We start from the raw sequence: 288,358 nt of genomic DNA, 5'->3' as shown, positions 1-288,358 counted from the left end.
ATCAATAAACTGGAGCTGGGCGGAGGGGATGATGAAACAGAAGAGCTCAGATCCAGAGCTGTCCGTCGAGGAGAATGGATGAAAACAGCAGGAGAGGAGAAGCAGGCTGCAGAGACTGGGTGGAACAGAGGCCTGTCTTAGGGAGCTCTTGGGGACCTAGCCTGGCTCTGGAGGCCACAGGTATGTGCAGCTCACCCCTCACTTCAGGGGCGCACACACAACAGCACCCACTCGGGCTCCGAGCAGCCAGGAGGGGACTACTGGGCACCACAAACGCCCAATATTCACAGGCTCACTGGGCCTAGAAAACGACAGGCAAATGTGGTTCCAGGCACCATAAGCCCGGGCACTGTCTCAGCTTGTAGTTCAAACCACAAGGACAGTGGGACTCAGCAAGCACGGGAGGCAGTGTTCAGGCAGGAAAAGGTGAGGTTTGGACAGCAGCCAGAGCGCCCAGCCGCTTGCCTGCCTTAATCTGAACGAGCGTTGCCTTGTTAGCTTTTAAAGGTTGAGTGTCTTGCATGTATCCATTTAATGATGGCTTGGGCATGGCTAAGCAAAAGAGCCGTACAGAAAGGGATACCAAGGACATAGGGCAGGAGGGGAACCCTCTTCAACGTGAAAAGAGAAAGATCAGTCTCCCGTTCAAAAAGCAGCTCGAATTCAGACTGCAACAACAAAGGAACCCTTCAAGGACCCTCAGTCCTGTCTACCCAAGAGTGTGCAGCTGAGCCGGTGGGCCAAGGCAAAGTTCAGAAATGAGTTAAGGAGAATGAGAAGAACCCCTCCTGACAGGGCAAGCTTTACTATACCACCACCAGCACCACCACCACCACCATCACCACCACCAACAACAACAACAGCGCCAGCACCACCACCACCAACAACAACAACAACACTACCACCACCAACAACAACAACAACAGCACCAGCACCACCACCACTACCACCACCACCACCAACAACAACAACAATAGCACCAACACCACCACCAACAACAACAACAGCACCAACAACAACAACAACAACAATAACAACAACAGCACCAGCACCACCACCACCAACAACAACAACAACAATAACAACAATAGCACCAGCACCACCACCACCACCAACAACAACAACAGCACCAGCACCAGCACCACCACCAACAACAACAGTACCACCACCACCACCACTACCACTACCACCACCACCAACAACAACAATAACAACAGCACCACCACCAACAACAACAACAACAGCACCACCACCACCATCACCACCACCACCAACAACAACAACAGCAACAACAACAGCACCAGCACCACCACCACCACCACCACCAACAACAACAACAACAGCACCAGCACCACCACCACACACTGCAAGCCAGGAATTCTAAAACTGCCTTCAGGATCAGATGGTGTGTATCAGTCTCCAGGAGCCCCCCTCCCAACCACTCACCCCCCCCCACTACCTCCAGGGATCTGGGCATTCTGCACCATCTTCCCTCTTGGGTATGGGGGTATGGCAGTGGCAGCCGAGAATACTGCTGCTACCCGGGGCACGACAGCATATTGGACCTGTAAAGGACAGCAATCTGTCCCCAGGTGTAGGCACAGTGGCCTAGCTGAACACTGTACAGCCTTAGCTAAAGCGAAAGCCCCTGACCTTCCAAGGTCCCCACAGAGCAGAGCTTCATCCAAACCATGGCTGGGGATGACAGCCTGGGCCCTGCCTCCTGCTGTAGTCGCTGCTCAGTAAAGAGTTTTGTGGAATCTCACTCATTTTCCACTGAAACGAGGGAAAGTAAAGATGGCACCAAACAAAAATACAGAAAATTGCTGAGAGCAACCACACACCTGTTAACTTTAAAAAAAAAAAGTGATTGAAGCAGAAAGGCAGATTCATTTAATTATCATAATTTAAAAATTGACAATTGAATAAATATCTTTTAAAAAGCATCAATAGGAAAGCCATCCTGTCCTTGTGAGGAAGAGAAATGGACAGAAGTCACAGCCAGCCTGCGTCACTGAGAGGCAGTGCTATGAGAGGTCCAGCCTGCATCACAGGGAGGCAGTGCTGTGAGAGGTCCAGCCTGCATCACACGGAGGCAGTGCCGTGAGACTTACTGTGTTCCCAGGACAGAAGCATGGAAGCCCCCAACCCCATACTGCCAGAATGAGACCTGCTAAGGGGTCTTTATGGGGAAATTCTGATGTAGGAGGAGCCTTGCGGTAAGCCCTTATCAGCATGTGTGGTGCCCTTACTACTAGGAGGGGAGGTTTGGATGAGACAGACAAACGCTGAAGGCCGTGGAAACACACAAGAAGACAGACCATCAATCAACAGTGAAATCAGAGAGACAAGAAACAAGTTATCCCCTCAGCCCTCAGCTGGGCAACCCCAAATTGCTACCCTGATTTCAAGCTCCTATTCGCCACACCATGAGATAATAAATGTTTGTTTTAAGAGCTCTAATTTGTCACAGTAGGTGTAGCAGGCTGCTCCAAGAGCTCTTGTCTGCTCGAGCACGCGGCCCTGTTTGCGGTACATGGTAGAAACACTTGTGGGGAGAGAGAAGTTCCCTACTCCCTTCTATTGTGAAAGCTGAAAACAGCTCCCCACCTTTCCAGCCCCAGGTAGTGGACAGGACATCCCTAAACACAGTCAGAGTGTGGGCAGTTTTAAATGTGTCCACTAGTCACCAATAGTGATGATGTTCAACGTGCAGTTACAGTCTGCCTGTCCCATCACAGTGTAGCCAGAAGCCAGGTCTTGAGAAGCCATCTGTCTTCACTAAGACGTACCCCCTTTCTCAGTCTGATCCCCCAGTCTTCCCACTGATTCTGTAAGCTTCCCGCTGATCAACAGAGAGCCATGCTCACCCACAGTACCAGATGCAGCTGTATAATTTGTGTATTTGCTCTGCGTATTGTTCGTTGTCTACCTGTCCACCTATGCCTGTCTTCGATGTGATCAGCTTCCTAGATCAACAGTCTCGACTGTTACAGTCACTGGTGTGCCTTCGTGCCTGACAGCTGGTGGGTGTTCAGTACACACCTACAGTGCAGTGCAGAGTCCGTTCCCAACTACGGTGGCAGTACAAATAGCACAGTAAAGTAAGAATTCACAGTTGTTATTTCCCAGTGCTTGTAGAGGTTGTGTCTGCGCGATCATTTAGTTCATCTGGACTATAATACCTCTAAAAGATAGTATACTTTAAAAAGACTGTGTTGCAGAGCTGGTAAGGAAGGCCAGCAGTTAAGAGCATTTGCTGTTCTTCCAGAGGACCGGAGTCAGTTCCCAACACCTGTGTCAGGTAGTTCATAACCGCTTGTAGCTCCAGTTCCAAGAACTCTGACATGCTCCTCTGGCCTCTAGGGGCACACACACACACATATGAAATATACTCACATAGACACATACATACACATAAATTAAAAAACAAAAATAAAATAATACCAATGATACTTTGTTACTAAAAAAATGCTAACAGCATCCTGAGCGTACACAGAGCTGCAATCTTTTTGATGATGGAAGAAGGTCTTGCCTCCACGTGAATAGCTTCTAGCTCCAGCCAGGGCAATGGGTGCCGAGGACTGGGTAGCTGTAGACAGTTACCCCAGTGACCTACACTGCGTCCACACTCTTCATTCCATGGGGGGGGGGGGGCGCCTCTGCAGCGGGGCATGCATTTAGTATAAATGTGCGTACAACAGCGCTCCTTTCAAACGAAGTCAATCTCGCACCTCTTGAGGCTGCTCTGGCCCCTGAGACCATCATGCTAGTGTAAGGCTGCTGCAGTTTCAGCGGTAATCCCATCCCCTTCTCCCAGAGCTGAGTCTCCAGGTGACACTTCCTTTGCTTGTGCACACGAAGCAATTCCTTCTCCATCAGATTTTATCAGACAACAGCAGTCCAGCCGCAGCTGCGGGCTGCATTTCTAATCTTGGCACTTTCCATCTAATGGTCCTTTGGCTCAAGATGCGTTAAGGAGTTAAACCCAGGGCCTGTTCTGGGTGAGCACTCTACCACCGAGCTCCCCCTCCAGCTCAAATTCAAGTTCTCTTGGTCCTCCTACCACATGGACAGCTAGCGCCTTTCTCTTCTGAAGTTTTGGACCCTCAAAGTCACCCACGAGGCTGCTGCCAGCTGCTGCCAGCTGTTTCCGAATGCCTGTTAATACTGAGGTTTTGACCTCTTTCCATGAGTCTTTCTTTTCTCTGTACGGCATGCACATGTGTGTGCGTGCACACTAGCCTGCTGGTGTGTGTGAGAGCCATAGATGGATATCAGGTGTCTTGCTCGGTTACACTCCCTGTTACTTTTGGAGACGAGATCTCTCACTACAGTTGGAGTTCACCATCACATAGACTGTCTGGCCAGTGAGTCCCGGCATCTTCCTGTCTTCCCTGCCTCCACGGTGCTAAAGCTATGAACGTGTGCCTCTGCGCTCAGCTCTTGCGTGGATATAAGGGTTCTCAGGATTCCCAATGGCATCTAGAATAGTGAACCCTTTCTTGAACATTTTTTTCTTTGTCCATCTCTAGCTCCAAACGCAGGAATATGTTTTTAAATAATAAGACTTGAAAGTCGAAGATTACTCCTTGATCCATAGACAGCAAAGCAGAGGCTGTGTTAGGGTGTGAAAGCAATGCTCACCTCATACGGACGTGTGCCTGGAGACTCGACCAATGAGTGGTGACATTTTTTTTTCATTTTTTATTGGTTATTTCATCTATTTACATTTCAAATGTTATCCCCCCTTCCCAGTTTCCTCTCCACAAACCTCCAATCCCCTCCCTCGTCCCCCACCCTCTATGAGTATGCTCTCCCACCTGCCCACTCACTCCTGCCTCAGCGCCCTAGCATTCTCCTACCCTAGGAACCCCCACAGGACCAAGGGCCTCCCCTCCCAGCGATGCCTGATAAGGCAGTCCTCTGCTACATATCCAACTGGAGCCAGGTGTGCTCTGGTTGGTGGTTTAGTTTCTGGGAGCTTTGGGGGTTCTGGTCAGTTGATATTGTTGTTCTTCCTATGGGGTTACAAACCCCTTCAGCTCCTTCAGTCCTTCCCCTAACTCCTCCATTGGGGTCCCTGTGCTCAGTCTGATATTTGGCTGCATGCATCACATCTGTATTGATCAGGTCCTGGCAGAGTCTCTCAGGGGACAGCTTTAACAGCAATAGTGTCTGGGTTTGGTGTCTGCAGGCAGGGCAGCCTCTGGATGGTCTTTCCTTCAGTCTCTGCTCCACTCTTTGTCCCTGCATTTCCTTTTGACAGGAGCAATTCTGCATTAATATTTTTGAGGTGGGTGGGTGGTCTCCTCCCTCAACTGGGGGCTGTGCCTATCCACTGGATGTGGTCTCTACAGGTTCTATCTCCCCTTTGTTGGGTATTTTGGCTAATGTCCTCCCTGTTGGGTCCTGAGAATGCCTTGGGTCCCTGGAATCTGAAACTATCTAGTAGCTGCCCCCAGTTCCTCCTCCCCCACTGCTATACACCTCAATTTCCTGACCCTCTGTACTTCTCCCCAATCTCCTTCATTCAAGATTCCTCAACTGAGAATTCTCTGTTTAGCTCTATACCCCATTTTTAATAGGCATATTTGGTTCTCTGGAGTCTAACTTCCTGAGTTCTTTGTATATTTTGGATGTTAGCCCTCTATCGGATGTAGGATTAGTAAAGATCTTTTCCCAATCTGCTGGTTGCCATTTTGTCCTATTGATAGCGTCCTTCACCTTACAGAAGCTTTTCAGTTTTATGAGGTCCCATTTGTCAATTCTTGATCTTAGAGCATAAGCCATTGCTGTTCTGTTCAGGAAAATATCCCCTGTGCTGATGTATTCGAGGTTCTTTTCCACTTTCTAGATTCCTCATATCTGGTTTTATGTGGAGGTCCTTGATCACTTGGACTTGAGCTTTGTTTAAGGAGATAAAAATGAATCAATTTGCATTCTTCTACATGCTGACTGCCAGTTGAACCAGCACCATTTGTTAAAAATGCTGTCTTTTCCCCGCTGGATGGGTTTTGACTCCTTTATCAAAGATCAAGTGACCATGGTACCATGGTGTATAAGTTCACTCTGGATCTTTAATTCTATTCCACTGATCTACCTGCCTGTCACTGTACCAGTACCATGCAGTTTTTATCACTATTGCTCTATAGTAGAGCTTGAGGTCATGGATGGTGATTCTCCCAGAAGGTCTTTTAATGTTGAGAATGGTTATTGCTGCCCTGGGTTTTGTGTTATTCCGAATAAATTTGAAACTGCTCTTTCTATCTCTGTGAAGAATTGAGTTGAAATTTTGATTCTGTAGATTGCTTTTGGTGAGATGGCTATTTTTACTATGTCAATCCTGATGATCCGTGAGCATGGGGGAATCTTTCCATCTTCTGAGATCTTCTTTGATTTCTTTCTTCAGGAACTTGAAGTTCTTGTCATACAGATCTTTCACTTGCTTAGTGTCACACCAAGATATTTCATATTATTTGTAACTATTGTGAAGGGTGTCATTTCCCTAATTTCTTTCTAAGTTCATTTATCCTTTGACTAGAGGGAGGCTACTAATTTGTTTGAGTTAATTTTATATCCAACCTGGGAAGTGGTGGCGCACACCTTTAATCCCAGCACTTGGGAGACAGAGGCAGGTGGATTTCTGAGTTGGAGGCCAGCCTGGTCTACAAAGTGAGTTCCAGGACAGCCAGGGCTACACAGAGAAACCCTGTCTCAAAAAAAAAACAAAAAAAGAAGAAGAAGAAGAAGAAGAAGAAGAAGAAGAAGAAGAAGAAGAAGAAGAAGAAGAAGAAGAAGAAGAAGAAGAAGAAGAAAATTTTATATCCAGCTACTTTGCTGAAGTTGTTTATCAGCTGTAGGAGTTCTCTAATGGATTTATATTTGGGTAGCTTATGTATACTATTATGTCATCTGCAAATAATTGTATTTTGACTTCCTCCTTTCTAATTTGTAACCCTTTGGTCTCCTTTTGTTGCCTAATTGCTCTAGCTAGAACTTCAAGTACTATATTGAATAGATAGGGAGAGAGTGGGCAGCCTTGTCTTATCCCTGATTTTAGTAGGACTGCTTCAAGTTTCTCTCTATTTAGTTGGATGTCAGCTATTGGCTAATTGTATATTGCTTTTATTATATTTAGTTATGAACCTTTAATTCCTGATCTCTCCAGTACTTTTAGCATGAAGAGGTGTTATATTTTGTCAAATGCTTTTTCAACACTTAATGAGATGATCATGTAGTTTTTTTTTCTTTGAGTTTATTTATATAGTGGATTACATTGATGCATTTTCTTATATTACATTATCCCTGTGTCTTAGTTAGGGTTTTACTGCCGTGAACAGACACCATGACCAATCCAAGTTTTATAAAAGACAACATTTAATTGAGGCTGGCTTACAGGTTCAGTCCATTATCATCAAGGCAGGAGCATGGCAGCAACCAGGCAGGCATGGTGCAGGAGCAGCTGAGGGTTCTACATCTTTATCCAAAGGATGCAGCAGGGAATCCTCAGGCATCTAAGAGGAAGATCTCCAAGCCCATCCCCACAGTGACACACTGCCTCCAACAAGGCCACACCTTCTAATAGTGCCACTCCCTGGGACGAGCATATACAAACCATCACACTCTGCATCCCTGCAATGAAGCCTACTTAATCATGGTAAATGATCATTTGGTGTTCTTGGATTTAGTTTGCAATATTTTTATTGAGTATTTTTGCACCAATATTCATGAGGGGAATTGGTCTACAGTTCTCTTTCTTTGTTGGGTCTTCATGTGGATTAGGTATCAGTGCAACTGTGGCTTCATAGAATGTATTGGGTAGTGCTCCTTCTGTTTCTATTTTATGAAATAGTTTGAGAAGTATTGGTGTTAGGGCTTCTTTGAAGGTCTGATAGAATTCTGCACTAAAACCATGTGGTCCTGGGGATTTTTTGGGTTGGGAGACTTAATGACTGCTTCTATTTTCTTAGGGGTTATAGGACTGTTTAGATGTATTATCTGATCCTGATTTAACTTTGGTACCTGATATCTCTCTAGAAAATTATCCATTTCATCTGGATTGTCCAGTTTTGTTGAGTATAACCTTTTGTAATTGGATCTGATGATTTTTTTGAATTTCCTCAGTTTCTGTTGTTGTAGCTCCCTTTTCATTTTATTTTTTTAAATTAATTTATTTTATGTATGTGAGTATACTGTCGCTGTCTTCAGACATACCAGAAGAGGGCGTTAGTTCCCATTACAGATGGTTGTGAGCTACCATGTGGTTGCTGGGAATTGAACTCAGGACCTCTGGAAGAGCAGTCAGTGTTCTTAACCACTGAGCCATCTCTCCAGCCCTCCCTTTTCATTTCTAATTTTGTTAATTGGGACACTGTCTTGGTGCCCTCTGGTTAGTCTGGCTAAGAGTTTTTCTGGTTGATTTTCTCAAAGAACCAGATTTTGGGCTTGTTGATTCTTTGTATAGTTCTTTTTGTTTCTGCTCAGTTGATTTCAGCCCTGGATTTGATTGTTCCTGCTGTCTACTACTCTTGGGTGTCTTTGCTCCTTTTTGTTCTATGGATTTCAGGTGTGCTGTCACCCTGCTCATATATGATCTCTCCAGTTTCTTTTTGGAGGCACTCAGAGCTGTGAGTTTTCCTCTTGGTGTTTTTATTGTGTCACATAAGTTTGGGTATGTTGTGCCTTTATTTTTATTAAATTCTAAAAAGTCCAGCTGGGTGGTGGTGGCGCACGCCTGTAATCCCAGCACTCTGGGAAGCAGAGGTAAGCGGATTTCTGAGTTCGAGGCCAGTCTTGTCTACAGAGTGAGTTCCAGGACAGCCAGGGCTATACAGAGAAACCCTTTCTCGGAAAAAAAAAAACAAAAAAAAACAAAAAACAAATCCAAAAAACAAAAAAAACAAAACCCAAATTCTAAAGTCTTTAATTTCTTTCTTTATTTCTTCCCTGACCAAGGTATCATTGAGTAGATAGTGGTTTAGCTTCTATGTGTATGTGGGCTTTCTGATGTTTTTGTTGTTGAAGACCAGCCTTAGTCTGTGGTGAGCTGATAGGGTGCATGGGTTTATTTCAATCTTCTTGTACTGGTTGAGACCTGTTTTGTGTCCAATTATATGGTCATTTTTTTTTTTTTTTGGGAGAAAGTACCATGAAGTGCTGAGAAGAAGATATATTCTTTTGCTTTAGGGCAAAATGTTCAGTAGATATCTGTTAAATCCATTTGGTTCATAACTTGCATTAGTTCTGTTTAGTTTGTTTCCGTGATCTGTCCATTGGTGAGGGTGGGGTATTAAAGTCTCCTGCTATTATTGTGTGAGGTGCAATGTGTGCTTTGAGTGTTAGTAATGTTTCTTTTACAAATGTGGGTGCGCTTGCATTCTGGGCATAAATGTTCAGAACTGAGAGTTCCTTTTGGTGGATATTTCCTCTTATGAGTATGAAGTGTCCTTTCCCATCTTTTTTGACGACTTTTGGTTGAAAGTCTATTTTATTGGATACTAGAATTGCTACTCCAGCTTGTTTCTTGGGACCATTTACCTGGAAAAATTTTCCAACCTTTTACTCTGAGGTAGTGTCTGTCTTTGCCACTGAGTTGGGTTTTCTGTATGCATCAAAATTCTCGGTCCTGTTTATGTATCCAGTCTGTTAGCCTATGCCTTTTTATTAGGGAATTGAGTCCATTGATGTTAAGCGATATTAAGGACCAATGTTTGTTGCTTCCTGTTATTGTTGTTAGAGGTGGAATTATGCTTGTGTGGTTCTCTTCTTATGGGTTTGTTGGGAGAAGATTTGCTTCTTCCTTTTTCTTAGGTGTAGTTTTCCTCCTTGTGTTGGAGTTTTCCTTCTATTATCCTTTGTAGGGCTGGATTTGTGGAAATTGTTTAAATTTGGTTTTGTCATGGAATATTTTGGTTTCTCCATCTACATTGAGAGTTTTGCTGGATATAGTAGCCTAGGCTGGCATTTTTATTCTCTTAGGGTTTGTAGGACATCTGCCCAAGATCTGGGTTTTAGAGTGTCTGCTGAGAAGTCTAGTGCAATTCTGATGGGTCTCCTTTTATATATTACTTGGCCATTTTCCCTTACCGCTTCCAATATTCTTTCTTTCTTTGGTTTTTAATTATTACGTGATAGGAGGAATTTCTTTTCTGGTCCCATCTGTTTGGTGTTCTGTAGGCTTCTTGTATGTTTATGGGCTTCTCATTCTTTAGGTTAGGGAAGTTTTCTCCTACAATTTGTTGACGATATTTACTGGCCCTTTGAGTTGAGAATATTCACTCTCTTTTATACCTATTATTCTTAAGTTCGGTCTTTTCATTGTGTCCTGGATTTCTTAAATGTTTTGAGTTAGGAGCTTTTTGCTTTTTGTATTTTCTTTGACTGTTGTGTCAACGTCTTCTATGGTATCTACTGCACCAGAGAGTCTCTCTTCCATCTCTTGTATTCTGTTGGTGATGCTCGCGTTTGTGACACCTGATCTCTTTCCTAGGTTTTCCATCTCCAGGGTTGTCTCCCTTTTTGTTTTCTTTAATGTTTCTATTTCCATTTTTAGATCCTGGATGGTTTTGGTCAGTTCCTTCACCTGTTTGATTGTGTTTTCCAGAATTTTTTAAGAGATTTGTGTGTTTCCTCCTGAAGGACTTCTACTTGTTTACCTGTGTTCTCCTGTATTTCTTTAAGGGAGTTATTTATGTCCTTCTTAAAGTCCTCTATTATTTTCATGAGATGGATTTTAGATCTGAATTTTGCTTTTCAGGTATGTTGGGGTATCCAGGGCTTGGTGTAGTGGGAGAACCGTGTTCTGACATTGTCAAGTAGCATTGGTTTCTGTTGCTTATGGTCTTGCACTTCCCTCTCTCAATCTGGTTATCTCTAGTGCTAACTGCCTTTGCTGTCTCTAATTGGAGCCTGTCTCTTCTGTGAGCCTAGTTGTGTCAGAACTCCTGGGAGTCCAGCTGTCTCTGGGATCCTGAGATTCTGGGATCCTGATATGCTGGGTATGGCAGAGCTCCTTGAAGTCAAACTGCCTCTGGGATCCTGAAATCCTGGTGTGTCTGAGCTCCTGGGATTCTGTTGTGTCAGGGATCCTGGGAGTCAAGCTTTCTCTGAGTGTTGTAGAATTGGGTGGGGAGACAACACCCTGGGTCTACTCCAGGCACTGATGCAAACTGGGAGGAACCTGTGCCTCTGGCTGGGAGGAGGGGGTGCTGCATCCTTGGATCTTTGGGATCCCAGTTACTTCAGGTGTTGGGGCAGATATTATGACCTCACCTGTGATGCTGGGTGTGTCAGAGCACCTGGGAGTCTAGTGGTGACATCTTTTTAAGAAACCCTTCTTCTCTGAACAGTAGTTTTCCGCAGTGGCCTTAAAACCTTCAGAGAGCTGTGTTGTAAGCAGCGTTGTGAGCTGTGTTGTAAGCAGCGTTGTGAGCTGTGTTGTAAGCAGCGTTGTGAGCTGTGTTGTAAGCAGGCGCACTGGCATCCAGCTTTGTTGTTCGGTTTGTAGAGCACAGGCAGAGAGGCAGAGAGGGATTCTCGGGGTCCCAGAAGTTTTGGAATGGTAAGTGAGCACTAGCTTCCACTTAACGTCACTTCCAGCCCCAGCCCCATCTTCAACACTTTGAAGCCAAGCATTGGCTTCTCTTCTCCAGCTCTGAAAGCCTTAATGGCATCTTCTTCCAGAAATGGCTGTTTTGACTATTGCTTAGCATAGTTCTCTTCTGGACTTGGCTCCAGCTTCTTCCTGGACTAAGCGCTCTCCTTGCTTTCTACTTTAGAGACAGGTGCTTTCCTTAGGTGTGGTAAGCCAACTTCTGCTGGCTGCACACTTGGCCTCAGCAGCTTCTGGACTTCTGTCAGCCTTCTTGGAACAAACCAGGACTTGGCTCTTGGCTGGAGGGAAAGTCGTCATGTGTGCATTCGCTTTTAGTCTCCATAAGACTAAAAGTCTCCATAGACTCTTGCTTTTCTCTAGTACAACAAAATGGTTGGTCGGCTGGTGCAAAAGGCCCAGCTTTGGGTCCATCTCAGAATTTCCCATGCCTCCCTCCTCATGTCTCCTGAAACTCTTCTTTGCAAGCTTACTTTAGGAGAATTAATTGGCCTGGCTTCAATATTGTTGTATCTCAGAATGTAAGGGAGTCCAGTAGAGGGAGAAAGATGGGGAATAGCCAGTCTGTGGGACAGACAAAACACCATGGCATGTGCAGATTAAATTCAGTCAATATGGTGGCATTTGTGGCAACCCAAAGCAGTTTCAGTAGTAATTTCAGACATCAATGAGAGGAGAGGCCATTGGTCCTATGAAGGCTCGATTCCCCAGAATAGGGGAATGCAAGTCAGGAAATTGGAGGGGGGGGTAGGTCAGCAAGGGGAGGGGAGTGGTATAGGGAGTTTTTGGTGGGGTATTGTGGAAAGGGGTTAACATTTGAAATGTAAATAAATATATAATAAAAATATTTAAAAAATATTCAGTCAAATATTCAGTGGCACCCAAAGCAGTTAGAAGAAGAAGAACTGATCTTGGGTCATCACATACAATGCTGAGAACACTGCTAAAGTGTACTCATGTAGGGTCTCCAAATGCATTTGACTTATGAAAGTGTAATATCTGTGAAGCACAAAAAAGCATCGTGTGCTTGGAAATATTTGTTACATAAGCGTGTCTCTGAACTCTGTGTACACAACGCTATCCATCACTAGGTGTCCCCATCATCAAATCTTGCCTTGTTTTTTTTTTTTGTTTTTTGTTTTTTTCCCCTTAAGCGTAATCCCTGGTTGCTTGGTTCCTCTTCCCTCTGCTGTCATGGAAACCAACAGTCCAGAGACAGGTTGCTTTTCATCGAGCTAGGCTACATATATTGCATCCCCTAGAACATAGGGACATAGCCAGAGTGCAGGAAACACCAGCCTGCAGTTGAGTATCCTGGATTCAGATGGCTGTGAGACTGTTCTTGCAATCCCAGGAGCCTCACACGGTGTGCTGAGGGGCTACCTGGAGCCTGGCTGTGTCTGAGGACGCCCACAGAGACCGCACGGTGTGTTCTCAAGAGACTCTCAAGCCATGATGCTCTTGGTGCCTCCTACTGTCTTTCTTTATTCCCAGCAATCACTAACATAGACAGAGCTCCTACAATGGACAAGCCGCATGATATACAGTCTCTCAAGCTCCACAGAACTGCAAAGTCATAGCTCCCTGTTATAGCCAAGAAAACCAAGGCCCAATGAGGAGGCAGTGGCTTGCCTTAGATCACAGAGCAAGAAGTGAGGTAGGTGGCACAGAGTTGTGGAGCCCCTGCTGCTCTGCTGCGGGTACACCCTTCTGCTCCTAGTGTCTCAGCCAGCCCTGTGCCTGAGAAGGTCAGCAGGGGACATGTTTGGGCAGACAGAAGACACCATGGAAACCCTAAAGTGTGTACTTCACACACCACACACACACACACACACACACACACAGAGCATAGTCATGAAAACATCATAACCCTAGAGGTGATATTTGAAAGAGACTGAACTCTGAGCTCCAGCCCTCCGAAAGTCTTTAAAGAAATAACAAATAAAAAATAATCCCATCTCCCTGGAATGACGTTGGTGTGGTTATGCCTAAAGGTAGAGACTAGCTGACCCCAATGGTCCTGCTTAGCTTTGTGACTATGATAAACCATCGCTGGCCAGGCAGGCTGACTGCTTAGAGCATTACTAAATCTGTTTTTAATAACGCCGCCATCCCAAGACCAAGCCCTGAGCATCACTGCAATAAAGGTTCATCATCCCTGGAAAGACGGTCACAGAGGCGGAGGTGGGAGGTTAGGAAGGGCTGCATGTTCTCCAGCCTAGGGTTTCTGAGTCACAGAGTGCCTGGGGAGGGGTGGGGTGCTGGAGAATTTATCTCTGTTGAGTTCTACAGGGTAAAGAAGAAAATAATGAATTCCATCTCACTGCAGTAGGACATTAGTCCACCCTGAAAACAACTTTTCAGTGTCACCGGAGACATACATGCCATGTATGATCACAATGTAAAATGTAAAAATCACAGAGTCTCAGTGTGTCTGGCGGGCACCTTAGACTGTTTTCAGAAATGGTACCTATTTGTGACTCCAGTGGTGATGTTAAATTGTAGCTCCACCAGGGCAGGATCCTGCAGGGGCTGAAGCAGTAGGAAGAGCCTAGGAGAAAGGCAGTACCTCAGAGGCATCCGAGGGGCCGCAAACCACTGACAGGGTCAGGCAATGTGGCTGGAGTCGATGCGAGAAGATGGGACCTCAGAAAGCAGCTAGAGCAGTGTCCAAATGTGAATGTCCAGAAAATATGGCCAGCTGGCTGGGGCCTTAGCTCCTGCTGGGGATGACAGCGCTTGCCAGAATCCAGGCCTTTCTGTATCTGATAAGAAGGGTGGGGCTCATGTTGAGCCAAAGGATAGGGAGAGCGAGCTGGAAGGCCCGGCTTCTGAGAGCGGATTGACAAGTGGGAAGGAATGCTGTTGCCTGGAAAGAGGTGGGGTGACCTGAGTCCCAGAGCAGGGCACCTGGGCACAGCTTCCAAAGGTTCCACAGAGTCCCACCTCAGTGGCCCTGCTAGGGGAGCAGAGTCTCGGAGGGTGGCTCCAAGTGGCCCTGTGGCCTTCAGCAGAATTACACCAGAACCATGTTACCTGCAACCCAGGCCAGGACTACCATAAAATTTGCCTGCAGTCCCCTTAGGAAAAGAAGGCTGAGGGCCCCGCGTGAGCAGATACAGCTGGAACTTAGCTTCCTGTTTGCATGTGCCAGGGAGCAACATGAGGTAGGAGACCAAGCAGGTTGTGCTCTGTAACGAGATCCTTAAAAACCCTGTCATAGAGCCCCGCTCCATCTAGGTAAAGGCCAGAGATCTTTGCCTCCCTTCCCCCTCTCCCTGTGGCCACAGCCTGGCTACTCAGCCCCTGCTGCTCTTCCTGATCCTTTAGCACAGTCTCCCTGTTGTGCTCCATGCTTCCACATCCAGGCTTCTGCACTGATGCCTAACCTGATGCAACATTCTTTCCCTGCCAGTCAGAGGACTCAGCCTTCACCCATCCGCATTAACTGGCCAACAAGTCTTTGACTCAGTACAAAGCTGGAGATCACCCCCAGACGCCCGCCCTTGATCCTCACAGTACTTCTGACTGAAAAAAAAATCAGTGTATTCTACTTCTTCTGTTTATTGTCTGTTTTCCCAACCAGAGTGTCAGCTTCCTGAGTGAGTGGTCATCACTGATGTGACCGTCCAGAGTGAGGGTCAGTTTGGCTGGGCAGTTCTGGCTCTGAGTGCTTGGGGAAGTTATAGGGATAGACTCAACAAAGGTTGCAGAATCTAGTCTGGAGGGCTGGGGAGACAGCCCACTCAGTAAACTCCTGTCTCCCAATTATGAGGACCTGAATCTAATCCTCAGATCCCAGACCATTTGACAGACCCTACCTCGCCATGACCTAATATCACCTAAGAAGCAGTTACATAAGAGATTATGTCGAACCTTATCATCAACAAAAAGGCTGGAAATGCCAGGTCCAAAGAAAACTCCACTCCCCCAAATTCTGGGGCCCCATTTTCCTCTACCAAAGGAGCCACTTCTTTATCTGACAGAAGACAAATGGCTATTTGTGGAGCCTATTAGCATACCAAAACCCACGCTGGCCTCGGGCTCTCCCAGCAGTGCGATGCGATGCCTATTACAGAGTCCGAGCTAGCATCTCTGTTCTTCTTGACACTTATCCTAAACTCCCCCAGCTCACAAGATTCCCTCCCCATCTTCTCATTTCCACATAACCCTGCTCTCTCTCTCTCTCTCTCTCTCTCTCTCTCTCTCTCTCTCTCTCTCTCTCTCGGTCCTCCTCTCTCACCTCAAACCCCTCCATGATCCAATTCAATCTGCTAGTCATGTTCAGTCTACTGCTTTCTCTACCTGCTCTGGACTCTTCCAGATGCCTCTGGCTGGAGTCTCCATCACAGCTGCGATAGAAACACTCCCTTCAACCACGCCTCGAAGAGCAAACTGGGGTCTTCCAGAATTCCTGTTGCCTGTACTTCACTGTCTCTTCCATGTCACACATCTCCTAGTTCACCGTCTCTTACGTGTCACATGTCTTCTGTCACCCTGGTTTTTTTTTTTCTTCTGCTGTTCTCCTAAAACCTATTTTTACCTTTTTGTAGTCTAACTTTTAGTTTTACAACTTGTATCCACCCTCTTTATATATGTGCATATGTAAAATCTGCATGTGAGAGAGAGAGAGACCCTGTGTCAGAAAACAAGTGGGATAACACCTAACGCAGAGCCTTCAAGGTCATCTTGGTTTCCATGCGCGCGCACGCACGCACGCACGCACACACACACACACACGCACGCACGCACACACGCACGCGCGCACGCACGCACGCACGCACACACGCACGCACGCACGCACGCAGGCACGCACACAGTAAATCCAGGCTGAAGGGGGAGGGGGTGCATGGTCCCATTTCAAGAGGGCTCACTTGAATGACTGGTAAGTCGGTACGTTCCTGGTTGTTAGAGGGTCAACATGGCCGGTCTGGGGTGATTTAACTGTAAACAAATCACCTCTGGACTTGTACAGCTTGACTAAAACCACTCCCTAGAAGTCGAAGTTGCTGCTGATGACATGGTTGTGAGCTTTTACACACACGTGTGCACACACACACACGCGCGTGCACATGTACACATGTGCACAAGCACACACATGCATGTTGAAGCCCTGACACCCACCCCACGTGGTAGCACTGAGAGGTGGGGCTTTTGGGGGCAGTCAGGTTCAGGTGGGTCATGAGGATGGGAGGCCTGTAAGGGAGGGAGGGAGAGAGGGCGGAATGCTCACGCACAGACTACAGTGAGTATACTTTCCCTACTTTCTTTTCTAGTCTGTTCCCCTATTATGGGACATAATACAGCCTACAGCGGAGGACATGAATGTTAAGAAGAGGGCTCTCACCAGGAGCCAAGTCTGCTAACATCTTGATCTTCAGCTTCCTAACCTCTGAAACAATAAAAAATAAGTGTCTGTTAAGCCACTGACCAACCTGTGGAGTTTTTCACAGCAGCCAAAGACAACCAGAGAGCAGCCTCAGAAAGATATATTCTAGACCATGTAGTATCAAGATGGAGATGGCTGTACAAGTCCGTTAGGCCACTGAGACCTTCAGGTCTGTCTGTCATGGTATCTGTGTACCCATCATCCCTGCATCTATAAAGTAATTTCTATAATACCAGGGCACGGGGCTGCTGTTGGGCCTGAGGTAGGAAACAATTGCTCAAAACAATGTGTGTCCTTTGTCCATCCAGTCACTCAGTTAAATGGAGCAAGCGCCTGGGGGGTGCCCTGCTTGCTTCTCAGGCTGGAGGTGCTGAGCACAGGGGCATTTCAGTCAGTTCAGTGGGGGCGCTGGGGTAAACTGACACATTCTGTATAGTGTGGTAAACGTACACACAGGAGGTTCCAGGCGGGAGGGAGAGGCTGCTGGGGAGCAGCAATCCTGGTGGCAAAGCATCAGCCGGGCAGCGGTGTGAAGAAGAGCCAGGGCAGGGCAGGGGAGGGACTGGCTGTGAGGGTTGGGTGCCTTAAGGCAGGAGCCATGGTCACCAGTGCCGCTGAAGGCTGAATTCCCTCACTCTCCTTTGCTTTGGGGACAGGTAACTTTGAGAGAGCACCTGGGGAAGGTTGGAGGATCTAGGAAACAGGAGTGTCTCCTTTGATCTTAGTACAGCGAATTCAATTTTTGATTTATTTTTCTAGGTCTAGCATAATGTCCGACTTTCTTCCTCGTCGTTTGGAAGGAGCCTTTCCACACGGACAGAGCGTTTCTGGGGATAGCAACACGCCTCCCATCTCCTGCTTCCCTGTGTGTAGGCCTTGGTCTACAGCTGGAGCTCCACAAACAGCTGTTGAATCTAAAGAGTCCATGGATCCCCCTCCAGGGCTAGTAAGTCCCCTGCATCTCTGGGGCCTGGACCTCTGGGAATGTCACTGTTGGTCCGTACTACCACCCTGCATGTTCTTGGTGGACAACGCTGGACATTCTCATAAATGGAGGCTCCCCAAATGGCCATGTTCAGCCCACCTCTTTTGCCCATAACCTCTCAGAATAACTATCTATTTTAGCCTTTGTGTGTTAAGTGTCCATTTGTGGCCGGGCAGTGGTGGGGCACGCCTTTAATCCCAGCACTTGGGAGGCAGAGGTGGATTTCTGAGTTTAAGGCCAGCCTGGTCTACAGAGTGAGTTCTAGGACAGCAAGGGCTACACAGAGAAACCTTGTCTTGAGCCCCTCCCCCCAATAAAAGTGTCCATTTGCCAACAGATTACTAATGAGAGGTCATATCTAAGAGAGATAAAAGGGAAATGACAGGCTGTGACAAGCCTTTACCAAGGAGCATGTTGGCCAGGGTGGTGACTGGCAGATATTGGGTGCCACTCTCTTGCTGTGTCACCCTGGACAGTTAGTTTGTCTCAGTGGAATTTCTCAGTAAAACATCTTTTGCAGTCTTTCTGCAAAATAAGAAATTATACAGCTTACAGAATTGCTATGAGGATTAAAATAAATAATCCATATGAAAAGAGCTAAAGCTCTCCGGCAGGCACATGGGAGCACTTAGCAAACATAAACACAAGGCACTTAAGTTCCTGTTAGTCCAGCTCAGCTCAGCAAGGGGGATGAAGGGAGCATCGGTGCCATCTCCACCCGTTGACAAGGACACTGAGGACCTGAGGCCGTAAGTGACTCCCCCGAGGTCGTTCAGGCTGACGAATCTGGATGGATCTGGCCAACATCCCAAGCAGGTCTCTGAAGGCTCTGCCCCTTGAGTTACAGACCCACTGGGAGAAAGTTAAAATGATCCAAAGAGGAAGAAAGACACAGGCCTAAATCCAGCACAGGACACAACTCACATCTACCACGGTGTGAAATCCTTCAGGTCAGGAGGAGGGGGGCTCGTTTTCCAAACCCTGGTCCTGGGGAGTGCCCAGTGCGTCAGGAGGTTCTGGCCTCAATTCAAACATGGAAGCTGTGATACGTGGCTAAGTGACTTAGACACATGCTGTCCACTATCCAGGACAAAGCTTCTTCCGCTGCCAGGCGAGACAAGGGAACCCAAATCACCCGTCCAGCCCGACATCTTGGCATCTTGGCATCTATACCCTCCGGGTGCCCCCTAGCTGTCTGCAGTGAAGGACACAGGTGGCCAACAAAAGTGCCAAACCCTGGGGAGGACAAGGGACAGTGGAAAGGGTGGCTGGGTCCTGTCACATGAGCTCCTGCTCCCTAGCGCCCTGCTCCCCGCTGGAACCCAGCAAGTGTCCACGGAGGCCTGGAAGCCAGGCCTGTGATTTATGGGCAACACTAGAAGACTACAGTGATCACTGTCCTGGAAGGCCCACACTGGGCAGGGCGTGAGCAGAAGCCCCAGCTCCAGGCAGCACAGGGTTCAGGACGAGCATGCCGGGCAGCTCCCTACGCCCCTCGGTGCAGCCGTGGCTGCGTGTTCTTGTCTGATGTTTTGTCTGATGTTTTCAGCATGAGCGGGCCAATTGGGAGATGTACTCTAGGCCTTTCATACACATACCTAAAAAGGGCAAAATGAACGGTGTGGGTGGTGCTGGAGTCATAAATATCACCAGTATATCAGGGCAAAATGAAAGCAAAGAAAATAAATCTCTCAGGACTCTGTGGCCATCCAGAGAAACACTAGGACAAACTAGGCCAGATTTCCCTGACATCCTGAGCACCAAACTCCTGAACTGTCAGTCTTCTCTGGCACCGGAGCTCGAGCTGTTTAGGAGCAAGGCAGTGTGTGACTCTCCTGTGCTTCTGAGCGCCACCACGACTCTGATATAGAAACCTGGTAACTGAGACAATGCACAATGTGCTTGTGACTTAGGGCAGCCTGAGCTCTGTTTCCTACCCACTGGCTAGTCAGTAGCCTCTCTCCGTGTCGGCTTCCTCATCCAGAAAGGAAAATGGGAGTCTTGATCAGAGTGCTTTGCCCCAGCCCCGGGGGGATATTACACACCCAGTGTCCCCCTGTAGACCTTACTCCCGAGTGAGGTCGACGGAAGCCCACAGACCTATTCCACACCACACTGGCAGGACTGGCACTTTGGTTTCCCCACTGGGAATGAGCAAAGATGGAGAGTCCTTGGGGCTCTGTAGAAGAGTCTCGTGCTGGGTTTGGGGACTCTTGCTCAAGGCCACGTTTGAGCTTGTTTCTGTGGTCACTACAGTTTGGTGGACACTTGTATCTGACTTACAAAATTGTGCCTAAATTCTCCCTGGGAACATAGAGAAGGCTCAGATCACAGCCACCTCCTCCCCAGCCTCTGGGCAGAGCGGGACAAACAGAGTTGTCTGTGAACGGAACTGGTGGTGGAAAAGTAAAACTGCCCAGCTCCCACTGTGGGAGAAAGGACAGGAAAATGGGGTGAGAGTACATCAGGGACCAAGCTCTTCCCCAGGGTAAGAAGTAACTCCTACCTCCCCCTTTCAAAGAGAGGGCCCACAGATGGACCTCAGGGAGCGGGCTCGGGGGAGCCTGGGAGATGATGGCTGGGGCTGCCCACCCCAGAGCAGCTTCTAGGGAAATCTTTGTCCTGCTACTTCTTAACTTCTGGCCTGTCAGACACCCTGAGGGTCTCCTGTCTTCCTTTCTCCCCCAGGTGATCCACAGCTCTGGCCAGCTGCTGCCTCACCAACTAGGTCTCCCCCGCCACACACACACACACACACACACACTATGAAGACCAGCAACCCCAAGATACTCAACCAAGGGCCCAGGACTGGAGCTTTCTTAGCATCCGCACGGACATCCGGGAACGCAGACTAACATGACAGGAGTAGTTGGTAAGGCCAGATACAGCAGACACTGACGTTTGCTCAACAGCAACACCAGGGAGTCAAGCAGCTGCAGCTCAGCCCTGAGGACCCTAACATCTGGTCACCCGCAGCCCACCAGAACTTACCCCCAGTGTGGACCCAGGGGAGCTACATGGCAGATACCTGCAAGGAAATGCTGGGGAAAGACCAGACTCCTCACCAGCCCCCAGCTAGAAATCAAGGCTCACTGAGGGGTGTGGGGGAAAAGGTACACAGTGGCCTAGAAACTCAGCCTCTGCATGTAAAACAAACAAACAAACATCTTGCCTTCATTTCTAGCACCCCAAGAGTGTCTGTCAATGGCAAAAATATCAGAATCCCAGAAGTAGAGAACACCCAGAAGATGGTCTAGCCTGGTGATTCTGATGACACCCCACAAAATCATCCCCAGAGCTAACGAAACCACAAACTGCTGGCCACCCACAGGCCTGGTGCAGCTGGGCTCCCTGGGGGCTGACGCTGGGAAATGTGGACTTTTGGCAAGTGCCCAGGAGCTCTGGTGATAGCTGGGTGGCGTGGTAGCAATGTTTGGACACCTGGGACTCTGCGAACGGCCCTGGAACATTCCTGCTTGTGGGAATCACACTCAAGGATTTTGTCCAGATGCTTGGTTTCCTCCAGGTCTAGGAATGACACCTGAGATTCTAAGTCCCTGGTGCTGAGGCTGCTGGTCCCAGGAACATGAGCCTATCAGATTCTGTTCTCTAATATCCTCCATCTCACTGAGAACCAGAAAAAAGCCCACAGGGAAGCAACTGAGCAGGAAGAGGAGACAAGGGTGGAGGGTGGAGGCTGCAAGCAGGCTGGGCAAGAATGAGTGCGGCACCCGGCTCGCCCGACCGCCTGCTCGCCCACCCGCCCAGCTCGCCCGACCGCCCGGCTCACCTACACGGCTTACCCGCCCACCTGCCCGGCAGGGTAGCCGCAGCTTGTCATTGCTGACCAGGTGACGGGCCTGGGGCTTGCTCCCTAATGGCCACTGTGGGTACAGTGGGAAGCAGTCACTGATGGCACACACAGGTCCCTGGGTCAGGGAGTCTGTCCGACAGCTGACAGCTACAGCTCTGCATCTGGCAAAACTGACACTAGAATGCACATGCCAGCTGCTAGGGCGTGTTCCAGAGTCCACCTCAGGAAGCCACACATGCACACACACACTCAGGCACACACACGCACATACACGCAAACACACATTCAGGCACACGCACACATGCACACACACATATACGCAAACACACTCAGGCGCATGCACACATGCACACTCACACACACTCAGGCACACACACACACTCAGGCGCAAGTACACACACACACACACACACACACTCGGGCACACGCACACACAAACATGCACACACTCTCATACACTCAGGCACACACACATGTGCGCACACACTCAGGCACATACACATGCACACATGCACACTCACACACTCAGGCACACACACACACACACACACACATGCACACACACTCAGGCACACTCACATAGCTCTGCAAAAGATGCAACAGGACACAATCATCCTGAACTGAGGCCTATCTCCTATTTCCCTGGCCCATTTTTGGGCATCTTTTCCTGTAGATGTCCTGGGAATGGGTGAAACTTGCCCTTGGGCCTTCCTTCTGGCCTTCCATAGAAATTGGATGCTAGGGGCCAGAAAATGAACAGTCCCTGGGGCTTATAAGGAAGGAGAGCTGGCCAGTGAAGATTTCTCTGCTGAAGGAAAACTAAAGACATAAGGCTAATTTACCTTAGAGAAAAGAAAGCAAAAGGTTAATAAGTGACTTCAATAAAAATAAAAAAAGGGAAGACACTATCACCGAAGCCTTCCGCTCTGATGGACTGGCAGAAATGGGGAGCAGGTACTATTACACTTTACATAAGACAGTTTCCATTCTTTCTTTTCTAGACACGTCTTCAAGATTCATAGAGCCCACACGCTAGCAAGGTGATCAGTAAACGTATGTGTGGAGGGAACCTGAGAGTCTGGGCTCAGCCCCTGCATCCCACAGAGAGAAATGATTCCTGAAAGATGTCTTCTGACATCCACATGTGAGCCACACATGCACACACCCTAACATAATACACACACATACATGCACACAAAAACACTCATAAATACAGACACATATACAAACACATACACAGACACACACACATGTACAAATACACACACACAAACACTCATAAATAGACACATATACAAACACATACACAAACATACAAACACAGATATGCATAAACACACATAGAAACACACATACACAGACACGCACAAACACACAGAAACACACAAACACACATACACAAACATACACAGACACACAAACATACACACATACACAAATACACATATACAAACACATACAAACACACACAAACACACTCAGAAACACACATACATACATAAAAATACACTCACACACACACACACACACTTCATAGAACTAGGCTGAGGAGATGGTTCAATTCCTAAGAGCACTTGCTCTGAAGCGTAAGAACCTGGAGCCCCAGAGTCCACGGGCACAGCTTGCAGACCTGTAATCTCAGCATCTGAGAACAGCGGTAGCCGCATCCTGAGAGCTGACTGGTCGCCAGGCTAACGCAAAGAAAGTCTCTGCTTCAGTGAGAGACCTTATCTCAAGGCAGTATGGTGGAGACAAGTACAGAAAGACACATCACATCTTTCTCTAGCCTCGACAATCGGATGCACAGATGCATACACACGCATGTGCACGCGTACGCGCACGCACACACACACACACACACACTCCAAATAATGAAATCTTATCAATTAGGATTCTGTTTAAATGTGTCTGCCTCTAAAAACTGAAGTACTGATTAATCTAAGACCACATAAATGCCCTTAGTAACAAGGATGTTACACAACAGAACTGTATTTTAATTGGGTTTTTTAACCACAGCCTATGCTTATTCATGAGGTCTTAGCGCCACCTAGTGGCTTATTTGTTCATTTCAACTTTTACCTGACCTCTGATCACTTAAAATTTCAATTCAACAAAAATGTATTAGACAGAAGTGATGAGTTAAGAACTGGGAAGGAAGCTGGGCTGAAACATTATTCAAAGACACGGTCTCACCTTCCTGAGGCTGATGTGTAAAAGTTAGACAAGTACACAAATGCAAACATGATTACACACTGTGATGTCACCAGGAAATAAAATTGTCATGGGCTATAAAGGATGATGTACGTAGAATGGCTTTGGTTTTGATTTGGGGTTTTGAAACAGCATCTCACTAAGTAGCTCAGACAAATCTTGACTTCTTCATCCTCTGGCTTCAGCCTCCAAAGGGAGGATTGTAGGTATGCACTACCATGATCTACAAACGCAACAGAGTGGCAGATGAGGGCACTAAAGTCAAGCCCAGAAGGATGAGATGGAGTCGATGTGGATATTCTGTGCAGACACAGCAGGTCTTTGCAAAGGCAAAGGGGTCAAGGTCTCAAGCGGCTGTGGAAAGAGTACAGAGTCCAGCTTGTCTGGAACACTGTGAACAGGCCAGGACCATGGTGAGAGTGGACTGTCCTTAAATGAATGCACACAGATGGGGAAACAGGGAAGGGGAGTGAAGGGCTTGTCCCTAAGGACAGAATCCGGTAACATTTATACTTTTTTTTTTTACAATTGATGGGGAGAGGTTGGAAATACTTTGAATTGAGTTTGGCTACTTGCTTGATCCCAGCTGGATCTCAGTCAGGGCCTGTGTCTGTGGCTGGCTGCCCTGCCCCTTCCCTTAACATCCCCAGGGGATTACAGCAGGACCTCATTTTAAAAGTCAGAACAGTGGTTCTAAACCTGGGGCCCCTTAGGCACCCCTAAGCCCAGTTAGACTGACACCCCAAGGAGAGGGTAGCAGGCTTCCAAGGTTTGCCAGCAAAGCTGAGAACATCTGACCTTGGGGCATTCTTACCAGGGGAGGAAAATATCAACACAAAGCCCTTGGTACACTGGGATCCCGGATTCACACAAGTGCTAGCAGGCTGGTTTTGGCTTTGATTGGGGCATTGGTTTTGTTATTTAAAATAAGCTTTGTCCCAGGTTGAAGTCCCACTCTGTACCACAATGTCTCATTAAGTTTCTACCTAGATGTCAGCAGCTCAGGAGAGCTGATGTCATAGAAGGGTACAGTTCTTAGTGTAGATGAAGCTGGTGGGCAGACATGAGTTATGAGACATCCGAGACTATATTACTCATTCACAAGTCTCTGAAGTCAGAGGGTCCAGAGAGGCAGGCCTGTCAGGCCGCAGCTGGAGTCACATATCATAGGGACAGAGAGCAGTTACCAATGCTCATGCTCTAGGTCAGCAAGAGATGGGTTTCTGAACCAAGGCTTGGGCTCTCAGGTGATTCTCATACAGACAAGCCAGAGATGAAAGAAATCCTGTAGTTCTGGGGAGACCTGCCCAGAACTGTGTAACTGACTTGCTATTCTGACATCTGCAACTAACACTGTGTGCGTGTGTGTGTGTGTGTGTGTGTGTGTGTGTGTGTGCAAGTGCATGTGTGAATCAGTGTATATGTTTGTGTGTGTACAAATGTGTGACTATGCATGGGTCAGAGTGTGTGTAAGCATACTTCCTGCCAGACACAGCAGTTCATGGCTGAGTTCATGGCGGTCTCAAGCCACCGACACAGACTTACTGCTGCTGACTTGGCTCTGACTTTCCTGATGAAAGCAGTTGACTTGCTCGCACGGTCTGTTTCTTTTCCTGGTGCCGCTGCCACCCTGACAAAAGCAACCCAGTATCCCGGCTCACCGCTCAGGAATACACCCCATCATAGTGGGGAACTCGGGCAACTGGAGCGAAGCATCTCATCACAGCCCATTCACAATCAGGAAAAAAAGAACGATGACCAAACTTTGGCTCAGAACACATTCTCCTTACGTAGCTCAGGGTCCCGTCCTGAGGTATGGCGCTATCTCCAGCGGCAGGTCTTCCTGCTTCAATGAACCGCACAGGCACACCTGGTAGCTTGCCTGAGACAATCCTCTAAGGGTGTTCCTGCAGGCTTGTCTCTAACAGATCTCACATTAACACTTCATGTGATATTTTAAAGACTGTGACCCAGAAGCTGGGAATGGTGATACAGCCCTCTAATCCCAGCACCAGCACTCAAAGGCAGAGGTCTTTGACCTCTGAATTCGAGGCCAACCTGGCTCTAGAATAGCGAGGATTACACAATGGCCTACACCTTCCCCCAAAAATGCAAACCAAAATCCCCCAGCATTACTTGTCTTATGTGGCTGTGTGTCCCAAGTGTCCACCGTGCAGCCTTTGGGACAGCACCTGTCTTTGTGGACCTCGACATCCTCGCCCCTCACTAGGAGGACAGAATCCACTGTCACTCTCTCCATGTCTCAATTCCATTGCTACAGCGAACAGGAACCCACCAGTCTTTTTCTTGAGAGGTTTGGATCTGACAGACCACCACATTTTCAAAAAGATATGTCAAAAAAAAAAACATATTTTTCCTGGACAACAGGTGTGGAGGGCAGAGGGTATGCTAGATTCTGAAGGACAGAATCTTTCTTCCCTGCAGCCTGGATCCACTATGCAAATATGCACTAGGAGTCTGCAGTACAGCTAGCTCTTCCCAGAGTCACTCGGTCGAGAGAACTGTTCCCAGGACCGGTGCTGGGCAATCCTCTCTAACCCACCACAGAGCAGAGCAACGGCAAGTGCTCCCCAGAGGAGCAGCAGGTAGAGCACTCCACAGGATGCAGCTGGAGCACCACACGGCGAACTCAGACTGGCCATGGGGATCCCTAAGACAAACCCAGCAGGTGTGTAATGGTCCAACACCTGCTACCGACACCAGGTAATATTTTTCTGTTCACAGACTGCACTTGCCCGTTTTTTTTCTTCAGCTCATTTGAGTTGGACGCTGGAGGTTGGCTTGGCTCGAGTCTCAACCATAAGGTCTGTTGTCTTTTTTTCTAACTCCTGTCAAAGCTCTCCAAGGAGAGAAAGAGCCCTAGTGGTAACTACCGGACCACCCAAAGAGCTCTCCCACCTCCTTCCAAGACCTCCAGGGAGCCCTGACTGCACTGGTGTGACCTGCTGCTCCCGACACCCTGCTGAGGGTGCTGTCATGTGTCTTGGCCACACAAACCAGAGCATGCCTTTACTAACTGGTCCTACAAAATGTTCATCCAAAAGGATAAGATCTAAGAGATAGAAAAGTATAATGTCCTCTTGTCTACTGCCTGGAGACTCCCAATGCCCAGGGCCACACTGAAATGCCAGAAAGTCTTTAATTACAAAAAGAAATTTTTTTGAAAGATTTACTTATTTATTGTGTATACAATATTCTGCCTGTGCGTATGCCTGCAGGCCAGAAGAGGCCAGATCTCATTACAGATGATTGTGAGCCGTCACGTGGTTGCTGGGAATTGAACATGGGACCTCTGGAAGAACATGTAGTGCTCTTAACTGCTGAGCCATTTTTCTAGTCCCCCACAAAATGTTTTGCCTAACCTAAGTTATCTTAAATCAACCTGACCTTGGGTTTTGCTTTGTTATCATATGTAACAGAACATATTTTAAAAAATGAATCTTCATGGCCTCTGGAAATTATCTGTAAAAACAGTGTTTTTTGCTTTTTAACCAGATGGTTTTTTAATTGAAATATTTTCTCTTGTTGCTTCATGGATCTGTGTGTCACCTTGCACAGGGACTGTGCTAATCTTCTCTGTATCTGTATACAACTTTTATATGTGCTCTGGTTGCTTAACTAGCCAGGCATTCCACTGTACCACTCTTGATGTCATATATGTCATGAGGGTGGCAGCCTACAGGCCATGCAGTGCCCAGGATCTCAATAGTTCCAGAACGTTCTCTAGCTAAAGATCAGCCAGACAAATTTGACAATCCCATAATATTTCCATGGCATTTTTAAAGGATTAAGAAACAACAAAGCAACACCAGGGCGTGCAGCCACTGTCACACGCCCAACCCACCTGACAACACGCAGACTTGTGACTTCAGACTTAATGGCACAGGATGTTAGTTCAGCAAGACATAACTGAGTGCAGCTCACACGACCAGGGCCTCGGATGCAGGGCCAGGCGTCTTCCTGCCTGCCTGCTTCTTTAGCTCTCTGATGCTAGACTCAAACCCAGGCCTTCATACATTTAAGAGCTTGGCCCCAGGACCCTACAGTCTCTTCCTTAGGGAAAAAAATCATTAACAGTTATTGTTGTACATCATGTGACTGTAAAATTTTAATATAAAGTGTTCAGCTAGCATGTTAAACAATTAAGCACATTCCCAGGACAGGAAAAGATGGAAATGATTCAGAGTATAATTTTAATTCTTGTTTTTCAAGCAGTTCCACAGTATATTTTAAATCAGATGATGACAGAGGGACAAAAATTTAAGACCAGGCTGTAAAGTCAAATTCACACCTCGATGGTGATTCTTGCAAACCGATACTGCAGCGAGGCTGGAGGCCTCAGCAGCACCAGGCCCCTCGTGGCTGTTGACTGACCGGACAACATTTCCAGCAAGCCGGTCACACTAACAAACCCTAAGGCTTCTCCACAGCCGACAGCCATAGAAAAGTCTCCCTGTGTTACAAAGCCTAGAAGGAGCCTGGAGCAGTGGGAAGTTAGTCCTGGAAGGGGCCCTGACCACAGCCCCTGAGTCAGCGCTTCCTGCCCAGCTGGTGGTGTCCCTGCTGCCAGGCCCCTGGAGGCCCTGTGTTCCCTGTTCTGCCTCTTCTCCTTTTTCTTCTTTTCTTTCTCCTTCAGAATCAGGCTTTTAAATGGGTCGCCATGCCTGGATTCCCAGGGTCCACAGTAACACTGATCCTGACTGAGCTGGAGCAGGTCCTCCTTGGATGGGACACAGATCATGGTGCGTGGCTCTGGGCTGCCCTTCCTGAGCAGGGACAAGCTGACCCACACCAGGGCTCTGGGGAAATCATCCAGAATGGACAAGCAGGCCTCTCTAGTCAATTCTTGCTGGCCTCTGCAGGGAGGCCTCCTGACCTCTGGACTGGGCCCACACCAGGAAGAGAGCTGCTTCAGGAGTTTCCTACTCCTACGTAAAATAAGAGACACACAAAATTAATAACCACTTAAAGCATAACATACATTTAGTTCTAATCATCATCTTTTCATGTCTGTCATCTCAAACTAAGAGTAAAGATTATAGAATTGCAGCCGGGCGGTGGTGGCGCACACCTGTAATCCCCAGCACTCTAGGAGTCAGAGGCAGGTGGATTTCTGAGTTGGAGGCCAGCCTGGTCTACAGAGTGAGTTCCAGGACAGCCAGGGCTACACAGAGAAACCCTGTCTCAGAAAAAAACAAATCCAAAAAAACCAAAAAAAAAAAAAACAAAAAACAAAAAAAGATTATTGGGGCAAAGAAAAGAACAAGGCATTCAGAAAAATAAGATAGATAGTAGAGTTATAATTAAAGCAAGAGGATGAGAGTTTGAGAAGAAAGAGGGATATAAAAACCTTAAGATAAACAGTGAACGGAGAGCCCACTCAGGAGGAGCGTGTGTTATCAGGGCTGAGTGGGCAGTGTCCACTGCACACGGGAGCCAAAGCTTCTCCACCCGGCTACCAGCTCATCCCACACCCACACCCACGCAACTCACAAGGCCCGGGGAGGCTGCCTCAGAACAGAGGCTCGTCACCAGTCAGGCCACCTGGATGAGGAGAGTATTTTTAACCATTTCCTAAGTCTCAAATCATGTACTCCTCTGTCTCCCTAGGCCCTCTACGAAACATCAAAGGAGTCACCAGTTAGCACACAGGAATAAAGGTAACGCTGACGTCCAGAGCATGTTCAATCTGGAAAACTGTTCAAAATGTTATCTTTATCTGGCAGCTGCCTACACTTACCGGACAACACAGAGCTGGCTGCCCGTGGTCGCCACGCGGTCCTCACTGGCGTTCCATTCCAGGCCCACTTTGGTCCCCGCCTGTGTTTGACAGCCTGTAACTTCTGGCTTCCTGGGTTGGCTTACAGCTATGCCTGCCTCATTAGATAGTTGGCAGATCTCTTTGGGGACACAAGGCACTCCACGTCTTGGGTCAGTCTCCTGAACACCAGGCACTGAAGCTGTAATAGCTGCCTCTTGGGACGGAACCCTGGACTCCCAGTCCCGAGTCAGCTGTTCCCAGGGACAGCAGAAAGGAGCCAGTGTGCCAAGCTTAACATAGTTGGGCCTTTTAGCAGGAGGGCGTCTAATGAAAAAAGGAAATAAATTTTAATCTATTGAAGAGTAGAGAATTAAAATAGCCATGATCATTATAAAACATTTCCAAATAACACTAACATACACACATACACACACACACACACACACACACACACACCTCTGCCTCCCTAATGCCAGGTTTAAAAGTGCATACCACCATGATCAGATCTTTGTGTGATTTTTTTGTTTGTTTGTTTGTTTGCTTGAGGTATATGAGTATGCTATCACTGACATACCCGAAGAGGGCATCAGATCCCATTACAGATGGTTGTGAGCCACCATGTGGTTGCTGGGAACTGAACTCAGGACCTCTTCACTGCTGAGTCATTTATCTCTGTAGCCCAGATCTTTGGTTGTTTTTTAGTTTTAGTTTTTAAAAAGATAACACGGGGCTGGAGAGATGGCTCAGCGGTTAAGAGCACTGACTGCTCTTCCAAAGGCCCTGAGTTCAAATCCCAGCAACCACATGGTGGCTCCCAACCATCCGTAATGAGATCTGACGCCCTCTTCTGGTGCATCTGAAGACAGATACAGTGTACTTAAATATAATAATAAAATCTTTAAAATAAAATATATATATAAAAAAAGATAACACATCTTTAAATGTGTGCAGCACTTCAGTACTGATCTTGCAAGCTCCAGAACTTGGTCCCTGGGGTTGGGCATGGTGTCCCTGCAGATCTCAGGGCTCTGAGTCCCGGATACAGTGAAGCTTCGCCCTCACTCCTGACCCGACAACAAGAAAATCAGAAAGAGTAAGAAGAACAAGTGTGTGCCTGCAAAATGATGTGTGCACACTGTACATGGAAGGACACGTAGGAAAGCACTCGCGGTGTCGGGCTTCTGCAAGGCAGCAGACACTGCAGGCCAGAGGTGAGGGGAAAGCAGCACAGTAAACCAGTCTCCTGGGAAGAATCAAACCACTTATGTTCTGCTAAATTCTGTAGCCAAGCTACCATCTCAGGCCTTGTGTCAATCAATGCTCTCAGGCAGTCCGGCACCTAGCTGTCATCAGAGAAGTGTCTTTTTGCAGTGGGTGACAATTAATGCAGCCTTATAACTTGCCAAAGTACCAAGAATCAGTGACCACTGGGTGCCCGGCTATAAACACGTACATCATTCCCTCCGAGGTCGGGGAACAACAGCGGGGCAGAAAGTCAGAACTGAAAGAGCAGATGCATACTATGCAAAACTCATGCAAGTCTCAGACACACAGAGGCTGCCTACAAAGATCCAGCCAGTCAAACCTCCAGGAGGAGAGGGGGATGGGGTGAGGATATGCTATACGCTTTTAAGCCAGGCAGTGGTGGCACACACCTTTAACCCCTAGCACTTTGGTGCAGGCTCCACTGAGTGAGCTCCAGGACAGGCAGGGGTACACACACACACACACACACACACACACACACAAATGAACAGAACAAAAATCCCCACGTGGCTATGAGAGGGGCTCCAGCTCTGAGGTGCTACCGACCCTTACTAGCTGCTGGCCCAAGGAGTCATTTTCTTCAGGGGTGCAGCAACTGTTAAATTGCCTATGCTCCAGTACAGACAATACCCATGGCCACACCCACATACATACAAGCAACCTGAATTAAATCAATGAGTCAAAAATAAAAAGTCAGGAAAACAGTAGAAGGAGGAGCTGGGAAACAGGAGGTCAGCAGGATAGGCAGGGTGGTGAGAGAGGACTCTGGGGAGTTAATACAATCCCAGCACACTGTGTGGATGTACAACATGACCAAATAAATAAAGAAGAAACTAGCACTGGTTTACTCGGTGCCTGTCAGAGCCACCGTGCCTAGGTGGCGTTGGACGCTACAGCAGGCTTGAAATAAATCTGTGCCGGATGAATGAATGGTTTAGGGAAAAGTTCCCCAAAGCACAGCACAGAGAACAGAGGCTCCCTACACGCCGCTGATGAGGCATGGTGTACACGGTGTACCTCAGCACGGTGCTGCAGCCCTCCAGAGCCACCCAGAACTCCAGCCTGCGCCACAGCCGGCAGCTGAGCCACGCGGGCCAATCTGGCCTGTTATCTGCCTTTATACGACCCATAGCTAAGAATGGTTTCCATATTTCTAGTCATTGGAAAAGGAAAATGATCCTATTTTATGAGTGAAAATTCTATGAATTCCGTAAGTGAATGACCCGGGAAGAAGCCCTGGTTGGAACCCCAGCACACTGTTTCTGTCACCAGTGCAGTGGCAGAGCTGAGACCTTGTCACAGAGACCAAAGGGTCTATAGTGCACATCATTCGGCCCTTTACAAAAAAGTCTGCCAACATTTGGTGTGTGAACATTATTTACGGATATTGGGAAACCCACGCTCAGGTTAAATGAAAGGGTCAGGTTTCAAACAGATAACACCATTCCTTCATTTGGAAGGTTTTTTACCTGTAGAGAATATACATGAAAGCATCTAAATAGTGAATAATAAACATTCTCAGTTACAAGACTCTCAGCCACACAGCAGGGTGGCACACAGACATGTGGCACGTAGATATATGGCACAGAGACACGTGGCACACAGACATGTGGCACACAGATATGTGGCACATAGATATGTGGCACACAGACATGTGGCACACAGACATGTGGCACGTAGATATGTGGTACAGAGATATGTGGCACACAGACATGTGGCACGCAGATATGTGGTACAGAGATATGTGGCACACAGACATGTGGCACACAGACATGTGGCACGTAGATATGTGGTACAGAGATATGTGGCACACAGACATGTGGCACGCAGATATGTGGTACAGAGATATGTGGCACACAGACATGTGGCACACAGACATGTGGCACGCAGATATGTGGTACAGAGATATGTGGCACATAGACATGTGGCACACAGACATATGGCACGTAGATATGTGGTACAGAGATATGTGGCACACAGACATGTGGCACAGAACTGCTGGGAAGCTGATCCAGGATCAGGTCACAACTTACCCACTAGCATCTGTCTACCATTCAACAAATGGCTAGAAAGCCAGCCAACCCTACATCACACAGACACACGGACACACACCAGCTCTGTCTGTGGTTGTGGGAACAGGAACTCCCAGTAAAGCCACTGCAACATTCAACTATCAAACGACAAATGTTAAGAGAGGCCCAGTGTACACCGCCCACGGCTAGATCCACAAGCACAAGAGAGTTTCTGTGTCTCCAGCAGCCTACAGTTTAATGGGAACATGGGTTCCTATGGCTCCCATGGAGTTCTCGATACAACAGAAAGAAAGGCCTCATTCGCTCATTCCCAATGAAAGATCTGTAAGAAGAAAGGCTACGAGGATAATACTAAAACATTACAAAGGGTGCATCTCTTTGGACAACAAAGCTGTACCAGTTTAAAGTGTTTTACCTACTTCTATGGGTTCATTAACTTTGAGTGAGTTCCAGGACAGCCAGGGCTATACAGAGAAACCCTGTCTTGAAAAAACCAAATCCAAAAAAACAAAAACCAATAAAAAAAACAATCAAAAAGTCTGATTTCTGTAAGGATGGGGATACAGGCAGGGTAGGATGAGATCCACAGCAACTGTCTGACGTCTGTAGCTCAGACGTCCATCACTCAAGTCAGAATGTAAGGGCTGACCAGAGACAAGGGCTGGACCAGATGGGCCTCACAAGGCAAAAAAGGACACCCTGGCTCAACGCACTCCTTGGTAACAGAGAATGCAAGGAAAGGCTTTACACTATCCACAGGTTACTGAAGCCATCTCCAAGCTGTCAGGCAATTAAAGCAGGCACCTCCCGCCTCGAGACCAGAGTAGAGCAGTTCCTTCCTTACCTTTTGTACTTCTCTAGAAGATCCTTAGCTTGATCTTCAGCAAACAGAACCCCGGCATGACAGTCTGGGAAGTCGCCTGGGATGTTAGGTGACCGTCTGTACTGAGAATGCACTGTAGCCTCTTTCAATCCACCCACTCTCGCACCTCGGTAGATCTAACAGAAAAGCCAAGAGGCCCTGTCAGTTCACCAGCTTGAATCAAAATTGCTTAACTGTCCATATTGGGGAATAAGAAACAAGCCTAAAGCCCAGGACACAAGGAAAATTGATAAATACAAGTTAAGGGACTCCTACAACCAAATACCAAACGACAGTAAAACTGAATGAATGAAACTTCAATCAACGTGGGAAAAAACTCAACATTCAGTAAACACAACCGGTCGCAGGACCACATACACAATAGGCATATAGATTAAAAACTCATACTTACAGAGATACAAGCACCTGACAGACCTATGAGAACATGCACAGGGGACACACACCAGATAATACTGGTGTTACTTTAGCAGAGTATGCTTAAACTAACCAGAAGATGCTCAGACAACAAGTTTGTTTAGCTGGGTTTTTTTTGTTATTGTTGTTTTTTGACTTGGTTTTTTTGAGACAGGGTTTCTCTGTACAGCTCTGGCTGTCCTGGAACTCACTCTGTAGGCCAGGCTGGCCTCAAACTCAGAAATCCGCCCGCCTCTGCCTCCCAAGTGCTGGGATTAAAGGTGTGTGCCACCACCGCCCTTAGACAACAGGTTTCAATAAAAATTTTGGCTACAGTTAAAAAATAGGAACAGTATTCGGTTATAGTTAGCACTTAAAATCACAACTGTATGTTCTACACTACTGTAAAAGCTAAGCTACAAAACTTATTCAAGTTAAAAATGCAACATTATTGTTGCCTATTTTTAAGAAAATAGGGCAGGAGAGATGGTTCAGCAGTTAAGAACACTGACTGCTCTTCCAAAAGTCCTGAGTTCAGTTCCCAGTAACCATACGTTCTCATAACCATCTGCAATGAGATCTGATCCTCTCTTCTGGTGTGTCTAAAGACAGCTACAGTGTACTCATATACATAAAATAGATAAATAAAGATTTTTAAAAACTTCATTTCCAAACCTTCAAATATTGTTCCTTACTAGAGTGTGGGAAGGTGCCTGGGAGGAGATGGTAGGACACGGGTAGACAGACGGACATCAACACACAAAGCAAGCACGCATAGAAACATCACAAAGTAGCTGTACAGTTAATAATCACTGTAAGAAAATGAAAACTAAAATGTGTGGGGGAAAAGTGTACAACATGAGCCAGGCACTGTGTTTAACCTGCAGTCCCTGCCTGGGGGCCTGGCCAGGCGGATAACCAGGCCAGCATGAGCCACAGACTGTCTTCCGAGGCTATCCTACTGGCCTTTTCTATTATTCAACTTTATTTACTCTACGTACGTGTGCATGAGCACGGACACGTGTGTTATGGCACATGTGTGGAGGGCAGAGGACAGCCTGAGAGAGCTGGTTTTTTCCTTCCACTATACGGTACTGAGAATCAGACTCAGGTTGTCAGACTTGATAGCAAGCACGCTAACCTGCTGAGCTAACCTGCTGGCCCACAGGTTACCCACGAGAATCTGGCTCCAGGAACCACATTATAAAGTATTCTATTCTATTCTATTCTATTTTTATATTCACTATTTCACCTCTAAGGACAGAAGTACACTATTCAGTTCCTAAACTGTGCATAGTGCCCAAAACATTTGGCATCTATTATCAATTAAGATTGTTTTAAATATTGCAATTATTAGCTGAAATCAAAAGACTTACAAATGGAATCCAAAAGGCCATGGCCCAGCCCTTGGGGAGGAGGACGTCCCAGCCGCTGCCCCAGCCCCGCCGGTCTTCGCCAGTCGCTTTTCCCGGCTGCTGAATCAGAAGTATAGGTATCTTGGATTCACGCGCCCCTAAGTCGAGCTGTGATCCAGGTACCAGCAGTTCGCTTCTCATCCGGTTTAAATCCTAAGGGAAGGAAACAAGTCAGCACAAACGGTCAGTCTTCAGGAGGTCTCGCTGGGTCTCCCCGGAGCAACCTTAAAAGTTAAATGTTCATTTAAAAGAGAAAGTTCTGAAATAGTCAGCACAAGCCAGTATGGTAAAAATACACTTTGAACAAAGATTTTCCTCAGTGGAAAGGCTTTGGTAGGAAAAAGCCAACACACCAGACACTTGCTGTCTGGGCTGGAGGGTACGGAACACTCAAAGAGAACTGACGGATGAACTCTGCTAATCTCATCAAAACCAGTCTACACGCACACACGCCATCCCTTTAACTTTGATTACACTCTGTTATCATTAAGTAAGGCAGGACACACATTAGCCACAACTTCTCAAAGGTGGGCAGGTGGGGGCAAAGGCTCTCTCTCTGCTCTTGAGGAAATGTCTTAGCAGGTCTGAATGATTAGAACAGGTGGCGCTGTGAGGCACTGTGAATGGAGGCGTGGACCAGCCCAACAAGGAGTGGCCTGCACCCTGTGAGACTTCCCTCGGTCTGCTCCGGGACGGAAAAGCTGTGCTGACTTCAGAGATGCCAGCTCGCATCTCAGTGACAGGTACAGAGCACTCCTCCATGTTTTGCTCCTCAAGCCCTGGCCTTTCCACTTTTGCTAAGCTTCTACGCCTGCCTGTGTATTTACTGTCCATTCTAGGATATCTTCCCTGTGGCCCCGAGCCTCCCACCTGGAACTCCCACCTGTCTCTTATGCTATCCATCCTCGAGAGGCACGGCTAATGGCTCACCTTTCCACGGTGCTCTTCCAAATCCTCCCCTAACTAAATAATCCCACAAATCCCAGCGCTCACTGTTCCTCCATTTGCAGTGAACAAGTCAACATGACTGTGGCTCCGTCAGCTGACACCACCACGTTAGGAGCCAGTCTGCAGACGCCCTTTCGCGGCTACCAAGTCTCATCACTTACCCTCTGGACCGTGGCCAGCCCCGCTGTCCAGCTATGGCACAATTCCGACCCCCATGTCTCATGCAGTATACGTCTTTCTTCCTTTCCATTCAGCTGTTTTATATACACGTTTCTTTTAAGGCTATCTGACTCGGAGGCCTTTATCAGCTCTCTCCTAAGGAGAACCCCAGCCTAACCTCCCCCCACATACTGCTAGAATGAAATCCAGTCTCGCTACAACCAGTCTCGAATCCCTCAGAGGACCCTTGATGCCCTGAAGTCCTCTACACTCCAGCCTGGGTCCCTTCAGAACCCTCCCTTGTCCCACTACCAACTCCAGCTCTTCTGCGGATTATGAACAGGCCAGGCCTGGGCCACTGCAAATGCTGCTTTTACGTCCTGACCCTTTCTCTTCAGCCTTGACCTTGACCTTGCCTCCAGGAAGTCTAGCTCCCATCCGAGAGCACTTCACACATGAACATCTCCACACGGGAAGCCAGCCTCAGGGTCCCTAAGCATTTCTTAGGCTTCCTAACACCCCAGTCATCTATTAGGATCTGACGCAATGCCTGACTCTAGTGGGGACTCAGTCATTGTGAATTTACAGACAGAATATTTAAAGTAAATAAGATCAAAGAAAGATTTATGTAAACCACGAGATTTTATACTTCAGAAAAAGGTCTTTTACTAGAAAGCATTCTTAAAAGAAAAAAAACAATGTATCAATACAATGTAACTAGGGTCTCTACTACAGTGAGTCTCCCAGCACTCATGAGCTTACCACAATCCCGCAAGTTAGTTACCTGATCCAACATTTTATTCTCTGTGACACTCCTACAGATATCCCGGTTCCAGATGAAGCTGTGTGCACACTCCACAGGCACACCCTCCAGAAGCAGCTGCTTAACTTGTTCATTATCTAAGAGGGAAAAGAAACACCCTTCAAATCACACTGTCACTCCACCGAGACCTAATGCGGAGGACTGAGAGGAAGATGAAAGGGTTTCATTCAGTAAACAGGCATTTACTGAACTAGAAAGAAGACTTTCCTCGGCAAAAACTTTATTCTTAAAATTGGCTTCCTAGACCATGAAATTTCAAAGGCTGATGAAGACGTTTCCTTGATACTGGACCTTTGTACAGACAGACAACTATAACACTCATAAGCTGCCCTCTCACTTGAGACCATCGAACTCTCGATGGCATCTTCTGTTGCCCTGTCTCAGGTCTCATAACTAATATTTACTAAGCTATTCACTCCTGTCTGTAAAACAGTCTCCATTCCTTTAAAGGGAGCAATGTTTGTGAACTATACTGTTTCTTGAGAAAGTTTTCAAGACAGAAAAAAAGTCTTTCAAATCTAATTCTGTTAGACTGAAGAATAAAAAACAAAAACAAAAAAATTGAGGAGGGAGGGAGGCTACTGTCCCAAAATACCAACACAGAAATTCACTCAAAAGTGCACACCTGGGCTGGAGAGATGGCTTCGAGGTTAAGAGCACTGACTGCTCTTGCAGTGTGGTCATGAGTTCGAATCCCAGCAACCACATGGTGGCTCACAACCATCTGTAATGAGATCTGATCACCTCTTCTGGTGTGTCTGAAGACAACTGCAGTGTACTTATTATAATGAATAAATCTTTTTTTAAAAAGCGCATACCTGTGAGGGTCTGCTGGCTGGGGAAATAACTAGGGTAAGGTGACAGATCTCAGGGGAGATCAAAGCCAGAGAAAATTGAACTGAACTGACGTGAGAGGAAAGCTGGAGAGACGCAGCACTGACATCTGTAAACTGTCCTACTGCATGGAAGAGGTCTAACCTCGTGGAAGAGGTCTAACCTTGAAGAAAAGGTCTAACCTCATGGATGAGGTCATAGGTGTAGTGCAGGGTGCCAGTGAGGGCCACACTGCCCATGAAGGGCCAGCCTCATCCCCAACAGCCGGACTGACCCAGAATGCTGCCCTATGGAAATCTGAGAGGCAGAACTGAGCTGTAAACAAGAGAGAATTCTCAAAACAAAGACACGGGAAAGCGCCAGCTCCTCTTCAAACATTCTAAATGATGGACTAAAAGGAACGTGCAACAAACTCACAAGAGGACAGGAGCCTGATGCATGTCACTAAGGGGAAGAGCCGGCCTACAAAGACTGCCCCAGTCACATGATCAGCCATGTGACTCTAGGCAGGCTAAACTACAGACACCGGTGACAGCACAGGGGCTGGCAGGGGGAAGCCGCCACCTTCACCTCAGCCAGGGACAGGCAGCTCCTAGCTCAAGAAGCCTTTTCTTCCCAGAAGGAGAAACACAGTTGTGTCCAACGCCCCTGAACCGAGCTCCTGGGCGTCACTGCTGCCCTCTGCTGTAGGAGTGCTCCGAGCACCACAACGGAAGCAGCAGACAGCAGTTCATGGTTCTGGGGCTTCGGCAAGGACACACAGCCAGACTACTTCAAGAGACTTTAAAATGAGCTCACACATACAGTGCAGCTCAGGATCTTCTTCCTTTCTTTGTCTTGCTTGGCTGGAAGCTGAGGGCGCGTGCAGATCACACTGAGCATGCTCCAGCCCGAGCTTCACCCCCCAATCCCACAGCCAAGGTTACAGCCAGCTGCTGGCGGCCAGGACAGGTTCAGATCATCCCTGACAGAGCAGCAGCAGCTGCTAAGGCAGCATAAAGCAGGCCACACAGCACTAATGCTGTGTGGGGTTTTCTTTCTGATTCCCCAGGGCTGAGACTTGGACCTGGGCCGTGTGGTGTTAGGCAAGAGCTGTGTCAGCTACGCCAACATCTCGCCTCAAAGCTACTTACACAGTAAACGATTCTGTTAATGAAAGTAAAAAGTGTTTAAAAACGTGCTAATAATTAACTCTTACTTAAGAAGTAAATGGTTCAAAGCATGAGAACACAGCGGTCAGGTTCCTAGGTACCTTTTCCTTTAAAAGCTGCCTGAAATCCAGTTTATACAAGAAAATAAGGAGCTTGTTACCCAAAGCAGGTAAACTCTTCTTTAAGGATTAGTGTATCTGAATTGATTTTACTATCACTCTTGAGACTCTTCTAAGGATTGAGTTTTTAAATGACCTAGTCTACCAAAGTATATTTCTATCCTTCATTCTGATTTATATCTCTGGGTTAGATATTAAAAGTACTGATATAAAACTAATCCAACTAATTCATGTGAAAAGTGTCCTCCTTGCCAGGCACATTGACTCTCGCCTACAATCACGTACTAAAGACTCAAAACTGTGTATGAGGGAGCCAGAGAGACAGAGGGCTCGCCGTGGCTGTACTACTGCTCTGCGAGTAATGTTCAGTAGACACTCCGCTTCTGGTCACGCTGGAGTGACCACTGCAGGACCCCTGCAGGAGAAGGTACAAGGCTCCACGACTAACTTACCTGCGGCTCTTCAAATCCTCCCAGCCATCTTTTATGCAGAGCTCTCACAGGGCCGTTTATTGGTCCCTAATAAGCTAGCTGACTACACGTAGAGAGGTTAAAAACAAAACTGTGAAGTTGTTATGACACAAACTTAAATGCTCTCCTCCCAAAGCTCACAAGCTAGTTTAAACTACTCTCCTAACTATCGGTGTTTAAATGACAGTAAATCCAACACAACATCATCACAACTGCAGCAAAACCCTGGAAGTCCCGGCCAGTCCAAGCCTACCTTCCCACGTGCCCAGCCAAAGAGCTCTCAGGCACCACTATTCTGTCAAAACCACGTGGTCTCATACTTCAGCACCTGGGATGGCCTTGCCAGGATTCGAACCTGGATCATCTGTATAGTCAGACAGAGGCTTCCAATGAGCACAAGACCAGCTGCCGGTGCGCATCCCTTCCTCACAGGTAAATTCCAGAACTCCAGTCATTTGGGAGAATAAAGACAGATACACCTTACTAGATACTGCAAACAGAGAACTCAGGAAAAATAAAAAACAACCTTAAGGCTCTGTGGTTTACATCTGCCATGTAAAAGATGCTTCAGGCCGAGTCCTCTACGCCCCAGAGAGCTACTACATAGCTGACAGAGACTGAATTCCTCGTGTGCCTCGACAGCGCGACAAGGAACACGGCTAGCACCTTACCTTGGTATCTTTCTGGATCAGGCAAAGCTCTGGATCGCTGTGGGGGCAAATCTACTCTGGGATCCCTAACTGTCAATCCCAGAATAGTACCTGCTGGAATCTCTGCTGGCGACGATATCCCTTCAACAAAACAGAGACAGAAGGCATGCATAAAAGCAAGCTTACGACAGGCGCCGGGCCTGTGAGGTGGCTTAGGGGGCAAGGACAGCGGCTGCCAAGTCTGACAACCCGAGTTCAACCCCGTGAGTAGCGAGGACTGACTTCCCTACGTACACACATGTACACGTACACAAACACAAAATGATTAATAAAGGTAATAAAATGTGTTATTAACACAATCTTGTTTGTATTTTGAAATCTTTCAGATTTTTCCAATGAAATGTTTTTCCTTAGGATAATTGTTTTAAAATACCTATCACCTTTTGCCCACTAAAAGCTTCAGAAAACAAATTAACACTTTAAAAATAAAGTTTCTTGAAAAATAAAATTAAAAGACCACCAAGTCCACCAGCCATGCGCATACGGGCAGGACGCACAGACATCAGGTCACCACCCAGTGCCCGACTACCCTTACTTCAGAAGGCAGCTCGTTATTTAGAATACGAACAAGCTCATTAGTCCATAAGCAGGCACGAGTGCTTTAATCTTTAACTCTGGGCTTCTTACTCAATTCTCTTGTCATATCACAACAAATAACAGCAGGGTAAAAGCAAGGCTACTTCTCAGGGGCCACCTGCAAACTGCTCTGCTGACCACTTCCCACTCCTCCCTTCCCTCCTCCCCAGCACCCGGATCCTCCCTCCTTGTACCTCCCAACAACTGAAACACTGCTTCTTGTCTTTGGTGAAGAGAAAGGCCATCAGAACTCCTGCACGTGTCAGTCCACCAGTGATGGGGTGTCTCCTCTGCACCCTCTTCCCCCTGGAAAACAAGGGCACCTCCTCAGCAGAGAAAGCGATGAGCCGGGCCTAGTGGGAATACAACCATGCTTTTCAAAGACACAGCTCACGTGAGCACTGTCACCCTCTTTCCCTAAGGGAGCCTCTCCCATCTCGCCACCTTCATCCTCTCTAATTTAAGCAATAAAGTGTTCCCTTTTCACCAAACCAATGAAAACCTCGAGTAAGCCACTCCACTATTCCCAGCAACAAACGGACGAGATGTGTAAATGCTTCACTTACATCTCTCTTGGCAAGACTGGGACTTAGCAAGGTTGCTAAAGCATTTCAAGTATAGAAGTGTGACAAATATAGACGTATGACAGCCAAGAGCTGAAAGCCTCCTCCGGGCCCTAAAGTGGTGACCCGCCTGCCACTCCCCTAGCAGAGCTAAGTGCTTTGGAGTCCAGGCCCTAGAAGCAAGCCTTCTGAATTCAGATCTTCACTCCATCATTTGTGAGCACATACAAGATCTTCTCCATATGCAAGGCGCTATGCTAAGCACTGGGGACAGGGTAGAGGGCAGGAGCACTGCCTGCCATCAGGAACCGCAGACAGCAAGGAGAGGTGATGGACTGAACTAGTAAACTGCGGAAATGTGCAGGTTCTACAGAAACAACAGGCAGGTGGGTTAACCAGAGAGCACAGGGAAGGTTCCAGAGGGAGTGCAGAGTGCAGGAGACAGACTGAACCTTGAAAAATGAGGTACACTTAGCCCAACCAAGAGTTCTCAACAGAGTGCTCAACAGGTAGAAAGAAAACAGGTATGAGTCGTGACAGAAATGGAAGATGAAGGCCAACATGGCCAAAAGCCAAAGGTTAGGCGAGAACTGCAGGTACAAGATGACACAGGCCTCAAAGAGCTACCTGACTTTAATCCTCAGCTAAAATTAAATAAAGGTACAAATCAGTTCCTCAGGCACTCAGTCACGTAAGTGATCAATATTGTCACATGACTGGTGGCTACAAATCTTGAGAATCAGCCCTGCTTTCGATCTGAAGTGCCAAGAGACATGTTACTCATAACTTTCCAGTCAGATAAGCCAAACTAAAAGAAAGCAAAAACTAAAGGGGGAAAAAACTGACATAAAATGTCATAAATGACATAAAATCTCTGTTAGAGACACCCCGTTGCCCATCTGTGGAGCAGGGATTACTTTCTACAGACTCACGAAAACAAGTAGAGGATAGGAATTAAATATCCAATTAACTATCACCCCCACTGAAATTCAATCTTCTAGAAGTGAAAGATTAAAAAATATATATTAGCAAAACTGAGCTGGGAAATATACATTACAAGGCAGCCCAACAGCATACGAGTCCATATGTGAGGCTTCACACCTGCCTGTTTACTCACTGTGTGTGCAGGAGCGGCCCTCAGTGCTGAGGTCAGGATACAGTGTGAAAGAGGGCCTATCAGCCGGAACCTGTTCATCTCCATTGTCAAGTCACTGAGAGAAGACCACAAAACAGAAATGTCCATCACACGGGATGTCTGTACCACCGGCAAAAACTGGACAAGTCATAGCAGACATGGTAGCACACAGCCCAGGGCGTAACCAGGCGGGGTGGCATATACCTTTAATTCCAACACTTGGGAGGCAGAGGAGGCAGTCTGAGTTTGAGGCCAGCCTGGTACACACAGTGAATTCTAAAGACAGCCAGGGAAACCCTCTATTGAAAAAAAACAAAGGCATCGGGGTAGGGGGTGGGGGTGAGGGGTGAGGGGTGAGGGGTGGGTGGGTAGGGTGAGGGGTGGGGTGATGTTCCTAGTGTAGTCACCACACACAGTCTCACACTGTAACTCCTCCTACCTGACTACAATCCCCGTAGTGGGGGAGAACCACGACCGTGGCTGACAGGGCTCTCCTGTCCTGTCACCGAAGGTCTTCCGAGCTCGGCTAACACTATCCCCGTCATCTCTCCTTTTTCTTTTCTTGCCAATTTTGTCATCAGCTAGTCCTGCTTGAATGTCTTCCTGGGCTGGTGTCGGGAGTGGGTCAGGCATGCAGACACTTGACTTGATGGGTTCTGAACACCGGCACGTTTTTTTTATTTCCTCTAGGATAGCCTAAGGAAGTAAACATTTACTTTAACCTTCAAAATTCAAACACAGAGGGCCCAAGAGACATATCTTAGTGGTTAAACCCACCTCTTCTGGCCCCTGTGGGTACCAGGCATACACATAAAATAGAAAGAAAGAAATCCTTACAAACTGCTTTTTAAGTTAAATGCAGTGTCACAAGTTACATTGGCAGGAGATGGGCGCGTTCATGCACGAAACTTTATAGACCGCATAAATACTTATCAAATCATCACAGCTAAGCTAAGTATGTTCATTCTGCGCTCAAGAGTGCTAGATAAAAAATTAAATTAAAAAAACAGTCAGGCATGATGACACATGGGTTTTTGGGAGACAGAAACAGGCAGATCACCTTGAATTAGAGGCCAGATTGGTCTACATAGCATATACAAGATAAGCAGGGCTACACAGACCCTATTTTAAAGAAAGAGAGAACAAGAGACAGACAGACAGACAGACAGACAGGGAGGAAGGGAGGGAGGGAGGGAGGGAGGGAGGGAGGGAGGGAGGGAGGGAGGGAGGGAGGAAGGAAGGAAGGAAGGAAGGAAGGAAGGAAGGAAGGAAGGAAGGAAGGAAGGAAGGAAAGAAGGAAGGAAGAAAACGGAAGGGCGAAAGGGAAAGGAAAGGAAGAGAAAGGAAGGGAAGGATAGAAACTAACATTTTAATTGGTTCATTAAAAAAAGTATCACATCACACTGTCAGCCAAACTTTTATACTACTGAAATTTCTACAATATTGTCTTCCAATGGTAAATAAGAATGTAACCTTAAGCCGGGCGGTGGTGGCGCACGCCTTTAATCCTTGCCTCTGGGTGGCAAGAGGCAGGCGGATTTCTGAGTTCAAGGCCAGCCTGGCCTACAGAGTGAGTTCCAGGACAGGCAGGGCTACAAAGAGAAAACCTGTCTCAAAAAAAAAAAAAAACAACAAAACAAAAAAAAAAACCAAAAAAAGAATGTAACAGTAAGCCAGTCCACGTGGTGGAAGGAAAGAGCAGACTCCCACATGTGCATGGCTAAATCCCTCCACACACTGTAATTAAAGAGATGGAATGCAACAGGAAGATATACCAGTTTAAGAGTTGGGTGGGACCAGATCCACAGCTGCCTGTCCTCAGAGGTGTCCTCTGGGGTCTTCCTCGACTTCCAGATGAAGGTGACTGGCCCAAGCGTTTCTCTGGGATACTTATTTGCCCGGTAAAGCATAAGGCTCCCTTGCCGCTTCCCGGACAAGCAGTGAGCTGCAGCAAAAGTCAGGCCTGGCACAAACACAAAAGCAGCAGTGTGACTACGGGGGCTCACAATAGCATCAGTGATTCCCGAGAGCCACACTTGAGCAACTGTCAGACTCCAGGAGAAGCTCTGGTTCTGGCCACAACTTAAAAGAAAACTGGACACACAGTAAGTTCTCAAGAAAATATTTGTTAAATCAAAGATTCAACAAGTGTTTTGCCTGTTTACTCCACAGAATAATGGCTCACTTTACACATAAGAATGTTATTAAAGATTTAAATATCAACTCAACCTTTCCTAACATACTCACTGGGAAGAAGAATATCTCACATTTCCATATTAAAACTGAAATGCTTAGTAGTGCTTATGATAGACATTCATTTACAAATGAACAGACACAAAAGATGAGCGCAGCACAGAGCTGTAGGAGAAATTACCTGTGTCTATGCTACACACTTGAGAGAGCGCTTTCAGTAGTTCTTCTTCTTTGCCCTTCAACTCCAAACAGCAGTAATAAGACAAATCCTGAATGAAGGAGAGGCATGATTAAATATTCTAGAATCTGTTATGGGGTAAAAAATGCTAAGAAACCAGTGCTGTATCAGAAAACCTGTTGAGGAACACAGAGGAGATGGCTCAGAGGTTAAGAGCACAAACTGTGCTTGCAGAAGACCCAAGTTCAATTCCCAGCAACCACTCTGGGTGGTTTGCAACTACCTCTACCTCCAGGTCCAGTGGGGATCTGATCAAACATCTCTGGCAACCAGAAAATCTGTTCTAAACACAAAGTCAATTTCCTGAAGCGAGCTTTCAACAACTCAAAATGGAAAGCCTGCCTACTGCTATTACATTAGTAAACAGCCTTAGCCAATCTGAGTCAAAAAATCAAAACATATCTTCATTTATCATATACAGTATCCTACATTTTTGCAAATATACTGTGCTTTAATCTGACAGGCAAGTCCAAAACAGGTTATAAACACTGCTGCTTCTAAATAAAGGACTACTCATCATTCCTCAGATCTGCACAAGGCAAGAAGCCACAGTGAAGGAGGAAGACAAGAATTCCACAAAATGATGCTGATTCTGCTCACTTTGGCTAGCCAGTGCAGCACCTGCGTGCGCAGTGCTGAGCAGGGACATAAGGCCATCTCCCTCTGCCCATCTCCCTCCTGTGCAAGTCTGAGTAAGCAATGCCCAGGGCGAAATGACAGGAAGTTGAGGAAAGTCTGAGTATGAAGAATCCTTGAGAACTGTGCTGACGGCTGTAGTTACTGAAGTTAACAATCAGTCCAACTGTTCTTTATGTCCCAGGAGAGGGCACCAAGACAGCGACACAGTGATCTGTGCACTCTAGCCAGGACCAGTTCCTAAAGCAACCCTCTCCACAGCACCTTGAAGCAAGTCCAGTCTGCTAAGCAGCCATAACTGAAAAGTACAGCGGAGATTTGAACACGGCCCTATCAAGCACTTCCATCACTGACACAGAAACCTTCCTGGCAATGGTGGCTGGCTCTCAGTCATCAGTGTGACCAGATGGAGCTCACCCAAATGGTCTGTCTAAAAACAAGGCCTGGGCCTCCAGCTCAGCGGCTATACGGTCAGAGGTGACTCAGTCCCCATATCTATAAACAGGAACTGACTTCCTCCGCGGCTGTTGTGAGGACTACTGACAAATGAACACATGGGAGGCACTAAAAACAACGGTTCTAGTCCAGCACTGCCTAGTGTGAAGCTCTGTCTCAAAAAACAGGAATGGCACCCTGTCCCTCACACCCATCTACGAGACTAACAATCTGACAGATGTGTATCTGTCACTTCATCTCCAGCATCCAGCAGGGTCCTTGTCTTCAGCTGTAAGATGTGTCACCATGAACAATGAACAAGTCTAAGACTCGGCACAGGGAAGGTTCGAAGCCCAGGAGCGTGGTGTACCTGCAGGAGGCAGAGGTCCGTCATGGCTCGATAGCAGGCTCGGTGGCTCTTGGCCGTGGGCCTCTCCCCGAGGCAGTAACCCCACCTCTTCACCATATGAAACCGTTTGGCGTGCCAGATGTGAGTCTCTAACCATATGTTCTTCTGTTGTCTGCGGTTAAATTCCAGCGTGCGGTTTTTGTGACATCTTCGGGCTTTGTGGCACTTATTTCTTGAAAGTTCTTTTTTCTGATGAGCAGCTTTCTCAGCCTACAGTTGAAAGAAGAAAGGCTGACGCTGAACCTTGTCTGTGAGCATCTCAGAGCATGGCCGCGCATTAGGATTCAATGACTAAGTATAAACTCTGTCTAGCTGGCTAGTTTGGAGTCTTCTCTCACTGACTGAAGAGGGAGACAATGGAAAGTGTTACGATTTCAGAGGCAGGTGAGCCTAGAAAGAACTTGAATTCCCAGCACCCACAGGCTGGCTCAAAGCCACCCATAGCTTCTGTGCCCTTTTCTGACTCCGTGAAAACCAGTGCACACACATACATGCAGGCAAAGCACTCATACACACACTACACAGTAAACAAATAAAAAAATGTTCAGCACAATAGCATAAGCTTTATGTGGCTATTAGCAGATAACAAGATAAATAAAACACCAACTTCTTGTTTTAATCTTCATTTAAGATTGGAAATACAGAAATGGAAACACCAATTCATTCATTTCATTAGACTATAGACATATAAATGCTAAATTTTGCTAGAAAACAGACCTCACATTCAATCTAGAAAATAAAAAATTTGCAAGGGGCTAGGGGCAGTACATACACCTTTGATTCAGGAAGCAGAGGCTAGCCTGGTCTATTGAGTGAGTTCCAGGACAGCTAAGGCTACACAGAAAAACCATGTCTCAAAAAAACCAAACCAAAACAAAACAAAGAGAATGTTTTACTCAGGATGACGGTAATCCAAGGCAGGAAGATCAGTTCAAGGTCATCCTTAGTTACAAGTCAAACCTGAGCACCGGGATTAAAGCTCTACTAAAAGCAGCTATAATATCTAACTGCCTGCCTGCTAAAGCAGCTGTAAGCCGATGGGGCTACAGAATGATCAAACTAGAAACGTTCAAGAAGAAAGAGAATGCCACTGGAAGAATGCTGACTTCCCTAACATTCTGGGTTAATACTTGTTACTGCTAGGACCCACTACTGTAAACATTTACACTACGTGAAGTGCTTACCTCTTTTTTAGCCATCTCCTGCAACCGTCTAGGAAGGCGTTTGACGTTGTGGCTCATAGCTCGACGTCGCATGTGCCGTGGAAGAGTCTGGAAAACCAGTGAGTTGGATGACTTCTGGGTCACGGCTTTTAGCATGGCGCTGATTTCAGCAGCTCGGGCCTGAGCAAAAGTCGAAGCTGAGGAAGGAAATTGCAAATGGGAAGGTCACTGATAACAAGTCTGGAGTCAGCGTCACTGCTGGGCTTCAGGGGTGGCTAGATCTGAAACAGGAGCTTATAGCCAGGCACTATGACCCCAGGAGGGAAGCACCAACACTGGCCACTTCTCTGGTCCTTTCCCTCAAGAAGACTCTTCAATGTTAACATTTTCCAAGTTTTCTAAAAGAATTCCATTTTCTTATTAGAAAACAATTCGAGCTTCCTAACTATTCTAGTCAGTAAAAAGGACTAGCCAACTTCCAGAGTTTTGATCTAAAAGCACGTAACATAATCACAACAGTTGTTTCCTATTCTTTTTAGTTGTGCATCTGTGTTGTATGTTTACATGTGAGTATGTGGCTACTGGTGGCCAGGCGCATACATGCAGAGGCCAGAGGAAGATCTGTCTTCCTCTTTCCTCTGTTCCTTTGAGATGGGTCTCTTAGGTGAACTGGGAGCTTTCTGGTTTGGCCGGACTGGCTGGCCACAAGCTCAGATGCTCAAGTTTGCACAGCAAGTGCTATGACCACTGAGCCAGCCTGCCAGCCCCTAATCATAACCGTCCTTAAGTACAAATTCACAAATGGAAAAGGAAAAAACAGAGAAAAGGAGGCTCAAGAGTTTTGACTTCAAGGGGATTTCCCTTTACTATTTTGTTTTTTCAAAACTTGTAATTATTATTATTATTATTGGTTTTCTTCATTAAAAAACAGAATCAGTCTCAAAGCGCTCTCTCTCTTCTCTCTCTCTCTCTCTCTCTCTCTCTCTCTCTCTCTCTGTCTGTAAGCAGGGTGCTAGAGAAATAATCAAATTCGTCTGAGAAGTAATACAGATATCAGAAAGCACACCTAAGTTATGTTTAAAGGACACGGAATTTAGGTTATAGTGGGGGTGGAGGTCACGTAGCACTGAAAGTGAGGCTGGCTAGAGCCCAGAGCCAAGCTGTAAATCTTGGTGTCTACAAGATTTGCTCTGCATTTGCAGAACGTCATACTAAAGAGTGTGTGAGGTCCTTTCAGAGGGGCCGGAAGTGATGGAGCAGCCACCCACAGATCCATGAGAAGAGTCAGAGTCAGAAGAAGGGAGACGACCTAACAATCTGACAGATGTGTGTCTCTCGCTTCATGTAGGTCTCAGGGGGCAAAGCCTGGGAGAGGTGAGCAGGTGGTTAGGACAGAGAGAGGGGAGGGCGAGGGAGGGAGGGAGGCAGCAGGGCGGAGCACCAAAGTGTGTGCACAGCTCACACACTTCCTGACGAGCACCTACCGGTTATGTATTTGGGGATCTCCTGAGACGAGCCCTCAGGACCGGCTCTCCAGCCCCCCTTTTTCTTAAACATGGTGTTGGAGGAAGACTGCTCATTCACCACGTCAGACTCAGGAAGTAAGTGGGAACTCATCTTGATCTGCCCCTGACGTGAGGTTCCAGAATGAAGCTCTAGTACATTTTCAAAAACAAAACAAAAAGAAATGCATCACTCATAGCAAAGACAGGATTACAGCACAGAATGAGCTTGTTAACCCTAGAACCAACCTGTAAGTTATTACTTGTACACACACACACACACACAAGCACGGATTCTGAGAACTAAACTCGGGGTCTCCAGGCTCATGCAGCAAGGGCTTCCACCCTCTGGGTCATCTCACAGGACCTACTATCTTTCTTTAAAGAGGAATCTTGGGTAGAAAGGAGACTTTCCCAAGGAAAAGCCCAAGGTCACAAAGTGAGTAAGCAGTTCAACAGCAGTCACACCAGTGTAACATATTAACACATACAACAGCAGTCACACCAGTGTGACATATTAACACATACAACAGCAGTCACACCAGTGTGACATATTGACACATACAACAGCAATCACACCAGTGTGACATATTGACACATACAACAGCAGTCACACCAGTGTGACATATTGACACATACAATAGCAATCACATCTTTTTTTTTTTGGTTTTTGGAGACAGGGTTTCTCTGTATAGCCCTGGCTAACCTAGAACTCACTCTGTAGACCAGGCCAGGCTGGCCTCCAACTCAGACATCCACCTGCCTCTGGCTCCCAAGTGCTGGGATTAAAGGTGTGCACCACCACTGCCCGGCCACATCAGTGAGATTAACAGGTACGAGGAAATTTTTTCCTTTGAGATTTCCAAAGCAACATGAATTGTTAATCAAAGCCCCTTGTTATGGCCTGAACATTTATGAACATAAGAGAGGTCAGTGGAGACTTTTATAGGGTTCCTGTTTATTCCATTGTAATGTTAATTATTCAGTCACTATAATCTTAAAACATGTTAAAAGGTTTGTCGCTGTTAGGTTTAAATAAGATAATATTTGGGAAAGGTGTACCACATGTCAAACCACAGTCCTCTACTTCTAGATCTAAATCTAGAGCTTAAGAGTTGACATCTAACATTCATTTAAATGGGGCTAAAGCTGTCTGAGATGATGGCGAGAAACAAAACTGGCAAAAGCAGTTAATCCAAATGACAAGACGAAAGCAGTGTGTGCGTTTACCTTGTTTCTGAGACGGGGAAGGCTTCCCTCTTCCAAAACGGGGCTTTCCATCTCTCTCAGTCCCAAAGCCGGAGGACAGAGTCACATTACTGGGCTGGTTTCTCATTTTCTTAGCATGTTTTCTTTCCTTTGCATTAGACATTTCTGGAAAGAAAACAATATACTTAATTAGAGGGAGAGAAAACTCTCACTTCAAAAATAATGACTTGCCAGGTGAGATCAGCATGGGGAAAGCAGAGGCAGGAGGCTCTTGAGTTCAAGGTCATCCTTTAGCTGCACAGCACGAGGTCAGCCAGAACTACCTGAGACCCTATTTCAAAACACAACAAAGAATACAAGTTTAAAACGAGCCAGTAATATAACTCAGCAGGTAAAGGCAACTGCCACTAACCTGAGGGTCTGAGTTCAATCCTGAGACCTACACAAGGCAGGGAGAGCCTACTCCCAAAAGTTGTCTTCTGACAACTACATGCCCACCAAGGTATGCTCCTAACTCCCAACACAAGAAAGGTTCAAAAATAATAACAATAATCTTAATAAATATTTATATAACTCAAAGTTTGATGATACCAAAATGTTACCCTTTTAATTTATAGCTGGGATCCCCAAAAAGATTTCAAAAAAGTCACGCAATAGAAAGTGCTACTGCGTGCTTATAAACCCAGCGCTAGGGTAGAGGTCGGGGCTGTGCAGAAGGAAATCTTTGAGGTTGAAGCCAACCTGGGCTACACAGCAAGGACCAGGCCATCCTGGGCTTCACAGTTTTTGTCTCAAAAAACAAAGAAACAGGGGGCTGGAGTGATGGCTTAGCGGTTAAGAGCACTGGCTGCTCTTCCAGAGGTCCTGAGTTCAATTCCCAGCAACCACATGGTGGCTCACAACCATCTGTAATGAGGTCTGGTGCCCTCTTCTGGTGTGTATGAAGAGACCAATGGTGGTGTACTCATGCATGAAATAAATAAATAAATTTAAAAAAAAAACAAAAAACAAAAAAAAAAACAAAGAAACAGAGCTTTTTCCTGGAACTATCCCAACTGGCATATTTTGTATTGCCAAATAATTAAACTACATACAGTTGCTAATGATGCACAAAATGAGGTAAGGTTAAGTTCACTAAAATTAAATTACTTATAACACTTTATCTTGGTTCTTGGCTGAAATAAAAAGACTGGGATAAATAATAATTAAAATATTTGAGTCCAAACTGAAGATAAATCACTGGTACTTTTCCAGTCAGACTTCACTGCAAGTGAATCAGAGGAAGGATGACTGCAGAGAACCTGACGGGCTCACTCAGCAGTTCCCACGGCTGGACCAGTCCTTCAGTCATTGAGTCAACGTAAAACACTTGGGTTTTTGTTTTTTTGTTTTTGTTTTTGAAATAAAATTCATAACATGGCTGACTAGAGATGTAGCTTTTAACAATACCCTACACTGTGTAACATAAAGACTGGAGAGGCTATTTTAATAAAACAATATGTACTTCTGTATGTATTTTCCACAACTACACTAGATAACAGTCTGAAATGGACATTTTGAACCTAATGGATATTCACGTCAACAAAGAGACCAACATAGACACTTGGCATAATTCCTAAAGCCAGGACCAGGGCCCGGAAGCCTCAGCCTCTACAATAGCCATTCTTTTGCTGATGGAGTGAATGTGCACCGTGCAGTCACTGAAATAAGGAAAACCCAGAGCAGCAGTTACCAAGCCTGCATTTCAACTCTTTAATATTAGAATTTACTTCTACCAACACAGAAACTGCATGTAGACAACAGCAAAGAAAGTTATGTTATTCTTGTGCCTCAAAGAACAGGTAACCAAGCCGCTAGTGATATAATTTTCCAAGCTGTTGAACCTTCTGAGACTCAATGCAGGCATGCTAGCTCCATTCACTATTCCTAAAACTCAAAACAATTGGAGACTGAGAACACATATGAAATAGGTGGGGAAACTGTGCAACCTCAGGGAAAAGCAGTAAGAAAATGTCAGCTGTGATTTCTGTTTAGAAATCTACCGTGGGAACACAGGAGTCTGAACTCAGGAGGACTAGACTAGGAACACAGGTAGAAGACTCCAAACAGGGTGTGGAGTCCAAGCAGGGAGCTCATTTACCCAGCACGGAGCCCTGAAGCAAGAAAAGGATCTCATGGTTCTTCAAGCAGGAAGCAGCCTCTTGGCATTACGAAGGACACGATGACAGGGAATAAAGAGAATTTTCTTACAGTGTGTACTGACAGAGTGGGTCTGACCTTCCTCACTGTCAGGCTGCACTCAGCAGACTACCAAACAAGATACGGGATCAAAGCAGCACAGGTACTGGATGTGCACAAGCACATATAAATGAAGCGCGACTACACAGCACACGGGTAACAAGGTAAGAAACATTTAGCCGTGACTACATTCCTTCTGACACAGCATGAGAACCTCAGAGCGTCTTCAGCTTCTTCAGCTGTGGGTCACGTAGCTGAATGTGGGGTGATGAAAAATCTAGCAAGAACAATTCAAAAGTCAAATATGTGGTGAATCCAAGGTGTAGTGAAGTCCAAGTGCTCCACCTTGACTCCACTACAGCCTCAGCTCAGCAGTGACAGACAGCCCATGCTTACACACCACACAACACCAACAAATTACTCAGCCAAGATGCCAGGCAAGTTATGAACCCAGTGCTTTTACTGTACATACAGGTTTGTGCTCCTAAGAAACAATGTTATTTGGGCTGGAGAGATGGCTTAGCAGCTAAGAGCACTGGCTGCTCTTCCAGAGGTCACGAGTTCAATTCCCAGCAACCTCATGGTGGCTTACAACCATCTGTAATGGGATCTGATGCCCTCATACATTAAATAAATAAAATTTTAAAAAAGAAACAATCTTATAAATACAGGCCTAAATTTCTCTTAAAATTGTTCTCATTGTGTACCAAATTTTTTATCTTTGGACTGTGCTGGGTTGCATTGTTTGTTTTCAAAAAAACACTTTAGATGCTTTATGTCCCGCAGTATCAAATACTCGCCAAAACTCGTCTTTATAAAAAAACCAAACATACACACATCTATCTCAGAGAGTGCAAATTAGTTTTTATCTTTCTCAAAAGGCAAAATTACACCAACTACACTAAAGAATTGCTTTAAAATACACTTCTTTATATTATCGATTACTAATTAGTACATCTTCTTAATATACCCAGGTTCGTGAGTGGGAATAGCAAAAGTCGTGAGCTAGAGGAACATGAGTCTCCTCCGGAAAGCAGACCCCAGTCAAATCTTGAGGCGATCGTCCATAGAAAGGAAGCAGGGGATGGCGAAAGCCGGACAACGCCACACCTCTGCTTGGTTCCCCCGAATGACCCATCCCGATCCTTTACCTTACCCGGAAAGGGATACAAGCGCATTCCCAGAGGAGATTCCGCCTGGCAGGGCAACGACAAGCTTAAAACGAGCGCAGGAGCCAGAGGCTCTGGACTGCACGTGGGCCGCCCGGGCAGCATGGACCTCCCCAAGTCAAAGACGCCGCAAGCCGACCCCGCCACACTGCGGGCGAGCCCCACACGCGGCCCCCGCGAGCTGGCGGCCCCCGCTAAGCACTAGCGCCTCACCACCAACCTGCCAAATGCTCCGAGGGCTTCGCCGGTCAATATGACAAGGTTCTGAGACTCCCTAGAAGCTCCCACCACTGCTGGTAGGCGAGCGAGCGGAGGGCGCACGCGCAGTACTGCTTCTTCCTCCACGTGTCCCGGAGTCGCGTGTGAACTACAATTCCCATCGGGTCCTGCGAATTCGCCCCGGGCCGTCTCTAAACCAAACCCCTTTTACCGAGGGCTGTCTGATCAGTTGCATAAAGAGTGGGTGTAGTTACCATCGTTTCTTCTTCTGGAGGGTCTTCTGGAGAGAAGGATTAGCATGTCGTCCATAATCAGAAAGGTGATCAGCACCACAAAAGCCCCGGCAGCCATTGGTGCCTACAGGTAACGTTTATAATGTTTCTTCCCGTAGTGCTCAAGGACCAGGTGGGTACCGGGTAGCGTGTTTGGAGCGCAGTCCTGCCTCTGCAGGTCTGAGCGAAAGAGAGTCTCAGAACCACCCCCTTAGAACGCTCTAAGAAACTGAGTTCAGAAAGAGTACAGCGTGTCCAAATCCCTCAGGGAGTGGAGGACCCCTAGTGTGACCAGAAGCTTGCACTCCGGGGATCTTGCCCTCTTCTGGAGCTGCCCCGGCCCGAGGGCGAGCTTGCTAGAAGCTTTCTCTGGTTAGAAGTGGTATCATCTCACCTACCCTTGCCTTTCGTCTTAGTGGCTTCTAGTTTTGGTTTTCGTAACAACTTTATTAAAATTGAATAAATGACCCACAGAATTCACATTCCATTAGTGGGTTCAATTCTGTGGCTTTTACTCTGCCCAAAAGTTGTGTAGCCATCCTGAAATAAGGTTTATGCAATTATTCCACAAGACCTCTTCTCCCAGCTCCTTACAACCAACCATCTATTTACTCTCCATCACTATAGGGTCCGTTAAAGACTTTTGCTATAAAAAGTATAATACTGTTTGGTCCTCTGTGACAGGCTTCTTTTACTAGCATGAAGTTCAGTCTAACCCCTTCTTAATTTACAAGCTATGTTTGTCTCACTTGGACAACAATACTCGGCAAATGCCTGTGTGTCTATCCAAGTCCCTTGTTTCTACAACGTGTAGGAATGCTATAATGTTTATGAATAGTTTATCCATGCCTATTTACCACTAATATCAAATGCAAGTGACACCAAGGGTGATCTTCTGAGATTACCCTATATACGACAGCTAATCATACATGTACTGGACAAAAAAGAGAGAGAGGGGGGAGAGAGGGAAAGAGAGAGAGAGAAAAGAAAACAAAAATACCATTTGGCATTTATCTCACTTACCAGAGATAAATGTGCTTTTAAATAGGAATGGTACTTTATTCCCCTTCCTTCTGTGGATGCTGTGAAGAACAGGGGCTCGCTTTGTAGCTCAGACTAACCTAGAACCTGCCGTTCTCCTGTTAGCGCATTCTTAGTCCTGGCATGAGGATCAACACACCTAACTTAAAACCTTATTTCTCAAAATACCTCAGCTTCAAAAATCACTGGATTGTATCTTATATAACTTTCTCCCCTCTAATTTCTAAGTCTTCACTAAAATGTATCTAGAGCCAATTCCTTTTGAAAAGGTAATTTCTGACATAGTTTCTCTTTGCTGTCAATCAAGATTGAAGATTTTCTTCACCTGCAGCATTAGTAGTATAGAAGATGTGAGGTGCATGCCAAGTATTTAACTGATGCAAAAAATGTGTAAGAAGTAATCCAACATAGTTATACACAGGCCTTCGCACGTGGCACTGTGACAGCTACCTTCAGGTTGTCTCTCCAGTTCACAAAAGGACAAGCTCAAGGTCAGCCTTTTCAAGGAAATATAGTCTGCAAGGGGCATCTTGGCTTGAACTCAAACTCTAGTTCCCTTAATATCAAGAGAAATAACAGTCCCATGTGGCAAAGCAGTAATTATTATAATAGGATTGGAAAGGGAACTTAATGGGACAAAAAAAAAACAAATGAAAAGGAGGAAAACTGATTCTCATTTGGAGCAGAAAAAGAAAACAAGTTTTGGAGAAGCTCTCTGTAAAAGGTATTCTGGTTAAACTTTAAATGTTGGGGTTTTTTTTGTTTTTCCATTTTTGATCGTGTCATGAAGTTTGACGCATTAAAGTTAATTATTTACAGACTGACATCCTTACTAGAGGAAATAGCTTAAGTGAGGACACAGAGGTAAAAGAATACAGAATGTAGAAATTTGGGGGAGATAATTTTTCAATTGAACTTTTTTTTCTCCCAAACTGTATACCTGGTGTTTTATAACATTTTATTTGAAATGACTTACTTTCACTCAAATGAATTTTAAAAGAAAATGTTATTGAAATACTCTAAATTGAAAACAATACAATAGAAAGTAACTAATTTTTTTTGTTTTTTGTTTTGTTTTGTTTTTTGGATTTTTGTTTGTTTGTTTGTTTGTTTTTTCCGAGACAGGGTTTCTCTGTGTAGCCCTGGATGTCCTGGAACTCACTCTGTAGACCAGGCTGGCCTCAAACTCAGAAATCCGCCTGCCTCTGCCTCCCAGAGTGTTGGGATTACAGGCGTGCGCTACCACCGCCCGGCAAGTAACTATTTTTTTAAAGCTCAAATATAAAGTATTAGTAAGTTCCAAAATTCTATGTACATATTGCAGTTGGCTCAGAACCTTGAGTCTGCCCTCTTCCTTCAAGTGTTCTTGGCTGGGGCTGGAGAGATAACTCAGTTAAGAGCATTTTCTGTTCTTCAGGGAGCCAAGTTTGGTTCCCAGCACCCACGTCAGTCCGTTCACCACCATCTGTTAACTCCAGAGGCTCCTCTGGCCGCCATGGTAGGTACACAGGTGGTGTACATATACGCGTCCACATAAATAATCAAAATAATGTCAATGTCTTTCTGGCAGAGGATGGATATAGCTCAGTAGAAGACCATGCTGAACACGTATGAGGCCCTGGGTGGGCACTGCCCTGCCCTGCTACAACTCCACCCTTCAGATGTGAGAGCTGACATATACTAAATTGAATAATTTGCCAAGGTCACTCCACTAAGTAGTTTAATACAGTTTGAAAGTGTAATGGACTCCAAGGCTCAGTCTGAATCATTTCATTTGTTTACCCCAGCTTAGAAGAATTGAAAGAAAACTAAAGAATGAAGATATGATTCCTGTCTGTGGGTGACTTTCTGAGGAAAAAAAAAAACATTCAAAATTGGCATTAAGAGTTGCACATTGCCAGGCAGTAGTGGTGCACGCCTTTAATCCCAGCACTTGGGAGGCAGAGGCAGGTGGATTTCTGAGTTCGAGGACAGCCTGATCTCCAGAGTGAGTTCCAGAACAACCAGGGCTACAGAGAAACCCTGTCTCGAACCCCCCCCCTCAAAAAAAAAGAGTTGGACGTTGTCAGGAGAGGAGAGTTGGACTTTGGATTTAAATTCTCAGTTGGCTTCTTTTTAATGGTGTGACCTTACGAAGAGACTTTGTCTCCTAGTTTGCCCCTTTATCTTCTAAATGAACATAAATAGTAACACTAGTTCTTAACCTTAAATAAGGAAGGGATCAGTCCAACAAATCCCCTTTTTTTTTTAATGATTTTTACTGGATATTTTCTTTATTTACATTTCAAATGTTATCCCTGAAACCTTTTTGTTTTTGTTTTTTTGTTTTTTGTTTTTTCGAGACAGGGTTTCTCTGTATAATCCTGATAGAAATTTGATAGAAATTCTGATAGAAATTTGAGGCAGAGTGAAAACAGGAGATATTATGTAATTAAAATTTAGTGCCAGGCCAGGCAGTGGTGGCACACACCTGTAATCCCAGCACTCTGGGAGGCAGAGGCAGATGGATTTCTGAGTTCGAGGCCAGCCAGGTCTACTGAGTGAGTTCCAGGACAGCCAGGGCTATACAGAGAAACCCTGTCTCGGGGAAAAAAATCAATTCCAAAAAACCAAAAAAAAAAAAAAAAAAAAAAAAAAAAAAAAAAAAAATTCTTAGTGCCAAGCAACATGGCAGGCGTGCTTTTAATCCCAGCACTCAGGCACTCAGGACGCAGAGGCAGGCGATATCTGTGAATTGAAGCCAGCCAGGTCTACAGAGTGAGTTCTGGGACAGCAAGGGCTGTTACACAGAAAAACTGTATCTTAAAAAACAAACCAAAAAAAGTAGTAACTTTTTGTTGTTGTTGTTCCTTGGCCTAATCCTGCTTTTTCTGGCTATCAGTGATAGTTGCAGGAGAATAATTTCTTTACTTCAGAACACTAGACATTTATAGCAAAAGAGGCAGTGTCCCAAAGCCTGGTAACCAAAGTGTGTCTTCCAGCAGATAACTATTGAGCTTGTTAATGTGTGCGCACATCTCAGAGCCGTTAGTTAACACTGTTAACAGCCCCTTGTACAATCAGTCCCTCGTCCTGTTGAGAGCGTCCCTGCGTGGAGACCAGAGTCTCATCCCTACCAAGCACCTGCATGAACAGTATGTGGTGGCCCTCCTGTGATAACAGTATATGAGAGGCAGAAACTCCCCAAAGCAAGCTGACTAGATAGACTAGTCAAATCGACATGTTCTGGGTTCATGTGAGAGACCCTGCCTCAATATCATATATAAGGCTGAGAGTGACTGAAGGCACCTTCTGGCCTCCATAGGTACATGTGCTTTGGGAACTATTTCCCAAAATTAAAGTCTTTAGTGTATAAGTTTTATGATGAGTACACTTTTTGCAATTCTAGCTTCTCTGGAGAGAATTCTAATGTGCTGGGCCTTTCAGTCCTCAGCCTTGGAATGACCGAGTGTTCCTACTGATCAGCTCAGCACAACTCAGCACATTTTAGGGTACTGAGGACAGACCCGGAGGGATTGCAACCCCAGTGCTATTGAGTGGCCTTTTGTTTTATTAGCACTGCCGTAATGTGGCACAGATCATGACTTGAAACTTAACTAGAATGTTTCTGAAGGTTTTACCACCCCTGATTTGGGGCTTGGTTTGCTTTCACTTGGGTGTTTTCTCTGTGTGGTTTTTGTTTATTTATTTGTTTTTTCAGGCAATCTCACTGTGGTCCCAGACAGCCCAGAATTCACTACACATCCCAGGCTGGCACCACACCCAAGAGCCTCCTGAGTACTGGGGTTTTAGGTTTGCACCATCATCCCCAGTGTATTTCTGGACAGGAAGTAGAATAAAAAGGCTTTTAAAGTTCTGGAGCCTGCATGGGTATAATGGTTCTGCAGGTAAAAGCATCAGTGTCCCAAAACCCAATGTCCTGAGTTTGGTACCTTCATGGTAGAAGGAGAGACCTGACTCCTGCAATTTGTCCTTTGACCTCCACATGTCCACTATAGAGAGCAAGAGCACACACACACACACACACACAAGCTGAAGAAATGACTCAGCTGTTCAGAATACTTCTGCCCTTGCATGGGACCCAAGTGTGGTTCCCTGAACCCACATTAGGTGGTTCACAGCCATCTGTAACTCCACGCCTGGGAACTCTGAGGCCTTCTTATGGCCTCAGGGCACCCACACACAAAATGTAACACATGAAAACTCATGAAATGTAACTCATGAAAACACACATACTTAAACACACGTAAATAAAAATAAAGCCTATTTGTAAGGTGTATTTATTATTTTATGTACATGAAGGTTTTACTTGCATGCATATATGTATACTCTATATCTGAAGAGGTAAGAAGGGGGTACCAGACCCCCTAGGCCTGGACTTACGTGTAATTGTGAGCCACATATGTGTAATTGTGAGTCACATACATGTAATTGTGAGCCACCCGTGTTGATCACTAGGATTGAACCTTAGTCCTCTGCAAGAGCAGGAAGTGCTAACAACTGAACCAACTCTCCAGCCCCAAAATAATTAAAAAGAAAACATTACAAAATAATTTCTGGCACCTATAAGGAGTAGGAGTAGTATTCTTAGGCCCAGGAAGTATCAAGTAGTCAATTGTTTTTTTGTAACTAAACCTGTTTAAATCCTTGTGAGTTTAAATTTTTAAATGCAATTAGTCTCAGCTCCAGTAACTACTTTTGATATTCTAAAAATAAATGGATTTCTTTTTACTATCATAAAGTTTTTTATTACTGATAATGCATTCGAGCTTAAACTTTCAGATGTTGTGAGAATGGAGGATATTTTGTAATGGGCCTAGTGCAGGTGGGGGGTGTTAATAGTTAATAGTTAGCCAATAGTTCTGTTCAACTGAGGAAAGCTCACACATTAACAAGCTCAATAGTTATCTGTTTAAAGCCCGAGAACTCTGTGCTTTCGGAGAGGTCAGCACCAGCCTCCAGCACGTCCTGTGTAAGGGTTGGGCATGCACCAGGTTAGGATGACAAGGGGCCTGGAAGGAGGGCTCCTCTGGAGCCAGGGGAATTGGACTGCTGACTGATTCTTTGCTGGCTCCATCTCCTAAACCTGCAAAATCACCAGTGTGGGAAGTAGGAAAGGTTTCATCCAAGGAAGAGGGCTCTCTGTGAGATGCTGGCAGACAGAGGGTCCAGGGTTTCCATACACGACACCTTTAGCCCAGTGGATAGTAGAGAGGTAGAGAGTGCCCCCTTTAGGCCATCCCGCACGGAAAGCTGACCATTCTTCTTTCCTGAAAATAAAAAAGTCAGTATCTCCCCACCCAAACAATTAGACTCAAATTCCCCGCCAGTCCTGAAGTGTGATTGGACCCAGTCGAGTGCAGCTGGTAGTCTGCCCCCATGGTAGTTCTCAAGAAAAAGGAACAATTAAAACACAAACAAACATTTAAACAAGCCTACAGGGGTTCAGAAAAGAAACCAAAAAGAAGGTCATAGCAGCCTATCCCAAAAAAATGGGCTCTGCCAATCAGAAAGGTCCTGCCAGTCTCCACCAAAGCCTGTGTCGGGCTGGTGTTTTCTGACTCCAACTAAAAGGAGTTCAGAGATAGCATCCTATCCCTAGAGCAGGCTCCACAGGCTAGGAAGACCTGTTAGCTTCCACCAAGACCTGGGTCAGAGTGGAGCTGTCTCCAACTGAAGGGAACTAGGGAGAGTCCTCTGAGCCCCACCCCACCCAGGAGGGAGTTACAGGCCCATCTGCCCTACCTCCTTTGGCCTCCAGGTTTTGCAAACAAAAGAAAATAAATCACCCCACACTGGGCAAGACAAAAAGCTACTCAGAACGTGACTAAGACAACACAAACACAGCCCTAACTCACTGATTGGAGTCAAGGGGACCCCAGCATTCTCGGCCAATACACCAAATGTAAGGGTCCAAAAATCGCTGAAGGAAGACCCCAGATTCAAATAGTATGCAAGACAAAGAGCATTTGTTCTGCAGAACATGCATGCAAAGGTTACCATTGTTTTCGAATTGCCTTCAAGCCCCTTTCATAACAGAACTGCTTAATTGCTTTTGAGATAACAACAGACTTTTAAAACTTAGGGCACATTCGAAGAGGTTACAGAAACCATCAACCAGGTCATAGAGAAGACATACACCTCGGGGTGAAAATAAGATAAGATATTGATTGGTTTCTCTATGAAACTTCAAGGATGTCTTAGTCAGTCTTAAACTTTCCGTGCCATGCAGGCTCGGGACAGGTGATGAATGTTAAGCCAGACAGTTGCTCCTAATGTCTGTGCAATCTCGGAGTGATCCTTTTACCCCGTGATCACACACTCTGAGAGGACTGAGAACAAAGAGCAAGACAAGTCTCCCTCCTCATTTCTCCCCAAACTTCAACTTAGAGCCATGCAGAGAATCACCTAGGCCCTACACAGCTACAGAAATGTGCTAACCCTACCCTCAAACGTTTACAGTCTATTCTGGAGGTAGAATCAGAGTAGGACTTGCCACAACATTCCTTAAACCAATCATACTGGTGTACACCGTTAGTCCCAGCACTCAGGAGGCTGAGGCAGGACGGCTCTGGAAGTTCAAGGGCAGGCTGGTGTACAGGATGAGCTCCTGGACAGCCAGGGCTACACAGTGAGACCCTGTCTCAAGAAAACAAAAAGAAAGTTCGGTAAAGCCCCAGGTGGTGGTGTGTGATTGCAGTGCTAACACTCAGGAAGCAGAGGCAGGGGAGCCGAGGTTCAGAACCATCTGTAGCTACAGAATGAGGACTGCACTGCCTGAGATACTGTCTTTAAAAAGGGAAAGGAATATAGAAACTTCTTTTACAACTGTCTTATTTTTCTAGGTGTTGTGGTGGCACATAGTTGTAAAATCTAGCACTCAGGAAGCAGAAGCAAGAGGCTCACTGTAAATTTAAGCTAGCCTAAACTACACAACAAGTTTCAGGCCAGCCAGGACTACATGATGAAGCCTTGTCTCAAAAGTACACCCCAACCCCCCAAAAATACTATTTTGAGCCAGGTGGTGGTAGCTCATGCCTTTAATCCCCACCACTAATGAGGCAGAGACAGGAGAATCTCTGTGAATTCCAGGACAGCCAGATCTAGAGAAACCCAGTCTCAAAAAAAAAAAAAAAAAGTCCCTTGGGATCTACTGGAGAGAGGCAGAGAGGTGGAATGCAGCTTTCTGTCTCTATTAAAAGAATTAATGAGAAATGGAAGTTCACAGTAAGCACTGTGTAGAATGATGTGCTCTCAGAACTGAACCTATAGGTATGCCACAAGCAGAGACGAAGCTGATTCTTCCACTGAGCAGCTTTTTGTAAGAGCTCCTATCAGTTTTTGTTTCATTGAAATGTAAGTGATGCTGAGCACTTGGGAGGCAGAGGCAGGCAGGTTTCTGAGTTTGAGGCCAGCCTGGTCTACAGAGTGAGTTCCAGGACAGCCAGGGCTACACAGAGAAACCCTGTCTCGAAAAAAACAAATCCAAAAAAACCAAAAAAGAAAGAAAGAAAGAAAGAAAGAAAGAAAGAAAGAAAGAAAGAAAGAAAGAAAGAAAGAAAGAAAGAAAGAAAGAAAGAAAAGAAATGTAACTGACTTATTAAAATCACTCATTTTAAGAGTAAAGTTCTATGAGTTTTCATCAATGTATAGAGTCATGTTTATACAAACACAATCTTTTGGGTGTTTTTGTTTTGTTTGAAGACAGGGTTTTTCTCTATGTAGCTTTGGCTATCCTGTAACTTGCTATGTAGACCAGGCTAGCCTTGAACTCACTGAGATCACCTGCCTCTGTCTCCCAAGAGCTGGGATTAAAGGTTTTTGCCACCATTTACATCTCTGGCTCTCAGACAGTCCTCAGTTTTATTGGCGTTCAGTCCTCACCCTGGCCCCAGGCACCTTCCTCTCTACTCCTATTTTGTCTTCGATGGAATTGACAGTCTAGGTGGAGTCGTCTGTTGGACCTAGCCCTAGCCGAGGTTCATTTTGTTTGTTGGAATGTAGTTTCCAAACATTCATGTGAAGCTTTGGGGTGTTTTAATTCTCATTTACATATTTGCCTAAGGGATGGAATAATACTGGGTGTTTTAGGGTTTTATTGCTGTGAAGAGACACCATGGCCAAGGAAACTTTTTTTTTTTTTTGAAAAGCATGCTCTTTGTATTGAAAAAGGAAGTAAAAAACATTTTATGATAAAATTGAAGATTTACATGGAAAATATTTCTGATAAAATAGAAGAGATTATAGAAAAACATTAAATTTGGCAATTTTCTTTTTTTGAAAAGCATGTTCTTTTATTGAAAAAGGAAGTAAAAACATTTTATGATAAAATTGAAGATTTACATGGAAAATATTTCTCATAAAATTGTAGAGAAATGTAGAAAAACATGTTAAAATTGAAGATTATCGTGGGAAATTTTATACAGACATAATAATGGTAGGCATAAAAGTATTACTAAGTTGATTTTTTGGGGGGGGGTTGGGTTTTTTTTGTTTGTTTGTTTTTTGTTTTGTTTTCTTTTGGTTTGGTTTGGTTTGGTTTTTCGAGACAGGGTTTCTCTGTATAGTCCTGGCTGTCCTGGAATTCACTCTGTAGACCGGACTGGCCTCAAACTCAGAAATCCGCCTGCTTCTGCCTCCCAAATGCTAGGATTAAAGGTGTGCATCACCACTGCCTGGCTACTAGGTTGATTAAAAGTGGAATTATAAACATTTTCTGATAAAGTTGAAGATTTACATAGAAAATATTTCTGATAAAATTGAAGAAATATATAGAAAAACATGTTAAAATTGAAGATTATCATGGAAAATTATACAAATAAAATGGTAGGCATAAAAATAATTCTAAGTTGATTGAAAGAGGAATTACTAACGATGTCTTGCCAGTAAACAAAATTTTAATTTATTAAATGTCAGATTTATCAGGGTTTTTTTTTTATTTTACAACTTTTACTTTTTGTATCTTATTAGATTGCTATTTGAGCATTGACTTTCATGTTATATGTGTGTGTTATCATATATATAGATATAGATATAGATGTATGTATTGGCTTTTGTTTATTGCAGCCAGGCTGTGCTAGTGGACAGAACCATTTACATCTCTGGACAGGTGGGCATGGATCCTTCCAGTGGACAGCTTGTGCCAGGAGGAATAGTAGAAGAAGCTAAACAAGTAAGTCATCCTCCACATGAGAGGTTCCTGCTTCCACTGCATTGTAATATTGAACAGTGTAGACAGTCTATGACCCTGAGTATTGATCAATGTGTTTTCAGCTACTCACTACTCGATTTAAGACTTTAAAAAAAAAATCTTTTTAGATGTATTTATTTAATGTGTACAAATATTTTTACCTGCATGCATGTATGTTTAGCACATGTGTGCCTGTTGGATTCCCTGGAACTGGGGTTACAAGTGGTCATAAACCACCACACGGGTGCTGGGAATTCAAATGTCCTCAGCAAGAACAACGGGTACTCAACCAGGGGTCCTCACTGCAGCCCCTTTAAGATGGCTTAACAACAGAGAAAACCGGAGCTGGAGAGATGGCTCAGCGGTTAAGAGCACTGACTGCTCTTCCAAAGGTCCTGAGTTCAAATCCCAGCAACCACATGGATGGCTCACAGCCATCAGTAATGAGATTTGATGTCCTCTGCTGGTGTGTCTGAAAATAGCTACAGTGTACTTACATATAATAAACAACAGAGAAAACCACCTCCTTATCACCTCTGTTATCAAAATCAAAAGCTGATGTGTCCGGATGGATTGCAAAGTTTATTTTCAGGGCCATTGACCTCCCTCCTCTGCCCAAAGTATGTATATATGTAATTCATTACTGATGATTTGATTATTTGAGGCTTTATTTTGATTGGTGTTAGGGGTTTTAAATTTTGAGACAGGGTCTCATGTAGCCTACGCGGCGGCTTTGAACTCACTGTTCAGTCGTAGGTGACCTTGGGCTCCCCGTCCTCTCGCCTTAACCTCCCGAGTACAACACCATATCCATCCCAGTGTTCCTACAGCGCCACATCCAAGTACAGTGCCACATCCGTCCCAGCATTCCTAAAAACCAAAAACCTTTCACTAAAACCGAGAGAAATTTAGTCCTTTAACGGAAAGCCGGTCCATAACTGATTTGTGTGAAAACATCAGGTAAGGTGATCACACAGCCTCATCTTTGACCTCTCTTGACTTGATCCACAGGCCCTTAAAAACCTGGGTGAGATTCTGAAGGCTGCAGGCTGTGATTTCACTAACGGTGAGCAACTGGGTCTTTCTTCCCTGCACATTGGTGGGTTCTGTGGAGTGTTTGTGTTGTTTGCAGAACTTAGGGTCCAACTCAGGGCCTCGTGCATGCCAGACAGGTGTTCCCCCCGCTGAGCCACAGCCCTGACACTGTTAATGTGTTTTTGGTATGTTCTTGGTCTTTGTGGAGGACATATAATATCCAGTAATCTGGGTATCCGTGTCTTTTTTGCTAAAGGTTGTGGGGTTGTTTGCTTTTATTATGTATACAGTATCCTGCCTGCACATATTCCTGCACACCAGAAGAGGGCACCAAATCTCATTATAGATGTTTGTGAGTCACCATGTGGTTGCTGGGAATTGAATTCAGAACCTATAAAAGAGCAGCCAGGTGCTCTTAACCACTAAGCCGTCTCCAGCCCTAAGGGTTGTATTTTTAATGATCTAAAAACAACACCATTTCCTTTCTTTAGTCTTGGTTTCATCAAGATATTCATAAAAATCATACTCTAGGATTTTGTTTTTTGTTTTGCTTTGTTTGTTTTGGTTTGTTTGTTTGTTTGTTTGTTTTGAGACAGGGTTTCTCTGAGTAGCCTTAGATGTCCTAGAACTCACTCTATAGACCAGGCTGACCTCTAACTCATAGAGATCTACCTGCTTCTGCCTCCTGAGTGCTGAAATTAAAGACATGTACCACTGCCCAGATATACACTGTTTTTCTAAGTCCTGTTTTGAGTTTGATGAAATAGCTAAAACTAATGAAGAAAAAATTTATGTATATATAACTGTCTTCTAGTGGTGAAAACAACTGTTTTACTGGCTGACATAAATGACTTTGGCACTGTCAATGAGATCTACAAAACATGTAAGTGATTTAACTTTATTCCCACTTAATTTTAAAGGGAAATAAATCTGCTGATATAAATGTAGCATTGTCAAGTAAACATGACAGAGATGTTAAAATGATATTTTGTCCCAATACAATCCATTATCTGGTTGGAAACATAGTCGTAGTGTGCCCTCATGAAAAATATCTCTATTTCTATCACAGTTTTTAAAACTATAATATGCATGAGTCCTACATATTTATTTTTCTAAAACTTAACTTTATTATTTGTTTCTTTGGCTTTTTTAGCCTCCCCTAAATCTTTTTAGACACACATACTTAGTACTATTGCTATGATATGGTACCTGCCCTCTTGTGGCTCTCTCAGAATCACAGGGAACTTACTCAACATTTCCATACTAGTTTTTAGTGTAAAGTGAGGACAGATTCTGCCACCTTAGGGGGATGTTGGAATGATTACATTAACTGTCCTGTACAGCACTTAGAACAGATGCTGGCAGGGATAAGCGCTGAGCTAACGCTCCAGTTGCTGCCATTGCTGAAGAAGGGAAAGTGAGTCCCTGTCTCCTGGTGGGATGAAATGAAGGTGTAATATGGAAAACACTTCGATGTTATTCTCTGCAGAAAAAAAATGACCAAAGAAGGGTAAAGTTCACAGGAAAGTCCTTGCTGAGGATACGGAGCCATTCCCAGTTTTGACAACTGGTTCATAGGAATCATTTTAAAGACCAAACCCATGCTCGGCATTATAAGACAAAGGTGCCAGATTGTGTGTTTCATTGTTTATAAAATACTTAGAAAACTACTAAAGGTCATATAATCGTGTGGCAGAATATCTTGTCAGACAACCTAAACGCAGGCTTTTCTGTCGTTTGTATGTGGGAACGGACCAGGCCTTGAGGCATTTCCCAGATTCTTGCTTCTCTTGCTGAGTAAGAGCCCATGTCTGGAGATTAACCTAATACTGTTCTACATTCAGATTTCCAGGGTAGCCTTCCTGCCAGGGCTGCTTACCAAGTCGCTGCTTTACCCAAAGTAAGTACCTGGTATGATGCGGTGCACACACGGTATGTGAGACCTGTTGCTTTGAATGGAAACTTAAAATTAATATAGTTCCTGTTTCTCAGAAATAGAGAGTCTAGAAGTCAATACCTGATCTGGAAAAAGCTAAGAAATCATACAAAGCAGCACTTGGGTATGACAGGATCTGTCGGACACAATCTGAGGACTTACATTATAAGAAAATCCTTAAGAGCACTCGTGTTATGATGTTACTGAGGGAAGGGAATTTGTTCTGGGGTTTTAGTTCCTTGGAGGAGTGTGGATTGCTGGGTCCCACTGTGTGTCCCCCTGAAGTCTGACTTCATGCCAGAGTCTGCCTTTCAGTAAGGACTTGTAAAAATGGAGTACAGTATAGAATTACATGGAGACTTCTAGATAGCCTTTGTCCTCACTGAAGGAAGCTCTACATACCAGCAAGGTGTGAAACTAACGCTCTTGCTAGTTCCTACTGTGTTTAGAGTATTGGCCAGAGAATTTGGATGGTATCACCACTTATCTTAATAAAAACAAATTCACCTGGCGCTCATATCGTGAAGAATCTAGACCATTCACTGGAAAGAATCCTGGTTCTGGTGTTCCCTCACTGGGGCCTCTTTTCCTATGCCTTCTGCCCACACTGTACACCTGCAGGGTGTAACTGTACCACCTAGGAGTGTCATTTGCTCTTGCTTTAGTTTGTTGTTCTGGGAAGGGTCATTGTCAAACTGAAGGTATTGAGTATATTAGAACGAACTTACACTTGGAACCAGAGGACATGGGTTTGATTATCCACTGCTTGTCTTTGTGATGTGGGACCACTTTTCCAGCCTTTGTGAGGTCAGTGCCTTGTTTTACGACCAGGACTGCTGTGAGAATCAAGTGAGCTAATGTATGAATGGTAGCCTGACGTAATGAATTAATTCTCTCTCATCCTTGCTTTCTGTGAAGAGATTCATGGTAAAAATACTTGTTCCCATTAGTTGCATGCATTATTGAACCTTGATGTGCACTAAAGGATAAAACAGAGAGAGTGACTTTGTTTTCCTTACAGGGAAGCCGAATTGAAATCGAAGCGATCGCTGTCCAGGGGCCTTTCACCACAGCATGACTATAAGTAGCCGTGCTGATGCTGACTCCAGAGTTTTTAGAATGTCTTTCACACTTAAATTTTTACAAATGACGCTGGCAAACATGACCAGAGTGGTTGAAGTTATCGTGGAAATGACCTCATATGTGGAGATTTGACGTTAATTGGAGATTATTCACTACAGTGACTGATGCTCTAATTTCACTTACGTTGCTGGGTGTGAGAGAAGAGGCACACAGACACTGAGGTGGGAGCAGAAGGAAAGATGGGCTGTTGTTTATGACAAGTAGCAAAGGGCACACCTACTTAAATCATATTAATTTGCTCATGTGAAATACTTAGTTCTCATGTTAGATATAAGAAATTAAATTAAAATACTCAAACTTGAATAGTACCAGGAGAAAAAAAGTGGACCAAAATCTTACACAGATAATATTGCTTTAATGGAAATAAAAAATAGATGTGTAACTTTCTCTTGGTTTTTAAGTTTGTTCTCTTACTTTTTTTTTAACAGTTTAATTATACATTAAAACTACTACCTAGTAATGAGTGAGTAGAAATTCTGAAGTTTGGGGCTGGAGAGATGGCTCAGAGGTTAAGAGCACTGACTGCTCTTCCAGAGGTCCTGAGTTCAATTCCCAGGAACCATATCGTGACTCACAACCATCTGTAATGGGGTTTTATGCCCTCTTCTGGCATGTATGTATACATGCAGATAGATCACTTATATACATAAATAAAATCTTAAGAAAAATGTCCAACTATTTCAAGTTTATTTCTGGCTTTCAAGTTTTTTCAGTTGTAATTAGATTGCATATTATCATATGTTTATGCTGGAAAACCTTATTTTTTGTGTATGTGTACTTTTTTGTTTGTTTGTTTGTTTTTCGAGATAGGGTTTCTCTATTTAGCCCTGGCTGTTCTGGAACTCACTCTGTAGACCAGGCTGGCCTCTAACTCAGAAATCTGCCTGCCTCTGCTTCCCAAGTACTGGGATTAAAGTTACTCGCCACCACCGCCCGGCTTGAGTAATTTTCCTACATGTCTGTACACATGTGTGCAGTACCTGCTAAGGCCATAAGAGAGCATCAGATCATCCTTGACTGGAGATAGAAGGTTAGAGCCACTATGTAGCTGCTAGGAATTGAACCCAAGCCCTCTGGAAAACCTGTCAGCATTTTTATCTGCTATACCATCTCTCTGTCTCCACTTTAAGGTCTTTGGTTGGTTAGATTTTGAGATATGGATGCTGTGGTGGTTTGAATATTCTTGGCCCAAGGGGTGGCACTATTAGGAAGTTTGGCCTTATTGGAGGAAATGTTTCAGTGTGGGTGTGGGTTTTAAGACCCTCCTATCTGCCTGGAAGGCAGTCTTCTCCTGTTTGCCTTCAGAACTCTCAGCTCCTCCAGCACCACGCCAGCCTGCCTGGGCACTGCCATGCTTCCCGCCAGGATGATAAAAGACTGAACCTCCGAACCTGTAAGCCAGCCCCATTTAAATGTTGTCCTTATAGGAGTTCCCTTGGGCCTGGTGTCTGTCCACAGCCGTGAAACCCTAACTGAGACAGAGACCTTGCTGTGTTGTCTAACCTGGGCTTCCTCCCAGGCTCAAGCAGTCCTCTTGCCTTAACCACTGGGATAACCAGGCTACTGGTGTGCTGAGCCTTAAGCCCTTCAACGTTTTTTGACAACGGCATGAATAATTTCTCATGGTAGAGTAAACCCTAGCATAGAATAACATAAATTAGAAAGGAACTTTCTGGGTCACATTCCTGTCCACTTACCTCCCCGAGAGTGAGTATGCCAAGTGCTTTCCATGAGACCGCAAATGGCCTTTGACACACTCCATTATCTGCTTTGTGTTGCCAATTTACATAAAAGAACAGTCACCATATACATTCTACTACAGCTTGCTTCCATATACAGGTATAGATTTTAAAACTGTAGTCAATTTGTAAAACTACATTTTAAAAACTTTTAAAGTTTTAAAACTACAGTAGACTATTATTTTGTGTAGATTTTAGGTGACTGACTGCTTGTACAAACCAGTGTTTTCAAAAGTAGTGTTTTACCTCAGTGCTACTGTGGTATTTATTGGGTGATTTTTTGCAGAAGATAATGGACAGATGTCTGTTTACCCCAGATAGGACACCAACAACACGCCAAAGAACTGATCAATCCCACCCTGGTCTCCCTCAGTGAACCTGTGAGTGTGGGGGGTCACACTCTGTGAGTATGTGGGGTGACCTCTGTGAGTGTGTGGGGTGACCTCTGTGTGGGGTGACCTCTATGAGTGTGTGGGATGACCTCTGCGAGTGTGTGGGGGTGACCTCTGTGAGTGTGTGGGGTGACCTCTGTGAGTGTGTGAGGTGACCTCTGTGAGTGTGTGAGGTGACCTCTGTGAGTGTGTAGGGTGACCTCTGTGAGTGTGTGAGGTGACCTCTGTGAGTGTGTGAGGTGACCTCTGTGAGTGTGTGGGGTGACCTCTGTGAGTGTATTGGAGTGACTTCTAGGAGTATGAATAACCAAAGATCCTACCCTGCTGTGTGCAGTGAACCATACAAAGCTAACCTCTGGGGCTCTGTCCACACCTGCAGGCAGCTTAGCTGGGCAGAGAGCGACTCCCCTGCCTCCCAATCTTACTGCTCATATAACCATGGGCTTGTGAAGACTCAAGAGCTTCCTAAGAGCTCTGAGTCTCTTTTATGCTCTGTCCAGCAAGGCGCTGGGGCATCAAGGGAGTAAAGAACAGGTAGGGGACACACAGGACACACAGAAAGCTGGGATTGACTGGTTTGGACTGGAAAAAGCCTAGCACTCTGGAAGTTGAGTGTGTTTATTACACACGTACATACCTACACACACACAATACAATTGAACAAAGAGCTGGTATTGCTGCGATCGCTAAACGAAGAGGTGAGGTTATTGCGTACATATAAGCAAGGAGGCAGGGTTTATGGTGTCAGTGCATCAGGAGGCGGGTTTGCCTAACCTCAGTAGCAGGCCTTCAGTATGGCTGACAGCTATGTCGGACATTTTTTGCACACACTGTTGTTAGGTCTCAAATGCAGGATAAACTGCTGAGGTGCTTATTTAAATAGACACACCAGTACCAGATGAATGAGTAAAGAAAAGGGAGAGCATGACCGCTCCTAGGTATGGTGGAGGCTCTCGCCCCGTGTGAGGGGAGCAGGTAGAGAGGAGACCAGAAGAGGAAAGAGTACATGGAAAGGGAGCCCCGTAACCAGAATGGCTGCACTGCATCGGGACAGGCCCCTGGGGAAGGGCAGCCCAGCCTCTGGGCTGGGGCAGCTTAGGGCAGAGCAGGATCCCGGGAATGGATGGGAACTGAGGACTGCAGGGAGGACCTCACAGCGAGGTCCACTTTGATGTGTAAATAGGTAGCTCCGTAGTTTGTCCTGGACTTGAGATCTAACAACTGCTCAGACATGGTCTTCCAAGGAAGGCTTTGCTGTCCTTCTGAACCTGAATCTATGGGGCCTTTGATACAGGGGCCGGGAATGGAAAGTGATGGTTGGAATTAGATGGCCCCATAGGCTCATATATTTGAGTGCTCAGCCGTGAGGGAGTGGCATTACTTGGGAGGGATTAGGACGTGTGGCCTTGTTGGAGAAAGGAGTGAGCTTTGAGGTTTCAAAAGCCTCAACAGGCCCAGTGCTCTTCCTACTTCTTGCATGTCTGGATTAGAACCCTCAGTTCCTCCTGCAGCCCCATGTCTGCCTGCCACCATGATGACGCACTAGACCTCAGAACCTGTAAGCCAGCCCCGATTAAATGGTTTCCTTTGTAAGAGCCGCCTTGGTCACAGTGTCTCCTCACAGATAGAGAATACTGACTAAAACAGTATCTTTATGGATTTTACAAAGAGGTTTTTTTATTTTATGTATGTGAGTACACTGTCACTGTCTTCATACACATATTCAGAGGGCATCAGATCTCATTACAGATGGCTGTGAGCCACCATGTGGTTGCTGGGAATTGAACTCAGGACCTCGGGAAGAGCAGTCAGTGCTCTTAACCACTGAGCCGTCTCTCCAGCCCTACAGAGAATTTTGATGAAGCCATGTCTGATCTATACTCTGCTGACTTTGCTCCTCAAGGAAATTTACATATGCTTTGTTGTGCGTGTGGATTGAGTTAACGATCACCAGGGTTAACGATCACCAGTAGCTTTCACCAAATTGTGCTGTGTGTAGATATGCCTAAAATAAGTGACTTGGGATCAGACTCCAATTGAGCCACACTGCCTTCTTGCCTTCCATGGATGTGAAGGCCACGGAGGCACCCTCTCAACTCCCTACATTCAAGTCATGACTTCCAAACCCAACCCTGGATGAAAGAACTGGAAATACAATGAGACGTGGCACCCTTGGGAACTGAGCTGTTGGTGACGGGCATAGCTGAGTCAGGACTTCATATCTTCCCTCCAGACAGACAGATAAGCACTGCATTCTGTTAAATGTAAAAAAGAATGGCAGTGTCGGCCTCTCACACGTGGTTACAGTAAACCAGGCACATGCCCAGAATGAGCACTCTCAGGAGTGGAGGCAGGAAATAGAAGTTCGAGGATCAGTGGCTACATAAGTAAGGCCCGGAACACCAACCTACGCTACATGAGACCCTGTCTTAAACAAATAAATAAAAGACAAACATACTAACGATACCTGAAAACAAGTCACCCATGTTTCTTTACTATTATCATATTCTTTTTTATTTTATTTTTGAAACAGGGTTTTGCGGTGTAGCCCTGGTTGGCCTGGAACTCACTTTGTAGACCAGACTGGCTCCAACACAGAGAGACTCACCTACCCCAACCTTCCATATGCTGGTATTAAAGGCAGCACCTCCATGCCCAGCCGATTGCCATATTTTTTACCTCAGAGTAAATAGAATCTGCTCTTCTTCTGAAGGGAATAATAGATCAAAAGAAATTTGTGACTGTGTACCACAGTTCAAACAAATACACCAGAGTAAGTTTTCAAATACTTTATTAGTTGTAATAACACATATTTGTTTAATCAAAGTTATAAATGTTGAGCCAATGGTACAAAATAATTGTATAAAAGCTTTTGGCCATAATTCTCCTGCAGCCAGTTACTCATAAGGAGCTGCTATGGTTACACGGTTGTGAGGAACGGTTGCCACGCACAGGTATTCATAGCGTGCCCTGTGGAGAAACACCAGGATGAGCCAGATCCTAAAGAGACAGCCTCCTAACTAACGCCATCTGATAGGCAAGAGCAACCCTTCAGTCTTCTTAATTATTTTTTAAAAAGAATTCCAGGCTGAAGATATAGCTCATGGTAGAGCACTTGCCTTGCAAGTATAAGGCCCTGGGCTCAACTCCTAGTACCACAAGGAGGGAACAGAAATAATAACTTCAGATATTCCATTTCTGGTCACTGTTCAAGCGCCCTAAGTCATCCCTCTCTGTCAGCCAAGTACAGATTCCCTTAGGCACAGTTGCCTCCTCTCTAACACTAATTGATAGCTACTGCTGTTGCAAGTGTTCTTACAGCCTTGTTTAACCGTTCTCTCCAGCGGACTCTAGTGAAGAGACTCCAGAAGAGCTGTGCTCAGTCAGAAGACTCGAGATTCCAATAAGAATTGTGTTTTGACTAGCTTCTTATAACAAGTTTTGAAAACAAAAGGAAAATATTCCCTCATATACATACATGTTAAAAGCAATGATTTTTAATTGATTATATCATGAGTAACATTTCTCTTCTAAAGTTTATACTTTAACTTTCTACAATGAACATGTTCATTTGTTACTAAGGAAAAATGTTTTAATAAAGTTTTCTCTACAATTATTGACTAAATAATCCACATGTGTCTAGAGAGTTCCTAGGTAGAAAGCTATGTTTACACCCCCTCACCTCAAATGATTACCACCTCTGATATTCAGGAAACTTAAAACAAATCCATAAAATAATTACTAATTAAACCAACTCCTTGTTCATCTTCCTGATGAGCTACTGGGGTGAGCTGATGGTTGAAAAGGTCTCCCCTAGGCCTGAGATGCTACTGAGAGTTAGAACCCGACTGTCTTTATAGAAACCATATGCTTGAAGTCTCTACAGGGTAGACCTGACCACAGTCATTTGACCATGCCATCCAACATTTTCTGATCCTTTAAATGTGGAGAAAGTACTTCCCTTTAAAAGCACCACGTAATTCAAGGCCAAGTTTGTAATAAAACATGTTAACAGTGGATGGGTGTCTTGATTGCTTCAAAAGCTATGAACTACACTTACCATATAAAAGTCAAGTGGAAACGAATACCACGGGTGTGTGTTGTGGTTGATCACAGAGGTCAGCCACACAAGCTGTCCTCCCACTTTTGGCCAACAGTTTTAAGGTCTGGCCTGGTATTTGCCAGATTTGAGGCTGGCAAAAAAATTGATTGCCTACTGCAGAAAATATTTATTCACTATTTCCTTCCAAGTTAGATACAGACCATAATAAAGGTATCTTAAGGTTTATTTTCACTCGTATGAGTGGTTTTGCCTGCCGTATGAGTGGTATTTGCATCACATGTATGCCTGGTGCCTATGAGGGCAATGGATCCCTCGGAACCAGGATTGCAGACAGCTGTGAGCAGCTGTGGTGTGGTTACTGGGTACCAAGCTCAGGACTTCTGCAAGAGCAGCAAGTGTTCTTAACTGCTGAGCCATCTCTGCAGTCCCTGCAGCTGTATAACTAGGACATAAACTGGGCTACAAAATGGCCATACATGTTTTTAATCTAAAAGAACAAACAAGTTTCAGGCTAAAGAGATGGATCAGTGGTTCAGGACTCTTAATACTTTTGCAGAAGACCAGAGTTCAATTCCAAGAACTCATGTCAGGTGCTTCACAACCTCTCTTAACTCCATCTTCAGGGGCTCCAGTGCCCTCTTCTGGCCTCTGTGGGCACCTGTATCCATGTGTGTAGAAACACACACACACACACACATACACACACACACACATATGCGCATGCGCATGCACTCAGAGACATAATTTAAAAATAAGACCTTGCTGGCTGGTGGTGACGCAGTGGATTTTTGTGTGTTCTTGTGTTTTAGGCCAGTCTGGTCTACATAGTGAGTTCCAGGACTACCAGGCTACACTGATAAACCCTGTCTCAACATAAATAAGTAAATCCTTAAATTTTTTAAAGTTTTCTAATATCTTAGTAGCCACATTAAAGGTAAAAGTATAGAAAGCACAAAAAAATGTATACAAATTTCTAAAGGTAGGAAAGTAATTGGATGGGTAATAGAAAGTAGAGCATTACTAGGCAGTCTGTAAAACTTTTATATTAGAGCTGTAGTATATGCTTTGAGAGAATGTTCTTTCAAGAATGGCTGTTGTATAAACCTGCTATGGTTTTACACAGCTGTGACCTCAGCGCTCAGGAACTGGGGGGAGCAGGACTGGGAGCTCAGGGTCATCCTGCAGGAGACCCTGTCTCAAAACAAAATTTTAAGGAAGAATGGAGGTTTGATCTGGGAATGGTAGAAGAAACCTATAATTCCAGCATTCAGGAGGCAGAGGTAGGTGGCTATCTGTGAGTTCAAAGGCCAGCCTGGACTACACAGTAAGTTCAAGGTTAGCCAAGACTACACAGTGAGACCCTGTCACATAGACACAAAAAGATAGGCCACCCAATGAAGAATGGACTTTTGTGCCTGTGCCTATCAATTAAATCTGCCCATCTGAGTACTTGCTATAAAGGAATATTCAACTGTTAAAATAATCTCTGATAGCTGGATCTGGAGGAACATACATACTCTTAGTCTTAGCACTGGAGATCTGAGTCCAGGAAGCCAGAATTACATGTGAGACCCTGTCTCAAAAAATAAATAAAAAACGAATGATCGCAATAATTTTACACTAAGTCCTTACATTTAACTTTTTAGTTTTTAATTGTCAACCATTAAGTACAATAAGTTGTGGTGATTATATATGTATGTATGTATATTCTGGAATGGGTATGTCAAAAATATCACCACACACACCTGCTCTGACATTTTATATTTATTGAATCTCTTAATCAGGAAAAACTAAACAAATGTAACTTGAAATGTATGTTGTATAAAGTCTCTACTGAGTTTCTGACCTAAAAATCTTGTTTGGGGAACTACTCTGAACATTGAGCTTGAGTAATTTTGACAAAAAAAAATGGATTTTCCCATTTATGAGATAGAACTGGGGTTAGTGTCACACAAATTTATATTTCCAATATATTGTTTCTTGATACTCATACATTGATTCAATAGATATATAGAGGATCTGTAACAGTCTATTGAGGGACCCAAATACGTGAATTCAAGGTCACATAGAACAGCTGCTCTTAATGAGAGCGGTCTAGCCTCTACTTTGTTTGTTTATTTGCTTGCTTGCTTGTTTGTTTTTTGGATTTGGTTTTTTCTGAGACAGGGTTTCTCTATAGCCCTGGATGTCCTGGAACTCACTCTGTAGACCAGGCTGGCCTCAACCTCAGTAATCCGCCTGCCTCTGCCTCCCAGAGTGCTGGGATTACAGGCGTGCGCCGCCGCCCGGCTTAGCCTCTACTTTGTAACAGGATGATGTCATCTGTTAGGAATTGCTCTTATTTATCTGGGTGTGTTGCAGAGGCATGAAATAACTCTGACGTCAGAACACTGATAATACACTCCTCTCCACAGTGACACTTCGTCTCAGCTCACCTTAGGAGGTTTTATCTTAATGTAGACACTAAAGCAAAAGATGCTAGGTCATCTAAATGGTTACCTTAAAATTATGTATTCCCAAAATAGTACATTTTTCCATAAACCTACCTTGATATTCATAGACACAAAGCACTTAATGAAGAACAAATTAACTGCCATATTGTAACTCACACACAATCATCAGCAGAATTCCTCGCCTGCTTTGGAAGAATTCTGAAAAAAGGACTTTCTGTGGTACATAAATGTTTTTAAAATCTTGACTTCTGAGCTCTTTTTCACATCTGAAACCTAATGCTAATTTGCAGTCACTTAAAAGAAAGGCGGCTCAGGAAGATTACGTACAAACAATGACGAAGCTAAGCGCAAGCGCGGGGGTTGATTTTCTTGGAGTTTGTTTTGTCTTACCTTTTTTTCTCTTCATGTGTGTGTGTGTGTGTGCTGTGCATGATTTGTGGAAGTAGATAGATTTCAGGAGAGGAAGTAATTAGAATACAGGCTCCCTGAGGTTCCTTTCGGTCTAATTTCTATTTCAGGACAGAAATATTAGGTATAGTTCATCCTGTGTTCTAGGGGAATTTAATCTTGTTCCATCTCTATTGTAACTGCATAACTCTTACCATGGGTTCCTTAAAGTCTGCTAGTTCCTCTCTCCAACACCTACATTTAAAGATTTATACTTTCCTTTAGGTCTCATTTTATCCTGAGGCTCCATGGCCACACAGATGAAAACTGCCTTCACTCTCTTAAGAGATCTTATAGTTTTGATTGGCTCTGGCTATTGTCACTTTAATTCATAATTATCCTAAGTGCAAGAAACCTGGCTTAGCGGTTTTATGGCGTAAACAATAAAAAACAGCATTGTTCTCTTGGTTCCTACAGTTGTTCTAAAGCTATACTCCTTGCATAAACCACAAGGCCACAGAAAGTGATGCCCACCCTCGCAGCCTCAAATATCCCTTCCCTCGGGTGTAGCACTGTGCGCACTAAGCCCTCTGTCGCCGGCCCTTGCTGCTCCAGGATCCACAGCTTCTCCCGTGTCTTTTTCTTTGGTTTCTGCTTCTTCACTCTCTTTCTCCTCTTTCATCTCTGCTTCCACCTTTTCTCCTGTCTCGCCTAGAAAAAGCAACAGATAATGAGAGATAATGAGAGACACTTGCTTAGCTGTGTGCCCTGGCTAGTTTTTTTTTTTTCCACCTGACACAATTGAGCATTATTTAAAAGGAGGGAGCTTCAGTTGAGAAAATGCTTCCGGAAGATACAGTTCCATGCATTTTCTTAATTAGTGACCAATGGGGGAGGGCCCAGCCCATTGTAGGTGATGCCATCCCTGGGTTGGTGGTCCCGGGCTCTATAAGAAAGCATCCTGGTGAGCGAGCCATGAGGAATAAGTCAGTAAGCAGTACCTTCCATGGCCTCTGCATCAGCTCCTGCCTCCAGGTTCTGCCCTGCTTGAGTTCCTGTCCTGACTTCCTTCAATGGTGGGCTATAGTTCAAAAATGTAAGCCAAATAAATAAACTCTTTTTCTCCCCAACTTGCTTTTGGTCAGGGTATTTCATTACAGCAATAATAACCCTGACTAAGACATACTGAACTCATATAATCCTACTGGGGACCAATTTTTCCCTCTAGGTCAACACAGTAGGTTTCTCCTGTGCTATAATGTCAGCATTCTCATTACCAGAGCTGCAGAGAGGCCAATGTCGTGTCACTTAACCTCCCTGGGTCCTGGCCTGCTTGTAATGCCAAGATACAAAATTCCCTAAGAAACAGAAGTTTTTGAAGAGTTTTGTCTGGGAATGAAGAGATGCCTTAGTGAATAAGAGTACTCATAACACAAACTTGAGGATCTAAGCTGAGATACCCGGCACCTATGTAAGAAGCTGGTTATAACAGAGCACGTCTGTAATGCAGTAAAACCAGTCAGTCCTAGAACGCCTGAGCCAGATGATTCATCATTCAGTTAGTTACAACTAAAGCAACATGCTACGGATTGCACAACATGCTACGGATTGCAAGACTGCCGCAAACAGAAGCAGGAGGGAGAACAATCAAGGAAGACACCTGATGTCGACCTCTGGCTTGCACACGTGTGCACCCTCGTACACACCCACATGGACATGGGCATCCAGGCAGAGACACTACTAATAAGTAACATTTTAAAATTTTGACACAGCTTGTGTTTTAGAAATGATTTGCTGGGAGCTGTGACAGAATGTTTCCCAACTAAACAAAAGTCTTCTGCGTTTGGGTCAAGTCAACTTCAACCACCCAACAGAGATGTTAGCAGCCCTGTGCCAGCACCTCTGGCCCACAGCTGGCCTCCACCTCCTTGGAGCCCACCCTAGTAGTCAGGCCGTGGCTGGCCTCCACTTACCTTCAATGTGTTGCTCGTCTTTCTCAGGGCGGATTTCTCTGGACATTTCCACCTTTGCTGCTGCCTCTCCAGTTCCAGCCAACTGTACCCTGTTTCCCCCTGTTACCTGAGGCTGAGACTCATGGGCGTTTCTGAGACCATCAGTAGCTATACAGGGTGACTTGTCCATTACAGGAGTTGGCACCGGCTGGCTTCTGTCTGGCAGCTGTGGCGTTTCATTGTCTTTGAGAACTCTCCCTAGAACTTGGGGCTGCTCAGCTTCACCTTGTGCTTCTGAACGTGGCTGCTTTTCACTGGTTTCTGCAGATTGGCTCCCTTCTGCTATCTCTGGAGAGCGGTTCTCTTTGGGAATAGTTTCTAGAAGTTGGAATGCCTTGTCCTCTCTTGGGATCTCTTGATGTTCCTTTTGCTCAACTTTTCCCACAAACTGATATCCTTCCAGTATTTCTGGAGCACTGTTCTCTTTGGGAGTGGCTTCTAGAATCTGGGGCTGCGTGTCCTTTCCCATTGGTTCTTCAGGTGGCAGCTCCTGAGCTATTTCCAGAGGCAGAATGTTCTTGGCTGTTTGTAGAAACGTCATCGTTCCGGGCTGTGGAAGTTTGGTGTCTTCCTCTGCTCCAGGAGGGTCCCTCTCTGACGACATCCTCAGAGGCTCAGTCTCAGCATTTCCCTTTAGAGACTGGACCTCTGTCCTTGCTTCTGTGTCTTTCTTTCCTTCCTCAGTTCCCAGCGTGTCGTCTTTGCCTCCTGGCTGAAATAGCTCACATTCTCCCCCTTGCACTAGAGGCTCAATCTTCTTTGTGGGTCTTGAGTGATCTGTGGCTTCCTTTCCAGGGGTCTCATCATTTGCCAGGGATGGTTGGTGGTAGGATTGAACACCATTGGCTGTAGGCACCACTGAAGCCTTGGGCCTCTCTAGGGAAGGATGGCTTTGCCTTTGTGCATTGCCATGAAAGGCAGCTTCTCCTGGTGTACATGGTTTAGGTTGGGCTACACAGAACTTGTTTTGTTCTGCAGTGGGAGAATTCTCATTTGAAGGTACTTTTGACCATTTGGTTGAAAAATAAGTAGAAAAGAGAGAACAGAATTGTTATTTAGCTATCGTGGGAAAGTTAATTGATACCAAGTAGATTTAATGGTTCAATTAAACAATAACCCTCTCTCAGATCATAGCCCTTTAATACCATCAGCCCAAACTGCTCACCTTAAGCATTAAAGTCCTCTAACCTGGCTTACTCCTGTGCACCCTGCCAAGGCGTCTGTCCCATATACTAACTTATCACAAGAACATGTTACTCTCCCTCTCACCCTCTCTCAGACCATTCAGCTTCCCATGTGGGGTTCTTGGGATGACCCCCCCTTCCCTTTACACACTGGTACCATTTTTCCGTTTAGTAATTGTGTACTGATGATCATGTAGTCTCTTGTCATAATATAGAGAACACAAAATGAAGGCCGTGTGCTCAGGCTGACCTCACCTCCACAGACACTTTAATGTGTGGAAAAGAATTCTTTTTCTAATTAAACACCCAACTAATGTCTAAAGGCAATTTCTGAGCAAACGTGAAAAACCACGCCCTCTGGTATGACAGAAGCATGTGAAGCACTGTGAGCGTTCAGGTACACAGTGGGGAGAGGTCTGGCAAGCACTAAACTGTATGGAACAGCTTTTTTGTAGTTCCCAAAGAATGCACACAGAGGTCTGGAGGTTTCCAGAAGCATAGCTGGAGTTCAAGGCTGGAGTTAGATCGAGGAGGAGCCTGTAGGTGGCGCTGGTGAGCTCAGCGTGAAGCATGAAGAACAAGAGGTGTGAACAAGGCCATAGTAAAAAGTTGTGGAGTAGAGCACAGCTCAAAAGTATTGCATGTGTTTAGACTACACAAGACCCTGAGCTCAGTTACCAGCACCAAAGTCAATGCACATAAAGGCAATAGAGCAAGGCATTTGTCTCTTATTTTGCTAGGAGAAAAGAGTAGGAAAATGTATCCGTAAATGTTACATTTTCATTAGAAGATTAATGGGCATAGTGGAGTATATTCACACAGTGGAATGTTACACCAAACATAATAACACACACCTGGAATCTCAACAGTCAGGAGACAGAGGCAGGAGGATCACAAGTTTGAAGCCAACCTGCATAATGAGTTCCAGGCCAGCCAAGGCTCCACAGTGGGACCTGATTCAAACAAATACAAATAGCAATTGATAAGGGCAACAGCCGGATAATTCACTAATTTTTAAAATTAAATTTCAAAAAGTTCATGAAAGAAGACAGAACATATACTGTATGATCACATTTTTTAATAAACTAGAAAATGTCCCAGGCTGCTTGTCAGTGATAGACATAGCAGAGCGATGTTTGCGGCCTGGACAGGACAGGCTAGGACAGGAGGCATGAGGCATGAGGAAACATTTGGAAAACAGAAACTGTCCCAATCTAGATTGCTGATTGCTGTGGTGTGTTTGTGGGTGCACACATGTACAAATCTTGTTGAAATGTCATGGCAAATGTGTAGGATATATCATCAACATATCAACAATACTCCCCCAACCTGCTAATTTTAACATAATAAAATAATGTGGAAAAACACTAAACCTGGGAAAGGGTAGATCAGATACGGATTTTTGAAAAGCCTCCTTCTTAGGGGTAGGGGCTTAGTTTAGTGCTCTAGGGCCCAGAAAGGAGGGATAAAAGCTGGATTTCATGACTGTATGAGGGAGAATCTTGGCTACCATCTAGTAATTGTGTGGATCCTGGAGACAGAAAATATGGGTAAAAGATTTGGGTTGAAAGAGAAAAAGACCTGCATAGTTTTACCTGATGCATGTGGTGGAGGCAGGTGTAGGTTGTGACTAGGGAGGCAACATCTGGGGAACAGCCAGATCTTGACCAGAAATGCATGTTGCCTGTGTCTAGAAAAGGGTGGTTTTGGCATAAAGGCAAAAAGAGAGTGCAGGGATGGGGTGGGGTGGGGTGCACAGAGAGACAGAGAGATCATATGTCTCTCCACCTTGCTCTACAGATTGAGTGTGATTCTCACAGGAAGGACCAGCGAGGAGAAAGCACAACAGTAACAATTTCCTGAGCAGCCAGGTACAGGCTGTCAGTGTTAAGGGCTCATGACCAAACCAAAGAGGTCTCTCTTCCTCTCCCTTCCCTACCTCGTTCAGCATGAATGAAACTTTCAAAACAATAGCGAGAGAGGCTACATAAAGACTGTGCTTTCTCAGGACCAGAGAGAACCCCATCATGATAAAACAACTCACTTTGTTCCCACACAAGGCTGTCCTGGCAGGAACTGCCTTCAGGAGTGAGCATGGCAGTACATTACGGTATTAATCACAGATGTTTGCCCAGTGACAGTTCCTGATTAAATAGTTACTATGGTGATTAGTACTGTGAGTGAAACGAAGCACACCGAGTTCACCCACCTGTGGCAGCTGGGTGTGTCCCTAAGGTGTCACCCTTCCAGAGGGAGGGGAGGTGCAGCCACACCCAAAACACAAGTACGGGTTTTTATGTAGAATTTTTAACATCAAATACACTTCACAAAAAGTTAAATGTGTAGCTTTTACTCAGTTTGCTGAATAAGATTATCAGAAGCACCTGTTAATCCAGAGTACAAGGCTAGGGTTAAGTAACCTGGACAGTATCTGAATTAAATCAGCGTTCATCCTGAGGAACCTAATGAGCTTAAATACAACTGTTACTCTTTACTACTTAGATCTATTCTTCGACCATTGCACAGAAAGAATGGCTTGCGGCATGAGAGAGCTTTGTACACAGTCCCTTGAACGCGGAGTTGTCAATACTGACCTATCAAAGTGTAGCATCCTCAACGTGGGCGCGGACGCATAATCAGGGATGGAGAATGGAACTATAGTCACAGTGGCAGCAACAATGATCAAACTTGACCGACCTCAAAACGTGCTACTGGTAACTTCTACACAGAAAAAACAACAACACCCCCGCCCCCCAAAACAAAAACAGAAACAAAACAGAGATGGCTCAGAGAGCATGTTGTTTCTTTTCAGGACACAACTTGATCCCTAGCACCACAGGTGGCTCACAAACCACCTGCAACTCCAGCTCCAAAGCCCGACGCCTCTGCAGACAGCTACACTCACTGCCATCCCCACACAGTCACATATCCACATGCATAATTGAAAAGAATAAAAATGATTCCAGCACTTGGGAGGCAGAGGCAGGTGGATTTCTGAGTTTGAGGCCAGCCTGGTCTACAGAGTGAGTTCCAGGACAGCCAGGGCTACACAGAGAAACCCTGTCTCGAAAAAAGATTTTCAAATTACACATAAAATTTGTTTCATTCCACTTGTGGCTTCAATTTCATTTTCTTTCTTTTCTTTTTTTTTAAAGTTCCACCTGAGGTTTATTGAGAGAGAAAAGGGCAAGGTGGCGGCAGAAAGGGAAATGGGGGAAGAGACTTCATTTTCTATGAAGTCTTCTTCAGCATCCGTCACGGGCAGGCTCTGGACCAGGCCCGGCCGGGCATGGGGATTGTAGCAGGCTGCAAGGAAGGGCTGGCTTTTCCCTGCTATCTTAGGGCTCGCTGTCTGTAGGGAAATTCTAACAATACCTCCTTCCTCACCAATCACAACTTGGTATTCGTACAGTACCTGGCACCCAAGCATCTGCATAGCCTGCACAAGAGCCCCATCATTAAGGCAACCAAGACAGTGCATGTCGTCTGGTGCCCCAGCCTGAAGGCAGTGCCTAGTCCGCATCATTCTGTAGTAATGCTGAGGGAAGATGCACTGATGCCACACCCAGAACTGGTTAAAGATGTGTCTGCTTTCTGCGCCCTCTGTGTCATCCTGCTCTGGGCCTAATCCCCTGACACTCATTATCTCTGTTCTAAACTGGCCCCTGCACAAATGTGTTGTGACAGCTGAACCAACAGAACCCTTGTTGCAAGTAGGGTTGTGATAGGCACACAAAGAAACGAAATACCAGGCCACATTGCTAGAAGGATTAGAACCACAGCTAACATACCTGAAATTCACATTATGGTAGAAGCTTTTCAATCAAGTTCATTGCCCTGATTAGGAATGAAAACTTCCTACCCAGCAAGAAGAAACATTTGAGGTCAATATTTCCTATGCTAAGCCACACAGGACCCTGAAGGCCTCAGCCAATCTTCATAGATTTCTACAGTATTCCAAGGAAATGCTCTCGGGGTATTCTGTGCCACTGCTGTGGAGGTTCTGAGAACTTTTACTTTAATTCTTCTACAGAGAGGCCTTCCCTCTCAGGTCATGGTACCTTCTGTCTCATAAGCATAGTCACAAAAATCTACTATTAGACTACTTTGGAAAATAGTGGTACAGTATGAGTCTGCCCAACAGAGTGGTCCACTGTACTCGTCCTTTCCCGGCTTTCTTCCCAGTCTTGTTCTGGGAAGACTATGCCCATCCCAGCAATGCCAGGGAGCTACTCTGGGTGGGTGTACCCTTCCCTGCCCTCCTTCCGCACAGTGTGTGAATGTGTTGTCCTGCTACCATGACTCCAATTCCACCCCAAAGTGTGATGTGCTATATCTACCAGTAGATTGTAACAGGGGCCTCATTTTGAGCAGAGGTGAACTTAAGCAATATTTTATGTAATTGAACAACATATTAACTAAAAAGACCTATAGAGGTTAAATTTAAAAACCAGTGTTGGGGGTATTATGTAAGGGGGCAGGGGCAGTGACTGGGATGTAAAGTGAATAAATTAATTAGTTAATTGGGAAAAATCAATGTTTTCTAACTACCTGTTAGACATTTTAGTACAAGATTTCCCATCTTGCTTTACTGAGAAAGCAGCCATAGACAATGCATGATGAATGTTTAGGTCTGTATTCCACTGAAACTTGACTTACAAATCAAGAAGTGGGCTGCATTTCCCCACAGCCCAGTTTGCCACCCCTGCCTTGGGTAGTATTTAATCTCTCTCTAGATGCACTCTATATGTCAACTGGATGATTCCTCAGAACAACTTCAGGAAGTAGACATCACTATTAGCCATGAGGCAAAGAAAAAGGAGTGACTGGTTCAACGTAACACAATTAATAAGTGGTCTGAGCCCAGCCAGTCCATTCATAGACCCATTCTTTCTTTTCTTTCCATTATTGAAAACAGGGACTTTTATTCTTTTGTCTACATCTTCCTAATGTTGGGATTACAACTATGTACCTGCTCCACACCTGCAGAACCTACATTCTTGTTTTGTTTGTTTTGTTTCAGACAGGGTCTCTCTATGTAGTCCTGGCTAGCCTGAGACTCATTATGTAGATCAGCCTGGCTTCCAACACAGAGACATACCTGCCTCTGCCTCCAGAATGCTGGGATTAAGTGTGGGTACCACTATGCCCAGCTCACCTACATTCTTATATATATATACATTTTTATTTTTTAAAGAATTATTTTTATTATGCGGGGCGGGGGGGGGGGGGCTGGGTAATGTGCATATAACTTGCAGTGCCTTTGCAGGCTAGAAGAAGCTGTTGGATTCCTGGAACTGGATTACAATTGTGAGCCACCATATATATGCTGGGAACTGAATGTGGGCCATCTGGAAGAGCAGTTGGTGCTGAGCTGTCTCTCCAGCCCCTAATTTAAAAATTCTGTATCTATAATGGGTGGGGGTGGGGGGTGTGTTCATGAGTGTAGTGCCCAAGGCAACTCGAAAAGGGTACCAGAGCTCTGGGGCTGGAGTTACAGGTGTGAGCATCCCACAGGGGTTCTGGGGACTGAATCTAGATGCTCTTCAAGAGCAGTACATGCTCGTAACCCCTGAGCTGTGTCTCCAGGCTCCAAAACCTATATTCTCAATCATCGACCTGTGCCATCTCTCACTATGTTGAAACATATACGCAAACAGAAACATGTGTGCCTCTCTCCCACAAAGTGCACAGACAACCAAAGCTTCCTATAACCAATAATCTATAAAAAGAAAAGGGATTAACCAAAAGAAACTATGTAATTTTTACCAGAGAAATGGGAAAATATAAAAAGACAAGAAAATCAGCTTATAGACAAAAAAAAATTTAAAAATCCATTATCATTCTTACGACTATAGGGAAGAATGGGCAAAGATAAGATCTTAACAGGGACGCGCAGCCTGCGTCTTTATTGGTTTAGGGAAGCTGACCACAGAAGGTCAGTCAGAGCAGAGAGGGGGAAATGGAGGTGCCAGGGCTGGCACACACCACTGCCGTCTTTTGTGTCCTGGCACACACACTAAGACAAAAGAAGGAAGCTGCTCACTAAGAACTCGGGCTGTTGTCACCCTATTTCCCGAGGGCTGAAGAATCACCAGCACACTGTTAAATCGTTCATCCCTACAGACTGAGAAGCAGACGCACAACATAGACAGACACGGTAAAACACACTGGCAAGTTTCACCTTTGCAGAGTTTAATTCCTAGGGGCATTTAAAATGTTTTTCATTATTACAATTATTACTATTTTACATTCTGACTGAAGAGTTTCTTTTCTCTCCTCTCCTCCCAGTCCCTCCTCTACTTCCTCTCTGCCCCCCAGCCCTAACTCCACCCACTCCTCCTCAGTTTCTCGTCAGAAAAGGGCAGTCCACCCATGGAGTGACTCTGTGAGCCTCTGTGAGCCCAGGTTGGTTGATTCTGTGGGCTTTCTTGTGGTGTCTCTTGACCCCTCTTACTCCTGCAATCCTTCCTTCCCCTTTTCTACTGGATCCCTAGGGTCATTAAAAAAACTTCATTCTTAGAGGCAAAAGTTAGGTAACTTTTGATTTATATGTAAGAATGCAATACTCTTCCAAAGTACACTCTACAACTTTAAGGAAATTCCCAGGTGAGAGTCAAAGAAGGTAATTTCCAAAGTCTCTGAGGTCATGCAGCACTTGGGAAACATTTACACTCATTGGTCAATACTGAATTCTAGTATTTTGCTTAAAAAAACAATTATGCTTAGCATAATTCTGAGAGGCTCCACCTAGCAGCTGACAGAAGCAGATGCAGAGACCCACAGTCAAACATTAAATGGAGCTCAGTGCGTCTTAGGGAAGACTTGGGGAAGGATTGAGGGACCCAAAGGGGTTAGGAACTCCACAGGAAAACCAGCAGTCAACTAACTAACCTGGACATAGGCTGGACCTAGCACCCCCAACACACACACACATGTGTAGCAGATCTGTAGCTTGGTCTTCATGCGAGTCCCCCAACAACTGGAGCAGGACTGTCCCTGAATCTGTTGCCTGCCTTTGGATCCCTTTCCCCTAACTGGGCTGCCTTGTCTGGGCTGCCTTGTCTGGCCTCAGGGGAGAGGATGTACCTAGTCCTGCAGAAACTTGATGTGCCAGGATGGGGGGGAGGAGCTCCCCATTCTCAAAGCAGAAAGAAGGGGGGAATGGAGAAGAAGGGGTTTGTGGGAGGGGTGCAGATATTGGGATGGAAGCAAATAAATTAAAGAAAAAATAGTTATGACCCAGTAGTACCAACACGCACACATACCAGATCTCAGTTTGATGCTTTTTACCACATATTGGAAAGGCTTTGAGCAAACCTCCTAGGTGCTATGATATCTTTTCAGACTTGATGTGGTAAAACATTAACACAGAAACGGAACTGCTTCTGAGCTTGGACAAGCCGGACTTGCAGAAAGAAGCTCATGTTACACAACGAAGCTTTGTTTTACTGTTTGCCTGCCTACGAACCTGAGAGACTCTTCGCAGCCCCAGCCTCGCACTGCACACTGGAGCCCCCTCCCCTTGTCTGTCATCTCTAGAATCCCCACTCTTGTTCTGCTTTTCTGAGAAGTCCTCCTATCTTCACAGACTCCAGATAATCCACCCATTTTCCATTCACTCTTCATAGTTACTGACTCCACTTTTCCTACATTTAAGGTTGTGATATGGCCAAACACACATGTATGCAGGGCTAGACTGCAGGTGAACTGGGCGCTGCCAGCTAAACGGGAGCTTTGGGGTCACACACAGGCTTAAGCCGTAGCTCAGTGCATCCAATAATCTGGCAAGTCACTCCTCCCCACATAGCGTTAGTTTTCCACGTATATTTGGTACTCACGTTTGCTCTTTAAGACCTCTCTGGGTACTAAAAGCACAAAATGAAGTTGGAATCAAGCAGTTGGCCTCTTTCCTGCACCTTGCCTTCTCTTGCATTGATGTGGCTGTGTAAGTGTCTGAAAGATTTCTGTTGTGAGAAAGACTCGGTATTGAGGTTGTAAACTTATGCCACTGTCATAGAGGCATTTAGGCCATTTTCTATCAAAATTATAAACATGCACCCCTTCGACCTAGTAAAGCCACTTCTAAGAACTGTCTGCAGGTATGCTTGCACACATTCAAAATGATGTATGCACAAAGGAATTTACCACAACCTTGTTCACAAAAGGAAAGACTGGAGAGAGATTAAATGGCCCCCAGTAGGGGACTAGCCAAATAAGTCACACAACAGATTATTTTGCAGGTATAGAAGGGATAACAGTGCTTCCATCTTGTCAGACTTGAAAAAGAAATGGAACAGTATAGATAGATACACTATGTTTTACAAGCAAAGCCAAGAAAAGAATATCTGAAATGCATTAAAACAAACAAACAAACAAACAAACAAACTCTCAGCTGTGTGTAGTGGTATACGTTTACAATTCCAGTCAGGGTGATCACCAACCTGGCCTACATAGTGTGATCCTGTCTCAAAACCAGGGCCTGCATGGCTCTACATGGAGATGGGGTCCTAGAGCTGAGGGAAGCAGACACATGCCCCACCCCTCACCCAGAAGCTGTTTCCAATTGATAAGTGCTTGCAAATAAAAATTCAGTTTTCTCCATGGGAGATTTACATAGAAACAAACTACTCTTAAGGGTAGGCTGCATACCCAGCAGTAGATGCCAACAGAAAATGATCTCAGGGCATCTTTAGAGGTTCCTTGTTTCATAATGTCTTGTCAGAACTTTTCCCTTTTTCAAAAAAAAGAAATCTTGTTTATTTTTATTTTATTTATATTTTTTTCTGTCTGCTTACCCTGCAGATTCTTTGCGCAGACATTATGACTTTCTGAGTGTGTGAAAGAGTGGCTCTCTGCATCCATGTCTGTTTCTTGTGTCTTTTCTTGGGTTCTTTCCTTCTGTTTGTTTTGTCCTCTTCTGATAAGTGGCGTTTTGTTTTATCTTATTATCCCTTAGAAGCATGTTTGTTTTCTAATGAGAGACAGAAAGGGATGGATCCAGATAGGAGGGAGGTGGGAGGAGGGGATGGAGGGGAGGCCATAATCAGGATAATAAAGGCAGCACTTGGGAGGCAGAGGCAGGCGGCTTTCTGAGTTCAAGGCCAGCCTGGTCTACAGAGTGAGTTCCAGGACAGCTAGGGCTACACAGAGAAACTCTGTCTCTTAAAAAAAAAAAAAGATCTATTTTCAATAAAAGGAAAAAATAACCAAAAATGAAAAATAAAAACAAAACTCAAGGGAAAATAAACAAAAAGAAGCAACTGAAAAGCAAACAAAAGCAAAGCCCAAGCCCCGCCTTTGTAGGGATGGCGTGCCTGTAATCTCAGCTCTTAGAGAGCTGAGGCCTCAGGAAGGCAGCATGGCTACATGGTGAACATGGCTAGCCTGAGCTGCGGAGGGAGAGTGTTAAACAAAACAAAACATATCACCAACAAAACACCAAATAATGGGACAACACAGTGATACAGGCTGGGGAGGGTAATTTCCGTATACACCTTTTTCAAACACTTCCCATTTTGAGCCATACATCTGCATTCCCTACATTTTATCTAAGTAGCGGTGTGTAACGCCTAGGCCCATGCCAAAGGCATTTTGAGCATTCAAAACTTAATCCAGAGACTTCCAGCACACGGAAAAGAAATCCCATTCATATAGTATCTGAATGGAATAAAAAAACTGTATGAATTAATGTTAACTTTAGAGATGCCCTTCAATAACAATGCAACAATAATCTGATTAAGATTGAAGAGTCACGTGCCGGGCGGTGGTGGCACACGCCTGTAATCTCAGCACTCTAGGAGCAGAGGTAGGCAGATTTCTGAGTTCGAGGCCAGCCTGGTGTACAGAGTGGGTTCCAGGACAGCCAGGGCTACACAGAGAAACCCTGTCTCAAAAAAAAAACCAACCAAACAAACAAAAAGATTGAAGAGTCACTGTGTGATAGTATTAATTGGGGACTGGAGAGATGGTTCAGCAGTTAAGAGCACTGGCTGCTCTTCCAATGGTCCTGAGTTCAAATCCCAGCAACCACACGGTGGCTCACAACCATCAATAACGAGATCAGACCCCTTCTTCTGGAGTGTCTGAAGACAGCTACGGTGTACTTACATATACTAAATAAATCTTAAAAAATAAAGAAAATATTAGTTGCAGGCTGGACAAAGACCTTTACAAAGACCGATCTCTTACCATGTGAAATTCAAACCTCCCTGATTACCTCGGAAACAGACTACAAGCAGCAGTGAAAGTTCCAGTCAGAACAAACAGATGATTATAGCTGCCAGTGGAAATGTACACATTAACCTAGCAATGGAGTCATCAATAATTACCCTGTATTTATTTTGTCCACATTGGTGCTTAAACTGTAAACCACAGGGGTGGAGAGCCCTGGCAGGAAGGTGTGGCATTTAATCAGGAAAGAACGGTGAAGCAGTCATTACTCAAGTGTCAGCAGGGAGCTGGTGGCGTGGGGAAGAAGCCGGAGAGGCCTTGGAGACATTAGAGCCTGTGCGGTGGCTACAAGCCTCATGCTCAGAGTCCATTAGACCACAAATGGCTATAGTGCTTAGAATTCACTCCAATAAACTCAAGACATTCCAACCTGTGCCTAGTTATCCTTTCTTCCCCAAACAAAAGCTTCTCCTCACAGTTTTCTAAATAAAATGCAAATGCTACTGTAGCAAATCTGGGCCTGTTCTAAGCCTGGAGCAGCCAGAGGCCATTCTCTTCTGTCTCCAAGGCACACACGTGTGCACTGGCTTCAGAGGTGATGGACAGACCTACGGGTAGGCAGGGAACTGAGTCCCAGCAAATATCCACCCACCATTGCTGGAATCGCTTATTCCCATGCCTCCTATTAGCTATCTAACCAGTATCAGCTGACTGATTTACATTTGAGCCTAGAAAATAGGATCTTCTGTGTCTACCAGGCAAGCACAAGGACCTGAGTTCAGATCCCCGGAACCACCCAGGGATGGCACCTATAATCTCAGAATTGAAGCTCCAGACAGACAGATCTCTGAAGCTCTCTGGCCAGCCAGCCCAGTCCAGTGATCTTTAGATCCAGCTAGAGAATTATCTCAAAAGAGATAGGTGGGAAAGTCAGAGAGATAGCTCAGGAGTAAAGAGCCCATGCTGAGAGTTCTGTTTCCAGCACTCACATCCGTGGCTAACAACCACTGATCCAATGCCACAGGCACTGATACTCACATGCACATGTCACTTTTAAAACGTGTTTAAAATTAAAACCAAATATTTCTATTTTCCCGAGTCTTAGGAATTATAATAGGTATTTTGCTTGTAATATATTTATATTGTATGCCTCAAATCACTCTAAATCCCCATTAAGTACATATTTATTTGCTATGGAAACAACCAAGGAAATATATTAATTTATTATGATTATATAATAGTAATATATAGTATAATATACTAGTATGCAATATAAATTATATGGCATTTATACAACAGTGTGATATATCATATCATTATGTAACCATTACATATTTATAAATAATATATAATATGTTATATATCTGCATAACACCTAGGTATGAGAACAAGTACTTTTTAGTGTATTTCTTCTGTTGTTTCCAGAGTGACCACATACCTAATGGGGGTCCAGAGTGATCTGACACAAAAACACGAAATTACAGTTAGCACAAACTGGCTCAAAAACCTGTGTCCAAAGCCCTACTTCAAGCCTTGGTGGCCCTGACTTGCAGTAAATTATTTGTACCTCTCTTTAAAGTAGAAATAAGCATAATTTTTAGTTACGGCATTATCGTCAGGGTTAAATGAAGTGACCTGTTCAACAGATAATTACCAACACCAACTCACTCTCTCTCTCTCTCTCTCTCTCTCTCTCTCTGGTTTTCAAGACAGGGTTTCTCTGTGTAGCCCAGGCTGTCCTGGAACTCTGTCAGTAGACTAGGCTATTCCCAAACTCAAAGATCTGCCTACCTCTGCTGGGATTAAAGGCATGCCCCACCATGCCTGGCTCATGATGTGGACTTCACTGTATCATCACGCATGTACAGAGGTCAGAGGTCAGCTTTCTGACTCAGCTCTCTCTTTCTACCTTGACATGGGCTCTGGGGATGGGACACAGGCCTGTCAGGTAGTTGCTTTACCCACTGAGCCATCTCACCAGCACCATAATGTTTCAAAATACTTATGTGGATTCTCCATCTTCTTTTTTACGTATGACATCACCTAGATCGACTCCTGTCATTGTGGTGTTTATATCTCTGGACTTAATCGTCTTTCATAACTGCAGCGCCATACTCTTTGGCTGGCATTTTTCCATCCCTCTGTCTACTGCTACTCACAGCCATCAGTCTACTCCTGTGTCGCTGTGAGATAGGGGTTTCGTTCTCCAAGGTAGTACTCATGAATAAAATGTATCATTTGCTGTGTTCAATGAAAATGAAAATATTAGAGGTGAAATCCAATATGAGTTCCTGTCATCTCTGTTGTTTGAGACTGTGTAGGAGGCTCAAGGCATGGTATACTGCTTGCAAGGTGAGCACTTAGGAAATGTTGGTCAGAATTTGACGGTACTTCCTATATTGTCAAATGTGGCTTCTTTAAAACACTTCCCAGAGAGGCTGGAGAATAGGTTAGTCTTACAGAAGACCCAGGTTCAGTTCCCGGCACCAACATGGTGGCTCATAAGTATCTGTAAGTCCACTTCCCGGGAATCAAATGCTCTCTTCTGACCTCCTTGGGTGTTGCATGTGCATGATCCACATACATACAAGCAGGTGAAACACTAAAACATAAAACAAAATAAACATAGCTCCTTTTAAAAGTGTTAGACCCCTCCCACATGGCCTGCAGATAAAATAGTTTGTTGAATGTTGCTGTTGTTTAGCTGCAGTAAAGGAAAAATACTGTCCTGACAATTTGTTCTTAGCAGTTGTCCTGGGTAGATTTTGTTTGTTTTTTTGTTTGTTTTACAACTTGACACAACCTAGAGGCATATGGGATGAAGAAACCTCAACTGAGGAAACGCCACTAATTAACCTGTGGGCAAGCCTGTGGGAGGATTGCTGATGTGGGTAGGTTCAGCTCCCCGTGGGCGTGGCCATCCCTGGGCAGAGGATCTATAAGAACGCAGGCTGAGCAAACCACAGGGAGCAAGCCCCCAGCATCACTCTTTGTGGGTCCTGTTTCAGTTCCTGCCACTAAGTTCCTACCGAGAGTTCCACCCTAACTTCCCTCAGTGGTGAAGTGTGATATTTCCTTCCTGAGTAGCTTTTAGTCATGATGCTTACCACAGCAATAGGGACCTTAAGCAGGGCAACTGTCCCAGTGGAAGTGAAAGGTCCCGTGTGTGTAAGATTTGGGAGATCTGAAGCTGGGCATGGTGGTGAGGCAGCCAGCACTCCCTGGCCAGCCAGGGCTAAAGGTGAGACTTCGTCTTTGTTTGTTTGCTTTGTTTTGTTTTGTTCTGTTTTGTTTTTTCAAGACAGGGTTTCTCTGTATAGCCCTGGGTGTCCTGGAACTCACTCTGTAGACCAGGCTGGCCTCGAACTCAGAAATCCACCTGCCTCTGCCTCTCAAGTGCTGGGATTAAAGGCATATGCCACCATTGCCCAGCTGAGACTTTGTCTTTTTTAAAAAAAAATAGCCACCCCCCCAAAAAGGTTTGGGGGATTTGTTTATTTTTGTGCTTTTGTTTTCCCAAGACAGGATTCCTTTGTGTGTAGCCCTGGCTGTCCTGGAACTCACCCTGTAGGACAAACTGGCCTCCAATTTACAGAGATCCACCAGTCTCTGCCTCCCAAGTGCTAGGAGTAAAGGGCTGCACCACCATTAACATTTGGTGGAGGGCAGCGTGCAGGTGTATCTGATTTAAGAATAATCTCTCTGGCAAGAAGTGATGTTTGGGAGCCTTTCACAGTCTGATGCCGTTTTAGACTAACTGCCATTCCTTCATGATCCTGTACTTCTGCTGACTAGAACTGTTCACCAGTGTGAAGATTCCATTTTTCACCAAGAGCCTATTACATACTAAATATTGTTAGGCACTGGAGCATGCACTGAATGGATGCATATCACAGGCATTTAACAAATGTGGACTGTTTTTTTTTTTTTTAACTAAAAGCACACATACACAGACTTGGCTTATATCTAGAATTTAAAGAAATTTTAAGCTGTACAGAGAGTAATGAATTATTTATCAGGCCTCTAAGATCACAAAGTTGAAATGCTGAGCATACAACAGTATTCGATTACCAGGGTATTGTCCTATGGAGGCTCAGAGGCAAGACACCTGTTGGTTGATTCATTACGTGTTCCAAGCATTTATAGTGCATGCCAATCAACTTCCTATACGCTCCAGGGTGTTGGCAAGTATTTAACATTTCTTTCCGAACAACATTTATGCAAAGAAATCAAGGATTAAAAAATGAGAACTTAACTTGTATGAATCATTAATATAGTGATCAAATGCCTTCTAAATGAGAGAATGGAGGGTTTATCCCCCATTCTATTGATTACATACATTTGCCATTCCTCCCTTGAGTTACATCCCTGGGGTGTGTATGTATGTGTGTGCGTGTGTATGCGCATGTGCGTGTGTGCGTGTGTGTGTGTGTGTGTGTGTGTGTGTGTGTGTGTGTGTGTGCACATGTGCGTGTGCGCTGAACCTTGGGCATACTGCTTACATGACTATCACTGAGCTATACTCTCTCTAACCAAGGTCTCTGCTTTTTAAGCCAGGACACCACTGACAGGTGATGAGAGAAGCTGTGATATTATCTCCTGAAAACATCACTTTTTCATGTTTGTCATAAATTCTCATGAATTATCATGGATGAAGGCAAGATCCATCTGATTTCATAAAATGAGACATGAAACATGAAGACAGTTTCTAACTGTACTGGCCTTAATGGAGGTCGCTGAGATAAGAGGGTTCCGAAGTCGTGGTACAAGTCGGTGGAGTCAGCAGACACTGTGCTTTAACCAGACTCTCCGTGTCTTTATATTGTCATTGACAAAGGGTTTGAGTCATTTGCACGTACGGCTTTGATTTTTGTCTACTTCCCCCACGTATCTATGGAAGGTAGAAATCTCAACGCTCACAGCACAAAAAATAGCAGCAAACACATTTCTCAGAAGGGCATATGGGCTAAGTTCTGAATTATCATGAGTGATAGTCTTGTGTTCTCTGCCTGAAAACAAAACAACCAAAAACTGCTGCTTCTGCGGTAACACCGGCAAAAAGGTATTATTTGTTTATTTGTTAGTTTTTTTACTTTTGTTTTTCCTGAAACAGGGTTTCTCTGTGTAGCCCTGGCTGTCCTGGTGGCGCACGCCTTTAATTCCAGCACTTGGGAGGCAGAGGCAGGCGGATTTCTGAGTTCGAGGCCAGCCTGGTCTACAGAGTGAGTTCCAGGACAGCCAGGGCTATACAGAGAAACCCTGTCTTGAAAATAACAAAAAAACCAATACAAAAAAAAAGTAAAATTCCCCCTAAAACATTGTGCCTTGACAAAGACTATAACTCAAAGGAATGCACTCAACATTATGCCCAGGTCCAAAACACTAGCGATTTATAATCTAAGAACTACTATAATCTACTGACTGTAAAACCCAGTCCTGCTCTAGTCCACTGATCTACGTCTATTCATTCTACAGTATTTATCACTGTCAGAATGATAGTGATAATATCACTATCATTGTACGTGTTTATATTCCTCTCCAGCATCTGTATACACTTAGTGTACACAGATGGTCAAAATGTGCTGACTGAATTTCTTAACAATAATCAGTGATATTCACCTTTCATCATACACAATATGCCTCAAGAATATATAAATCGAGGCCAGGGGGAAGTGTTTGTGATCTCTCAAAACTCAGGAGGAACCTATTCCGTGCAGGGAATGCGCATGGGTGTTCTCTGCATCTTGTCCTCTGGCAATGCAGAACCGTCCCCAGGAGAGCAAACTGGGACTTTCAGTGGGATGTTCCTCACCTGCATGGTGAAGAGGGACGGCGGAGCTAGTTCAGTTAGTAAGTTAGCACCAAGAACCCTCGCTCCCACCAGGCAAGGCTGCACTCAGCTCTTGGCCCCGACGTCCTGAGCGGGTACACACGGTGGGCGCACCCGGATGGGCACCCCGCAATCCCAACAGCGGACGCAGCTCTCCGAGACACCCTCCCAGCTGCGCTCTCCTCCCACGACAAGTAGCTCTCCCCTTGCTGGCGAGGCTGGGCCAGGGCCGCACCCTCTGGATCTGGGGGCAGCCAGCACACGGAGTCCCCCAGTATCGGTGCGGTGTGGGTCCCTTGCTCACCTCCGCTGCCGAATCTGCTGCTGTCGCCCGCCTTGTTGAGGGCGCTGCTGGAGCAGCCCATCGCTCAAAACTCAGTTACCTGGCCCAGCCCCACACGGGTGTTGGTCGCGGGACGTGGATGCGATGCTCACAGCAAACCTAGCGGCTGAAGTTTCTCCAACTATGCGATCTTGCTTTCCCAAGAGCTCAGGGCGCACGCCTGGTGGAGCTCTGACTGCGGGGTGCGCACCTGGAGGGACAAGCGAGAGACGCACAGGTGGATAAAGCCGGAGTGAGCAGAGTGCCAGACAGCGGGAGGACCAGCAGGCAAGAGAGAGCAGGGACAATTAAATCCGAGGAACCAGCTGCACGGTGGCGGAGGACGCCGGGAAGGGAAATGGGGAAAAGCTCCGGAAAGGAGATGGGGGACAAGAGCGAAGTGCTGGGAGGGATAGTGTGAACAATCGGCCCTAAATAGCTAGGGAAGGGAGGCGGCGGCTGCAGCCAGAGGCAATTGATTGGTAGACTAGATGTGCCGTGACAGCTTTATCCTCTTACATAACTCAAATAGTTACCACAAAGAAGTTCAACAACGAATACCACACTGCTAGACCTGCCCGCCACCGTCAGCTCCATGCTCTTGGTGCATCCAGAGCTACACTTATCACTCTGCTGTCCTGCTTCTGTTTTGTTTGCTTCCACCTAGTTCCCCTAATCATGCTTTGTCTTTTTAATTAATTTTTAAAATTACTATTTTTTTTTCTTATTTGAGATGGGGGTCCATACATAGTTCTGGCTGCCCTGGAACTCACTATGTAGACCAGTCTGGCCTCGAATTCAAAGAGGTCCACCTGCCTCTGCCTCTTGAGCGCTGAGACTAAAGCTGTGCACTATCATTCCAGATCTTTAAGTTTTATGTCTGAATGGTCTGGTATCACGTGTGTACATGGTGCCCACAGAGACCAGAAGAGGGCGTTGGAGTCTCTGGAACTAGAGCTGCAGATGGTTATGACCATCTGTGGGGGCTGGAAATCTACCCTGGGTCGTCGGGAAGAACTGCCAGTGCCCTCAAGTGCTGCGCCACACCAGCCCCTTGCTTTGTCTGCAGCGGCCTTAACGTTCAGAACAGGCTGTCTTATCGAATATTTTTTGCTTTGGTTCTGTTTGATTTGTTCAAGATTGTTCTTACGTGACGAAGTTTGACCATAGTGATTCCCACTCATTCCTAAGGAATCGTCCACACCAGAGTGCCCTGAGAGTAGGAAGTTAATGTTTACCGGGTTTCTCCCCTGTGGAGTCGCTACTGCTTTGTAGTTTAAGGGGCGACACTGTTAGGCTAAGTAAATGTTTCCCATCAAACCATTATAGCTACTTTTATCCTCTCATCTCTAACTTGGATTAGTTATTACCGTTATGGAATGGTGACTGTCTACTCATATTGTTCCTTTTACATTTGTTAATTGGCATTTTACTTTAAGGAAGCACTTTCCCTTATCCTCCACTTGGTGATTTACACTAGTAAATCACCCACTTAATTATTCAGTGTGCTTCATTATCATCTGTATTAGTTTGCTGAGGGGCGCTATAACAAAACATCATAGATTGAGTTCCTTGAACAACAGAAATTTATTTGCTAACTGTTCTAGAATTTAGAAACCACACACAGGATGGTTTCTTCTAAGGCTCTCTTCCTTGACTGATAGATGGCTCTCCTTGCCACATGTCTTCTGTATTGTCTATGTCTTAATAATCCCTTTTATAAGACTATAGAACTATTGGTTTGGGGACTCATCATTTAACATGAAATATGTCCTAAAAATCCTATTTACAGAAACAGATTATTAGATATTATAAGATGGGAGGTCCATCTTATAATATCAATTTGGGTGCAGAGACACACAGTTCATGGCATAGACGACTCTATTCACAAGTTTTTAAAAATAAAAGTTGGCCGGGCATGGTGGCGCTCGCCTGCACTTGGGAGGCAGAGGCAGGTGGATTTCTGAGTTTGAGGCCAGCCTGGTCTACAGAGTGAGTTCCAGGACAGCCAGGGCTACACAGAGAAACCCTGTCTCAAAAAACCTAAATAAATAAATAAATAAAAGTCAAATTTTGAAAAGGATTTATTTTTATGTTATTGTTATTTTATTTATATGTACATGATCACTGTCTTCAGACACACCAGAATAGGGCATCAGATCTCATTACAGATAGTGGTGAGCCACCATGTGGTTGCTGGGAATTGAACTCCTGACCTCTGGGAGAATAGCCAGTGCTCTTAACCTCTGAGCCATCTCTCCAGCTTTAGAAAAGCCACTTTTTTTTGTTTGTTTGTTTTTTGGTTTTTTTCAAGGCAGGGTTTCTCTGTGTAGCCCTGGTTAACCTGGAACTCACTCTGTAGACCAGGCTAGCCTCGAACTTAGAAATCCGCCTGCCTCTGCCTCCCAAGTACTGGGAACAAAGGCGTGTGCCACCACCACCACCTGGCTAAAAGCCACTTTTAATTTAGCTAGCAAAGGCTTTTAAAATTTATTTTACAGAAATATAATTTTACATATTAACTAAAAGTAAATATTTGACCTTAAATTCCCTACACTGTACATTTTATGCTAAACTAGGATTCAGTTAGGTTCTCTGTTTTCCTAATCAACCAGCTTTAGGAAATGCCTGAACTTTCCTCAGGAATAATTTGTTGACTAAGCCTTGGTGACTTCTCTCATCTTCAGAGAAGGCTCTTAATTAGGCAAACAATAACAACCAGGCACTTAAAGAGTATTAGTGTTTTCAGGAATCATTCCATTGATTCACAAATCAGCACAGGAATAAATTAGATATAGGAACAGAGATAGAAGCCAGACTTGGGCTCAACAACTTGTTCTTCCTTTTTCCAGAGTTTACCTGGCTGAGTGTGCAACTTCCCAGCAAAGGTGATGACAAACATGAAGTCTCTGAAATGATACTCCAATGATATCTAGCAGTCTTCTGGAAAAAGATAAAATGGATTGCTTTTAGGAGATCTGTGTGTGTGTGTGTGTGTGTGTGTGTGTGTGTGTGTGTGTGTGTGTGTGTATGAGAGAGGGGGTGCATGTTTGTATAATTGAATGGTGCATATGTGGAGGTTAGAGTGTTTTGGTTGTTTGGTTGGTTTTTTTGAAACAAGGTCTCTGGGTATAACCCTAGCTATCCTGGAACTCTATAGACCAGGCTGGCCTGGAATTCACAGGGATCTGTCTGCCTCTGCGTTCTGAGTGCTGGGATTAAACCCAGGTCAGGAATGGTTGGCACAACCTCCAGTGTTGAGCCTCACTTGCAACTTTGATACAGAGACTCTCGTTTGCCACTGTGTTCACCACAAGCTCCCTGGGACCCTCCTATCTCTGCCTCCCATCTCAACTGAGGGCGTGTCAGGATCATACATACACCATGGACTCCAACTTATGTGCACTCTGGCTGGTCCTCGTGCCTTTGAGACAAGCTCTGCACCCGCCCAGCCAGCTCTGCATCCCTGGGTAACAGATGCTTGTAACTGTAATGGATGCCGGATCAGTCTTGCTATTCCTGTCCAGCACATCTTCGCCAGTATCACTCATCTGTGGTCCTGTCATTAAGATACTAGACATCCTTTGCAGATGTAAATACACCACCCCACCGAACCCCACATTCAGGCTCCTGAGGGATGGGGGTCATCACTTGGGCCCAGGATGTTGAGATCACCTTGGGCAGCATAGCAAGACTGGCCCCATGTCAAAAAGAGAAAATGAGAACAAGACACCCTACCTGCCTGACACATTCCATTCCAGATTGTATCTTATCAGAGGTCTCGCTTTATTATAACGCAAGCATGGCAGCAGGTTAGTTTGTACATGACTTACTGGTCTTTCCATGTATCTAACCAGAATCAGACAAACCTATAGAGTGGCGGAGTTGTAAACGAAGCACCCAATCATGGCACCACCCAAAATAAGACTGAGGTCCTGTCCTGTGCTTTGAACCAGAAACATGATGCTGTTTCTCCTGTGCCTGGTCGGCACAGACCTGGGTCTTGACCTCTGATTATCATGCTCATTTGTTGAACTGCAAAATAAACTGCTTTTCTACTTAACTGGGCTTCTTTCTGTTGTTTCTACGTAAGCCTGCTGACTACACATTGCACGCCTCTGCCTGACTGACCTCAACAACCACTAAACCCCTTTTCTTATTAGATGACTGGCTTTGTACTATCTGGTCAGAACTGCTACTGTGATTTTTCTTATTTTCCTTTTTTGATTTTTTTGAGACAGGGTTTCTCCGTGTGGCAGCCCTGTCTGTCCTGGAGCTCCCTTTTTAGACTAGGCTAGATCCCTCCGCCTCCTGAGTGCTAACCCAAAGACCGAGTGCAGAGACAGCACTTTGGTTTCCAAAAGCATCACTTCCCATAATAGGCACAGGAAGGAAGTATTCTTACATCGGTTCTTTGTACCTATGGGTATAAAAATTTATTCTGCCTTGCATAGAAAATGCCAAAATAAAGTCGAATTAGCCAAGGGGAAGCATTACTCTGGCTGGCTCCTAGTTCCCAGTCATGTAGGCTGTTGGCTGGGAGAGGACTGGGCAGCTGTTGCTCTCTCTGGCCCTTAGGTGCTCGGACAAGTGCACACTGGCCATTCACCAAGTTTTTAGAGACTGTTTCCTTGGGTTCATCGTCCCTCCGTTCCAGCATATTTATCAGCATGGTTAATGTACAGTTGCACTGGCAAGAATATGAAGGCTGAGTTCTTTTTTTTTTTTTTTTTTTGGTAACAGGTTTCTCTGTGTAGCCCTGGCTGTCCTGGAACTCACTCTGTAGACCAGGCTGTCCTCGAACTCAGAAATTGGCCTGCCTCTGCCTCCGAAGTGCTGGGATTGAAGGCGTGCGCCACCACAGCCCAGCTGAAGGCTGAGTTCTACAAGCACCGAGGCATGCCATTACTGTGAACATCAAGTAGCCATTGATTAGTGTGCTCGCCATAGGCTCTGGACAGCAACAGTCAGTGCACTGAAGCAACAGCCATCGGACGAAATTGTTAGAACTATTTGTGCTCTAAGATACAGGGAGATGCAGCCTGTCACTTTCAATTCTCTTAGCAAGAAAAAAACAAAACAACAAAACCCAAACCCCAGGAAGCACAATGAATGTAGGTACCTGTATGTGCTTGGTTTCTGTTTTTCAGAAGCTTAGAGTGACAATTTTGATAAAGGAAAAAGAGTTTTGTGTTAAGTTTCTTCTCTGGTAATTATGTTATTCTTTTTAAAATCACAATGAAATGCTAGATACCAAGATGCATTCAGGGGTAATAACATCTGGATGGCAAAGTCCTCTCGAAGTATATATTTAGTATGGAGGTTTGTTTTTTCAAGACAAGGTTTCTCTGTGTTCCTGGCTGTCCTGGAACTTAGAACAGAGATTCACCTGCTCCTGCCCCCCTGCCTCCCGAGTGTCGGGGTTAGAGGCCTGTGCTACCACCACCTGGATCTCTCTCTCTCTCTCTTTTATAATTTATTTAATGTATATGAGTTCTCTCTCTCCATGTACAACCTGCATGCCAAAAGAGGGCATCAGATTCCACTGTAGATGGTTGTGAGCCACCATATGGGTACTGGGACTTGAACTCAGAACCTGCAAGAACAGCCAGTGCTCTTAACCACTAAGCCATCTCTGCAGTCCAAAGATTTATTTATTTATTTATTTAGCCTATGAATACAGCCAGTGCTCTTACGCATTGAGCCAGCTCCCAGCTCCTACGCCACAAGGCTCTTATGGATATTTTGAAAGCACCAGAATGCTGCCTCAGACAATGAATACCTGTGTGCCATCCACCCGGATTCAGTAGCTGCTAATTCCTTTTTGCAGATGCCCTACTTACCGTCAGCAGATGTTTTACTGAAATTAACCTGAAAATAAAAGACATGATCTGGCCAGCTGAGTTTTCTAAAGATGTTCCATTGGATTTCATCATACTATAGTTAAGATATCTGCAGAAAAAGTGATTCTATGTTTATGGTGAGGACAGGAAATGAGGTATAATGACAAAAATCATTTCAGGAAAGTTACTGAAAGAATTTTGATTTTCTATAATGGAAGTTGTAGTAAATCTGATTATTTTGAAAGAATTCATCTATATTTAGAGATCTATAACTTTCTTTTTTCCTTTTTTTTGTTTTTGTTTTTTTTTTGTTTTTTTTTTTTTTTTTTTTTATTTTATTTTATTTTTTTCAAGACAGAGTTTCTCTGTGCAGCCCTAGCTGTCCTGGAACTCACTCTGTAGACCAGGCTGGCCTCGAACTCAGAAATCCGCCTGCCTCTCCCTCCCAAGTGCTGGGATCAAAGGCACGAGCCACCACTGCCCGGCTTTTTTTTTTTTTTTTTTTTTTTAAGACAGAGTTCTGTGTGTAATGGCCGAGGCTGCCTCATACTCACAGAGATCTGTTTTCCTCTGCTTGTCAAGAGCGGGATTAAAGAAACGAGACACACACACACACACACACACACACACAACCCGGGGGGGGGGGTTGTCACCCCACCCTCCATTTTTTTCTCGTTTTATCCTCTACAAAAAATATTAATATGGTCTATGACATTTCATGACCATAAGTTGTTAAAGTTTACCAAAAGTATATTAAAGTTGTAAAGAGATATTATATTCTTTATTTACTGATCCTCTCAGGAGGGCCTTGAACTTGATGTGTAATGGAAGATGACCTAGAACTAGAGCTTCTGTTCTAGCTTGTCCCCCAACCCCACCCTGCACCAATGCTGGGGCTACACAGCATGCATTACTACTCCCAGTTTTTGGTTGGTACTGGGGTTAAATCCAGGACTTTGTGCATGGCAGTCAAATGTCTACCAAGTGAAATACATCACCAGCACTGCTGAAAGCAATACAGGACCAGCAATACGAAGGGCCTGGTACACAGCATTTCGAATTAATACTTATAATGTCCATAACAATTTCTTCACACAGCAGCTAGACTTACACTATATCTTAGCATGACATTAGTTCTGAGGGTAGAGTATGGTTCATTTTCAGTATCTACCAAGAATATTTGAGAATGGGGGAAGGCGGGCAGAAGATTCACACCTGAATGTCTAATATGAACAAGAGGCCCGTAACGCTCCCAAACTGTACCTGAAGAGAACTGTAATACAAAGTGGGGACATTCCATTTCATAATCACATGACAACCACAAACAAAACCGGTCGGCAAAGAAAAGCACAGGATTAAAAAAAGGGGGGGGGGGGGCAGGGTGGCATTTTAGAGCATTGCCACAGCTCCAATCTAGGCTTATTTCTTTGAATTTAAATCATTTAACGATAACTATGTTTACAAAACTGAATTAATAGAAGACAAATGTCTGGATTTGTAACATCTTAAGTACTTTACACCTAAATGTTAAAGCAAATAGTATGATAATCAAACACTACTGTTTGACCGGGCGGTGGTGGCACACGCCTGTGATCCCAGCACTTGGGAGGCAGAGGCAGGCAGATTTCTGAGTTTGAGGCCAGCCTGGTCTACTGAGTGAGTTCCAGGGCAACCAGGGCTACACAGAGAAACCCTGTCTCGAAAAACAAAACAAAACAACAACCACCACCACCAAACTATTTTAAGGGGAGGCAGGGTTGTTCTTCCCTCTCCTAACCTCCAGGGCACAGTAACACACCACACAGTGTACTTACTAACCTGGCTTTACTTTTTTATGCTTATGTTTGGTGGCGCAGGCGCACTGAGACCTGGAGCTGACGGATTAGGCTAGGTTTGCTGGCTAGCTAGCCTTGGGATCTGTTCCAGAAATGGATTTACAAGCGAGCCCAACTATGCCAGACTTTAGGGGGCTTGGGGTGGCGGGGAGGTTTAGGCATAAAATTCAGGTCCTCACGCTTGCAGATTAAGCCCTTTACTGATGGAGCAATCTCAACAGCCCCAGTTTTTGTTGGTGCTAGCGCATAAATAGTAGAGGCTTTCAGTCCCTTTTTTCCTTGAATGCTACATTTATACAACGGTCCAAGTTTCGCAGCAAAATGATTTTTAAAATTATTCGTATTGCGACTATTTACGTCTGTGTACGCCTGTGTGCATGCAAGCGCAGGTCAGAGAACAGCAGCCTGCTGGAGTTGGCGCTGCCCTTCCACCACCGGAGTTAGGAACTCATTCCTCTGCTTAGCGGCAAGCGCATTTACCCGTTCAGCCACCTCACAGAGTTTGGATCTTTTTTCTAAGATTTATTTATTTAATGCATATGAGTACACTGTAGCTGTTGTGAGCCTTCATGTGGTTGCTGGCAATTGAATTTAGGACCTCTGCTTGCTCCAGTCAACCGTGCGGGCTCTGGAGGCAGCTGTCTTCAGACACACCAGAAGAGGGCGTCGGATCTCGTTACGGATGGTTGTGAGCCACCATGTGGGATCTGAACATAGGACCTTCGGAAGAGTAGTCAGTGCTCTTTACCGCTGAGCCATCTCTCCAGCCCTTTTTTGTCTTTTTCGTTTTAAATTGTGTGTATGTGTGTGTGTAGGAGCGGCAAGCAGAAACATCAGCGGCGGGTGGTCAGAGACGCCTCCGCTCGCGGGGAGCAGTCGCCGGTAAAGCAGTCCCGGGGTCCTCCGGAGCACGCCCGAGGCAACAGACGCAGAGACCGGCCCAGGAGAGGCCAGGTCGCAGCCGCCTCACACGCGGCCCCATCGGGATCCCGTTCTCCGCGGTCTCAGCCTGCTGCAGCAGCACAAAAGCCAAGAAAGGCAGGGCACAGCCCGGCCACGCAGCAGGCCAGCCTCCATTTTAACCCGGTCCCCATAGCAACCAACTGCCGTAGTCCACTCTCGCGAGTGCTCTTCCGCTTGTGCCCGGGAATCGGCTTCTGCGTCTGCTTCCGGTCCCATAATCCTCTGTCCTCCTAGAAGAGCTTTGCATTGTGGGAACTCCTTCCTTTCTCGCTCCCCGGCCATCTTGGCGGCTGGTGTTGGTGAGTGATCTCTGCGAGATAGTCGACTAGGCGGCTCGGGGAGCTCCGCTAGTTGGTGGTTGGCGCCCTGGATCATAATCCTCTCTTCTGTCCTCTGTGTATGCTAGGTTGGGGGCTGTCCCGCACCTAAGGCAGGAAGATGGTGGCCGCAAAGAAGACGGTGAGTGAAGCCGACCGGGCCCGGAAGCCGGTTCACGTGGAGGGCTAGGTCTGGGCCGCGGCGGGTGGATCTGAGCGCACTGGGTGGACAGCATGCCGCTTGGATTTCAGGGTCTCAGAGTGCATCCGAGAGACTCTTTGTGACCTCGCAGGCATCATTAAAGGTTCAGTTCCAGAAACCTGGAACTGGGTTTGGTATTGAGATGACTGCAAGTGGATTTCAAGTCTCAAACGTTTGCATTGTAGAAAAAGTCTCTGGAGTCGATCAACTCTAGGCTCCAGCTTGTTATGAAAAGTGGAAAGTACGTGCTGGGGTACAAACAGACTCTGAAGATGATCAGACAAGGCAAAGCGAAGTTGGTTATCCTCGCCAACAACTGCCCAGCTTTGAGGTAATGGAGGGAACCTGTATGTGTGCGGCCTATGGTAAATTCATTGTGCACTATCCAGCGTTGGGAAGAATAATGATGGTTGCTTTCTGATGTTTGGACCCTGCTTTTTGTCTGTCTCCTATATAAATGTACCTTTGAAGCACAATATGTGACAGGAGGCATACGGATGATTGACTCAGGTTCAGGGGAGTACGATCCCTATTTTTGTTCATCTTTCAAGGTTTGAAGTGTTAGCACTTCACCGCATGTGCCTGTTTTAGTTTAGAAAAATTCTGGCTGGATTATGGAGGTGATGGTACTATAAAATAACCTATTTAGCAGGGTCCAATTTTCTGAACATGTTCATTCTTGATTAACTTTTTAACTTGAACCCAAGAAGTGTTATAAGTAAGCTAAAGAAGCTTGTATAGAATACCCTCGATTTCTCTGTGGCAGTTGTACACCTCTTTAGTCTTTTATGCAGGGTGTCTGTATTTACTGGCAGAATTTGGAATGTTGGTGTTTTTTATTTTTTATTTTTTTATTTTTAAGCCTTTTCAGTTGTTTCCTAATTTTCAATTTATAGTGGCAGCATAGACTTCATTGTTAAATTACAAGCTCAGACTCAGTGGGTCCAGGCTGGGGCTTCAAGTTCATTTCTCCTAAGTACTTTGGAGCACTGTTGATGGTCTGTGGGGCCACATTCTAAGCTCAAGGTTCTGTGGAACTTTCAAATCTTAACGATTTGTATCTCTTCACCTGGCACTGAAGTGTTTATTCTTTGAGTAATAATACCAGCAGTGCTCATGCAGTATTTGCTATGTAGTGGGTGGTTTAAGATGGCGTACTTTTGGTTTCTGACCCTCCATTCCGATTCATATTACACTTCACCATGTTATTATTTGCCTTAGTTTCTTTGTTAAAATGGAGTATATAATATTTGTTACAGACGTGAGATTCTCCTGGAGTTGTGAGGTGGTTGTGAGACAGCTGATGTGACTGCTGGGAACTGAACATTCTTAAGAGCAGTACAGGCTGTCAGTGATGTCAGGCCAGCAATGACTTTTTAAGTGTTGAAAGTGATTTAGTTACTGTTAAAAAGGTACTATCAACTGTCAGTACCCTGATGTGGCCTTTTGTTGTTCCCTAAGGAAATCTGAAATAGAGTACTATGCCATGCTGGCTAAAACTGGTGTCCACCACTACAGCGGCAATAACATTGAACTGGGCACAGCGTGTGGAAAATACTACAGAGTATGCACACTGGCTATCATTGACCCAGGTAAGCATTTAAAATTGTTTTTTTTTCTAATGTAAGTGCTTATTAGGCAGTGACTTTGGTTCCTGAGTTCAGACCTTTAGAACTTTAGTATTGAACAAGATATGCCATAATCTTATTTTTCAGAGAATTGATAATACATGTCAGTACATTGTAATTGGCTTTCCTGAAAATAAAAAAATTTAACTCTAATGTTAAGAATTTTATTTAATGAAGCAAGCCCTACAGTGTGAGTTCTAGGACAACTGGGGGGGGGAGCACAGTGAAATTCTATCCCTCTTCCCCTCTCAACCCCTCTTACCACACCCTACCCCCTTGGGAAGAAAAATTTGGTAGAAGGTGAAAGTACCAGGCAAGATAAAAAATTAATCAGTCTCTTTGTTACTTAAGAATAAATGGTTTGTTGTGGATGCCTGCCAATACACGTTATCTTGTATTTTGAGCTTAGAAATTTTAGATGTCTTGTAGAACTGCGAATATTCTCGCTGTTCTGATTCTGTGATAATCAGGACAGGCTAGACATTCGCTATAGTAAGAACATGCATGTGTCCCCAGACCTAGGTCTTTACCTAGGTCTGGTTTTTTAAATGCTGGTGACAAGTCCGGTCTGATTCATTATATGTATGAACTGTGTGATCATAGGATGGCTGAGATTTTAAGGTAATTTTAAGAGTGACAGCGGCAACAATTTGCACCAAGCTAATCTGCCTTCTTGCTAAAAGAACATGTAGGATGATTCTGTAATTATCAGTTGCCATTAAATGACTTGTAAAACTATTATTTTATTTTCTAGGTGATTCTGATATTATTAGAAGCATGCCAGAACAGACTGGTGAGAAGTAAACAAGAAAGTTTTCCTTTAATAAAACTTTGCCAGAGCTCCTTTTGAAAAAATGGTGTCTGCTTGGGTTGTTTTCTTCCTGACGTTTAGCTTTCTTGAAACCACAGGCAAGACTTTGGTGAAAAGTTAAACTGCTTGGTTTCCATTTGCTAGGGTTTTGTTTTGTTAAAAGATTGTACACTATATCACTATGCAAAATGCATGAAACAGAGAAGTGTTTCTGAGTATATTGAAATGCACATTTGTGTTGATAGAATATCTAGTCAGAAGGTCATTTGGTGTTTTTTTTAATCACTGTTTTATATACTGAGATAAGATCTCTCTCAGGATTGCCTAGAATTTGGCAATGCCAGCTGGTATAGCCAGCTTCCTCTGGGGACTCTCTCCGGACACCCTGAGTGATAGAATTGCAGGCTGGCACCCACCATTATTTTACATGGATGCTGAGGTCCAACTTCAGCCCTCTAATTTGCACAAAAAACTTTGCCTCTAAGCCCCAGCTCCTTGTAAAGACAGGCTTAAGAGTTGTAGTCTCAGGGTGTGTGCATTGTATTTTGGGGTATATTTTGAGAGGCATTAGTGTACCAAGATTTGTGATGGACCAAAGCTGTGGACTTTGTATGCTATTCTGAGTAATTTAGAACTATTTTCCTTTTCAAATGAATCAGGTAATTTTTTTAAAATTTATGTATACTTTTGTGTTTGTGGGTTTTTTTTTTTTGTGTTTTATGTATACTCACTGTTTGCAAGAAGGTTTTAAAATGTAGAGGAAAGTTTAAAGCTAAGGTAGTAAGAAACATCTATCTTACTCTGCTCTGTTTCATGGAGTATCTGTAAGAAGTGCCATTGTGCTGTTACTGAGGAGGACAGGTCACTGTCCCACATCAGGGACCGTTAGAAGTGGCATTCAGCTAGCTAGCTTAATTCAATCCACAGCTCTACTGGTTGGGTGTGAAATAATGTTAACTGCAACTCTGGCAGATGAACAAAACTGACAAGATTTGAGCTTGCTATATCAAGAAAGTCTATTAGCCTATTCCTGTGCTCTCTTCCTCATGAGACAGGCCATTACATAGGCTCAAACTAAGAAAAAAAGAATTGGCTAGTCATGAATGGACTTAGCTGTCAAATGTGAGCTGTCAAATGTGGAAGACAGTCACATCTCATGGAAAGGTTTTCTCTGGTTCGTATGGAACTTTGCTGTGCTTTTGCCGAGGTTTCCTGCCCCAACTCTGGGCTTACTGGTATTTGATCTAGGTACCACCTAGTTAACGTTGACTTTTTTGGTTGTTTAAATAGCATTAGTTACATCTGTATCTTATAAACTATGATCTTGGAGAACTAAACATTCAGTGTTTTCAGTTTTATGTCACATAAATTTGAGTAAATATTAGACTCGTGACTATCTAGCCTGGAACTTTACACTTTTTCTTGCAATTTTTCCATATTGTGTTTATCATTTAATTTGCTATTACATCTGATTCAAAGCAAACAATAGTCTTCATCTACTCAGTATAACCCCCCCTAAGCCCCAACTTGTGAGAGACTGGTGGTAAAGAATAAAACTGTCACAACGAATACTGAGTAAGATGTTGGGGAGGGATTGCTGCGCACTGTTTTCTAGACTCTTGGCACTTGCATATAGCATTCACTTTAACGCATGCCAAGGAAAATGTGTACGGGTGTTGGGCTTGTCTATCGCTTGCTTGCTTGGTTCCCACTGAGGCCAGTAGAGGCCATTGAATTCCCTAGATCCCGGATCATCTGCAAAAACAGGTGCACTTAATTGCTGATCCATCCCTCCAGCACAAAGATTGTGTTTTGCCTACATGCATTTAAGTGCACCATGTGTATACCTAGTGCCCAAAAGCCCAAGTGCTGCTCTTGGGTCTCAGGCATCGAGTCACACACAGGTGGTTGATAGCGGCAGGTGCACTTACCCACCAAGCCAAGCTTCACTAAAAAAAATGAATGTTGTGAGACTTGCTGAATGTGTATGTGCTCAATATTATGACAAGAGTACTGTGACATTTGTTACAGGTGACATACAGATTTAAAGAGGTTAGTGTCAACAATGAAATAAAATGCTGATAACATCTGAACAAGCTTAATTTTTTCAAAAGATTATTGCCTGTATATTTGTGTGATACCCTGGAACTTGAGTTAGACAGTTGTGAGCTGCCATGTGGCTATTTGGGAATTGAACCCAGGTTCTCTGGAAGAACAGCCAGTGAGTGCTCTTAGCTGATGAGCTGTCTCACCTTCCCAGCCCTGTGAGCTATGTTTTGTTTTGTTTAAAAAGACTTAAACTGCATACTTAACATGCTTGCATGTGAACATGCCTGATGGGGGCATTGGGTGCCTTGTAGCTGGACTTACTGTTGAGAGCACAGCTGCCTGGCGTGGAAACTCAGTTGAGCAGCAGGCACTCTTGTCCCTGTCTATAATGTGGATTGTGTAGTACCACAAGGAGAAAGTGGTAGAGATGGTTTTGTGTAACTAGAGGGAGGTTGAACAAAACAGCCAACTTGAAGCCCTGTGCCAAATTAATGCTTTGCAATGAGAACATCAATTTTGAGTCACAACATTGACCTCTAGAAAGATTCAGTTCAGTGTGAAGCCTGGTAAATGTTCTACCTACCTAACATCCCGGGAGAACATCCCGGTCAAAGCGTTTGAAGTATCAGTATAAACTTAATTATGGTATTTTGAGTATGAAAGGTTCATATTCTAAAATCCAGCGACTTGTCCTCTATAAAGCTACTTCTAAGTGCCTTCTTGACAGTGATACTGTAAGTTCTCTTGCACTTAATATGTATATTAATATATCCTTGCATACCTAATTGTGTATATGTTAATTCATAGAATTATCAGAATGCTAGATGTCAGTGTCTTAGAATATAGACCAGGCTGGCTTTGAATTCAAGGAGCTATCCCTGTTTCCCAAATTGTCATTGATTTGAAGGTTGGAATGTGGCTCAGTTATTGAGTACTTTCCTGATCCACACGAATCCCTAGGTTCAAACCTTAGCACCAGTTAAATTACGAATGGTGGTGCATGACTAATCCTCAACACTTAGGAGGAAAAGCAACAAGAGTTTAAAATCGTCCTCAATTACATGGGGCCAGCTAGGGATACCTGAAATCCTTTTAAAAAAAGTATCTTAGTTTTGGGCTTCACCGTGTATATGGGAAATTTGTGTGTAGTATTTCTGTGATACAGGCTACATGGAATCAGTTCCCTATTCCTAACTTGATTTTATGCACTAGTAACATTTCTCTGCAGGTCTCCCTTGTATATGTTAAGACCATTTGGTTTGATTGCAAATGGGAGCTGCTATAGTTGAAGTCTGTTTCCAGAACCTGCCAGTTTGTACTCTCCCTAGCAGGATGCAAAGACCTGTCTTTCCACATTAATAACCATCACTAGTCAAGTCAGTGTCTGTGACTTTAAAAACAATGTACAAAATCTAAACCTGCCTTTCCTTGATTATATTGGCTTTTTCCATGTCTACATAGTTTGTCCTTAAGCCCGGGCTCGGTGCTGTGTGTCTGTATCCAGTGTGTCAGGTATCCTTCTGAAGGTGGGAACAGAGTTGGAGTTTGAGGCAGCCTGAGTTAGAACCAGCAAATAGCATGACCCCTAATCAAATTTAAACTAGAAATTTTATTCAACACTATTTTCAGGAATGGTGAATTTTAATATTGTGTAGAAATTCAACTTATTACAGAACATAGGTCCCTGTGACTTATGCACATGTCCATATACACATCAAGATAAAGTCCAGTACAAAAAGCAGTTTTTGGAGCCAGTTTTCTGCTGAATTAAGACACTTCAGTTGTCAAATGAAATTTCATTGTTGCAGCAGAAGGAACCATGTCTGCACTGTATCATGGAACACTGCACAGCTTATTTATTCTCATGGGAAACTCAGAACAGGATTCCTTCACCCATCCCATTGCATTTAGACACCTCAGTGTCTCCATTTTCTCTTGTCCAGCAGTCAGGCAATCCAGTGTCTTCTGTTCTGTGCTGGTTGTACTTTACAGTTTATCGGTCTACTGATGTTGTGAGCCTTCAGTGTGCGAATATGCATAAAAGCACTTCTGGTTTTCATCTGTATCTTAGGCGGTTTTCCAGGGCTTCCATTCTTCTAGTCATTTCTTCTAGTAAATCTCAAATTAAGGAAAAGGAGTCTGGAATGCCTGTTTCAGCTTATAATCAAGTACAATTTGATTTAATTAATAAAAGTTGCACAAACAAAAATATAGTACATTTATAGTAATATGCTTTTAAGATTATAAAAAGTAGTTCATGTTAAGCTCATTTTCAAAATACCAAATCCAGAGAATTAAATTTGAACTTACTTTTCCTTATGATTTAAAAGAAAAACCCTTTATCTAAACCAGTGTTGCTTATAACTAATTAGCCAGTGTCATGCACATAGTTGGGAAGGTGTGGAGTACATCACAATATTGGTGGAGTGGGGGGAGGGACAGAGACGCTGCAGAGTTAGTGCTGTCTTCCTGCTAATCCTCAGCTGCCTCCATGATAGAGTGATCCCACCCTTATCTGTGCGTCTGCCCTGAGGAGGACGTGCCCATGGAGGACCAGTGCCACCCGCCCTTACACAGAGACCTGCTGTGTGTGTTCTTAATGTAAGCCTGGTGGCACAGTAGTAGTTCAGAATTAGGCCATTTCCCTATGGACTAGTTGACACTGAGGTGACTATCCATTGGCTTTAGGAAGCTTACTGTAATTTTAAGGTCAGAGCAGCTGGCAGTTCAATGTAAAAGCTCCAAAAACTATTATACCGGTACATAACTGTTTAATGAGTCATTGTATCTGGCTTGCTTGGTACAATTTTCTATCTTTTTTTGTTTTGTTTTTCGAGACAGGTTTTCTCTGTTAGAGCCCTGGCTGTCCTGGAACTCACTGTGTAGACCAGGCTGGCCTCGAACTCAGAAATCCGACTGCCTCTGCCTCCAAGTGCCATGATTAAAAGCGTGAGCCACCACTGCCCGGCGAATTTTCAATCTCTTAAGAGAATTGATACACAGGATCTCTGCTGCCAAAAAAACAAAAAACAAAAGGGAAACACCCAGCGCTTTAAAATATGCACATAAATGTGGCCTTTGTGTGGTTTAGGGCTGAAGGTTTAGAGGTTTGATGGAATTTGGAACCTCTTCCTTTTATAGCATACTTTGCCTAAACATATCTGAGGTCCTTCATTCCTAGTGTAAATCCATCCTAAGGTAGAGGTGTCTCCCCCTTACACTTTTCATATTGCCTGACTGGCTGTTACTCTTCCTACACTAGTCAGCGGATGACACCTAAGTGTTTGGTTGCTTGAATGGTCACTAAGCTTGGCTTGACCTCAGCTCTCAAACATCTATCCAGCTGCCTCTTACAGAAAAAGCCGGGGGCTAGAGAGATGGCTCAGCGGTTAAGAGCACCAACTGCTCTTCCAAAGGACCTGAGTTCAAATCCCAGCAACCACATGGTGGCTCACAACCATCTGTAACAAGCTCTGACGCCCTCTTTATTGTCTGAAGACCCGCAACAGTGTACTTAATGTATAATAAATAAGTAAATCTTTAAAAAAAAGAAAAAGCCTTTCCTGGTTCAGTGTTGCTGCCTTTGCCAGTGCAATCAACAGTTATTTGTTTTGCTAATATATTAAAGTTTGGTCTTTTGCTTGTATTGTAATAAATACTGGTTCCCCAAGACATGGTTGCCCCTGGGATGATTATCTATACCGCCCAAGTGACCTTATATAACCTTGTCCTACTCCCCCAAAGTTATCCCTGATGGGTGAAGAAGGATGCCTACAACCAGTAGCCAGGCAGAAGGACCCTGGGCTTGGGGTCTGATGGGGTGAGGAAGAGAGAGGAAGCTGCTATAGGCTGAGTTATGAATATGTGGCCACAGAGGCCGGTTGACTGGAATTCCGAGCAGCCTAGATGGAACATAGGAAGTTGCAATGGGGGTTATTGATGGGGAAGTAATTTAGCATGGAGGATAGCTAGCTACCCAGCTCTAGTGCTGAGTAAGGCTCAGCATAAAGTTTTTTTTTTTTTTTTTTTTTAATCCAGGAACTGAATGATCAAAGTATTTTCAACAACAGAGCATCCTGCTGGAAAAGGATATAGCGTTGAGTCAGTTTTCTTACTTCTTCATTTGCAAGGTTCTGGAACAGTATAAGGTTTTCACATTTGCATTGGTCCTGGTTTTCTCCCAAAGGGTTTCCTGAGAAAGCAGACGAAAAGAGTTCGCCTCTGTCTTTACCACACTTCCCAGACAAGATAACGGGACTGGTCAGTACACAGGAAACCATAAAGTCTCCCATGCCTCCAGATCCAGGGCAAGGGCTTTGTGGGCTTCAAACACCGAAAGACCGTGTACTTGGGGGTGGAGACGATGAACAACCACTGCTTTAGTTTTTAGTTACTGCACTTAATGTCCTCTTTCCACTTTAAAATTAAGTTTGCTAGCAAACTAAAAGGCTGCTGCACCTTATCTAGTAGTGATTTTGTTCACTTGGAATTACCTGAAGGTTTCGTTGAGTGTAAAAGTTTTTGTGTAGACCGTGAGAGATTGTCTTCTTCAAACAGGTACCTGTGTTGCACTGCAAAATTAGAACAGGAAAGTAGGTCTCTGATGTTAATGGTGACTGGCTCAGATTCTGTGAAGAGAAAAAAGTGGATTCAAATCTGTATCACATGACTGAAGCAGCCACCAGCTGAGGCACGGTGTTTGGGATTCCTTGACTTTGGTGTGGAGCTTTGCTTTGAGACATACTGTGACAAAAAGGACAGAGATGGTAGCTACCAACTGTGGCTTAAGGAACAGAGTGATGCTTTCGTGTCTCTCGGGAAAAGGGCTCTAACTGACATTTAAATCTTAACTTTACAACTTCTGTCTTAGGGGAGCTGAGGCACAAGTCCCAAGTAAGACTGACCACAGTGCCTTTTACGACTTACCTGTTCGCTGGTGGACCTGCTTTGGCAGATCCCATGCAGGTGAGTCCTGTCTTCCATCAGAGTCTTCTAGAGCTGAATGGAAAGAGATGGCCAAAGGGAGTGATAGTTCCACACAAACTCTTTAGGACCCAGGGTCTTTTGGTGTTATTTGGTAACACCAAGGATTCATAAAAGCAGTTTGACTATGTTAGAGCAGCTCTCTCCGGAAGAGAATTTAACTTACATCCCAAGGATGCCTCATGCCATGTCAAGAAGGTGATGCTGAAGTTGCTAAAAGACCCAATACAATCACTGCAGCCCTACCTACCTAAGACATTCTTTAGGAATGAGCCACAGGGCAAAGCATGCTCTACCCTTGGGTCCTCTCTTCACCCCAGAGTCCACTGCTTTAGAGGAATAAGGCATCATTCAAATTGGGTTTTCAGGGTGTTTGAACCCAAAATGTGACTAAAAGGCAAAGTGGATACTATGTGTAAGCATGACTGGGTTAATTAGTGGACTGGAGAAAGGTAGATTAAATGTCTAACATCTAAGTGATGGTCATTCTAGGAGTAGAAATCCTTGCAGGAAGGCACCCTTTAGATGTCCAACAGCGAGCCCTCAAGGACAGGCATCCCTTTCCACACATTTCCTGAGGTAGTACCTATGTTTTCGTTTCTTTAGTGATGGCTCCTTAAACTTTTCTAGGGTTTAGTGGGATTTAAAACTAGTATATTAAAACATCTAGAATGGGGGCTGGAGAGATGGCTAAGTAGTTAAGAGCACTGGCTGCTTTTCCAGTGCTGAGTTCAATTCCCCCAACCACACGGTGATACCCAAGCATCTATGATGGGATCTGATGCCCTCTTCTGGCACGCAGGAGTACATGCAGATAGAGCACTCATACATAAATCTTAGAAACAAAAACGTTTAGTATGCTAATTGGCACAGCAAGGCATGTCTTCCCCCCTCTATTTTTTTTTTTAAGTGCAGTGTCTTTAGGTATCACTTGTCTTGGTCAGCAGGGAGGCATTTTCTAAGCACTGAAGAATGGTTTGAGAGTTTTCTCCAGGACTCGTGCCGCCCTGTAGCTGAGGTCTACCCTAGCCACATTCTTGAGTACCTTCACAGATGCCTTGCTTGAGCTTCTCACTGATCTCCCCCATCGTGCTGAAGTCTTCCGCATAGAAGAGATGCTTGTCAGTAGGCTCAGAGGCAATCTCCTGTAGTTCTTCCTCAATGGCTTTTCCCACCCCAACAGCATACAGAGTGATACCTAAGCAACAGACATTAGCGTAAGATACCATTGCATCCCATGGTCTGGACATTGTACTGTGCCCAAAGTCAGGTATTAAGTTGTGGATTTGAAGCATCAATACCAGTAACCCCTTTATAGTTTCTGTTACTTTGGACCTATGAACAAAAGACGGTCCTAGAGATGCAGCATCTAGAAGGCACAGATTTATTGATTAGCTCTCAAGAGGGTCAAGTAACAGATGTGCAATGCTCTCCTGAATCGGCCCCTGGACAGTAGGAAAAAGTCTCACAGCTTGGAAAAATGGGAGTTTTCTGGGAAAATTCTAAGCAGGTTAATTTATAACATCATTTAGTTTACAAACAAAATAGACCCTTACCATATAGCTAAGCATGGGCTGTTATACTCTGACTTAGCCTGAGTGCTTGGATGGTCTAGCCTCAAAGGAAATGTGAATAATCTTAACTGACTCAGGACCAAGCGGAGCCACCTTCTGCCCACCTCTCTTGGATGGATGGGTGGGTTGGGGCATTGTCTTTAACAGAAATGAGAAGCTAAAGAGGTGAGTCTGCAGACCACTGGAATTCCCAGTCAGGATAAAGAAGAAACTTAAACTATCTCCTGAGATTTCAAAGGGGGATATGAATTAAGTTAGTCTTTAGACTCCATTCCCTCATTTGAAAGTGAAGTAAGCAACTGAGCTTTGCTTGGCTTCCAACAATTTTCAACACTGGTATCTTAATTTGGCTACTCCGTTAGACTAGAGGTTTAAGAGTGCATTGTAGCATGGCTCTTAAAGCCAGTCGGCAAAGGTGAGACTCAGTTGTTCTGAGTCTGAGTAGACACCAGTTGAGCTCAGGATATTTGGGAGTCAGTAACCTTGCAGACAGTTTCCTCCAAGAGGGAAGCTGCTAGTTGAAGGTTCATTAGCCATGCCCAGAGAAACTGAATTCATTAAGAGGATGTCATTTTTGGATAAGCCTGGCTGATTCAAGAGTTAAATATCTGCTTCTACTAGCTGCTTTTGGGTAATTTGAGTGTGGAGGTTTAAGGTAGGCTAGTTTCAATGAGTCTAATAAAAGGCCAATCACTGTTTTGGGAGGAAAAAAGTCTTCCCTAGTGTTTTTTAAGAGTGCAAGCTATCAGGGCTTATGGGTTATACTTGAGCTCTAGCAAGCTAGTCTAGAGTGAACAACCAGTTTTACAAACTACTCAGATGACCCCCAGGGATAGACACCTCTAATTGGCTCCCTCACTCTTGGGGCAGGGAAAGGTTGAGCACTGAGGTATGAAAAGTATAAAATGAACTCTTTCATTAAGAACAAATTGTTTGGAAACCATCAGCCATTCTGTGAGGGAGGATGGAGTTTGCTAATAGGACTAAGAGTACTCCTGTTTTTATAGACTGAGCAAATGTCAATCATCTTTGCATCTGGACCTGTTTAGGCACAAATTCTAGAGAATCTCCAGTGGGACTGCATGCATTTTTTTCCTTAGCAGTGTGCCTTCAGTTCTTGATGGAGTTTGGCTTGGAAGCAGACTGCCTTATGATCCTGCCTACGACGCCTACGCTGAGCCTTTTTATCTCAGCAGAGGAAGTGCATATATCATCATGAACTGGCTCTAACATCTACCCTGGCTTTTGGCCTCCTGTGAATCAAAGGCCACACTCTTCCACATCTATGCAAACAAAGCCACCCTCCAGACCCTCCTTGCAGAGTACACAGCCAGGAAAACCCCAGACAAAGGGCTGAACTTTGTGGAGCAATAGGAACTTGGACAACATAGGTCTTCTCTATCCAAAGACTTCATGACTTCAGAGTATTCACTTAAAGGCTTGACCAAAAATCTGTCCATGTGTTGGTTCATGCTTGTAGTCCAACACTAGGGGGCTGCCCTAATGAGTTTGAAGCTGTTCTGTGCTACATAGTGTGTTTCAGGCCAGCCTGAGCTAGAAAGAGAATCTTTCCTCTTTGTTTCTCTTTTTCTCTCCCTCCCTCCCCCTTCCCTATCCTTTCCTTCTTCCCCCTCCCTCCCTCCTCCTCCTCTTTCTTCCTTCTCTACTGTTTTGTTAAGTGTGTGTGTGTGTGTGTGTGTGTGATGGTTCAGTGGTTAGGCACACTGGCAGCTCTTCCATAAGACATATGGCAGATCACAGCTGTCCCTAACTTCATTTCTAGGGGATCTGATACCATCATATAGACATATATGTAGGCAAAACACCAATGCACATGAAAACTAAAAAAATAAAAGTGTGCTTGTGTCAGTAAAGTTGCCATCAGAAATCCATCTTAAAAAAAATTCTTCAGGTGACTCTGGAGGAAACATACCAGGGCATTCAAAGTAATAGACCAGTGGTGTTCTTTCTGTCTCTGTCTGTCTGTCTGTCTGTCTGTCTCTCTCTCTCTCTCTCTCTCAAAAATTTATGTTGTAGTTAAATAACACTTGCTGAAGTGATTATCTCTACTGAAGACCACACACTAGGTGGTAAATCCTATTACCCAGGCTGTGAGGAACATTTTATTTAGCATCTCCAGGGTCCCATTATGGCCTGTAGGTGGCAGTATTGACAAGGTGTATTTTTAATGCCTTAGCCAACAATTACTGGTTGCTCAAATGCTCTGACTTCTAAGACCAGCTGTGAATGTAAAAGACCCAAATTTGAGTAATATAAACCACAACTCCATCCCATTTTACCATTGGCCTTGGCTTTACTGGCCCACTCAGAGACATCATCCTGAGCCCGTCCGTCGGTGAACACGATGGCTACTCTGGGCACCCGTGTGGAGAGGGGCCTGGCTCCTTCTACTTGGGTAAAACTTCTCTCAAACATGTGTTTCAGGGCCAGCCCAGTCATAGAGCCTTTGCCCATGTATTTCATGTGGGCTACGGCTTTCTTCATGTCCTTGGCTGAGCTGAAGCCCCTCAGGGTAAACTCTGTGCGGACCAATGTGGAATACTGCAGCAGACCCACACGAGCAGCTTTGGGGGAAACTGCCAAGGAATCTATGATTCCAGTGACAAAATGCTTCACAATCTCAAAATTCTCTTCTCCAAGGCTCTTGGAGCCATCAATCACAAAGACTAGGTCAAGTGGGCCTTCAGTGCATCCTATAGGAAGGAAAGGAAAGGTAACATGGTTAAAAAGTTAGAGATCATGTGTATACAAAGCATAAAACAAGCATGCCTTAGCAGGAGGCGGAGGTGAATTTAAAGAGCTGGTTTTTTGTTCTTCGGCTAGCACACAGGATAGACAAGTCGGGGATATCACAAATCCTATTTGAGTTACCCATTATTATCACGAGTAATTGCCCTAAGTAAGCTACCCAGTATACACACATTGTAACGGAAGTCACACACTGACTACTGGCAGCAAGGCCTTTCCTGTGCAGAGTATAGTAAGCAGTTAAGAGCAATGACTGCTCTTCCAGAGGTCCTGAGTTCAAATCCCAGTAACCACATCATGGCTCGCAACCATCTGAAATGAGATCTGATGTCCTCTTCTGGTGTGTCTGGAGACAGTTACAGTGTACTTACATATAATAAACAAATAAATCTAATAAATAAAGGTTTGTTTTTTTTTTTTTAAAGTCTGGCAGTGGTGGCACACACCTGTAATCCCAGCACTCTGGGAGGCAGAGGCAGGTGGATTTCTGAGTTTGAGGCCAGTCTGGTCTACAGAGTGAGTTCCAGGACAGCCAGGGCTACACAGAGAAACCCTGTCTCAAAAAAAAAAAAAAAAAAAAAAAAAAAAAAAAAAGACATACATGCAAAAATACTTCTATGCCTGGCCAGCAGAAAGTGCTAATGTGAGTGCACCCATGCGTGTGCACACACACACACGTGTGTGTGTGTGTGTGTGTGTGTGTATATGTGTGTGTGTGTGTGTGTGAAGGGGGTAGTTGGGGGTTGATTTTATTTTGTTTTATGTGTATGTCTCAGATCTTCTGGAGCTGGACCCACAGACAGCTGTGAGGTGCCATGCGGATGTTGGGAATTGAACCCAGGTTCTCTGAAAGAACAGATAGTACTGACCACCGAGCTAACTCTTCAGCCCCAGGGCTTCTCTTTCTTTATTAAATGCTTGTCCTCATTACTCAGTCTATTGATTCATCACTGAAAGGAAATGAGAAAAGTCTCAGATGTCATGCATGTGGTTCTTCAGCAGACGTCAGGGGCCCTGGAGTAATGCACAAGCTGCTCCGCTCTGCATACTCCCTGCTTACAGAACAGAACCCACCATTGTATTTACTGTCTACTAAATCAAAGGTGTTCTGGCTGCTGTTGCTGCTGTCTACAAATACATCTGTGTTTATGGGAAAAGGAGGGCTAAGGAGTCTATTGCCTGAAAACGCTCCGAGAAGCCATTGCTCCGACACCAAACAGAAGCAGCGAGCCAGTTTTGGTCACTTACGCTTACAGTGCCTTCCGTCCTCAGCCAGGACAAAGCCCTCTGAGCAACTGCACAGATAGGAATCCCCATTGTTCACACAGACGTGCTCACAGCCGTGCTGAGTTGACTTGCAGACGTCCTTCTCTAGGGAAAATGTGGGGAGATGAACAACCCATTATTATAGAAAGAAACTATGGAGGACAGTCACGTGGAGGAGTAAGGAAGGAATCCATTTTAAAGAGCACAACTTTGCAACCCATGCCAGAACAGACCAAGGTCAAGGAGCAGTTCCCTTCAGGGCTCTCGTGACCCTACTGGACCTGGTGGGTTTGCCATTTGATTTTAGAATGGCTATATAGCTGTTACCTTCATATTTCTTTGTAGAGCTACCCCATGCTGGTTGTCTAAGGAGCATTTCTCACGGGTGAGGTAATTTGAGATTTTTGAAATAGTTAATGACCCTTTAATCCTAACAACACTCTGGGGCGTGGCTAGGTACACTGTACGATACACCTGAGCCTCTGTCTACCCTCTAAAACGAGAAACCTTACATGAAATTAGAATCTGTAACTATAGATACCACTAGGAAGTAGGAAAACTATGGAATTTAATTTAGGGATCAAATTGTAAGGCTAGAAATAGTGCCTCTGTTCAAGGTATTGACTGATACATATTTTGTTTGTTTTTTTTTTGTTGTTTTTTTTTGTTTTTTTTTTTTGTTTTTTTGAGACAAGGTTTCTCTGTGTAGTCTTGGCTGTCCTGGAACTCACTCTGTAGACTAGGCTGGCCTCGAACTCAGAAATCCTCCTGCCTCTGCCTCCCAAGTGCTGGGATTACAGGCATGCGCCACCACGCCTGGCCGACTGATACATATGTTAAATGAATAGAAAAACTGGCTGATCCAGACACGTGGACAGGACCAAAGGATGATCTCCTCGAAAGAAGGACTGCAGTGTGCACCTAGAAGGTCAAACGTGCAGCAAGGCTTGCAGAGGCCAGCCGGAGTCCGAACACACTCACCAAGCCTCTGTTTTCACAAGCCCTGCTCCTGGAGAAGAGCAGGCTAATGAGGTCTCCTCTGGGCTCTGCTGACATCCGCCCCGCCCCGTGATCCGCCCTGAGCCCCGCCCCGCCCCCTGCTCCCAGGGAGTCTGAGGAATCTGCGGGAAGGCAGCCTCAAAACCAATTGAACCAAAAGACCATTTTGCCCACTAGAGCAGAGTCAGAAAACCCACATAGATATTATCAACCCCTGAAAGAGAACGACCCTCTAGAAAGGGGAGAAAGCCTATACCTATATTCAAACCTCCACTTCACTGAGCTGCTCTTTCTTGAGTAGCGGAACTGCTAATTTTATGTAAACTTTGGCTGGCTATAGTGCCAGCCTCATTGTGTTTTGTTTGTCAAGCACAAGTCTAGAAGTGGCTGTACCTTGTACATGAGGTTAACAGTTAAATCAGCGATTCTGCGTAAACCAGACTCCCCTCCCTAGTGTGCGTGGGCCTCATCTAGTCACGTGAAGCCTTCGGAGCGGGCTAAGATTCCCAGACTCTCTTTACCTGTAAGTTTAGCACTTACGGGGTTTCCAGCCTACCCTCAAGACATCCTCCTCACGAGTCCTCACAATTGCATGAGCCAATTTCTCTTTTTTCCTTTCACACGTTCCTCTGCCACAAACACTGTCATCTATTTTTCTGGAGAATCCTAGCAGGAGTCTATGTGAGTATCTGTGTGCATGTTTGTGTGTGCTTGTGGGGGTCAGGGGTCAGTGCCTTCCTCAGTCACTATTCAGTTTATTTTTGAGACAAGGTCCCTCTCTGAGCCCGCAGCTCACCGAGTCAACTAACTGGCAGGCCAGCAAGTCTCTGGGATTCTCCAGTGTTCGCCTGCCCACACTGAGGTGACAGGTGTATTCTACCATGCACTGGGGATGGACTTCAGGTCCTCATGGCTACACAGCAAGCTCTTTACCAACTGAGCCATCTCTGAGATCCCTTCTAAACCTTCTAATGAAACTCTGTTCGAGAAACCTGGTCTAGAGAAGCAAATGGCCTTTTTGGTTGTTAGGTTGGGGTTCTTTCCCTCTTAGAAACTCACAGAGCCTCCCTCCAGCCCTTCTCCTATCTTACATATATGGTCTGCCAAGAAGAAAAAGCTTTGAAATTATCTTTTTGGCCAATTGCTCTCAATGATTCTAGTTTTGCCCGTTGGCTTGCTAGACCCAGCGCAACAACCTAACAACCATGCAAGATCTAAGGGAAAACAGATCAGAAGCCTGACAGCTTAGGACTGCCACTGGGAAATTCCTGAAGAGCCCAGAGTCAGCTCCCTTGATCCCATAGAAACACCTTCAGAGCACCCAAAGTCGGAATCTGAGTTTGTGACATGGTTACAAATTCTACAAAGGAAGAGTGTGTGGCCCCAGTGAGGAGCTGTGCCCAGCCCTGCATGCTCCGCTCCGAGAACTTACTCCTGCAGCGCCTTCCGTCCTCAGCAAGCCTGAATCCCTCCAGGCACCTGCAGATGTAGGATTCGCCACTGTTCACACAGAGGTGCTCACAGCCATGGTCTACAGCCTGGCAGACATCTTTCCCTGAGGAGAGCACAGTGATTAAAGCAACTGCATCAACCAAAAGTCTACGTGGCCTCCCTCTGGAAGATGCATCCATCTTGGACTCTGGACGGCTGCTTGAGCAGGAAGGTGAAGTTGGATGAAGTTTGCTGGCTCTGGAATGACCTCAGTCATCAAACATTCCCACTGCCACAGCCACCTCCACTCTCCCGCATCGACTTCAGTGTCTCAGGATGCAATCCAGCCCCAGTGCTCTGCAGACATGGCCTCCGGGATCGCGTGAAGGTGTTGTTGGTCAGATTACGGACAGGAAAGCTTTCTTTTAAATTGCTGGCATAATCTATGATTTAGGAAACTCATAGAGCCTCTTAGAATCCTAGCTTTCTTGTCCAAAAATGAGTATAATGACTCCAGGTATGCATCTTTCATTCAGAGATCTTTGGGAAGAGTTTTGAGAAGTCAGAGAAGAGGACTGACAGAGATGAGATCAATTCTCCCAGACATGTGCACTGCTCTTTGATTGTTATTGTTGTCTTGGAGTTTTAGGGACAGAACCTAGAGCCTTATGTATGCCTGGCAAGTGCCCTACCACTAGGCTACATCCTTAGTCCATCTATTTACTTATTTTTATTTTTACTTATGTGTCTGTGTATGGCTATGTGTACATGTGTGCAGTTACCTGCACAAGCCAGGAGATGGCGTCAGATCCCCTGGAGCTGCAGTCACAGGAGCCCGTGAGCTGCCTGACGTGGGTGCTAGGATCTGAATTCAGATCCTCTGGAAGGGGCCAAGAGTTCTAAATCACTAAGCCATATTTCCAGCCCTCCGTTTTTGTTTTTTGTATTTTGAGTCAGTGTCCCACGAAGTTGCCCAGGATAGCCTACTACCCAGGAAGTCTGTGAATTTGCCATGTTCCCACCTCAGCTTTCTAAGTAGCCAGGATTATAGGAGGATATCACCAGGCCTAGCTTAGTACGTTGCTGTTATTGAGAGAGGGTGTCACTATGTAGGGCAGCCTAGAATTTGCTATGTAGACTAGACAGGGCTTGAATCCACAGAGATCCACCTACCTCTGCCTCCCGAGTGATGGGAATCAAAGCGTATAATACCACACCTGGTTTGACAAGTTATTATTTAGTAAAATATATAGTAATATGGTTACTTCGATATTACACAGCACCCCTCTTCTGTTCTAGGATCCCACCAAGGACACCACATGACATCTGATTGTGCGGTGTTAGCTGTTGATAATAATTGGCTCACACCAAGGCCGCCATGGTAGCTCTCAGGCATTGCTGTATGGGCTAGCTCGAGCAAACTTACTTCTGCAGGTCTTCCCATCATCACGAAGAATGTACCCCTCAGAGCACTGACACAGGAATGCGTCCTCACTGCTTACACATGAATGTTCACACCCGTGGTCTCCCAAAGCACAAGGGTCCAGTTCTGATTACAATTACAGAAATGGAAGAAAATTATTCATAGATAAACGAACAGTGATCTATTCATTTCTAAAAGACATTTCAGACATACTAAGTTAAAACCGTGTCTTTTCTCACATAGTTCATTTCAGAATAGAAAGTATCTATGAGCAAAAATTCTTAATATATAAAAAGGACATACGTCCAGCTCCCTGGGGAAAGAAAACAGAAGAAGACAGTTTCCAAAAGATGTAAATAGCTAAGACTAAACGAGCATAAGTCTAATGCCAACTTCCCTGTGCATCTACATATGCATGTAGAACACTTTACCTATTCATTAATTTATTCTAAGGCAGCAAAACTTTTTGTTCTTATTTCAAGACAGGCTGCCATTGTGTAGCCCAGGTTGGCCTTGAACTCATGATCTTTTGCTTTAGTGTGAGCACTAAGGTAAGCTTCAACAAACCTAGATAATCAGCAAATTTGTTATGAGTTCTTACTGTGGGTCAGGCATTGCTGCAGACACTAAGGACACAACAGCCAGGATATGTATTTATATTGGGGAGGGAAGAGAGGGAGCCTGCTGGGTTGGAGCTTGACACCTTATGGTGTCAGATAAGGAGCAGAGCCCTGGAGGTGAGGAGGAGGTGAGTGCTTGTGTCTGAGGAAGAGTGTCTGGGTGAGGATGACTGTATACATGCTGCAGATGCAAGAGCATGTTCATCATGTTTCAGGAAAGGCAAAAAGCCCAGCAGGATAGGGGTAGGAAGGATGCAGCGTGGGGCACATCGGCAGGACGTGTCTCAGAGAAGGGCAGTCATAGGATGTTCTGAGCAGTCTAGCTGTGTTGTGAAAACACAGAAAGCTGTGAGGGGAGGGAAGGAACACAGGAGATGGATATAGCTTACTGCAGTGATCCTGCTGGCCCAGAACACAGTGGTGATCATGTGGGCAGACTGGCCATGCTTCGATGGTAGAGCCTGAGATCTGCTGGTAGACTGATGTTAGACCACAGATCTTCTAAGTGCCTTTCTCCCCCTTCCAGAAATCAGGCCACATCGCCCTGACGCTCGTCTTCCTGGGAGTTCTCTCTTCCCTCTTGCAGCTGTGAACAAGCCCAGTCACCTTGACCCCTAGACCACAGACAACCCTTGAACCACTTCAGTCAGTGCCAGGCCAGATCACACGGTGTGGATCTGGTCGCCTTGACTGACAGCTGCGGGACCAGAATGGCCGTTGTTCTTTAGAATCCAGGACTCTCCCATCAGCTCCTTTACTCTGGTGGCCGGGCCTGATACCGGTCTCCCATGTCATGCCTGATCATAGCTGCCCATGGTCATGAGGCTCTTTCCTAATAAGGTTCATCTGCAGGGCAACTGTATCAACTTCTATCCTTTCCAACAATAGAAATGAAGAGTCCACGGTCACATGGTTAGGACAAGAGTCAAAAGAACTCTGAGATCACCAGCCCGAGCTCCTGAATATAGCATTTCATTTTATAGGGCTGGGTGGCAGTGACATTTTAAAAAATGGCTGCATTTTATTTGTTTGTTTTTTGCATGAGTGCTCTGCTGCATGTATACCCGCATGTCAGAAGAGGGCAATAAATCCCATCACAGATGGTTGTGGGTCACCATGTGGTTCCTGGGAATTGAACTCAGAATTCTTAACTGCTGAGCCATCTCTCCAGCTCCATCGGGCAACAGTAAGATTTTATGGGAACCATACAGTTAACTGAAAGCTAAGCCAGCCTTTTAGAAAGCGAACAGGATTTCAACAGAGGGTGTGCACCAACGTGGGAAAAGGACCTGGCAGGGGTTACAACAGGGCGAGCCCTTGGGCTTTGCTTTCGTTAAGCATCATTGCAACATTTTTCAGAGAAGGGAAGTCCTCAGAACTATATTCTGTAGGCTAGTTAAGGGATCCAATATTATTCTCATTCACCAGCAAGAGAAATTAAAGTTGAGGAAGGCTTATTACAATTCGCCAAGACCACTTGCTAATAAATGGAGGAACCAGATTAAAAATGTTATATTTTTTTGATAACAAAGTCCAGGACTTTTCCCAACTACACAGCATTACCATCTGCTGAGCTTTGTCTGCGCAGGGACACTGCCAGAATGTTTGAACCGGGAAATGATGTGGGCTGGAGTGTTTAACCGTGGAGGGGATTTTAAGCAGGGCTGGGTGCTCCAGTTTGCTCTGGGTGTGGCTTACTCCTATGGGCACATTCTGGACTCATTATTAACGCAGAATATTTCCCTGTGGCTGGGTGGTTCCTCACAGAGTTAAAAGTACCACTAAGTGACACACAGCACAGACAGCTTGTCGGCAGAGGGGAAAAGTTTTCCTCCTTCACCATGCATTTATAATACTCCATTTTTCAAGGTAATAAAATAGCAAAAGCTCTCTCAGGCCAATATCGCCAAACCCTAATCCAGAGTGAACTTTCTGATCACACTCTTCTGCCTGGGACTTCCTAAACCTGGCCCTGCTCTACCATCTACAGCTCATGCTTTCCTCTTGAAGGCTACAGGGTCTTCCTCATGCAGGTACAGGCTACTGAGCTCGAGCTTCCCTAGCCAGAGAGGCCCAAGCCCATGTCTGTTACATGGCGCTGCTTTTCCTTATCAGAGGCCAGGGCAGCCAGGACGAAGCCCTGTGCCCACAGGAGTCCTTATCCTTGGCTAAATGCCAGCAGCTCCCAGCCCAGCTCCTCGGTTCTCCCTCCCGGGGCTGTTAATGTGTGCATGCTTTAAAGTGAGTGTAGAGTTTATAAGCTTGTCTTGTCCTCTGTTCATTGCCTCGAGGTATCTGATCCAGAGCAGAATGGGTGACTCTCAGTCATAGGAGACTTCTGCAGATGACTGCTAAAGGGAAAACATATACAGCTTCCAAAGTCAAGTGTGCTAAAGGGCATACTTGCCCATGGAGGAGTGGCTGGCAGTGTCTGCGAAAGTTACAGAATGCACCCTTCACTCAGCAACTTCATGTAGGAACTCCCTTCTGTGGATACCCTTGTACTATGTAAAGTTATTGACTGCATCACTGTTTGTAGAGGTCAAAAGTGAGAGTCAACCAAAGTGTCCAGAAATTGGACTGACCAAATGCAATGGAACTTTACCCAGCTGTAAAGAGAATAAGGAACTTCCCTATGTAATTGTGGTGGTTTGGATAAGAATGTCCTCTACAGGCTAAGCATCTGAATGCTTAGGCACCAGGAGTGGCACTGTTTGAAATATAGGAGGTGTGGCTTTGTTGGAGGAAGTGTGTCACTTGGGGGTGTGTTTTGAGGTTGCAAAAGTCCAAGGTAAGGCCAGAGTCTGTCTGTCTGTCTGCCTCTTTCTCTCTGTCTCTGGGTCCGTGTGTTGCTCTCAGCTACTGCTCCAGCACCTATGTGCATGCTGTCATGTTCTCTACCATGATAACAATGGACTAAACCTTTGAAAGCATAAGCCAAGCCAGGCGGTGGTGGCACACGCCTGTAATCCCAGCACTTGGGAGGCAGAGGCAGGCAGATTTCTGAATTTGAGGCCAGCCTGGTCTACAGAGTGAGTTCTAGGACAGCCAGGGCTACACAGAGAAACCCTGTCTCAAAAAAAAAAAAAAAAAAAAAAAAAAAAAAAGAAATGTTTAAAGAAAAGCCTGCTACTAAATAGGAGAGGTGACCTCAGGGCAAGACCCTACTATGCTCCCAATTTATGAAAAGTAATGAAGGAAGGCTTCTGCAGTGATGGTAGCTGCTAGCAGCAGAAAGCTGACGCAGATGTAACTGAAGGAGGGGCGAGGCCCAACCCTAGCAAGCAGCATAGCAGGCAGCACTGGGTTCTGCTATAGTGGCAAGGATACATGAAAGGGTTGTGGACACTCCCTTCTCAGCAAAAGAAAAGTCCCTGCACGAGGCCCAGAGAGGTCATTGTGTGAAGCTGTGGCCCAGCTGGACTGTGCTGGAGACTCCAGGATGCTGTGGGATGCCTGCCAAGGAGAGCTGCAGATCAGCTGTGGAGCCAGGCCAGGCCAAGACAGAGAGGCATGCTACAGCCAACCAAGCTGAGAGGAGTCGGGCTCTTAGATGTTAGAGCTGGGTGCAGAGGGGCTTGACTCGCTGATTTTCAGTCTCGCGTTGGCCCAGTACGTCCTCACTGTGCTCCATTTCCTCACTTTTGGAATGCTAATGTACATCCTGTGTCATTGTATGTTCAAAGTATATGATCTGTTTTTTTTTTAATTTGATTTTATTGATGTTACAGTTACTAACTGTAACTCTTAAGAGAGTGCCTTGAGTCTCAGAAGAAATTTTGAACTTTGGACTTTTAAACAGTGTTGAAACCATGATAGACTATGTGGACTTTTGAAGTTGATCTGAGTGATTTTGTGTAAGGAGAGGTTCTCATACAACGGTCTTGTTCCCCAGTTGGTTCTTGATTGGCCAGTAAAGAAAGCTGGGCAGAAGGTATAGGTGGGAATTCTGGGAAACAGGAGCTGCGGGAAGGAGGGAGGGTTTTCTGTCCTGCTTTGGAGGAGGAAGAACACAGCAATCACGTGAGGTCTCAGAGAGAGCTTGGGCTTGTGGCCTCCTGTGTATTCCCAGGTCTTGAAAGACTAAAGTAGGACTTGAATTTAAGACTAGCCTGGGCTACATTACTAAGCCCTTTCTCAAAAGCAATGAAGAACTGAAAGTGTTTTTGTTTTGTTTTGTTTTTTGTTGTTTTGTTTTGTTTTGTTTTCAAGACAGGGTTTCTCTGTGCAGCCCTGGCTGTCCTGGAACTCACTCTGTAGACCAGGCTGGCCTCAAATTCAGAAATCCGCCTGCCTCTGCCTCCCAAGTGCAGGGATTAAAGGTGTGCATCACCACCGCCCAGCTGAAAGTGTTTTTTAAAATTACACTTATTTGGAGGTCACTTGCAGGAAGTTGTTTTTCTCCTTCCACCGTGTGAGTTCTACAAACCAAACTCAGGTGAGTTCCAGTCTGAGCAACTTTATGAGACTTCATCTCAAAATAAAAGTTCAAGTAGAGGTAGAGTGCTGGCCTAGCACACACTTAGGGCAAGTTATCAAAGGCACCAAACACTGGGACTAAGAGCTTCTTCTTTGATCACTGACTATGTACGTGGGTACTTTGCCTGCCTGTGTGTTTGCCCCATGTGGAGCGGTGCCCTTGGAGGCCATGACAGGACTGGAGTGCCGATGGTTTGAAGCTGTTGTGTGGATGCTGAGAACTAAACCCTGGCTTCGATAGATGAACAGCCACATTCTCTTAGCTGCTGAGCTGTCTCTCCAGTCCTCTGCACTTCCTGATGATGCTCAGACAGGAACGCTTTAGTAAGATTGGCACACCTGTCCCCCAGTTTCTTCACCCCACTTTTCCTGGCTTCCCATAGTCCTTTCCCAGGAGTCTTCTCCTTGCCCAGGATCTCCTCTGAGCTCTTCCCTCCTTTCTCTCAGGAACTTCTTAGGAAGTCTTCCCAATAGCACAGATCTTAAAGTCTCATGTGTCCCACTTTTTGGGCACTATCAACCTATATATGTCATTTTGGGAGGAATCTATGTCCACACCCTGTGTGACTCTGACTAAACGGGCCATGAAAACCAAGAGCTTGTGGAACAAACCTACTGTTTTCTTCTGTCACCCAAACCTCCCTGCCTGGCACATAACTGCCCCCAGGAAAGTCCTGTTGGTAAAATGAAACAGTTTCTCAGATTTCTACTCTAAAACTTGCAGTAATTAAATCCACAACATAGGATCCAGTGGATGTTCTCCATTTAACCTCTGGGTGGACAGTGTTGGGAGTTGCAGGGTTCTTCCTGCAAGGCAGCCTTGCAGGACACTTCTCTCTTGTGTGCCACGCTGTCTGCCCACTTTCTGCATGCAGAGAGTGTGTGAGGTCACCTAGGGATTCCAAGGACCACAGGCCATAGGAGAAAGAATGCTAAGTGAGTGCTGAACTCACTTCCTGCCCAGGGACTCTAGTCCTACCCACCTACCCTCTCTGAAAAGCTTCCTGGCCTGGGCTTCTCCCAGGCCTGATGATACTCTGCTATGGGAATGGACTCTCAGTCTCCACCTCTAACTCGCCACTGGCCTGGGGAAACGGGTGCACTCCATTCAGGACTGTACTTGTTTAGCAAGCATCTGTGGAACAATGACCTGTGCCCACTACTATCCATATTACAGGCTAAAACAGGCCTTGGAAGTATGCCGGTCCAACTCCACTTTCGAGATGAGGAAACTGATGGTCAGTGAGCAGAAGTGACTGTCTCAAGGCTCCTTAACCTGAAGAGATGACTTGTTTTAGCTGTATTTCCCTTCCAGCTCTATGGGGCTAATCAGTCTGGTAAGGCTTTTGGAAGACAAACTAATAGTTGGCTCAAGGTAAGTCCAGAAAGTCTCCTGTCACTGTGCTACAGGTGACAGGTCCCACCTGCTCCTGTGGTTCCCTCTGGCCCATCTGGATCATGGACCTGCGCAGCTGCTGCCCACGGTGTCAGGGAACCTTGGGGGCTGTACCTGTGGTTGGCTCCCCCGACTGAGTGTCTAGCATCAGATTTAACATCTTTCCTAAGACTTGGGACGCCCTAGGGATTCCAAGGACCTCATGTTCCTGTAGCCGTTCTGCTCACACCCAGTGGCCACCATGCAGATTGGCTGACACATCTTAAATATGTCCCAGGAAGTAGGACAAAACATCTCCTACTCAAAGACATGTCTTTCATTTACTTAAAGCCTCTCTGTGAATGGGGTCTTCCTTCTGTGACCAGGATGGCTAGAGGCTTAGTAGCACAGCTAGGTGTCTGAGGTCCTTGTCCATTGACCCAACTGTGCCTCCCACATCTAAGTTATAAACCAGGTGGTGTGTGTGGGGTAGGGGTTGCAGGAATTGTGGGGTAATGTGTCCAGTGTAGTTAGACTGTCAACAATGACAGATAGCAATTCCCATCTGGTTCTGAACTCCACATACAATGTAATTGAAACGCACCTGACCTCTCAGGTCATAGGGGTAGTCTGCCAAGAAGGTGACTGACCCAAGGTTATCAGGTAGCGTGATGGTTTCAATGGGAGCAGCTGACTCATTAGTGCCCCTGTAGAAGCCTTTTCTTTAAGAAGCATCCACATATCACCATTGTGATCATCACAACCACTATCATCACCCTCCTCCTCCTCCTCACCATCATCATCATCATCATCAAGTGTGTATGACGTGATGGCCCATCTGGATCATGGACCTGCGCAGCTGCTGCCCACGGTGTCAGGGAACCTCTGGGGCTGTACCTGTGGTTGGCTCCCCCGACTGAGTGTCTAGCATCAGATTTAACATCTTTCCTAAGACTTGGGACGCCCTAGGGATTCCAAGGACCTCATGTTCCTGTAGCCGTTCTGCTCACACCCAGTGGCCACCATGCAGATTGGCTGACACATCTTAAATATGTCCCAGGAAGTAGGACAAAACATCTCCTACTCAAAGACATGTCTTTCATTTACTTAAAGCCTCTCTGTGAATGGGGTCTTCCCTCTGTGACCAGGATGGCTAGAGGCTTAGTAGCACAGCTAGGTGTCTGAGGTCCTTGTCCATTGACCCAACTGTGCCTCCCACATCTAAGTTATAAACCAGGTGGTGTGTGTGGGGTGGGGGTTGCAGGAATTGTGGGGTAATGTGTCCAGTGTAGTTAGACTGTCAACAATGACAGATAGCAATTCCCATCTGGTTCTGAACTCCACATACAATGTATGTGGGTAGCTCAGATGCTATGGTGCAATCTGGAGGTCAGAGAACTTTCTGGAGTCAGTTCTCTCATACCTTTGTGTGCGTTCTTAGGTTTAAACAGCTCACCAGGCTGGCAGGGCAGGCAGTTTACTGAGTCATCCTGTCAGCTCAGCACTAGTGTTTTTATTTAAAAAGGCACCAAAGAGTTCATTCACTCACTCCCTGTCTCCATCTCTCTTCCTGCATGAGAGGACACAGCCATTGGTGGGGAAAGCCTTCACCAGAGCGTTACGGTGCTGGCGCCCTGCATTCAGACTTCTAGCCTCCCGTACTCTGAGAAAAACATTTCTGTGGCTAGAAAACAATACACAGTCTGTGGTATTTTGTCATGGCTTTCAGAGCAGACTTAGGCAACTAGGGTTGGGGTGGGGCAGGGGCAGGGGCTGGGGCAGGACATTGCGCAGCTGAAGAGGTTTTTCATGTTAGCCTGCGGTAGATGGACTGGGAGTGTGGCCAGTTGGATCATGGAGGCTTCACAGCTCTGGCTCCTGTACAAGCAGTGTCCTCCACAGCTGGAAAGAAGGGCTTCTCCCAGGACGGGTGTGAACCCCTGGGCTTGCTAACTTCTGGAAGAGGGTACCTCTGAGGCCTGCAAGGAGATTGTGCCTGGGCCTGTCCCTGAGAGAGAGGTCTCCGGACAGCAATACAGGGAGTCCCCTTTGGGTCTCTTGGTGAAGAAGAGGCTACAGCTGAGGAATGAGGCCCTAACTAAGGGAGCCCTATGACTTAAGGCCCACCTCACATTTTCAAAACACGTCTCTGAGTAAATGTTTCTGTGTCACAGGGGACCCTGAAAGGCAGGAGTAATCACTCCCAGTTTGAAGGTGTGCAATCAGACACACAGGGAGGGCCAGCTTTCTTGCCCAAGTTAGAAGTGAAAGTTTGGATCTTCGGATTTTTATATTGTGTGTTTCTGTTCACGTACACAGGTGTACAGAGGATGGGAGGAGGAGTCTGGCAGCCAGTGGTTAGGGAGGAGGGAGTCTCCATGGGGCTGACTCTGCTGATAGGCTGGGTTTCTGTACACACGGTGGGAAGGGCTCAGGGAGGGAGGCAGTCCTCAATGCAGGAGGATGGCCTTTGTGGGGATCCCTTGAGCTGAAGCCCAGGAAGCTGTGGGGGAAGGCTTTCACAGGTGGAACCTGGGGCTCTCCCATACTGCTAACCAACGGTTGCCACTGTTTTTTTTTGTTTTGTTTTGTTTTGTTTTGTTTTTCTGGGAGGCAGTAAGGGGCCATTACAGGTGATAGCGTGGGGTGGGGTGGCAGCTGGGTCATGGAGTCAAAGAAGAGCCAAATGGGCTCTGGCCACTCTCTAACCCAGTCATTCCAGTTTGCCCTGGAACTGGGTTAGACTGGGCCCTGGGAACCCCAGGTCAGACCTGGCCTCCTACCGACCTCCAACTCCCAAGGCCTCGAAGGCTGCTGGCTGAGCACTCCATTTGTACCGTGCTGTGGAGTCTTGTTTGGCACTGTGCTGATTTTTTACGAGCTGCATTTAAGGGAAACGCATTCTAGTGAGGGAAAGAGGCCCCTGAGCTGCGGGTGGAAGAAGAAGCCTCCTCATTTCCCTCCCCAACCCACTCCCAAACTGTACAGCTAGAACCTGGCTCGGGGGACTGAGAAGGGAGGGTAGGTAGACGTCATGCCATCCAGTACCTGCTTTGACCCAGGAACTCTATCTATACTTCAGCACCCTCCAGAATGAGTGACCATCTGTTGTCAAGGCTCTAAATAAACACCCCTCATGTGTTGAGCAAGGCCTGTCAGACCCTGGCTTACTTTAGTAAAAGTCCAGCAGAGTTTACTAAGAAGGTACAGTTGTGTTATCTGGCTCTGTACCCTGTGGCACGGGGCCGGGGCATGTCCATCCTACCCCCATTAGCTGTGACCGCGGTACAAAGCTAGGCTTTGGTTACAGCATGGAGCAGCTGCACTGAATCACTTGAGAGCAGACAGAAAGCCTTCAATTAGGGGAACGGCTCCGGCGGGTCAAACGCTTCTGTCCCATGTTCTGAGGTCCGTGGTAACCCATCAGGTTACCTCACATGTTCTCAGAACCACCCAGCTAGACATGAAGTTCACTTGTACTTGCACGTTGGCTCTTTATTTAGACCCTTGTTGGACTTAACTCACATAGATGATGACACCATTCCCTTAGTTACACACACGCTTTAACTGAGCAAGCAGGCAAGGTTTAAGGGCAGTGAAAGCAAAAGCCTGATTAGGCGACGGCAGGAGGATGCAGGAAGGTACGCATGCGCTTCAGGAAGTCCTGCACGCCTCTCACCCTCGGCTCTTGCTTTTCAGAAGGAAATAACTCTAGAATCACACCCATATTCCCCTCACATCTGGCTTTAGCAGGCAGGCAATACAGATGGTATTTAACATCCCCGCCCTTGTCCACACCCCCAGTGCCTGGGCCCGACTAGAACTGGCTGCAGCAGCAGTCTGCGAGGCAGCTGGGCAGAGCCCAACAAGCAAGCAGCAACATGGACAGCCTGCTTGCCAAGATCCAAGAACCCATCCCAAAGCAGAGAAGTCTTTTCTCACAGGAAGCGCAGTTATGGCCCACGTGAGCTGACACCACAGAGAGGAGGAGGATTACTGCTCTACCTTCAGTTGTGCCAGTGGCCAAGGAACGTGGTCCGCTAACCAGAAGGCAGGAGCCAGGGAGAGCTTCTGTTTTTACCCTTTCTCTCGAACTGTTCTCAGTTCTTCATCTTGGTCTATGTGGCAGAAAGCTCAACATTCTTGAGTGGGAAGAAACGAGGGGCTGGAGAGGTGGCTCGGAGGTTAAGAGCACTGACTGCTCTTCCGGAGGTTCCGAGTTCAAATCCCAGCAACCACATGGTGGCTCACAACCATCCATAATGAGATCTGACGCCCTCTTCTGGTGTGTCTGTGGATAGCTACAGTGTACTTACATATAATAATAAATAGATCTTTAAAAAAAAAAAAAGAAATGAAAGATCCTGGAATGGTTTTGTTTGTTTTGATTTTTGATTTTTTTTTTCTTTTCATGACACAGTTTCTATCCATTGACCTGGCTGTCTTGGAACTGGTTCCTTAGACCAGGCTGGCCTCAAACTCATGGAGATCCTCCTGCCTCTGCCTCCTGATGCTGGGATAAAGCTTGTACCACCACTGCCCAGTGAAGGAGCCCAGAATTTTATCATTTGGTTGGTTGTTTAAATGCAGAAAGGAGTTAGAGCCAGGAACAAGTAAACATATATCTAGATAATATCACTGCCAACCTGGCCTTGCGCTAAGGTGACAGGGCTCAGGGAAGGCAAACGATTTCTCAGACATCTCCCTATCAGAGCTAACTGAGCTCCCACACAGATTGAGACCCTACTTAGCAGAGGGCCATCTTGGACTCTTCCCTGAGTCCGAGTGCAGCCAATTCATCTGTCCCTGGAGTGTGACAGCAGTGCTTAGCAGTGTTCAGTGCTCGGTGTGCAGCCGACTGGCAGTCAGTGAGCCTCTGTCTTGTGGGCCCCAGGTGTGACTGGCTAGGGGTAGAGCTGAGAGTGTGTCTTAGTCTGGGCTCTGGAGTTAGATTACAGAGCATGGATAGAATGACAAGGAAGAATAGAAGCTTAAGAAGTTAAAACTTCATCCTACCTCATCTCACCATGGGAAAGCACAGTGAGGAGTTATATATAAAAGAGGTGGGGACCAAGGACTGATCCCACGCTGTAATTACCCGTTCTCCATAATCAGCCCACTCCCACGAGAAAGGCACTAATCCTTCCCACCAGCACAATCACCTTGGAGAACTTCCATGTCTCAAACATATCACAATGGCAACCAAATCTGAACTTTGAACAAACCACAACTCAAACCGCTGCAGCATGCCAAAAATGAGGGCCTGTTTCCTAATGCTGGCAAGGCAGGGAGGGCAAGGAGATAACAGGCCATTTCCAGGATCGTGGGAAGGAGGTTTGGGCAGGAATACCAACGGCTTCAACACACATCACCAGGGGCCAGTGAAGCCTGGAGGAGGATGCTCAGGTACACACGAGTGTCATTAACCCGCTGGCACCCGGAGGGTTTGTGCTGAGTCTGTCTGTCCTAGGATCTCAAATGTACTGAGACTCACTTGCGCAGGTCTTTCCGTCGCTTCGGAGCACATGACCCTCAGGACATTGGCAGGCAAAGGATCCGTCTGTGTTGACACAGGAGTGTTCACAACCATGGTTGCTCAGCAAGCAGTAATCTGCCCCTGTGAGACCAAAGCCAAGTGAGGTCCCTGAGCCTGTCTCAGCAAGCCTTCGGGGCTGTGATGGGAATCAAGTAACTTATTTATTTATTGCCATTGAAGGCCTGTGGTCCCCAGCAGATTTCCCCGTAGTCTCCCCGGGGCAGAAGAAAGGGCAGAGGAGAACATGCTGTTCTCTGCATTGTCTATACATGCCACTTCTGCTGGGAACCCTTCCCTTCCCGGTAGAGAGCTGAAAGGGGCACTCACTGGAGCAGGTCTTGAGGTCATCATTAATAAGGAAGCCTTCTGAGCACTGGCAGACAAAGGACTCCTCCGTGTTCAGGCACAGCTGCTCACAGCCATGGTCCTGCTGTGCACAGTGGTCCACTCCTGCAATGGTCACAGAACACGAAAACATAAGGGACTGAGGTGCCAACACGCCACTGAGCAAGGCTACGCAAAGCCTTCCTGCAGCCACAGCAGCCACAGGGAAGGTTGTGCGCTTGCTGAGGTATCAGCCTTGTTCCATGTCAGTGACACAAACCTAGAGTCACTTGGGATGAGAAAGTCTCAGCTGAGGAATTACGTCCCCCAAAGGTGGCCTGTGGGCATGTGTGGCATGTCCTTGATGTTGACTGATGCCCACTATGAACGGTGCCACCCTTGAGAAGGTAGCCCTGAGTGGTATAAGGAAGCACGCTTCATGTGAACCTGGATGCAAGGCAGGGGCCAGCCTCAGTCCCTGCCTTGAGCTCCTTCAGTCAGAAACTGTTACCTGAAACTGTAACCTGAAACACACTGTCTTCTCTCCAAACTGCTTTTGGTTGTGGAGTTGATCCCAGAAGCAGAGAAGCAAACCGGAACAGGGCTGATCCCCATGGCCTTGCTGTGGCTGTGGGTCACACTTAGCCTCTCTGGGGTGTGACCTCCTGACCCCGGGGCTGATGGCAGTCCCTTTTCTTTTTTATGCCTCCCTTGGCTCTGTGTGTTCACGAATGGTGCAGCACATGTGTGAGTCCGTGGAGACCAGAGGACAACTTTATCATTCTCAGGAAATGTGCTCTCCCCTTTAGAGTGTCTCTCACTAGCGTGGAGCCCAGTAATTAGGTTAGACTGGCTGGACAGGAGCCTTCTGAAGTGGAAATTCCTGGTTTATCTGGAGACTCAGCTGTGTCATGTGATGTTTTTCTGGAAGCTGTCTTATGAGAGGATGTTGAAGCAGACACGTGAGAGGATGCTGTGATGTTTGGAAAGAGTGTAAGTAGAACTCAACATACTCTTGTAACACTTTGCAGGTCTTTGCTGCTCTTCGCTTGTGTAATTCCATAGAGAGAAAAGAGCCAAAGATCTTCTCATGGCATTCCAGCTGCTTCCCGATACTTGAGAGGACTCTTTCTAATTTGACAGAGCCTTGTGGTTTCTTCTGGATCAAGCTGCTGCTACTGATTCATGTTTGGAATCACCCCAAAGAACTACTTCTAAACAGGTCCACATCTCCCATTTCCTATTAACCTTTCTTCTCCCCTGCCTTTGGTTGGGGGGCTAGAAGGGAGGTTGGAGCATTTAAGAACCTTTATTAAAGTAGGTTTTGAAAAGCTCCAAGCCTACACTGCTCTGTGCTGAGATCGCAATTCGTGCTGCCACACCCCTACTCTTACCCAGGCTCTGGGTGCAGAGCTCAGACCCCTGGCTCGCACAGCAGCCACTTTCCTCACTGGGTCACCTCCCCTAGATACCTGGTGGTTACTTTCTGGCAATGATGCAGTTAAAGTCAGAGGAAACGATCCATCTAAAGCCCTCCAGTGGCTGGCACACAAAACCACTTAATGAACAGCTATTATTATTACTAAGTAGTGCTCAGAATTATTGTGTACTTCATTGCTATTTGAAAATAAAAAAGTTAATTTAAAAAAACCTGTCTTAATCAGGACATCCAGATTCAGAAAATAAACAAAAGCTTCAGCTGCCTCTGTAGCCTCTTCTGGCACCTAAACACCATACAGCTGGTCCTTGGCAGGGAGAGCAGAAAGTCAGGAAACACACAACTATGGTGGAGAGCTCCCACAGAGAGCTCCATGGGCTGTCTCCCAGATTTACTGAATGGAGAAAATGTAACCCCATAAGCTGGAGAGACACTGAAGACTTCATGACAGTCCACAGAAGTAAGCCTTTTCACTCTGCATGGCTGAGGACCTGTGCTTTCTGCAGCAGTCCACCGGCAGGTATATCTGCTGTAAACTCAGGCTCCGGAGCCGTGTGCGCATGATCATATCCGGAACTGGAGCCGTGTGCGCATGATCACATCCGGAACTGGAGCCGTGTGCGCATGATCACATCCGGAACTGGAGCCGTGTGCGCATGATCACATCCGGAACTGGAGCCGTGTGCGCATGATCACATCCGGAACTGCCACTTATGAGGCAGAATTGTTGGGAAGCGTGTGAGAGCTAGGGTGTCGCAGGTGCTCACAACTGCGCCTGCATGGAATGCGTACTTCAGAAGGGTTGGCTGCCGCCATGCCCGGGGCTCCCTCAGATCCCTATGACTTTCCCTGGGGACTTTTGGGCAGAAACAGCTTGGTCTATACTTTATAAATGTTGATAAATCTTATAAAGACCCCCATCTCTTCTGGGCTCACACCTGAGCTTCTAGATTCTCCAAGACATGCTAGGATAGTCAGGGAGTCCAGGACTCTTTGATGCCTAAGGTAGACTCAGCAAAGTTGCAGATTACTATTAGGGTCAGCAGCAAGCCAAACCCACACATTCTGAGAAGAAGGCAGGATTTGGCACCTTCATTAACCAGGTATCTTCTTGTTGAACGAAGATCTCCTTCTCCTCCCCCTCAACTCAGGACCCAGCAACAGTCAGAAGAAAGTATACAGCACAGTGCTGGCTTCTACATCAACCTCTTCGTTCAAAATCCTCTTGACTTCTGGGAGCATGCTTTGAAAGTCAAATCTCCTTCCCTCTGAAGATGGAGAAGGACGAGGCTGGTTCCCCCAGGCTGGCCCAGGTTCTCACACTTCAGCTGTGAAACTTCCCCTCCTGGCAGTCAAGGGTCCAAATGTTCAACAGCCGCATGCTTCACACTCAGTCTCCTGCCTGCAGAGCCAAGCAGGTGCAGAGTGCAGTGTGTGCAAAGCCAGAGCTACGATTCTGATGTCGGCCAGTGCCACTAGCCCCGGCTCTCAGTGTGTCATGGTCCTGGTAACTATCACAGTCCTGACATACCCTTAGCCTCTGCTGGCTTGGGATTGCGAAGACTGTACCTCAAAAAAAAAAAAGTTATGGGCCCATCAATATGGCAAGATCTGAAAGTTCTCATATGTTTATGTCACCAAGCTTGTGTGAGTCCGATACAGGGAAATAAAGGAACAGCTTCACAAAATTCCCATGTTGCCCAGTTTTTCTCTCATATCAGTCCAAAGTTTTCCAAGGTCCGCCCCTTCTGGCTTCTTGTCCCAACCTGGTACTGGCCGCTAGTCACTTTCACAGCTTGGTGGTATGGATGGACTATTATCTTTTATTAGTATTATGTTTATCATAAACCAGGTATTAGGCTAAGAGATTGAAATGGCCTCAATTATTCCCCATAACCACCTGAGGAATCAATGCTATTAATTTTTAAAAACAGGCAATCAAAACTTGGAGAACAACCTGTCTGAGTCACACACATGTAGAGTGTGATAGAGCTTAGATTTGAATTCAGGCCTATATGACTTAGTAAATGCTTTTAATAGCAAAGACTAATAGCTGTTAGCAGGCCTGTTCTAAGCAGCCTGCATACTCTCTCTCTCTCTGTCACAGTGACAATCCTCAGCTGTCCTCCATGCCTTCAAAACCAGTATCACCTGGGTTATTCTTAAACATTACCAAATCCAATTGCAACACAAGGTACAACCTTGGCTATTGATCTCTGAAACCCAGCTTCTTTGTGCTCTCAGAAAACATTTCCTAGATGCTAATCTCTTCTTAATCACCACTAATTTCTTAGCTTCATCTAAGCAGCATCAATTGTCCCAGTAGTCCCTTCTATTCTTGACTCTAAAGCCAGAGTCACATGGCCAAAGCTGCAGAGTTCTGCCGCTTGCTGTGGCTGGAACAATTCCCCCGCTGGCCATTGTACTGCCAGCTTTCTCTTTTTCAACTCTTTCACTGCCTAGGCTTGGCTGTCCTGGAACTTGCTCTGTAGATTGACCCTGAACTCAGAGTCTCAGACTCAGTCTCCTGAATGCTGGGATTAAAGGTGTGTGCCACTGCACCCGGACTTAAGCTTTTCTTTACCTGGAACTTGTTCTGTACTAGGCTGGCTTTGAACTCAGGGATCTGCTTGTCCTTGTCTCCTGGGATTAAAGGTGTATACCATCATGTCTGAACCTTAGCTTTTCATTACAGATCTTAATCAAGTTGAAAACTGAAGATAGCTATCACAATCTATCCCTTGTAAATTTGACACACAATCACACCTCCTTATGTCTAAATGAAAGCAATAATCAGGTCATAATAACACCTAATGTGATACAACTCTCCCTTACACATCTGCAAATATTTAAGTTTAGCTGGGTGGGATCTTGCCTGGACCTCACGACGTCCTTAATTCCATTTAGCATCCTTGAACACAGGCTTTAGCTTCATCCTGCTTCCTGTGCCCCTTTACTCTGTGAACCACACATTTTGTATTTCTCCTTTCTGAGCTAGCTATGCTTGATCAAGATGCTCTCCATGAGAGTAAACCAGAGGACAGAGTCTATACTGGACTTTTTGGGTTTTGTTTTTTTTTTTTTTTTTTTTTGAGATTTCCTTTGTCAATGCAAAAATACAAATCTCTTTATTTTAGCCTCAGGCATACTGTTTGGATAAAGGCAAAAAGCAGCAACATTTTTCACCAAAACATCATAAGAATTATCTCCAGGCTTTTCGGTTTTCAGTTCGGAGGAGGCTACGGTGCAACTTTCTTTGCTCATCCCAAATCCAGGTTCATCTGACACCAGTCGCCTCCACCATGCCGCCCAAAAATGGACTCCAACAAGATCAGAGTTGTGTACGTGAGGTGCACTGGAGGCTAGGTCAGTGCCACATCTACCTTGGCCCTTAAGATCGGTCCTCTGGGTCTGTCTCCAAAAAAAGTTGGTGATGACGTTGCCAAGGCTACTCGTGACTGGAAAGTTCTCAGAATAACAGTGAAACTGACCATCCAGAATAGACAGGCCCAGATTGAGGTGGTGCCCTCTGCCTCTGCCCTGATCATCAAAGCCCTCAAGGAGCCTCTAAGGGGCAGGAAGAAATGGAAGAACATTAAACACAGTGGGAACATCAGTTTTGATGAGATTGCCAACATTGCCCAGCAGATGAGACACCGGTCTTTGGCCAGAGAGCTTCCTGGAACTGTCAAGGAGATCCTGGGTACTGCACAGTCTGTGGGCTGCAACATGGATGGCCACCACCCGCATGACATCATAGATGACATCAACATTGGCCCATTAGTTAAGAAGCAACAAGAAAATATTTCAATAAAAGACTATCAGATAACCAAATATATATACATACACACACACACACACACACACACACACACACATATATATATATCCAGAGTTCAAATCACCTCAATACCAAAGTCTTCCAAAGTCTACTAGAATGTCCCATTAAATCCCTCTTAAAGCATTCCATGGCATGCCAAATCCAAAGTCCCCAAATCCACATTCCTCCAAACAAAAACATGGTCAGGCCTATCATGGCAATACCACAGTCCCTGGTACCAATTTCTGTCTTAGTTTGGATTTCCACTATGGTGAAGAGGCACCATATCAAGGCAACTTTTATAAAGTACAACATTTAATTTGGCTGGTTTACAGTTTCATCATGGCAGGATGCATGGCAGCATCCAGGCAGACAGGGTGCTGGAAGAGTTGAGAGAGCTACATCTCGATCTGAAGGCAGCCAGGAAAAAACTGGCTTCCAGACAGTTAGAAGGAGGGTCTCAAAGCCCACGTCCAAAGTGACACACTTCTTCCAACAAGGCCATACTTCCTTATAGTGCCACTCCATGGGCCAAGCATATTCAAACCACCACAAGCCCTACACACTATTTATTTCCACCCACCACCCCCATCTTGTTCTCTTCTGATTTTTTGAGATGACATCTTGACCTAGAGCCCATGCCAGTCTTGAACTTACCATCCTCTGCCTCAGTCTCTTGAGTGCTGAGACTGTTAAATGTGTACCACTGCACTTAGCATATACTAACTCTCTTTAAATTTCTTTTAGATTTATGTATTTTATGTGTATCAAAATTTTACCTGTATGCATGTATGTATGTATGTATGTGTATGTATGTATGTATGTATGTATGTATGTGTGTATGTATGTATGTATGTATGTATGTATGTGTATTATATGTATGACTGGTGTCCATGAAGATCAGAACCAGGTGTTAAATCTCCTGAACTAGGTGGGTGCCGTGAACAGAATCCAGGTCTTCTACAAGAGCAGCAAGTGCTCTTAACCACTGACTCACCTCTCCGGCCCCCATATAGATTCTCTTGATTATTACAACTCAATGCTTGAAGTGGGAAGTACTAACAGTGACACTTGATGGTTTGTAAATTGCAGGAAACCCAGAAGCTCTGGGAGGGTATGGATCCTAATGAGCCCAAAGGCTGTGAATGGTCTCCATTCCATCAGCACCCACACCCCTGGGGCATACTCACGGCTGCAGGTCTTGCCATTGGGATCCAGAGTGTAGCCCCGACGGCAGCGGCAGTAGTGACCCTCCTCTGTGTTCACACACTCATGCTCACAGCCTGGTTTGTTCAGTGCACAGTAGTTGATTCCTGAAGAGAGAAAGTGAAGACCACACCCATCAGACTATGTGATGCTATTAGGGTGGGCTCCAGGGTTCCCACAATCCCCATGGAAAGAGCTACCGGATACAGCTTGCTGTAGCAAGCTGGGAATTATCAGTCAGTCATTTGCCAGCCAAGGGCCAGGCCCTAAGCTAGATGTACCAATGTAAATGTGAACACTGCTGAGGCCTGGCCTTCAAGGGTTTACACTTTGGAGATACAGTAAAAAAGAATCAGGACTGTTATTGATGCCTTCTGTATACTGCACTGCTTGTTAAACCTTAAACCGAGGAGTAGTATAAAGGTGAGGAATGGATGTAATGTCATCTAGTAGCGTCTGGTATGCCAAGGACACATGCCAGACTTGTCACATAATGTCCTTTATGTATGTCAATTCATGAAAAGTTCAAAGTGGCAGTGGTGGCACATGCCTTTAGTCCCAGCACTTGGGAGGCAGGCGGATCTCTGAGTTCGACGCCAGCCTGGTCTACAGAGTGAGTTCCAGGACATCCAGGGCCACACAGAGAAACCCTGTCTCAAAAACCAAAAGAGTTCAAGGTGGATCAGACCAAAAACTGGAATGTCGAGAAACCCTACACATCAAGTCACGATGCCAGATGACGTGGGAAAGAAATTCCAGAAAACCACGAAGGTTAATAATGTTGAAGCAGAGTCTAAACTTCTCACTGAGGAAACCAGGTCCAGAGATGTAAAAATAACCTGTCTGAGTGGCGCGGCTCAGACTGACTGGGAAATTCACATGGCTTTTAAGGATGTTATTCCAGTTATGATGAGACCCAGCGTGCGTACCAGAGAATCTCAGAGCCCACATCTGGGTCCCTGCCTGAGTACCAGAATCCAGAATCTCACAGCCCACATCTGGGTCCCTGTGTGAGTACCAGAATCCAGAATCTTACAGCCCGCATCTGGGTCCCTGCATGAGTACCAGAATCCAGAATCTCACAGCCCACATCTGAGTCCCTGTGTGAGTACCAGAATCCAGAATCTCACAGCCCGCATCTGGGTCCCTGCGTGAGTATCAGAATCCAGAATCTCACAGCCCGCATCTGGGTCCCTGCAAATGCTCAGCCTCAGACTCTGATGTCATTCCAGGCTTTGCATCACCACCTTCATGATGAATGTCTGAAACTGACGATGGTGCTCTCCAGCAGGAGATGAGGAAGAAGGCAGAAGCCTGACCAGGAGTCTTTCCTGGTATCCCATGACACTTCCTTGAAGTACTTTCCCCAGTTTAATCAGATGATACTGAATTAATTTGAAACAGATTTTTTTTTTTATTAGATTTGAAAGTCACCACCAGCTTCCTGATGTATGTAAATGGCCCAGCGTTCTAAGGCTCAGAACATTCTCAAGATCTTAGGCTCCTAATTCTAAACCTCAGATTTTAAGCCAATTCCTTTGCTTCCCTCTGCCACGGAATGCTCTAGAGAGGCCATAAGCACTTCCTCCACTCCCGGCTGCCTGCCACCATTCAGGACTGAATGCAAGCGTTAAAGGCATCTCTGACAGACAGATCTCAGAGGTCCAGGCTTGGGCTCATGGCAAAGACAACAGAAAATGTAATGAGGAGGAGGGGTGAGGAGAAGGAGGAAGAGGAGAAGGCAGGAGGATGGGGGAGGAGGAGGTAGAGGAAGAGGAAGAGGGGGAAGAAGATTTGGAGATGGGTCGACAAAATCACCAGCTTTTAGGAAAAATCTGTCTTTTTCCTGGATATAAAGCAGGGCACCTGGCTGCAGAGGGAATGGGGTTGTCACTATCAAACACATGTGGATGAGTGTTAGGGACTCTGGCAAGGGCCACAGCCTAGCAAAGGACCCATTCGGGGTCTTTAAATCAGGTCAGCACATCTCCCTTGATGATCTGTGCAATGGCTGCCTGAGAGGCTTCTCCTCTTCAGGAGCCCCGTGTGGAGGGAGGGGTATAAGCCAAGAAAATCTTAGAGGACTGGCAAGAGATACAAAGTCTCCATCAATGGCTTCATGCCTGATTTCCTTTTTCTACCCCACTAGTAACACAGGAAACATGCTATCATAATGCCTGTGCTGAACCAGATCTAATTGTCTCCTGAGGGCCCTCATCCACTAATAGGAGTCCACTGGCAACCGGTTTCCTACAGTGTAGTCAGCCCCGCATACATTCATCCCTGGGACACGTGTCAGCAGCAGAAGACAGCAGCTGGCCATGAAGCTGGCCTCCAACATACTGTTAGGTGTGTGTGTTCTAATGGAACTGCTCTACCTCATTGTCTTCACCGTTTGAATCTCTTCATTCAAGTTCTCATTTAATACTGACTGTTTCAAGGTTTTGTATCCAGGCTTGGTGGTAGAAATTATCTTTTGTGACGGAGGCTCAGTTTCAAAATATGGGCTCTGTAGCCACACAAAGTTTAATCTTTATAGAAAGAGTGTGGAGTGTGGCCTGTGCTGTAAGCAGGATGGGACTTGTCTAGATTCAGCTCCACATATGACCCACGAAGAAGTGCAGGGCAAGTCTTGCCACGTAGCACGTGATGGCTAGGAAGAAGTAGCAGGCACGGTACACAGGGAGATGTCTTAGCAGGCATGGGAGTGCACACCTGAGAACCTGCCCTCAGAGGCGGAAGGAAGATTGGTGCGATGGAGACCAGCCTGTACCACATAGCCAGAGTCTGTCTTAAAACAACAAAAAACAGCAAAAGAGGGAGAGAGGGAGGAAGGAAGGAAATAAATAAACCCGCAACCAGAGATTCCAGCGAATTCCACAAATGCCACAGTGAGGAAATCACAAAGAAGGATCAGGAAATTCCAGTTACACTGTAATTTCTCCAGGATGAGGTAGCTCAGAGCAGTTCCATCACTCATTCCTTCACACATCATCTAGTCCACAAGTCGGTACTCAACCCACTTGAGGGAAGCACTCTGAGTCACTGAGGATTCCATGATGTAAAAAGGCAAGCACCTCTTCCTGGTGGGACTTCCACTCTGGTGTCCTTCAGGAACAGTCTGGTGTGTGTGTGTGTGTGTGTGTGTGTGTGTGTGTGTGTGTGTGTGCATGCACGTATCTGCAGATACTAGGGATGTAGCCTAGAGGTCTGGTTTGGAGCAGATGCTCCAGGTGCTGGCGACCCCTCAGTATTTCAGGTGACAGGCATCTGAGTCACGTGGACTTCCTCACCCCCTTCCTGCTGACCATCTATTGCCTCTGAGAGCTGCTGCTACGGTGGAGTGCATTACCCCCCTCCTTCCTTCCTATCAAAGAGAACAGAACCTTAATGTCCCCACCCTCAGAGATCATCAAATGTCCCATATGTAAGACTTGAAGAAACTAGCGCCTTTGATGTCACATCTGTACGCCCATCCTTTCCCCTCCATAGGTTAAGGTTCCATAAACCCTTTGTAGGGGCACCCTCATTCCAAGGAGCCGCTTCAGCTGTGACAGGTTCAGTCTATTCAATCTCTAGAAAAATGTCCCAAAAAAGGTTCTGCTGAGGCAAAAGGAAAAGAAAAACAGAATGGTGTTAAACACAAGCATCCATTACAAATGCAGATGCTAAAGGTCTGCCAAGAAGGGACACCAAGAGGACCATTGAGAGGAATGTGCCAGGGCCACTTACTTCGGCAGGTTTTCCTGTCTGGATTTAGCATGAAGCCTTTCAGGCAGCGGCAGAAGGCGGACGTCTGGGCATTGACACACTCATGCTGACAGCCGTGATCGGAGGAGGCACAGTAGTCTATCTCTGAAAAGAAAACAAGGTCCTGGGAATCATGAATAGGTCGATATGGCTAGCCAGTCTCCATTTTCCCCAAGGGTATAAAATATAGAACTTTCAATTTTAACTCAGAAGAACCTCTTCAAAAAGCCAGTTGCATGTCTAGATAGTATGTCCTCATCTCAAAGATCTTTTTGATAATTGATTTTACAAAATATTTGTACAGTAGAGGAATTTGTGAACACATACTTTACTTGAATTTGTTTTCATAAAAGCCACTGGACTTAAATCTACACTGGGGGGGCTGGGAATGGTGGCGCGCCTTTATTCCCAGCCCTTGGGTGGTAAAGGCAGGCAGATCTCTGTGAGTTCAAGGCCAGCTAAGACTGTCTCAAAACAAAACAAAACAAAACAAAACAAAACAAAACACACATACACAAATGTGTTGGTCTGGGGAAACACCTTAGTGGTGAAGAAGTTAGAAAGCCTACACAAGACTTTGGTTGGTTGGTTGGTTGGTTTAGGTTTTATTTTTTATTTATTTTTTCTGCTTTATATATTTTTTATTAGATATATTCCTTATTTACGTTTTAAATGTTGTCCACTTTCCTGGTTCCCCCTTCCCCCAAAATCGCCTAACCCATCCCCCCTCCCCCTCCACACCAATCCACCCATTCCTGATTCCCTGTCCTGGCATTCCCCTTAACTGGGGCATCGAGCCTTCTCAGGACCAAGGGCCTCTCCTCCCTTTGATGTCCATCAAGGCCACTCTCTGCTGCATATGCAGCTGCAGCCACGGGCCCCTCCATGTGTACTCTTTGGTTGGTAGTTTAGTACCTGGGAGCTCTGGGGGGTACCGGTTGGTTCATATTGTTGTTCCTCCTAAGGCGCTGCAAACCCCTTCAGTTCCTTGGGTCCTTTCTCTAGCTCCTCCATTGGGGACATTGTACTCAGTTCAATGGCTGACTGAGAGTGTCCCCCTCTGTATTTGTCATGCACTGGCAGAGCCTCCCAAATGACAGCTATTTCAGGCTCCTGTCAGTAAGCACTTGTGGGCAACCACAATAGTGTCTGGGTTTTGTAACCCGCACAAGACTTTTTAAAATATCTATCTATCTATCTATCTATCTATCTATCTATCTATCTATCTATCTATCTATCTATCTATCTATCTATTTTTCAAGGCAGGGTTTCTCTGTGTAGTCCTGGATGTTCTGGAACTCACTCTGTAGACCAGGCTGGCCTCGAACTCTGCACAAGACTTTAAATAGCACCAGAAAAGATAGTAAATGTTTGATAGGCTTGGGAATATGACTCGGTGCATAAAGTGCCTGCTGCTGAGTATTTGGACCAGAGTCTGGAACTCCAGAATCAACATAAATGCCCATCTGCAATCCCAGCACTCCAGAGGCAAGATAGGCAATTCCCAGAGCGTGCATCCTTGAGAGTAGCCAAATTGGCAAGTTCTAGGTTCAGATCTTGACTTGATGTATAAGATGGAAAATAATCATAGAAGGTATCCCATGTCAAACTCTGGCCTTTACATGTATGTACACATATGTGCATGCACACTCCCACCCCAACATAAGTGCTCATACATATGAACACACACACACACACACACACACACACACACACACACACACAATTAAAACCAGATTTCTGTTTACTGTGTTACAAGCTAGGGAGAGAGCATAGCTAAACATTTGATTGAATTTATGCAATTAAAGAGATGAAAACTTTCCCAAATCAAACCCTAAACCACTTAAACTCTTTATACACTGAACTAAATAATCAGATCCTGGGAAACATAGAGCCTAGAAGGGAAAAGACAGAACTATTCTGAATTTAAAACTCAGCTGGGCAGTGGTGGCACACACACTTTTAATCCCAGCACTCGAGAGGCAGAAGCAGGGGCAGGTGAATCTGAGTTCAAGGCCAGCCTGGTCTATAGAGAGAATTCTAGGACAGTAAGGACTACACAGAGAAACCCTGTCTTGCAAACAAATCCAGTAAACTTTATTTTGTCATTCAGCAATGGCATACACCTTTAGTCTTGGCAGAGGTGGAGACGGAGGCGGAGGCAGAGGTGGAGGCGGAGGCAGATCTCTGAGTTTAAACCCAGCCTGGTCTACAGAATGTCTTTCAGAACAGCCAGGGCTACAGAGTGAAAACTTCCCGTGAAAAATCGAAAAACAGAGGTCAAAGTTGGGCTGTTGCTTGATTTCTTTCTATCTTTCTATGAACCTGGAGCTCACCTGGCTGGACTGCTGGGTAGAAAACCGCAAGTATTGTCCTGTATCTACCTCCCCAGTACTGGGATTACAGGAAGGCAACACTGTGTCTGACTTTATACCAGTGGGTGGGTGCTGGGAATAAATAGGTTTTTTTGCTCACATAGCAAGCACTTTGCCAATGGAATAATTTCACTAGCTCCATAAATCTTCCCAAGAGTCATTAAGAAAATGTGATCTCTAGGGCGTTTCAGAATATTCACAAGAGGAGTTCAGGTGTGAGGTTCCAGTACTGATAGTGTAACAGAGGCCTTGTACCAGACCAACGAATCCTTGCAATGACCATCTGCAAGCAAGGAAGTGTGGACACAAGGGTATATGGTGGGACACGCTGTGACATACTACAGCTTTCAGAACAAGATTCATTTTCCTCTGTTATGGAGAGGCTGCAGGGGTGGAGGACAGGCATGATGGAGGGAGAGGTGAGTGGGATTGGGTGCGTAAAGTGAAATTCACAAAGAACCACCAACAACAAAAAAACTTAAAAAAAGAAAACTACAGCGCTATGAAAAGATAGTTAAAGATGACTAGTCATGACTGAGAGGAAGTGGAGGAGGAGGTGGAGGGGTAGAAATATAGTTTTCATGCATGAAATTAAAAAAAAAAAAAGAGCAGCTGGTCTAACCCCAGGACGTATTTTAGGTTAAAAAATTTAATGAGTGTTGACGTATGTATTAGTCCTGTGAGCCCATAACGCCAATCAAGATGGTGATTGCTTGGGGGCTGGAGACATGGCTGGGTGGTTAAGTGTGCTCACTGCTCTGTCAGCAGACCTGGGTTTGGATCCCAATGTGTATGCAGGGTGACTCACACCTAGAACTCTAGCTCCAGAGGACTCCAAAACTCTCTTCAGGTCTCCATAGGTGTGCACTCATACGTGTGGCATACACACACACACACACACATACACACACACACACACACACATTATTAAAAGGATAATAATAAATCTTAAAAAAAAATAAGTCTATTTGTTGATGATATTAACCTTTCCACGTTGAAGTGCCTTGACAACTTTGTTTAAACAAATCATTTCAGTGCAATATACTTGTGGCTCTATTTCCTAACACTATTCTGTCATTCTGTTCTGTATGTCCATACTTGGACAGCTTTGTATTCTTCATTACTGCTGCTTTGAAATTAGTTTTAAAATCAGGTCCTTTAACCTCTACAAATTTGTGGTTGTTCAATATTTTTTTAAACTTTTTTGAATATTTTGGTATATTTTAGAATTATCTTGTCATTTAAACACAGAAAAAAAAATTGATTATTTTAAATCTACAGGTCTCTTTGAAAAGTCCTGCAACAATATAGTCTTCCAATGCATGAACGTGATATATTTAGCTAATTAAGTTGTCTTCAATTTCTCTTAGCAATATTTTTTACTTTTGAATTATACAGCTGCCGGGTGGTGGTGGCACATGCCTTTAATCCCAGCACTTGGGAGGCAGAGGCAGGCGGATTTCTGAGTTCAAGGCCAGCCTGGTCTACAGAGTGAGTTCCAGAACAGCCAGAGCTACACAGAGAAACCCTGTCTGGGGGGGGGGGGGAGGAATTATACAGCTATTTCATATCTACTCTCTCAAATTTGTTTACAAGTATTCTGTACTAGTGTTGTTGAACATTTTTAGTTTAAATTTTGATTGTATATTGCAAGTTTTTGTATGTTCATCTTATACAAACTTAAGTTTAGCTAATAGTTCTTATAAGTTTCTTTTAAATTGGTTGGATTTTCTGTGTAGATTACCATGTTTAAATTTTTCCTATAAATATGCATGTTATCTGTTTATTTTATTATTTTCTTTCCTGTTTTTCTGGCTAGAACTTCCAGGATAATGTTAAATAGAAGTTTTCAGAGCAGACATTCTCTTTGATTGATGATCTCTATCTCTTTGTGTGCACGTGCATGTGTGCATGCCTTGGTATGCCTGTGGAGGTTAGAGGACAATTTCTGGGAGTCATTTCTCTCCTTCAGTCATGAAGACTGAGTTCATGCTGGACTAAACTCAGGCCACAGATCTGACAGCAAGCACAAGTACTTTCCCTTAATCAACCATTGTGCTTATTTTGTTCTGAGCACATAAAGAAATAATTCAATCTTCCACCGTTAAATATAGTGATAATCTTTTCATTAATGCACTTTTTGTGTATTATGTGTGTATACTGTATGTGGTTTGTATGTGCACATGTGTGTGGGTGTATGTGCACATGTGTGTGGAGGTCAGAGGTTAATCTCAGATGCCTTCCTTAATTACTCCCAACTTTGTTTTTGAGATAGAATCTCTCACTAAACCTGAGCTCGCTAATTCAGCTAGATTTGCTGTTCCTGTTTTCTTACTTAACAATGATGCAGTTACCTTTACCTCTAGTTTACAGAAAGCTTTCTATTAATCACAACTGAGTATCATATATTATCTGTCCTCCTCCCATCTAATGAAATGGCTAATATTTTTTTTTTAGTTTGTAATACTGTTTGTCAGGTTGATTAAATTTTGAATATTAACCCAATCTTGAATTCCTGAGCTAAATTCCACATGGTAATGATGTGAAAGGATGAGAATTACAGCCTAAGAAACCCAGTGCCTAATTCTCAAATGACCCCAAGAAGTCAGAAGTTTAAAATGCTATCTCACTTCAAAGAAGCTCTAACTCCAGTCTTCTAAGGAGCCCCAAACACCTCAAATTCCAGAGCCCACTCTTTGTTAGAAAGGTCACATTCCTTGAGCCTGCTCTTTGTTAGAAACTAAATGAAAAGTCGCATTCCAGAGCCTGCCCTTTGTTAGGAGCTAGGCAAAAGGGCCTTGAGTACATGATCCTGGCCTGGTAAGGCAATGGGAAATGAGCTAATTAGCTGCTTATCTTGCTTCTGTAAACTGCTTGCGCCATCACCCCTACCCAGGAGCTCATGCAGCTATAGACCTCTGAGAAGATAGGAAACTGATTGGTCCATAGAGAGCGGGCACAGATAATTTAAACTGATTGGCCTAAAAACTATGGAGTGGTACAAATCGATTGGCTTGCACTTTGTGGGCTCTCCATACTAAGGAATGATTGGTTTGTGATGTGCAGGTTTTTTGTTTTTTTTTTTGTTTTTTGTTTTTTTTGTAAACCCATAAAAGCTGTCCCAATTCTGCTATCAGGATTCCACAGTCCTCTACCCCTGCGTGGTGTATGACTGTGAACCCCAGAGCCTCTGGAACAAAAATCCTCTTGCTGTTAAATCAAGACCATTTTTTGCAAGTGATTTGTGTATCACCTTCTGAGGTGTGGGGTGCTGGGGCACTGGGGCACCCTCGTTTTTCGGGTCTTACAATGTATTGCCATAAAAGTAACTTTTATTCCACTGAAGAAATTGTTGTCTCTGTCTCTGTGGTTGGCTACCTCTGTGTCAACCTAACCTAAGCCTATATGACTTCTAACCTCCGTGACTGTGCTAACCTAAGCCTAGTCCCAGAAGCTTCTAGCCCCCATAATCTGATCTAGGCCTAGAATGTTTTAAGCCTCTGAGACTTACTGATGAATAAGATCACCAATTCTAGTTCTTTCTGATCTCTGTATGGCTAGCTGAACTCAGCTGTTCTAGCTCCAACTCCTTTCCGAGCTGGCTAATTCAATCTGGCTTCTCTTGAATTGTTCTGCTTGGCCTCGTGCTAACTTTGGCAACATATTATAATCTTCTGGCTCTTTATCATTCTCTAGTTCATTCTTCACTTGTGCCTAGCTTGTTCTTGAAAGAATAGAAATACAGCCTAACTCCAGCCTTCTAAGGAGCCCCAAACACTTCACATTCCAGAGCCTGCTCTTTGTGCTCTTTGTTAGAAACTCGGTAAAAGGTCACAGTCCAGAGCCCACCCTTTAAGAGATAGGCAAAAAGGCCTTGAATAGGTGATCCTGGCCCCACAAGGTAACTGGAAACTGGAGCTAAGCTTATCTTGCTTCTGTAAACTGCTTATGCCATTACCCCTATCCAGGAGTTCACGCAGCTATAGACATACAAGAAAATAGGAAACTAATTGGTCCACTGAGTGGGGGCTCCAATAATTTAAACTGATTGCCCTAAAAACTATTGAGTGGTACAAATCGATTGGCTCACACTTTGCAGGCTCTCCATGCTAAGAAATGATTGGTTTGTGATTCACAGGCTTTGCTGTAAACTTATAAAAGCTGTCGCAATTCTGCACTCGGGGTCCACAGTCCTCTAACCCTGCACGGTGTATGGCTGTGGAACCTAGAATTCTGAAATAAAGAAATCCTCATGTTATTGCATCGAGACTGTTTCTCTCGAGTGATTTGGGTGTCGCCTTCCGAGGCGTGGGGTGCTGGGGCACCCTCGGTTTTTTGGGGTCTTACATTCTCTCTCTATGACTTGTCTCTGAACAACTGTCCCAGTAAAATGGCCTCCTCTCTCTGCACTGTTCTCTTTTAAGTCACTTCTCTTTCCTCTTGTTCTCTTGATAGTTGGGCATATTCTGTCCTGTCAAATCTTTTTCTGATTCGTCACTTTCTCTGGCACTCAATTAGACGTCACTTTCAAACACGGATGCTTCCTTCTATAAACTAACTTTACCTTCACTGTTTGGGATTAAAGGTGTGTGCTAAGGGCTGAGCCACACCATGAGAAACAGATTTTTCCAGTAAACAACACAATGTTGGAGTTAACAGTGTGATCAAATATCCTGTAACACATTGCTCTTTTTGTATATTATTAATTTGCTGCAAATAGCTAAAGAACGTTTGCATATATTTCATGAGGAATATTTGTGTGTAAAATTTTCTTATCCTGGGTAGAGCGTTAGAGTAATGCTGGCTTGGGAATGAGCTGAAATATATTTACATATCATTAATTTTGAGGGATCACTTGTAGAGAATTAGCATTAGTTATTGCCGAAATAGAAGGTAGATTTCAGTAGTTAAGTCGACTAGATCTAAAATTTTCTTTGTGTAAAGGTTTAAGGGATACATTAAAATTTATGAGACTTAGTTTAAGAGGCAAAAAGTTTAAGAAACACAGGACTATTCAAATTACCCATTTCTTCTTGAGAAAACTGTAGTAGTTTGTGTCCTTCAAGGGATTTGTCCATATTATATAACTTATTGACATATATTATGTGGTATTTTCCTTTCAATGGATTATAGTGATATCTGCAAAAGCCTGGGTAACTGCTGCCTATCTAGCTAGCCATTTTAAGTTCTTACTAATGTTACTAGGAAACTGTACAGAGCCTTATTGGGGTGCTGTGCCACCAGGCAGGAGCTTGACATTGACCAAGGACAAGGGAGTAAGCTCAAGAAGGAATCTGACATTAGGGCATGTTGGGGAAGTTAAGTTCAGTCAGGAATCTGACTTTAGGCTATAGTAGGGAAGTAGGTTAAGGCAGGAATTTTAATCTTAGGGTGGAACAAAAGAATCAGGCTTCAGGCAAAATTTGGGGCTTGGTCAAGGAAGTAGGCTCTGGTATTTTGGTCTTTCTGACAAGGCCTTGGAAACAACTGTCACGGGACTTTGCTTATTGCCTATTTTGTGTTTTACTGTTTTGCTTGTTCCTCTTTGTACTGCTATTGATCTTAATACCTGTACAGAGCCATATTGGGGCAGTCATGCACATGGTTTGAGTTTGACATTGGTCAAGGACAATCCCTGGCTTCAGGGGATCTCCTGAGAGACCCTCAACTCAATGTTTTTAGGACATAATAGGGAAGTAGGTTAAAGTAGGAATTTTTATCCTATGGTGGAGAAGCTCAGTGAAGGTTAAGCTCATTGTTCCTCCAGGTCTAGGAATTCCTGAATTAAGCAGGTGACCCACCCAGCTGCTGGAGCAGTCAAGACAAGGACCTCCAAGAGAAGCTAGACAACTTCCCACCAGAACCCAGCCTGGAGTCTAGGGGGAAGGATTTGCTCAAACTGTTAAAAGGTCTGACCGCCATTAAAGTTTCTGGCCTTGATCAGTGAAATGTTGTCTTGGCCCTTTTTTCTTTTTGCCCCTTCCCCATCTATCCCTCCGCTTCTGTTCCAGCAACCCAGTTCGTAATAGCTGCAGGCAGCTATGGAATACAACAAATACCTATATGTAATTAAATTGGTATAAAAGTGGATTGGAATTATTAAGCCTTCCATCAGTCTCAGAATTGACAGGGTTCATGCTGCAATGTTGTCTTTTCGTCTTTTTTCTTTTTAATCCTTGCTCCTACTCTGGAGAACCTGTTGACTGACTGAGCAGGCTTGGTCAAGAAACTTTCTCATGCTTGAGGTGATGGCATATTCTCTTAAGTTCTATGCTTTGATATTCTTGGAAGCCAACCACAATAGAGGTCATTTAGAACTGCTTTGTATAGTAAGCCACAAGTTTGGACCCAAACAAACCTCCTGGCAAAACTTCCTGCACCTGTGCATGATAACCTGTCCCTTAGATGGACCCAACATAAGAGAGATACCTGTACCAATATAAGAAGCTACTTGGAATAAGACTTCCATTTTGAGTAGGAAATTCCTAACTATGAATGATTTTCAAAAGCTGTTAGGTGATATCAATTGGCTTCTCCTGAGAGACCCCCAACTCAATGTTTTTAGACCTCTAAGCAACTAGCCCCTCATAGAGTAACTTGTTTTTCTGCTTTCATCTTGAGAAAGATAGCCCACCCTGTTCTAGTTCCAATGTTTAACTATACAATGCCTTGTGAATTGTGTCCTCCAACCCTTGTCTTGTGATTTTTCCCCTTTAAATACCCCTGACTTCAGTTGCATAGGGTCCTCAGTCCTCTACCCCTGCGCGGTGTATGGCTGTGGAACCCAGAATTCTGGAATAAAGAAATCCTCATGCTATTGCATCGAGACTGTTTCTCGCAAGTGATTTGGGTGTCGCCTTCCGAGGTGTGGGGTGCCGTGGCACCCTCAGTTTTTGGGGGTCTTACACTCCCCTATTTAAATCTTACTACAGGAGAATTAAAATTATTTGACATTCTTATAGGGAGGGCTGATCCTACCTCCCCTAGACCTTTAACCTCAGAAGGGTTACAACAAGTAGAAAGAGCTATTGAAAAACAATTTGTTACTTACATAGATTATTCCTTTCCTTTATATCTGTTGATTTTTAATACAACTCATACACCTACAGGATTATTGTGGCAAAAGGCTCCTCTTATCCTTATACATTCAAGGATATCTCCTAAACATAATATCCTGCCATATTATGAGGCAGTAGCTCAGATGATTATACTTGGAAGAAAGTAGGTTCTGAAAGAGCCAGCCATCATTATTCAGCCCTTTTATGTAGATCAAAATACTTGGATGAAGTAGCATAGTACAGATTGGATTTAAAGGAACTCTAGAAAATCATTACTCTCAAGATAGGTTGATAAAAATTTTAAATATACATAAGGTTATATTTCCTAATATGGTATCTTTACAGCCCTTACATAATGCTCTATTGATTTTTACTCTAAAGGACGAGCTGGTTATCTTATGAATAATCAACAGGTAGTCATAGAGACTCCTGGGCTCTCAGCTGTTAGCAGAACTAACAGCAGTACTGAATGTTTTTCATTCTGTAGTTGATACTTTCAATATTTTTGCTGATAGTCTATATGTGGCCCAGTCTGTTCCATCTACTGGAAACTTGAGGTACATTTAATTTTAATATGCCAGCTAGTTCTCTGTTTCATAAATTGCAAAATATCATTCTTGCTCAAAAAATACCTTTTATATTGCTCATATATGAGCTCATTCTGGTCTTTCTGGACTTTTAGCTGTAGGCAATGATTGCATTGACAGAGCTCTAATAGGAGAGGCCTTAGTTTCAGATCCTATGGCATTGACTAGACATGATTATAGTAAATTTCATCTTTCTAGTCATATCTAAAGGTTCTGACATAAGATCACTAAGGAGCAGGCTAGAATGATTATAAAACAATGCTCTAACTGCCTTACTTTTTCTCCAGTTCCTCATTTAGGGATTAATCCTTATGCCCAATCATATTAGCAAGTGGATATAACTCTTTATGTAGCATTTGGAAAACTGAAATATATACATGTCTGTATTGACACTTGTCCAGGATTCCTTTTTGTTTCTCTCTATATAGACAAAGCCTCTAGAAATGTAATTGATCATTGTTTACAAACCTTTAATGCTATGGGATTACCTAAAGTCATTAAGACAGATAATGGGCCAGCTTATACTGGCAACAACTTTATATCATTTTGTAAGGCATTAAATATTGAACATAAAATTGGAATTCCTTTTAATGGAACAATGGGACAAGGAATTGTTGAGCATGCACATTGTACTATGAAAAACTGGCTTTTAAAAACAATGAAAAATTGGCTTTTAAAAACAAAAAGGGGGAGTTATACTCTTGAAGGTCACCCAAAGCACATCTTGCTTGTGTCTTATTTGTTTTAAATTTTTTGCAAACTGATTCCAAAGGTCAGTCTGTAGTGGATCACCACTGGCATTCAATCACTTCCAGCTCATATGCCATAGTTAAATGGCGGACCCTTAATTACATGGAATGGTCCTGACACCGTTTTAATATGGGGCAAGGTTCTGTCTGTGTTTTTTCACAAAAAGATGGAGCCCAATGACTGCCTGAAAGATTGTTCCATCAAGTGGACCCAGATCCTAGGTCTTCTAGTCAGTATGATTCCAATTGCGAAGATGGTTCAAAATCTTTATCAGCCAGCTGAGTTAACTTGGAGCACAGTCTCCACTCTTACTTGAGAAGTAATAACTTTATGTTAATTCTCAAAGCCACCTCCCACCCAGTCGGAGGCCAGACTTTGTGTTTGATCATTGCTAATTTGCAACTGAATTGAATACTTGGGACATTCCCAAAGACAAACATAATCCTGTTTTCTCTTAGCTTTTGACTTTGCATCTTAAGCAGGTTGGCTGCTTTCACACGGGATTGCCTTCAGCAAAGCTCAGTTATTCTTCATTCATCGCTATGAAGAAATGCACTGAATACATATTCATATGTCCTTCACGGCTTTGTCCTGAATGGGGAAAAGGTGTGCTAATGAAGGCTGGGAGTCAAAGATGAGCAACTGGGATTCTAGAGCTCCTATCAACCTAGTCAGAGGCAGCACCAAAAGGCTGTGTTAGGTCATAATAAACACTAAGAGACCGTGTTTGGTCAAATAAACACAAACAAACTACACATGTCTTGAAGACAGGTAAGAAGGAGTCCAGGCACAGCTGTCAGCCACTATATTTCCCAGACGGGATCATGGAAATCAAGTAAATCTGTGTTTCCTGTCCAGCTCATCTTTAAAAAAATAAAATAGGGGGAACTGTGACCTTCCACCAGCCTTGAGCAGGCTAACCAGACCTTAATTGTTTGCCACAGTCAGTTAAGCCTAGCCCACCTAGGGTGGAGTCTTCTGGTGTAGAAGAATTATCTGCCAACAAGGGTGGACTCTCCTGACTTAGGTGGAAGCCTATTGCTGTGCCACAGCTGCAACTTCCTTCAAGAAGCTGACTACCTGCTGAGCAACGGAGCTTGTTTTGTGACAAGATCCAGGAGAAAACTGGGGATGGGTTCCCCCGCCCCCCATCATAAGACTTACTAGGCCAAATGTACAGATGGACTCATTTAGGGGATTAAAAATCTTGTCCTGGCAGTTAAGGGTCCAAACGTATATATTTATGACTCAGATTTTCGGCTAGAGAGATAATAGAACAGTGTAAGATATGCCAGCAAGTAAATGCTTATGCAGCAAAGAGTAAACAGGGCAAAAGACCTAGAAGAGAACAGCCTAGAATATATTTAGAGATTTTATAAAAGCTAAGGCAGGAGAATATGGTTACAAATATCTTCTAGCATTTATAGATACTTTCTCTAGATGGGTTGAGACTTTCTCCAGTTTCCCCAGGAAACAGCTGCCAGGGTTAGAAGAAATTTTCCCATGAGTTTCAGAGTGCCCAAGGTAACTGGATCAGACAATAGTTCTGTTTTTGTTTCTAAGGTAAGTCAGAAATTGACAGATATTGGGGACTAATTGGAAACATTATTGGACGTACTGTCCCCAGGGCTCAAGACAGGTAGAGAAAATAAACAAAACCCTATGAGAAACCTTAACTAAATTGACCTTAGATACTGGCTCAGGCTGGGTGGTGCCTCTCCCCTTGTTTCTGAGCAGCCCCTACCATTTTAACCTGAGCCCTTCCCACCCCCCAGATCCTCTTTGATACCCCAACTCCTTTGGTGTCCACTGGGCCCTCCCAGAAGGTGTCCCACAATATGAGATTTGCTTTAAATGCTCCAGGCATTCCAGAGACTCCTCAATGCTTCCGAATAGGTGGTGACTGGATCTGTATAAGAAGGATTCAGAACAGTTGCTGGAACCCTGATGAAAGAAACCCTCACCAAATTGACCACAGAGACTGGTGTTAATGACTGGATAGCTCTCCTACCCTTTGTGCTCTTCAGGCCTTTGTTTTCTAGGCTCAAGGTGCTCGAGTGGGTGAGGCAGCGAGTGGAAGCAGCATCTACCCAGGAGAAGGAAACTTGCAAGTCCCACATTGCTTCCAAGTTGGAGATTCAGTCTACGTTAGACATCACCGCACAGGAAAACTTGAGACTCAGTGGAAAGGCCCTTATCTTGTACTCTTGACCACCCTGCTTTCTGCTTTGATGAGACCCTTTGTAATTTTACTCCTGTTGCTTACAGTGGGGACTTGCATAATTAATAGGTTTATTGCTTTTGTTAGAGAATGAGTGAGTGCGGTCCAGATCATAACACTTAGATTACTGTAAGAGAGCCTTCTGAGCCAAGAGGAGGCTAACCTTTAATTCTCCTAGTTCTAAGATTAGGACTCCTAACAAGAGAAAAAGTGGGGAATGAAAGAATAGAAAATACAGCCTAACTCCAGCCTTCTAAGGAGCCCCAAACATGTCATATTCCAGAGCCTGCTCTTTGTGCTCTTTGTTAGAAACTAGGTAAAAGGTCACGTTCCAGAGCCCGCCCTTTGTTCAGAGCTAGACAAAAAGGCCTTGAATAGGTGATCCTGGCCCCACAAGGTAACTGGAAATGAGCTAAGCTTATCTTGCTTCTGTAAACTGCTTATGCCATTACCCCTATCCAGGAGTTCACGCAGCTATAGACTCCAAGAAAATAGGAAACTAATTGGTCCACTGAGCATGGGCTCCAATAATTTAAACTGATTGGCCTAAAAACTATGGAGTGGTACAAATTGATTGGCTTGCACTTCCACAGGTTCTTGATGCTAAGGAATGATTGGTTTGTGATTCGTGGGCTTTGTTGAAAACTTATGAAAGCTGTCGCAATTCGGCACTCGGGGGTCCACAGTCCTCTACCCCTGCATGGTGTACAGCTGTGGAACCCAAAATTCTGGAATAAAGAAATCCTCATGTTATTGCATCGAGACTGTTTCTCGTAAGTGATTTGGGTGTCGTCTTCTGAGGTGTGGGGTGCTGGGGCGCCCTGGGTTTTTGGGGGTCTTACAGAAGAAGTAGGAAATGAAAGGATTACAGCCTAAAAATCTCCAGTGCCTAACTCTTAAATGACCCCAAGGAGTCAGAAGTTTAAAATGCTATCTCACTCCAAAGAAGCTCTAACTCCAGTCTTCTAAGGAGCCCCAAACACCTCAAATTCCAGAGCCCACTCTTTGTTAGAAAGGTCACATTCCTTGAGCCTGCTCTTTGTTAGAAACTAAATGAAAAGTCGCATTCCAGAGCCTGCCCTTTGTTAGGAGCTAGGCAAAAGGGCCTTGAGTACATGATCCTGGCCTGGTAAGGTAATGGGAAATGAGCTAATTAGCTGCTTATCTTGCTTCTGTAAACTGCTTAAGCCATCACCCCTACCCAGGAGCTCAAGCAGCTATAGACCTCTGAGAAGTTAGGAAACTGATTGGTTCATAGAGAGCGGGCACAGATAATTTAAACTGATTGGCCTAAAAACTATGGAGTGGTACAAATCGATTGGCTTGAACTTCATGGGCTCTCAATGCTAAGGAATGATTGGTTTGTGATGCATGGGACTTTGTTGTAAACCCATAAAAGCTGTCCAGATTCTGCACTTGGGGTTCCACAGTCCTCTACCCCTGCATGGTGTATGACTGTGAACCCTAGAGCCTCTGGAATAAAAATCCTCTTGCTGTTGCATCAAGACTGTTTCTTGTGAATGATTGGGGTGTTGCCTTCCAAGATATGGGGCACTGGGGCGCCCTCATTTTGTGGGTCTTACATAGCCATTTTGTTTCATGCCTGCTATCTACTTCATATTGTTGTTGTTATATGTCTGCCAGTCACAGACACAGAGAAGTGACTTGATCAGTCATGCTGATCACATATCCTGTTATGGTCTGTATGAGGTTTATTAATGTTAAGAATTTTCACAAAGCTTTATGTAGGACGCATCAAATTAAAGGTCAGTGTGAACTGTTATGTCTAAAATGGCTCGAGTCAGAGCTGCCCACTGGGAAGCGCTTTCTGTACCTGTGTGTGAGCTCACTGTGGCTTTGCTGTTCGTTTCTGTTATAAGGCAGCTCTGAGAAAGGCTCAGGTCATAGACTCAGGACTGAAGTCAGAGTTACAACCCTGTTTGATCAGTCTTTAGGGTGTGAGTTCAATAAACCACCCCTGTCTGACCAAGATTAGTGTTCATGTAGTTTGTGGGTTACTCCTGGACCTCAACCCAGTGCCTTCAAAAACACAGAGATCCACCTGCCTCTGCCTCTGGAGTGCTGAGATTTCCTTGTTTCTAATTTTAAAAGTTAAAATATAATTACATCATTCCCTCTTTGCTTCTTCCTTCCAACCCTTCTCATCCCCAACTTCCCTCCCTTTCAAATTCAAATTCATGGCCTCTTTTTCTTTAACATGCATTCACACACACACACACACACACACACACACACACACACACACACACGTAGTATTTTGTTGTCTCCGTTTAGTGTGGCCAGTATGTGGATGATTTCAGGGCTGACTACATAGTATTAGATAACCAACTAGGGTTCTTCCCTGGGGAAGACTTGTTCTCTCATCCTCAGCATTCATGAGTTGCCTGTAGTTCTTTGTGGACGAGGCATGAGATTTGCACATTTATTGCTGTGATCTGTTCAGGTCTCTCTTAGGCAGTTTAGTTGTATGTTTATTCCTTGCTTCCCCCATCACCTTTTTTTTTTTTTTTTTGGTTTTCAGAGATAGGGTTTCTCTGGAACTGTAGACCAGGCAAATCTGGAACTCACAGAGTTCTGCTTGTCTCTGCCTCCTTAATACTGCCCAGCAAATAAAAAGTTGTGTTCCAGAGCTTAAACTCAGATCATCATGGTTTTATGCAAGCATTGACCCATCTCAACGGTCTCGCTTTTAAAATTGTACACATATGGATATGTTTTTGTAGTTTTAGGATCATACAATATAGCATTAAATCAGGAGCATTTAGCATATCATTTGCATGTATAAAAACAGTTTAATGTCTGTATAATATTCTGTATATTACTTGGCATAATCTGTTAAACAGGTTTTTATAATAGGTTTTTCAAATCCATATGCATAATTTCTTGTTTTTATGTTCTTAGGCTTGAAAATGAATGGCCCCAGAGGTTCATATAATGAAGTGCTTAGTCATTAGGGAATGGAACTGTTTGAGAAGGATTAGAAAGATTAAGAGGTATGCGTTTGTTGGGGTAATATGCCTTATTGGAGGAGGTGTGGCCTTGTTGAAATAAGTTTGGCCTTATTGGAGGAGGTGTGGCCTTGGAGGAGGTGTGGCCTTGGAGGAGGTGTGGCATGTTGGAGCAGGTGTGTCACTGGGGCATGGGTATTGCCTTGTCTCACAGTTCCTGATCCAAGGACTGAGAGATAAGCCCTGTGTCTAAAGCTATATCTAACACACAGTAGCTACTCAACAAATATGTTTGAATGAACAAATGATTATTGTTACTACTCCTAATAGAGTAATACCTAGTAGATATTGTGTGTGTCTGCATGTCTGTGCACCACCAGCGTGCCTGAGGCTCTTGGAGTCCAGAAGAGGGTGTTGGATGCCATAGATCTGCAGTTACAGATGATTGTGAGCCACCATGTGGGTGCTGGGAATCAAACTGGGGTCCTCTGGAAAAACAGGCAGTGTTTCTAACAGCCAAGCCATCTCTCCAGCCCCACAGTAGCAAATTTGATTATACATACATACATATATATATGTATATGTGTGTGTGTGTGTGTGTGTGTGCATACTGCTGTGTGTGTTTTCAAAAGCATCCTTTCTATTTCCTATTCTCCAATCCCTTTCTATTAACAGCTTAAAGCCCCAGAGCTGGAGACAGGGCATATTACATCAAAAACATATGTTACCCAACCATGAGCCAGCAGAAACAAAGGAGGCGAAGTCCTTGGATGAGGACAGATCTTGGCTGGATTTTAAAGTGAGCCGTCGTTTACCACACAAAGCAGGGTGTGGTATGCCTTTTGAAAATACACACACGCACGCACACACACACACACACACACACACACACACACATCAATAATAATAATTTCTAGCCAGTACTATCTGAATGTTTTCCTCTTCCACTAGGATATGTACAGGTAATTTGTTCTAAGGCGGGTAGGCTGCTGAGTCGTCTCTCCAGCCCAGAAAATTACACCTTTAAATAGATTCATAGAGACTGAAATGTAAAGAATTGATTTTTAATTTTCTTTTACTAATTTTTTGGAAGTGTGTCAGAACTGGAATTTTTCCCCAGCGTGAGAGCAGTGGCAGGTAGCTGGAACTGTGAGGCCTCGAAGCTGCTGACACGGTGGCTGCTGGATTTGTCCCTTGTGTCACAGTCCTTGCCACTGGCTGTTTCTCACCTCGTTTTTTGTCCCGCTGGAGTCAGGGAACCCCAGCGGCTTATCTGTACGGCCGACTTTCCCTTTACTCCCTGCACCGTTTTCTAAACACTCGGACCATCTCTTCTTTGGCTCCTGCCCATCCCCGAGGATGGTGGAACGGTGGCCTTTCCGGGGACAGTTTACCCTAGTGCTGTTGGCCTGGGACTCACTGCTTTCCCAGCATCCCTCTCTGCCCACGCATTGGGCTGGCTAGCTTCAAGGCCTGCTTTAAACATGGCCTGAAGATAGCTGAGCTGCTGGCTCCGTGCCTGGCTGGGGAGGCCTCCCAGCTGGAAGGGCCCTTCCCTGACTCCAGGCCAAACCTCTCCCATGGCCCTACCCTGCAGCTTCTACTGTGGATCTGACCGTGAAGCTCAGACCTTGTCTGTACCACTCTCAGGTTTGGAATCGGATTTACTAATAGGGAATGTGCTGAGGGACAGTGTGGAGTATGAAGCTGTTCTGGACTCCAGGGTGGGGCTAGTTTTGAGATCAGACAGATGTTTTCCTTATTCCTCTGACCATGGGTCCATACTTCCACTTCCCCTAGTACAGGTTATCTCCATCAGACCATGGGCCCTGGGTCACAAGCGTCCTGGCGCTGTGACTAACTGCTCTATGTGGTAGGACTTGAGTTCCCACAGACTTTCAGCAGAAGTCTTGAGTTTTTATGTACCTTTCTGCTTGGTCAAGGCATATGGTAAATGCTCATTAATACTAAAATCTTTGTGGCCAGTGTTATCTTTGTGTTAGTGTGTACGTGTCCATGTGTGCACAAGCATGTATTGTGCCATGTCCCCAGATCCCAGCCTCCTCTTTTGTGAAGATGTAATTAGCAATTTCTATAATTGATCTCCTTTAGTCTTTAAGATAACAGACTGAATTATCTTCGGGGGTTATTATCTCCTGTTGCAGTTGAGGAGATTGCAACATAAGGTTTGCCCAAGATCGCCCAAAAAGAAGGCAGAGAGGCTGAGATTTGAACATAGTTCCCTTTGATCAGCAATGCTGATTCATCAGCCCAGCAACCACAGCTCCCAGGCACAGTGACAGCCTGACTTGTTCCCTAGTTCAGAATGTGGTTTCGTGAGGGTGTGGTGGGACTAGGTAGACAGCATCTTGATGAGAACTGCTCAAGTTCTGTTCAGAAAGGAGGGGAGACTGGGAGTAGAGCAGCCTATTAAACCACTCATTCCTTCCAAAAGCAAACAAGCTAGGTACTGGGCATGGAGGTCTAAATGCCCCATCTTAGTTCTGCTCTGGACTGAGCTGTTTCTGTCTTAGCACTTCCTTTCTTCTTTTAGCACCCTGCTTTGTGTGGTAAACGACGGCTCACTTTAAAATCCAGCCAAGATCTGTCCTCATCCAAGGACTTCGCCTCCTTTGTTTCCGCTGGCTCATGGTTGGATAACATATGTTTTTGATGGAATATGCCCTGTCTCCAGCTCTGGGGCTTTAAGCTGTTAATAGAAAGGGATTGGAGAATAGGAAATAGAAAGGATGCCTTTGAAAACACACACAGCAGTGCATTCTGGATATACCTTTAAAAGGTGGGAGATACACCAACTTTTTATAAATTAAAATTCTATTTTCTCATTGATATACATTGCAGAGACACCTTACTTTATTTTTAATTGTTATTGAATTTCATTAAAATATCACTGGACCCGATATTTCAGAAGTAGGCATTCCTAAAGTGACCCTCCCACTGTATCAAAGGATGATAATATATCCACAGAAGCCCCAAAGTATTCCCCTGCACCTTTCTATTTAAAAGAATACTCCTGGCATCTTTTATAAAACTGGCAATCACCTTTAGTTTATAGATTTTTCTGTTCCAATTTTATGAGTTAAGGTTAAGTTCAATGTTTATGCATATAACTAAAATCAAACAGAACTAAACAGTCAACAGAAAACTTGAGCCGTTCTCAGCAAGAAGCCGTCCACCTATCCCCACTCCATCCTCAAGAAACCACATTCAGTTCCTTTTGGCTCAGCGATTTTCTGGCCCTCATGTGGAGTCAGAGCTGGAGCCCACAAACCACAAAGCTTCAATGAGAATGTTCTTCAGGCCCTGTCTGAGGCAGCATGTGGGACGCTGGTTGCGTTGTTTGCATGTTTGTCTCGAAAAAAAGATGCTGTCACCAAAAACTTTGACTGGGGATATTGAAAGCAAGTAAGCCATAATCTTAGGAATATAGAAAGGCCAACACAGGAGGAATAGGGGCAGATCCCCATGACTTAACATGGGCCAGTCCACGTTCAGGAAAGGTCTATGTCCACAGTGCTCATCACAATAGCACTGTGTGTGGGTGTGCATGTGCATGTAACTTACTTGAGCATGTTTTCTTATCTGTATTAAGAGCAAATCCCTTGTGGCACTGGCACAGGTAGGAACTTCCAGCATTGACACACTCATGTTCACATCCATGATTTTCTGAGGCACAGTAGTCCACAGCTGCAGAAAACAACACACATTTAGTCTTTAATTAGGATACAAAGAAGGGTACAGAAGAACGTCAGAATACCTATAACAAAAATAATTGGAGCTAATATGGTTCCATCATCCATCCCCCAAAACAATATGGATAAATAAGCATGAATCCAATATCCCCCTAAAAAAAATCAAGGATCTAGATAAGTATATTTAAAAGTTAAAAAAAAAAAGCAAATCAAAATGATTCCAAGGCCCAGCTATTGAACTGGGGGAAATGGAGATCATATAGAACCTAGTAGCAGCTGTGAGTGTAGCTCAGTGAGAACTCACTTGTCTAAGACCATAAAAAGAACAAAGGAATGAAAACTCAAAGCAGCAAGTCAGCACAAACAATTATATAAACCACAAATAGCAGTAAGAACCATTATGGAAGCAATTTGATAATTTTAATTTGCAAATCTAATTCAAGAAAATAATGAGTGAAAAATTGTTTATATGCAACAAGATATTTATAGTAGCATCATCTATAGTGACCAAATATGTTTAAAAATAAGATAACTTATAATAAGGGTAAATTATTTAGTAGTTCATGAGAAAACATACTGGATTATACCGCATTAGTTCATATATATTCACCCAGTGTTTACTCTGAATCAAGCCCTGTTTTGGATGTTAAAGACAGAGTAAATAGCAAACAAGACCCACACAGCCTCAAGGTATTAACACTGGTGTAGTAACAGACCAAAGTCATTAAATAGCATAATCCATTAGAAGATGGAGAATGTTCTAGAAGAAATCAAGGTGAGTAGGACCTGTCAGGGAAGGAGACTGGGATATGACAGGGAGGCCTGGAAAAGATTCTCTAAAAAGGTGATTGGGCAGTGCTGATTTAGGTACCAGTCAGAAGGACATCTGAAGCATGCCAGTTATAAAAGGTTAAGTGGAAAGGTCAGGAGGCGAGGACACACACACACTGTGCCACAGAACCAGCAAAAGAGGCCAATGCACAGCAGGAAGAGAGGTAGAGGTACAAGTGGTGTGGTTAAAAGAGACACGTGGGCTTCAAGGACTTAGCATTCTATAGATCTTTGAACTGGTGCCCATGGCTTTATGTGGAAACAGCCTTACAGAGGTTATAAGGTTAAGATGAAGACAATTCAGTATGATTGATGAAGAGGAATAAGTAGGGGTGGTTCTGATGTTAAGGTTCTGTCCCCCAATTGGTTCTTGATGCGTCAGTAAAGAAAACATGGGTCAATTGCTGGGTGGGAGGAATAGGCAGGACTTGTGGGTCTCTGGAGTCAGGCTGGATGACACAAGGCAAGGAGATGAGAGTTCGCCATGCTTCTGTTGGAGAAACGTTGACCAGCCATATGTGATCCCAAAACAGAGTGGCCACAGACTGCTTCGACAGGCAGGTGGTCAGGGGAGTTTGGTAGGGACTAGGTAACTGAGCAACCAAAGTTTAGGGCAGGTGGGAGGTATGATGATAAGAATATTGGTAAGGGCACGCTAGCCGCGGGAGTTAAATAATGCCCAGCAATTGCACCAAGAAGGCAAGTTGAAATTGAACAACTGTGTGTGTCATTATCTGTGGATTCAAGGGAACTGGGGCCAGGGCTGATAGCAAAGTCTGTTCCTGGAGCTCGGCAGAATAGCAAAAGCCATGAAGATGAGGAACAGGCAAATAACTACCTATGTACAAGGACCTGAGCCCAATTCCTGGAGTCTGTATAGAAAGATAGATAATAGCAGATCATATCTGTAACCCAGAACTCCTGTGGTAAGATGGGAGGTGGAGACAGAATGGCTGGAAGCTGGGAGGCCAGTGAGCCTGGAGTACGAAGACGCCTTGCCCCACAAAATGGAAGATGAGAATCTATTCCCCAAAATTGTCCTCTGACTTTCACATGAATGCTGCAGTATTGACCCACACACGCACCTGTGCGCCCACCCACCCACCACACATACCTCACACAACCACATACACCACATCACTCCCCCCATACCACACACACACACTATACACACACCACACATACCACACACACATATCACCCCCACAATACACCACACATACACACTATACACATCACACACATACCACACACACACACCAAACACACAACATACACCATACAAACACACACACACACACTACACACATACCACACATACACACCAAACACACACCACATACCATACAAACACACACACACACACACTACACACACACACTACACACATACCACACACACACACCAAACACACACCACACACCATACAAACACACACATACACACACTACACACATACCACACACACACACCAAACACACACCACACACCATACAAATACACACACACACACACACACATTTTTTGTAAAGGAGAGCATCATATGAAGATTAGACTTCAAGACTGCAAATTGTTATCACAAATTAAGAAGGGGCAGGAAGACCCTGTGTTGTGTGCATGGTCTTGCTGGCACCTTAGTTCAGGTTTCTAATTTCATGTGTTTTTGATACTGCTGTTGCTTTAAGTCCTCCAAATTTAGGGCATTTTGGTAGATAACCCTAGGACCAATCTTAACCTGGGTGTTAAAAGTGGGGCCAATGGGATTCCTGCTGAATTCGAGATGAATCCAGAGAAAAGTCTTGAGAATGATTCCAGGAATTTGGGAAGAACCCTAGGAAGGATGGCTCTACCCAAAACTAAGATGGAGATGGTTTGAAGATTGGGGCAGGAGACCTGGACTGCCGTCTGGAGCATCAAGAAGGCATTGACATTATAGTTGTGATGGACATAGACATACAAAGTCTGGTGAAAAAAAAAATAGATCTCAGGCAGGCAAGACAGCTCAGAGTAAAGATGCTTGCTGTGCAGTCCTGACAAACTGAGTCAGACTCCCAAGAACCAACGAAAGAGTGGAAGGAGAGAACCAATTACACAGATGTCCTGTGGCTCCACATGTGTGCTGTGCCATGTGCATTCCTTCACTCTGGAAATAATCAACGATAAAGTTTTAAAAAGCAGATCTCAGACCTGTATATGTATAGTGATTATATCCTTTCCCTAAAGCAGAGCCCCCAAATGGGAAGTAAGAATTATTGTTACATTCAACTGGTAGGATGAGATAGATGAATAGATCAAATATGCATTTGATACATGCATACTTTTTGTTGTGGTTTCTGTACTAAAGGCTGAACCCAGAGCCTGTGCATGTTAGGCAAGTGCTCTATCACTACACTGCGCCCTCTGTCAGCATCTGCAGTTCCTTACAAGCAAAATCATGCATGGATGAGACAGTAGTGCTTCGAACGCTGTAACTGAAGGGTGCAGAGGGGAAGCCAAGACCTTAAAGAGCAACAGCCTGTGTTGTGTGCTTCTTTTGCCTCTGAGTGAATCAAGTTTCAGTTGGAAGCATAGCTGTTAAAACTTCACTCTGTAAGTAGTTCTAATAGCACCTAGTACCTGTGAGCTCAGTACAGAGCACCCGACTTTCAAGTCCTGTGACACTTCTGATGCTACAATGACAAGGGTCGGATTACTATATCACAAAGAACTCAGACTCTTCTCCTCTTTTGGATTTCTTATAAGGTATAAGCCCTCGTTTGGAAGCCGTAGAAGAAGCTATATAAAATAACATTGTATGTAGCAGTTTTTAAAGCTGAACACAATTCTTGATAAACCAAGGCTCTCCTTTCCCCTAAGGTCTCTTGGATTTTATGTGACTGAGGACACTGGAGTCCCTGCATACTAGACTATCTGTGCGTATCTCACCTTGGCTGAGATGTGTGCACGTAGAGCAGTTGTGGTGGGACACCTGTGCTCTTGAACACCTTCGGTCTTCCGCTGACCACATGGTATGCCAGTAAGGCATAGGTTCTCAAGGTGTGGCCTGTGAACTGCTCACATCAACAGTCATTCGAAAACTTACCCATAATATCACTTCTCTGGTCCTGCCCTAGACAAGTGGAATCAGAATTTCTGGTTATGGGAATCTGGAATCTGTGTCAACAAGTCCCTAGGGGATTCTGGTACATGCTAAATTTTAATAGTCTCTATTAAATTGTAACAATATACTATACAGGACATTTGCACATGATATTGTAATTAACTATAATAATAACAAGTAAATATAAGCACTCAGAATTTTTCTTAAAAATAAAAAGTTAATAGCTTTGGAGAAACTTGAGACTTGGTACCAATTAAAGTTACTCTGAGAACACTAAATTTTATGGTATTATAAATATAAAAGATGGAACATTTTTCATTGATATCAACAAGGATTCTGGCCCTAGATTATTTTACAACATTTTTCATATCCTGTGTCAACTTAAAGAACTCCAAACTGGAAAATTCCCAGATAATATACCACAGGAATGTTTATGCAATAAAGATGTTAAAAACCATATTTTTTCAAATAAGCCTATTTAATGTTTTGAAACTACTACTAAATATAACTTTTATTAAATGTACACTTGTTTTTAATGAAAACAATTAAGACACATTTGTGTATTCAGGTGAGATGTTTAGGAGTGGAGCTGTCTGTTTTGAGGTTTATGGCAGGGACAGAGTCTTAGTATGTAGACCAAACTGGCTTGGAATTTGTAGCAATGTCTCTTAAGTGCTTGGATTACAATTGTAAAGCACCATGCCCTCCCAGATGAATTCATAGTTTTTAGGGCATCCCTTTCTGTATGGTATTTTCCATTCTTCAGCCAGCCACAGGCCACTGTCATAGGAAGAGCTTCTTCCAGGCTGATTCTCAGGCTGCTTTGCACTCTGTGTGCACACCTGTCTGAACTAAGCAAAGGCTGAATTCAGTGGCTAACAGTTCCTGAGACCCTTGTCTATAAAATCTCAATGTTTCAGTGCTGTCATTGGCTCAGTATCAGGCCCCTTAAGGGTGCTGGCCCAGGGCACCCCTCAGCAGTTGGATATGAAGAAACCCATTTCCGGTCATGTGAACTTCAGAATTTTAGGATCCAGAAAGTTCTAGCTCACTCAGCTCTGTCTTTCTTCACCAAGTATTTTGGATTTGTTGCATAACTTCCTAAGTTCCAAAATTGTACTTTTGAAATGTTTATGGGCAGATGTTGTTAAGGAGCTGACCATTTTCCTTATCCACTCCAACAAAATCCCTCCCATTATCTCTGCCTGGAGTCTCTATGTGCACCTTCATAGAAGAAAAGAACACAGAAACCCCCTGGCCATCATTCCTTGTCCAACATGTATATCGCAGAGGGCTAATGTTCTAGAGTCAGACTAGGTGTGACTCTGGGATATCACTCAGTCCTAGAGTAGCCTTGCTGAATCTAGTCTCTGCTCAGTGTATGAGAAACCGCTCAGCTGTCTTCAGACATAAACAGTACTTTAGTTCAGTAACAAAGATTAAGATGGATTTATAATAATTTATCATGATAATTTATCACAGCAACAGAGAAGTAACTAGTGCACATACCTTAGAGACATCATTAAATGTAGTCACCCATAGAAAGAAGTCATAAAGGAAATACAAGTATCTAATTAAGGTCACGTGCCTAACCTAGACATTGTAGCAGTGGTAGATTATCTGACTCTAATAGAGTCACATGTTAAACTGACCTGTAAGCTACATGTTATTATCCTTAATTTACAGACTGAGGCGACTGAACCATCAAGAAATCCAGAAACGTATAAGAGCAATAACAAAGGTACTTCCCACACAGGATGGCTGTCGTACATGTAAAATACTTCAGAGAGGCACCAGGACCAGCAACAATCAATAAATGCAAGTACACTTTTGTCACCGTCACTCTAAGAACATAAGGTTGGACTGAGCAGCGCATGGACACCTACACCGTTTGTTTAGTTCAGGAGCACTTAATTCGGTGATTACTGAATCAGGCAGTGTGTTGTGGCTTCAACAGCACTGACAAGCCAGTACCAGATGTAAGTGACTTTAAGCAAATTAGTGTAATGATTTGAATTCCCATGCCCCTCCAAAATTCATGTTCAAATTTAATTTCTAATGCATCAGTACCGGGAAGTCTGGCCTTTAGGAAGTGACCAGACCACAAGGGCTCTGCCTTCATTAATGAGCTGGAGAAGTGGCTCAGTGCTTGAGAGTGGACTGTTCTTCTCAAGGACACAAGTTTTGTTCCCAGCACCTGTGTATGGAAGATTGTAACCGTGTGTAACTCCGGTTCAAGGAGATCCAACTTCCTCTTCTGGTCTCCATGGGCCTCAGCATTTACATGTATGTACCCCATATAGACAGACAGACAGACAGACAGACACACATACTTTTTTTCACACACACACTCTTGAAAATAAAACCAATCTTAGAAAGGTCTCAGTCTCTATAGTATTCAGTTTTTTCTGCCCATCCACCTTTCATGACAAGATGGCACAGAGTTCAAAGTGCCACCTTGAAAACAGAGAGCAACCTTCACCAGGCAGCCCATACCATTTAGAATACATTCCTATTAATGAATTACCCAGTGATTCCACTAAATCAGGGATTTTGTTGGGAGAGCATGAATGAATGAAGACAAAAAGGAAAAATTGAATTTGCAATTTAAAAACATTTGAGAGCCCATTTAAAAGACAGAGCAGGCAATGCAAGTTCAACCTGACAAGGGAAGAGTACAACTCGCTTCTGCCTGGACCGTTTATACTCTGCTCAGATAGTTAGAAGGAAAATTGTACCAAGGCTACCCCCCTTTACAAAGCCACTAGTAAACATCGGGTAAGCAAGTTCATCAGAAAATGCACACCCAGGGTATAGAAGCACAGTCCATGAGAGATGTATAGGGTGGGATGACAATTACAGGTTCAATAGCAGCTAACACATTTCAAAGTCAGGATTCCACTAAATCACATAAGGCGTCTGTCTCTCCGAGTAACCAACTACTAATCAACTGCATCTGAAGGTGACTCCAGTACTGTCCACAGTGAAATGGTAGCAAGGGAGATGGGGCCTTGCTCCTCAAATGCAGTGCTCACTAACTCAGACGGGTGGAAATGGTTACTAGAACTCATGAGTTGGTTCTATAAGAGTCTCTATAAGAGATAGATACTCACGCAGGGCGCAGCGACAGTTCTAACCTAGCTCTCCAGATGTCTCTTTTCTCTATCTCTGTCCTCCCTGAGCTCTTGGCACAGCTCTATGAAACCACAACTGGTTTTTGAGAAATTTGTCCCCCTAACTGAGGCTACTGGCCGTAGAGTTCTTCCTGGTCATCTCACTCTTAGCTCCCCACAGTGCCTGGTCAGTGGCTGTCAGGGCAGTGGTAAAGACGTCAGGACCATAACTGGGATGAGATGTGGGTCACCTTAGGATACATAGATTACCATTTTTCTACTTGAGGGCCTAATACAGGCAAGACATTCTTGGCATTTTGGTTGTGAGCCGAGCCTTTAATGGGAAAGTCTCTCTCCAGCCCGAGGCGCTCTCATGCTCACAAGCATCAGCAATGAAAGCCCCCTTCTTGGATGAATGCAGTGCTGCTCCCTGGCAGCCACAGCGTGGACTCACTCTCCAACAAATGTCAAATTCCAAACTCAGAGCAGGATTCAGAGAGATACAAAGATTCTCTACTATGCTAGAACAATTAGACAATTATTTGGTAACATAGAGGACTGAGCTCCCCACCACCCTCCAGTTTTCCAAGGGTCAAGAGTTGGCCTCCTGCTCTCACACTTTGGTGAATGAGCTAAGTGTTTCTCCCTCACTCAATCGGAACTTTTCTCCTGGCTCCTTGACACTATCCCGTCCTTCCTCAGATGCCCATCCCCTACCTTTTCCTTTTCATTTCTTTTTCAGTTCACAAAGTTTCTACTCGTTTAACAACAAGAATGGGCAAAACAAAACAAAAAAAATGTTTTGTAGTACATATTTCTATGGGGGAAAGTAAGGTAGAAAATGCAATGAATTGTTAGCAGTGATTTTTCTCGACCCTTAAATATTAGTTGTACAATAAAAGAATTAACGAATCAAAATAATGATTGGTGGATCCGCGTTGGCTTCTGTTTTGGCAGTATGTCAACAGAATACCTTGCCACTCTGTCATACTCACCACCAGGAAATTAACACCCCGTCCCCAGTAAATAGCTCCAAGGCTTAGGAGACTGATTCCACTTGCTGACCTCAGATGAGGGTAGTTTTCAAACACACCAGAGTATACAACAGCAAAGCCACAATACTCTCATTACTCCCATGCAAATGACCGCTTTTTGTTGTCATCTTTTTCCTCTTTCACACACCTAACAATTTGGGTCTGCTGGAAAAGATGCATTTGAAATACAAAAGAATAAACACATACTGTGGAAGGAAACGGGGCATAGAGAGAATCCGCATGACCCCTGAAAGCAATGGGCTATACAACAGAAAAGCAAGATTTGGTCAGGGATCTACGTTCACTTCAGTTCTGATTACTGAACACCGTTAGTTACCTACTCTTTCTTGCTCTAATGATGGATGAGATCAGACAAGGGTACTTTAACCAACCAGGAAGGTCCTGCATACATATTAGGGGTTTGCTGGCCTGTTCTGCAAGGGCTAAGGAAAACCACAACCCATCAGTGAAGAAATCAGAGCCTAGCCCAACCCCTAACCCGCTCTGTGTGCATCCCTACTTGGGAGGGTCTTTGACTGTGAGCCTGGGCTTGTAGCTCACACTTGCTGGAGACCCATCCCTGGCTTTACGTTTGACGCTGTTTATTTTCTATGACCATGATGATAGTGCAGACAGTTGAGCCTTTCACTGAACTGCAGGTCCAAAGTGAGAAAAGACTGCCAATGTCTTTGAAGTACTGCATAGTAGCCCTGCCTATCACCAAGTAAAATTTATATATAATACATGAGCTGTATAGTTACTTCCCCTAGCTCTGACCTTTTCAAACAGTGAAGTAGAAAGCAATTACATTTATATAGATTATCATCAAGCATTCTTTATGTACAATTTAGAATGAACAGATACTGACCCTAAGCAAAAATTAAGGTTCAAATCTGCCTAAAAACTAGACCACAAAACCCTAAGAACTTCATTAAAACCCGAAGGACAATCTGGGCCTCGTGTGTGTTGTGGTTCTACCTGCTGTCCTTCCCATTCTTCACGCGCCCTTCCTCGCCACACAGGACCGGAGAGACACCCACCTGTACATCGCTTCCCGTCCTTGGCCAGGGTGTAGCCACTGTAACACTGGCAGGCGAAGGAGCCCAGCATGTTCACACACAGCTGCTCACAGCCGTGGTCCTCTGTGGCACACAGATCCTGTACTGAGGCAAAGTTACACCATTAGCACACAGCTCTGGAGGAGAAAAGCTACTGGCCCATGACAACTCAACTCTATAGCACTTACTACAGCAATCTTAGGTTACATTACACATTTCAGTTTATTATCATTGTAGAAAATTGAGGGGCAAAATGCATAAAAGGGAAATCCACCTGTAGTCTACTACCCAGAGACAACACTGCTGACATTTTAATGCATTTGAGAGAAGATTAAAAACATTTTCAAAGTTGGAATTATATGGGAACTAAATAATTTTAATTAATATTAATTTTGTCTTTCCCTGTGGCAACGCAAACTGCCCTGAACATATTTTGAGGGTTCCTATGAGTTGAGTTGTGAGCACAATGTTCTATTTGCCCCCAGAAAGTACCATTCCTAGCCTTTGGGCATGTGTAGCTTCACCAGCCTATGCTGAGATGACTTTGTTTTGAGCTGCCTTTGACTGTGCAGATAAGACAGCCAAGGAAGTTCCCGACTTAGCAGTCTGCTAGAAACATGGTGTGGTGACTTGAGTAGCAGTGGTCCCCACAGGCTCGCCAAGGAGTGGCACTATTAGCAGGCGTGGCCTTATCAGAGGAAGTGTGTCACTCGGGAAGGGCTTTGGGGGTTTCAAATGCTCAAGCTAAGCCCAAGCACTCTGTCTTTCTGTTGCCTAGCAATCAAGACGTCGAGCTCTCAGCTACCTTTGCAGCATCGTGTCCCCTGCATGCCACCATGCATCCCATCAGTACAGTGATGTTCTGGAACTGTAAGCTGGCCTCCGCTAAGTGTTGTCTCTTTAAGAGTTGCTATGGCCATCGAGTCTCTCCACAGCAACAGAGCACTGACTAAGACCCGAGGCAAGTCCAAGCACAACACCGATCTTCAGATTCCCATCATCCTTTCCTCTTCCCACCCGACCTCACGAAAGGTGTGTCCCCTACCCCCACCTCCGCCTGCACAACCGACACCAGATGCCATGCGTGATGGAGTCAGATTACAGAAGGTGACGAGGAGGGACTATTCGCAGTCTGGTTTGAGTTAGTCATCACTTATCCACAAAGTGCTGCGCTGGCTAATCATTCACGTGCAGTGCGGGAACACGCGCGTGGGGATTCGGCTCAGCCAGGAATACGTTAGAGGAAGAGAAGGTTAAAGGCGCCTTCGACCCACCAGTGACTCAGCCTCTCCTTGGCACAGGTGGGCAGACATGATGGTGCTGTCTCCAGGCAAGGAGACTGCTTGGACTCCATGAAATGACACTGTATTCATGATCTTCCATTAAAACCAGCGAAAGCCAGAGAGCACAAAGGGGACTGAACGCATCAGAGAGACGTTCCCTTGGTTAAAAAGCACCACTGCATCAAGTGTGGTGAAAACCCAGTTACCCAGAAAACTATCAGCCCCTGACTCTAACGTTTATACTTAAGAGAAAAAAGAGTCTATAGCACTTAAACGAAGACTGATTTTATCTTTAACCGTGTGTGTGTGTCTGTCTGTCTGTGCTCACCAGCATAGCTGCCCGCAGAGCAAGCACAGGGGTTAGGTCCTCTGGAGCTGGCGACACGGGCAGTCGTGAGCCACCTGACGTGGCAGCACTGACCTCAGGTCCTTGGCAGGATGCTCTTAGTGTTTGGCCACCTCTCCAGCCTCATCATCCTTCCTTGTTATTAAAATATCCTTCATTAAGTTCGTTGTTGACACTTTTGTACAAGTAATACTTTCTGATTCTCTCACTGTCCTCCCTCCCTACCAGTTTCCTTCCTAAATTCACGTCCTTTGGTTCTGTAACCCACTGAGTTCACCCAGGGCGTTCTGGGAAACCTTGAGTTTGGTTACTATCCAGTGTATCCTGGGGGCTGGGGAGACAACTAAAGATAATGACTGTCCCTCCTCAGGAATCCATCTGTAGGCAACAGCTCAACAAGGCAAGGTCGGGCCCACAGTACCTATGGATCTATGGTTAACGATGCCCAGTCGTGAGAAGGCCCAGTGCAGGCAGTCAGGGCTGCTGGAACAGCGCGATTGTAATGGCTGCTCTGCCCGGGAGAGAGCAAGAGGTCTGTAGCTCTTCTCCCATTTCCAGCTCTTACGCTCTTTCTGCTCCCTGTTCTGTGTTTTCCCCTTGGCCTCAGAGGCAGTGTCATAAGCCCCCCCACACACACCTTTAAAATGTTTTAAAATTTTATTTTATTTATATGAGTACACTGTGGCTGTTTTCAGATACACCGGAAGAGAACATCGGATCCAGTTACCGATGGTTGTGAGCCACCATGTGGGTGCTGGGAATTGAACTCAGGACCTTTGGAAGTGCTCTTAACTGCTGAGCCACAAGCCCCCTTTTTAGGGATAAGCCTTCCACTGTTGTGTATTCTCAGCACCGTGAACATCCACAGGTCTGCATTTGTCTCACTCACTATGTAAAAGGCAGTTTCTCTAACTTTCCCTTCCTGGGGATGATGGTTGAGTTTGCACAGTTCTTGTCTTAGCAACACAAGGACCTGAGTTTGATCCCCAGAACCACATAAATAGCCAAGTATGGCAGCACACACTTGTTTTTTTTTCATTCATACATCTTTTTATTAGATATATTCTTTATTTACATTTCAAATGTTGTCCCCTTTCCTGGTCCCCCCCCCCCACCGAAAGTCTCATAACCCATGTCCCTTCCTCCTGTTCCCCAATCAACCGTCTCCCACTTCCCTGTTCTGGTATTCCCCTACACCGTGGCAGGCAGGCATCAAGCCTTTCCAGGACCAGGGGCCTCTCCTCCCTTTGATGTCCAACAAGGCCATCCTCACAGCAAGCATTTGTAATCCTGGCAGTGAGATGGGAGGCAGAACAGAATCCCCGGCACTCCCTGCCAGCTCACCTCACTCACTTGGTGAAGACCTAGACCAGGGACAGACCCTCAAGCAACAGGTGCCTGAGGAACCATGAGGCTGAACACCTGAGGCTGCCCTCTCCCCTCCACAGACATGCGCACACACAGATGCATATACACAAGAGCATGCAGAAATAAAAATATCACCTACTTGGGCTTTGAATTTCATATCGTGCTTTCAGGTAAACATTAAATTGACAAAAAGATAAAGTCTGATCTGACTCAGCATCCCTATTAAATAAACTGGGCACTTTTTAAAATTTTTTATGTTTATGTGTATGGGTGTTGGCCTGCGTGTGTCTGTGTGCCACATCCATGCATATAGTTCCCAAGCAGGGCAAAAGAGGGGATCGTATCCCCTAGAACTGGAGTTAGAAAAGTCGTGAGCTGTCACATGGGTGCTGGGAGTCAAACCCAAATGCTCTGGAGGAGCAGCAGTGTTCTTTTCCATGGAGTAACCCCTCTCCAGCTTGAGATGAACCCTTACAAAATAAATGAAGGTTTACACTCTCACATGTTAGGCTGCTCAGGTCTAAGGAGGCAAATGGAGCCTGAGAGGACATGCAGGTAGGGGGGGCCAGGATAAGCTTGGCTTTGAGTCTGTTCCGGGAATTCCCTGGAAAGTGGCAGGAGAGCCTGGGAAGGATCGCTAACACCAGATGGCTGAGAGCCCTCTAGTAGGCTGAGGAATCTGAACCCTGTTCAACAGACAAAAGGGCCATCCATCCTCAGGGGAAAGACCAGTGATTCCATCCAAACTGTGTTCTCATGTGTCTGAGAGCATCTGTCACAGATTCTCGGCTCTGGGGACCCTAGCAGGCTTCCAGCAGAGCTCGATGGAAACTATTTATTTGTATGAAAACAACAGTGTCAGGGTCCTCAGCCCCAGGCTTCAGGGTGCCTGTCGGGGGACAGCAGTGTGCCTCGTGCTACGAGGAGCTTCTGGCCTCAGACACTGGCTGTCTGTGCACCCCAGCTCAGACCCTGCTTGCTCCCTCCCCAGCATGTATCATGATATCATGGTGCGTGTGTTCTGCGGTGGTGCAGCCACTGTGCCATCCTTACTAGACTCTAAGTCCCTTTGCAGGCGGCCAGCACAAAGTCCTGCTGCTGAGGAAAATGGGCCCAGCTCGTGGTAACAGTTACTCCTAGCGATCTCTGCAGCAGGCAAGAGCTGTATCTCTGCTCCAAGTATCACCTGGGCCCCTGTGGGTCACTAGACACCCTCCCCCAACACACACACACACACACACACACACACTCACTCACATTCACACACTCACTCTCACTCACACTCACACACTCACACACACACACACTCATACATACACTCACACACACTAAAACACTCACACACACTAACACACTCACACTCACACTAACACACACACACTCACTCACACACACATACACTCACACACACTAACACACTCACACTAACACACACACTCACTCACACACACACACTCACACACACTAACACACTCACACTAACACACACACACTCACTCACACACACATACAGTCACACACACTAACACACTCACACATACTCACACACAGACACTAACACACAGACACATACACACTAACACACACTCACACACACTCATGCATACACATACTCACATATACACTCACTCACACATACACACTCTCATACACACACATTGACAAACACACACACACACACATACACTCACACACACACTAACACACTCACACTAACACACACACACTCACACACACACATACACTCACACACACACTAACACACTCACACTCCCACACACACTAACACACAGACACACACTAACACACACTCACACACACACTCATGCATACACACACATATACACTCACTCACACATACACACTCTCTCACACATACACACTCTCACACACACACATTGACAAACACACACACACACACACACACACACACACACACACACACACACACACACACACCAGGAAGAGCAAGAAGAGGTAGGAATAAGGACTTTTAGTCATTTACTCAGAGTTGCCTGGCTTAAAAATTCTGAGGAAGAGCTTTTGTAATAAAAAGAGAAAATTTGTTTATTGTCTTTTAAAAGTATCATTTCAAAACAAATGAACAAGGCCCTTGAGATACTGTATAGTTTTATTTTTGTACCAGAAGACTTCCCCCCACAGAAAAGTCGGAGCAAGCCGGGCGGTGGTGGCACACGCCTGTAATCCCAGCACTTGGGAGGCAGAAGCAGGCGGATTTCTGAGTAGGAGGCCAGCCTGGTCTACAGAGTGAGTTCCAGGACAGCCAGGGCTACACAGAGAAACCCTGTCTCGAAAAAAACCAAAAAAAAAAAAAAAAAAAAAAGACAGAGCAGATGGTAAGGAAATACTTATCATTTTCTGGACAGGCCAGGACTCTGCAAAGTCCAAGGAATAACTGTGTGGCCCTGTCTATTGAAACAGGAAGCTATTAGACATTCTGGAGTCCTTTCACAAACCACTGATGTTAGGACTGCAAGATGCTCAGATAGTAAAGTGCCTGTGGGGCGAGCATGAGGAACTGAGTCCAAGGCAACATAAAAGCCAGGCGGGGAGGAGCGTGTAACCCCAGCACTGGGGAGACAGAGATGGTGGAGCCTTGAGCTCACCAGTGAGCCGGCCTAGCTTGACCGGTAAGCTCCAGGACCCAGACAAAGATTCTGTTGGCACTGAGGAAAGGAGAGGGAAAAAGAGAAGGGGAAAAAGGAAAGCAAAAGAAAGGGAGGAAGAGGAAAGGAAAGGAGAAGGAAAGGGACGGGAAGAGCTTCCCCCATCCCCCATCCCACAGCACTAGCCATGAAATTCACTTATCTACAATTGTGTGTGTGTGCACACACATGCACACACACACACACACACACACACACACACACACACACACCACTCTCTCCCAATGCCAAGATACACCCCCTTCTGTTAAACTGGACCGACTAAGGGGTAGGATTTCAGCAGCAGTGTTTGTTAAACATCCTCAAAATCCCCAGAGTCGAGAATCACCAGACCCCATGGAAAAGAAAAAAAAAAAAATCCCCATGATTCTCTCCGGGGAAAGTATTCAGACTTCTTTTGTGACCTGGCACTCCGAGGCCCAGCTTCCTCTCTGCAGACACGTGTGAGAACGCAGAGTGTGGTAGGGCCAGGAAAGCGCCCCGTCCTAAAGAACTGCCCCACGAGTACTGGCTGAGCTGGCCAGTTGGCGCCTGCAGCTGTTCTTTCGCACTGTTGTTAGAATGTAGGGATTTATGACCATGAGTGATTTGTACTGACCCAAGGGAGACCGTTGGGAGATTAATCTTATTAAAACAAAGACAAAGGAATAAACGGAGACTGGACTCTGACCAAATGCCTTCTTGTTTTCCTAGCATTGATCACTTCTATTTGAAAAAAAAAAAGTCCGCATGTTTTTGGACAATCCCTTATGCTTTTGAAAAACAACTTTCTCCCTCATGGCCTGGAAGGACTTCACTGAAGAGTGATAAACCCACTTCGGGGCATGGAAGAATCCTCAGCCTCAGAGTTCCTGTTACCCTGGCACAGCCTTCTCTGCCTGGTGACCCAAGTATGGCTTGCAACATCAGTTAAGCATCATGTCTTCAAGAAGTTTGTTCAAGGACTTCATCCCCGGGGCCCTGCAGCTATTAACCATCTACCCCAGTATTGGAAAGGCGGTCCGTGTGTCTGCCTGGCCCAGCCAGCGTTAACTGGTCTGTCCCACCGGATCCTCAGAGCCTCCTGCACTGTCCCTATGAACGTGTTTCATAAATGCTCACGGCTGAAGAGACAGTGACTGCTGGATCTATACGGTGCGATCCATAAAGTTACAGCATGGGTCAGGTCTCATGTAGCCCAGGTCTCATCCAGGGGGAAAAGGGGAGGGCGATACAGAAGCTGCCTCTGGGTGGAGGAAAGAAAACAGGAGAGAGGGGAGGAGGGATGGGGCCTTTTATCAGGAATGTGGTACATGCGCAGGAGGAGGAGGACACTAGGTAGGTTGGAATTGCCTCTCAGCAGCCAGTGACGACATAGCCAGCTGTAGCTAGGCCCCCTAGGCTGGCCCCGGAGGTGCCTGATTGCTAACAATGACAAAGGTCATATCCCCTGCCTTCCAGCAAAGATGTTCCTAACTCCCCAAATCCCTTTCCTCCCAACAGAAATAGGATTCAGGAAAGATGAGAGAGATGAAAACAAACGTCACATCTTCATGCCCCTCCTCATCCTCAGCAAAACGCATTCCTGTCTGAGGAAAGGGACATGGAGGCGCCCGTCTCTAGTTGGAGATACCAGAAAAGCTGTCATGGTGGGTAGAGGATGGGCTTGCTATCTGCTAATGCCGAGTACCAATTACAGTGCCCGACACACTGGAATTACACATTGTTGGCTAGATAAATAAACACATATCTGAGTCACACGAACACAGGGTGTCTGTAATTTATTTTTCTTACATGGGCTGCAAGCTCAGTGAAGGACTAGACCAATACTCAGAAGTGCAGGCATTCCTGTGGTGTGATCTGGCCTAACAGCCTCCTTCCTGCCCACCCCAAGAGCACTGCCACCTGGTGGGTCTCCTAGGCAGGAATGGAGTGCTGGAAAAGAGCCTTCCTATTCTTTAATTTCCCTTCAGCAAAGATAAATTTTTCTGATTAGCAGATTTTTGCCTTGGGGTTGAAGATGGTCACAGACTTTGGAAGTCATGGGTGTCCTCCCATTTCAGTGTCCTTCAAACCCAATCAACTCTTTGATACTTTTTGCTCCAGCCTAGCTCAGCAATCCCCTCTGGTCTCTCCTGCTTAACTGTCTTAGTGGCTTCCTGCCGCTCTAGCATGGTATCCCAACCACCCAATGTGAGGCAGAGTGCCACACAAGTACTTGGCTACTCTTCAGTTTTAGCTAATGCTTCTCCATTTCTCCTTTTTATCCTTCAAATCATGATTTGTCATGCTCCAAGACCGGACACGCTGGTTTTTCCCCCAAATGTTTGTACCCCTTCCTTCCTGCTTTTCACCCACCCAACTTTCATGTATTCTTTAGGATACATCTTAAAGTGTATTTTACAAGGGCCGAGAGATTGTTCAGCAATGAAGAGCATGGGCTGCTCTTCCAGAAGTCCTGGGTTCAATTCCCAGTACTTATATGGTGGATCACAACCATCTGTAATGGGTTCTGAGTCCCTCTTCTGGTGTGTGTGTGAAGACAGTGTATGTATAATATTTTTTAAATTGTATTTCCCAAGGAGACTTCAGTTGCATTTGTCAAGTTCTCCCTCACAGTTTCCCTCTATAGTTTTCACAACAATTATAATTTAATGCTTAATTGTAAATGACTTGAACCTATCCCGCCCATCACACAGGAGCAGACAAGTCCTATGCCTGCTTGACTCAGCAAGCTCAACTACCAAGCCTGGTGCCTGACGTGGTCAGTGAAGGAATTTTTGTGAATGACAGAATTATTCCACTTGTTCATCCAAGAAAGTTCTTCATTGTATAAGGAATACAATAGTGAGTCAAATGGCCCAAAAATGGCGTAAGGAAAAAAAATTCCATTGAGAATCTAGTAAGGGATTCTTTGGCGTGCTGGAGTCAGCTCATCCAGAACTGTTGGCCGGCATTTCTTCCATATAGGTAGCTTGAAATAGCCATGGTAGGAGTGTTTACACCATGGGAATTGGCAAGCACTGCAAACCAGAGCCTTTTTCCCTAAAGAGATGGTTAGATACTGACCAGCACATCTTACAGGGACCAGCAACATTATCTTACAAGCAGGGAGTAAGGCATGTTTAAAAACAACTTGTGATGGTTTGTGTGTGCTTGGCCCAGGGAGCGGCCCAGGGGCCTCGTTGGATTAGGTGTGTCGCTGTGGGCATGGGCTTTAATACCTCCTCCTAACTGTGTGGAAGCCGGTCTTCTCCCAGAAGCCTTCAGATGAAGAGGTACAGCTTTCAGCTCCTCTCGTACCACTCCTACCTGGACTCTGCCATGCTCCTACCTTGATGATAATGGACTGAACCGCTGAACTCCAAAGAGTTGCCTTGGTTATGGTATCTGCTCACAGCAGTAAAATCCTAAGACATACTTTACAGGATGTGATGAAAAAGTGGCTCTGCTGAGGCGACTCTGCAAAGATGTGGAGAGATGATGTAGAATCAGTCTTTCAGGGAGTCACCACTGGAGGACAGCAGTGTGTCTCTTCTGGAAAGGGATGAGGGAAGCAGGTGGAATATCATCTTTGGAGGCAAACTTGGTCTTGGGAGACTTCATCAAATGACCTTCAAAGAACAGTTTTCCTTTGTTTTGGTTTTGGGTTTGTCTGTTTTGTTTTGTTTTATTTTGTTTTGTTTTTGAAACGAGGTTTCTCAGTGTAACAGAGCCTTGGATATCCTGGAACTCACTTTGTAGACCAGGTTGGGATTAAAAGAATATTCCACCACACCCAGCAAGAAACAACTTTCATAAAGCTGTGATATAATTGAATCTAGGAAGTACCCTGTTTACAGAGTTAAAGGAGATAATACTAGACAAAGAAGCATGTAGCCTGTAGCTTAACAAACACATACTCCTCACCACCGAAATCTTGAGACAAGATGGAGAAACGTCTACATGACACAGGCATGACCCTAGAGACAAGATTTGCCCAAGTCACAATTCCTTAAAGATGGTTTCATTTTATTGGGTACTTAGGGAAGCTTCAGACATGGATATGACACTTGAAAAATATTTTAAAAGTATCTTTGGCTATGTTTGGTTTGCTAAATTGGTCTGATACAGAAAAATTGGCATTTTGAAGCTTATAACAAATGGTCTGGCCAAATTCAGGCTGTATCTTGCCAGGGGCAACTATTAGCACACGGTCAGCAAAATGTGCCTGTCTTTGGTCCTGGAGAATTTTACTAGAGTTGTGGACTGCAAAGACAGGTGAAATCAATTAAGGGCACCCTAGATCTGAGCCTCAAGGCTGTGCTGCAATCCATCCATGGGGTCTCCCTAAAGGGGCACATGAACCTTGTATTTAAGCATTTCCCTTCAGTCTTATCCTGATCTTAGTGCTGGGTTTCAGCCCAGAGAACTTGAGATGTGCATCTCATTAGCTTTGGGGGAGGAGAGCACAAGGCTGTGGCTGCTTGGCTAACATCACCCAGGGCTTAATCAACTTTTATAGCGCTTTTATAGATGCTTCAGGACTTTAGACAAGCCACAGCGCATGCTGTTGGCACCAGCGACAGCTTAATTTCTCCTTTGGAGTCAAAGCAAATGAACACCTCCACTAGGGCACTCTATTTTTTTCTAATAGTTCCTTCTAGTATTTAACCCAAGATGGACAAATGAGAAATTGTTTATCACAATGAGGAGAGAGAGGTGGGGGGGGGGGGGAAGCTGTTACTAGACAGCTGGGATTTCACGTCATTGGCAACAATGGGGTCTCTGCTGCCTCAACCCAGAAGCTCACCCCTGGGTTAGACATCTACAAAGGTGAGTCAAAACCTAGCCCATATTTTGGGAACCATCGCCCCTTTTTCATCATGCCCGAAAGCACTAATCTTATTTTGACAGCTGCAATTTGGATTTTAAGACTCAACAGTAAATGTGAGTCATCGGCCTTGTGCTTCTCTCCCGAAAGAAACAAAATGAACCCAAAGTCCCAGAGAAAGCAAAGCTGCCCTCTCTGGCTCCAGCTGGGCCTGTTCCTCTCTCCCCAGAGCCCTGGAATCTGTTCCCCTATTCACTTGCAAGACTGTGGCTTTCCTTGGGGAAAGGAAAGTGAGGATATGGGAGGATATGAGGCTTGAGACATAGCTCTGAGGTAAGAACAGCCCAGTGCCTTTCCAGTGGACCCTATGGAGGCTCACAACAGGCTGTAATTCCAGGTTCAGGAGTCTGGTGCTCCCTTTTGGCCTCCATAGGTACCACTTACACAAAATGACATATAGGGAAATACATATAGGCAACATCCATATACATACACATTTAAAAAAGACCCTGACCGAATGAGGCAGTCAGTGAAGTAACACTTCATTGTGGGAGGGCAATGCTTTTCAGTTTTCAAAGTTATTACATCATTATGGTCTTCACACACACACACACACACACACACACAACTCAGCAGGCTTCCTAGTGAGAATCAAAGGGCCCTAAAAGGAATGGACATTAGAATCCACAGGTGGCATGTGAGCCCTGTGGGGAGGTCCTGGGTTATCAGGTCTAGGCAGGTGGAGACTGGAACACATAGAAGTAGCCCAAGGTTTAGGTTCACCTCCCCATGTGTGGAATTATTTTAAAACTATTATTGCTTCGTGTTTAGTCAGTTCAATTTTCCCATGGGACTTTCCTTTCTCCAGACTCCTTCTGTTTTTAACCTGTGCCCTGGCACAGGCAGAGAGTGAGTGGATGACACACCATGATCTCTAAACTCCAGGCTCAGTGGCCAGAATTAGGAAGAAGCTGGGTAGCTGGATTTACTTCTCAGCAAGTCCTCTGCATGGGTGTTCTTAGTGGCAGCTGGGTTAGCAGCTGGCTTGTGCAGCTGACGCCCTGTTCACTCACCCTCCCTGCCTCCCTGCCCAGCCTCTGTCTCTCTCTTTCTGTCTCTGTCTGCCTGTGTCTCTGCCTGTCTGCCTGCCTGACTGTCTGTCTGTCTGTGTCCCTGTCTGCCTGTGTCCCTGTCTGTCTGTCTGTGTCCCTGTCTGCCTGCCTGCCTGTCTGTCTCTCTTTCTGTCTCTCTCTGTCTGTGTCCCTGTCTGTCTGTGTCTCTGTCTGCCTGTCTGCCTGCCTGCCTGTATGTCTGTCTCTCCCCAGACCCCTTTCCTAACCACTAACATGCATGTCCTGCCCAGGCTTTCCCTTCATTGACAATCTTCCTTCTCTAGGCACTTGTGTGGCTTAGCTCCTGGACTCTGTAGTTTGCTCTCAAAGCCATGTTTCTTTGTGAAGAACTGTGTCAGTCTCATTACTACTACACACCCATTTTATGTCATAAAGTCATCGTTGGGACAAATCATTGCTGTGATCTTGATAATTCTGCAGTCATAAAGAATGCACACTGAACTGAAACTGATCAGATCATAAACTGATAGTAAGCTTCATATATTGCACTGTGTGTGCGGCATAGGGGAAGCTAAAATGTGAGTTTCTTAAGTTTCACATATGCAAGAGACATGCCCAGGAAGAGTGCTCACCCACAGAAAGGATCCCATAGGGAATGTAGAAATGAATGGCATCTTTGAATCATCATTTGCCTTCTAGTACGGAGCAGACATTAACGTCAGATCCAACTGCGACTTTAGTACGCAGGACTAATTGCAACTTTGCCCTTGACACATATGCTCAGCTCCTTCGGTCACCAAAGACTGAGCTGGCATTTCCAACTGCTTTAGCATGTGTCCTGGCCTGGTTCCAGGACTCTTTCTGTAATTGCTTTTGCGTGCAGCACTTTGAGCATGGCTTGACTGCTGAGCCCTTATTCTGATTTACAGATGCTGGTTTTATTGACTTGCAATTGGCAGAAACAAACTGCATTCAATGCAAAGTCAAGCAGTTGTGGCAGCCTGGCGCTGGGGAGGCGGAGGCCAAAGAGCCGGGTATGAGACTAGGTTGGGCTACATATGAAAAACACATAACTACATATTATCAACACAGTCAAGATAGTAAATATCACCATCCCCGTTCATCCTGTGACTCCTCCACCTGCCCCTCCTCTTGGTCCCAGGTAACCGTTGATCTGCCCTCTGTCAGTATGGATTAAATGACACAGCAAGTTGCTAGGGGGTGGTCTGGTGTTTCTACGTATTCAAATGCTAAACACTGGCCCCCAAGAGCTGGCTGCACCCCACCCCCCACCACCAGCAGCTCCAGCTCCTCACTCACCAAGTGACTTAATGTAAATAAAAGTGGCTGGGAGATTAGAAGCAGGTGGATCTCCATTTACCTGGCTGGGGGTTGCAGGTAGGGGACCAGAGGAAGAAGGAGAGCGCAGAAGGTCTTCCTTAGTAGTGATGGGCAGGAGCACAGGGCTGAGCCAAGTGCCCACCCCTCCCCCCAGCCCTCTCTCCCCCAACTGACTTCTGGAGCGGAAATAGCCAAGAAGAAACACAAACAGCAAGGATTTGGGGAGCACAGTCAGGGAAGTAGCCAGCTTAACCATTAGAAACTTGGATTAGGAGGTAACCCCCAGTAATTGAGCAAAAGCTAAATAAATATCGAAGTAAATGGTAGGTACACATATTAGCTACACATTCAAGCTTATAAAAAAAATGCTAAAGTAACTTCCAAAACGGTAGAACATTTCACATCCTTAAAAGCAGTGGTGGTGGTTGAACCAGAATGCTTTCCATAGGTTCATATATTTGAATGCCTTGTTCCTAGTTGGGAGAACTATTCAGGAAGGATTAGGAGGTTTGGCTTTGGTGGAAGAGGTGTGCCACTTGGCTTTGAGGTTTCAAAAGGCCATGCCATCCCCAGTTACCTGCCTCTGACTTGTGGGTCAACACCTACAATGCCATGCCTGCCTGCTTGCTGTGACACTCCCCAACATCATGGCCATGGACTCTAACTCACCCTCTGAAACTGTAAATCCCTAATAAACTCTTCTATAAGTCGTCTTAGTTATGTGTTTCTATTGTTCTATCACAGCAATAGAAAAGTAACTAAAACACAGTGTATCAAAGTTCCAGGCTTTGACTCTGTCAGTCACTCTTTAAATGTATCTGTTCTAGAGCTGGAGAGGTGGCTCAGCACTGAGAGAGCGCTTGCTGTTCTTCCAGAGAACCTGAGCTCAGTTCCCAATACCAGTGCTGGGTGGGATACAACTGTCTGTAACTCCACCTTTAGGGGATCCAACACCCTTTTCTGGTCTCTGAGAGTATGCATACACACACACACAGACACACAGACACACACACAGACACACACAGACAGACACACTGACACACACACAGATGCACACACACACACATACACACACATATACAGATACACACACATAGATGCACACATACACACACATACACACACAGACACACACACATATACAGATACACACACAGAGAGATGCACACACACACAGTTGCACACGTGCACACGTGCACATACAGAAAAAGAAAAGGAAAATCTTTTAAAAATGTATCTAGTCCATTTAGTATGTAGTGGTAACCCAGAGTGGTTTGAGTTTGCAGTTTCCTACTGGCAGGTGATGAGCATCCTCTCAAAAGCTTCTTTGTTACCCATAAGCCTTCTTTGTCTGATTCTCAGACCTGGGATTGAACCCAGGGTCTTACACACACTGCACAAACATTCTGCAAACACTGAACTACATACACCTCAGCTCTATGCCATCTTTGGTTTAGTGTCTACTCAAACCTTTTTCTATTTTTAATGGGTTGTTTCATCTTCTGAAATCCTTTGTTGGTTATGTTTGCAAATTTTTTTATCATAGTTTTTCTTTTTAGTGGTAATATAATTCAAAGATCAATGAATTTTTTTCTTTTTTTTTCTTTTTTCTTTTTTCTTTTTTTTGGGTTTTTTGGATTTGCTTTTTTCAAGACAGGGTTTCTCTGTGTAGTCCTGGCTGTCCTGGAACTCACTCTGTAGACCAGGCTGGCCTCAAACTCAGAAATCCGCCTGCCTCTGCCTCCCAGAGTGCTGGGATTATAGGCGTGCGCCACCACTGCCCGGCTGATCAAAGAATTTTGACAAAATTTACTGATTTTTTTCTTAAGACATTTTTGCCAAACCTGGCAATTTTTCCTATAGTTTCATCTGGGGATATTTAGTAGCATTTATTTTTAAGTCTTGAAATGCACTTTGAATCGATTTTCTACATAATTTGTGATAATGGCAAGATATTATACTCATATTCATATATATTATCTTGGTTATATTCTGCTTTGTAAATACTCTTAAAAGCTTCAAACCCACAATTCAGTTTATCTTTTTCAAAGTTTTAATCAAATGTACTCTCAGATCACATATTTTAAATTTGCCTACTTGCTAAACATTTACTTATATCTCAAATCCAATGCTTTGTCATTTTCTACCTCCACAGACCCTGTGCAGCAGGACAAATACCAAGTCCCCCCCCTACACACACACACACACACACACACACACACACGCCCCAGCTCAGGCAGTTGTCGCGCTCCTCTGCCTTCCACTTTCAGCTTGTAAACACACGACTTGTTTTCAGTCTGTCTAGTGCCACATTTTTGTGCATTTTCTTGGTGACTTTGCTGTTTAAAATTCAAGGTAGTGCTGAAGCACTGTCTTGTGATCCTTAGTGCAAGAAGGCTACCGTGTACAGTATGGAGAAAATAAATGTTAGATAACCCTCATCAGGCACGGTTAACCGTGTGACTAGCCATGAATCCAGTTCAGAGAACTAACTACACACACACACACACACACACACACACACACACTCACACACACACACACACACACACACACACACACTCACACACACACACACACACACATACACTAAGGCTTCCTTAAATAGCAATGCAGGCAAAATGAGGTTACGAATTTACTGATGAATGTCAGTCAGGAGCTCACAGGACAGCGACTCTACCTTTCTCCTAGAACAAAGATTCAATATTTGCTAATGCAGTGTGATGGGAGTCTTCATAGAACTATGACTGCCAGGGAAACTGAGAAGGGACTGTCTCAATTTTTAGGTTACACATTTTTGTTAATACTTTGAAATCACATGTATTTCTAAAAATGTTAATGAGGGTTCTGATGGGAATCACTTTGAATTTATAGAAAATCTTGGAGAGAATTAACAATTTAGCCATACAGAATGTTTTAACCCATGATAAATATATTCTTCCATATTCTTTAGTTTATCTGAGAACTCTTTTATACTTTTTAGTGTAAAAATAACACTTTCAGGGTAGCGCTAGCATACTCCTTTATCCCAGCACTCTGGAGGCAGAGGTAGAGGCAGAGAGATCTCTCTGAGTTCGAGGCCAGCATGGTCTACAAAGCTAGTTCCAGGACAGTAAGGGTGACACAAACAAGCCCTATCTCTAAGAACAAACAAATGAAAATGCTTATTTTGAATATTTGTCCTGAACTTATATTTTATTCTATTTTACATAGTATTTTAAGATACTGATTTTTGTTACCAGTGTACAGAAATACAATAAAGTAATTCAGTAGACTTTTTCATCTTGTGATCTTACTCAACTCCTTGATTAGTTTAGTAGCTTTTGGAAGGAAGACTCAATTAGTATTTCTACAGAGGGAATCACAGCCTAACAAAGCTGGCATTGTTGTTTCCTTTCAAACCATTGTGGCTTCTAAATTCTTTTTCTTTCCTTATTATACCAATTAGACACTCAATGCTATGTTGATAAAAGTGAGTGTTTTCTTTATATTCCTCTATTTCTCCTCTTAGAGGAGAATTTAACTTCTTATCTAGGAGTGTAATGTCAATTGTCTATTTTTCTGAGTTGCTGTTTATTGAATCAAGCTATTTTCCTTTTATTCTTACTTGCTGAGAGTTTTCTTAGGAATGGATTTTTATAGTATTAATGCTTTCTCTGCATCTACTAAGATCATTTATTTTTCTTTACTAGTGTACTAATACAATGAATTACGTGGCTTACATATGAATATTAAGCCAGCCTTTGCATTAGTGGGATAAACCATGCTTTCTCTTCATATTTTTCTCTTTTTATGTATAGTATGGTTGAGTTCTATCTGCTAAAATTTTGTTAAGAATTTTTGCATCCTGGGATTGGGAGATGGCTCAGTGGATATACTGCTTTCTGCAGAAGAATGAGACCTCAGTTCAGATGCCCAGAATCCAGGTACAAAGCCAGGCACTGGGGAAGTACCTACAATGCCAGGGCTGGAGACAGAGATCTGCGTATCTCGGAGACTCACTGGCCAGCTGGTCTAGCTAATCAGCGAGTTTCAGGCTCAGAGGGAGACCTGTCTCCAAAATCAAGGTGGAGAGCTTGGGCCTACATATACCCATACACTGTCTCCAAAATCAAGGTGGAGAGCTTGGGCCTACATATACCCATACACTGTCTCCAAAATCAAGGTGGAGCGCTTGGGCCTACATATACCCATACACTCCGCACATACATGGAGGTACATCTGTGTGCCACACACTCTCACAGAAGAGAGCTTTACACCTAAAACCACATCAGGTGACAGAGGCTTCCTTCCTATTGTTCTTTTTGTTTTTCTGGACCATGCTTTCTTTACACTTTAACATAAAGGTATTGAGTCCCTTCTGCAGCCTGGGGAAAATGTCCCAAGATAGGATACTTGAATCCATACACAAAGTTTATATTTTTCAGTCAAATGAAGTTTTATGAATGTTGCCTTTTCATTACCTTTTACATAAAATAGATGATGCAAAATGGAGGGAAGGTTTTCCTTTAAAATTTAAGTTGGAGGTTGGGGGGTAGCGGGCGGATGGAGAGATGGCTCAGGAAATAAAAACACTGTCTGCTCTTTTAGAAGATCCAGATTAGATTCCCAGCACCTACACAGTAGCTCACAACTATCTTTAACTCTAGTTCCAGGGTGAGCCAACATTTTCTTCTGGCTTCCATGGGCACTGACAGATGTGTTACACAGATACGCATGTTGTCAAAACACACATACATGTAAAATAATAAAATAATTTAAAATTAAAAAACTTAAGTTGGATGTGATGTAATCCCAGCCCGTGGGAGGCAGAGGGTGGGGAGACTGCCACATGTTTGAGGACAGCCTGGTCTACAGAGTGAGTTCCAGGGTAGCTAAAGAATGCTACATAGAAAGACCTTGTCTCCAAAAACCTGATGGGGAAGGGCGAGGAAGAGAGAGGCCTCACTAGTGGAAAAATAATTCAAACAGAGATGGGGAGCAGATGTAGTTGTGTGGGAACACATGAGGTTTTCTCACACATGCCTTTTTACATGTCCACTGCTCTAGCACTATTCTAACACATCTATAAATTGCAGACAAAATTTAATCCAGAAGCATGTGCTCTGATCACATCCAAAGACCTTCTAGGTCTGTATGATCCAAACGAAATGCAGATACACCACTCACTTTTGATCCTTCTACCTGGAATACAGACATGCCCTTAGTGTAGACCTTTAATCCCAAACAATGTAGGTGAAGTTTATTTGTAGGAGGAAACAGTCATGCTTGAAAGTGGTATCTAATTGAGAGGCAAACAATATGATGGATCAGAGAAAGATCTGACAGAATAAGTCAGAGAGAGGAAATGCCCAACTCTTATGAGAACAGGCAGGAAAGGGAGGCCACTTAAGAGCAGTACATTGAGAGAGTCAGTCAGCTGAGAGTCAGGGCAGTGAGTGCAGTGCAGTGGATATATGAAGATATATGAAGATATAGCCAGAGAATAAAAAGACACCAGAAGATTAGAACAGATTGCCAGAGTTAGTTTGAGGCCAAGCAGAGCAATTCACTGAGAAGCCTAAGGAAGTTGGATTGAGTCAGTTAGCTTAGAGAGATGCTTGAGTCACACAGCTGATTTGAACCACCAGCAGAGTTCAGAAAGAAGTTGAAAGGGGAACTTACTCAGTAGGAAACCTTCAAAACAACAATAACTTCAGGCAAATAAACATAGTTTTATAGTAAATGTCTCATATGATAACGCTAGGTATGGAAAGCTCTTTGAAAGGCAGAAAGAATCAATAATGTAGACCTCTAGTACATTCCGTGAGTGGAATTCAGAAAGTGAGCTCTAATACATTTGATCTAGTTTTGAATGTAAGGGAACTTTGAAATAATTGGTATTCATTAAGCTGAGGGTTACTTAGACACTGAAGATGGCCCAAACCAGGTCACATAAAATGAGCTTATATATTCTCTGAAAAAGAAACATTAGTGGCCATGGGTGGAGCAGGTAGGAATAGTTTTCCATACCTGAAAGGGTATTCATCTGTCTGGAATATGGCTTCAGAGAGTACAAACAGGATCAAAGGTAGAAATAATAGAATAAGGTTTCAGCTCACTTGATAACACAGGGTGTCTAGAATCCAGGTGCTTTGCAGTACATAATCAACATCTCTAGAGACATTTCCCACCTGGACATCACAGGGGATAGAGTTCTGTGGTTGTTTGGGAAAGGGAGGTAGAACTTTGAGACAGATGTCCATGACACTGTGAATGCATGAATCACCACCTATCACTGTCATCTCTTTCCACAATCGCATAGTATAAATAGAAAACATCAGAGAGAGTATACTTTAATCTGAAATGTGTGTCTGTGTGGGAAGGCAGTAGCTCAGGGACTATCCCACAATTTGTGCACAGCCAATGGCAGGGAGAATTAACAGTCAGTGGGATGTTAGTCAATGAATTAGTCCTGAGCCTCTATGATCAGCAGGTCCTGGACCGTGTGAGACCTGGGCTTGGGGAATCTCTCTGCAGCCCTCTAGGGTCTCTTAAGAAACATGTAATATGCAGTGGCTAAGAGCTGGACACAAGATTGTCTGGATCATGTAGTGGCTAAGATGGATGCAAGACCATCTGGATTATGCAGTAGTTAAGATGGACACACAAGACCATTTTGATTGGTGTTTGGCCACATTTCCTAAATTGTCTAATGTTTTTGTCCTTTCTTTTCCTTTATGTATATGAGTACACTGTAGCTGTCTTCAGATACACCAGATGAGGTCATTGGATCCCATTACAGATGGTTGTGAGCCACCCTGTGGTTGCTGGGAATTGAACTCAAGACCCCTGGAAGAGCAGTCAGTGCTGTTAACCACTGAGCCATCTCTCCAGCCCTGTCCTTTCTTTTCCTTATCTGTAGAATGACAGTGACAAAACCTACTTAAGGTCTCAGTGGGACAATTACACAAGGCAACAGACATAAAGTTCTCAGGAAGCTTCTGGCACACACCAAATACTTGGAGGGTGTCAGGAGTTCGGCTGACCTCATGGCCTGAGCCCTGAGGGGGGCACAGGCTGCACTAGCTGTGACTGCTATTACATTGTTTATTTGGGTATCTCCCAGGTAAGAAAGCAAGCTCCAAACAGAAGAAGCACTGATAGTCCATTGCCTTCTAGGGTTCTGCATGTGACCTAGTATGTTTCTATGTCCATCACTTGTGACCTGACGCCTCCCCACCCCCCCCCCCCAAAAAAAACCAATTGGATCTATCCGTGAGCACGTGAAAAAGTGACCAGCATGCACTTCTTAGAGAACGTGAGGTGCTTCAGGGAAAGAGGCGTAATCCACACTCCCTTTTAACTGGGAGATTATCAGCTACAATCAGAACAGGATAATAATAATAATAATAATAATAATAATAATAAACAAAAGGCCCGTAGCTGTGTCTCATTTCACCCTAGGCACGTTGTACTAGTGTCAGCAGGGAGGCAGCATGCAAACAGAGGTCTCAGCTTTCCCTTCACACAGTCTTGGTCAGTCAGAGGCCAGGCACATGGACTGTCACGGTTCAATCAACTGGGTAAGTTCTAACTTGTGATCATTGTTCCCATTTAGTGAGTGAGGAAACTGAGGATCAAAGAGTTTAAATAAGCAGGTCTGGCTGTAGTAGTTCTACAACTAGAAGATGATAATGTTGGGATCCAAACTGAAACTTAAGGACTACAATGGCCCTGTTAGTCTCACAAGCCCCATTTCAGAAATGCAGTTGAGCCAGGCGGTGGTGGCGCACGCCTGTGATCCCAGCACTCTGGGAGGCAGAGGCAGGCAGATTTCTGAGTTTGAGGCCAGCCTGGTCTACAGAGTAAGTTCCAGGACAGCCAGGGCTATACAGAGAAACCCTGTCTCAAAAATAAATAAATAAATAAATAAATAAATAAATAAAACAAATCCAAAAAACAAAACAAAACAAACAAACAAACAAACAAACAAAAAACCAGAAATGCAGTTGAGTCAGTATGATTTACATCTGAGAAGGAAGTGTGCACCTTTACCTCTGGTGCTGAAGGTTATGGTAATGGTCCCAGGGCAACTGGGCCTGGACAGAAGACAAGAACCAGACAGTTTCTCTATGTGTGCCTCCTCCAACTTCCCTAAGGCTAGATAGACCCTTTCCCCAACCCTTACTGCCCACAGTTTTAGGACTTCAAAGGGCAGCAACAATTGGGCAGAAGCTCTCTGAAACTAAACCCCAAATCCCCAAACTCAGGAGGAGAGAGGCTTCTAGTTTTACTCACATAGTGAAACCATGTGCCAAAAAGGGGGTTGGAGAACCTAGAAGACCATATATTGCTCTTGCCAAAGACCTGGGTTCAATTCCCAGCACCTATATCAGGTGCCTCACAACCAACTGTAACTCCAGATCACAGTGGAAATAATACCTTTGGCTTCTATGATGCAGACACACCTGTAATTACAAATAACAGTAAGCTTGGGGAGGGAGAAAGAATGGGAAGAGGAAGGAGAATGGGAGGAGGAAGAGGAAGAGGAGGGGGAAGAAGGGAAAGAAGAAGAGGAGAGGGATGAGGAAAAGGAGGGGGAGGAAGGGGAGGAAGGGGAGGAAGGGGAGGAAGGGGAGGAGGGGGAGGAGGGGGAGGAGGCTGCAATGGTGGCTCAGCATTAAGAGCACTTGTTGCTGTTGCAGAGGACCCGTTTGGGTCCTAGAACCCACATGGCAGCTCATAACCATCTATAGATTGAGTTCCAGAGGACCTGGCATCGTCTTCTGGCTTCCACAGGTATGTGGTACATGCTGTGGACAGACATTCATTCAGGTAAAACACCCATGCACATAAAGTAAAATAAACATCCTTTTGTGACAAAGAACAAAGGGAGACCCTGGATTGTAGAGCTGGAGTCTCTGGGGGCGCTGGGAGTTGCTCTTTGATTCATTTGTCACTCTGGAATTTAAGAGCCTCTGCCCTGGGCTCCTATCCCTCCTCTGGTGGACTCTCCGACTCCGCACCTAATTGCCTGTTTAAAGCCCAGGTAACTTCTGCTTTGAGCTCTCTGATGCCACAGCCCTAGGCAGAACTTTATGTGGGTCCTTCCCGTTTTCCCTCAGCCTGGGCACTTTCTTCAGGCTGGGAGGAGTCTGAGGACCACAGGCCCACACCGGCTTGGCAGGACTGACAAAGGCTGCTTGTGAAACTAAAGGAAGAAAAGATCTTTAGTGTTATTTATTTATTTATTTATTTATTTATTTATTTATTTATTGGTGTCAAAATTTGTCTGGCATGGCTAAGCCAGCCCATAGAAAATGGGCACTGGCAGCTTCCTAGGCCCAGTCAATCATGGGGCAGGAGACACAGAATATTTTGTGCTCCTCAAAGAGGAGAAGACAGAAAAGGGGTGGGCATGATGGCTGAACACACCTTAAGAGAACAGGGTGACCAAGAGATGTGTGAGTGATTCTAGATGACCCTTCCCAGGCTCCCTGGCTCGGCAGTAAATTCTATGAAATCCGTGAGTATTTGCTGTGACCGACTTCTGCTGGGGAACCTGAGGAAGTGTCAAAAGGTTCCAATGAAAGATGACGATGACTTCAGCTGGGGTCCTGGGGTCACAGAGGAGTCCCAGAACAGAGAGCCAAGTCTACAGGGGGACAGGGAGGTCCCTCAATCAACTGTCAGTGCTGAAACCAGTAAGTGAGAAGAAGAGTGGAAACTGTGGTTTGGCTCTCTAAATGCAGTGCTAATTACAGACATTTGTGCAAACTGCTTTCCGTTAGTGTTTAATTGCTCACTGTGCGGTATTGTAACAATTTTTGCATTGCATGAACTACATGTCAGACAACTGAGTTCTCTTTGCTTCCTTATAGCCCGTCTTCCCAGGCCTTGTGTGAACAGATGGGTTGTATGTGGTTAATAGTTACAACTTACAGAGAAGGAGGAAGAGGAAGAGGAGGAAGAGATGGAGGAAGAAGAGAGAAAGGGCATACACTCAACATGTGGTTAATTCCCAAAAGGCCGGGGTACCTCCTGCTGGCTTAAATATCAGTGTGTTGTCTAGTTTTGGGAGCTAGGCCAGAGAAGAACACTATACGTTTTAATAGTTCTAAAGCTTTATATCTGTTTGTCTTTTTGTTTTTTAATTAGGAGAACCATAAAATGTCTATTCCCAAAGCAGCCGGATCCCTGCATACCTCCAGAATGGGCTGTGCACAATGATTCTATGCTGAGGTCAATCTTCAGTCCATGCTTTGGGAAGAAGATAAAAGAGAGAAACAACTCCCTAGGGCCCAGCTAATAAAGCTGGGATGGAAACGCTTCCACCCAGAAGCAATAGAGCTGAACAGGACTGCTTCTCAGAGACAGCCTCCCACCAAGCTAACGGGACTGCTTCTCAGAGACAGCTTCGCACCAAACTTTCACACATTGCCTGGTGACCTGTCATGTGCCAGGCTTAGGCACTGTGACAGCTGAGGGGGAACACCAGAAAATACAAAAGTTGATTCCAGCTCTGAGGAGGTGGCAGGTAAGTTGGGAGAGGGTGAATTCACTATAGGTGAATAAGACACACCTAGCTAAGAGCAACAACAGCGACACATCAGCAAAGTGGCCTTACTTGTGCAAGTCTTCTGATCCATGCTGAGAATGTACCCTTGCTTGCACTTGCAGATGTAGGAGCCAGGTGTGTTGATGCAGAAGTGGGCACAGTTATGCTCCGAGACACTGCACATGTGGACCGCTGCAAGGGAAGACAGAGAAGGTGAGCAGTGGCCTTCCCCTAGCCTCCGTCGACCCAGCAGATATGTGAAGAAGAGGGTGGAGCCCAAAGAGAAACAATCTGAAGTCCCATCCGCAGTGAGGTTCTCTGCTTAAAGCTGACAGACAGATAAATAAAGAACCACATAAGGGGAAAGAGGAACAATGTTAGGGTAAACTATATGAAATTGCTGATTTTGTATGGTTTTTGACCCACAAATCCACAAATTTCAGGTTTAGCTTAACACCAGAGAAGATCAGAGAAGTTTCTGATTTCAGAATGCCTTTAGTAAGGTGGAGCCCTGAGTAGGCAGAAGTGGAGTCGGAAGGAGAGCTACTGGTTAAATGGCGGCGTTAGAAGCCAACAGCCTACCACAATCATAAATCCTAAGAACGATGTACTTTCAAATATGCATGAAGTATACAAAATTTGGAATAACACTGTATTCAAATGTTTTATGCTGCCATAAATTTTGTGTCTCCATTTTAAATATTGCTGCATTTAATTTCAGAAAGTATCTCAGCTTCAGATACATGGGTTCTTACATAAGTCTATCTGGAGCTCTTGCAATTCTTGTTTTTTAACATCTTAATTTATGACTTTAATCAATCTAGTACAACTTGAGCATATTTAAAATTAACAGGCATCTGTGTGAACAGAACATATTATATAAGTGTTCTCATAAACAAAAGATGTCCAAATGAGAAAAGAGCTTTCTGAAGCTTATACAGTAAGAGAGAAACTTAAGAGCAGTCCTGTGTTTAGCCAGGACACAGGAGAACTCAGCTATTGACGGACTACTTTTGCATACACACCTCTCTACATTTAAGTAAGGGATGTGGTGAGCAATTGTAAACACAAGTTAGTGACCTGGGAAGAGGGAACCTTAGCTAAGAAAATGCCCCCAACAGTTTGGCCTGTGGAGTATTTTCTTACTGCTGATTGGCGTGAAGGCCCATCTCTGTGGGCCGTGCTACTCCTTGGCTGGTGGTCCTAGGTGGTATAAGAAAGCAAACTGTGCCAGGTGTGATGGCTCATGTCTTTATCCCAACACTCAGGAGGCAGAGACAGGTGGGTCTCCGGAAGTTGGAGGTCAGCCTGGTCTACATAGGGACAGCCAGAGCTATATAGTGAAATAACAACAGAGAAAGAAAGGAAGGAAGGAGGGGGAGGAGGGAAGAAGGAAGGAAGGGAGGAAGGAGGGGAGGAGGGAAGAAGGAAGGAAGGGATGAAGGAGGGGAGGAGGGAATAAGGAAGGAAGGGAGGAAGGGAGGCAAAACATAAAGGAAAGAAAGAAGGAAGGAGAGAGAGAGAGAGAGAGAGAGAGAGAGAGAGAGAGAGAGGCCACGAGGAAGAAGCCAGTAAGCAGTGCTGCTCCATGGCCTCGCTTCCTTCTTGCCTCCAGGTTCCTGCCTTGACGCCCCTCAGTGACAATTCTTGACCTGAGAGTTGTAAGCTGTTTTTGGTCATGGTGTTTAATCACAGCAATAGAAACTCTAAGACAGCAATATATGAGATAGGGGAATGAAACTGTTTTATAACAGCACAATTTAGAACATAGTGTTCTGAGCTAATAACTGTGTTTTAGCTCCTATTAGGATACAGATCACATAAGGGAAGTTGTAAGTTTAATCTAACCATTTTTGCTACAGGCTGAAGTAGTTGACCTTTTCATGACCCTGAGAAATTTTAATATCTTTGTATTAAATGAAGCTAAACATTACACCAGCCTAATCAGGGCCTCGTAACAGTTAACTGAACTAACCTGAAAAAGTGGCAGAACAGTGATCAAGAGCGCTTAATACCTAGTAACAATTTCATGGCAAAGGGAGAGTACCATGCTGTTTGACTTTTCCTTTTGATTTTATTCTGTGTGTTTTGCCTACATGTGTGTCTGTGTATCACATGCCTGGTACCCGAGGAGGGCATCCAGTCCTCTAGAACTGGAGTTACAGATGATTGGGTACTGCCACAGAGTGCTGGGAATTGAACCAGGTTCCTCTGGAAGAGCAACCAGTGCTCTAACTGCTGAGCCATCTCTTTGTTATAATATCATTTATTTTACATTCGGGAATATCATCTCTAGCTATACCCTATCATCGATATGTCTGTCTGTCTATCTATCTATCCACTTGGACTTTCATTCAACATTAATCACAAGTTCTATCTGTACTGACTCAAGTACTGTATTTTACAGCATCCAAAATGTGCTCTAATTTCAAAGATATTAAGATGAGAGTCCATATAAACTTAGGCCTCATTACTGACAGATTCCATATTTGTGGATTCTCCTGGTCACTGAAATGTACTTGCAACCCCAGACCTGTACAGAACTTCCCTAGGCCTTGCCGAGGCACCGAGCGGTAACAGTACTTTGTCTCCTAGTTTTGATGCTATTGGGAGGGTTGATCAAAGCAGCATTGCTTTCTGTGATCTACTTCATATGATAGCAAGTTGTTGCTTTCATAGTCCAGGCAGTTCTGTGGTTTTTACATTTTTGCAGGTTTTGTAGGTAATTTTCTCATTTGAAATGTACCCACTAAGTACAAAAAAAGCTATGATAAAGTCCTCTTAGGAAAATGAATATATTAAAATATGTTCCAACCTAGAATGATTTAGGGTCTTTGAAAGCCATGAGCTCAAGGTTAGTGAATCTGCAATACACAGTAAATGTGATGTCTCTGAATAGATTATATATTCACCAGCTAGATTACCAGAGGCTCATTGCAACCGATCCTGCCTGTATTCTGTATAAAAGTGACTCCATGTGCTTAATTCAGTGTTTACAGTGGCTTCCTGGTGCAAAATCATGTGGAACAATGAAAAACAATCCTATCTTGGATATAATCTCATATGTGAGCCCTAACTTAATTAACCTTTTTGACTGAATTAAATCAGCTGGCCCTAGCTGAAGTCTACTGATGTCTTCATCCATTTGTCCAAAGGCCATTTCTCAGCCTACTCAGACATTACCTGTTGTTCAGCATGGAGACAGTTTCTACTCTTTCACCTTTACACAGATAGAATGAACATGCTCAAATGCATTTTCCAGGAGGCGTTCAGTTATTTCTCCAAGACTGGCTCCAGTGTAATTAGCCACTGAACCCAAGTTAGGTTGAGTTTCCATCACTTTCAATAAAAAGAATCTCAAACACTTTTACAGAACAGAATAAAAACTGTACATCCGTGGAGTCCCATGCTGAGTGCGGAGTGCCTCTGCACACATCTGGGTCTCGCGCCAGCTCCCTTTGCTGTGCTGTTACAGAGGGAACAGCGTTCTGCCTCCCTCCCTGAGCTGAAGAACTGTGTGAGCCAATTAGCTCCGTTCCTCGGAAAGTACCAGATTTAAGCTTGACCAAGGTTTTTTACTCAGAAGAAATAATAAACGGTGAGTCTAAGTCAGTATTGGGTCCGGATTTTAAAACTATTAAATTTATTCTTAAATTTTGTGGTGTCTAGAATTGGAATTGTTTTTATTTTCTTATTTATTTATTACTTATTCACTTTATAGCCCTCTCATTGGCCCCCTCCTGGTAGAATTTTTTTTCTTTTTTCTTTTTTAGACAATGTCTCATTTAACCTAGGCTGGCTTAAGGGAAGAGTGTGTGTGTGTGTGTGTGTGTGTGTGTGTGTGTGTGTGTGTGTGTGTTTATTCTCATGTCTTTAATCTCATCATTTAGAAGTTAGAGAGGTTAGAGGCAGGCAGATCTGTGACTTACAAGCCAGACCTATGTAATGAGGTTCTATCTCAAAAAAAGAAACATACATATATATATATATATATATATATATATATATATATATATAGAGAGAGAGAGAGAGAGAGAGAGTCAGAGACAGACACAGAGACACAGAGACAGAGACCAAGAGACAGAGGGAGAGGCGGGGAAGAAGGGAGAAGAGAGGTGTGGACGAAAGGAAAGAATAAGTAGGCTAAGTTTTTGAGGTCTGGCTGTTTGTTTTGATTTGTAAAAGAGTCTTGCTATGTAGTCTTGACTGGCCTAAAATTCATCATCCTCCTGCCTCAGCCTCCTGCATGCTGGGACTATGGGTATGCACCACCACACCCAGTTTAGTTGAGGAATCTGTTTTTTAAAACCGGTGTGACTTATCAGGAGGGCATGCTGCTCCTGTGGCTGACTGAGGGTCTCGTCGGGAACAACCACTGAAGAGATAAACCAGCATCTATGTAAGTTTGCTCTCCATTTCACAATAGAGCCTCACAGGGGTGAACCAATCAAGGTAGACTTTGTCCAGATGCAGCCTGTGCCTTCAGAATACCATTAGGGCCTTAAGCTGTGCCTCTGTGGAAAGGGGGCTGTTAGGGTAGGAAGAGCTTTAAAAGGTCTGGGCTCTGGAATGCCATCTAGGCTGATAAAACAGACACAATGGGGTACACACAGCTATGCTGAGTCACCAGATTTCAGAAGACAGACTTTTAATCTTAAGACTTGCAGTTTCCAACCTTGAGAGTCAGTGTTTTCTGCTCCTGGACAACAAAAATGGATGCCAGGATACGTGTGGTTTGGTCAGCTTGCACACAGGGCCTTGATTCACAGGAGTCTGGTCTTTCTGTGGGGCTCCAGGGTGGCCTGAGTTTATGACCTCATGATTTCCCCATGCTGTGGCTGTCCTGGGAAGTCACTAACCACAGGCATAAAACTGCTACTGTGCCCAGGTTTGTGGTCATACAGCTGGCCAGAGCCAAATCCCGTGTTCTTACTCAGGGCAGTCTGGACCCAGAGCACAACTACGTCGCTGCATGACAGGGGCTCCTTCCCTGCATCCGTCTGGACACAGCCTGCTGCTCCTGCAGGCCAACCTCACTTCTCAGTCCTGTCTGCCAGGTTATCCCTCCAGTATCCTGTCCTTACACACACACACACACACACACACACACACACACACACACACACACAGCGGCTGCCCACTCCACGATGCCCTTCATCCTCAGTTTCAAACTGTGAGTCACTGCCCCTTAGTCGTGGGGGTGGGGAGGAGGTTGGAGGGCGGAGTGGTATCGAAAGGACCAGGACTGGCATGTTGAAAGATAGATGATAGATAGATAGATGGACGATAGATAGATGATAGATAGATAATAGATAATAGATAAAAAGACAGACAGACAGACAGATAGATAGATAGTAGATAGATGATAGATGATAGATAAAAAGACAGACAGATGACAGATGATAGAAAGATGATAGATAAAAAGACAGATCGATGATAGATGATAGATAAATGATAGGTGATAGATGATAAATAGATGATAGATAGATGATAAATATGTAGATAGATGATAGATAAATGATAGATGATAGATGAGAGAGAGAGAGAGAGCTAGACAGACAGACAGACAAACAGACTTTATAATAGCCTCACTCTGAGCTTGGAGCACGGTGCTCACCCTCCCTACACAGCCCTGACCAGAGAACTGCCACTCCTCTTCCCATCTGAGCAGCACGTCCTGGTTAGCTGTAGCTTTGAGGCCAGAACACCCCGGCCCTTCACTCGCCTAGAGCTGACTGACCCTGGGCAAGGCACTTAAGTCTTTTAAGTTTTCGTTTCTTCCTGAGTTTTGAGAGTACTTATTTCTCACATTCGCCGTGTGAATAAAATGATTTTACACATGCTGAGAGACCCAGAAAGCATGTACACACGCTCAGGTACATACATGCACACCTTTGAGATAGGTTTCTCTTTTGTAGCTCAGGTTGGCCAGGGTCTTCCTATATAACCTAGGCTAACTTTAAACTCTAGATCCTCCTACTTCAGTCTCTTTAAAAACATCGTTTATCTTTTCATTTTGCCTCTGTGTATGTGTGTGCTCACTCATGCTGTCTCTGTCTGTCAGTCTGTCTGTCTGTCTCTCTCCCTCTCTCTCACTCTCTCTCTCTCTCTCTCTCTCTCTCTCTCACACACACACACACACACACACACACACACACACACACGCCAACCTGTCCTTTGGAGGTCAGGTAGCGTTTCACAGTGGATCCTCATGTCCAGCTCCTCCCTGCTGTGCTGTGTGTACTCCCGGGAGCTCCCTGTCAGCTCTCCAGTCTCGGCTTCTCATCTCACCATTGCTTCCAGCTTTTTCTGTGAGGATGAGTTGTGGGGATGGATCTCAGGGTATCAGGCTCCCATGTTAACGTCTTTACCCTCTGATCCATCTCCTGGTCCCTCAACCTCAAGTGTGTAGAAGACGGGACTGTGCTATCAGTCCGAGCCGCGGGGGTATATTGATAACAGTAACTGTCAGTGATTAATCTTATTGCTTCACTTTAAAGGCGTTCCTGGAGCCCCCAGGCCGACCCAAGTGCTCTTGGGATGAGCTCCTAGTCCAGACAGCTATCCCGGGGCTATGAAGGACACACCATGTCCACCACCCATTCTTCTATAAGCAGAGTGTCCTTCAAACAATCCTGGGGCTCACGCACGGAGTGGAAGTACTTAGGTTCTCAAATCTCGGGGCTGGTATTTGAACTGCTTATTTTTCTCTAAGCCTCAGTTTCTAGTTTTGTACTTGGGCGCCACAAGAATACCTGTCTGGTGATCCAGTTTTGGTATTAATTGGAACATTGTACAGAATGTACCTAACCCGAGGCATGACTGGCCGTGGTCATCAGGGTGCAGTCCAATGTTTCAGGGGCAAATGAGACTTCCAGAACCTGGAGACGTCATCTGTGGTCCAGAAGATGCTCCTGGCTGTGTCTGGTGTCAGACTGCAGATGAGAAGTAAAACCAGGCGCCTCACATGTGCTTCCTGAGAGCATCTGACTGTAGTAACACACGCACACTGAATGGGGCCCAGAGCTTGGATATCACCTGTGTGCACATCCGCCGGCCTATAAAAGCCCCATCTTACAGATGAGGTAAGGAAGGGAGGCTGAAGGAGCGCACGGAGCTCACCCCGTCACATAGCCAGTCACACCGCCAGTCTCTCACCCAGCACTTCACAGCCAGTCCTGTCACTTCCCAGGTTTACCCTCCTCAGACACATGGCACTAGCAGAGCCATTTCCCTGTGGAGGCTGCTGCTTAGCAGATGGTCACCTTAAGACAGGCATTTATAATTCCCAGAACAGGAACTTTGAAATCAGCAACGTTTGCTAACTTGTAAAGCCAGGGCTGGAGAGATTGCTTAGTGGTTAGGGACACTGGCTGTTCTCCTAAAGGATCAGGGTTCAAACCCCAGCACCCACATGGCAGCTCACAATTGTCTGTAATTTCAGTTCCAGGGGATTTGACACCTACACACAGACATACCGGTACAGTACCCTGTAGCCTGTCTCCTTGTTTTCATGAGCATCAAATGCCTGGGGGAAAGTGCTTAATGAGTGTTAGTTACTGTGGTATTCAGGGTGCGGTTGATAAAGAGGCTCTGGGGCCTCCTCAGCCCTTCAGGAGAGTGGATGAAGCTGTTCAGCAGAGGCTGGGGGTGCAGGGCCTGGACCTCAGCTGCAGTTCAGCAGAGCGGGTGAGAAGAGTCCCAGGGGAGTCGTTCCTCAGGCTGTGCAAAGGAATGAGATAATACCAGTGTCTTCTTAAAGCTTCCAGATTAAACAAAGACGATGGGGGTGGGGAGGGGAGGGTGTCCAAATGGCCTTTTAAATTTGCTGCCTGTCTAAAGCACACAGAGAAAGAAGGTTCTCTGAGCCCAAGCCCACATTCAGTCGCATGGGGTCATTCATGTTGTACAGCTCTTCTGCCTTATCACATTATCTTTCCATTTGCTGATGAATGCAGCGTGCGTATAAAAGGCACTCCTCCGTTAAAACCATCCGATACACATGACAGAGCTGTCAAGAGGTTACAGAACCGATTTCTTTTTTAAATATTTCCCGGAAAGGGGGAACATAAATTCTGCTGAAGTCATTTAAAGTCATAAACCTTTAAAATGCTTGCAGTGTGTTCTACTGATTGGAGTTTTCCAGTTGACTTAGGTCATGGTGCACCACAAAATGCAGCCTCTCTGTGGCGCCAAGGAAATGGCGTCTCTGAATGGTTTCCAACTGACATTGCTCAGAAAAAGGTTATTTTTCTTTCATGAAATTGATTTCTTAAGTAAACCATTTGACTCTGGAGTCGAGAGGAAATGGAGTCTTTGCTTAAGTTAGTTTTTGCAAGGTTTGCAAGGGGTATTTTGTTTTGTTTTGTTTTGTTTTTTAACGATACATCAAAAGTACACCCTGGGGTTGGGAATGAGGCCCAGTCAGGAAGGCGCCCGGCCAGCATGGTGAGGCGCTAGACTTCATCCTCATCATGGTGGTGCACGCCTGCTATTCTGGCATGTGGAAGGCAGAAGCAATAGAATAATAATAATAACAATAATAATAAAATTCAAAGTTATTTCCCACTACAGAGAGTTTGAAAACAATCTGGATTATTGACATTTTGTGTCAAAAGAATTTTAAAAATGAAGCTGGTCAGCGGTGGCACACACCTTTGATCCTGTCTTGAAAATAAATTAAATGGTTTTTAATTTGGGGGGGTTCATTTGAGAGGCTCCACCTAGCAGCTGACTCAGACAGATGCACACACCCACAGCCAAACAGTGGACAGAGCTTAGGTACTTTTATGGAAGAATAGGAGGAAGGAGTTTGACCTCTAAAGGGATAAGAACTCCACAGGAAGACCAACAGAGTCAACTAATCCAGTCCCTTGGGGATTTCTGAGACTGAACCATCAACCAAAGATCATACATGGGCTGGACCTCGGCCTCCTGCACATATGTAGCAGATGTGCAGCTTGGTCTTCGTGTGGGTCCCGTACAATGGGAGCCAGGGCTATCCCAAAAGCTATTGTCTATACGTGGGATGTGTTCTTCTAGCTGGGTTGCCTCTCTGGCCTCAGTGGGAGAGGATGTGCCTAACCTTACAGGAATGTGATATACCAGGATGGACGGGATCTCCAGTAGGGCCCCCATGTGCTCAGAGGAGAGGGGGAGGGGGATAGGCATAGGATTGTGGGAGGGGGTAACCAGGAGGGAAACAATGAGTAGGATGTAAAGTGAATAAGTAATAACAACAACAACAACAATAATAATAAATTAATTTCAGAATGGTTTTAAGTGCATTTGGTTTCCCACTCTTAAGCACTGCATCACAAGGTCTGCAGTTTGTCATATTCTAAGAAGTGGCCTTCACAGCCCTCACAGTCCTTGCTATGTGTTGAGCTTCTTTGTCAGTCAACGAACATCCACTGCTTACATCCTCCTCCTGCAAACATGCCCCGGTCTCCCACACAACGGGGAAGCTATTTCGATTTCTGCCTTCTGCTCCTATTCCTACTCCAACTTGTAAGTCCCAGTTTTAGGAGTGTCAATGGGTCAGCTGAACAAGCTGCAGGAAACCTTCATTCTGTCTTTGCATTTCAAAGCCCTTTGGAGCTGTCAGGTAAAGGGTCATCAAGCCTGATGAGATATCTGGGTTTAAGTTCCCACGACTCATACGGTAGAGAGAACTGAACCCTGCAAGTAGTCCTCAAACTTCCACACATAAGCTGTGGCATGCAAGCACCTACACACACACACACACATACACACACCTTTTCCTCTAGGAAAGTCTTTATAAACAACTAGATTAGACCCTGGGGTTTTCTGTTCCACCATGTCCTAAATTCTTTCTCCATCACATTGTTAACCATTAAGGCTACTTTTGTATTTGTGTAATTATATGCTTAATGTATGTATAATCCTCCACAGAATGTGCGTCTCTCTTTGCCTATGGACCCGAGCACAGAACGAAGGCAGCCTTAAAGACAAATGAACCTCAGAGGCACAGCACTTACTGCACAATTTGTTCTGGAACACTGAGGTCAAGGACTCAATCTGGCTGAAATTGGCCACCAGGAAGACATGGTCCTTGTGGGGCTCACTCCCGATGGCCTTTAGCGTATTCAGGTCCACCTGACCCACACCGATGGCAAAGATCAGGATGCCTGTGTTCCGGGCCTTGGAGGCCACTTCAGCCACCGAGTCCTGAGGCCTCCCATCAGTCACAATCATTATGACCCTTGGCACATTCTCCCACAAGGGTCGGGCCCCCTCTGCTTCTGAGAAGGCAATGTTGAGGGCATATTGGATGGCAAGGCCTGTCATGGTGCCAGTGGACAGATGCCGCATTCTCTTGACAGCCCTCTCCACTTCAGACTTCTTCTTAAAGGTCTTCAGGGAGAACTCGTTCTTGACTGTGCTGCCGTACTGGAGCAGACCTACTCGGGTAACATCAGGACCGATATCCAAGAACTGCAGGATATCCAGAATGAATTCCTTGACCTTTGCATAGTCGTGGGTGTTGACACTTCGGGAGCTGTCAATGATGAACACCAGATCTGCCCGCTTATTCTCACAGGAATTCTCTGGGGAAAGAGCAGAGGTCACAAGTATCAGAGGAAGGGGTGTTCAGATTTGCTCTTCTGTTGCTGTGATAAAATACTGGCCCAGGCCAAGTGGTGAAGGTGGATGACTTTAATACCAGCAGAGACAAGCAGATCTCTCTGAGTTCAAAGGCAGTATGGTCTACTTAGCTAGTTCCAAGACTAGCCAAGGCTACACACACAAACACACACACACACACACACACACACACACACACAACCAAAACAATGTGATTCAAAAAACAAAACCAAACCAAAGAACTGGCCCCAAAGCAGCATGGGTAACACGCCCACTCTGGCTGGCTCACAAATGAGGGAGTGGCAGGCATGGTGAGTGTGGTCGTTGTGACAATATGGCGATAGAACATGGCCAGTGGTGCTGGAAGGCACCCCTTTTCCTCATTCCTTCTGCCTTGCTAAAGGCTGTTACATTACACTCCCAGTGCTAGCTCTCAAGGTTTATTCCTTTATCTGGTCCTCCTCCTGAGGCTGACCACTAACGTACAGAAACCAAAGTATTGAAATCCAACAATCAAAAGCCTTCTTTGGCTACCTACTTACCATGCTTAATTATAATTAAATATCTCATCTTAACACGAGGATTTCCCCTTGTTAGGGGAAAACTGCCATTTTCCTAAGTCTTACATCTGTCTCTTCTCTGTCCAGAAGCAGTCCTTTGTCTCACTCCGGGACAAATACCTTCTCCCTTGCCTGCTTTCTCCCTTCTCCCTCATTCCCTCCCCTTGTCCCTCACCCTGTCTTTGTCTCTTATCCCTGCTCTCTGTCCCTCTGGGGCAAAGAAATCTCCTTTGTCTTGAGAACTTGGTCTTGAGGGTTCTGAGCTGATACTTTTTCTTTCAATGGAGGAGAAAGGGTTTATTGCTTACAGGTTAGTTCAACATCAAGGTAAGCAGGATGACTCAAGAGGAAGTGGAGTCTTTGCTTAAGTTAGTGTTTTCAAGTAGAGAAACACTACCTGTTGGCTCGCCTCTCCTGCCTTTCTTGGCTACTTTTCTTATACAGCTTAGGCTGTATTGCCCAGGGACTCCTAAGTAGGCTGGGCTACATCCTCAGCATTCACAATCATGTCCCCACAGACATGTCCGCAGGCTAGTCTGATGGAGATGACTTCTCAATTGGGTTCCTCTTTCCCTAGGAAAGTTTTTGCCAATCTGAGCAAAAACAATGATAAGAGGAAAGGATTCAATTCTAATTGTCTCTTGTAGGAAATCCTGAGACCCAGGGACATCTTTAGAACCTCCAAAATTCAGGTTTATTCTTATCCAGAAAAGTTCTCAGGAATGTCTGTGTCTACTAGATGATCACGACCCTAGACTTCACACAGTGCTTCTTTTGGCAAGATAAATCTACAAAATCACCAATGCAGTTTCAGTCAAACCCTTCATCAGAGTCAAATGCACTTTATTGTTGTGGCGTTTGGCAAGGTGCTGCAGAGAACACGAAAGATGCTTAAGAGGGCCCAATATCAAATGGCTTGCAAGACAGAGCTTGCAAGGGCTTGCAGAATCTTGGAAGACAGAGCTAAGAAAATGAATACCAAGCATTAAACCGAGTTTTAACAATAGACTTTAAGAGAACTGCAGCAGGGCAGGAGCAACGGCTCAGCGGTGGCGAATACTGGTTTAATTCCTAGCACCCCCATAGTGGCCAGCAACTGTCTGTTATTCCAGTTCTATGGGAATTTGACAGTCTTTCTGGCCTCCAAAGGCCAATGCACGCATGAGATTCACAGACATACATGCAGTCAAAACACATATAGAATAAAAATAAATATATCTTTTTGAAGGGGGAGGGGAGGAGAACTGAGAGAGGGGAGGAAGGAGAAAGAACGAGGGCGAGTGCACTCAGAAGCTGAGGTCAAAGAGGTGAGACAGGAGCTGCCTTGTGACTACAGAACATTTGGCCTGAAAAAATATGCGGAGAGTGGCTCATGAACAAAGTCCTAGACAGGATAAATGTGGTGGAGAACTAAGTAAAAGGCGCTAGAACACAGAGAATGCTAGGAACTACTAGGTGGGACTAGCTGAGAATATTCTGAAGCCAACTATAAAAAAAGTTTTCAAGTCAGACTCCGAAATCTGTACACAGGTCAGAGATAGCATGATGTCTTAGCACCATATTGCATAACACCTCTTGTAGGGAAGTTGCACGATTGCAATCAACTGACTCAGAGTTTGCAGATGCATGCAGCTCAGGGGTAGAGCATGTGCCTAGCATTTATGAGACCCCGAGTTAAATCCTCAGTGTAGGAAAAAAAAAAGTCAATTGAGTTTGAATCTTGCAGGGGTTCTAGGTAGATAATCTACTCCACAGTTGGAATTTCCGAGAGATGAAAGTGACACCCTGCTACTGTTTGGATGGGGCTTGAGAACATTCCTCAGAGAGTGATGTCGCCAGATTCAGTCACTATTGTGAAGTTTGAGGAGAATGGAGGCCTAATGTAGCTATGGCATCCAGAGACTGAGCCCTTGCTAAGAATCAGGACTCAATGGAGCAGAGCCTCTGTTACTGAGTTCTGGTGACTTTTTAAGAAAAGAGACACAATCTACACATAAACTTTTTTTTTAATCACACCATGCCTTATGCCTCCTTGGGTACCTAATAGCAAAAGGTCATTACCACATATGGCCTTCCAGCCTGACACAGAGTATCGTGTCAAAAACACCCACCCTATATGTATTTTATGCACGTGCCCGTGTTTGGGTTTGCGTATGTATGTGTGTGGGTGTGGAGGCTGGAGGTCTAGGTCCTTCACTATTGCTTTCTACCTTTTGGAGGCAGGTCTCTTCCTCAGCCAGTGGGATAGATGGTAGGGTTAGAGACATGTGCAGCTATGCCCAGCTTTTGATGTGGGCGCTGGGAGTCCAAATAGCTTCTTATGCATTCACAGCAATCTTTCCCCCAATTGAGCCATCCCCCAGCCCCAGACTTGCTTAATAAAATCACCTAGCTGTACCTATTTCCTTAGCTCAGAAGAAAGCACGCCAATACGCTGCCTTTAGGCAGATTGATCCTCCCTTCCCTCTTCTTGCCTTCCCTGGACTTTGCGGCTCAAGCAGGATTTAGAAGAGATTAGAGAACAGATCCTTGCCCTAAATCCCAAACACGCCAGATGCAAGAATGAGACAGAGGGCCAAGATGAAGCGGCAAAGCCAGTCGTTAGGATGGGAGGTGAAGAAGGCCTGGGAAGCCGTCCTGCCCAGGCCAGCTCGCCAGGGATGACTTGTCGTACAGAGCTGTCATTCACACCTCTCCACTGCAGCCACACAAGCCCAACAGTCAGAGAAGAGGAGGGTGACCCCAGTCCCAGTAGCCTGGCAGGAAGCCACATATAACATACCCCCACATAACACTGGGATCTAGGTACATATTAGGGGATTTTCTCAAGACAGAGGCCCCCACATTCACACGATGTTCCAAAATCGCCTTTTCAGAGTATCATCATAGGTACCTAAGTTCGTTCTCAGAACAAGCTACTAAGAGAAGTGCTAAAATTGTACCATCGCATAGATGAGAAAATGAAGGTGCTGAAGAGTTTATTAATCTTTCATAATTCAGGAAAAGAAAAAACACACAGAGGTAAAACTAATTCCCGGCTCTTGGGACAGCTCTGAACAAGGGGCAGGCAGGAATAGCCACATAAGCAAGCATGTAGGCTCTCTCCTCTGCCTACCCTTCTCTCCCAAGTTCTTTTTCCTTTCTCTTTAGCACTCATACTCAGCTCAAGGATGGGCAAGAGTAGGACTAGGTACCCACATACACAAACCCAAAAAGAGCAGGGGAAATAAAAAGCAGGCAAACCCTGAGCCCCAAAGGCGTGAGGGTGCATGATCTAGCTTTTGTCCCTAGGCTGGCGCTTGACATTGTCATGATGGCCCAGGTCAGTTTCCCTCCAGAAGCTACACCTACTTGACCCCTCTAAGTAAGTCTGATGTGTGTGTGCATGCATGTGTTTGTGTGTGTACATATGCATGTGTGCATATGTTTACATGCATACATGTGTATGTATGCATGTGTCTGTGTGAATGTGTGCATATGTGTGTGTGCATGCATGTATTTGTGTGTGTACATATGCATGTGTGCATATGTTTACATGCATACATGTGTATGTATGCATGTGTCTGTGTGAATGTGTGCATATGTGTGTGCGTGCATGCATGTGTTTGTGTGTGTACATATGCATGTGTGCATATGTTTACATGCATACATGTGTATGTATGCATGTGTCTGTGTGAATGTGTGCATATGTGTGTGCGTGCATGTATGTGTTTGTGTGTATACATATGCATGTGTGCATATGTTTACATGCATACATGTGTATGTGTGTTTATGCATATGTCTGTGTGAATGTGTGTGTGTGCACGCGCGCACCCACACATGTATATGTGATGGGAATACAGTGAGTATTCCACCACATCAACATCTGCAGAATTAAGTGAAATTCCAGGTGATAAAATAAGGCTTCAGGGGAAGAAACTGAGTCAGGGCAATGTGGAGAAGGAAGCAACGGCAACCTTGCAGCCAGAGAGTCCATGAGTGCCTGTTGGTGTGGCGTGACTTTAGTTCCTACACTTACTATACACAGCATCATTAGAGCTGGCCTCTGGGTTTATGGACGCCAGAGTAATGAAACACAAGCCAAAGGACCCCATGTAGAGACAAGCCACCCACTTTATAGAACAACAAGCTGAAGCTTACACAAGTGGCCCTCCCACCGCAAGGTCTTGAGGATTACTACAGTCAGGCTGGGATGATAATGGTAGCTTTCCTATCAAGGTCCTGTTAACTCATCCTTAAGGCAGAAAACAGCAATATGAGCTTTGCGAATACTTGAGAACACCAAAATACTTTCTGTGGAAAACCTGTAGCTTCTCCACAATGGCCAGTTGAGAGAAGTTTCCAGAAAAATGGACTCTCCTCTGAGTGATTCCCCCATGTTAATTGCTGGTGCTAAGGAAGGATGCCCCTTCTCCTCCGCCTGGGAAAAGGACATACAATGATCTTCCTCTTGGCCCCTCATGACAGGACTTTCAGCCGCACTTGGATGAGGATTTATAAGCACATAATAAAATGTCATCCCTATTGCCATTAAGCAATGATCTGGACTCTGTCAACTCCCAATCTTGCCATCTGGACTCAAAGTCCTGGCTTTGAGAAAATAGTTTCTTGCCCTTCCAGTGAAAGAGAATCTGCGCCAGGAGAATTTTAAGGACATTTCTGCCCTGCCTGGTGACAGTGTGCAATTCCACAACTATTTCCTCTCCTTGCGCTGAAGATCTGTCACTGCTGGAACTGGCTAAGGTCAACCACACGTATGTGGCAGCATGGTAAACATTTGGTGTCATCTGCCTGGGGAAGTCAGGGTATTTTGGAATGGAGAATGATGTGAGTCTCTATAATGAGGGTAAAGTAATTTCATCTGGAGGGGACTCGGGGATTCTCAGGGAAACAGCAATACTGTCTGATCTCAGTACAAGTCCAACCTCTTGTCAGTTTCTGCCTGAAGAGCCCTGAGTATCTCTGTAAGTTCTTTGACCCTCAGTCTCTTGTGAGTGTATGTGTGTGTGTGAGTGTGTGTATATGTGTGAGTGTGTGTGAGTGTGTGTGAGAGTGTGTGTGAGTGTGTGTATATGTGTGAGTGTGTGTGAGTGTATGTGTGAGTGTGTGTGAGTGTGTGTGAATGTGTGTGTATATGTGTGTGTGTATCTATCCATGCTCTTATGTCGGACAGTCTTGGTTGTCATTCCTCAGTACTGTCTACCTTCATGTTTGTGCTTTGTTTTGAGATGGGGTCTCTCTCACAAAGTGAGCTGGACTTGTCAGCTAGTAAGACCTGAGGATCTACCTTCCTCTGCTACCCCAGCACTAGATTAGAAGTGCATGACACTGTGACCAGTTTTTTGTTTGTTTTAAGTTTCTAGGGATGGAGCCCTCTCCTCAGCCCAATCATCGATCTTTTCTTCTGTAAAATGGGACAAGAAACCTTCAAAAAACTTGTAAGATTCAAAGAGAACACTGCGGTAAGATGTAGATCATACGGAGCTGCCCAACCTTGCTTGGAATGTTTCCCATATGCTGGCTTATTTATTCTCTAGTCACCTTAGGAACTGAGCAGTTTCTGTTTCCACATTACAGATGAGGACATGGCTCTGGAGAGTCCAAACCTCCTTACAGTCTCCTTCCTGTCTAGAAAGAAGTAATGTTGGGTTGAACCCTCTGTCTGACTGTGCAAGTGTGAGGAACCAATGCTCACACTCTAACCACCAAGCATGCTCACCCCATCTTCTATACCTTCCATTCCCAGAATCCTCGGGGTCCAAGAGGACTGTCTGTGCTCTCGGGGTCAGTTCTTTCCTTTTCTGAAATGCAGGTCGAGTAACATGGCCAAACTTTCCTGTACCTCCCTAAGAAGTGCTCTCCCCTTGCTAAATACTTATTTAATTTAACCAAATGATAAAAACAAACCCTAAAGTTGAACCAAACTCTGTGACGAAGGTCACAACAGGAGCCTGGAATTTTAGGCTTCCAGATAACTCACATCCACACTCACTTGACAAGACTTGCTGAGGGTATCAGCAGAGAGCTGAGGAGACTGAAGGAGGAGACGCTGAGACAGACCCCTGGACTTGCAGTGACTATGGGGACTAGGAGGAATGTAGTCAGGACAAGAGACAAATGCCGAAAGAATGGACTGCAGAGGCCCGAGGCTTCATATCACTCTCTAGCAACACTCCACAAGCAGGTGCTTTGTGGGCACTGAGAGAACTGAAGATTCAAGAGTGAAAAACAAGGTAATAGTTTCTGGGGATCTGGCTGCATTAAGAACTAGAGAGTGATCTTACACAGCTCAGAGGCAGACTTGAAGAAAGAATTGTGATATATGAGACTAATAAACCCATTACAGTGTTCCGTTGCAGTTACTTCGACCTGGGGCAAGTTGGGCAAAAGCTGGATGTAACAGGGTTATCAGGTGGATTAGGAGGGGACAAAGGTTGACAGCATTACATCTGGGAGGCCAGGCAACCGGGAAAGTGAAGGGTGAAGGAAACAGCAAGATCAATGGACGACGTAAAGTCCAGATAAGACCTCAGCATTATTGAAGTGTAGGCGTGAACCTGGGAGTGCAGTTACAGATGGGGATAAGACAAGCTAATGGCTGAGCTCAGGAGAGTGTGTGACTACTCGTCAACACCACAGCAAGAGTAATGCTGGGGGCAGGAACCGTGAGCTGCAGCTGCTCTGGTTACTAGGGTTGACTAGTGGGACCTGGATGTGATTTAAAATGTGACTAGAACACTATAGAGAAACAGAGAGAAAAAAGACCTCAAAAGATTTTCTATGGAACACGGGAGTGTCTAGAGCAAAGACCATCATGCAAGCAATGCTGTGATAGTCCCCGCCCATGTTACAAGCACGTGCCAAGTGTGATTCTGTCCCTGTGTGCCTGAGACTGTGACTGACTTGCAGGACTTACAGATGGTAAAAAGGATTCTTCAAAAATAATTTGACTCATCTTTGGCTCTTGTCCCCAGTGTCACTTGAACTGTAATTCCCACATATTGGGCGGCGGTGGCGGCGGCGGCAGTGCAGCAGTGGCTGGTCCAGCTGAAGGGCCATCAGCAGTGGAACCAAGGTGACACAGGGTCCAGTTAGGTCCTGCGCACACGACCACTGACCTTCGCTGACCAGCCGGGCGGCAAGCAGCTGCGGTTGTGCAGCGCCTTTCGCTGCACGGAAGCCACTTCAGAACTCGGCCTCCCGCCAGTCAGGAGAGGCTCATCTCCATCTTGGTTTCAGACTCCAGAGATCGGACAGACTGAGATCCAGATCAGCCTGGGCGGCCGCACCACATCTCCAGGTCCTGCAAGAGGCTAGCAGGGCTTCCGGGCGGCCAGCTGGGAGAAGTCGGTGTGCTCCAGTGAATCCAGCGAACCCCGGCGGGAGCCTTCGGGTGCCTGCTTCGGGATCTGATCAGCCTGGGCAGCAGCACCCTGTCTACAGGCAGTGCAGGGGGTAAGCTGTGCACCAGAGGCCAACTGGGAAGGGGCAGCTTGCACTGGTGAGTCCAGCACTGACAAGACAAACTAACACCAGTGAGAACTAGATGGCAAAAGGCAAACGCAGGAACGTCACTAACAGAAATCAAGGCAATATGGCAACATCTGAACCCAATTCTCCTCTACCAGCATGTCCTGGATACCCCATCACACCAGTAAAACAAGATTTGGATTTAAAATCACTGGTCATGATGCTGGTACAGGAACACATGAAGGGCATACTTAAAGAAATTCAGGAGAAAATGGATCAAAAGTTAGAAGCCCTTGCAAGGGAAACACAAAAATCATTGAAAGAAATCCAGGAGAATACAAAAGCCAACAAGGAGGAAATGCAAAAAAACACTTAAAGAAATACAGGAGAACTTTGGTCAACAGGCTGAGGAGGTCATGAAAGAGGAAACACAAAAATCTCTTAAAGAATTACAGGAAAGCACAAACAAGCAAGTGAAGGAGCTAAGCAAAACCATCCAGGATCTAAAATCAGAAGTAGAAACAACTAAGAAAACTCAAAGGGAGACAACTTTGGAGATAGAAAGCCTTGGGAAGAAATCAGGGGACAGAGATGCAAATATCAACAACAGAATTCAAGAGATAGAAGAAAGAATTTCAGATGCTGAAGATTCCATAGAAACCATGGACTCAACAGTTAAAGAAAATGCAAAATGCAAAAAGCTTGTAACCCAAAATATCCAGGAAATCCAGGACACAATGAGAAGACCAAACCTAAGGATTATAGGCATAGATGAGAGTGAAGATTTACATATTTGGGCACTTTAATATAGTGCCTGGACCCTGGCCAGGCCTGGAAGACCTGTAATCAACTCTTGTTTCTCCAACTCCCTTGTTAGTCAGAAGCCAGCTGCTGCATTACCTCACACTAGACACTGTACAAAGCTGATGAGTAATAGCTTTCTCTGAGCCATCACTTCCATTCACGTCTTCCAAATGTACTGCTGGGAAGAGACTGAACCCCGACTCAGTGTCTCAGGACAACACCCTCCACTTACTGGGACCAGAACATCTTTGGACTCATTGACAAAGCCTTTCATCTTCTGTAATACTTTCCAAGTACTTCTCCAAAGTCAGGGGGAAAACAGCTCTTGTGGTCTCTCTAGGCACATTGTTGGGAGCAATCATGAATTAATTAATGAAGAAACAGAGATGAGGTCATGAGGTATTTCTAGAATAATGAGTCAAAACTAATATGATGAAACCTAATAGAAGTTAGTGTTGCACACTTTACATGGGGTTCAAATATCAATTTATAAATCCAAGGAGAGGGAATTCCAGATTGGCAGCTGGTTACAGATCAAAATAGGACCAGAATGGCAGATAAATCTATACCACAGCCTCTATTCACAGCCACAGCTCTTTGGCTTTAACGTCAAATTTTAGCTATAGGATTCCCATCAACACCGCACATCAAGACCTCCCAACCAGGGGTTTGTGGAAGGACACCACTGTGCCAGCACATCATTAGACTCCTTCTAATATTAGTATTTTAACTATCTCATCGATGGCCCTCCTATCCTCTCCTAACTCAAGGGACTTCAGTCTTCATAACCAGACTTCCAATGAATGAATATCTGGGGACATTTTGATCTGAGTCACAACAGTTGTTCTGACAGCTATGAAGTGCCCAGGACAATGAAGCCTCAGGGAGTGGTTACCAAAGCCACCATCCCAAGGTCACTGACAACAAGGTCTCTGACATTTGCAGGAGGCTTTCTTCAAATATTCCACTCTGCTATTGATGCCTTAAGCCATGGGGTCTCTTGTTTTGAACACCTCTCTTGGTGGATCTCCATTGACCCAAATGACCCTCTTTCATATTCCATGTTTACCTCTAACTAAAATCCTCTCTCCATGTTTCATGTGTGAAGCTGTTTAGCTACATGCACCATCTTCTGTGAATCCTGGGATTCAACAAAGTGCCACATAGTTGGATGCTCTTATCTGAATCTTTGCTTATTCCTTTTGACATGCACATGTATGTGTAAGGAGTGGGAAGAAAAGTGTAGGTAGCTCCCCATGATCTTGGATGGAGGTTCAACGAAGGACAGCCATGACAGAGATCTCTAGTGGTCTGGTAATGCAGAAACACTTGGCAAATGTATTCAAAATGCTGGGTCCTCAAGTTAATGAGTCAGATCCTGTACAGGCAAGGAATCAGCTCTCGTTCCAGGTGGTTCTTGGGCATAAGCCTGAGAACTCCGTCTCCAGAGACATGGTCATGAGAGGTCATTTGTGAAGAGCTTAGAAGAGGTGATTGCATCAGAGCATTCCATGCCTGTAGCTCCATTACCAGGAGTGGTCTTAGAAATACAGTGACACTGTATCCTGGATTCCCTCATGTTTCCTGGTGCAAATATCATTCCATTACTGAATCATGTATGTGACAGCTATGGCATAGTTTCCAGTTTTATTCAGACAGTAAAGAAGGCAGGCCCACTATTACACAGGAAGAAATGTGAGAAGGAAGAAAGGGCAGATGAGACTTAGAGGTTCTCTAGCCCTCCATGGGCATGGGGCTGATGGGAAATGGTAGAGAGAAATTGGAAACCCGTCACCCTGACTTTATGCATTTCCAATCACTGTTTCACTGCAGTAGGTAACCTAGCATGTAGTTTCCTTTTAAAGAAAAATGTCCCACAGACAAGATACTTTACCCTCCCAGTCAGCAGATAGCACGCTAACTGGTACCTGAGACTGGGAGGAGAATTAGACAATAAAATGCAACCAGTGTCACAAGATTTACCTGCTGTGTGCAACCCAGGGTAAGTAGTGACACATGCTGTGTAGTATTATCCCTTAAACATGATGTTTACTGGCCCAGAAGCCACACAAATCAGATTACACTTTGCCACATAATGGACTGCATTCATCCTCGTTGCGTGACAGTTTAGTTTAGATGTGTACATAGAAGGTGATGAACTGAAGGCATCGTAGGCAAAGAGTGCCTGGTTCTGCGGGGACATTGGCATTCTAAGATGTGCCAGGTAGTCGGATGCACTTATCTGAGCTTAAGGTGCTCACTGATAGAAGTAATCATACCGGTGACCATCGAGCAAGACAGAGTGAGACGGACTACCATGTGAGCTCTACCCTGTGTACATTACAAGAAGACCCCACCCTGATCATGGTCTCCAGAGATCTGACATCTGACTGAAAGACTAGGGGAGTATTTCATAAACCCAGTGCAAATACAAGCACACACAATCTCTAGTCCTGGCCCACCACTGAGAATAACAGTCACCTTATACATCAAGACAAGTCAGTGCTCACGGTTCATGGCCATCCCCCCACAGCCCACATGGAATGCCTGGTAAAAATAAAAGGAGCATGACTGAAGAGAGGGGGGTACAACAGCTTGGCTCCCCTTTCTGCTAGAGACTCAGGTTTTCTTCTCTCTGTGCAGAGCATCTTGCCAGGTAAAATGCATGGAACTTACTTGGATCAAGGAATACCTAAAAACACTGTCTGAATTAACATGTATGTTCTTTTTAATACATAACAATGAACCCAAGGTCAAAGTTAGAAGCCAGGTTTGCCCTGTGTGCTCTTTAACCCAGAAGGAAATGTACAGAAGGACAAATGTACTGGAGAAACCCCGGTGGGTGAGTTCTTCCCAACCTAGAGACAAACATAGACGGCATCCTTGCAAAAATACACTCATTTCTTTTTCTGTTATTTTACAAAGATTTTTTATGAGTGGTCAGTCATCTTCACAATTCTGCTCAATAACTACAATCATGGGCCAGGGCCCTGAGGGACCTCCGGTCACACCAGCTCAAATGTCAGCTGTTCCCGCTGCTGTCATAAATTCCTCCAGGAACACTGATCTCTAAGGCCCTCAGGGAGCATGCACTAGGGAGCCAGAAAAGGGGAAAGGAAAAACTGCCACATCACAGCAGTCTCCTCTGGTAAGTATTACAGGAGCTGAAAGGAGGCATCATATGAACTTCAACAACTGTAGCTTCCAGAACTCTGGATATGTTTCTCTACAAGGGAGCCAAAGAAAAGGCTGCCCTAGTTTAGCCCTGGAGAAAAAGTTTCCAATGAATTGAAATTTCCTTGCAAGGTAAAGCAGTTTGCTCCAACCTTACTAAGAAACGCTCAATAAGTCCCCTCAGAGTTTGCTGCACAAACTTCCCCATAATTGATAAAAAGAGTATAAACAAACACATACATAGTCAGTGGGCTTTACATCCTTTAAAAAAAAAGAGCTAACAGAATAACAACAACAACAACAAATACCTTAGTATTATTCTCAAACTACTCTGGGCTTTTTTTTTCTCAAATTAAGAAATAGCACTCTCTTCTATTAGAGTCCACAAATCTGCATGTGTGTGCATGTGCACTCGTACACACACACATATACACACATTTTCTAATATGAAACTGTATGTCAAGCACCTCCTGGGAAAAAGCTATGACTTCTGCTCTCTATATAGTATCATGTAGCATAACCAGTTGTCCACAGCAAATGGCACTGACCAACGGGGACACTTAAACTTGAGAATATGAGCAGTGACCTCATCTGCAGTGCGGCCTGTGGACAGCAATGCAGGACTGCTTAGCTCTTTGAGCCAGAAGGAGGAGGAGGCCCTGTGTTCAGCCTCACAGCATGGGGTCTTGGTGTCTTTTCCCCAGAGTAAAGATGAGTTATATGGCAGAGAACGGATCTCTGAATGCTGTGTCTGTGGGCCGGCAAGAGAGACACTTTTAACTAAAGACACCATATAACAGTCTCACCAAGGTGACTCATAGAGTAGGCATATTTGGAAAGTTTACAAAAAGCATAAAAAATTAGAGCCTGGAAGAGGACAACGCTAGAGCTGGGGACTGGGGGATTCATTACATCACAAGTTCATGATGTGACGGACTGAGTTAGGCCTGGGATGGCGTAGACACTTTAGGGCAGTATGAGTACAGCTCAGAGCCAGACCAGAGTGTAGTGCCAAATCACACAAGGAGCCGAAAGTGGGCGGTAAGGCTGGATCCTACAGAGGCAGGATGGCAGGGCTGTCTGGGGCCACATATAGTCACTACTAAGACGCTGAAGTGGAGCTATAGAGGTGTGTGTGCGTGCGTGCGTGCGTGCGTGCGTGCGTGCGTGTGTGTGTGTGTGTGTGTGTGTGTGTTAACCCTCCCTTCACACACACACTCACGTCAGTCTTCTTCGTGTCTGGTCCAGCCCAGTCTTACCAGGCCTGATTCCAACCTGCTACTACATGTGTGTTCCTTCATTTAGGCCCTCAATAAGGTCTCAGGTGTAAATTCCCAGCTCCCTATTGACAAGCCTAAAACAAAAACTCTCTTTAGAAATTCTTTTAAATTCCTGATTTTAGGAGTTGCATATCTGCCACAAGAATAAGTCTACCTATGCTCGGGTAGTTGAAGGATAGAGTTCAGGTTGACTGTGAGGGCTTTTCAACTTATCCTATACCTAGTTGCAAATTTCAAAAGCAACATTGACTGAACATCAACTCATAAATACCACATCTCCCTTAGTCTTCAAGTATGATGGAAGTTTAAAGGGAAAAATTACAATTGCCAGACTCCATTGCAGCTAGAGTTTGGGAGAAGAATGAGGTAAACTCCTATTAGACACAGTCCAAAGCATGAGACCTAGAAGCTCTCTCCGCTAATGCTGTAGAAGACAGTGCACTACAGCAACAGACTTGGTGTCCCAGCATCGGCTTACCAGCATCCCGGGAGATTTTGGTGCAGCAGTATTCTTCAGCAGCATCATGGTGGATTGTGGTGACCGTATCCAGAGTGATGCGGATTAATGTAGTGAGTGGCACACCCCTTCCCCCTACCGTCATGTAAGCACTCAGCTTCTTGTACTGAATCTCGTTCTGCTTAGTACCTAGTACAGTCTGCTTTCCTGAACTGGCTCCCATGGCTTTCCCAATAGTTACCTCTCTGCTTAGTGCCTTGTCTGTCCTCAGAATATTCCAGGTGGGGGTCACAATTTGGTGGGGCAGAATAATGCAACCAAGCGTGCTCAGTACTGTTGAGAACACGCAGCCTCCCCAGGTTTTGTGGAAACTACCTTCTTCCCTTTCTTCTGGTCACCTAGCACTTCTGAATACTCACCCTACACCCCCCTCTACAGTGACTTCCCGGCTGGCTGTTCGTAACTTGTTTGAAAATTTGTCCTCTTTCCACTTTGGTAAATGCTGTATTTCCTCCACTCCTACTTAACTTGGCTTCGGTTTCAACTCCCTCAACACACGGGGACAGTAATTACTCAAAAGGAAAACTATTGTGCAAGCAATTTGTTTCCTTGCTGCTTACAGCACTTTAGCAAATGCTCCGTCTCCAGCTGCTGCCTTCGACTTCTTCGAGATTACCGCCCAATGTTAGGGTTGCCATGGGAGCCAGAAATAACATGCTGGGAATCCGCACCACACAGGTTTGGTGCCTTTTACAAAAAAAGCCTTTCTCATAGCTGATCATTAACTTGGGACCTGATTATAACACATAAGATAACAAACTGAAATACCATTTCTTCAAGCTCAGAATCATCAAGCACTTGAGACATAAACATTTTAAAACTAAAAGGGGCGCTTTAAAGGCTAGATTCAATGTTTTTATTTTCCAATGAAGAACCCCATGCTGTGTTGAGGCTTCTGACTCCTGCCCCTGTCTTCAAACCATGCTTCTCTACCAGGGACAAGAAGATAGGTTTCTGTGATCTTCAGTTTTCTTTTCTACAAGATTCGGACAATAAGATGGGCTGCCATGGGGACTGAATGAGAGAACGTGTGTTGAGGATGGTTCTGCACACAGAGGGAGAATCATGATAATTTGCTATTGTCTTTAGCATTCCCACCCAGGAGCACATTAAGGTCTGTGGTGGTGATGTATGGAAGACGGAGCCACTCTGGAAGGCCAGAGACCTGCGTGCTTGGCCTAGTGAGACAACACCAACCACACACACATTGATCAGTTTCTATTCCTTTTCTGGGAAATAAGTGTTGGACGAATGGTAAGTCTTCCCAGCTCTAATGTGCTATAGTTTTAAGTAAAAGCTGTTCTTTGGACCTTTATTTATGGTTCTAGCCACATCTATGATAGCTAATATTTATGGGGTAATGGTTATAGACCAACAGAATATACTAGCCTGGTACTCTTCACATAGCCTCCATTTCAGATGGGAAGCTGTAGCTCTGAGAGGCCCAGGACCACACACATAGTAAACGGAGGGTGAGGACTCAAATGTATCTGACTCACATTCCTGTGATTGTACTGGAAAAGCAAACACACACACACACACACAAAACTGTACAAGGACATAATCTGTTGCACTTTATATACATTTACATTGCCCAGTTGTAACTGCAGGCTATATCCTAAGATACAGGTTGTTCAACAACCTAATAATATTCAAAGAAAACTTTGGGATTGCCACAAAATAAAACAATGTTGAGTTCCCCATTACGCTGCAGAGATTTCTCAGTTCCACCATTAGCTTTCCCCCGGACTGCAGTATTTATTCCCTGGGCAGAACTTGCCTGAGCCCTCTTCATCCTAACCTTGGCCACGCAGCTAGACTGATTCTTTAAAAGGCAAGTGAAATCCTGTCATTCGTTTGAACTACTCATCCCTTCTTATGACAAAGGCGCCATAACTTGAGGCAAAACAAGGGAAATTGGTCACTAATGAATGGGCTTATGCCATTAGGAATGCTTGGTCCCCAATGAGTATTAGACACCTGGATAGAGAGGGGACACATAGGACCTGGAGGCTGGACATGTGATGCCCAGTTCACTGGACCTGGTAGAACTGTATTCACAGGAGCATTTGGAAAGGAGTTAACCTAGCAGGGATTGTGGGATTATAATGGGGCTTTAGTGGCCTTACAGAAATATGAAACATCATGTTTATGAGGTAGAAAGACTCAGCAGATCCAAATGTCTCAAGCTGTCATGGATTCTTAAAGTGCTAACATAATCCATCCCAGGTAAGAGTAGGGCAGCCAGGTAGTGATGGTGTGTGCCTTTGATTCCAGCACTCAGGAAGCAGAGGCAGAGGCAGAGAGGCAGAGAGGCAGAGAGGCAGAGAGGCAGAGAGGCAGAGAGGCAGAGAAGCAGAGGCAGGCAGGTCTCTGTGAGGTCAAGGCCAGCCTGGTGTACAGAGTGAGTTGTCTCAGGACAGCCAAGGCTATATAGAGAAAACCTGTCTCAAAACATACATACACACACACACACACAGAGAGAGAGAGAGAAAGAGAGAGAGAGAGAAGGAGAGAGAGAGAGAGAGACAGACAGACAGACAGACAGACAGAGAGAACAAAAATACTCAACAACAAAAACTGCCACTCCACTACCACCAAAAGTAAGGCACAGTAGGTTGCTCAAAAGCAAATGTGGCAAGACCTGTATGGATCCAGAAGTCCTGGGAGAGGGAGAATGACCAGAAGCTAAGAGTCAGTGCTTGTAAGCTTCTGGAAGGGTTTAAAACTTCAGTAAAACTCCAGTGGAAGTCTAAATGATATAACAGAACAGGAAGAAAAGAGTAAGCTTGCCCCAGGTGGTACCCCCAGGGTTACTGCGCACATTTCTTCCCTGCAAGAAAGTACGCTGAGATTGTTCACTAAGATCCATGTCTTTCAGCATCCAGGTGCGGCTGATGGAAAGACAGCAGAAATGTTCTGGCTCCAGCATGTCAGACTGGGGAGGGCAGCTCCAGCCGTGGGAACAATAGGCAAGAGCATAGCCCCTCTCGCTCTTGCCCCTAAGGAGACCCAAACAGCACCTGCCAACCCTGTCTAGCCAGTCAGGTTGGGCAGTGTGTGGCAGCTCATCAGCAATGCCAAGACAAGGACATAGGACGACGACTCACAGAGAATGGCTGAGTGTTACAGAGCTAGATGAGGGTGTGCTGGATCTGCAGCGCATGCATCCAACCTGCTCTCCTGAGGATACAACTGACGTGACGGATGAGATTCTTGTTAACACTTTGTAGTATCCTCCTAGCCATGAGATCCCCAAACCAACCAGCACTTACTTGGGATGGGTTGTGATGGGCCCTCAGAGATCCTGCCCACTGTAGTAGAAAGGCTTTTATACATATATTAGATAACTATAATATTATCTTTACTTATATATTATATACGTATATATAATATAATGTTAATCCGTGAGCAGCCTACAGACAGTTAAAGGCACATGGAAGAAGAGCAGCAGTCAAAAGACTTAAACAGATTTTCTATGGATAGGAAAGAAAGCCCAGAAGCTTTAACTTCATTGACCATGCCAATGCCGAGGTGGGTTAGATCTCTGTGAGCTGCTGGCAGGAAGGTCCAAGGTCTCCACAAACCACAAGGGCTAGAGCAGCTGCTGTTGGTTATAAGCTAGAACTAGATGCTAACATCCTGCCTGTTGCCAAAGACCCTACTTGCTTTGGTTGTAGGAAATAAAAAAATAAAACTAGAACTGAGCGTGAAATCCTCTATTATTGAATAGCTCTCCTGTAGGCTGAGGGGAGAGATTCTTAAGTCCTGCTTGGTTATGAAGAATATGTGCTACCAAATTAACACGCCAGGGAAATGTGCCTGTTGGTGCAATAATGACATGGCTGTCAGGGATGCAATCAATTTATTACAGGTTGAAGTTAAGGTCCACTGCACAGGAGGAACTTGGGTTAAGATTCTTAACTTACTGGGGCTAGAGAGATGACTCAGCAGTTAAGAGCACTGGTTGCTCTTCGGAGGTCATGAGTTCAATTCTCAGGAACCACATGGTGGCTCACAATCATCTGTAATTAGTTCCGATGCCTTCTTCTGGTATGTCAGCAATAGCATGCTCATATACATAAATTAAAAAATCTCTTAAAAATGTCTTAACCTAGAATATAGTCTCTTCTAAATAAAATGGCATGAGCAAGGTTCCTGGTTTCATCTGACCATCATGAGTGCTTAAACATCTATGCTGCTTTGAATGAGAAAGGCCTTGATATTTAAATACTTGGTCCCCAGTTGGTGGAACTGTTTGGGAAGTATTTGGAGGTATGGCCTTGCTGGAGGAAATGTGTCACTAGGGGTGGGCTTTGAGATATACAAGACTCCCACATTCCCAGGCAGGTCTCTATGTCTCCTACCTGGGGATGAATAAACTCTCAGCTCTTCCTGCCACCATGCCTTCGATCCACCATCATGAACTCTAACCCAGTTAAAAGCTTTATTGTCTAACAATGTTGTAATAGTGTTTTGTCATAGCAATAGAAAAACAATGAAGATGATATCTCAGGTCATAATTTTCTTATCTATAAATTAGGCATCATATAAAATCTAACTCTCAAGGACTTGATGAGCTCAAGAGAGTCAAGACGAACAATAAGTGCTCTAAATTGTAAAGCTCTCCCATAAATGGCAGGAGTGACCAGAAAAATGTAAGTGTCGAGAGAAGGCTCTCTTCCAAGAGTCACACCCATGCCCCAGGTCACAATGTTTCTTCAGATTTTTATGAAAAGCTCATGATCCATGGAAAGAAAACACTGGATCCTTTCTTAAAAAAAAATGTGTGTCACCTGGTAAAACATAGCTCAGAACCATAAACTGAGATTGTCAGAAAATGCCTGAGCATGCCTTCTGCCTAGACATCACACATGTAGCCCCTCCTTCTCCAGAAGGGTGGGTCACAGGACTAGGGACCCCCTTATACCACCAGGTCTATAGCATCCCAGGAAACTCAGAGTTTCTTGGTGTGAGTAAGATAACAACTACAAACGACCCTGCAGGCAGCCTCCAGATCTAGCCCCAAGTAGACTGGGCCCTCCACCACTGAAAGCCTACTGTCCCAAGAAGGCAGATGATCCTCTGCCTCACTGGTGAGTAGGCTCACACTGTGGGTTCAGCAGTGGCCCAGCTATGGCACTTCTGAGAAGCCGGTGTCATTGGGTGGGCCAAGGAGTCAAGAGAGTTATGAGATAAGAAATTATGTTTGTTGAAGCTCTGTCATCAAGGCCAAATCTCACAGGGAAACCAAGAACTCACATCATAAATATATATATATATAAAACAAAAGCCTATCCTGAGGTCTCAGTGTTTCTCCAGAATTTTCTGCTAAAAGTTTTATGACCTCTGAAAACAAAACAATGGGCATGTTTTGTTAAAGGACACTGTATCACTTCTTAAATTATGGCTCAATGTTGGAAAGTTCAATCTATACCGATAAACTTGGCCACGTAGATAAGTGGGGCAGCTTTTAAGAAAACCAATTACTAGTGGAGACCAAAAAAATAAATAACAAAAGTCAAATTGATAAATAGCTTTCAAGGAAATTCAATACTTTTCAAGAAAATCTCTGTCCTGACTGGAACTGTGTGTCAGCCTGACACAAGCTAGAGTCATCAGAGAGGAGAAAGCCTCTCTGGGTGGTGCCATCCCTAGGTTGGTGGTGTTGGGTTCTACAAGAAAGCAGGGTGAACAAGCCAAGGGGAACAAGTCAGTAAGCAGCACTCCTCCACGCCATCTGCATCAGCCCCTGCCTCCAGGATCTTTGAGTTTCTGTCCTGACTTCCTTTGGTGATGAACAACAATGAAAAAGTATAAATTAAATAAACCCTTTCCTCAACAACTTGCTTTTGGGGCAAGGTGTTTCATGGCGGCAATAGAAATCCTAATCACGGCATCTGGTCTCACAAGGCAGTGGTGGTGCACACCAATAATCCCAGCCCTTGGGAAGCAGTAGCAGGCAGATTTCTGAATTCAAGGCCAGCCTCGTCCACAGAGTGAGTTTTAGGGCAGCCAGGAATACATAGAGAAACTCTGTCTCAAAAACAAAAACAAAAACAGAAAACAAAAACAACCTAAAATGCCTTTTACTGATCCTGTGGAAAAAAAATTCCAAAATGCTATTTTTTAAGTTTTGGCACCTGAGGCTTTAGAATTTGACCGAATCGTAAACCAATAGTAAGTTGATTGTGACCTTGGCATGACCTGAAGCATTCATGTCATCCAGAACAATACTTGCACAGTATAGGGTCCCAGTATGTTTGTTGAATGAATGAAAAGCCAGCTGAATTAATGAAAGAAATAAACAAATGGTGTATGAGAACTAGGTGATTTACAGTGTGTCTAATAAGCTATGTAAGATAAATGGGTTTCCTCATCTTGAAGACAAAAATCTGATTAGAAGAGTAGAAATACTGCTTCATTTAGAAGTTGGGACAGTCACAGAGCACCAGTATCTACCAGGCAAGTCTAACACATGGCTTATATGTCAAGAAAAACTTATGAGTGCAACTCAATGAAAAATAGCAAGAGTTGAGGGGGGAGGGAGGGAGGGAAGTAGAGGGAGGGAGGGATGGAGGGGGAGAGAGAAAGGTAGAGAGAGAGACAAATGTGTAGTTCTCAAGCCTATACTCTGGAGAGTGCATCATGATACAATGACAAAAGGAGAGTACACCTGATTCTAGATGCACACAGGTAAGCAGGTTGCCCCCTCCCATCTCTAAGATGTAAGGATTTTCCATCTCTCACTGCTCCAAACTCAGCTCTAGGACTAAGGGGTCCTAGAAAACAGTTCTTTACTGGATAAGTCGAATAGAGAGGACCGGCCCTGGAGTCAGCACTGGGGAATGAAGATCTGGAGATGCATGGCAGGTTCCCACTGCCTCTGCCAGGTGCAGTTCCCTTGGAGGCAGCCCTCATGGTTCAACCTGATTTGAAGGGACCCTGGACTCGTTCCCATGGCCTCTCATAACCCAATGCCCACACTACATGCAACCCATCCCGCCTTTCCATAGGCCCCTCCTGGCTCAAACCATCCAACGCCAACATTTGTTTCCCGCAGCCCCTCCCAAACGTCTACTCTGTGTATTTGGTCACCGGGCTCTTCCTTTGAAGTGTGGACTTACTTTCTGCCTCTGGGATTTATGAGAACATCTCCGTCCTCCCTCCCTGGCCCCACCAAACTCTGAGCAGCCAAAATATACACACTGCCTCTCTTTCATATTTCCCTGTCCACTTGCATGTATAGAAGCAAGACTTTCCCAACTTGAGATTCTCATTTTTGGATTTTTTAAAACTCCCTCAAACCAGGGGTTTCACCCCCTAGTTACATTATGCTCAATTCTATCTGCAGCCCCAGGATCATGGCTGGGCATGGATAGAAGGTTGGGCTCACTTTAGTGACTCAGAGCTATAACTGGGAATGAGTACCACTCTGCTGAAGTCTGAATGTGCTTGGGATGTCAGAAGCTATATGTCACATCAGGTGAGTCAGAAGGAAGAAGCAAGCTATTTAAGAGACAAACTAGGAAAGTGGGTAGAGTAGTGACTTTCTAGGAGATTAACAAAACCCTCTAAGCATTTACATAGTGAAATTCAGAAGGTAGCCATGTTTGAAAATAAGCTCTTATGTTATTAAGAGCTGGGTGTAGTAGTCACACCTATAACCCTAGCACTAGAATAGAAGGGGAAGTGTTAAGAATTCAAGGCCATTCTGAAGGCTATATAATGAGTTTGAGACCAGCCTGGGATGCATGAAATCTTACCTCAGAAAACAAAGTAAACAAAATAAAAGTTATTAAGAGTCAGGTATGATGGCTCCCACATATTCTCTGAGGCTGAGGCAAGAGAATTATCACAAAGAATCTAAAGCCAGTCTAGACTATGTAGTGAGTCCCAGGCTAGCCTGGGTACAAAGTGAGACTTCTTTTAAACTAAGCAAACCAAAAAGTCATTAAATTAAAATGAGGTCATGAAGAGGGTAGCCTAATATGATGGTTAATGTTTTAAAAGGAAGAAATTTAGATGCATAAAGGTGCATGGAAAGAACCCATGTAAAGACATGGGAGTGAGACAAATATCTTCAAGGCTGGGTCAGAAATCTCAGAGGAAACCTAACTACCAACAGCTTGATGTCATATCTTCAATCTTCAGAATTATGGGACAATATATTTGTGCTGTTTTAAACCCCCATCTGTGGTCCTCACTTCTGGAGGCCCCCAAAAACTGGCATATCACTCAAGTCTAGACTATTTCTGGTCAAGAAAACAGTAAATATTTATAGACCAGTTGTTTGTGTAATGTTTAAAACAAGCTCTTTTGCATTTTTCAGTAATACTCGTTAAGTATTTAGATATGTTCTTAAAAAGTAAATGAGAATCTTTATATAAACATTTAAAAAAGAATATAAAGTATTTATTTTAAGGTATCATGGTATATGGGCAGCATACATTGACGTGCCTCTTTAATAAACTATTTAAAAAGACAGACCATGAAGTTAGGAAGGGAAAGTGGGTGTCATCTCAAAGAAATTAAGGGAGGAATGGGAGTGATATGATCAAAATACATTGTTTGAAATTCTCAAAAAATGAATAAAACTTTTGAAAAGACTGAACTTATGATATTTACAGACAAATAGAAATGGGATTTTAAAAAGAGGAATGGCAGATCAATAGCATGCTTTCCCTTGCATGCAAAACCTTGATTTACATTTATGTGTGCGTATGTGTTGTGTGCATGAATGTGTATAGAGCGCGAGAGTAAAGGGGGGAGAGAAGGAAGTGGAGAGGGAGGGCAGAAGGGGGGTAGTAGCTACCCATGCCTACTCTGGTGGTGTGGGCAGGCAGTGGGGCATATAGAGATTTCCCTTTGTAGGCCCCATCACTGAAGACTTCCAGTGGCTGGGATCCACTCCCAAAATGCTCTAGCGCTAGACCTGACCCCTAGTGACACTTAAGTGGCCAGCTCCCACCCCACTCCCAGGAGCTCGAAGTGCTAGTCCCCACCCCTGAGGCAAGGCCCTGCCTCCCTCCCCCTGTCCCCAGCTTTCTCTAAGGGCCATAAAAGCTATTTCTAGTTCCATGGGATCAGAGAGTGACCATGCCCTACAGAAAAGAAACCCACCAATTCCTGAGTTTACACCAAGATCAGGTCACACAATCCCTCCAATCCCAGGTCACCTTGGAAAGCTGCACCAATACCACCTCCACCCCATCCCTACCTCCTTCCCAAGTCCCCCTCCCCATACCCACATCCCATACCTGTACTCTCCCAACCCAAACCCCTACTAGAATCCTACCTAACCCTGACTTCTGTTCAGTTCTCGATGCTTCTCTCTGAGCAGAAGCGGCCACCCTTCTGGGCTTTTCCCTCCCAGTAAATCTCCGTGTGAGGCTTGCTGAGAGGTGCTCTGTGGTGTCCTTGGCTCCAACTGCAACTGCTTGGTTGGGGGATGTCTTTCCTATCCGAGCTATAAGCTATAACACACGGGGACATGGGAGAGACAGTAATGAAAGAGAGTTCTGTGAGAACAGGAGGGACTATGTTGGGAGAGAAAGGGGAGCAACCCGAATGGAGGTGTCACTGGCGTAAGAACAAACAATGCTACAGATATGCAGCGACGCCCGTTTGTAATCTAAACTAAAATTTCATTAAAGATAAAACAAATTTTAACAAATTTTATTTTAATATTTTTAATGTGACTTGAAGATACTGAAGGCATCTTGCAAAATTTGCAAGTAACCCTAACTTGCTATACCAAGGAGTAAAAGAGCTAAGAGGAGGGGAAAGAAGGAGGAGGAGGAAGAGAAAAAGAAGAAAAATGAATGAAAGAAAGAAAGAAAGAAAGAAAGAAAGAAAGAAAGAAAGAAAGATAGGTAGATAGATAGATAGATACATGATAGATAGGAAGGGAGGAAGGAAGGAAGAAAGGAAGGAAGAAAGGAAGGAAGGAAGGAAGGAAAGAAGGAAGGAAGGAAGGAAGGAAGGAAGGAAGGAAGGAAGGAAGGAAGGAAGGAAGGGAAAAAGAAAAAATGTTGAGTATGAGCAAAGACAAACACAGCTATATCTGAGTGAGGTGGTACACTCCTGTAATGTCAGCACTGGAGAGGCTGAGATGAACAATGAAACCCTGTCTCAAAAAGCAACAGGAGACAAAGGACTGTGGAGATACTATGAGGTGAGCAAGAGATCTTGCTGTGCAGTCATGAGGACCTGAGTTTGTGCCCCAGCACCAATGAAACAGCCAAGCACGGCAGCTTGTACAGACATCTGCAACTGCTGTGAGAGACCACAGTAGTCAGTCAGCACAGCCAAGTGAGTGAGCTGTCTCACACGGGGACCCTGTGCTGGCTAGGTTTGTCAACTTGATACAGGTTAGAGTCATCTGAGAGGAGGAGGCCTCAGTTGAGACTGTGCCTCCATGAGATCAGACTGTAGGCAGGTCTCTTCTTAGTGATTGATGTGGGAGGGCCCAGCCTGTTGTGGGTAGTACCAGGCCAGGGCAGGTGGTCCTGGGTGCCTTTAGGTCCTGCCCTGACTGCTTTGCATGACAAACTGTGATGTGGAAAGGTGAGCTGAAATCAACCCTTTCCTCCCCAAGTTGCTTCTGGTCATGGTGTTTTATCACTAAGACAGACCCTGTCTCAAAAAAGTGAGGTGGAAAGTGGTTGAGAAAGCCACTCAACACTGAACTCTGGCTTTCATGTGTACACACACAAGTACACACGCATATGCATGCACATACACAAGCATGCATGCATGCACACACATATTCATGCATAAACACACAGACACATACACATAAACTCACAGATTGAAAGCAATGTGCAGCGTTCACGAAGCACCCCCACCGAGTCTCCAAGATCCAGCTCCATGGGATACACGGGGACCCATGGAGATGCAGCTTGTGGGAATTAAGGAAGGCAACAAGAGAAGGCAAGATAAGAGTCGATAAAAGAAGGCAATAAAAAAGGAAAGAGATGAGGAAAGACATTAATAGGAAATAGTGTCATCACTGTCAACCTTCTTCTGTACTCCCTGACTTTGGGAACCTTCACAGGCCCTGAGCCCCTCTCGAGACACTCTTCACTCACTCTTCCTAGGATGTACAGCGCCTTTGTCACACCAGACGCATTGCTGAACTGCCACATGGGTGACAAAGCAGGGATTCCCTCTGCCAACAAAGAATAGTGACAAGACTGTGGAAATGTAGTCATGGTTTTAAATCTGGACCCAGATTAGGAATGCATCCATAGAGACCTACATGGTGAGCCCAGTTCAGGTAGAGGAATCACCAGGAATGTCTAAGGTCATATAGGTAAGGGTTTGGGCAGAAGAAACACCAAATTCTACCTCTGGCCACTGGGTAGTTCTTAGGAGTTTGAACAAAATACCCAGCTTCTCCAAGACTAATCACCACCTGTAATGTAGGAATAACCGCACTGAACTGAGTAAAGTGGGAGTCGCCCTAGCACAGTGCCAGGTAGACAGTAGATGCAAAGGAAAAATAACAAAAGCAGGTAAAGCAAATGAAGAGCCCATGGCGGCCACCATTGCTGTCACTGTCATCATTAGCATCAGTTATGAAGGCCAGGGACATGGCCGGCCCTGGAGGGAAAGACTAGAGAACAGTGGCTTCGTCATCCATGCAGGGTACCCCAACCCACCTTTTCTCTACATGACATCCACATACTGCAGGTACAAGACTCATGGGGATACAGCTTGTGGGAATTGAGGAGGCAACAAGAGAAGGCAAGATAAGAGTTGATAGAAGGCAATAAAAAAGGAAAGAGATGAGAAAAGACATTAATAGGAAATAGAAGGAAAGAGGCATATTGTATAGGAGGGAAAATCAGCTTGCTGTTGGCTAGCTGAAAACCAGATACCACACTTTCTAGAATTCTCCAAGCATTAATCACAAGACAGGAGAGGGGAATTTATATTATACAGTTTATTAAAAATGAATAATAACAGAGGTTGGTTTATATGTTAACCAGGCATGAAAATGTATTTAATAAAGAACAACATGTTTGTACAGAGAAGCAGCTACAATTCCCTCTGTCAGGTCCACAATTCCGCTGACTCTGCTGGGTGTACACAGTGACTGGGCATTTAATGAACAGGGGAGGATTTTACTTCAAAATTCTTTTCTATGTTTAAAACAATCTCATAAACTCTATACATCAACCTTTGCTTTTATAATCAGTTCTAATGAAAAGATATTCCAGCCAAATGGATCCTTTACAGATGCCAATTGACCTGCCCTGCTGGACAAAACTAGCTTCCCACACAGGCATGGGCTCTGCTTCTGCCAAGTCCTCCCTGGGTAGGAAAATAGGAGCAGCTTATTTTTGAACTTCCAGAGGGTTGGATGCAGCCAGAAGTTAGTTAATTCTCCAGCTGCAATTTTCCCTGCAGATGTTATCCATCTGGAATCCCTTTCTTGGCTCGTGCACCTCAGCACCTCCCAAATCCTTCCTCTTGTCCATTTCCACCCCACCTCAAAGACTGCTCTTCAGTAATGGTTCTTATACTGGGCTCTGCAGAAACACAGCTGATTAAGTTTGCAAAACCAACTAAGTGAAGCCTTCTGAGTGTGGAGCTAAACAACCTGTATTCCAACAAGCCTTTCATGGGTCCTGTTGCCCATCCTCCTGACCTCTGAACTTCTTCCTCAACTCTTCCTACCTAAAACTTCTCTCTTCAATACCAAAATGAGGTACCTCTTGGTCACTCTTGAAACAGAGAGCAGGCGTGTGCCTCTGGCATCCCATAGAGGAATTTGGAAAGAAATATCTGCACCACATTGCCTAGATAAAACCTGAGGAATCGATGCCCTTCTTTTCCTTCTGGAGAGAAACAAAGAAAGACGTATCTTAAACAGAACTTCTCAGAGAAGAAAAGTATTTGTTTAAGTAAGAAGTAGTCAAATCAAGACTGGAATCCAGGCTGGGAAACGGCTCAGTGGTTAAGAGTGTGCTGGCTGCACAGGCAGGAGGATCTGAATGCAGATTCTCACCATCCATGGAAAACCTGAGTGTGGTGTGTGCACATCTGTAATCCCAGCACCATGGAGACAGACAGACAGACAGACAGACACACACACACACACACGCACACACACACAACAGGCAAAGGGGTTGTGGGAAAAGGAGAGGAGAAAAGACAAGGAAAAACTCAAACTGAATCATCCAGTAGAAAGAGGGATGCAGCTCCGTGTCTACATAGAAAACTGCATGTGTAAAGATCCAGGGTTTGATTCACCACCACCAGGAAAGAAATGAGTGAATAAATGAACGAATAAGCAAAAATAAATAAATATTGAACCAAATAACAAAGCCATCAGATATTAATATACTACTTTGTAGGCAAAACCAAGGCCAAGGCTGGCAGTGAGCGGAACCTCAGCATGACCCATGAGTGCTGCACAGGCAAGAGCATAGATGTCTCACAGCTTTTAAGTCCCCATGGAAGAGTCAACCTAGGCTGAAATCAACAGGTCCTAGTGTAGGACAAGCCTTTCTTTGTTGGCATGCCTTCCTTTGCTCTGAGTACGTGTGCTACAAAGCCATGCATCCCTTTCAGAAGGCTGGGCATGGTTTGTGTGAGGTTTGTGGAAGCCTGTTGACAGGTTGATAAAGTGTTTAACTTCTCAGATAAGGACTGCTTCCTTATCATCATGAAGCACAGTACAAGACTCACCTTGCAGTGTTTTCCCCACAGATGAAATGAAATAATGTCTCTGCTGTTTGAGGGGCTCACAAATCAGCAGCCCTCCATGTTCCCCTCACGCACAGTACTCAGCCCTCTCACCAAGTGAGTCATAGTCTGGTAAACATTAAGTATAAAAATAGCAGGAATGCTGATCTCTCTGAAGTAGGAACCACTGCTTGCCCTTCCAACATAAGGCAGATGAGAAGGGCAGGAAACCCACAATGTGTGTGGCTTACTGAAGGTGGGTCTTGTCTGGTTGGGAGAGGGGGGGAATTGGCATTTGACTTCACTCTTGGTGATAATGGCATCTTAGAGGGATGGTTTTTAGTTTTTGGAGACAGATTTTCTCTGTGTAACCTTGGTTGTCCTGGAACTCACTCTTTAGACTAACCTGGCCTCGAACTCAGAGGACCACCTCCCAAGTGCTGGGATTAATGGTGTTCACCACAAGCAATGATAATGGTGTCTTGGGATTTCTCCTGCTGCCATAAAACATCATGACCAAAAGCAAGATGGGGCGTATAGGGCTTATATAGCTTATACTTCTAGATTGCTGTTCATCAATGGAAGTCAAGACAGGAACTCAAACAGGGCAGGAACCTGGAGGCAGGAGCTGATGCCTCCTGGAGGCATGGAGGGTGCTGCTTATTGGCTTGCTTCAAGTGGCTTTCTCAGCCTGATTTCTTTAATTAACCCAACACACTTCCAATAAATCAGTAATTAAGAAAATATTCTAAGCAGGGCAGTGGTGGCACACGCCTGTAATCCCAGCACTCTGGGAGGCAGAGGCAGATTTCTGATCGAGGCCAGCCTGGTCTACAGAGTGAGCTCCAGGACAGCCAGGGCTATACAGAGAAACCAAGTCTTGAAAACAAAACAAAACAAAACAAAACAAAACAAAAAAAGAAAGAAAATATTCTACCGACTTATCTGCAGCCTGAACTTTTCTTTCTTCTTTGAGACAGGGTTTTATTGTGTAGCTCAGGCTGTCATGAAATTCACTCTGTAAAGCAGACTACCCTCAAAATCAGAGATATACCTGTGCTTGTCTCCTGATAAAAGGTCTGGTTCAGCCTGATCCTAACCCTAACCCTAACCCTAACCCTAAACTTAACCCTAACCCTCAAAATCAGAGATATACCTATGCTTGTCTCCTGAGACCTAGGATAAAAGGTCTGGTTCAGCGTGATTCTAACCCTAATCCTAACCATAACCCTAACCCTAACCCTAAACGTAACCCAACCCTAACCCTAACCCTAGCCCTAGCCCTAGCCCTAGCCCTAGCCCTAGCCCTAACCCAGGTCTTCCTGGTTTAGCCTGATCTTTTGGAAGACTTTTCTTAATTGATACTCTCTCCTCTTAAATGAGTCTAGTTTGTGTCAAGTTGACACAAAACTAGCCAGCACAGTGGATCTTAGCTAGAGAAAGATATTCTGGGAAAGTAAAAACCAGAAATCTTGGGGAAACTTGAAAATAAAAGTTTTAACCCCTTAAAATAGCCTCAAAAGATGTAAGCTTTAACGAAGTCTCCCCAGGAGCCCAGGAACCTCATGGCTGCTGGCCTCTGTTTCCTCCCTCACCAATGGCTCCAACAAATGCCAACCATGGCCACTGTTCGAGAATATGAATATCCTTCCATTTATTATTGGAAGCCAGTGATTAAAACTGCAAGCAATTATCAGGCTACATAAGACCCTCACTGGTGCCAGAGCCTGCTCTGTTTTCACTCTCCGGAACAGTCAGTTCCTCTCATTACACTGATAACTTAGGAAGGGTTCGGTCTTCTAGTAAAGTGCATGGTAACTTTACACGGCTATTCACAGGTGGAGGCTGGAGCGTTGGCTGTTCCATCTTACTTCCTGGATGGCAGCCAGTGAGCTAGCGCTATTGATCCTCCTATCCTGGCTGCCCCTACCCCAAACACCGGGGTTGCAGGTAAATGCATGGCCACACACAGCTTTCTACCTGGGTGCTAGGGATTCAAAATCAGGCTCACATGCTTGAGCAGCAAGGCCCTCCCAACTCAGCCATCTCCTCAGCTAGCCATTGTCTTGATTACAGTTTCCATTGCTGTGGAGAGACATCATAACCAGGGCAACACTTAAAAGGACGACATTTCATTGGGGCTGGCTTAAAGTTTCAGAGGTTCGGTCCATTATCATCATGGCAGCATACAGTTGGAGGAGCTGAGAGTTCTACATCTTGTTCTGAAGGCAACAGTAGACCGGATTCCAGGTAGCAGGAGGAGAAACTCAAATCCCATCCCCTCACCTACTCCAACAAGGTCACACCTCCTAATAGTGCCTCTCCCTGGGCCAAGCATATTCAAACCACCACATAATTCTACTGCTATTTTAATGTTAGGCTTAATTACGGGTGTTTGCAATGTAGTAAATGTTTCATAATGAATTGTGATTTCCAAAGTGCAATGTTTAGAGATATAGTAGGGGAAATAAGATGATTTTGTGTTGTCAGCTTGACTACATCCAATTAACTAAAGTCTAAAAATGGAGATCACACCTGTGAGGAATTTTTGTTTAATTTGAAATAGGAAGATTAAAAAAAAAATAGGAACATCCACTTGTAAGCCAGATCTTTGATGTAGGAGGATACATCTTTAATACAGATTGTTTTTTTTTTGAGCTAGAAAAAGATCTGCCTTTCATCTGGGTCTTGAAGTGGGAGGACACTCCTTTAATCTGGGCGACACCTTCTGCTGGAAGTCTGTATAAGGACCTGGAAGAAGGAAGTTTTGCTCTTGGCCTGCTTGCTCTCAGTTTGCTGGCGAGTCCATTCCTTCACTGGCACTGGAGCCTACTTCTTTGAGATCCCAGCATATACTGAAGACTCGCTGAGCCATCCAGCCTTGTGGACTGAGCCACTTCTAGATTCTTGGACTCTCTGTCCCAAGCCAGGCATTTTTGGAGTAGCTAGACCACAGCCTGTAAGTTATCCTAATAAATCCCCTTTCCATATATAGACAGTCGTTCTATAAGTTCTGATACTCTAGAGAACCACGAATAAGACGTATTTTCTTCATTAGCTGAATTTAAGTGGTAAAATGACATTTATAAAGAAGTGTCCCTCCATTTTGTTGACTGTATCATCATACACTGCTTATTCTCTCTGACAATGTGTGCGTAGGAAGAGGAGCTGTGCTTCTGCGCCCGCATGCCAAGGCCAGACCACGGAGCCAGCATCCCCTTTAGCCTTTGTCATTCACTTCTTGACTTTACTGCCACAAGGACTTGTGAAACAAACATGAACGTTATGTGGGTGCCATTGCTGTGGGGGAGACAGCATAAGGGGAAAGGAAGAGATCTCAAGGTTAGTTGACAGAAACAAATTGAGCAAGGTTGATGTGGTGGTTTGAATAAAAATGGCCTTCTCCTTGTTGTAGAAGTCATGTTTCAGTCTCTCCCTGCTCCCTACAGATCTGGACGTAGAAATCTCAGCTACTGCTCCAGCACCATGTCTGCCTGTACTCAGTCATGCATCCCACCAGGCTGATAATGAGCTAAACCTCTGAAACTGTAAGCCAGCCCCAATGAAGGGTTTTCTTTTATAAGAGCTGCCATGGTCGTGGGGTCTCTTCATCACAATAGAACCCTAACTAAGACAGCTGGCAAGTGTAGGAAGGAATAAACCCATCAATGATACTCAGGAGAGACAAAACTGTAAAGCCAGCCAGAAGCAGAACACCCACATGGAAAGACCATGAAGAGGTTTCCCTTCCCACTCTGAGAACAAAGGGCATGGAGACTAAGAGCAACTGGCAAGAACAGTGAGGGGTTCTAAAATGGCTGTCATGCTGTGCTAGTTGCCCTGGAAACAGTACACACACACACACACACACACACACACACACACACACACACACACACACACAATGTGTCCTTCAGCTAGCATCACCTTGAGGGGTTTGGGGATGAACTGGCAGGGTAGGTGCATGCCTCTGGTGAAACTGCCTACTGGGCTCTGGGGACACCACAAACGCTGCTCAGACTCTCCCTGCCACCATCATGGAGGGGACTTGGGCTGGAGAGTAGGAGTTTATTCGCCCTCCTATTGGCCTAAGAGCATGGCTCTGGATGATCCTTGGAAGTCACATGGCTAATTAGAGCCTGACTTTTGTCTACCCAGGAAGGTTGTGGTGGTCTAGAAGGTCCCTCAGGTCCAAGTCAAAGTGTTCAGCATTCCTGTCTGCTGAAAGACTCAGACTTTCCCTATAAGCCCCGACGTTCTAAGTCATTAGTTCTTTGCTCTTCTTAGCTTGAATCCTCTTCAGCTCAGCCTAGCATCCTCAGGGCAATGACTGAGGCTCTCTGAGCTCCGTTCTCATCTCTGTGTTGCCTGCTCCACCCGAGGCTCTCCGTGGTCATGGTCGCCATGATCTTCGAGGATAATGGTCCCTTAAATAGGCTATCATTGAAGTGGTTTGGGAGCCCCCAGGCTTCCTGAAACTCCTTCAGAAGATCCATGAGGTCAGAAACACACATTTCATTCTCTCAGACTTTCATGAGTGTACATAACAACAACAACAAAAAATTTGACTGATGAGATTTTAGATTCCACAGTAAACTAATTCCAAGAAACCACTGTCAAGTTTCATGTACTGACCTGAGAAGACTGCTACAAGATGCCTCTCATTTCTCCAACTACATGCGATATGTGTATTTATGTGGCATCTATATATAAGCCAACCAAAATATTCTGTGGCTGGAAATATAGCTCAGTGGTAAAGCGATTGTGTAGGGTTTCTCTGTGCAGCCCCGGCTCTCCTAGAATTCCCTCTGTAGACCAAAATGGCCTTGAATTCAAAGATGCCTGCCTCTGTCTCTGGAGTGCTGGGATGAAAGGCATGCCCCACCACTGCCCGGCTTTGTTGTTTTTTATTAGTCAGTATTTTTTAAGTTTCACTTTAGCTTCTGGTGCAGTATTTCTAGCTCTTATAAGAAGAAGCTCCTTTAGGCTCTCAACTTACTCTTGAGTGTATGAGGAAGATTCCTGAGATCAAAAAACTAGAGAACGCATGCTTGGCCGGCAGACTGGCTAATTTGAAGATGCCTGCAAAGTCACACTGCTACCAAATCACTGATCTTTCTATAAGCCTGTGCCTCATCACCTCACTACACACTCTTCGTGGGGCCACAGTCTTCAGCCTCCCACACTGTACCTTATGTCTATTGTGACGTAGAAACCCCAGGTGGAGGAAAAGGACAAGAGAAGCCCATGTGGACAGTGGAAGGAACGGCCTAACACATTGGCAGGAGGAATGGGTAGAGAAGTGCATTTCTGATGGTGGTACATGTGCGTGTGGGCATATTATGTGTGTGTAGGTCCATGTGTGTGTGTGTGTGTGTGTGTGTGTGTGTGTGTGTGTAGACCAGAGGTCAGTGCTTGGTGTTGCTCTTCATGGCACTGCCCACTCTGTTCTTTGATAGTCTCTAACTTGCCCTGGGCTGACTAAGCAGGTTAGACTGCCTAGCCACTGAGCCCTGATGATCCTCTTGTGTCCACCTCCCCAGGACTGAACTTACTGCACACAAAACCATGCCAGGCTTTAAAAAACACATGGGTTCTGATAATCGGACTCAAGTCCTCATCCTTGCACAGCAAGGACCTTACCAACAGAACCAGCTTCCCAGCCCCTCTTGCTACTGAGACTCTGATTTGAATACAGATATAAAATACTCATGTATGAGGTTTTTAAGCCTAAAAAGTTTGAACAAAAACTTAACCTAAGTAGGCTGGACATGGTGGCACATGCCTTTAACCACAGCACTCAAGATGCAGGCAGATCTCTGTAGGTTTGAGGCCAGCCTAGGATTCATAGAAAGTTCCAGACCAGCCAGAGCTATGTACTGAGACCCTGTCAATGAATGAATGAAGTAATGAAGTAATGGACGAATGACTGGAGAAACAACTTTGTATCTACTCAAAGTTCAGAGAAATGCTTGTAAGCAAATAACCAAGGAACACGTCATGCTGAGAGAGGCTGTAATTGTAGCCAAAGTGCCGTGTTCCAGGACGGCAATATGGCCGGGACAGCGTTCTGAATACAGAAAGAAAGATACACATAAAATAGAAGATAACCTATGGCGAGGATTGGTGAGGCCTATCCCCACTCCCAGCAGAGCTGTAACCATTTTGTCCATGCCTGACAGTTATTTCATTTTTTTTTTCTGCCAGCTATTTCATATTATTGTTGTAATATGCCTGCCTCTAACTGACAGAAAAATAACTTGACTCAGAGCAAGGTCATGCTAATCACATATCCTGTGACGTTCCTTATATTCTGAGATGTGTTAATCTTAAGAATTTCGGCAGCCATAAGCTCCACTTAGGACTAATTACACTGAAGGTCAGTTAGAGCTGCTCTGGTGAGCTAGCCAAAACATCGTGAGTCAGTGCCAACCATCAGGCAGCACTTCCTGCACCTGCACAAGCTCACTGTGGCTTCTTTTCCTTTATGAGTAGGCCTTGAGAAATGTTCAAGGCTGTAGCTCAGCCCCCGAATCCTGAGCTACAGCCTAATTGACCAGTCTTAGGGTGTGTGTTCAATAAACCATCCATGTCTGACTGAGATCCATGTTTGTGTGGTTGGTGGGGTGACTCCTGGACCCCGACAAGGATGGAGAGAAGGTCACATGATCTGGCTAAGGTCACTTGTTGGCCTCTCCGTCCAAAAGCGACTGTGATCAGAACCTTCCAGGTTCTCGGCTGTCTTTCAGCATCCGTTGTGAGCAAATATGATTTTCTCCATGTTTAGGAACCCCAGTCTGCAAGGCTCAGGGAGCAGAAAGGCAACTGTCCACAGCGTGTTACAGACCTGTCCTGTCCTCTTTGTCCCTGTCACATTCCCCGGTACAACAAGGAGGAGAGGATGGTGCTGGTTGTTGTGTGTCTTAGACAATGATCTATCGCTGGGAAGAGATATCCTAACCAAGGAAACTTACACATGAAGCGTTTGGCTGGGGCCTGCTTACAGTTTCAGAGGGCCACCATGGTCACCATGCTGGGGAGCATAGAACATGCCAGAGGGCACTGTGGCAGCAGATGAGAGCTCACATCTGATCCCCAAGTGAGAAGCAGAGAAAGTTAGTGAACTGCCAATGTCATAAAAACCCATCTCCCCAGGTGTGGTGGCTGGCACATGCCTTTAATGCCAGCACTTAGGAGGCAGAGAGGCAGGCAGGTCTTTGTGAGTTCAAGGCCAGCCTGCTTTACAAAGCAAGTTCTGGGATACCCAGGGCTGTTTCTCATTGAAACCCTATCTCAAACCTCTTCACCCCCAACCCCAGCACCCACCAAAAAAAACCCCGGACACCTGGGGGCGGCGGCGGCGGCGGCGGCGGCGGTAGCAGTGGCTGCTCCAGCTGAAGGGCCATCAGCAGTGGAACCAAGGCGACACAGGGTCCAGTTAGGCCCTGCGCCCACGACCACTGACCTTCGCTGACCAGCCGGGCGGCAAGCAACTGCGGTTCTGCGGAGCCTTTCGCTGCACGGAAGCCACTTCAGAACTCGGCTGCCCGCCAGTCAGGAGAGACTCACCGCCATCTTGATCCCGGGCTCCAGAGATCAGTCAGACTGAGGTACACAAACATAATCCTAGGCCCAACACCGCAGGGGTCTGAGCCAGACGGGCGTTGGCCTGCACCCAGGCCCTGGGCTGTTCGAGTGGCCATCGGGGCGCCAACCCAGCCAGGAGTTTTTTTTTGCCCCGGCCGGTGCACGCGCCGCCATTTTGCCTACAGGAGCCAGAGTGCTCGGGAGGGCAGAGACTGCTAACAAGCGTAGCCTGAGGCTAACAAAACGGGGGTCTAGGCCCCAAAAGGCACAGGACTGACCCCAAGAACTGGGCGGCTTGGTGGGCCATCTGTGTGTCAACCAGCCCAGGAGGTTATTAGCACAACAGACTCTCCCGGTGCTTTCGCGGAGCGCGGACGCGCACGCCCGCCATCCGGGTCACCTGGCGGACCCAAATAACAGACATAGCCCTAGGGGAACTTTGCTCGGACCTTGGCCTCCCAGGCGTTTGCCTGGACTCAGGGCCCAGGCGACAAGGCTAACCTAGTGTGCGCCAGCCCGGTTGGGGAAATCGGCTGCCCAGCGGAGTGAGCGGAGCACAGGGGAGGTCACAGCAACATTCACCTTCGGAGCTCCCTGGGGGTGCACACGGGTTCCACCTGGTCCACAGACACAATCTGGGGCAAGGCCTCAGGCAGAAGCCCCCAGCTCAAATCTCTCCGCTTCAGATCAGCCTGGGTGGCCGCCACATCTCCAGGTCCCTCAAGAGGCTAGTGGGGGCTTCCGGGCGGCCAGCTGGGAAAAGTCGGTGTGCTCCGATAAATCCTGCGGGCCCCAGCGGGAGCCTTCAGGTGCCTGCTTTGGGATCTGAACAGCCTGGAAAACAGCACCCTGTCTATAGGCAGTGCAGAGTGTAAGCTGTGCACCAGAGGCCAACGGGGAAGGGGCAGCTTGCACTGGTGAGTCCAGCACTGACAAGACCAAGTAACACCAGTGAGAGCTAGATGGCAAAAGGCAAACGCAGAAACGTCACTAACAGAAATCAAGGCAATATGGCAACATCTGAACCAAATTCTCCTCTACCAGCAAGTCCTGGATACCCCATCACACCAGTAAAACAAGATTTGGATTTAAAATCACTGGTCATGATGCTGGTACAGGAACACATGAAGGTCATTGAGGAGAAAATGGATCAAAAGTTAGAAGCCCTTGCAAGGGAAACACAAAAATCATTGAAAGAAATCCAGGAGAATACAAAAGCCAACAAGGAGGAAATGCAAAAAACACTTAAAGAAATACAGGAGAACTTTGCTCAACAGGCTGAGGTCATGAAAGACGAAACACAAAAATCTCTTAAAGAAATACAGGAGAACTTTGGTCAACAGGCTGAGCTCATGAAAGAGGAAACACAAAAATCTCTTAAAGAATTACAGGAAAACACAAACATGCAAGGGAAGGAGCTAAGCAAAACCATCCAGGATCTAAAATCAGAAGTAGAAACAACTAAGAAAACTCAAAGGGAGACAACTTTGGAGATAGAAAGCCTTGGGAAGAAATCAGGGGACAGAGATGCAAATATCAACAACAGAATACAAGAGATAGAAGAAAGAATCTCAGATGCTGAAGATTCCATAGAAACCATGGACTCAACAGTTAAAGAAAATGCAAAGTGCAAAAAGCTTGTAACCCAAAATATCCAGGAAATCCAGGACACAATGAGAAGACCAAACCTAAGGATTATAGGCATAGATGAGAGTGAAGATTTACAACTTAAAGGGCCAGCAAATATCTTCAATAAAATTATGGAAGAAAACTTCCCTAACCTAAAGAGAGAGATGCCCATGAATATACAAGAAGCCTACAGAACTCCAAACAGACTGGACCAGAACAGAAATACTTCCCGTCACATAATAATCAAAACACCAAATGTTCTAAACAAAGAAAGAATACTAAAGGCAGTAAGAGAAAAAGGCCAAGTAACATATAAAGGAAGACCTATCAGAATCACAGCAGACTTTTCACCTGAGACTATGAAGGCTAGAAGGTCCTGGGCAGATCTCATGCAGACTCTAAGAGAACACAAATGCCAACCAAAACTACTATATCCAGCAAAACTCTCAATCACCATAGATGGAGAAACTAAGATATTTCACGACAAAACCAAGTTCACCCAATATCTATCCACAAACCCAGCCCTAAAAAGGATAATAGGAGGACAACACCAATACAAGGAGGGAAACTCCACCCTGAAAAAAGCAAGATAGTAACCTTTCATCAAACCCAAATAAGTTAAGCAATCAAATTTAAAAAATAACGTCAAAAATGATAGGAAGTAACAATCACTATTCCTTAATATCTCTTAACATCAATGGACTCAATGCCCCAATAAAAAGACACAGACTAACTGACTGGATACGTAAACAGGACCCTACATTTTGCTGCTTACAGGAAACACACCTAAGGGTCAAAGACAAACACTACCTTAGAGTAAAAGGCTGGAAGACAATTTTACAAGCAAATGGTCTCAGGAAACAAGCTGGAGTAGCCATTTTAATATCAGATAAAATTGACTTTCAACCCAAAGTCATCAAAAGAGACTCTGAGGGACACTTCTTGCTGGTCAAAGGAAAAATACAACAAGAAGAACTCTCAATCCTGAACATCTATGCTCCAAATGCAAGGGCACACTCTTTCATAAAAGAAACTTTATTAAAACTCAAAGCACACATTGCACCTAACACAATAATTGTTGGTGACTTCAACACTGCACTTTCCTCAATGGACCGATCAGGAAAACAGAAACTAAACAAGGACACAATGAAACTAATTGAAGCTTTGGACCAATTAGATTTAACTGATATATATAGAACATTCTATCCTAAAACAAAAGAATATACCTTTTTTTCAGCACCTCATGGTACCTTCTCCAAAATCGACCATATAATTGGTCACAAGACAGACCTCAACAAATATAAAAAGATAGAACTAATCCCATGCCTCCTATCTGATCACTATGGAATAAAAGTGGTCTTCAATAGCAACAGAAACAACAGAAAACCCACAAACACGTGGAGATTGAACAATACTCTACTCAATGACACCTTGGTCAAGGAAGAAATAAAGAAAGAAATTAAAGACTTTTTAGAACACAATGAAAATGAAAACACAACATACCCAAATCTATGGGACACAATGAAAGCAGTGCTAAGAGGAAAACTCATAGCCCTGAGTGCCTCCAAAAAGAAAATGGAGAGAGCATACATTACCAACTTAATGACACACCTGAAAGCCCTAGAACAAAAAGAAGCTATTTCACCCAGGAGGAGTAGAAGGCAGGAAATCATCAAACTCAGGGCCGAAATCAATCAAGTAGAAACAAAGAGAACCATACAAAAAATCAACAAAACTAGGAGCTGGTTCTTTGAGAAAATCAACAAGATAGATAAACCCTTAGCCAGACTGACCAAAGGGCACAGAGAAAGTATCCAAATTAACAAACTTAGAAATGAAAAGGGAGACATAACAACGGAAACTGAGGAAATCCAAAAAATCATCAGATCCTACTACAAGAGCCTGTACTCAACACAACTGGAGAATCTGGAGGAAATGGACAATTTCCTTGACAGATACCAAATACCAAAATTAAATCAGGACCAACTAGACCATCTAAACAGTCCCATAAAGCCTAAAGAAATAGAAGGAGTCATAGAAAGTCTTCCAACCAAAAAAAGCACAGGACCAGATGGTTTCAGTGCAGAATTCTACCAGACCTTCAAAGAAGAGTTAACACCAATACTCTTCAAACTATTCCACAAAATAGAAACAGAAGGAACACTACCCAATTCCTTCTACGAAGCCACAATTACGCTGATACCAAAGCCACACAAAGATCCAACAAAGAAAGAGAACTTCAGACCAATTTCCCTTATGAACATCGATGCAAAAATACTCAACAAAATTCTTGCCAACCGAATCCAAGAACACATCAAAACGATCATCCACCATGATCAAGTAGGCTTTATCCCGGGAATGCAGGGTTGGTTCAATATACGGAAATCCATCAATACAATCCACTACATAAACAAACTCAAAGAACAAAATCATATGGTCATTTCATTGGATGCTGAAAAAGCATTTGACAAAATTCAGCATCCTTTCATGCTTAAAGTCTTGGAGAGAACAGGAATTCAAGGCCCATACCTAAACATAGTAAAAGCAATATACAGCAAACCGGTAGCCAGCATCAAACTAAACGGAGAGAAACTTGAAGCAATCCCACTGAAATCAGGGACCAGACAAGGCTGCCCCCTTTCTCCTTATCTTTTCAATATTGTACTTGAGGTACTAGCTCGGGCAATTCGACAACATAAGGAGGTCAAAGGGATACAAATTGGAAAGGAGGAAGTCAAACTATCATTATTTGCAGACGACATGATCGTCTACCTAAGTGACCCAAAGAACTCCACTAGAGAGCTCCTACAGCTGATAAACAACTTCAGCAAAGTGGCAGGTTACAAAATCAACTCAAGCAAATCAGTGGCCTTCCTATACTCAAAGGATAAGCAGGCTGAGAAAGAAATTAGGGAAATGACCCCCTTCACAATAGCCACAAACAGTATAAAGTATCTTGGGGTGACTCTTACCAAACATGCGAAAGATCTGTATGGCAAGAACTTCAAGACTCTGAAGAAGGAAATGGAAGAAGACCTCAAAAAATGGGAAAACCTCCCATGCTCATGGATCGGTAGAATCAATATAGTTAAAATGGCCATTTTGCCTAAAGCACTATACAGATTCAATGCAATACCCATCAAAATCCCAACTCAATTCTTCACAGAGTTAGAAAGAGCAATTATCAAATTCATCTGGAACAACAAAAAACCCAGGATAGCTAAAACTATTCTCAGCAACAAAAGAAAATCTGGGGGAATCAGTATCCCTGACCTCAAGCAATACTACAGAGCAATAGTGTTAAAAACTGCATGGTATTGGTACAGTGACAGGCAGGAGGATCAATGGAACAGGATTGAAGATCCAGAAATGAACCCACACACCTATGGCCACTTGATCCTCGACAAAGAGGCTGAAAACATCCAATGGAAAAAAGATAGCCTTTTCAACAAATGGTGCTGGTTCAACTGGAGGTCAGCATGCAGAAGAATGCGAATTGATCCATCCTTGTCTCCTTGTACTAAGCTCAAATCCAAATGGATCAAGGACCTCCACATAAAGCCAGACACTCTGAAGCTAATAGAAAAGAAACTGGGGAAGACCCTTGAGGACATCGGTACAGGGAGAAAGTTTCTGAACAGAACACCAATAGCGTATGCTCTAAGAGCAAGAATTGACAAATGGGACCTCATAAGGTTACAGAGTTTCTGTAAGGCAAAGGACACCGTCAAGAGGACAGATCGGCAACCAACAAATTGGGAAAAGATCTTCACCAATCCTACATCAGATAGAGGGCTAATATCCAATATATATAAAGAACTCAAGAAGTTAGACTCCAGAAAACCGAACAACCCTATTAAAAAATGGGGTACAGAGTTAAACAAAGAATTCTCACCTGAAGAACTTCGGATGGCGGAGAAGCATCTTAAAAAATGCTCCACTTCATTAGTCATTAGGGAAATGCAAATCAAAACAACCCTAAGATTTCATCTTACACCAGTCAGAATGGCTAAGATTAAAAATTCAGGAGACAGCAGGTGTTGGAGAGGGTGCGGAGAAAGAGGAACACTCCTCCACTGCTGGTGGGGTTGCAAATTGGTACAACCACTCTGGAAAGCAGTCTGGCGGTTCCTCCGAAAACTGGGCACCTCACTTCCAGAAGATCCTGCTATACCACTCCTGGGCATATACCCAGAGGATTCCCCACCATGTAATAAGGATACATGCTCTACTATGTTCATAGCAGCCCTATTTATAATTGCCAGATGCTGGAAAGAACCCAGGTATCCCTCAACAGAAGAGTGGATACAAAAAATGTGGTATATCTACACAATGGAGTACTATTCAGCCATTAGAAACAATGAATTCATGAAATTCTTAGGCAAATGGATGGAGCTAGAGAACATCATACTAAGTGAGGTAACCCAGACTCAAAAGGTGAATCATGGTATGCACTCACTAATAAGTGGTTATTAACCTAGAAAACTGGAATACCCAAAACATAATCCACACATCAAATGAGATACAAGAAGAAAGCAGGAGTGGTCCCTGGTTCTGGAAAGACTCAGTGAAACAGTATTTGGCAAAACCAGAACGGGGAACTGGGAAGGGGTGGGAGGGAGGACAGGGGAAGAGAAGGGGGCTTACGGGACTTTCGGGGAGTGGGGGGGGGGGCTAGAAAAGGGGAAATCATTTGAAACGTAAATAAATTATATCAAATAAAAAAAAAAGACAAAAAAAAAAAAAAAAAAAACCCCAAAAACCAAAAGAATGAATGAATGAAAAGGAAAATCCCACCTCCAGTGTCACGATTTCTACAACAAGGACACACCTCCTAATCTTCCTCCAACAATTCACCAACCAGGGACTAAGTATGACTGATGGAGGCTGTTCCCCTTCAGTTCTGTTACACGGGGATTAATGTCTTTGGAAAAATAAGCAGCTACCTCTTGTCTCAGAAGGTTGAGAGTTATCAGTTAAGAGGTGTGTGTGTGTGTGTGTGTGTGTGTGTGTGTGTGTGTGTGTGTAAAAGACAGAAAGACAGACATGGTGCCAAGTGTGTGTGTATATGTGTGTGTGTGTGTGTGTGTGTGTGTGTGTGTGTGTGTGTGTGAAAGATAGAAAGACAGACTTGGTGCCAAGTGTGTGTGTGTGTGTGTGTGTGTGTGTGTGTAAGACAGAAAGACAGACTTGGTGCCAAGAGAGGAAAAGAGAAGGCATACACCTTTCCAGTTAAACCTGAGATGGCTCATCCCCAAACGAGTCTTGTGGTTGTAGACATGGCTTGGTGATGTTGTGCTTCCCCAGTATGTGAAAGGCCCTGGGTTCCGTCCCTAACATCATAAAAACTAAAATAAGCCCAACTATGCAGTCACAGATGGCAATTCAGGAAACATCAAAATATGTTCAGTTATTTACATATTCTTAAATATGTATGATGTTTATCATATAAATATCTTTAATTTTTTAATATGCTAAACATTCTCCAGTTCTTTTCAAAGTATGTAGATGGCATGCATTTATGGTGCTATGAACCAGGAACTCTCAGGAGAATAAAGACAGACTTAGTATTGGTCAATCAGAACAGGTTCTGCCCTATCAGCAGGGTTCTTCTATCCAGCAGTCCCTGACTGTAATTTGTGGTTCCCGGACACCTGTCTGAAGAGCCTCTGTCCTAGCAGCTGCCTGGAAGCTGTGAAGGGTTTCAGAGATCGTGTGGGACTGTGCTGAAGCCAATGTTTACTGTATACTTAGAATTTACCTCCTCCTATACTTAGGAGTTTACTTAGAAACCACCTCATTTGCTTCCCCGAAAATGCTCCAAAGCCAACCTCTCTGCTTCCATTTTACAAATGAGAGAATGGAGGCTCATAGAGGTCACCCAGTGAGAAACAGCAGCAGGACTTAAATCCAGACCCATTCCAAAATAGGTTCTCACTGCATTTAACCGCTAGCCTGTGTGTCAGACTGGATAATCTGTTGGTATTCCGTATGCTTTGTGGCATTTTCTTTCTGGAGAAAACATGTTTACTTAATGGGAATTACCGAGACCTGCCATTTTCATTCCCCATGTCTGGATGCAGGCTCTGCCTGTCTGCATTGCCTGCCCCTCCCTACAACACCATATGTTGGAATATAGATGGCATTATCCAGACAAATTTAATACAGTTTCTTTTCCCATCACACCCCTATCAAGGCAAGCCCAGCAAGGATATTTTCAGAAGAAAACTCTTTGGCCTTGTGTATTAGAACAAAGTTATATGCCCACATGAAACTCAAGGCTTTAAAATAGAAGCTTAATTTTAATTTAAAAACTTGAATACTTTGCATCCTCAGTCCAGAGGTGTCGATTGCCAATTGGATTCTCCCAGCCCAAAGCACAGCCAGCAGAGAACTCAGAGGCAGGAGCATCTCCAGCCCAGGCACTCTGGTACAGGGACACACACACAGACACACACACACCACACCACACATTATACACACACCCCCCACATCACACACATCCCACATCACCCATACCACATATCATAGACACCACATTTCACACACACACACACACTACACACACACATACCACACACACCACACATACCACAACACACACACACACAAACACACACACACACACTACACACATACATACCACACACACCATATACTCACACCACATCACACCTCACACATAGACACACCACACATACCATACTACACACACACACACACACACACACACACACAGCCTGCTGCTGCAGAACCTCTCACTCACCCAGCAGTGCAGTCTGCGGATGCATCCGGACATGACGACCTCGGGAAGGGAACCTGGCTTGGGGACGCTCTCTGGCTTCAGCTGGGAGGACCAGGAGGAGCTGCCCAAGCATCAGCAAGCACCCCACCAACATCGTCTCCATCTTCAAGAGGAGCAGAGCTGCGGCTATAATACAACACGAGAAAGGCAAGTGAGATTTCACATCTGGGCATCCCAGATGTTAGGGTGCTGCTGCACCATTGCCCTGATGTTTCAGGCCCCAAACATGCTACTTGTCTGATTTTGCCCCTCAAAATGTGAGGGTGCCACATGCTGGCCAGGCCCTCTGGAGCTCTCCTGAGCTGGCAGGGGCCAGGGGAAGTCCATCATCACTTTGGGTCAGCGATCTATCGTGAAGGTTTTTATGAATTCAAGGCACTATTTATTAATCATAGGTACATTCTACACTTAGATTTGAAAAAGGAAAAGGGATTCTAGAATTCAGGTAATGGTCTTTCTGCCTATCAATAGCAAACTGCACAAATTAATAGACATTAATTGTCCCTAGAAATCAATGTGGGGCTGAGTCTGAGAGTGCCAGTTGTATGCCTCCCAACCCCCAGCCTCCTGTGTCCTTTCTATCATAATAGAGTATTGCTATGTAGCCCACGTTGGTCTTGAACTCATCCTCCTCCTGCCTCAGCTTATCATGTACCACCACACCAAACCTGTGTACGTTTATTCAGAGGGAGCGTAGCATAGTGACTCAGGCCGGAACTCTGTGCTAGCCTGGGTTCCTCTGCCAGTCACATCTAAACGTTTTACTTGGGTTAACTCATTCATTAAGCTAACATTCTTTCTACATTTCCAAAGGCTCAGTGAAGTCAACTATCTTGCCAAGGTCACGTATAGCATTAATCCAGTAGAAAACTAAACTGACCCCATGTAAGGCCATGACTGTTTAACTGATACAGGCAGGAAGAGGGCAGGGTGAGGCAAATACAGGTTTCAAGAATTAAAACAAACAAACAAACAACCCCCACCACTGTTCAGCAAATTGCTTTTAGGTGCTGACCTGCTGAGGAACTCATCTGTCAACTTCCAAAACTTTTTGCTAAGTATCAAAATTGTATTAAAGATACACAGTGCTTATTTAGTGCCTAACTCAAACAAATAATTTGCCTAAATTTATTCAGTTTAGATAACTTCACTCTTCCCTCATGGAAATAGTTTAGCATCCTCTAGTTAGACTGACCACTTTATACACCTTTGACTCTGAGATTCCTTCTGAAAAGAAAAAGGAAGAAAATGTAGACTATCTTTCCTCTTTTTCTTTTCTTCTTTAAAAATTATTTTATTTTATGTGCATAGGTGTTTTGCCTGCATTTATATCTATGCACTACATGAACACAATACTCTGTGCATGCAATACCTCTGGAGTCCAGAAGAGGGCAAGAGAGCCCGTGGAGCTGTAGTTACAGACAGCTGGGCGTCATCAAGTGAGTGCTGGGAACTGAACCTCAGTCCTTTGCAAGAGCAGTCAGTGCTCCTCCTTAATGGAGAGTGTTGCCTTTGGTCTCTTGCTGTGTACTTTAATGCTAAGTGCGGATCCCCAAGACCAGGTTGTCCCTGAGGGAGGGTCTGCATGTAGACCCAAGTGACACTTGCCTCCAGATTATTTCTGCTTGGTACATAAAGATGCTGACAGCCAATAGCTGGGCAGAAGAGACATAGGCAGGTTTTGGGGTTCCCAGACCTGGGGTAGCAGGGTTGAGAGAGAACCACAAGGACAGGGAGAAGGAGGAGGAGGAAGGAGGAGTTGCCATGGGTTAGGTGGGTTCATGAAAACATGGACCTGAGAGCTGGCCAATTGGAGTTAACAACTTCAAGGTTAACCACAGGAAATAGATTTTAATAGCATAGATGGTAGATATATGCTCAGCTCTTGTGTTGATTAAACTTCTTGTAAACATAGAGATTGCATGTGTCTTTTATTCAGGAACTAAATGGTCAAAGGCAGGGTAGAAACCCTGGATTGGGATTAAACACTTTTTACAACAATTGAGCTATCTCTCCCGCCATTGGCCCTTTTTATAATCTTAAAAGCTATTATTTGTTTTCATAATGACTCAATATTAGCCACACAACTTGCTATGACATAGATGGCACCATCACTGTGAATTAATAAAATGTATCTTTCTGTTTCTGACTCATTTTGTGTAGTAGAATATTGTCCAGTTCAATCTTCTTTGTTCCATACATAAATGTATCATGAGCTCAACTCACGTTGTCAGGGTGGAGGACAAGCACTTTCATCCACCGACCCATCCCTCCAGCCCCATCTGCTGCTATTCTTATGATTCTGCATTCTGTATTCAAGCCAAATATGTATACATGTTGACCTATGATTTTAGAATTTATATATATATTTTGAGATACGGTCTCACTATCTAACTCTGGCTGGCCTCCAGCTCACAAGGATATCCTCCTGCCTCTGCCTCCCCAGTATTGTGATTAAACTGCCTACTACCATGTCAGGTTCTGATACAATGTTAAAAATGGGTTAAACACAACTTTACTAAACCAGTACAATATCTAACCGTACTCTAAATATTTAGCCTTACAAAGTTAGGTATAGTTCATACTCCTTATCAAAGAAACTTCTTAGCCCCGTGGTGGTGTCAAATGCCTTTAATCCTAACACTCAGGAGGTAGAGACAGGTGAATCTCTGTTTGAGTTCAGGCTGGTCTACAGAGCTGTGTTCATACACACACACACACACACACACACACACACACACACACACCCTGTCTCAAAAACAAAAACAAAACAGCAACAAAAACAACAATAAAAAGAAACTTTTCTTTGTAACAAAGACCGTTACAGAAAATCACAACTAAGAGATCAAGAGATTGTGTGGTTTCCAATCTCCACTGACATGCTTACAATATATTTTTGCATATAAAGGCTCAGGAGTCATTGTGGAAGAGGGACTGAAAAGATGGTAAGAGCCAGAGGAGTAGGAGGATTGCAGTGAGGTGGTGAGTCCTAGAAATGTTAGAGATGCAACATCCATGAAATCTCATCACGGCTCCTAAACAAGACCTGAACACCATCACCACCAATGGATGACGCGGAAAAGCTCACAGGGCTGAAGCCTGTAAAGAATGAAGGGCATCTGGGATGTGGGGAGTGAGAGGTGGTCTTCCTCAGGGAAGATCCCCCTCTATGATAGCATGCTTTCCAATACCAAGTGGGCAGCCCCACATCATACAGGAAACATTATACACACTGAGTAGGTTGTATGTCAATTAAAGACAAAGGGGCCTTGAATTTGACCGAGAGCAAAGGGGGTGCATGGAAGAGACTGGGGAGAGAAAAGGGAAGGGGGAAATGATGCCATTATATTATAATTTTAAAATAATAAATTATTGTACTATAAGAAAAGGCAAATCCCTAATATGCTAATTTTGTTATAGATTCTATATCAGATTATTATACTACCCCATAAATGCATACAGCTAAGATAATCATGAAAATTCAATTCTGTCTATGATTGTGCATGTGTGTGTGTGTGTGTGTACTATATCTGTGATATCTATGTTGATTCTGCTGTGCTCACTTGTACGTATGGAAGTCAGAAATTCATCAATGTGATGGTTTATATATGTTTAGCCCAGGGAGTGGAACTATTAGGAGTAGCCTTGTTGGGATAGGTGTGTCACTGTTGGCATGGGCTTAGATACCCTAGTCCTAGCTGCCTGGAAGTCAGTATTCTGATAGCAGCCTTCAGACAAAGATGTAGAACTCTCAGCTCCTTCTGCACCATGCCTGCCTGGATACTGCCATGTTCCCACGTTGATGATAATGGACTGAACCTCTGTTCACAGCAGTAGAACCCTAAAACAATCAGCATTAAGCTTCTTCCTCCCTCTCCTGAATCCAGATCCTTCACTGAATCTAGAGCTGGTTGTTAAATTTAATCTGGCTGGCAGCAAGCTGTAGGGTCCTGTCTTTGACTCCCAGTGCTGAGACGGCAGATGTTCTTTGCCAGGCCTGGCTTTATGGGTATTCTAAGAATTTGAACTCAGGTCCTCAAGCATGCTCATGGTGATTTGACCTGTTGAGCCATCTCCCTATCTCTTGATTTACTAGTGTGTGTGTATGTGTGTGTGTGTGTGTGTAGGTGTGTGTGTGTGTGTAGGTGTGTGTGTATCCTTTTCTTTTATATATATATATCTTATCTTTTCTTATCTCCATACTAAGAAAAATAAAAAGGTTTTCTTACTTTTTCAGAATTATTCCATGTACTTTGAATACTGATTAACATATCTGCACTTAAGTTAAACATTTAAAAGATGGTGTAATGTACAATTATCATTTTTCCAAAACAGACCTCATTGCATTGTGGTTGTGCTTAACTAGATATCTCTTTTTAATTTTTTATTGGTTCTTTGTGAATTTCTCATCATGCACCCCAACCCCACTCATCTCCCCCTGCCCTTATACCTGCCTTCTATCCTAGCAACCTCTGCCACCAAAAGAAAAAAAAATCTCATTATGGAAGCTGTGGTGTGTCATGGTGTGTCCACAGAATACACTTTTGACCACACTTCTTTGCTTACAAGTGTTCATTGCAAGGTCAGGGTCAGCTCGACTCTGCTGCCCAGGTGAGGGTGCTTAACTAAACTTTAAAGAATTGTTTCGCTTTCAATTCACTATCATCAAGCAAAAGGTACAGAAGACAAGGGAGGGATAGAAAATTAAAAATAAACAAAGTCAAATATTTCAAGCCATCTAACTGGGTAGTTCACTTGCTTTTCTCTCAGTCTCCTGTCTTTAAATTGAGATCAAACAATAGATGCTGTTTGTCTTAGTTAGGGTTTCTACTGCTGTGGTGAAACACTATTACTGAAAAGTAAGTTGGGTAGAAAGGGATTTATTTGGCTTACACTTCCAGATCACATGCCATCACCAGGGAAAGTCAGGTTAGGAACTCAGACGGGGCAGGAACCTGGAAGCAGGAGCTGGTGCGGACACCCTGGAGGCGCGGACATCCTGGAGGCGCGGACACCCTGGAGGCGCAGACACCCTGGAGGGGCGGACACCCTGGAGGCGCGGACACCCTGGAGGTGCAGACACCCTGGAGGCGCGGACACCCTGGAGGTGCAGACACCCTGGAGGCGCGGACACCCTGGAGGTGCAGACACCCTGGAGGGTGCTGCTTACTGGCTTGCTCCCCATGGCTTGCTCAGTCTGCTTTATTATAGAACCCGGGACCCCCAGCCCAGGGATGGCACCACCCTCCGTGGGCTGGGCCCTCCCCTATTGATGACCATTTGAGGGAATGCCTTACAGCTGGATCTCAAGAAGGCATTACCTCAGCTCAGGCTCTCTTCTCTGTGAGGACTCCAGCTTGTGTCAAATCAAATCGGCAGACAAAACCAGGCAGTATACTGTTGCATTAATTCAATCAGTTTGTACACATTACACACCACACACACACACACACACACACACACACCTGGCACATAATAAGTACTGAATGAATGCTAGCTATTTTTGTTACTCTCTCTCTCTCTCTCTTTTTTACTTTATTTATTTACTGGGGGGGGGGGGCGTACACATTCCTCAGTGTGCTCATGTAGGTCAGAGGACAACTTGTGGAAGTCAGTTCTTTGCTTCCACAATGTGGACTCTAGGAATTGAACTCAGGTGTCAGAGTCAGGGACAAGGATCGTTACCCTCTGAATCATCGTGACAGCCCAGCTGTTATTATCATCCTGCACACAAGCCATTTAGTAGAGACTATACACTAATTTTGTCATGGTGAGCCATTTCATTAGCATAAGACCAGCTAATATGTTTACTTACAAAACAATACTGAAGTTCATAATTCTTAAAAGCTTTTTACATTCATTTATTTTATGTATGTGTATACACATGTATGATATATGTGTGCTACAGTATGCACATGAAACTCAGAGGACAACTTGCAAAATTTGGTTCTTTCCTTGTACCATGTGGATTCCAGAGATCAAACTTAGATCGTCAGGATTGGCAATGGGCAACTTTACCCACGGAACCATCTCATCAACCCCAATTCACAATTTTTAAATATATGCAAATAACTGAAAGTATTTACAGTTTTCTTATTTCAAAAGGAAATGACATGGTAAGCCACAAACTGATAGAAATTATTTATAAATATATATGATTAATTATTTATACAGTTAATATAAAATGTATGCCCTTTTCAATAAAAAGAAAAGAGGACCACTTTAAAATATGCAAAGGTTTGAAGAATGTTTTAGTTTGGGTTTTCTATTGTTGTGGGAAGACACCATGACCATGGCAACTCTTATAAAGGATTGTTTATTATATCTTATTTCATTGTGGCTGGTTACAGTTTCAGAGGGTCAGTCCATTATCATGGTGGGAAGCACCACAGTGTTCAGGCAGACATGGTGCTGGAGGAGGAGTTGAGAGGCAGCAGGCAGCAGAAGGAGACTGTATTGCTGGATGCAGCTTGAGACTATAAATGACCTCAAAGCTCACCTCCACAGTAATCTACTTTCTCCTACAAGGCCACAGGTCCACCGAACAACACTACACTTCCTAATAGCGAATGCCCTATGGCCATGTGTTCAAACCCAGGGTGAGTCTATGGGGGCTATTCCTATTCAAACTACTACTAAGAGGATCACTAGAGGGCAAACATAAAAAGAGGTTCAAATGTTAATTGTTAAGAAAACACAGACAGAGGCACCATGAGGCACCATGACAAACCCACTGAGTAGCCACCATGATGCGATGCCTGACATGTTGAGAAGACGCAAGAACACTGGCACCCTCACAATTTGTTGGCAAGCATCCAAAGTGGTGTGTCCTTCTGGAGCACAGTTGCCAGCCCCTCATAAAGCTATACCTAAACAACACAGCACAGGGTAAACCTACTGTCTAGTCTATTCACCCACGCTTTTACCACTGAAAGGCCACACCCTGGGAAGCCCTTCAATTCCAGGGAAATCAAAAGCATTGTCCTCTCTGAGCCCTGACCTTACGCACTTACTCAGAAGACAAGAGCATCCATCCACATAATAACTCTTGCCCGGATGCTTGCAGAGGCTGTGCTGCCCAACGCTGAACATGGAAATGACACAATGACGTTCATCGGATGAATGGGAAGCAAATTAGAGTCCACACACCAGACACTACTGATGAACTAGGAGTGCTCTGCTGGCTGAGCCCCAGAACCACACCAAATGAAAGCAGCACAAAGGGATGACGCTCTGGATTCTCTGACTACAGGAAATTCAATAAAGGGCAAGACTACATAACAAGAGTAGGGAGCAAATCAATGGGCTTGTGGGTAAGAAAAGGGAACCAGCCACAGAGCAGCCGAAGGGAAAGCTAGGAGGCTACGGAGACATTTACCTTACGGTTATGATGGAGCGATGCAGTTGTTGAAATTTACCAAATTGTACCCTTTAAAATTAATGAATTTCATTGTAAGTTAAACTTCAAAAAAGCTATTATTTAAAAAATATGGTATCGAAGAAGAGGGAGGAAGAGTTGAAATATTGTAGGACACTGTCTCCTGGGCATGGCCTGGCCATGGTCTTCTGGGCATGGGTGAGAGCACCTAGCAGCTCTGGTTGCCAATACAAGACCTGCACAAGGTTGGGTGTGCCTGTTAATACCCCCGTGACCCCCTGTGCAGGGGAGACAAGCTCCCAGGCCCTGTCCCTCCCCAAGGATCTCTAAGTAGCTAATGGTTGCTAAGAGGGAGAGAGACATTTTCTTCAGTGGTGTAGCCATTGTAAGTTACCTCTGTTTCTCTAACGAAACTTAAACACACACACACACACACACAGAGAGAGACAGAGAGAGAGAGAGAGAGAGAGAGAGAGAGAGAGAGAGAGAGAAAGAGAGAGAGAGAGAGAGTCAGAGATGGGGGCGTGCACCACACAGACACGAAGGCCAGTGGGACAGATAAGGAGCTAAAGCACTTGCTTCTCAAGGCTGGAGATCTGCTTGGAAAGAACTGACTCTCCGAGGTTGGTCTCCATCGCCACGTGAACCCCCATTAAAGCTTTAAGGCATGGGAAGAGGAAGGGGATGAGTGGGAGCAGGAGGGGACAAGAAAGGTCAAGGGGAGGCAAATGGTCTGAATGCACTGGGCATGTGTCTGAAAAGTCGTAATGAGTGTACCCATCACTATAGTCACTAGTATATGCTAATTAAAATAAAAAGATACTATATAAATACACAATAATGGTGAAATTGTGTAATATAATTATAATCAGACAACATGGATTTTACACATAATAATAAGTTGATGCATGTCCTCAAGTCAATGGTACTTTCTTGGTTTGGCATTTACAGCTCTTGGCATCTGAAGAATATGTAACATTGCTAAGAGAAAATGAGAAGGCTTTTAAGGACAGCCCTTTAAACTCTGAGCAAATGAGAACTTTTGCGTGAAGCAGCCTACAGTGAAGCACAGAGGAATGTTTTGAAATAATACAAGCGCTTTGACTTTTGTTTTAGCCATTCGTCTCCTTTCCATGAGACAATGGGTCCTTTCAGGAAGCTTAACCAAGAGGCCAGGGCAGAGGAAGGAGGCTGCTCGAACAGCTGGGGCCTTCTAAGCATCTCTATCTGACTCACCAGGCAAGCTGGGTCTCTCCAGAGTGAGCTGTGGGTCTTGAGAGATCTGGCTGTCGGTATTCATGTAACCTTACTCGTGGGTCATAACACTGTGGTCTGTAATTAGCCATTGGTAAGAGGCGTGGCATCAAAGCAGCGTCTCTACCTAAACAAGGCCACGGGCCCATAGAACCCTGCTCTCCTGGAAAAGCCCATAGCCAATGCTAAGCCCCATTCACATGAGAAAAGGAAGTGGCAGGGTGGGGGGATGGCTCAGTGGGTAAATGCTCTTGCTATCAACCATGACCACCTGAGTTCTATCCCCAAGACCATTTAGCATTGTGTGGCTCTTTTAAAATCATCCTTAGCTTAGGAGTTAAGAGCACTTGATACGTTTCCAAAGGATGGAAGTTTAGTTTCCAGAACTTGTTCTTGGCAGCTCCCATAACTCCAGCTCCAGGGGATCGGATATTTTCTTCTGGACTGTGGGTACCCATATACCCTCTCATATATCCTCATATTTCTCTCCCCTCACCCTGTCTTCTTTCCCTCCCCCCCCCAGCATTAAGCCTCCATTGCAGACATATACCTCCACACGGTGTCTTCATTCCTGCCTGAATGGAGTTATGACAGCTGAGGTGCTGGGTAGATTATCACCCTTTAGAAACAAATTTCAGCATCCCCCGAGAACTGAGTGGATAAACACAGTGAGATGTTGTGCGGCAGTAGGAATGAATCACTGCTTTGTATACAGCATGATACATAATGTACATGATAAATTATCAGTATAATAATGAACAAGATGAAATACTAATCTGCAATCATAGCAATCAGTATGGTGGCTACATGAGAGGACTGGCACACAGAAATGGATAGAAACAGGAATTCTGGGTGCTGGGATGATCCTGTTGATAAATCAGATTGTTATTTATACCCTTGTTCACACTCAGCAGTTTCCTCGACTTGGGCACTTTTCCATATGTTAGCATCACAAACAGTTTAATTCTAAAAATTAATCTGTGTTGACAGGTACTTCAGAAGACAGGCAGTAATTCACTTGGACTCAACGAGGCGCAGAGCCGCAGGTTCTGCCGCGTTGTTCACTGTGCAGGGTCCGGCTGACCTACCCTGTGTCTGTATCTTATACACTTAGTTATGTGCCTTTCAGTGCTGCGAACTGAAGCTGTAGATTAAGCTCAGTTGGTAAAGCATTTGCCTAATGTGTTGTAAGGTCTGGAGTTCAGTCCCTAGCACCACAAGAGGTAAGTGCATGCTGGGAACTGAAACCTGGTCCTTGCAAAGAGTGCTAGGAGAGCATTCTCTGTAGAGCCACAACCCCAGATAAGCACTCAGTGCTAAGCGAGGCGAGGCTCTCAAATCCTGCTGTGGCCCAGCCAGAACTGCAGCGTTTAAAGAATGCCACACAGGGTCCTCTCCTACATGGATCATCCTGTGCCTTCGAGAGGGGAACGATTAGTGAGCAAGGCTGCACCACTGCCACTCCCGAGAGCCCTCTCCAGTCCTATGCAGGAGAGTTACAGCGTTCTAAAGGCTTCCTAAGGAAATTAAGAACAAAAATTAAGATCAGTAATCAAATGACCTTTAAAAACAAAAAACTCCTTTAAAACAGAGAGATAGCGGGGCTGGGGAGATGCTTCAGTGGTTAAGAACACTGACTGCTCTTCCACAGGTCCTGAGTTCAACTCCCAGCAACTACATTATAGCTTACAACCATCTGTAATGGGACCTGGTGCCCTCTGAAGACAGTTACAGTCTGAAGATGAGCTCCAGTGTACTCATATACATAAAACAAATTAAATAAAAAAAATGGAGAGACACCACATACGGTGGAACATACGCCAGTAATGTCTGCACTCAGGGGGCTGCACTGGGGTCGTGAGCTCAAAGCCATGAGCTACCCGAACAATAATAGAGAGCCCAGGAATTACCAGCTCTCCAGCTCTAACTGATCCAGGCTCAGCTCCCAGCACCCACACAGAAGTTCAAAGTCACTGTAACTCCAGGTCGAGAGGATCTGATGCCCTCTTCAGGCCTGTGAGGACGGCGGACATACAAACATTTATATACATAACAATAAATAACTGTTTAAAAAAGAAAAATGGTGAGAGAACTTTGGGCTAGTCAAGGAACCCAAACATAATGACATGGGTCCTTAACAAGAACAGAAGAGAGAGCCCATCAGGTGGCACTGTGATGCTCATAGACTTCGAGTATCATGGTCAAGGCATTAGGCCAAGGATGCAGGAAGCCTCTGGATGGTGGGGAAGGGAAGGAATTGAAGAAGGCTCCAGTCCTTACCCAATGAGAATCATTCAGAGTTCAGACCTCCATAGCAATAAGCAGGTACATTTGTATTGATTCGAGCAATTAAATTTGTGGTGACTTTTTACATGAAAACCTAATACACGCATTCGCTAGAAATGGAGAAGGACTGGATGCTAAAAATTTCTAGACTGAAAAAAAATCACCTAATTCTGTTTTTGGAGAAACAGCCTGTATTAAGGGCCCAGAATCAAAAGTTGTACTTGGTCCAAGAAACAGAGAAAATACAAAAGGAACAGGAGTAGCAACTTCTGGTCTGAACTCAAAAAGGCCAAGGGTTCATAACGGGTTTAGCTGGTATGGACGAGTCAAGGTCTCAAGATGGCAGAGGGAGCCTTCATCTGCCTCACGGACTCAATGTAATTATAAAAACCTAAGAAATAATCATGGGTGAATGTCAATGAGAAGGTAGGGGCAGATGGGAAGAGGTAGAGATGGGGATAGACCGGTCAGGGAAGAGAGACAGATGCAGAGAGAGTGCAAAACAGGATGGAGAAGTTGGAAGATGTTGGCCCTGGTTTTGAAATGGAAGAAGGAACCAGGGTCAAAAAAACCCAATCAGTTTTAGAAGTCAGAAAATGTGAGGAGCCACACTTTCCCTGAGCCAACAGAAAGAATGTGCCCATGTAGCCCCTCGAGACCCATTCCAGCTTCTGCTTCCAGGGCTGCAAGACAAGGAGTTGGTGTGAAGCCGGTTATATTTGTGGTGATTTGTTGTAGCAGCCTCAGGAAAATGCCACAATAACCTGTGAGTGAATGAGTATTCCGCTGGGCACACCCACAGCACACAGTGGCTTCTCTGTCAGAGCTCCTGGAACTTTGAGCCTGCTCAGTTACTGACTTTTATGTGTAGCTATTTTGTGAAATTTTCTGTTTCAACCAAGTCAGTCTGAAGCCATCCAGTGATGGAGTCATATGAACTCCACTTCATCCTCAGAACCTATCACATGACCTTTGACAGTTTCTCACCTGGTGATCTCACCAAAGCCCAGGTAATAAGGATAGACAGTGAGCACCAAGCATTTGCTCAGAGCCAGCCACTGCATTAAGCATTTGGCATGTGCAAGTTAGGTCAGTTTTCCCAACAATCCTGATTTACAGATGAGGAAACTGAGGCACAGAGCACAGGTCGCTTTTTAACGCCTCTACAGGTATGAGGAGATAAGACTGGAAGTCAAGAAGGTATGAGATGTCAAGAGTGGTGCTTTGAGCTGTTCTATTGCTTTCCCTCAATGTGTCCAGGTCACTGTCATTGTCACTACCAACAAAGGCCAAGGGCTCTGAAATGTAGCCCAGCCCTGCCACTAAGCCACTTTCAGGCTGTGGTGACTGGCTGCTGAATTGTACTGCAGAACTCAAAGGTGACCTCATAGGCTGGAGCTCGGAGAGCTCCTGGAAGAGCATCTCGGCACTGTTTCCTAGCAACACTGTGTACACCACTCTCTGGGGTACCAGCCATCCCCAGAGCTGTGTACAGCATACCCACGCCCACGTTGGACGGGAAGGGAATCCTATTTAGCTTCCCCCAGAGAACTGGGGCTCCCAGGCAAGGTGGTTATGCGTGGGACAGGGCCAGCAAGCAGATGGCAGAGGAAGTGCTGCGAAGGCCCTGCTGGCCGGGCTCTTGTGACCTCCCCACTGAGCTCTACCGATCCCAGCATCCCCTTGGCCACGGCTCACTCACTCGGCTTCCCCCGAGACCAAGCGTTCTCTCCCTTTCTCCTTCCCACCCCCATAACTCTGTGCCTTCTCTTTGTTACCAATAAGAACTGCATCTAGGCAAACTGGATATTTTTTTTCAGACTCTCCAGTGTCTCATTTTCCTTCCTTGTCTTTCAAGGAGCAACATCTCTCTGCCGTTCCTAAAAGCTTGAGCATCATTCTAATTGTCTTTCTTTCTTTTTCCTTTTTGTTTTTTTTTTTTTGTTTTTTGTTTTTGTTTTTTTTTTTTTTTTTTTTTTTTGAGAAAGGGTCTCATGTAGTCCAAGTTTGTTTTAATATTACTATTTAATCAAGGATGACCTTGAACTTGTGATCCTCCTGCCTCTCTACATTTCAAGTGCTGGGGTTAGAGGCATTAGCCACCACTCCCAGCTTCCGCCTCGCCTTTTGCTGACAGATATTGATGGTCTTAGCTGAGAGATGAGTTTGACCTGCCTGTTATCCAAGACTCTCTCAGGTTTCAATTATGCTATGATATCTTCAGCAATAAACTTGAGGCCCCATGCCTCCTGATTGTCTGGGCCTGGACTCCGGAAGGCAGGACCTCCAAAGCTTGGGTTATAGGAAAGATCTGGCTGGTGGCATGGTGGCCTGAAGCGGAATTCTATCAACTGTAATAAAAGAAGAAACAGAAGGGAGATAGAAGATGAAAACCTGTAGCTTTTGCCTTCTTCGGTGGAGTTTCTAAGAGAATAAACTTCAGAGGCTTAGAGGAAACCTTCCAGGCCACAAACTCACCTTGGTATCTTGACTGGCTTTGTGAAATTATCACTTTGAAAGAAGGCAGGGACAATGTGCTAGAGTGAACATTTGCACAAAAACTCCACTAACACATATAAGTTACCTGCCATCCTAGAGCGCCCCTCAAAAGGTGTTACCCTAGAATTAGGGAGGGAATGAATTCAGTGTTCACACAGGACCTTCCTTTTCCGGAAAGGTGAGTGGCAGAGCTCACTAGCGTAAGAGACTTCTAGAACTATTCTCTGTACTTCCGTCAAATCTTATTTAGTCCTGTAGGCATTATAGTCCCACTAGATGCTTGAGAAGACTAAGGCATTGTGTTGCTGGTTATCTCCAAGTACTCCAGCCTGCACACTCGGCAGCGGGGGTCGGGGGGTGGGGGGGATGGAGGGGTGGGAGGGTGGGGGGGAAGGGGGGATGAATGAGGCCTACTGATTCCCAAGCCCTTCTCTGGGCTTTACCCTTACAGCTTCACTGCCCATTCTTCAAAGGCTAATGGGAATTGCACTCTGTAGATGCATCGTGGGAGTGCCACAATTATTGCTGTAGAGTACTGTAGAGTCTCCAGAACATCTACTCCTGGAGATCTTACAACGGATTGTCCCCATATTTTTCTATCCTCTTCTCAAACTGTCCTCCAGTTTTCCAGCAACACAAAATGCCCTTTTCCTATCCCTCTTCAGCAATATGAGGAAGTCGGAGCTGGACAGAGAAGGCAAAGGAAATCTAGACGACACTGGTCTTGAGATACCAGTCTATAGGGGGAACCAAGTTATATTCTACTTGGCAAAAAGGACTGTCACTGAAAACCTACTCAAGAAATCCCCAGTCCCTGGTCAATTTGGAGTGGGTCTGAGTGTCCCTGCAGCGCGGCACAGCGCCCCCGCGGGGCCCTAGGGGACTACTGCCGCGCCGTGTGTCCCGCGCCTGGCCCGGCGTGGCTGGACTTCTCTGGGCCGAGGGGACCTGGCAGCGCCACCTTCCTCTCCTACTCTCCCCAGGGAGACTGCGGCTACCCCGGAGTGGGACAGATTGTGAGTCTGTCGGTCAGTGGGTCATCTGTCAGCGCGCCACGCTCACCTGCAGCCACCGCCGCCAGCACCGGGGAAGCGAGATAGGGGCGCAGCCGTGAGGGTCTGTCTCCGTGGTCCGCCGCTTCGCCCCACAGAGGACCGTAGAGCTCCTTGGACACCGCTCCCAGGACGCCACCAAGAATCCCGAGCCAGCACCGTGTCCTGATCTGCTGCCTTCAAGTCCCATCCCAGAGCGCTCTCCGCGCTCGCTGGCTGCCTACGAGGCTCCCTGCAAGGGCGGCGCGAGGAGGCGGTACCGTGCGAGGGTTGGAAGCGGGCGGGCGGAAGGAGGGGTGTCCTCTTTGGGGATGGGGAAGGCGGGGAGAGGCAGCAGACAGAGCTGTCCTACGCTACAGGCAGCCCCCAGCTCAGGACCCTGGCCCCTCTCCCTGCCTGCTGCCAACGTCACTCTCCCAGTGTATTCCCAGCCCCTGTGGGATGGATGGGTCTCCAGAGGTAGAAGTAACTGGGGGCTTTAAGGGACTTGTAGGCCTGGGGCGGGAGTGAAGTGGGGTGAGGGTTTCCTGGTAACAGGAGACACAGCTTGAGTCTGTATAACTTGACTTGAGGATCATTTTCTTCAGGAGGCATCCATGGAGCACGATGATAAAGAAAGAAGTGATGAGACTTAAGATGGCCCATGACAGGGCCAGAAGTTGTCTTGGCAGTCTAGGACCCACCCCCCCCCCCCAGCACCAATTCACAGTACTAGTATCCACTGGCCCCGGACCAGCCCCTGGGATGGGAAAGGCCATTAAGATGCCAAGATAAAGACTCTGTTCCTCCCCTGAACGAACAGAGTCTAGTTCAGACAAGACTCAAAAAATTATGGGCAAGACTTCTATAACTTTGTGAAGAGAGGAAACATTACCTGAGAGAGCAGTCATCCTAGGAGAGACTGAGAAAACAGACCTGAGCAGTAGCTGGGAACTGAGCTGACTCCCAGACTCCAGACTTACCGATCTGGGATGGTAGGACTGTGCAGTAGGACAGACATCTCCTAATAAAAACCCTAATTCTGGGGCTGGAGAGATGGCTCAGGGGTTAAGAGCACTGGCTGCTACTCCAGAGGTCCTGAGTTCAATCCCCAGCAACCACATAGTGGCTCACAACCATCTACAACCCCTCTTCTGGCATGCAAATGAACATGCAGATAGATCACTCATATAAATAAAATAAAGCTTAGAAATAAACAACAGCCCGAATTCTATCGCCCAATTGCTAAGCCAATACACCCTGTCCAGGTTCAGAGAAAATCAGAACTAACTAGTTTCAAATTTTAGAATACAAACAAACATCATGTTCAAGACCTATTCTGCAAGACCTATTCCTATAAAGAGCTTCAGGCCTCATCCCTGGGGCTGGAGAGATGGCTCAGCGGTTAAGACCATTGACTGCTCTTCCTGAGTTTAATTCCCAGCACCCACATGCTGGCTCACAACTACCTGTAATGGGATCTGATGTCCTCTTCCGGTGTGTCTGAAAACAGTTACAGTGTATATACATAAAATAAATGATAAATAAAATCCCAGTTGTGGTCATTGGTGATGGTGCACACCTTTAGTCCCAAGCACGCAGGAATAAAGGTGGATCTCTGAGTGTGAGGGCAGTCTGGCCTACATGGTGAGTTCCAGGCCAGCTAGGATGCCACAGAGAGGCAGTCAAAACCAACAAACAAACCAACAAAAACAACAACAAAAACCCATAAAGCAAAGAGTTAATTCATTCTGGCCTGAAATAACCAGTTATTTCTGCCAAGAAATAAAAAGGTCCTCACGACCCTGTGTTCCTTACCTGAACCTTGGGCCACAGGCTGCTGCTGCCTGCCTGCACTGGTCAGAAATTTCTTCTTCGAACTTTGGGAGAAAGAAGATGGAGGTCAGAAAACAGAGCAAAGTCTCCAGGAGATGTTTAGTCTTGGATTCTACAGAAGAAAATTCTTCCTGCGTTACAGACCGTGAAAATCCCCGAGGAGCTGGAAAACCTAAGCTACAAGTTACAGAAACTTACACTTCAAATGTGCATCTATTTCAAGAGACCCATAGGGTCCAGTGATTTACCAGGAAAACAATAGCCATTTGGAAATCCTTCCAGTTTTAGGAAGACTCTGATTTAATAATGATCCCTATTATTTGGTCTGTGCCAGCTAAAGTGGGTGTTTCCCCCCAGGGGCTTCTATGGAGATTCTTCAGAATAGGAAATCTGTGGGTGGAGAATGGCTGAGAGACAGACAAATGGGTCAAATGCGTTGTTCTACTTAATGGGATGTTCTTTGGATCTGCAAAACAACAAACAAACAAACAAACAAACACCATCAACACCACCAGCCAACCAACCAACCACCTCAGCAAGTCAAATGGGAGCCCAGTGTCCTGACATGCAGTTGGAACAAGGATTTCCTCGCTGGTACCGTGTGTGCAGGGCAAGGGGACAAATGCAAGCTGCCTAGAAGGGCTGCTGGAGGGCAACTCTGCCTTCCGTGTTTGAGGCCCTACTACAGATTCATGGAAACCTTATTCAGAAGCAGCACTGGACTAGGGTCTACTTCATAGAGGGACCCACATACGCACACAAGATGAAGGCAGTGATATCCAAGAGCTCATGAGATAACTGATCACACCGCTGTAACTCTGCTGCATATCAGCTGACCATTCTACCTCTGCTGAGGTCTGTGCTGGGGTCCATTTTGCCAACTTGATACAGGTGGTCCTGAGCACTTGGGAGGCAGAGGCAGGTGGATAGCTGAAGTTGAAGCCGGCCTGGTCTATGGCATAAGATCCAGGGCAGCCAAGGATACACAGAGAAACCCGGTCTTTAAAAATAAAAATGAAGTTAGGCAGTGGTGGTGCACGCCTTTAGTCCCAGCCCTTAGGAGGCAGAGGCAGGCGAATTCTGAGTTCGAGGCCAGCCTGGTCTACAGAGTCAGTTCCAGTACAGCCAGGGTTACACAGAGAAACCCTCTTGAAAAACAAAACAAAAGAAAAATCAAAACAAACAAACAAACAAACAAACAAACAAAGCCATGGAGAGATGTAGTGATAAGATCTAGAGTTCCTGCCTCTAGATGCCAGTCTTGGCTTCCCTCAGCGGACTGAGACCCCAGTAGTGTAGGCCAAATAAACCCTTTCCTCCTGAAGTTGCTTTGGATTGGTTGTTTAGAAAGCAAGGTAGCACAAGGTTTATCTGGGACAGGGGGCAGGGTACAGTAATGTCACATAGGCCTTAAACTTAAGAAGGGCCTCAATATGGATGTTTTTATGTCTATGTTTTGTCTGCATATCTGTCTGTGCACTACATGCATGCCTAGTGCCCTTGGAAGTCAGAAGAGGCATCATCAAACCCCTGAGGACTGGAGTTATGGATGGTCTAAAGCCACCATGTGGATGCTGGGAATCAAACCCAGGTCCTCTGCAAGGGCAGCCAGAAGTCTTCACACACACATGTGCACACACATACACACACACACACACACACAGACACACATGAGAGAGAGAGAGAGAGAGAGAGAGAGAGAGAGAGAGAGAGAGAGAGAGAGAACTTATTTTTTTTATTTTAGACGGGGTCTTACTATGGTTGGCCTCAAACTCATAACTCTCTTCCTACCTCTTTTTTTTTAATTTATTGATATATTTATTTACATTTCAAATGATTTCCCCTTTTCTGGACCCCCACTCCCCGAAAGTCCCATCAGTCCCCTTCCCTCTCCCTGTTTTCCCACCCAATCCTTCCCACTTCCCTGTTCTGATTTTGCTCTATACTGCTTCACTGAGTCTTTTCAGAACAAGGGGCCACTCTTCCTTTCTTCTTGTACCTCATTTGATGTGTGGATTATGTTTTGGGTATTCCAGTTTTCTAGGTTAATATCCACTTATTAGTGAGTGCATACTCTTCCTACCTCTTCTACTGAGATGCAGTCCTGCACCACCACACCCAGTCTGAGAGACTTCTAAATAAGCACATGGACCCACCTTAAAAACAAGGTTGTAGTAAAAAATATTTCATAAATCCTGGTGCAGAGTTTCTTCCTGCCTTAAACCATTTACATTACCAGGTGAAAGACACGCACAGCAGGCTGTTTCCTCCTCCTGCTCCTTTCTTGCGGTCTGTAGCCTGAAAACCTAATAAGTGTTTTTAACTATACAGGGAAGAATAAATAAGGAATAGAAAAAAAGCCACCATGGAGGGTGAAGACGTACGGAGAGCTGCCACAGGCTAGGGGCCCGGAGAACACGACCCAGAGGGCTGGCTGAGAGCGGCTACAGAAACAATACTGAGTAACGTGGGCTACAGATAGGAGGTGGAGTCTAACAGCATGGAGGTGGGCAGCTGCCCACAGTTGTGCTGCTTAAGGTATATTAAAAATATAAGGCTGTGTGTGTCTTCCACCTGGGAACGGATGTGGTCCAAGGTGGGAAGAAACCCCAAGCTGAGGTAAAAATATATTTTACTACGTGAGGTAATAGGGATCAATTAGAGAAAACTAATATAGCAAGTCAAAAATCTGTTAGAGAAACAAAGCGCATTCCAAAGAGAATGTGTGTGTGGTGGTGCATTTGGTAGTGCACACATGTTGCATGTGGTACGCATGTAGCAGACAGTGGACAACCTTGGTGTCATTCCTCAGATGCTGATACCTTGGTTTTTTAGACAGGGTCTTGATTTGACCTGGAACTCACTGGTTAGGTAAGACTGGCAAGTCTGTGAGCTCCAGGAATCCATTGTCCCAGCTTCCCCGGTGCTGAGAGCATGCCACCAGGCCGGACTTCTTGTTGTGGATGGTGTAGATGTTGAGGATCTGATTCCATTCTTCATGCTTGTAAGGCAGACACTCTGCAAGTGAACGATCTCTGCAGCCCATGGATTCCAATGTGTGTTTTGTAATTTTTTAAGGATTGAGCTTTAATTTTTAACTGTGTTTATATGCATCTATGTGAGTGTGAGCTAGTGCACGAGTGCAGTGTCAGGAGGCTGGGAGTGGGCACTGGGTTCCTGAAGCTGAAGCTATGGACAGTTGCAGGCTCCCCAGAATGGATGCTAGAAACCAAACTCTGGTCCTCTGCAAGAGCAGTATGAGATCTTCAGCTTCGAGGCACTGCTCCAGCTCCCTTGGATTCAGATGTTGTTACGTAGCCCTGAACATAAGGTCCTACAGATGAAGTCAGGCCTATTACTTCCTTATAAAACTTGCACTACACCATGCTTGGAAGGGGATGCAGAGTAGTTTCTTAACACAGGGCCTGGATGTGTGGAAGCAGGGTGTTGCCTTTCATCCAGAATCTATGATGGACTGGCCCGTGACAAGAAGCCAACAGTATCATGGCTGTGACACTCCTCAAAGACATTACTCAGTCTCTGTCTGCTCCGGCTGTCTGGGGCTAAACCAAGTCAGGAGACCCTTGGGCAGTGATAATGTCCGTCTGTCCTATAAGATCCCCAGCACTGGCCGAGCTCAGGAAGGACAGACTCGAGAATAACAAAATAGCAGATGTGATGACTTTTCCAAATCCTCCTTTGCCATGAAAGCAGTTACAACATGGTTAGTACCGAGTCCAACAGAAGAAACACTACAAATAGTTAATGGAAAAAGTAACATGATAGTCCACTGAGAGGCACACATGAGATGGAGAAAACCATCTATAGTACAATACAGTGAACAATTTCATAGATAGTGAAGTCTCTAGGAAGCAATGGAGGATCGTGCTACAACCACATTTCTGAAGAGTTTGAATGAGCTTTTGTATTTTTAAAAAGATTTATTTAATGCATATGAGTGTTTTGCCTGCATATGTGTGCATATACGTACACATACATGTACATATATTTATAGACACATATATGCACATATATAGTATGTATACATATACATATGCATATATATGGACCATATGCATGCCTGGTAACTTCAGGGACCAGAGTAGGGTGTTGCATCTCCTGGCGTTACAGAGTCATGAGCCACCATTTGGAAGCTGGTAATGGGACTCAAGTTTCGTGGAACTACAAGAGCAGCCAATGCTGAATTATCTCTCCTGCCACAGTTGGAAGAGTTTTTGTGTTTCTTTGTTTTTCTTAAAGCAAAGCTTCTACAAGAGTTGAGTCTTTCTGATCAGGCTTAGTGAGGGGTATCAAGTAATTCTGCTCCACAGGACAATGTCGTCAATGTTCGTCAGGGCAGTGTTTAAAAATGTAACGTATCAATGTGCTAAAGAACAAAGCCCACACAATTTTCTCCACAGAAGCATAAAGCATACCCAAGAGAAAAACACTCCACAAATGGGAAATAGAAAGGGAATTCCTTAACTTAAAGAAGGTTATCTACAAAAAAGCTATGACCAGCATGGTGTTTGACTCTGAGAAACTGGGATTTTCAGGGATTGGGAGCAATTTACTATCTCACCTGCTGCGGTGGCCCAGTGAAGTCTGTAAAAATGATATTTTACAGACAGAGGCAAGAAATGTCTCCTGGGAATAATGGAACTCTCTGTAAATTTAGAAGCTGAAAATCTTACTTGGCAATTTACCATATTCTCCTACTTCTTAGCAGCGGGATGGGCCCATAGTTCTCGAGAAGCAGTTTTCCCTGACTTCCTCTTTCTCTCTTCATGGAGATTCCTACAGCCTGGCGATAATCCGATAATCCGGTTTTTGAAGTCTACTCACTGACCATCAAACTCCCTTTTTAGAATTGCAATGCTTTGCCTCATAGTTGTTTACATAATTCCAACCTTCCAACTACACGCAGGTTTTTATGGCTGTGCGTATGTGTATGAGGATGGCTCTGGCACTCTGGTACTGAAAGCGTTGATTAAGTCAAGAAGTTTGTCTTTACAAGGTAGAAGGCTAAATGTTAGATAAGGATTTCTCACAAGAATTTGTTAAAACCCAGGGGTATAAGAAACTTCAAACTCTTTGAAGGTTTACTGCAAACTAATAGTGACTCTGTATTCTAATCAGGAAGTTTGATGGCATCTGTAAATTGATCCTCTGTATCTGTTACATGAGAAACATTGTACCTGATTGATTTTGCATTTCCTTGTACCAAATGGTTATAATTGTGCCTGCCTCACTGGCTACATCTTTTGAAATGGTAATACCAACTCTTTGTGTATAAAAATCCTTGCTTTAGAGCTCCAAAATACATTCAGATTCAAACCACCTGTGTGTGTGTGTGTGTGTGTGTGTGTGTTGTGTGTGTGTTCTGTCTATCATCTCAGCCAGACCTATGCCTTCCTGGACCAAAGAATCCTGGTTATCCCGTGGCAGGCTTTGGTGTGTAACACTCACTACTTTTGCACAAGGAAGGAAAAAAGAAAGCTATATCCGTTTTCAGAGTTAGACTGCCAGGCAGAAACTTGAAGGCACAGACTATGGAACCCTTAGGATGAAAACCAGAGGATAGCAAGTCTTCAGGATACAAAATCAATGATCCAAAACAGTGCTAGGTATAGAACTCAGGGCCTTGCAAATTAGGCAAATGCACTATAACCCCAGATCATTTGTGGGTGGAGATTTCATGGGACCTGACACACGGGACTTCTAATCTAAAATGCCAGGAAGTGCATAAACATAAATTTAAGCTGCATGTTCTGTGCAGAATTCCCCCTGTACACCTTAGGTCTCAGAGTTTAGATTTGGTAACTTATTGTTTTAATGTTCCAGTGACAGGGAAAGGGAAAGGGAGAAAGCCTCGGAGAGAAGGTTTATCTAGCACTTTTTCATTCAGAGATGCATGAAAGTTAAGTTCAACATGAAAGGAACGAGATCACAATAACAGTAAGAGCTATTTTTTTTATCTCAAATTTAAGCAGAGTATTAGCTAGGTTCTAATCTTACAGTCCTTTAATCTTTCTTCACAGAACAGTCCTTTTCTTACTGGGTTAATGTTCTCTCCAAATAACCTTCTAGATTTTCTTCTAAAAGTCAACACACACACACACACACACGCCCATGTGTGTGCATGTACATACACTTGCACACATGTGTAAATACTTCTCCAGCTGTGACTTTGGGGATCTGCCTGAGGGACCCTTAGAATGCTCCATAGGAATACGTTTCCCCCACTGGGCTCCGCTATGAAAATTTTTCTCTGTAGGATTCAAGCTCCACGGAACTGTTGGGAGTCTTTGGTGATCTCTGGGGGTGGAGTACAGCTGGCTTTAATTTGCCTCATGTGCTTATTTTCATTCTAGTAAATACTTTCTAAGGCCTTTCTATTTGCCAGATGTGCATGGCACGGACATAACAATGAGCAACAGATGCGCAACTAGGGGGTCACAGACAAGAGGAGGGGTCCAGACACGCAACTAGGGGGTCACAGACAAGAGGAGGGGTCCAGACGCGCAACTAGGGGGTCACAGACAAGAGGAGGGGTCCAGACGCGCAACTAGGGGGTCACAGACAAGAGGAGGGGTCCAGACGCGCAACTAGGGGGTCACGGACAAGAGGAGGGGTCCAGACGCACAACTAGGGGGTCACAGACAAGAGGAGGGGTCCAGGTGTGCAACTAGGGGGTCACAGACAAGAGGAGGGGTCCAGACGCGCAACTAGGGGGTCACAGACAAGAGGAGGGGTCCAGATGCGCAACTAGGGGGTCACAGACAAGAGGAGGGGTCCAGACGCGCAACTAGGGGGTCACAGACAAGAGGAGGGGTCCAGATGCACAACTAGGGGGTCACAGACAAGAGGAGGGGTCCAGATGCGCAACTAGGGGGTCACAGACAAGAGGAGGGGTCCAGACACGCAACTAGGGGGTCACAGACAAGAGGAGGGGTCCAGACGCGCAACTAGGGGGTCACAGACAAGAAGAGGGGTCCAGACGAGCAACTAGGGGGTCACAGACAAGAGGAGGGGTCCAGACGCGCACCTAGGGGGTCACAGACAAGAGGAGGGGTCCAGACGCGCAACTAGGGGGTCACAGACAAGAGGAGGGGTCCAGACGCACAACTAGGGGGTCACAGACAAGAGGAGGGGTCCAGACGAGCAACTAGGGGGTCACAGACAAGAGGAGGGGTCCAGACGCGCAACTAGGGGGTCACAGACAAGAGGAGGGGTCCAGACGCGCAACTAGGGGGTCACAGACAAGAAGAGGGGTCCAGACGAGCAACTAGGGGGTCACAGACAAGAGGAGGGGTCCAGACGCGCACCTAGGGGGTCACAGACAAGAGGAGGGGTCCAGACGTGCAACTAGGGGGTCACAGACAAGAGGAGGGGTCCAGACGCACAACTAGGGGGTCACAGACAAGAGGAGGGGTCCAGACGAGCAACTAGGGGGTCACAGACAAGAGGAGGGGTCCAGATGTGCAACTAGGGGGTCACAGACAAGAGGAGGGGTCCAGACGCGCACCTAGGGGGTCACAGACAAGAGGAGGGGTCCAGACGCGCAACTAGGGGGTCACAGACAAGAGGAGGGGTCCAGACGCACAACTAGGGGGTCACAGACAAGAGGAGGGGTCCAGATGTGCAACTAGGGGGTCACAGACAAGAGGAGGGGTCCAGACGCACAACTAGGGGGTCACAGACAAGAGGAGGGGTCCAGATGCGCAACTAGGGGGTCACAGACAAGAGGAGGGGTCCAGACGCGCAACTAGGGGGTCACAGACAAGAGGAGGGGTCCAGATGCACAACTAGGGGGTCACAGACAAGAGGAGGGGTCCAGACGAGCAACTAGGGGGTCACAGACAAGAGGAGGGGTCCAGACGCGCACCTAGGGGGTCACAGACAAGAGGAGGGGTCCAGACGCGCAACTAGGGGGTCACAGACAAGAGGAGGGGTCCAGACGCACAACTAGGGGGTCACAGACAAGAGGAGGGGTCCAGATGTGCAACTAGGGGGTCACAGACAAGAGGAGGGGTCCAGACGCACAACTAGGGGGTCACAGACAAGAGGAGGGGTCCAGATGCGCAACTAGGGGGTCACAGACAAGAGGAGGGGTCCAGACGCGCAACTAGGGGGTCACAGACAAGAGGAGGGGTCCAGATGCGCAACTAGGGGGTCACAGACAAGAGGAGGGGTCCAGACGAGCAACTAGGGGGTCACAGACAAGAGGAGGGGTCCAGATGCGCAACTAGGGGGTCACAGACAAGAGGAGGGGTCCAGACGCACAACTAGGGGGTCACAGACAAGAGGAGGGGTCCAGACGCGCAACTAGGGGGTCACAGACAAGAGGAGGGGTCCAGACGCACAACTAGGGGGTCACAGACAAGAGGAGGGGTCCAGACGCGCAACTAGGGGGTCACAGACAAGAGGAGGGGTCCAGATGTGCAACTAGGGGGTCACAGACAAGAGGAGGGGTCCAGACGCACAACTAGGGGGTCACAGACAAGAGGAGGGGTCCAGATGTGCAACTAGGGGGTCACAGACAAGAGGAGGGGTCCAGACGCACAACTAGGGGGTCACAGACAAGAGGAGGGGTCCAGATGTGCAACTAGGGGGTCACAGACAAGAGGAGGGGTCCAGACGCACAACTAGGGGGTCACAGACAAGAGGAGGGGTCCAGACGCGCAACTAGGGGGTCACAGACAAGAGGAGGGGTCCAGACGCACAACTAGGGGGTCACAGACAAGAGGAGGGGTCCAGACGCGCAACTAGGGGGTCACAGACAAGAGGAGGGGTCCAGACGCGCAACTAGGGGGTCACAGACAAGAGGAGGGGTCCAGGAATATCTTGAAAATCACAGAACAACTGCCTCCTGGATCCATGCTTCATAAAACTTCTTTTTTAGTTGTTGGGTTTTTTAAATTGTTTTTTAGGGGGGGTCGTTTGCTCATTCGTTCATTCGTTTTTCCTGAGGCAGGGTCTCATTGCTTAGCCTTAGCTGTCCTGGAACACAGTCTGTAGACAGGGTGGCCTCGAATGCACAGAGAGGCCTCTGACTCTTCAGTGCCTGGATTAAAGGCGGCCATCACTACTCCTGGCCCTGTATACTTATCACTCTGACATTCTCCTTTCTTTCTCTTCTTATTTTTCATCTTTTTTTCTTGTTTGTTTGTTTTTCAAGACAGAGTTTTTTTGTGTATGTAGCCCAGCTTCTAAGATTTCTAAATGGAAGTCACTTCTTTTTTCTTTTTTATTCTTCTCTCATACATTACATCCCAACCTCAGATTCCCTTCTCTCCACTCCTCCCAGTCACCACTCCCCACCTCCCACCTCCCACCTCCCCCACATCCATTCCTCTTCTATTCCCTTTCAAAAAATGAGTGACTCTCCCAGGAATGTCAACCAAACATGGCATAACAAGTGATAACAGGACTAGGCACAAACCCTTGGATTAAGGCTGGATGAGACATCCAGTATGAGGGAAAGGGTCCCAAGAGCAGGCAAGAGAGTCAGAGACACCCTCCTTCCTCTCCTAGTGTTAGGAGTCCCGCAAGAATACACAACTCTGACATATAGACAGAGGACCCAGCTCAGACCCATGCAGGGTCCATGATTGGCAGGCCTTATAGGGGTTCACAGAGATTGAAGTGCCAGGCGGTCTCAGGCGCCAGCTCCATCTCTTAAGGTGGGTCTCAAGTCAGATCAGTCATCGGTTGAACACTCCCACAAGCTCTGTGCCACTATTGCCCCAGCACATCTTGCAGGCAGGGCATATTGTAGGTGGAGGATTTTGTGGCTGGGTTGGTGTTCCAGTCCCACTGCTGGGAGCCTTGCCTGTTTATAGAAGATGGCCAATTCAGGCTCTGCATTCCCCATTACTAGGAGTCTTTCCTGGAGTCACTCTGGTAAGGAGTTTCCCCTGCACAAGTCTTCTACCTCACTCCCAAAACACTCCCTAATCCAATTATCTCTCCTAATACTCTCCCTTCACCCACCATCTGCTCCCCTCCCTACCACCCCACCCAGCCTTAAAATCTATTCTATTTCCCCTTCCCAGGGAGATCCATGCATCCTGACTTGAGCCCTCCTTCTCACTTAGATTCTCTGGGTCTGGGGATTGTAGCATGATTATCCTTTACTTAACAGCTAATATCTACTTATAAGTGAGTACATACTATGTTTGTCTTTCTTGGTCTGGGTTGTCTCACTTAGGATGTTTTTTATAGTTCCATCCATTGCAAATTTCATATCATTTTGTTTAACAGGTGATTAATATTTCTCTGTGTGGATTTACCATATTTTCTATGGGGCAGTGGACTGTGCCACCAGACAGAAAGCTTGGTAAGGTCAAGCAGATTCAGAAACCCCAGTACTCTCGTATCTGAGAGTTTCATCTACTCCTGACCAGGGTCTTTTCTTAGAATACATGATCATGACACCCCATGGAGAGGATTGTGACAATCAGTTATGAAGGAGTTATGAAGCCCCTCCACATGTTCATGAGGCATCTCTATCACCTCAGACCAAGCCAAGAGAAAGTCTCTCCTTTTAGACTTCAATCCAACCCAAAATGTATACAAGATCTCATCCAAGGAATAAAGCACACAGATAATTTCATCAGTGTCTCTGATAGCATCTGTCTTGTAGAGCTGTGACACTTTGGGGAAGAGAATTTTCTACTTAAGCGTTCACAGCTGGAAGCTGCTTGAGCCTACTGCAGTTACTTCCACTCAGTGGCTGGCTCTGACCATGGCTTCTAGCTGCAGCTGCAGCTGCCACTGACCCTGGAGAAGCAGCAGCTGCAGAAGAGACCAGGCAGCCAGCCCTGATCTAGTTCCTGCTCTCCTTCAGAGAGTGCAACTCTTTGGCCCACCGCACCAGAGCCCCACAGATCTCAGAGGACAGTGTCTGGTACACAGACCAGCAGCTAGCAACCACTTGGGTCAAGAACAGCAGATGCACTGCAATGATACCACAGGAAGGGTCATCCTTCCCTCCCAACTCTGGAGACAAGCAGCCTGTCCTTCCCTGCTGTGCTTTCAATCAGTGCCATCACATGGATTTGGACAAGTTGAAGGAACTGATGCCTTTTAGCCAGAGCTACTCTCTGGTGTAGGCTGAAGGTCCCTTTAGTCCCTGTCTAAAACCCAACATCCCACAGCAGGTGCTTGTTATGTGTCTTAGTCAGGGTTTCTATTCCTGCACAAACATCATGACCAAGAAGAAAGTTGGGGAGGAAAGGATTTGTTCAGCTTACAGTTCTGCATTGGTGTTCATCATTAAAGGAAGTCAGGACTGGAACTCAAGCAGGGCAGGAAGCAGGAGCTGATGCTGAGGCCATGGAGGGATGTTCCTTACTGGTTTGCTTCCCCTGGCTTGCTCAGTCTGCTTACTTATAGAACCCAAGACTACCAGCCCAGACATGATCCCACCCACAAGGGGCCCTCCCCCCCTTGATTACTAACTGAGAAAATGCCCCACAGCTGGATCTCATGGAGGCACTTCCCCAACTGAAGCTCCTTTCTCTGTGATAACTCCAGCCTGTGTCAAGTTGACACACAAAACCAGCCAGTACATTATGCTTTATAAAAGAGAGAGAGAGAGAGAGAGAGAGAGAGAGGGGGGGGGGCAGGGATATGTTTGGTGGAGACACTGTATGGTGTGGGGGAAGGGGGCGCCTCTGAGGGCCCATGTTGAGGCATCCCTTGCTCCTGAGATACCAGCCACACAATGCTATAGTACAGAGTTTTATTTAGGGCATGGTGAGGGGAGTTGACGGGGTAGTAGAGACAAAGAAAGGGAGAGAAAGGGAGAGAAGGAGGAGGAGAGGGAGAGGGAGGGGAAAGGAGAAGGAGAGTGGAAGAGAGACAGAGAGGGGGGGAGGGAGGGACAAGCACCCCCTTTACAGTGAGTGAGGCACACCTAGCTTTTGCCAGGTAACTGTGGAGTGTTGGCCCAGCCAACATTCCCCCCATTTTGGTTTAATTAAAAAAGGAAAAATGGGAAGAGGTGATGGTAAAGCAGGAATAGGGTCATCATGATCTTTAGCTATTTCTTGCTGACTTTGGGGCATCGTGTCTCTGCGAAACCTAAGAAAATGGATATGAGGATGTTGGTCCAGACTTAGGGGAGTTGGCTGTTACCTTGCTGTCCAGGGTCTGTGGAACCATCTGTGGATAGATAGGAAGGAGCAGGTCCAGCAGAAGCATCTGTATCGTTGGGAGAAGGTTGGAGCATCTGTGGGTTCCTTCTCTAGAGCTGTCCTGGATGTAGTAAATGCCTGGACTTGACAAGATGTTGAAACACACACATGTATGCTACAGGTAGAGAATAAAGTTAAGTATGTTTGGGAAAAAATATTTTTTCTTAAGTGTACACTTGAAACCCCATAATCTTGGTGTTGTGTTGAGGAAAGGCCCAATCCCAGGGCACAGGAGAGGAATCCCACCCTCTGGAATAGGAAACAAGTGAGATTGTAGGCTATTGATTGGCAGGTGTACGTATCTGGGTGGAGTCTGTTTGGTCCATGAGAGGTAGATCTGAGTGGGTCTCCTGTAGCTTATATGTTTACAAAAGAGATAACAACACGAGTTAGCAACATGAACCGTCTGTAAGCTAAGCTCAGGGAAGACAAAGACCTTTTGTGGAGCCGAAGGAGCAAGAACTTGTGATTAAAAAGTTGGATGTACAGTGGAATGTTTTATTAGCGTTAGGCTAATGTATAAGAGCTATACTGATTAATGTTAGGAAAATGGCATAGCAGGAAGAGTGATTAAGTGAAGCATTTAATCATTGGAAACTGAGTTTAGGTGTGCAGAGCCATATTGGGGCAGTCATGCACATGGTTTGAGTTTGACATTGGTCAAGGACAATCCCTGGCTTCGGGCAGGAATCTGCCGTTTGGACATAATAGGGAAGTAGGTTAAAGCAGGAATTTTTATCCTAGGGTGGAGAAGCTCAGTGAAGGTTAAGCTCATTGTTCCTCCAGGTCTAGGAATTCCTGAATTAAGCAGGTGACCCACCCAGCTGCTGGAGCAGTCAAGACAAGGACCTCCAAGAAGCTAGACAACTTCCACCGGAACTCAGCCCGGAGTCTGGGGGGGGAAGGGTTTGCCCAAACTGTTAAAAGGTCTGGCGCCATTAAAGTTTTGGTCTTGATCAGTGAAACGTTGTCCTGGCCCTTCTTTCTTTTCGCCCCTTCCTCATCCATCCCTCAGCTTCTGTTCCAGCAACCCAGTTTGTAATAGCTGCAGGCAGCTGTGGAATACAACATTTAGGTAAGGACGTAACAGGTCACATCTGTGAAAACTTACATCTGGACTTGTGTATCGTTTGTATCGTGAAGTCCGAAAAAAATCTGGCAATTTTACCTAGTTAATGAATGTACTAATGAGCAAATGAGGTGGTGGGTTACCTTAGGGTAAGGAGCTAGGTCGGTTTGCTAGCTGTCAAGCTACAGTCATCTTAGCTGTGAACGTAGTCAGAAATCTGGGAAGAATAAATTATAATGTAGGAGTCATGTATTAATTAAAATGACAGAGGTTGATCTATGGTCCACTACCTAAACAGTTCCCAGGTCCTTGTGGTCTCCATGGCAACTTGGGCAGAGCCAGTCTGGCTGCCAAGCCCAGAAGACAAAAAGCTTTCCTCCCCCCCCCCCCTCCCCAGTGGAATAGATACATGTGAAAAGAGAAATAACCCACCTTGACTCAGGCAATATGAGAGAGACATTTGGCTCTCAGGGTATGGTGTTTGTGCAGAGCATAGACCAAGCCCTGACAGTGGGCAAAGCAGTGGAGAGGCAAGTGGAGTCTCATCTCTGCGTCCATTGTCTTCTTGTAGACCTTGGGGGGTGGGGGCAGGTAACGGTTGGGCTTTGTGAGTCTCTGTCTCAAAAACAATGCTAAAACATCTATTTTTGTGATCTTTAACCTTTATATTGTTTAGAAATCTTGGCCTTGTGGTTACTTATCAGCAGAGAAAAACACATGAAGACACACACACACACAAAGAGACACATGGCAGAGTTTTGTCTGGTGTGCACTTGGCTTAGAGTTGATGTGCATCAGAATGGAAAGAAATCAGAGAGTTGACAGTGGTGGCGTGAGACCAGGGGTCAGGCCTGAAGCAGCCCGGGGACAGTCATGGGAATGACGGAGGCAGCAGCAGAATCAAATGGGCGTGGCGGCACAGTGCTGATGCCAGGTAATGGGGCGGGGCAAGAGCTGGTGCCCGAGCAACTTTGCGCAGGCGGCTTGAGTTCTCTTGCAGTCCAGCCAGTGGCGGCGGTGACCACCCAGGGGAAAGCAGGCAGAACGCGAGGGTGTGGGGCAGATGGCTGCAAGAAAGTAGCATCTCAGCAAAACAGTGTTCCAAACCGACTGTGGAAGTGCAGGCAGGAGCTGCTCGACTGCAGCAGCGAAATAAAGGAGCAGGGCAGTGCCAGGACTGCAGGGCCGGCCGAGCTTCCTCTGCAGCCACAAGCCCCAGGCCCAGCCCATTGGGATCTGCGGTGGGTAGGGGAAGGGAAGCACCTAACCTCGGACAGGGAAATGAGCACGCTCAAGGCGGCGTGAGAAAGTCTGGCTCACGTTTGTACTGGACAGCAGAGTCGAGTAAGCAGAGGCAGTGACATCTGGAAAGTGGCCAGGGTGCTAGAGAGCAGTTGGGTGGGGCAGGTGGCCTCGGGAAAGCAGCCTCTCACCAGATCAGTGCCCGAGGCGACCGCAGAAGGGGTGGGGCCAAGCAAGAGCAGGGCAAACTGCGAGAGAATGAGGGGTGGATGGGAAAAGCCTACGGCTTGATAGCGAGACTGTTGTTTTTAAAGTGCCAATTAAGTGGCCATGTAGAGATATTGTTTGCTGGGTACTGTGAATTATACCCAAGGGAGGGGTGGTCGGTCCAGTAAGGACAAGTCAGCAAAGACGAACCCGTTAGGTGTGGAAGTTGTTTAAAACGATCTTACCAGCGTCCTGAGAACAAGATCAATCACAAACGAACAAACAAACTGATCAGCCAGCTCTAGATGTACTGGGTTGACTTGAAGATGCCAGTGGTTCCATGTGACCCACAGGAAAAACCTGAGTCCCAGACTCACAGGATGGAGAGGGGGAGGGGTCTCTCAAGGGCTAGAGGTCCTAAAAACAAGGGCCCATGAAAAGACCACTCAAAAGACTGAATATCTTCATCCTCAAGGGAAGTCCAGGGGTGGCTCCAGGCTCAACCATCCCCACCTGGGACCAGGAGACGGTTACACAACCAGTGGGGGAGGGGGCCTTCCAGTTCTCCAAAGTTTAGGTGGACTGGTCTAGCGACCAATGACTCTCCATTGGTAGTGGGCATGTGAACCCTTGGGTTTCTAAATCTGAGTTATAGTAACAATGTTGTGTTATATAAAGAGAGGCACAGTATGGTGTGGGGAAGGGGGCGCTTCTGGAGGCCGAGGCATTCCTTCTGCCTGAGGTTCCAGCCACACAATGCTACAGTGTAGATAAAGTTTATTTAGGGCATGGGGAGGGAAGCTCAGGGGGTAGAGACAGAGAAAGCCAGAGACAGGAAGGGAGGGGGAGAGAGAGAGAGAGAAAGAGTAGAGGCCAGTCAGGAGCATGTGGAGAGAGAGACAGGGGAAGGGGAAGGGGAAGGGGAGGCAGGAGCAAGAGGGGAGAGCAAGAGAGAGGGAAAGGGACCAGGGGCCCCTTTTATAGTGAGTCAGGCACACCTGGCTCTTGCCAGGTAACTGTGGGGCAGAGCCTAGACAAAATGCTAACAGCACTGGCAAAGGCTCTCTAACTTCTTAAAACAAACAAACAAACAAAACCTGGTTATACCGCAGCTGATTAAAAGTCACAGGGTGGCTGCTAGTTCTTAAATCTGCAGGAAGAAGCTGGGCAGTGGTGGCCCACGCCTGTGATCCCAGCACTCTGGGAGGCAGAGGCAGGTAGATTTCTAAGTTCGAGGCCAGCCTGGTCTACAGAGTGAGTTCCAGGACAGCCAGAGCTACACAGAGAAACCCTGTCTCAAAAAAACCAAAATCCAAAAAACAAAACAACAACAACAAAAAAACCCCAAAAAACCCAAAAAACAAACAAACAAAAAAACCCCAAAAAACAAAACAAAACAAAAAACAAAACAAAAAAACCTGCAGGAAGGCTGTGTTTTGGATTTCTGTGGAATTCTCCAAAACCAGTAGGCCAAGGGGACACTGCCATTGGAAAAGACATTTCTTCTCTTTTCTGTCATGGGTAACTTGTCATCAAATAAAAAATATTCCCCCGGGTCAGGGAGATATGTGCACTACTAAAATGTCGCAAAATAAAAATCACCAAAAACAAGCCTCCTTGTTTTGGGAGGAAGTTCTTCAGATAGTGCCATGCATGGCCAGTGGTAATATTTACAGCCCTGACCCAGGAAGCTGAAGAGCTTCTCTCATCTGAAGCAGGAATACCCAAGAAGAAAAAATCACCTTTCGTGACTTTTTGCCAACAGACCATCTAGAATAGAACAGGCTGATAACAGCCCCTGAGCTTCCTTAATCAGATGAGCCCAAAGATCAAGGTCCCCCCAAACCACCCTATTTCAGACCTCACAGGCCTTACCTGACATTTATCTTCCTACCCCTGTCCCTACCGCTCAGAGGAAACACTAAACAAGCCATCTGCCCCACCCCCTCCTCTCAACCAAAGGCAGGGCTGCACTAGAAAAATAAGTGAGCTTCCACTGGTCTCTCCCCTACTCCACACCCCCAACCAGAGAAAGGTATTTCTCCTCCCTCTCCCAGAGTCCCAAAGCCAAAGACCTACCAAATGCTTTGACAAAACCCCACCAAACTCCACAGTCGCCTACCCTCAACCTTCTACCACAAAACAACTTTGTATTTTTCATGACTCTGTTGCAAAAATACAAGGTATGCAGAAGAGGAGCACGTTTTTATTATCCTCTGGGACTGAGCAAGAGGGATATATGTGGGGGAGCGGCTGTCTCTGTGTGTGTTTGTGTGTGTGTGTGTGTTTGTGTGTGTGTGAAGGGGATTGGTCTGCTTGCTCAGTGGAGAGACAGTGGATGCTCCTGTTGAGGTGGTCTGGTCAGCCAGAGCATCTCCCTCAGCTATCTGGCCTGGCAGGGGAATATGACATCAGATATGTTAGGTGTAGATGAGGGAAGCCCTCTCCTGTAGGAGGGAAAGCAGGTCGGTGTCTAGTTTGACAA

At 45.1% G+C, this 288,358-nt stretch overlaps 5 protein-coding genes, 1 non-coding gene and 2 pseudogenes across 8 annotated transcripts; 4 read left to right on the top strand and 4 right to left on the bottom strand.

The window, feature by feature from the left end:
• Positions 1-27,544: 27,544 nt before the first annotated feature.
• Positions 27,545-27,657, bottom strand: LOC127668307 (uncharacterized; annotated as a pseudogene).
• Positions 27,658-28,210: 553 nt separating this feature from the next.
• On the bottom strand, positions 28,211-54,798 carry Pop1 (POP1 homolog, ribonuclease P/MRP subunit). Its single transcript, XM_052161080.1, has 16 exons — positions 54,686-54,798; positions 51,080-51,223; positions 49,832-50,002; positions 48,369-48,544; positions 47,146-47,394; positions 45,648-45,735; positions 45,049-45,236; positions 43,713-43,969; positions 43,256-43,349; positions 41,770-41,881; positions 40,961-41,080; positions 37,677-37,792; positions 35,747-35,938; positions 33,939-34,093; positions 29,775-30,119; positions 28,211-28,962 (listed from the first exon to the last, which is right to left on the bottom strand). Exons 2-16 carry the CDS (start codon positions 51,219-51,221, stop codon positions 28,320-28,322), a joined length of 3,048 nt encoding a protein of 1,015 aa, XP_052017040.1. The 5' UTR covers positions 51,222-51,223; positions 54,686-54,798; the 3' UTR covers positions 28,211-28,319.
• Positions 54,799-54,845: 47 nt separating this feature from the next.
• Positions 54,846-69,688, top strand: Rida (reactive intermediate imine deaminase A homolog). The gene is made up of 6 exons (XM_052161081.1): positions 54,846-55,047; positions 65,064-65,169; positions 66,199-66,253; positions 67,037-67,105; positions 68,067-68,122; positions 69,180-69,688. The coding sequence occupies exons 1-6, from the start codon at positions 54,983-54,985 to the stop codon at positions 69,234-69,236; spliced, it is 408 nt and encodes a 135-aa protein (XP_052017041.1). The 5' UTR covers positions 54,846-54,982; the 3' UTR covers positions 69,237-69,688.
• Positions 69,689-78,879: 9,191 nt separating this feature from the next.
• Positions 78,880-98,045, bottom strand: Erich5 (glutamate rich 5). The gene is made up of 3 exons (XM_052161523.1): positions 97,839-98,045; positions 80,309-81,349; positions 78,880-79,046 (listed from the first exon to the last, which is right to left on the bottom strand). The coding sequence occupies exons 1-3, from the start codon at positions 97,897-97,899 to the stop codon at positions 78,880-78,882; spliced, it is 1,269 nt and encodes a 422-aa protein (XP_052017483.1). The 5' UTR covers positions 97,900-98,045.
• An 8,642-nt stretch (positions 98,046-106,687) lies between these two features.
• Positions 106,688-110,807, top strand: Rpl30 (ribosomal protein L30). Its single transcript, XM_052161226.1, has 5 exons — positions 106,688-106,796; positions 106,904-106,956; positions 107,202-107,347; positions 108,478-108,608; positions 109,399-110,807. Exons 2-5 carry the CDS (start codon positions 106,936-106,938, stop codon positions 109,446-109,448), a joined length of 348 nt encoding a protein of 115 aa, XP_052017186.1. The 5' UTR covers positions 106,688-106,796; positions 106,904-106,935; the 3' UTR covers positions 109,449-110,807.
• Positions 109,076-109,207, top strand: LOC127668314 (small nucleolar RNA SNORA72). The gene has a single exon (XR_007974083.1). It is a non-coding gene; the product is annotated as a small nucleolar RNA SNORA72 (small nucleolar RNA).
• Positions 110,808-113,093: 2,286 nt separating the features above from the next.
• Matn2 (matrilin 2) lies at positions 113,094-269,577 on the bottom strand. Of its 3 annotated transcripts, none has more exons than XM_052161001.1 (19): positions 269,348-269,577; positions 254,830-254,994; positions 210,738-211,307; positions 200,806-200,928; positions 177,289-177,411; positions 168,043-168,165; positions 148,480-148,602; positions 144,732-144,854; positions 138,287-138,409; positions 137,918-138,040; positions 125,953-126,075; positions 124,528-124,650; positions 122,079-122,201; positions 120,362-120,775; positions 117,533-117,685; positions 116,431-116,502; positions 115,998-116,132; positions 115,598-115,696; positions 113,094-113,616 (listed from the first exon to the last, which is right to left on the bottom strand). In XM_052161001.1, exons 2-19 carry the CDS (start codon positions 254,969-254,971, stop codon positions 113,561-113,563), a joined length of 2,871 nt encoding a protein of 956 aa, XP_052016961.1. In that variant the 5' UTR covers positions 254,972-254,994; positions 269,348-269,577; the 3' UTR covers positions 113,094-113,560. The 3 variants fall into 3 exon arrangements, with proteins under 3 accessions (XP_052016961.1, XP_052016962.1, XP_052016963.1); XM_052161002.1 differs by having other exon boundaries at positions 115,998-116,075; XM_052161003.1 differs by lacking the exon at positions 125,953-126,075.
• On the top strand, positions 140,201-144,526 carry LOC127668074 (60S ribosomal protein L12-like; annotated as a pseudogene).
• Positions 269,578-288,358: the final 18,781 nt, after the last annotated feature.

The sequence above is a fragment of the Apodemus sylvaticus genome, chromosome 17 (assembly GCF_947179515.1).
Source record: "Apodemus sylvaticus chromosome 17, mApoSyl1.1, whole genome shotgun sequence".
NCBI lineage: Eukaryota > Metazoa > Chordata > Mammalia > Rodentia > Muridae > Apodemus > Apodemus sylvaticus.
Note: the sequence above shows the minus strand (reverse complement) of the source record. Positions and strands in the feature narration are given on the sequence as shown.

Coding starts and splice junctions, on each gene's coding strand:
- Pop1 (XM_052161080.1), bottom strand. CDS start 51,221: ATGTCTAATGCAAAGGAAAGAAAACATGCTAAGAAAATGAGAAACCAG. Junction 41,882..43,255: donor GGGCCGCTCCTGCACACACA/GTGAGTAAACAG, acceptor CTTGTTTTCCAG/GGGGAAGAGGGTGCAGAGGA. Junction 37,793..40,960: donor TGATCCAGAAAGATACCAAG/GTAAGGTGCTAG, acceptor TTTCCCTCTTAG/ATAATGAACAAGTTAAGCAG.
- Rida (XM_052161081.1), top strand. CDS start 54,983: ATGTCGTCCATAATCAGAAAGGTGATCAGCACCACAAAAGCCCCGGCA. Junction 55,048..65,063: donor GCAGCCATTGGTGCCTACAG/GTAACGTTTATA, acceptor TGTTTATTGCAG/CCAGGCTGTGCTAGTGGACA. Junction 67,106..68,066: donor CAATGAGATCTACAAAACAT/GTAAGTGATTTA, acceptor TTCTACATTCAG/ATTTCCAGGGTAGCCTTCCT.
- Erich5 (XM_052161523.1), bottom strand. CDS start 97,899: ATGGGCTGCTCCAGCAGCGCCCTCAACAAGGCGGGCGACAGCAGCAGA. Junction 81,350..97,838: donor CAGCAGATTCGGCAGCGGAG/GTGAGCAAGGGA, acceptor AATGGTCAAAAG/TACCTTCAAATGAGAATTCT. Junction 79,047..80,308: donor AGACGAGCAACACATTGAAG/GTAAGTGGAGGC, acceptor TGCTTTTTCTAG/GCGAGACAGGAGAAAAGGTG.
- Rpl30 (XM_052161226.1), top strand. CDS start 106,936: ATGGTGGCCGCAAAGAAGACG. Junction 106,957..107,201: donor TGGTGGCCGCAAAGAAGACG/GTGAGTGAAGCC, acceptor TTTGCATTGTAG/AAAAAGTCTCTGGAGTCGAT. Junction 108,609..109,398: donor ACTGGCTATCATTGACCCAG/GTAAGCATTTAA, acceptor TTTATTTTCTAG/GTGATTCTGATATTATTAGA.
- Matn2 (XM_052161001.1), bottom strand. CDS start 254,971: ATGGAGACGATGTTGGTGGGGTGCTTGCTGATGCTTGGGCAGCTCCTC. Junction 138,041..138,286: donor TGACCTCAAGACCTGCTCCA/GTGAGTGCCCCT, acceptor TTGGTCTCACAG/GGGCAGATTACTGCTTGCTG. Junction 124,651..125,952: donor TGATGGGAAGACCTGCAGAA/GTAAGTTTGCTC, acceptor TGCTCTCCTCAG/GGAAAGATGTCTGCCAGGCT.